The sequence below is a fragment of the Peromyscus californicus genome, unplaced genomic scaffold (genome assembly GCF_007827085.1).
Source record: "Peromyscus californicus insignis strain IS unplaced genomic scaffold, ASM782708v3 Scaffold_5__1_contigs__length_169319896, whole genome shotgun sequence".
In the NCBI taxonomy this organism is placed as follows: domain Eukaryota; kingdom Metazoa; phylum Chordata; class Mammalia; order Rodentia; family Cricetidae; genus Peromyscus; species Peromyscus californicus.
This window is the reverse complement of record NW_026294573.1, coordinates 102,013,987-102,272,533: the sequence shown is the minus strand read 5'-3', so window position 1 is coordinate 102,272,533 and position 258,547 is coordinate 102,013,987. Positions and strand designations below refer to the sequence as shown.

At 47.5% G+C, this 258,547-nt stretch overlaps 5 protein-coding genes across 10 annotated transcripts; 2 read left to right on the top strand and 3 right to left on the bottom strand.

Annotated features, from left to right (window-relative positions):
• Window positions 1-3,542: 3,542 nt before the first annotated feature.
• On the top strand, window positions 3,543-23,454 carry Trmt10b (tRNA methyltransferase 10B). Of its 5 annotated transcripts, none has more exons than XM_052716391.1 (9): window positions 3,543-3,664; window positions 11,736-11,950; window positions 12,565-12,685; window positions 15,266-15,390; window positions 17,246-17,398; window positions 19,363-19,441; window positions 20,061-20,128; window positions 22,319-22,442; window positions 22,991-23,454. In XM_052716391.1, exons 2-9 carry the CDS (start codon window positions 11,765-11,767, stop codon window positions 23,095-23,097), a joined length of 963 nt encoding a protein of 320 aa, XP_052572351.1. In that variant the 5' UTR covers window positions 3,543-3,664; window positions 11,736-11,764; the 3' UTR covers window positions 23,098-23,454. The 5 variants fall into 5 exon arrangements, 4 of the variants coding, with proteins under 4 accessions (XP_052572351.1, XP_052572352.1, XP_052572349.1 ...); XR_008213687.1 differs by lacking the exon at window positions 3,543-3,664 and adding an exon at window positions 3,671-3,844 and having other exon boundaries at window positions 22,319-22,838; window positions 22,991-23,104; XM_052716392.1 differs by lacking the exon at window positions 3,543-3,664 and adding an exon at window positions 3,671-3,844 and having other exon boundaries at window positions 12,565-12,673.
• A 1,488-nt stretch (window positions 23,455-24,942) lies between these two features.
• Exosc3 (exosome component 3) lies at window positions 24,943-31,379 on the bottom strand. The gene is made up of 4 exons (XM_052716394.1): window positions 31,019-31,379; window positions 30,311-30,460; window positions 27,724-27,875; window positions 24,943-25,285 (listed from the first exon to the last, which is right to left on the bottom strand). The coding sequence occupies exons 1-4, from the start codon at window positions 31,349-31,351 to the stop codon at window positions 25,084-25,086; spliced, it is 837 nt and encodes a 278-aa protein (XP_052572354.1). The 5' UTR covers window positions 31,352-31,379; the 3' UTR covers window positions 24,943-25,083.
• A 24,003-nt stretch (window positions 31,380-55,382) lies between these two features.
• Dcaf10 (DDB1 and CUL4 associated factor 10) lies at window positions 55,383-100,722 on the top strand. 2 transcript variants are annotated; one of them, XM_052715873.1, is made up of 7 exons: window positions 55,385-56,274; window positions 61,931-62,044; window positions 74,963-75,160; window positions 90,437-90,639; window positions 92,387-92,497; window positions 93,826-93,971; window positions 94,895-100,722. In XM_052715873.1, the coding sequence occupies exons 1-7, from the start codon at window positions 55,718-55,720 to the stop codon at window positions 95,261-95,263; spliced, it is 1,698 nt and encodes a 565-aa protein (XP_052571833.1). In that variant the 5' UTR covers window positions 55,385-55,717; the 3' UTR covers window positions 95,264-100,722. The 2 variants fall into 2 exon arrangements, with proteins under 2 accessions (XP_052571834.1, XP_052571833.1); XM_052715874.1 differs by lacking the exon at window positions 74,963-75,160 and having other exon boundaries at window positions 55,383-56,274.
• An 8,695-nt stretch (window positions 100,723-109,417) lies between these two features.
• Slc25a51 (solute carrier family 25 member 51) lies at window positions 109,418-122,366 on the bottom strand. The gene is given in 6 exon segments (XM_052716284.1): window positions 109,418-112,658; window positions 112,660-113,349; window positions 114,522-114,596; window positions 117,829-117,938; window positions 119,651-119,674; window positions 122,159-122,366. Coding segments are annotated over 2 exon segments (897 nt in total). The 5' UTR covers window positions 113,311-113,349; window positions 114,522-114,596; window positions 117,829-117,938; window positions 119,651-119,674; window positions 122,159-122,366; the 3' UTR covers window positions 109,418-112,412.
• Window positions 122,367-136,046: 13,680 nt separating this feature from the next.
• Window positions 136,047-254,591, bottom strand: Shb (SH2 domain containing adaptor protein B). Its single transcript, XM_052718766.1, has 6 exons — window positions 253,721-254,591; window positions 208,143-208,263; window positions 174,610-174,825; window positions 162,357-162,528; window positions 159,904-160,023; window positions 136,047-136,872 (listed from the first exon to the last, which is right to left on the bottom strand). Exons 1-6 carry the CDS (start codon window positions 254,426-254,428, stop codon window positions 136,689-136,691), a joined length of 1,521 nt encoding a protein of 506 aa, XP_052574726.1. The 5' UTR covers window positions 254,429-254,591; the 3' UTR covers window positions 136,047-136,688.
• Window positions 254,592-258,547: the final 3,956 nt, after the last annotated feature.

Genomic DNA, 258,547 nt, shown 5'->3' with positions numbered 1-258,547 from the left:
ACAAGACCTGGAACTTTTGCTAAGGAGATCAAAATAGCTTATTTCTGTGGACAGGAGCTTCACATTCACCCGTGAGACTTCACTCAGGGCTGGATCCTGACTGACCTGAACCATATTTGTGTCCAGTTAACTAGAACCTAAAAGCATGCCAGAAGCCTTATGGAGACGGTTTGAATACTTTTAAAATATAACATTTTCACGTTGTTACACATGTTTAGCAGTTTTGTGAGAAATAGTTACAGAAGGGAGGAAGAAGCCCGAGGCCTGCAGCTGAGGCATTCAGTGACGAGTCTCTGCCTTTCTTTTGCTGCTAGTCTTTTTCTCTGTGGTTCCCATGAGGAAGAGTAAGGCCCAGGAATGATAGGAAACTTCTGGTGTTCATTGAGGAGCTACAGCACAGGGAAGGCATTCTATCTGGTACTTTCTTTGATACACTCCATACATGAGGCAGGCGAGGTGAGAATCCTCTTCAAGAGTTCGTGATGGAGGTTGAGTGACTCCTGGAGATGGAGAAGGACAAAGCTCTGGGTCACCGAAGAGCGTGAGACACGTCAGGAGAAAGAAATCATTGGAGAGGAGTCATCAGGGAAGGCTTTCTGTAAGAGGCAGCACTAATTAGGATTGGGGTGTCTGCAAGTATTTGTGGAGTACCATGTGTCAGGCCATGAGGTTTTGTAGGGTTTAGACGTCAAGAAAGACAAAATAATTCTGTTAGCCAGAGTCTCCTATGTGGGGATAGCAGGTAAATCAGTCATGAGCATGGTGAGCATGGGCTCTTTTTTTTTTTATTTTTTCCTCTTTCTATTATTATTATTATCATTATTATTATTTTGGTTTTACCATGTGGCTCTGGCTGTCCTGGAACTCACTATGTAGATATGCAGAGCAGGCTGGCCTTGAATTTATAGAGATCCACCTGCCTCTGCCTCCCTAGTGCTGGGATTAAAGGCACGTGCCACCATGCCCAGCTCTCAAGGGACTTCTAATTAGTAGGAAAGACAAAAATTACTGACATGGAGTTTATAGGGAAAAGGGGCCAGCCAAAGAAACCCACCCTGGCCCTAAAACTAGAGCCAAAAGGAAAAAAAAAAAGCCAGTGACAGTGAAAGAAACATACTTTGACTCTGAAACCAGAGCCAAATCTGCTCCTGAGCAACTGATCGGCGAAACCAATCAATCCCTGAGTACAAAATCCAGTCAATCTGAGCTTGTCCAAACTCAAGGGGATTGAAATCTGACCAATTCCCACCCTGAAAATCTTCTCCCTGGAAAAACTCCGCCCCTAAGAATCCCTATATAAGCCCTTCGCCTGGTCAGTTTGGTGCTGCCCTTTTCCACACTGGTGAAGGCAGCCACCCTCCAGGATTTTTCCCTCCCAATAAATCTCTTGTATGAGGTTTGGGTGGCGACCTTCTTTCACGGGAACAGAGATGGGAGCCTGGGCAGAGCAGAGCAAGGCTGTAACACTTTGGCTGGGCAAACCTTCTCCTATCCAGCTGAGTTGTTACGCTCTGGGGGATCTGAACTGAACTGTTACAACTTTGTTCCGAGGAAACCTTCCCCCTCCAGAGCAGAGTTGTTACATTGGGGAAACATTTCCCTAGAGCAGGGATGTAAGCGGCTAAGCTTACAGTGACTTGTATTCCTTGGCTCCCAACTCCCAGGATCCCTTTCCATCGATCAGCATTGCTTACAGAGGTGACATTTTATAAAAAGATGCCAAGACAGATAAGATGAGCCAGACTCAACTAATGTGACCAGAAAAGGCTGTTCTGAATAGAGACTGTTTAAGCTGAGGCTTAAAGAGTAAGAACCAGGGCATGGAGCGATGGCTCAGTGGTTAAGAGCACTTGCTGCTCTTGCAGAGGAACAGGGTTCTATTCCCAGCACCCACCTCAGGCAGCTCACAACAGCCAGTTCTTGGGGATTGGTCACCCTCTTCTGACCTCTATGGGCGCTTACACGGCACACAGAATAACAGGCACACATAGTCACATAAATAAAAACAAATGTTTTAATCATCGTCTTAAAAACCCACCTGTGAAAAAATGAGAGGGAATAGAGTATACAAATGCCATTGGTGTGTTTAAAGCATGGAGAGACCAGAGCAGTTAGAAGTGATAAAGTACAGATCAGGTGGTGCAAGGCATTGGGGATAGGGTTGGATTTTTATCACATCCAGGTACCTCTGGAAACTGCTGAGGCATCCTTGATGGTGGTGGTGGTGGCAGTGGCGGTGGCGGCGGCGGTGGTGGTGGTGAATACAGAAGTGAAGGCAGGGAGAGAACATCGAGACCAGCTAGGAGGTCTTCTCTATTCCTGAGAGAAGTGGAGTGTCACCAGAGCATGAGGGTGGAGAGGCATTCAGTATGGCTGCCTATGAGGTTGACTTCAGCTCTAAAAGTGCCATTGAAGGCCATTTGACCCACTTTCCAAGCTGCACCAAAGCACACCCGCAAGCAGTGGGAAGCCAGAGCCAGCAGTGAACAGAGAAGACTTGGTAAAGCTGGGTCGTATAGAAAGGAATGTCGTGTTAGCCTTTAACAATCAGAGCACTGGAAAAAAAAAAAAAAAGCACTGGGTATGGTGGAACACAACTATAATCCAGCACTCATAAGACTGAGGCAGGAGGATGGTGAATTTGAGGTCAGTTTGGGTTACATAATAAGACCCTGTTTTTTTGTTTGTTTTTACTCAGATTGAAGTATGGATTGGGAGGAGTTGTGCAAAGAAACACCAGAGGAAAAAACGGTACACCAAGAAGGAATGCAACCAGGCTTTGGGTTCATGAGGGAGAGAGAACTCAGGCTCACTTGTTGTAGGGTTTCTCTAAAAATGCAACTCCTAGGACTGCATGAGTTAATCGGAAAGTAGCAGGTAGTCTATATCAACACAAGGCTGGGGTCGGGGGCTGGAGGGATGGCTCAGCAGTTAAGAGCACTGGCTGCTCTTGCAAAGGGCCTGGACTTGGTTCTCAGCACTCACATGGCTGCTCATAACTCTCTGTAACTCCAGTTCCCAGGGGATCCAACACCCTCTTCTGACTTTCCCAAATACCTCAGGCACTCAAGAGGTGAGCATCCATATGCAAGTAAAACATCCATACACATAAACAAAAATAAATCTTAAAAAGGAAAAGTCATTTCGTGTGTCTAAGCCTGTTTCTGGGTTGCTATGTGAAGGGAGATACATGAAGGATGTAGCCAGCCGCTAGACTCTTGCCTACTAAATCTTGTCTGGGTTTTTAACTCGGACAGCCTGGCGGCAGAGGGAGCACTCTGTGCTCAGGAACGGGCTGTGTTAAGTCATGGTCCCTTTTGGTTGAGGGGAAATCCAGGAAACCATAAGGGCCTCATGATGACAAAAGACAAGGCAGGTGGTTTAAAGCTTGGTTTACCCCCATTTTGCAGTTTCCAGTTAGCCAGAAAGCTCCTGGTCACCTGTTTGAGCTGTGCAAGCAAGATCTGCGAGGAGCTGGAACTGCCACCCTCAGCTAACTTCTGTAACCCAGAGTTACAGAAGCCCCTACTGGCATCCTCTATTGAGTTGCCAAATTGAAAACTATAACTCCCAGAATGCCATTCGAAGCTGATCAGGAACCGGAAGTGGTTCGGAGGCGGGATCAACTGTGTTCGCGCTCTTCTGCGCTAGGTGTAATTGTCAGGTACGCGGGGACAGGCGGAGGAGGGGGCGCGGCGGACGACACTGGTTTTGACGGTTGGCTAGAGACTACCGAGTCCTACTCTGAGGCCGCGGCACCCACAATCTTGGGGCTTCTGGGTCTTGCCTGCCCTGGTTCGGCCACCGAGACCCACGTTCCCTGCGGCCCGCGGTCGGGGTCTAGGTAGGTGTTCTGTGCTGCAGGTGTTAGCTTTGGGGCCCCACTGCCCAGAATGAAAAAATGGGAGACTGTGCAAGCAGAGGATGATTGGACACTTAGCGACGGCGTTTGTGCTCATCCGGTGGGACTTGGGCTATAAGGTCGGAGGTGGGGATGGCGGAGTTAATACAAAAAGTATTTATAGAAAGTCTGAGCAAACGGAACATTTACTTTGTAAGGGCGTGGGAAAATCAGACCAAAAAAAAATAAGTAGGTAGTGTTGGGTAGTGAAAGTATGCGTGAACTGAGGACGTGTGAGATTAAGGAAAGAGCATCCTGGGTAGAGAGAACGGTTTATGCAAAGACATAGGGATATTTCGTATGCTTGGGGATAGGTAGACCGGAGAGAGCTAAAGAAAATCGATGGAGAAGGGGCTAGCAGGAAAGATGGCCCTTGCAGAGGACCCTTGCAGAGTTTGGTACTCAGCATCCATGTCTGGCAATTCATGACTGCCTGTAACTTCAGCTCCAGGGGATCCGATGCCTCTGACTTCCGTGGACATATGTACTAACGGACACATAGCCACATACATACATAATTTTTTTAAATAAAATTAAATTTTAGGGCTTTAACCCCAGCACTTGGAAGGCAGAGGTGAGGTGGATCTGTGAATTGGAGGCCAGCCTAGTCTACATAGCAAGTTCCAGGCCAGCCAGGGCTGCATAGTGAAACCCTATCAATTAATCAATCAAATAAAAATAAAATAAACAAATAAATGGAATCTTTTAGAAAAAGGAAAATTGACAGAAGGGATAGCCCATAATGATCTGTGTAGATACGGGATTACTGTAAGTGAAATGGAAAATGTTGCCGATTCTAGGCAGAAGGGAGGTATAATTGTCAAACATTTAGGTACTCATATATCTGTTGCTGTCTATGAATATATGTTTCATGAATTTATTTACTTATTTTGAGACAGGGTCTTGGGTAGTTCAGACTAGCCTCAAACTTTGTATGTAGCCAAGGATGATCTTGAACTTCTGATCCTCCTGTTTTCTACCTTCCTAGTGCTAGTGTTACCTGAGCGGTCACAACTGGTTTATGCAGTACCAGGGACTGAATCCAGGGCTTTGTGCATGGTAGGCAAGCACTCTACTATGTTACTTGCCTTGAGAAAAGATTTTTTTAGTTAAGAGGTGTAATGCTGGCCTCCGACTTGTGGCTGACCTTGCCTCACCTTCCTAGAGTACTGAGATTACAAGCATGTGCCACCAAGCCTCGCTTAAAAATATTCTATAAAGTAATAAAAATGACTTTTGGCAATTGTCAAAACAGAAGGAATAAGTACTGGGTGTATTTTTAGACAATAAATTATAAAACTGAACAAAATTCTCAAGTAGGCTCTTTTCAAGTCTTTAAGAGTAGACAGGACAGGACTGAACTTCTGGAGGGAAAAGAAACAAGCTGAGCGCCCTCTGGCCCTGGCTTTCTGTCAGAATGCAGTGGTGTCCCTGGAGAAGGAACAGAGACTTATTCAGGGCTGATGAAATGGCTGGAATTTGTAGAGCAGGATGCAAGGGGGGAATTCCAGTAAAGGAGCTCTGATTATCCACATAGCGGTCCCCTTGAGTCTGACTGAGTACCAGCTGGGCTATCCAGGGTAATACTCCTCTGCAGTAAAAAGGAGCAAAGTACTGATGCATACAACAAAATGGGTGCCCTCAGGAACACCGTAGGAAAAGGCTCTAAAGGGGCACTTGGAGCCCACTAGAGTAGACATGCTGGTCGGTGCTCGTAGAAGATGAAATAGTAGTTGTATTTGGCAGGCAGTGGGAATAGGATGGAAATTGGCTTGGAAAGGAAAGAAGGACGTTGATTTCCCCTTAATGAGAACAGTGGGTAGCATAGACTGTTTATCACACACACAAACGCACACACACACGAATTCATTGAACTGGATCCTTAAAATATTTGCATTTTCAGCTGGGCATGGTGGCACACATCTTTTTTTTTTTTTCCTTTTTTTTTTTTTAATTTTTATTTTGCAATACAATTCAGTTCTACATATCAGCCACGGATTCCCTTGTTCTCCCCCCTCCCGCCCCCCTCACCTTCCCCCCAGCCCGCCCCCCATTCCCATCTCCTCCAGGGCAAAGCCTTCCCCGCAGACTGAGATCAACCTGGTAGACTCAGTCCAGGTAGGTCCAGTCCCCTCTTCCTAGGCTGAGCCAAGCGATCCTGCATAGACCCCAGATTTCAAACAGCCGACTCATGCAATGAGCACAGGACCCAGTCCCACTGCCTGGATGCCTCCCAAACAGATCAAACCAATCAACTGTCTCACCTATTCAGAGGGCCTGATCCAGTTGGGGGCTCCTCAGCCATTGGTTCATAGTTCATGTGTTTCCGTTCGTTTGGCTATTTGTCCCTGTGCTTTATCCAACCTTGGTCTCAACAATTCTCGCTCATATAAACCCTCCTCATTCTCGCTAATTGGACTCCCAGAGATCCACCCGGGGCCTAGTCATGGATCTCTGCATCCAGATCCCTCAGTAGTTGGATGAGGTTTCTAGCACGACAATTAGAGTGTTTGGCCATCCCATCACCAGAGTAGGTCAGTTCGGGCTGTATCTCGACCATTGCCAGCAGTCTGTTGTGGGGGTATCTTTGTGGATTTCTGTGGGCCTCTCTAGCACTTTGCTTCTTCCTATTCTCACGTGGTCTTCATTTACCATGGTCTCCTATTCCTTGTTCTCCCTCTCTGTTCTTGATCCAGCTGGGATCTCCCGCTCCCCCAAGCTCTCTTTCCCTCAACCCTCGCCCTTCACTACCCCCACTCATGTCCAGGCTGTTCATGTAGATCTCATTCCATTTCTCTGTCACTGGACGATCCCCGTGTCTTTCTTGGGGTCCTGTTTTCCAGGTAGCCTCCCTGGTGATGTGAGTAGCAGTCCAGTCATCCTTGTTCTACATCTAGTATCCTGCTATGAGTGAGTACATACCATGTTTGTCTTTCTGAGTCTGGGTTACCTCACTCAGGATGATTTTTTCTAGATCCATCCATTTGTCTGCAAACCTCATGATGTCATTGTTTTTCTCTGCTGAGTAGTATTCCATTGTGTATATGTACCACATTTTGTTTATCCATTCTTCAGTTGAAGGGCATCTAGGTTGTTTCCATGTTCTGGCTATTACAAACAATGCTGATATGAACATAGCTGAACAAGTGCTCTTGTGGTGTGGTTGAGCATTCCTTGGGTATATGCCCAAGAGTGGTATAGCTGGATCTTGGGGGAGATGGATTCCCAATTTTCTAAGAAAGCGCCATATTGATTTCCAAAGTGGTTGTACAAGCTTGCATTCCCACCAGCAGTGGAGGAGAGTTCCCCTAGCTCCACATCCTCTCCAGCATAAGGTGTCTTCAGTGTTTTTGATCTTAGCCATTCTGACAGGCGTAAGGTGGTATCTCAGAGTTGTTTTGATTTGCATTTCCCTGATGATTAGGGATGTTAAGCAATTCCTTAAATGTCTTTCGGCCATTTGAGTTTCCTCTGTTGAGAATTCTCTGTTTAGTTCTATAGCCCATTTCTTAATTGGACTGTTGAGCATTTTGATGTCTAATTTCTTGAGTTCCTTATATATTCTGGATATCAGTCCTCTGTCAGATGTGGGGTTGGTGAAGATCTTTTCCCATTCTGTAGGCTGTCGCTTTGCCTTGTTGACCGTATCCTTTGCTCTACAAAAGCTTCTCAGTTTCAAGAGGTCCCATTGATTGATTGTTTCTCTCAGTGTCTGTGCTACTGGTGTTCTATTTAGGAAGTGGTCTCCTATGCCAATGCGTTCAAGGCTACTTCCTACTTTCTCTTCTAGCAGGTTCAGAGTAGCTGGATTTATGTTGAGGTCCTTGATCCACCTGGACTTAAGTTTTGTGCACGGTGATAGATATGGATCTATTTGCAGCCTTCTACATGTTGATATCCAGTTTTGGGTCGCACACATCTTTAATCCCAGCACTTGGGAGGCAGAGGCAGGCAGATCTCTGTGAGTTTGAGGTTAGCCTGGTCTACAAGGCAAGTTCCAGGACAGCCAAGGCTACACAGAGAAACCTGTCTCGAAAAACCAAAACCAAAACAAAACAAAAAATCATTTTCTGCACTTTCTATATATTGTAAATCACCCTTAGGTAAAATTTAAAGATCGGTATCACTAATGAAAGCGCTGAGGATATGGTTTAGTGGTTAGAGCACCTACCTAACAATACACAGGCCAAAGGTTCAATCCCCAGCACCAGACCTCAAAAAAGAAAAATTTCAAAAGACGAAAAATATTAAAAGACTGTGTTACGTGATTTGAATTCCCATGTTTCACTTGGATTTGGTAAATTCAAAGCTCAAAAACATTAGAAATCAAGGAAGGTGTAAGCATATTACTCCAGGTCATTGTATTTATTACCAGAAGTGCTAAAAACTGTTGGAGCCCACCGAGGTTTCCTAGTGGCTGTACCCAGCAGGACTGCATAAGAGGGTAAATGGACCATGGGCCTGAGTACCAGGTGTTTGGAAGGGCCTACACTTGGCTGTATCTAGTAAGGGGGAAGTCTTTTGCCCCTCCCCTTGGCATTGTTATAAAAAGCCCTTTGGAATAAAGCTCTGGGCCGGTGGATAAGGATCCAGGCCCAGCTGGGCAGTGGTGGCGCACGCCTTTAATCCCAGCTCTTGGGAGGCAGAGCCAGGCAGATTTCTGTGAGTTCGAGGCCAGCCTGGGCTACAGAGTGAGTTCCAGGAAAACTACACAGAGAAACCCTGACTTGTAAAACCAAAAAAAAAAAAAGAGGATCCAGGCCCACCCGAGGCTATCCTGAGTTTCTGTTTCTCTCCTCTCTATTTCTATCTAAGTCTCTTATCCCTCACTCCTCAAGAGTCCCTGGGGTAAAATAAATGTGGGGGCTGGTCTCACACATAAAACAGCTGTGTAATTATCAAAGCCTGCTCTAGGAGCTGAGGGGATAAATGGTGAGGGTCGTGACTTTTCACTGCAAACAGGCATTTTCCCATGTGTGGGAATCACATTGCATACACTTACATTGTCAAGATAAAGCTTTCAAAAATAGTCGGAAAGCACGGCTCAACCCAGGACCAGCTGTGGGCAGCGGTCACACTACTCTTGCTTATGACACCTCACTAACCGCCTAGATCTAACTTCTTAAACTTTGGGTCACAACCTCATGTAGTGTTGTGTCACTCATTGTGGGGTTTATGAACAATTTGGCAACAGTAAAAGGTTTCTGAACATACAGTGACCAAAAATTAATTCTAAATCAAAAGTGTAATGAATCCAGGTGACTGCTGCTGGGTTGACTCTGAACATACAACATGCTCCCTTTGCTCTGATCATCCCATCCCACCCTACAGTGCCCACTAATGTGGCTCACGTAGGAGACTTGTGTTCTGAACTGCAGGGTCTTTGCTGTACATACAGTCTCTGTTCTTACAGAACATGTGGTTAAATTATGGGAAACAGACTCATTGTTCTCCTGCTATCATTCTTTAGCATGTGAGTACTAAAATGTATTTTTTAAAATACATTTTTAACTATCTTATATTTTCAATGTGTATGAGTGTTTTGCCTGCATGTATGTCTGTATACTGTGTGTGTGCCTGGTGTCTTCAGAGCCAGAAGAGAGTTTGGATTCCCTGGAACTGGAATGGGTGTGAGCCGTCATGTGGGTGCTGGGAATGGAACCAGGGTCCTCTGGAAGAGCAGTCAGTGCACTTAACTGCTGAGCCATCCCTCTGGTGCTCCAGATAGGGTATCTTTAGGTTGGATTGTGTTAGAATAGCGTTTGGGACCAGTGAGATGGGTTAGCACAGACACCCTGATAAACTGAGGGCTGACCCCCAGTAGCTATCTTCTGCCACGTGTACACGACACACACGTACCAGCACACATGCTGTAATAATGACAATGAATAAAATACAATTTGTAAATAAAAGAGAAACCGCTTTTTGGGTTGCTGACTTAATTTCATTAAAACATTATTAATGCCAGGCAGTGGTGGCACACATCTTTTTTTTTTTTTTTTTTTTTTTTTTTTTGGTTTTTTCGAGACAGGGTTTCTCTGTGTAGCTTTGCGCCTTTCCTGGGACTCACTTGGTAGCCCAGGCTGGCCTCGAACTCACAGAGATCCGCCTGGCTCTGCCTCCCGAGTGCTGGGATTAAAGGCGTGCGCCACCACCGCCCGGCGATGGCACACATCTTTAATCCCAGCACCCGGGAAGCAGAGGCAGGTGGATCTGAGTTCAAGGCCAGCCTGGTCTACACAGTGATTTCTAGGATAGCCAGGGCTACACAGAGAAACCCTGTCTCAAATAAACAAAACAACAACAAAAACAAAATTATTGACTATGTGGCTAGAGAGACGACCCAGCAATTAAGAGTGTGTACTGCTGTTGCAGCCAACTGAAGTTTGGTTCTCAGCACCCAATTGAGCAGTAGCTCACAACCATCTGCAACTCCAATTCCAGGAAACCCAGTCCCCTCTTAGGGCTCTGCATGCACTGTACACACATGCAGAAACCCACACTCAGATATACACGTATTTTTTAAAATAAAAATAAAATATTTACTATAAAACTATTAATTGAATTTTGGGTTGTGATTAGGACAGAATTTCCAACAATTTCTGAAATATATACTTCTGCCACTTTGTACCACATATTTATGTGAGGTGGCATTCTCAGCTTTGACAATTACAGAATCAAAAATCAATCAATTTTAAAAAACACTGAAGCATTCTATCCTACAGTATCAGATATTCAGCCAAGATTGAATTCTTTATATGAAAATAAATAAGCACCTCTCTCTCATTGGGATGAAAATTTGCTCTCATCTTTAGTAAATGGTAAAAGTATTTGTATACCAAAGAACTGTTTTAAAATGAATTTCTTTGTGATTATCAGTTGTTTGACTTTTATATATATATAATATGTTTGTATATACTATATACCTAGACTTGCATAAAAATTCCTTGGGTGAAAGCCAGCAAGACATCACAGGAGGCCAAGGCCCTTGCTGTACAAGCCTGATAACCTGATTTTGGTCCTCAGATTCCGTGTAAAGGGAGGAGAGAACTAACTCCACTCAGTTTTCCTTTGTTCTTCAGATACACTCTGTCCATGGATACCCCACTACCAAATGCACACATGTCGTGGACATACATATAATAATAAAGAATTAAGATAGTTTAAATGTGTTCTCAGATGAAAGAGTTACAAGTAGACAAAGTTTAAGAAGCCCTGAACCAGCAGGGCACGGTGGTGAACATGTCTAGTTCCAGCACTCAGGTGAAGACAAGTGGATCACTATGAGTTCGAGGCCAGCTTGCACAAGCATCACCAACCTCTCTGTTTTGGGAGTTTGAACACCACAGTTACGGTGCTTCTCCATATTTTTTCAACCTCAGCCCTCGAAGGGACGTTACGCATTCTCAGTGGTGACTGGCTTTCTGCTGTAATGCTACTGAGATGTAGGGTGGACGTGAGGCTTAGTAAAAGTCCTGACCTTGTCACCAAACCCCAGGAATCTACCATACTTTTTTACTAGCTCAGGACCTTGTATGTGGTCGATGCTTAAGAAGTATTTGCTAAAGGACTGATTTGAAAACTGACTCATAATGACACAGTGCATTCCAAAGAACACGAGGAAAACTTGGCTCTCTGTGGTAGGTATCGATCGCTTGGAAGTATCCAGTCTTTGTAATCCAAGAAGTGTATTTGGCTTCTTTATTGCTGAACACTCTTTGCTGAATTATCTCTCTGGAACACTCTGCAACATGCTTTTCTTAGTTCAGTCTGGGTCAGTATTGTACACCTGCTCATCGCTAACACAGTAACCCTATTTGACTTTTGGATGTAGGGAGTTGGCTGTGTAAGTGACGAGAGCTCATGGACTGTAAGTTGGAAAGGAGTGCTCAGAGAACAGAGTCACTGGTGTGGCCCGGACAAGAAGGTTTCCCAGAGGACGGAGGTGAAGATGGACTCTCTGAGAGCTTCCAGCTTCTGCAGATGGATGTGGAGTGCGAGCACCAAGAGGAAGAGGTCTGCCCTGCAAACAGTGCGACATGGAGCTCGGTATGTGCTGCGAGCTTGCGTGATGAGTGTCCCAGAGACCTCTGTTCTAAGGGTCGATCAGGACATGAAAGGAGTTGAGAATGAATTTTGTGTGTTCTAAGTGTTAAATTCACTCCTGCTAGTTTGATTAAGGTATCATTTTCATTTGAGTCTTAAGAATGTAAATAAAAATTTAAAGGAAATTTTGATATGCCTCTAAAAGGATCAGGGTCTCCAAACTCCATTCTTTAGATTCTGTCCCAAATGGATTTTCTATAACCTGGAAAAGTTACTATTATGATGGTGCAGTGGGGGTGATGTTCTCTCTAATTATAACCTAGGTAGAGGTATTATTCAGTGAGAACTGTTGCCTTGCATGGCCCTGAGTCAGATACCAAGCAATGCATACAATAATAATAACTCGCACTGTGTACAGTGAATATTCACCAATGAAAATAAAATAGCGAAGAAATCATAGTGATAAAATTAAACACAAGCCAGTAGGATTGTTTTTAAGACAGACATCCTTTTTCCTCTCTAACTATATGTAAATGCAGAAAGGTGACTCTGATGTCCATTTTCCTTTCTGAGTCTTATGGAGTTCTCAAACGATTTTGTTTTCTGGATAATGGAAGAAAAATGTGCAGAGAAAACAGAGACACTGGGAAAGGATAGTCTCCTCGAAGAAGAGCAAAAGGAAGCAGGAAAAAGAAAGAAGAAAAGTCAAACGTGCAGAACACCCAGGTAACGATAACTGTGAGTGCATAATTTATAATTTTTAGCACTGTTATATTATATTATAAGATATAATAATATAAAACAAAAACTATCGCACTGGAGTTGGACAAGACAAACAGAAGGAAAGGAGCCCAAAGAAGGCACAAGAGGAATCCCATAAAAACACTAAACTGGAAGATATGTACTCAGAGGAACTGGTGCAGCTCCGTACAAACCCTGTGCATGCTGCCTCAGCCTCTGTGATTTCATATGAGCTGTGATCATGCTGAGTTACAGGGCCTTGTTTTCTTAGTGTCCTCCATTCCCTCTGGCTCTTAACCTCTTCCTGCCTCCTCTTCCCCCGGGACCCCCTAGTCCTTAGGGGAGAGATTTGATGGAGATATCCTACTTAGAGCTAATTATTTCAACATCTCTTACTCTGCACTATGTCTGGCTGTGGGTCTGTATATTTGTTCCCATCTGCTGCAGGAGGAAGCTTCTCTGATGCTGGCTGAGCAAGACACTGATCTATGAGTATAGCAAAATATCATTAGGAATCATTTTATTGCTATGTATTCGGATTTTTTGTTTTTGTTTTTTGTTTTTTGTTTTTTGTTTTGGTTCTTGTGGTTTTTTTGTTTGTTTTAGACGAATAGCATTTGGTTTTACCCTAGGTCCCTGCGCTATCTAGTCTCTGGTTCTTGGCCACCCAAGCAGTGTTGATATAGGTTCCATCTCATGGAATGGGCCTTAAGTCAGACATTGGTTGGTTACTCCCACAAGCTTTGTGCCACTATTGCCCTAGCATATTTTGCAGTCAGAACACCATTGTATATCAAAGGATTTGTGACTGGCTTGGTGTTTACATTTCTCTTTTGGAAGCGTACAGAGTGCCTTCCTATACTAAAGATACTGGAATGTAGGGGTGAAGGCTCCATGTAGGCACCAGCTGGACTTCTCCATGTTCAATGAGCTGTGTAGGTGTTGTCTTCAGCAATGGGAACTTGCTGTCAGTTTGTGGAGAGCAACATATAGTTTTGGCAATGTCCTGGTGTAGCAAGCTTTCTTGTCACACTATCTTTGGCCCACCAGCCCACAAATAATGAATCACAGACTCATTATTAATTATGAAAGCTTGGCCTTTAGCTTAGGCTTGTCTCAACTAGCTCTTATAACTTAAACTAACCCATTTATATTAATCTACATTCTGTCACTTTGTGTTACCTCTGTTCCATCTTACACCTCCTGTTTCCTCTCCATCTTGTTGGTGACTCCGCCTTTCTTCTTCCCAGAGTTTTCTCTCTGGACATTTTATTATAGCAATCACAGCAACACATCTTCACACAGTGTACAAATAATCCACAACAGCCTAGGTTGTTTGGGGATACCCATGGGGCCTTTGGCCAACCACTCATTTAGATGTAACCTAATCCCAGCACTGGAAGAATCATTTGGTAACAAGAGATGACCAGCTGGGACTCTGTCTCCCCTTATTAGATCACCTTCATATATGTATATATTTTAGGAAGCTTCTACTGTGTTAGGTTCCATACTACCCCTCAAATGGCCCTTCATTTTGGCTCTCTCCATTATTCCCCCTTTCGTGCCCCTCTCTCCTTCCCCTCCCACTTGATCCCCCTGTTCCAGCCCCTCCATAGCTATCTATTCTATTTCCCTTTCCCAGGGAGACCTGTCCCCCATAGTCCCTTATCTATACCCAACCTCTGTGGCTCTATGGATTAGAGCTTGGTTATCATTGACTTAACAGCTAACATCCACACATAAGCAATATATATAACATATTTGTCTTTCTGGTTCTCGAATACTTCACCCAGGATGATTTTTTTCTAGTTCCATCATTTACCTGCAAATTTCATGATATCAATTTTTTAACTACTAAGTAATACTCCATTGGGTAAATGTTTCACAATTTCTTTATCTGTTCTTCTGTTGAGGGATGTCTAGGTTGTTTTCTCTGGCTATTATGAATAGAGCAGCAGTGAACATTGTTGAGCAAGTGTCTCTGTGGGAGGATGGAGCATCCTTGGGTGTATGCTCAAGTGGTAAAGCTGGATCTTGGTGTATATTGATTTTCATACTCCTGAGGAACCACCACACTGATTTCCATAGTGACTGCACAAGTTTATACTCCCACCAGTAGTGGAGAAGTGTCCCTTTACGCCACATCCTCGCCAGCATGAGCTGTTGCTTGTTTTATTTATTTATGTTAGCCATTCTGATGGTGTAAGGTGAAATCTCCAAGTAGTTTTGGTTTGCATTTCTCTGATGGCTAAGGTTGTTGAACATTTCTTTGTTTCTCATTTGAGTTTCCCCTTTTGAGAATTCTGTTTAGATCTATATCCCATTTTTTAATTGGGTTATTTGGTTTCTTGATACATAGTTTTTTGAATTCTTTATATCCTTTGGATATTAGCTCTGTATCAGATGTGTAATTGGTAATAATCTTTTCCCATTCTGGAGCTGCTGCAGTATCTGAATGACACTGTCCTTTGTCACGCAGAGGCTTTTTGGTTTGATGAGGTCCCATTTATTTATTAATTGTTGATCGCAGCCCCTGTTCTAGCCCACTCGTAATCCTCTCTGGTATTTCTGTCGCAGGCACCTGCCCCCAGCACAGCAAACGCTTTTTGAAAGCCTTAACCAAAGAGAGACTTTTGGAAGCCAAACACTCAGGACCAAGACTGTGTGTTGACTTGAGCATGACTCACCACATGTCAAAGAAGGTAGAATACTCAGTGCCTGAGGGAGGCATGGAAGGGAGCAGCCTGTGTGAAGTGGGTGACCATCGCCAGCTTCTGTGGCTCTCTTCTAATCTAGAAGTGTCTGGTTTTCTATTCTAGGCTGCGAGTCCCACAGTGGCTGTTGGAAAGGAGCGTATGTTTATTTTGCAGTTTCTCTTCTCTTTGGAGCCTACCACTCTGGCCTTGATGTTTTCAGTCTGGATGGACCCTTGCCGGTTCAGTTCTCCAGACACTAAATCTCTGTCCTTCTGCTTGGAAGAGAAATACTAGCTTGGCAGCATGTTGTGGGGAGGGTTCCTGGTGGGCAGTCTTCTTGGAGTGTTTACATTTTAGTTATTTCTCAATATTTCCTTTAGCAAGGGAGTGACTTACCTGTGGGGTTCTGGAGATGGCTGAGCATATGCACATGATCACATATACACATCACCGTTATGTGTACTAATGTTACGTGTTTCTCAGAGAAACTAGGAGGACTGCGTCTCTAGGGCTCTCAGTGGAACCTCTAACTGTAGCCTTCTGAAAAGTGAACAGATGAGATTGACAGCAGTCTATTAGTCTCCTGGACTCTCAGCCTAGGGAGGAGGATGTGACAAGCCACACAAAGCCACACAGGGTTATGCTTGGGAAGAGAAAGCAATGGGCTGGCTTTGTAGTGTCAAAGATGAGATGTCCCCTGGGTCCCACAGGACAATGTGGTTGGCTTGTTTGCATGATCTCATGGGCTGCTGGGGCCAAATATCGATAAACAGGAACTGTGCCTCGTTTACTCGATGAAGAAGGCTTTTTAGCTCGGGCACTTGTTTCATCTGGAAAGGCAGAGCGGCAGGGGAGCTTGAATTTGGCTTTTGAGGTCATCTCAGTTGTGCCAGAAGTCAAACCAGCACATGATACTGGCCTTACACCATAGGGAATCTTATTTCAGACATCACCGTTATGTGTACTAACGTTACGTGTTTCTCAGAGAAACTAGGAGGACTGCGTCTCTAGGGCTCTCAGTGGAACCTCTAACTGTAGCCTTCTGAAAAGTGAACAAGGAGGCAGGATGTGGCGGTGCACGCCTTTAACCCCAGCACTGTGGAGGCAGAGGCAGCAGCCATAAACAAGCATTCAGAAAGTGGGCAAGGCAATCTCCCTTTATGTTAACTGGGAGAGCAGATTAAATCAAACCCAAAGCCTGTTACGCCTTTTATTCAGTATCGCACAAATCAAGCTAGATTATGAAACAACTTTCTAGGATTAGGGAGGGAAATTAAAACTTCCAACACTTTGGCATCTCTTAAAGTTAGGGTGATGGTTCCAAATGTACCATGAAAGTGTTGCTACTCTAACTCTTTTTAATAATTTAAATATTGAACATCACATAATAAAAAACTTTACCAAATGTACCATGAAAGTGTTGCTACTCTAACCCTTTTTAATAATTTAAATATTGAACATCACATAATAAAAACCTTTACCAAATGTACCATGAAAGTGTTGCTACTCTAACCTTTTTTAATAATTTAAATATTGAACATCACATAATAAAAAACCTTAGATAAAAGCAGAAGAAATCTTTCCAAATATCTTTAAATACCCAGCCGCAGAGTCAGCAGGAGGAACTCTCAGTTTTTGCACTCACAAGTATTTCCGGGCTAGTGTCGTTATCTTAACCTTGTCTGTATGTGTGATGTTGTAGAGTGTAACACTTCTACGTGTGCTGGTCCTGGGCAGAGGGGCCAGGCTCGTTGATGAGTCCCGTGGAGCAGCGTCAGGAGTTAGTGCTGTGGGACTCCACCTGCGAGGCTGGCAGAGCTGTCATTGTTCTTTCTGCTCAGTTGTCCTCATCGCTTTACAGGAATTGAGTAGGCTGGCGGGACAGCTTCGAAGGTTGTATGGTTCAAACAAAAAAGCCAGCAGGCCCTTTTGGATCTGCCTCACTGGATTCTCAACTGACAGTCCCCTCTATGAAGAGTGTTTGAGGATGAATGATGGATTTTCTGCGTACTTGGTAAGAATCATTTGACATGTTACTGAATTATCTAAAAGTGCTCCTGTCCTAATGGAAAGGTTTTGCTTCTTCGTCTTGAATGTGCTGCTTGCTCTACCTGTGGCTTCCACATCCCCACATTTAACTGCATTTTTATTGCATTTATTTAATCTTCCATTTAGTGTGTGTATGTGTGTATGCCATGGCATGAATGTAGAGGTCAGAGGACAATGAGAGTTGGTTCTCCCTTCCCACCATGTGGGTCCTGGGACAGGACTCAAGGCAGGCTTGGTGGCTGTTGTCTTTAACCACTGAGCTGTCTCATCCGCCTTAACAGAGTCTTAAAAAATATTTGGAAAAAAAATTACATCTGTAGTGAACACATAGATACTTTTTTCTTGCCATTTATTCCCTCTGTAATACAATATAACCAGGTGTGGTGGCTCATGCCTGTAATCCAGCACTTCAGAGGCTAAGGCAGGAGACTGTCAAGTTTGAGGCTGGCCTGAACCACCTACTGAGTCCTAGGCCATTGTGAGACACCGTCTCCAAAAACAAGGGGAAACTAAAGGTATAGCATAAGAACTATTTATGTGTCCTGGGCATTAAGACAGTCTGAGATGATGTAAAGTCTTCAGGAGCATGTAACTCGTGTAAACACTGGCTTTTTATATAAGAAACTTGAGCATGCTTAGATTTTGGTGTCTGTGGGACCATCTTAGAACCAATCCCCATGGGTGCTGAGGACAAGTGCAATGTCTGTATATAAATGATATTTTCACTGTTGCACTCTAAAAAGCCTCAGAATCATGCATTACTTCTTGTATTACATTTTTTCTCATTCTTGCTCTGTATTGGCAAACTGATATTCCCAGTGTCTAGGGCTGTGTTTTATAACCTGTCTAGTTCGTGCTAACCCATATCCTCCAGTCATGGAAAGGTAGGAAACATGGCTGTTAGAGGAAGAGAAATGCTATTTTTGGAAGCAGTGTGGCTTTATGATGTTTTGGGAAGAACTACAGGACTTTCCATCCCTTGCTGAGGTTCTCATAAAAGTAGCAGCAGATATGCAAGTGAGAATCCGAATCTGTCTCAAGGATTGGCACTAAAGATGCCCCTCTGTGCTGCTGTGTAGCCAAGACTGTTATTGTAGCCTTCCCTGGGGAAGTCACGGAGGCCATGGGTGTGAGATGTGCCGTGTGGCACTGCATGGCTAGCTGCCTCCTTTACTGCTTCACCGGCCTCTCTTGTGTAATCAGAGGCTTTTCTGACACGGCCCACTCCACAGTTGCTTCCAAGTAATCACTCCAAGGCTTATAGTAATTATAAATGTTTGGCCAATAGCTTGAGCTTGTTACTAGCTAGCTCTTACATTTAAATTAACACATTTCTAATAATCTATTTATTGCCACGTGGTCCATGGCCTACCCGTTCTCTGGCATCTTCTTCCTTGAGTGGCTAGCTGTCATCTCTCTGACTCCACCCTTCTTCATCTCCCTGTATCTCTGTTTGGCTTTCCTGCCCAGCCTTATTCTGCCTGGCTATAGGCCAAAACAGCTTTATTATCAACCAGTGAGAGAGACACATATTCACAGCATACAGAAGGACACCCCACAGTGCTTGTGTCCTGTGTTCCTGCCGTCTGAGGTGATTTCCCATGTGTCAGTCTCACCTCTTTCCAGAAACCGGGCTCTAGTGTTCCTTCCACCAGAGAGCCATCCCTAGTGTGGTACTGCCTCACCTGAGTGCTGGTGTATGCCCCGTGGTCCTCTGGGAGCCCCTGGCCACTTTGTCTCATTTCTGCGGTTTAAATGTCTGTGCTATTTGTTTGTTTAATAAGCACTTTGCATGAAGCCCTCAGACCTGCAGCTCCCAGGACAGCAGAGCTGGGCCTGACAGACACTAGGTGTCCAGTAAGCGGTGTGAGTTGTGCGCTGTGCTGTTTTAACTCTATCCCACTTGTGCGATAACCTCTGTATTTCCAGCTAGATGTAACAGAAGAAGACTGCTTTAGTTTATTTCCTCTGGAGACCCTTGTGTACCTGACTCCCGACTCAGAACAGGGTAAGTGCCTTTTCCTTGTGGGTTCATGTCTTACTTTGTTCCTCCACTTTGGTTCATTATTTCCTGTGGCACATTTGTTGTTACTCCATCCAAGAGAGTGTTGGGGGAGGAGAAACTGGGGGATGAACTGACCTCTCTTGGGGGCAGATAACCAATGCTTCAGAGTCTAGTTCCGTCTTCATTTGGACTCTGAGTGCTGCCTGGCAGTCCAGCTTCCTGAGCAACGTGGGGCCAGTGTTATATCACTGTTTATATAGATATGGTTTGTATATGTACATAAACTACAATACACACACACACACACTCACACACACCCCCAGAATATCCTGTTTCACATGATTTTCACACTGACTAGTATTAGGTGGTCATGGTGCTGTCATATTATCTCACATTTCTCTGTAGTTTGGTTTTGTTTCCTCTCTAACATGGTGTCGCTTTCAGCACACCACATGCATTTTTCAGATCTCCTGCAGGCTGCCTGCTTTGTCTTCCGAGGATTAGCTTTTCATTGTGTTGTATTAGTTGTATTAATATTGGTGGTATTTCTTTCCTTTTGCTTTCTTTGGATTTAGAAATTATAAAACAAATTTCATCTCAGTGGCCTTCATTTTTCCATTAGCCCTTGAAGACATTGATCAAAACACAGTTTACATCATTGGTGGACTTGTAGATGAAAGCATTCAGAAGGTAAGTGTACATCTTAGCCCATTTCTAGGATAGGCATTTGCCCCGTTGTTATCTTACCCAGAAGGCCTAGCAGCTGCATGGGAACAAGAAGAGCTTGTTCCTAAGGTGCCTCTCCCGCCTGAAGGTCCCTCTTCTCATCAGCCGGCCGGCTGTGTCAGCAGTCTTAGCAGACAGGAGCAGATTCAGAGGTCAGAGAGACACACTCGGTGATTTAGACAGCGCCATTTGCTGCTTCCTGTCTCCTCTCTTACTGACTCTGATCTTGACTCAGCATTTTTCTCTGCACTTTCTTCTCTGTGAGAGATTAGTCAGCTTCTTCTGGACTAACTTTCTTGCTGATGTGAGTCTTATTCCCACAGGACCTCAAATCAGTAGGATTGTCCAGGCTTCTTCTTTAAATTAGTTTTTTATTTTATATATATGAATGTTTTGCTCACATGTATGTCTGTGCCCCATGTGCATGCCTGGTCAGAAGAGGGCATCAGATCCCCTGGAACAAGAGTTATAGATCATTGTTAGCTGCCTGTAGGTACTGGGAATCGAACCCAGGTCCTCCGTAAGAACAACAAGTGCACTAACCGCTGAGCCATTTCTCCAGCCCCTATTAGAATAATTAAGCTGTTACTGAAGTTTTAATTTTTGTTTCTGTTATTCAAATATTATTGTTTTTTGCTTATATTCACTAATTAACATACACTGCATTGTTTTTAAGTTGAATAATGATATAATAGTTTACATTTGCGAAAAGGAACATATTGAGAAATAAGTATCCTTCCCTCAACTCTCAAGGCGCCATGGTTCACTTTTCTTAGGTGCATTTGTTGGTCTATTTTACATGTGTTTATCATGTATGTAGAAGTATTTTGTGTGAGACACACCAATATGAAGTACATTAGTTTTAAAACTATTCTGCCGGACATGGTGACACACACATGCATTTAATCCCAGCACTTGGGAGGCAGAGGCAGGCGAATCTCTGTGAGTTCGAGGCCAGCCTGGTCTACAGCGTGAGTTCTGGGACAGCCAGGGCTACCTGGAGAAACTCTGTCTCAAACAAAACAAAACAAAACCCCTAAGTGTTCCATAGTGTCATAATAATAATCTGAAAACGGGCAGGGGGTCTCCTACAGAAGAAGCCTGCATGTAGGAATTAGAAAGTCACTGTTTGGTGTTCCCAGTGTAGTCGCTGATTCAGGCAGCAGGTTAAGTGAGGCCGTTACCAGCTATCTCAGAGTGTGCCCTGGCAGAGTACCAAGGCCAAATGTACCATTACAATGAAGCCATTGGTTATCATCAGCTCCAAATCTGATGAGACTGAGTATCACCAGGACTGACATCCTATGTCTCCTGGTGTAATACTCTTCCCTGTCAAGTATTCTTGCTCAAAATTTGAAAAATTAAAATTCAATCATGAGGAAACAAGATCTAGGATGGGACATTCTGCAAGACGATGGAACTTTCCAAAAAGCCACTGTGATAGCTACTGAAACAAACAGGAGCTGTTTTAAAGGAATGTAAGAAAACAAAGCATCATTAGATACAGTGACATGTCTGCAGCAATCACTTGAGCCCTTCTTACAAACAAAACCTGTCAAGTGTACTATGGACGCCTTGACTGGATTATAGATTATGGGGAAAGCTTTAGAAGAGACACTGGGGAGACTTTAGTACTGGTTGTGTGTTAATAATCTTACAGGATTTTCAGAAATGAAAACGAAGTGCTGTCAAAGGGGAAGTCCACTGTTCTCCAGGGGAAGGTTAAGTACTAAGAGAGGGAGTGTTAGATGTCTGTAGCTCACTTTGAGACAGATTTGATAACGTTAGCTGGTGAATGTAGATGACAGGAATCTCATTTATAATTAACAAGTGAGGAATGAATTCAGTGATTCTTTTAGATTTCCTAGATTTGAGATATTTTAAAATAAATAGTTGGGAGTGGGAAAGAGCTCTACTGCAAAGGCAGGATTACTGCTTACCATCCGTCCTCCTTGTCACAGTCTCCTGAGACGGGCAGATGACCTCTCGGAGGCAGTAAAGAAGAGTGCTGTTCAGATGTGCAGTTTGAATACATTGTTCTCTCTCATCTTTCTGCCAGCTAAAAGTAGCAGTGTGTAGAAATTCTCAAAATTGGCGGTGCCTATTACAGTGAATATCTTCACATGTAATTTTATAAGAAAATTTGATTTACAGAAGGTGACATTTCAAAAAGCTCGAGACTACTCTGTGAAGACAGCCCGCTTGCCGATCCAGGAATACATGGTCAGGCGTCAGAATGAGAAAAACTACCATTCAGAAGTGCTGGCCATCAATCAAGGTACTGCTCACGCAGCCCAGCCCAACATGCCTCCTTCCTGGCCATTTCCTAGTCCTTTTTCGTGGGCGGCACTGTTAACTGTTTTCTCGGACCTGCCTTGAGTACAGTGCCCCCATGATCCAGTCTCCTGTGACTCATATACCTAGACGCTCCTTCATGTACTTGCTGGCAGGCGTTTCTCATTTCCTTTGTTCCTGGGTGACAGTACCCCTTTGCCTAGAATGCTGGCCCTGCCATCTACTTTGATTGGCTGGCATCTTTGCTCTATAGGCTTCAGTTCAGGAGCATCTCAGGGGCCTTTCCTCCCACTGCAGCCCCCGTCAGGCCCTTGTCTGTGTTGCCATGGTGCTGCATTCCTCTGTTGCGGTGTTACCTATTAACAGGCCTCTCCTCAGAGTAAGTTGAGTCCTTGTACGTAGGCAGGGCTGTGTCCTTTCTTCTCTTCCCATGACCTAACCACCACATAATCGGAGGACACCCTCTTCCGAGTTAGTCCTTCACTAGTCTTTTCTCCTGAATGGCCACCACCTTCTGTTTACCTCCAACAGTGTTTGATGTCCTGTCCACTTACTTTGAGACTCACAGCTGGCCTGAAGCATTGAAGAAAGGAGTTTCTCCGGGAAAAGGCTACATTCTTCGGAATGCAATGGAATGATGGGCAGTCCAAGATTCCAGCTGTAGTGTGTAAAGGACCAAAGGTGTCTTGACCAAAGGACAGGGCCAAGGGTGGCAGTGGCACACTTGCCCTTACATGCTTCCGTGGATCTTTGAAAGCCTTTAATGGCAAGGACCACGTTTTAGGCTTTGTGTCACCTACAATGCCTGGCTCTTTGGAAATACCCTGATAAAATATAATATTGTTAAAAAAAAGTTTATGTATCAAGGAATTGTCAAAGTACATGGCATTTTGGATGCTAATCCATGTTTTGTACATTTATCTATTTATGAAAGTCTACTTTTAGAGCTGTTTGTCAGAGATTTTCACTGAACTTCATAAATTACTTTCCTCTCACCTGTGAATGTGCCGATTCTTCGACAGCTCAGGCAGATGCTGCATATAAGCTTTGCTGTCTTAGCCCAACCTGGCCTGGCCTACTTTAAGCCTTTAGAGCACGTGGTTCTTTCCTGTGGCTCTCACTTTTCTCATTCTGATTATGGTCATGGAGGGCTCCTCTCTTCTAGTCTATATAAACAGTTTTGTGTAGCCTTCTGAACCTCATACAAACCAAGTGCTTTGTACACATATGTACCCAGATCTAATCAAAAAGGAAATTATTGATAAATCCAGCATAAAGCAGCCAGAAAAGAATGCTGCATTCAGACACACAAGTACACTAATCTACCATCTGTTACAGACAGAAGTCTTCTCATGTTCAGATACAGCTGTCTGTTACTCCTCCCATTTTGGGTTAACTTGAAGGTTAAGCTGCTAGCAAATTCAGATGTTTTCTGTATCTCAAAAGAACCAAAAGGTTACCTCTCAGCCTACTTCCTTCTCCTTTCCCATTGAATCCCTTGGGAACTATCCCTTGATAAATTGTATGTTATTATTAAAAAATAGGTAGGCCTCAGAAAACCCCTTAAGGATTTCAGCATACTGGATGGTTCTCATACTGGATGGGACTTGGCCACGTAGGCTTCAGGGGTGCATAACTCATTTTCAGAGACCTGTAAACCCAGAACCACTGAACTTTTATCACTTGCCAGTCTATATTTGTTATCTCTGGAGGCTTTAACATAACATAAAGAGCATAGAATTTTTTCTCCAAGGCAAGTCCAAATCCCTCCTCTTTATCCAAAACCTGAGCACGTAGTTCTGTTTACGTAGTTCTGTTTACGATTATGGGAATTGATGTTAGCTAAATAACATTTGGCCAGACTAAGATCAGAAATCCTCATCATACTGTTAAGAAAAAAAAAAAAAAAAACCTGAAAACATAACAGTACCTTGTATTATGAGGTGAAATACTTGTAATTGTTATAGTTTTTGTAGGAGTTATGGAAGAAATGTATCCTGGTTTTGAAGTAGAGTATGTTAAGTTACAATATCCTGTCACTTCAACTTGAAAGTATCCTGGTTTTGAAGTAGAGTATGTTAAGTTACAATATCCTGTCACTTCAACTTGAAAAACATCAATACACAGTGGTTAAGCTTTAAGCCATGTTACACTTGGCTTCAGTATCTCTATGAGGATTAGTGTCTTCTGCAGTGACCAGGTATGAGCTAATGGTGTAAAACACTTGGAACTTTTCAACAAGGTAAGTATGTATTGAGCCGTTATATACTCTTCCACTGGCTTATGGGATTACAGGTAGGTTTTACCTCTGGCAAACAAGTTTTACTACTATAACAAAAGAATTTTAATGTTAAGTTACAGCTCATTATAGAAGCTGTATTATAGGAGAAGTAAGGGAGGTAACTTCAAACAATACTATATACAAATTTATATTTAAAAAAAATCACAATTTTCTTATACATGTATGAGTAAAGACCAGTAACTCTTATAAAAATATTTTATTGGATTCTAGAAAGACAATATGCATCTTCTGAAGATCTGATAGAAAGAGGTTCACCTGAAAAAAAAGATTTCCCCAAGAAACTCACTCTTGACTAAAATGAGCCATTAAAGAGATGTTCGTGTCAACTTTCTGCCAATCTGGCAAAGATCTGTTTTCTTTGATCTGTCGTCATGTGTTCACAAGCTTCTAAGACATTCGCCAAAATTAAAGTCTGCTGAATGGTTTTTGCCTTGACCCATATTCTTCCATTCATTCCAAACACAATCTCCAACGGATAGAGTTTTCCCAGTTCCTGCACAATTTCACAATCTGGAGCTAATAGCCTTGTAGGAAAAACAAAAGCAAATTTAATAAAGCAGTAGGGTATGTTGTGGCTCTCCTAGGGAGAGTCCTTTTCTGGGTAGTTCTCTGTGGTTATTCAAAGCCCCCTCAGCATCATCCCAAAACAAGCACATGATGCCATCTGCTGCCTCTTTTCCTGTACCACCCTCCCCCAGCCCTTTTTTATCTGAAGATGAGGTTTAGCTAGATCACTTAAACCAGTCTCAGATTTGGAGGTTTGAAAACTATCCTCCCTTCCCAAGTAGCTGGGACTACAATAATGTGCCACTGTGCCCAGCTCAATGCCCCCTTTCTTCCAAGAACCTTCTACTTTTCAGGCATACCAGAGTTTACAATCATGTCACCAATGTTGCATAACACATAAATGTATAAAGTCTCTTCTCCTGAACCCCCCTTAATTCTAAGACTTGGGATCATAGCTTATTATTACTTTTTTTGTTTTTGTTTTTCAAGACAGGGTTTCTTTGTTTGCCTTAGTTGTCCTGGAACTCACTTTGTAGACCAGGCTGGCCTCAAATTCACAGAGACCCGCCTGCCTCTGCCTCCTGAGTGCTGGGATTAAAGGTGTGTGCCAACACTGCCTGGCTTATTATTATTACCTACAGTGCCAACAGAATATTTTAAATTTACTTTCCTGTCCATTTTAGTTCCTCCCTGGTATTAAATTCAGAGTATTATCTATGAAACCAAGGTTGCTGCTCAGTCAGTAACATGCTTCTTATATGTCTCAAACGTAGTTTCCACAAGTGAAGGACAAATAGCAAGGAGAAACCTAGGAAGGTAGCTCTGAACTTTAGTGGCTTTAGAAGTACAACCCTTTAATATGGCACAGCCTGGGTAGGTGATTGTCTAAATACCCTAACACAATCTGCCCCAATGGGAATTGTAAAATCTTCCAGGACAGTGTCAGGAACCATCTCTACATGGCTCTCAAGCTTAATGAGCACATCACCCTGCCTGCATTTGATATTACAAACACTTGGTAATTCTATACAAATGCAAACTGCATCTGTATTCAAGTATCTTAGAATTAAGGAAAGACCAGTTTTCACATATGGTATATGTTAGTTATAAAGAGCAGGAGGTCTTCTGAGAGAGAAGAAAGGACAGGACAGCATAAACTTGAAGTGTGACATATCAGAAAAGGCTCTAGAAGGGCTGCAGAGCTGGCTTGGTGGTTAAGAGCACTGACTTTTTCCAGAGGCAGCAGGTTCAATTTCCAGCACCCACATGGTGGCTCACAACCATCTGTCACTACAGCTCCAGGGGATCTGATGCCCTCTTCTGGCCTCCAGGGGCAACAGGCATGTTCTAGGTACACATATACACATGCAGGCAAAACACCCAAGAGTGAGCGCACCCATGAGGCACTACACACACACACACACACACACACACACACACACACACACACACACACGCATGAGGCACTATACCAACATTCAAACCATATAGCCAAATAGCATCTGGACTTGAATATTTACATTAAGAGGGCAGAACCAAATTCACAAGTTTAAATATATATGCTAAAACACTGATCTTTTTAAAATATTTTGGTTTATGTTGGTTTTGCCATGTATGTCTGTGTACCACATGTTCTCAGTGCCTGCTGAGGCCAGAAGTGGGCACTGGATCCCCTGGAATTAGTGGTCAGCCTCCATGTAGTTGCTGGAAATTGAACCCGGATCATCTGGAAGAGTAGCTAGTGCTTTTAACCACTGAGTCTTCTCTCCAGCCGCCTAAAATACTAACTCTGAAGAAAACCAAGATCTTGTAAATGAAGAATCCAAATCCTAAAGATTTATTTTTTCAACACAGGTATAATAATTATTAGGGGAGCCTCTATCCTTAACTGAGGAACTATGGACAGCAGCAGATGGCTTCTAGGGGAAGAGAATCAGTTTTCTCTAAGGATACAGCTGATGGTAGGTGGACCACACTGCAGTGGATGCTCCCACACTTAGGAATGTATGGGCAGCACAGATTGGATTCAATGGCATATTCATTTTTAAAAAGGGGCACACACAACTATAACAAGAAGAATTTGAGCAGTGGTGACACACACCTTTAATTCCAGCACTCAGGAGGCAGAGGTAGGCCGATCTCTGAGTTCGAGGCCAGCCTGGTCTACATAGTGAGTTCCAAGACAGCCAGAGCTACACAGAGAAACCCTGTCTCAAAAAACCAAAATAGAAAAAAAAAAGTGGGGGGGGGGGGGGGGGCGGCAGGAGGCATACAAACTCAGACCTAGGGGGTAGGGTGGGGAGGGGAGGGAGGTAGGAAAGGGATCTGGGACAAGTTACAGGGAGGAATAGGGAGTGAGAATGATCAACAAAATACACTGTATGAAATTCTCAAAGAATTAAACGTATTTTAAATATTTCATTAAAGTAGGCAGTTAACAAGTATCATAACTTACTTTCTAATTAAGCCCAAAGTCACTTTGAAGAGCAGACCGTCCTGTCCAATCACACCCATTCCATTGGCCCGTCCACAGCTGTCAATACAGACCATTTCTGGTTCCATGTCTTTATTAGCAACCACACACTGGCCATAGATGAGATCTCCAACCTATAAGATTAAAATTAAAGTTCACTTCCCTTCATCCAGATATCCTGTAGGTGCTGCTGCTGGTTCTGTTCCGTGGGCAAGAATGCCAGCAACCCACAGTTCTCAAGCTAAGGACCAATGATACTACTTTGGAGCTGAATTCACACACCATGAAATCCTCCAAGAGCCATTTTAAGGTCTAAGAACACCCTTTAAAACTGCACTGTCCAGCTTATATGTGGTTTATTTCAATTTATATTTAGCCTTATGTCTAATTAAGACACATAAAATTCAGTTCCTCACGGCATCAGCTAATTTTCAGCTGCTCAATAACCACATGTAACTAGTGGTAGCCGTATCAATCAGTGCAGATACAAAAACAAAACCTAACAACAGCAAAAAAACTGGCATCACTTGCTGTGGGATGTTCTGTATGGCAAATATGTTAATAAATAAAACACCGATTGGCCAGTAGCCAGACAGGAAGTATAGGCAGGACTAACAGAGAGGCGAATTAAGGGAATAGGAAGGGAAGGAGGAGACTGCCTGGAGCTGTCTCCAAGACAAGCAAGATGTGAGGGTACCAGTAAGCCATGAGCCACGTAGCAAAGTATAGATTAATAAAAATGGGCTAAATATAAGAGTAAGAGCTAGACAATGGTAGGCCTGAGCTAATGGCCAAGCAGTTTAAATAATATAAGCATCTGTATGTTTATTTTATAAGTGGGCTAAGGGACTGCCGGGGCTTGGTGGGACCCGGAGAAAAAACTCCAGCTACAATCACTGGAGAATGTTCTATCAGTACTACTTACAAAAAATTATACACCTGACCAAAGGAAGGAAAAACTCAAGACATCCATATCCAAAAGAAAATGGGACAGTACCAATTCACAGATGCTACTTCATGGAAGATTTGCTTTAAAAGGCTACAAAATTGAACTTTAAAATGATGAAGTGAGAAACAATGAATTTATTCTCTTCATTCAACATTAAAAATACCCACTGCTAAGAGCTAGAGAGATGGCTCATGGGTTAAGAGTACTTGCTGCTCTTGCAGAGGACCCAGGTCAGGTTCCTAGCACTCTCCTGGCAACTCACAATCACTCATTACTCAAGTTTCAGGGGACCTGACCTTCCTGTCTGACCTCCACAAGCAGCAGTCACTCAGTGGGCACACACATGGAGTCAAGACACTCTCAATGTGCATACATTAAAAATGATTTTTTAAGTACCCACTGTTTGGGGTGACTACAAAACCTAGAGGGAATCATAACACATTTCATGCCTTTCAGGAGCATGGAGTCTTGTACAGGGTAATGAGAATGAATAAACTCATGAACAAGTTCAAGAACAATTCCAGTGCTAAGGTAAAGATTCAGGAAAAGTGATGACGATGAATGACTTTACATAGGCATGCTTAGCCTGGACCTCAAAGGATGGATGTCTCCTAGGCTGAGGAGGAGACGCTGTAATCCAGACCGTGGAACATCATTAATAAAGACCCATGGGAAGGAAACAAAGTGCAGTGGTACTGTGAAGCTTAGACATGCTTACATGACATACATTAGTAGGAGGGAAGACCCTGGGGCACACCACCAATGAATTCTGTATGCTTTGAACAATCTTTTTTTCCCTGTTAAGAACAGGAATATGGGGGCTGGAGAGATGGCTCAGTGGTTAAGAGCACAGGCTGCTCTTCCAGAGGTCCTGAGTTGAATTCCCAGCAACCACATGGTGGCTCACAGCCTTCTATAGTGGGATCTGATGCCCTATTCTAGCATAAAGTCGAAAGAGCACTCATATACATAAAATAAATCTTTAAAAAAATCCACACATATAAAAGAAAAAAAAAAAAAGAAAGGGACTATGTCACCATGAGGATGTCAACAGATGGAAGCAGGGGTGTTAATGAGACTGCTGCCCAGTTCTGTCAAAAGGGAGCAAATGCTTGACCACGTGGAGACAAAGGGATCAGTATGTAAAAAATAAGAGATGAAACAAAATAAGAGAGTTGAATGAAAAGTAGCATAGATGCCATCAAATTTCTGGCTCACATGCATCCCCAAGAGGGTTACGGCTAAACTAACCAGAAAGCCCAACCAGAAATCCTGCGGTAATGAGATCACTCCTCTGTCAGCTCCGAGGACTTAGAGCCAAGATGAACAGAGCTGACAGTGCCAGTGTCCCTTAGACTAGGGCCGTTTTCCTTGTGAGGTGGATATGGACACAACAGGACATAACAAGGGAACAGCAGACAACCCTTCAACCTGGGAGAACACCCAAGCACATAGCACTGGTTCTGGGGCTGCAGCACCTAAGGAACTCTTGTTAACCATCCTGGAGAACTGGAAAGATAGCTTGTGCTTTGGAGACAGTTCTGTAGCTCTCTGGGCTGTTCAATTTCTGGGGAGTGGCTATTTTTCCTTACCGTAGAACCCAAAGGCTCCCATCATTACCTGCACATTTGGCCTGTTTCTTTTAGTTGCTCCTTCAAATGCCAGGTAAGACAAAGAAGCCGGCTCACTCCCTCCAACATCAACTTTGAATATATCTCCAGATTTAGCGATCACTATGCCGATCACATGGTCTCCTTTCACTGGTACATACTACAAAACAGAATGAAAGAACAACCATAAACAACACGAATACTACTATAAAATATCTTCTTAACAAGCTTACTCAGGGTGAGTCTCAACCAATCCTCCCAATTCATACTTCTCAGGTAGCTGGAAATTCAAAACCGGCCCGCACCAGTCTGGACAACTTTGTAGCCTCTAATCCGGAGTTGACCTGGGTCAGGTTTCATACTTCAGCATCTTTTATACATCCGGTGGCACAAGAATCCTTACAGTCAAGGAAGCCCCTCCACTAGACACTTCTTACGTGAAAGTTCTTACTCATTCTATGAGAAATTTAACTCCCTGTGGTTTAGACTCATTGCAACTGGAACTCCAAACGGCAGGCCTACAGCTTCCTACTCTTTAGCCTTTTTCAACCTTTTCGCCCTTCTCAGGATGTGGTTCCTCTAAAGAAGATGCTGAGAGGGACCTAAGAGGCTACCGCAGTTCAAGGCTCGCCTTAACCTCACCTCCCACTAGCAGGGAGTCTTCCCAGAACTGGGATGCTACTTTCGCTGCAGCACCGCCTCTCCGACGTCCGCTCACCCGCTTCTGTTGCGAGTCCACCCAGTAAATGCCACCGCCGCCTCCTCCGGGCTCCTTATGACGCAGGCGGCCACACTTGGTGACCAGCAGGCGGTCCCCGCAGCGTCGCAAACCCGGGCCACACACTACGCGCAGCCGCGGGCGCGCCCCCGCATTCAGACGTAACGGCTGCTCCCCGGCGCCGCCAAGGCCGTCTACGTCCTCGTGCTCCGGCAGCACCAGCTCCTCGCCAGGGAGAACCACCTGATTCAGCACGTTGTGCGCCACCCGCGCCCGGCAGCCGGCCACGGATGCCGCCGCAACCGACGGTACTTCGGCCATAGCGGGAGACATCGCAGCTTCCGCTATCCTACTTCCGCTTCCGCATGCACTAGCCCGCCCACCAGGGTTATCCCTTTCCGGTGGTTGTGGGCTTTCTGAATTAAACTTTAGCCTGCCCACTAGTCGCTTCAGCGGGTAGGTACTCCTCCCCGCCCCAAACAGAAACGCGCGGCTGGTCTTTTGGCTTAGTATCAAGCGATGCTGGGAATTAAACGCAAGCTGGATTTGGAGGCTTTACCTTTTTATTCTACCTACAGAAAGGTGGCTGAACTTTTAACTAGGAAAAAGTTTTTTCAAAATATAGCTTGTTTGGTTGTTGCTACCAATTTAAATTGTGTAAAATATAAAGAATAAAAGAAGAAAGCAACAGTTAGGAGCACTGGCTGTTCTTCCAGAGAACCCGAGTTCAATTCCCAGCACCCACATGGCAGCTCACAACTGTCTGTAACTCCAGTTCCAGGGGATCTGAACCCTCACGCAGACACGCATGCAGGCAAATTGCCAATGCATATAAAATAAAAATAAATTATTTTTACAAAAGAAGACAAGAACAACAGCGGTCGTACCCACTTGTCTCCTTTGCTGTGCTGTCAGCTGTAGTTCGTAGCTCATGGTACCTAAGAGATGTAACACTTTTATGTGGATTAATTCCTGGACCCCACCACCACCACCACCTTGCAACACATCACACCTTTTCACCTACTTGAGTTATCCCTACATGGCTTAGGAAAATCAGAAACTCAGAACAATTCTTGCCCCCTATTTCTTCTGGAGCACACTGATTGAAGGAGAGCCCACGGGGTGGGGGTGGGGGGTGTGGAATGGGGGGCGGGGATGGCTCAAACACCTATTTCACAGAGAGATCCTTTAGTAATCAGGGAAGAAAAGTTGAAGCGGCTACTTTCTGACTCAGGCAGAAAAACAGCAGCAAATGAACTTGCAGGTGTAGTTTTTAAGAAGGAAAAAGGGGAGGTATGTGTTAGAATGGGCTAAGATGCGCTGGGCGGTGGTGGCGCACGCCTTTAATCCCAGCACTTAGGAGGCAGAGGCAGGCTGATCTCTGTGAGTTCGAGGCCAGCCTGAGCTACCAAGTGAGTTCCAGGAAAGGTGCAAATCTACACAGAGAAACCCTGTTTCGGAAAAAAAAAAAAAAAAAAAAAAGAATGGGCTAAGATGCGGTGGTATATTTTGATTAAGCATGTTAATTAGGGGAACTGATATTTTGACAGCTGGACCTTGGTAGTCAGCCTCAGAAGGAGGAAGTGGTCAAATAAGGGAATAGACCTTGGGGGCTAGCTTTAGGGATGTGATCTAATGATTTTTAGCAAGGCAGAGGGAATGGGGGGGAAAGGACAAAGCCTGCCAGAGCCATTGTTGCCATGCTTGAGCTGGTCAGAGTCCCTCCACTAATAGCTAGATGAGAAACTGTTAAATTCCAAACCCACAATGCAGGAACTTGAGAACTTCCAGTTTTCTGGCTTTGGGGTCCATTTGGAGCACTCACATCCTGAGTCTGGTCATTCGGCTTAGTATCAAGCAATGCTGGAACTGAGGGCCTCTGGGAATTAAACGTGAGCTAGGTTTGGAGGCTTTACCTTTCTATTCTGCCTACAGAAAGGTGGCTGAACTTTTAACTAGGAAGAAGGTTTTTCAAAATATAACTTGTTTGCTTTCTCTCAGTTGGTATCTTCAATGAGTTTTTGATTCAGTTCTCCAGCAGCACAGAGGGCCTTGACCTTGACCGATGTCAGTTGTTCATTTCTTTGCTGCCAACTCGAATTTTTTAATTTGGGGGAGGAGCGGTCAACAGACCATCACACTTCCTCCAAATTTGGCCAGATGCTGGCCAGCTGTTTAATCCCTGGGGGTTGTGGGGCCAAGTGAAGGACGACTTGTGCTGCAGTCAGGTTGCTGGTTAGTCCTGTGGAGAGACCGAGAGACTCTCGGTGTAGCGAGCACATACCCCGGTTACAGGGGAGGAATAGTCACTCTTGATTCAGACTTGGTATAACACTCATTTATTCACACAGTAAGATTACAAGCAATATTCATCCTGTCTTCCAAATGGAAGCGGGAGTACCTCTCCAGGTGTACAGGTCCGGACCGGCCACGTCTGTGCCTCTGGATCTTGGGTCAGCCTTCCTCTGGTCAGCCACGTCTGCACTGGGGACAGGATCTCACGTCTCTGGCAGAGGAGAGTCGTCTCACGCGAGGGCCTGACAAGCTCTGTTGGTCAGGTCTAAGGCTTCATCTTTTATATTCTTTTCTGGCTAGGTTTCTAGTCTTATCCCTACTTCCACACATAGCTTATAGCTTATCACTACTCCATTTGTGGTTTACTTATGTCATTCTATTGCTTATCACTCCTGACCAGGGTTGTTCACCCTAGGCCTTACATGTTCCTTACACTCGGGTAGGCAGTTAGGGAGTGGAAGGAGGGGGCATGGCTAGGTGACAGGTGGTGAATCTTCAAAATGGCCAACTACTTCAGCCTCCTAACTTGATACAAGCCAGGCCATGTGTTCACAGATAGTACTAGAGAAACCAGAATTGTTAAACACACAGACTTTTTTTTTCAACAGAAGAAATTGACACCTGTTCACTAGTAAGGCAGAAGTGGATGTTGTTTAATAACTGGTGATTTTGCTATTCTGTGGAGCCAGCTCTCCCCCAACCCCCCTTATTCTGAGCATTGTTTCTCAGTCAACAGAGCCCACTCTTGTGGAAGAGGTTACAGGTGCTTTCCCAACGCTATATACTTTGTAAGGGAGTTTCGAAGTAGTCATACCTTCAGCTCTGTTGTGATAACTGTCAGAAGGAAACCTTTTCCAAAAGTTTTACTGTTGAAATGTGTAACTAAAATAAAATAAACTGCTCAGGGTCAGATTCCAGAAGTTTGAACCCACACGGGCTCAGTCATGCTGAACGGAGTTTCCTCCTTCCCTCACATGGATCTTTCTTTGCTGGCAACAGAGTTTGCAGGGACTCCCACACTTTTGTCTCCCACCAGTGGATCCCTGCTGATGCACTGGTTCAACAAGTTCAAGGCTGCTCAGGACATGTCACACAACAGTTCTGGGTCAATCAACCAGCCAAACTTTCTTCAAACTGAATTGGGGGAGAAGACCCTGCAGAGACTTTGAAACCCCCAGCCTTCCAGAAGAGACTGCATTGTTAGGCTCTGAGTCCCTCCCCCTTCTATTTCGCAGAGGGTCCTTCTCTGTGTTTGTTTGCATGTGTGTGTTTCCTCACCCCTAATAAAGACCTTTCTGCAACTGCTGATTCGGTCGTCCTTGTTTGAGATGTTTCTGCTACCAGATTTCTCCAGCCTTTTCACGCTTTAACTGGTAGAGAAAATGAACCTGATCAAGACCTCTAAACTGTACCATTTGGTAAGTGTCTCTTACAGGGGCAGACGGTCCCTAGGCAGTGGTAAATTGTGCTTTCTTCCTCTACAACCCAACTCTCCAAAAGGCTTGGACTCCATAGGTATTCTGTGACCTAAGTAACCAAGCCCAAAACGGCTCAACGCTATGCCTTTTAGGGTATTCAATTACTTCAGGCCTCTTAAAGGCAGAGAGGGAGACTGAACGTTCCCAGGACTGGCCCTCAGCACCTACCTCGGGTAGATTCGAGTCTCCCGAGGAAATAAGAGTACGAAATCTAACGCAGGAGTCATACTGGATGAACATCTTTTGGAGGAGGGAAGAGGGGAAACGTAGGATCATCATACTCCCGGATGAATTCTACGACGGAGGATAAGCCATTGGAGACCCAAAGCGCAAGGCCGGAAGAGGCGGGCCCTTGTAAGCACCGCCCACCGGACGTGCCCCCAGGGCGTCACGCTGGAAAACCTGCGAAGTGTGCACCGCCATGTTTGTGCTTCGACGCCTCGGGGTCCTGCGGCAGCCGGTGAGTGTGAGTGTTAGCCCTCCCGCGTGCAGCGGGGAGCCCGGCTTGAAGCCACCCGGCTCAAAACTTCTGGGGACTTTAGCAGCACGGGACAGTGTGGAGTCGGGTGGGGCGACAGTCCCGTGTAATGGTGATGTAAATGGCTGTGGCCACTGGGAATAAAGAGGACACTGGAAGACAGTGCAGGCCACGTGGGTGTCTCGTTCTCAGCCTGGCACGTGTGACTCTCCTGAATTCCCCGAATGGACTAGGCTAATTCTGTATTGAGAGTTTGTAGTGGGGGCCATGTAGGTGTTGGAGTACCACAGGCCTTCATCTCTGCTCGGCCAACCTAGTGTTACCTCCCCGAAAGGCTGGACCTCAACCCAAGTCTTCCAGACTTTTCCTACAAGTTTTTCTCTCACTTTTTAATTTTTGGGGTGTGTGTGTGTGTGTTGTTTTTCCTATTTTTTTTTTTGTCTAGGGGTGGAGGGTGCGAACTCGTGGATGTCCGAGGACTACTTGCGCTTGTCATTTCTCTCCTACCACATTAGTTCCATGGGTAGAACTCAGGTTATCAGGTGTGGTGGCCGAAGCCAAAGTTGGAATGAAGGAACCTCTGGTTCTTTTCCGTTGCTTACTTGTAATGTCTGAAGTGAAATGAACTACAGCGTGCCCCCTCTGATCCTCCAGAGTTCTCACCCATATCTATTATGGCACCACAGAAAAGAACTTTAGGACCAGTCAGAGTGACACAAAGTACGTTTATTATATTAAGCAAAAAGACAAGATCCGCTTGAAAAGACTCAAGTGAGAATGTGAGCAAATAGGGGTAGTATCATCAATTCGGGGTCTTTGAAGCCACTTAATATCTTAAGTTCAGGTGTTAGGAAAAGTATGTGCTGGCATATTCTTTTTTCTGCCTTCAAAGAAGATACTTTTTTAGATATATTCTGCAGGATTGTGGCTGGAGAAGTATTAGGGATAAAACATTAATCAAAACTATCTTTTTTTGTTTTTATTTATTTATTTTTTTTTTTTTTTTGGTTTTTTGAGACAGGGTTTCTCTGTGTATCCTTGGCTGTCCTGGCTCTCGCTCTGTTGACCAGGCTGACCTCAAACTCACAGAGATCCTCCTGGCTCTGCCTCCCGAGTGCTGGGATTAATGGCTTGTGCCACCACCACCCAGCTAATCAAAACTATCTTTACCAACACATGGGTCACAAGAAATTGGACTTAAGGAATTGTTCATTAGCAATCTTTCAATTGCTTTTTAAGTTTTTAATGTGTATGTTAATGTCTGTACACGTATGTGGGTGCAGGTGCCTATGGAAGCCAGAATGGGGCATCTGGATCCTTTGGAGCTGGAACTACAGGAGGTTGTGAGCTGACCAGAGTGGGTGCTGGAAATCAAACTCAGTTCCTTGCAAGGACCGCAAGCACTTTTTTTACTACCAAGCCATCCCTCCAGCCCCTCATTAGCTGAAAGGGTATGGCTATCCTGCCTTAATGAGATCAGGCTGTCTCTTCCCCACCACCACATTTTTCTCTCTCTCCTGTCAGACATATAGAATGAAAAAAAAAAAAGGAATTAAAAGGAAAGGAAAGGGCTCCTAGATATGGTGGAGGATAAAGTTTATTATAGATATGTGGGAGAGCATAATCAGAGGCAGGGATATCTGGGAGAGTCCAGAGTGGACATGTACAGACTGAGTTGGGCCGTGTGGGGAGAGGGGGAGGCCAAGAGAGTGGGGAAGGGGGGAAAAGGGGAATCAGGTGCAGCTGCCAGAAGGCCAAAGGTCCAAAGGGGAAGGGTAACCAAAATGTCTGGATTATATAGGAAAGAGCCTCTGGAGGAAGGGCAGCCTGGCCCCTGGGCTGGACAGTTCAGGGTAGAGGGTTGGGTATGCCACCATACCCTGCAACAATTTAGGGACTGAGGGATGCTGGAAGAACCTAGCAGCCAGGTCCAGCTTTAATATGTTAAATAGGCATCTCGGCTGCTTGTCTTGGGTTTGAGACTTAACAGCTATGTAAAGATTTGTTCTGAGCAGATTATTTGAGTAAGTCAGGCAAGCTGAACCCTGGTCTCTGTCCTTAGAGAATTCATTGACTCCATGGGAAGATGGCTAGCATTATGTTGATGAGCACACTGGGTCCAGGAAGCAAACCCAGTTCCTTATGCAATGCTTCTTCTGGGCTTTCTGTATACTAAACTTATTGTCATAATAGCAAAGGAAAATAAATGGTTTAAATGCCCAGATCTATCTTATCAGAGCAGGTGAATTTGGAGCAGAGGCAACATAGTGATAAATAAGTGTAGTAACAGTAATGTAGGAGTAGTAGCAATGAGAGTCTGCCTAGGGCCATGTGACTTTTCTGATGAAAAATACCAAACATGAAGAATTAATACACAACTCAGTGGATGCATGTATGCCATTTGACAAATTCCAAGGAGGGCTGCTCTTGGTACTCTGTTTAACATTATAATGGAAATTCCACCAAGGACAATTCTATAAGAAAAGGTAATAAAAATGATCAATAGAAGCAAAGATGGTACAAAGCATGTACTGTGCAGGTGACATGATCTAACATATAGAAAATCCTAAGGATTCCACAAAATAAAACATAACAAGTTCAACAAGGGAGCAAGATTCAAAAACAATATAAGGAAATCAATTCCATTTTTGTACACTTGAAATAAACAGCCCAACATAGTGATTTTGTTTGTTTTGTTTTTTTCAAGACAGGGTTTCTCTGTGTAATTTTGGTGCCTATCCTGGATCTCACGCTGTAGACCAGGCTGGCCTCGAACTCACAGAGATCTGCCTGGCTCTGCCTCCCAAGTGCTGGGATTAAAGCCGTGCGTCACCACCACCCGGCTCTCTGTGAGTTCTAAGCCAACCCTGTGTACATAGTTCTGGGACAGCCAGGGCTACATACAAAGACCCTTTCTCAAACAACAACAAACAAAGAATATGTGCTTAAAGAATTTCACTGCTAGATATTTATCTCAAGAAAATATCTGGTAAGCAGCCATTTGCCATGAATAGGACTCACTAAGGAAAACTATGGAGCTCTGGCAGAGCTGACAAGACTCACTAAGGAAGATGAGGGAGCACTGGCAGAGTGACCAACTGACAAGACTCACTAAGGAAGACTAGGGACTAGACATAGATTATTGGAACAGGCCAACACAAGAAAGAAACAAAGCCGGGCATTCATGGCTCAGCCTTTAATCCCAGCACTGGGGAGGCAGAGGCAGAGGCAGGGGGATCTCTATGAGTTCAAGGCCAGCCTGGTCTGCAGATAGAGTTCCAGGACAGCCAGGGCTACACAGAGAAACCCTGTTTTAAAAAACAACAACAAAAGAAAGGAAGGGAGGGAGGGAGGAAGGAAGGAAGGAAGAAAGAACATGAGAAAGCTGGGCACAATATCATGTGTATAATCATAGCATTCAGAAATTGAGACAGGAGGACCATGAGTTTGAAATCAGCCTCGGCTACATAGACCATATTCAAGAAAAGAAAAGAAACCCTTATGCTTAGGATCAACTTACTTACTTACTTATTCATTTACTTATTTATTTGAGATAGAGTCTTGCTATGAACTCTGGATTTCCTGAAACTGACTATGTAGACCAGATGGCTTCAAACTCTGAGATCTGCCTGCCTCTGCCTCCTGGGTGATAGGATTAATGGCGTGCACAACTGCACCTGGCCCAAGGTTCAGCTGATTTTTGACAAAGATGCCAAAACAATTCAACAGAGAAAAAAATGATCTTTTCCAGCAAATGTTAGGATACCTAATACATGCAAATGGATGAAGTTGAACACCTGTTACAAATGACATACAAAAACTCAGTAGCTCAAAGACCTTAATATGGGAACTCAATTAAAACTCTTAGTAGAGATAATCTGACAGTAGATTCCTAGATACGAAGTCACCAAAACCACGAACACTCAAAGGAGAAAATGGAGAAAAAGTAGGCTTTATCACAATTAACACAGAAAACATGCATAATAGGAGAAATATTTAAAAATTGAGTATCTGGAAAAAATGTCACAGTGAAACCCATTATTTTACATAAACAATGTACATTAGTAAAAATGCTAAATCATCTGATAAAGGAAAATACATCTTAAAGTTTACATTTCAATAAAAAGACAATTTTCCCAACTTAAAAGTGGGCAAGAGGGCTTGAGAGATGGCTCAGGTAAAGATAGTGCTTACAAGCTGGCAGTGGTGGTGCACGCCTTTAATCCCAGCACTCGGAGGCAGAGCCAGGCAGAGCTCTGTGAGTTCAGGGCCAGCCTGGTATAGAGAGAGATCCAGGACAGGCACCAAAACTACACAGAGCAACCTGTCTCAAAAAACCAAAACCAAAACAACAACAACAACAACAAAACAAACAAGCAATCAAAAATCTCGTGGGCATGGGATCCAAATAAACATTTTTTTTCAAAGGAGATATATGGATGGCCAATAAACACAAATAAATGCTTAACATTGTAAGCCATCTGGTCTTAAGGGCACACCTTCAATGTCCTAATTTGTTTCCCACTAGGCTTTATCTCTTAAAGGTTCTACCATCTTCCAGTCATACCAGAGGCTAGCCACCAGTCAAATCCTTCAGCACTGCCTTTTGAAGACATTCCAGATCCAAACTGTAGCAGCAATATCACCTGTTAGGTTTGGTGAAGTACCTAACAAATGAAAGTTGTTCTTTTTTATGATGTTATAGATTTAGAATTAAATTGCTTCAGTGTTTTGGGGGAAAGCAGGAAACAGACTTCGGGTTTATAGATGTGATTATATTTAAAGGTAAAGGGGCCAGAGAAATGGCACAGTGGTTAAGAGCATGTGCTCTCGCAAAGGGCTAGAGTTTGGTCCTCATATTAGGCAACTCATAACAAACTGTAACCTCAGCTCTAAGGGATCAGACACTTTGGTTTCCACAGGCACCTACAGTCACATGCACATAATTTTTCAAATGATAATAAATCTTTAAAAGTTTTGTTGGTTTGTTTATTGAGACAGGGTCTCTCTATGTAGCCCTGGCTGTCCTGGAGCTTGCTAGGTTGACCATGTTGGCCTTGAACTCACAGAGATCTGTCTGCCTCTGCCTTCCAAATTCTGGGATTAAAGGTTTGTACAACCACATATAGCCTTTAAAGGTTTAAAAAAAAATACTATTGGGTTGCTATTCCTAGGCAATGAACTTATATAGACAATGTAGCACATGGTTCTGAATGTGAACTCTGTAAACAGAAGTTTCTTGTCCCCACTGCCTATTCCCAAATAACCACTCTGAGGCTTATATTAATTGTAAATGCTCAGCCAGTAGCTTAGGCTTATTACTAACTAGCTCTTACATTTTAAGTTAACCTATACTTTTTATTTACACTCTGCCATGTGGCAGTATCTTTATTAGCATGGCATATTCATCTCCTGCTCCCTCTGTGTCTGGCTAGCGACCCTTGACTCTGCCCTTCTCTTTCCCATCATTTTAGTTTGGTTGCCCCACCTATACTTCATGCCTGACTACTGGCCAATCAGCATTTTATTAAACCAATTTGAGTGACAAATCTTTACAGCATACAAGAAGATTATTCCACAGCAGAACCCTTGAGGCTAAATTGCCTAAGTTGAATCCTGGCTTATTGTGCCTGTTTTCTTATTTCTAAAATGGGAAGAATACCCACCAAATTAATCTTGAGTTTTGAGTATATGTATGTATGTATATTTCAAATTATATATATTATATAATCTGGTATCTATATTATCATATGGTGTGGTATATATAATCATATATATCAGATTATGAGACTATTAGGCACATTCTAGGGGTGTTTGTTTGGTTTTTTGAGACAGGGTTTCTCTGTGTATCCCTGGCTATCCTGGAACTCACTTTGTAGACCAGGCTGGCCTCAAACCCTGAGATCTGCCTGCCTCTGCCTCCCAAGTGCTGGATTAAAGGTTATGTGCCACCAGACCTGGCTAAGGGTGTTTTTTACTTTTATATGAAGACTATATTATAGGAGTGCTTTACTCCTGAGTACATTATATTGAGTCTTAGAAGTCTCCATAGTTGAAAGGACAGTTTCTTGGTTTTTAACTCTGATTCTTGTCACTATATGAGTCCTGTTTCAGGTGGTATAAACCCAGTGATGATCTCATATGAAAATGGAAACTGATTAAGTCATTCTAGGCCTTCAAGAGACCTCTACAGCAGGATCCAGGGATTCCGCCAAGAAAAAGACCCAGCTGCTCCTAGTTCCCTTATCTATCTGCACCTCTCCCCTGAAACTGTCTTCCTTCCCTCTACTCTTGGTCTTCTCTTCCTCACTGTTGTTGGTTGTTTTTGCTCTTTGCAGGGGGGGGGGGGCCTGCCACCCAGCCCCCAAATAAATCACTCATGGGGCTTTATTATCACTTATAAATGCCCGGCCTTAGCTTGGTTTATTACTTGCCAGCTTTCCTTAACTTAAATTACCCCATCTATCCTTTGCCTCTGGACTTTTCCTTTTCTTTTTTTCTTTTTATCAGAGCTGAGGACCGAACCCAGGGCCTTGCGCTTGCTAGGCAAGCGCTCTACCACTGAGCTAAATCCCCAACCCCTGGCTTTTCCTTTTCTATTCCTGTATACCTTTCTTTGTTTCTTACTCTGTGTCTTGCTGTGTAGCTGGGTGGCTGGCCCCTGGAGTCCTCCTCTTTCTCTGGCTACTTCTTTTTTTTCCTCCCAGATTTCTCCTCCTTTTTATTCTCTCTGGCTGCCAGCCCTGCCTATCCTTTCTCCTGCCTTACTATTAGCTGTTCAACTCTTTATTAGACCATCAGGTGTTTTAGATAGGCAAAGTAACACAGCTTCACAAAGTTAAGCAAATGCAGCATAAACAAAAGTAACACACCTTGAAAATAATATTCTACAACACCTCACAGCCCCTCCCTTCCTTTTTGTGTGCTCCTGACCCATTCTGACTCTAGTAGACTTGATATACCTCATGACTTTTAACCCTGATACCACTGCCAACTGCCTCTTGTTCCTATAAGTTGCCTTGGTCCAAGTATTTTATCACAGCAACAAAAAAGTAACTAATACAACAGTTATGTGGGGATCACTTACTTGCCCAGTCACGCTGACACGTTAAAGAAGCCATCACAAGGAGTCTAAAGGTGGCTGTCTTAGTCTCTCTTCTACTGCTATTATGAGGCACTATGACCAAGACAACACCAACCAGGTAAACCCCCCAGGTGTATGAATTATAAAGACAGAGCTTTGGGGCCTGGAAGCCTCATAGACCAGTGGCTATTTACCTCATCCTAGCAACTGGGTAGGAGAGATGACTGACATCTGCAAGACCTCACAGCCTGGACCTTCATTTTCAGTAAGATGTGTGTGTTGATAGAAATATGGAATGTGAAATATGCATGTTAGCAATAGGCTGCTACAGAAGCTGGGACCCGAGGAGAGCATTCTTCACAGAAGTAGAATAGAAAACTATAATTGACAATCCCATTATTTCACTATGGGCCCAGGATCCTTTTCAGGATAGGTATGTCATCTGAGGCTTGGGCATATGAGTATAAAAGTCCCACGGTCTGTGGTTTGTAAACCCACTGGAGAACCAGAGGTGAATTCAGTTCAAGGCTAAAGGCTGAACCCAGGATGGGGGCAATGAGAACTGGCAGCTTCAATCCCTCAGGGCAGGCGGAGACAGATGTTCTAGTGTAAGGAGAGAGCTTGAGGGCCTGGAGAGATGGCTCAGAGGTTAAGAGCAGTGGCTGTTCATCCAGAGGTCCTGAGTTCAATTCCCAGCAACCACATGGTGGTTCACAACCATCCGTAATGAGATCTGGTGCCCTCTTCTAGCCTGCAGGCACACATGCAGGCTGAACACTGTATATATAATTAATAAATTTTAAAAAGAAGAAGAAGAGAGCTTGAGCCAGGCATGATGGCACATGCCTTTAATCCCAGCACACAGGAGGCAGAGGCAGGAGGATCTCTGGGAGTTTGAGGCCAACATGATCTAAAAACCACAAAAAAAGAAAGACAAGAAAAAAAGAAAGAATGAAAAAAGCAGAGAGTTTGAATTTGTCCTTCTGCAACCTTCTTTTTCTTTTGGGTCCTTGTCAAATAGGATTCCTCCAACAGGAGTAGAGGTGGGTCGCCTTTCCTCTGCCTCCTGTTCAGATAACCTCACACACCAACAGATGATAACAGCTATGGTCCCCAGAGTCTCGGGCATTTGACCACTTGGTCCCCAGTTGATGGTGCTGTTTGTGGAAGCTTAGCAAGTGTGGCCTTGTGAAGAAGGTATATCACTGAGGATAGGCTTTGAGATAAAAAGCCTCACCTACAGTACAGCTAGTTTGTTCTTCATGTTTGCAGTACAAGATGTCCAGATGTGAGCTCAGCTTTCCTCCAGCTGCCATGCCTGCCTCTGCTCCATCATGGACTCTCCCTCTGGAGCCATAAGCCCAAGTAAGTTCTTGTTCCTATAAGTTGCCTTGGTCCAAGTATTTTATCACAGCAACAAAAAAGTAACTAATACAACAGTTATGTGGGGATCACTTACTTGCCCAGTCATGCTGACACGTTAAAGAAGCCATCACAAGGAGTCTAAAGGTGGCTGTCTTAGTCTCTGTTCTACTGCTATTACGAGGCACTATGACCAAGGCAACTCTTATAAAAGGAAGCATTTTATTGGAGGCTGGCTTACAGTTTCAGAGGTTAGGTCCATTGTTATCATGGCAGGGAGCATGGTGGCACACGGTGCTGGAGCAGTAGCTGAGAGCTAGCTACATCATGATCTGTAGACGGAGAGTGAGACTGGGCTTGTCATGGGCTTTTGAAGCCTAAAGCCCACTCCAGGGACACATTTCCTCCAACGAAGTCACCTCCTAATCCTTTTTTGTTTTTGTTTTTGAGACAGGGTTCCTCTGTGTAGCTCTGGCTGTCCTGGAACTCTCTTTGTAGACCAGGCTAGCCTTGAACTCAGAGATCGCCTGCCTCTGCCTCCTGAGTCCTGGGATTAAAGGCTTGCACCACAACTACAGGGCTCCTCCCTGTCTTGAAAAACCAAAACAAACAAAAAAAAAAAACAACAACAAAAAAAAAACAAGCCCAGATCTATTCTATGGGTCTTGCACTTAAACATATAGGCAAAAATCAATCGATATAGTGTCCTATAATAGACTTAAATCGCATCATCATTTTAAACCTGTAATCTTATTATTTATACTCTAGTAGGCATATCTATACAGAATAAATACCTAAATGCAAAATTGTGTCTTAGATTAGTTAACTCATTCAGTCCTTACAATAGCATCATTGGTACTGTTATTATCCATACTTTACAGATGAGGAGATTGAAGGGCAGAGAAGTAGCCTACCTCAGCCCACACAGTGGGTGAACAGCAGGGACTGACCTAGGCAGCCTGATTCAGATGGCCCTGCATTACATCTTGACAGCTTCTGCTTGCCTGAGCAGACAAGCTTTCTAGAAAAACATCATCACGATTTTCTGCAGTCTTCATATAACTCTCTATGGTAAAAGAAAGGAATGGGCTGCACATTCAGATTTTTGTTTGCTTCGCTCTTTTCGGCTAATAACATTTTCTTGTTTGTTATTATTGCCTTTTGTTGGCTAACTTTAAACTTTTTTTTTTTTTTTGGTTTTTCGAGACAGGGTTTCTCTGTGTAGCTTTGTGCCTTTTCCTGGAACTCACTTGGTAGCCCAGGCTGGCCTCGAACTCACAGAGATCCGCCTGGCTCTGCCTCCCGAGTGCTGGGATTAAAGGCGTGTGCCACCACCGCCCGGCCTAAACTTTTTTTTTAACCTTGGTTTTTATTTCATGTGTCTGGGTGTTTTGTCTGCATGGATGTTTGTGCACTACATATGTGCAGTGTCCATGGAGGCCAGAAGGAGGTGTCAGATCTCCTGGGATTGGAGTTACAGGGGATTGTGAGCTGCCATAAAGGTGCTAGGGATCAAACCTGGATTAAGAGCAGCTGGTGTTCCTAAGCACTGAGCCCTCTCTCCAGTCCTTGCTGACTAACTCTTTTAAGAGACAGGACTATATAGTGGGAAGAATATAGACTCTAGAATTTGACAATTCTGGATTTGAATACAGACTCAGACAGTTTCTCTGTGTGACCACTGTAAGCCTTTCTGACCCTTAATCTTCATTGCTACAATGAAAGATTTTTAGGAGTACTAGAAAGTGTATGTAAAAGCCGGATGCGTGGTTGGTAGCAAGTACTGTTATTAGAGTTATCCTGGTAATCATTTGATACACTTAAATTTATTTACTGCCATTGGATGGTACCTCACCTGGACTTTCCTGTTTTGGTTTTCTTTTATCCCCGACCCAGCACCTTGTAAATGCTGAATAGAAGCTTTATCACCTGTCCAAGCCCTGAAGTGGACTTCAAGTCAGGTGTTCCATGCGGCATCAGCTTCCCTCCCTACATCAAACATTACTGATTAATTAAGCATTGTTGTATGTTGGGCCCAGAATCCTTGTCACATTACTCCAAGCAGTGACTTCTAACCAGTGCGATCGACACAGGAGATGGAACTGGGAGTTCTCTCTCCTTTAGGACCAGATACAGAGTGGCTGCCTGGGAAATTCCGTTAGTAGCTCATCTAAACTTGTCTTTATTTCCTGTTAGTCTCTTCACCTCTTGACAAGTAAGGTTTGGAAGAAGTGGCCTGTGATGACCCTGAGTTCTTACTTTTTTGAGGATGAGAAAGAAGAAAATTCCAAACCCATTGGTCGTTACCCGGTTCCCTATAAGAAGGACCTGCCCTTTGACATTGTAGAGCTCATGGAAGAGATGAAAAGAACGGTGAGCTACACCCTGCTGCAGGGTCAGTGCCAGTGGAGACCTGTATTGGCCTCAGTGTGGCTACCAGTCCTGCTTGCCGCAGGCTGCCTAAGCTCACCACAGTGGGTGGACCCTTCCTAGGTCCAGGTGCCTGAATCCATCTGCTCTTCCTCTTGGCTTCTGTGTCTTTACTCTGTCCCTTAGTCCTCTGCCCACTGTGACTGAGGTGCACTCTGTAGTTCTGTATAGCACTATACTGTAGTACAGATATATAACCTTTATACCTCAGCGAGGATCCATGCTAGCTGCTCAAGTGATAGGTATCTTGCTTTTTCCTCTAAAATCAAGCAGGAAAGTGAAAACAAATAACAATCTGATTCTATTACACAGAGTTAACCACTATTAATATGTTGATGTCTTCTACTTCTCTGTTTTCTTTGTAAAAAAAATCCATGTAAATTTCTTTAGTGAAATTTTATTATCTTGAATATGTTTCTAGGTCAAAACATCATTATTTTTAGTGGTGTCTTTTATAAGGCCAGTTGTATAAAGATACTGTGTTCATCTCAGCAATCTACCATAACTGGACTTGAGCTTGTAATAAGCCGCTTTTATGTGTATCTTTGCATGTGTGTATATGTTATCCATAGTTCTCTTTGTCCATCCATGAATTGCTCTTGGATTGCAGTTTAGTTGTTGTTCCTTTTTCCACTTTAAACAATTTGTTTTCCCATTTGTAGAGTAACATTGTAAAATCCACAGTGTCAAATCAACTGCATTGCTTAAACCAATTCCTTAAAAATTTTGTGAAAGCATATTTTAATAAAACGGAACCTAAATAATGTATCTCTATACATCCTTGTAATATCTTATATATAAATCAATAATAATTACATGATCTGATTTTTGTCTTTAAGGCTTTTGACCATAATATCCAAGATAGATTCAGTGCTCTAATGTTCTAGGAAAGCAAGGATCAAGGAAGAGCAGAATATACATGGCAGGAGTCTGGCAGCTTTGTAGCATCTGTGTGGTGGGCTCTGATAGTAGTTTTTAGTAGCTGGGGATTTATTTGACCTGAGCCAGAGAACCTAAATGATAGGGTATATCATTTGATCAAAGTGTTTCAATCTCCAAATTTCTAAATGTTAATTACCAAAACTATCATGTGCACTTTAGAAGTAACAGTTATACCCTGAAAGGTGAAGGGATGCATAGGAGAGGTGGTAACCTTTCCAAGATTGCATTTAACACAGGAGTACCTAGTTACTGTTGCTTATTCTATCCCAGTTTTCATTTTGTGTGACTCTGTCTTTTTCCTTTCCTGCAGACAGGATTTTTACCAAATGTGTTTAAAGTGTTGTCTTACCGGCCTTCGGAATTCAGAGCTTTCTTTGCTTACTACAATGCCATCTATAATAAAGAAACAGGTAAATGAAAAAGCAATGCTAAAACATTCTTGGAGAAAGCCCAAACGCTTGGCTTCTGGTTCGAGCATTTCTTCCCCAGTCCTAGGTTACTGCGTCAGGGAGCAGCTCAGTTTCTGTGGTCCTCTGGATTCTTGTTTTCTTGTTTGTTTCATTATTATTGGTGGGGTTGGCAGGGAGGGAGGGCAGAGAGAATGAGAATGCATATGTGTGCCTGATTATATAGTCCTGGCTGGCCTGGAACTCTCTATGTAGCCCCGGCTGGTCCTGAACTCACAGCAGTCTTCCTACCTCAACTTGCCCAGGGCTGGGATTCCAAACATACACCACCACATCCAGGGGCAACTCTAGACTTTGAAGTCAGTGTCTGAATGCAGCTTTAGGACCATAGTTATAGAACTGAAATGAATTAGTAGTAATGCTCTTTCTTTCTTACTTAGGGCATAAAAAGTCATCTGTGGTTCTTTATAGCCCTCGAATAAAGTCATGAAATCAAGGACTTATTTCTTAGGATTTAGCTTGAGTTGCTACTACCCAGAGTGAAAATATACACTGGTTTTAATAAGATTTTTTTCTCTCTCATCTAATAGTTTCCATATGAGCCGCTAAGGGTTGATATAGTGTTTTCTTTCTTTTTTCTTTTTTTTTGGGGGGGGCACGGTTAGAGACAGGGTTTCTCTGTGTAGCCCTGACTGTCTGGGAACTCACTCACTCTGTAGACCATACGGCCTAGAACTCACAGAGATTCACCTGCCTCTGCCTCCCAAGTGCTGGGATTAAAGGTATGCACCACCACTGCCCAGCGAAATAGTGTTTTCTTAATTTTAGGAAATGCCCTTGCCTACAGTCTTATGCTGGCTCATGAATGTCACTAGCAAAAGGAAGTAGCAGTGATAATCACTTGTCCCTTTCCCATAAGGTCAGGACATAGGAGTTGCACACATTACTTCCACTTACATCTCATTGGCTGGATTTTGTCCATCACAGTTAGCTACAAAGGAAGGTGTATGACATGTGCTCAGATGCATTAGAAGATCCTAATTATTAAAGGGAAAAGAATGTAAAAGATATGGATTGTTTGGTTTTGTTTTTTTGTTTGTATGTTGAGACAGGATCTCGCCATGAGTCTTGGCTGGCCTGGAGCCCACTATAAAGACCAGGCTGGTCTTACAGAGCTCCCCATGCCTCTGTCTCCCTAGTGCTACAATTAAACACATGCACCATGGTGCCTGGCAAGTAACTAGTGAATAACATATTGGGAGATAGCCAGCAAGTCTGTCACAGTGGTTCTTCATGGCCTGTCACTAGCCTACCTTCGCAGCTGCATCTCCCATAATCCCTTGATGTTCTGTTTGAGTCAACATAGGCTACCTTTTATTCTCACAGTACAGGGGTCTCATGATTGTCTTCCCTTTAACTGTGCTCACTCTGCTGTGCCCCAGGATGTCTTTTCACTTATTTATGCCCTTGTGAACCAGCTCTTTTCTCCAAAGTCCATCTCATGTGCTTGCAATAACAAGGGATTGTTCCTCCTGTGATCTACTACAGTTGCCAGCTTCCCCTTCCCAGTGATGGGTAGGATTTGCCTCCCTTGTGTGGCCAGCACATCTTTCTGCAGCTTTTCAATCCCACTGGGAGAAGACTGATGATTATTCAAACAATGAATTTTGCTAAAAATAATCCAAACAAACTTCTGCAGAATATTGAATTGTCTCAGAGCCTTGCTTTCCTTACTAGTGAAATGTTAAATACCATAGCACTCTGTGAGGGAAAAGGAGGGAGCACGTATAAAGTTCTCAGAACTGTGCCAGGCATGGAAGTGACTTCCCCTTCTGTAGTCCCTACTCATGGGCAGAGGTTTGCTGAGGTTAGGAAGTAGTCTCTGATCTTCAAATTGTTAGCTCTGCAACTTAGAAATCCATTCAGCACATCTTCTAAGGTAACTGCCATATGTCAGTACTCCTCTGGGATTACAGTAGTTTTTAAAAGTCAGAGAAATGTGCTGAGTGGTGGTGGCGCACGCCTTTAATCCCAGCACTTGGGAGGCAGAGCCAGGCGGATCTTTCTGAGTTCAAGGCCAGCCTGGTCTACAAAGCGAGTTCCAGGACAGGCTCCAAAGCTACACAGAAAAACCCTGTCTTGGGAAAAAAAAAAGTCAGAGAAATGCATGGGCTTTCACATACACTTTTTTTTAAAAATGAATTTTTTCATACAATATATTCTTGTTATGGTTTCCCTTCCCTCATCTCCTTCCAGATCCTCCCAACTTTCCTACCCATCCAACTTCACTTTTTCTCTCTCTTTAGAAAACAAACAGGCAAATTAAACATCAAACAAACCAGAACAGGGAAAAAAACAAAAAAACAAAAAGCAGTAGAAACACACACACCATAAAAACACAAAATCAGAACAATAATATATAAACAAAAGACCAGTAAGGTTAAAAAAAAATCCCAAACACTGCCTTGTGAGACAAAAGAATCTCCAGAAATACTGTGGAGTTCATTTAGTGTTGGACATTTGCTGGGCATGGGGCCTGCTCTTAAGTGTGATTTATATACACTGGAGAAAACCAAGTTTTCCTTTATGAGTGGTTAACAATTGGAGATAGTTTCTGGGTTAAGGATGGGGCTCATGTTCACTTCCCCTGTCAGCACTGGGACCTCATCTGGCATAGACCTGTGCAGGCCCTGTGCATTCTGCCATTGTCTTTGTGAGTCTGTCCATGTGTATGTCAGTCCTGCTGTGTCTAGAAAGGCACTGATTCCTTGGTGTATTCCATCCCTACTGGCTCTTAAAATCTTTCTGCCTCCTCTTCCACATAACTCCCTGAGCCCTGAAGGAAGAGGTGTGATGAATATATTTCATTTAGGACTGAGTATTCCAAAGTTTCTCACTCTTCAGTGTCCAGTTGTGGGTCTCTATATTAGTTCCCATCTACTGCAGGAGGAAGCTTCTGTGATTATGGCTGGGTGAGACACTGATCTACAGACATAGCAGAATGTCATTAGGAGTCATTTTACTGTTATATTCCTTTAGCAGAACAATAGTACGTGGTTTTCCTCTTGGTTCATGCCCTATTTAGTCTCAGGTTCTTGGCTGCCTGAGCAGTGCCAGGCATGGTTGCATCTCATGGAGTGGCCTTAAGTCCAATCATAGAGGGTTGGTGACCCCACAAGCTTTGTGCCACTAATGCACCTGAGAATCACGTGGACAGGTCACCATTGTAGACTGAAGGGTTTGTAGCTGGGGTGGTGGTCAACTTTCTCCTCTAGTAGTGTGCAGAGTACCTTCCAGCACTATGAACACTAGACAGGAGGGATGAAAGCTTTAGCCAGGCAATAGTAAACTTCTCCATGTTCAGTGTGATCTACAGGTGTTGTCTTCAGCAATAGGGCCTTACCAGCAGTTTCACAAATACTCTTGAGAGGAGAAACAGACAATGAAAGAACAAGTGGACTTTAGGAAGAGTCAGGGAACTAGAATGAATGTGTAAGTGAGGATAGGATATAGGCAGACGGGCAGAGGTGTTGATAAAACACCCCTTTGCAGACAGTTCTTACTGAGCCGCTGTTTGGGCTTTCTAGATGGGTCTCCTTTCCTTTTCCTCTGCAGGTCGGCTCAGCAAAGCTGACAAGGAACTCATCATCGTAGTGACCAGCCTGGGTGAAAGGTGCCTGTACAGTGTTGTTGTCCACAGTGCCCTATACAGGGTCTACTCGAAGAACCCAGGACTCTCTGACCAGGTTGGTGCCCGCCTCTCCTGTGTCAGTTTTAGGGCTTCTCTGTACCTGGACAAAGGGCATAACTCATGCCATTATAAGGTGTGGGGCATACACCTCAAGTTCCTCCCACTATCTGAGTTCCCTTCTAGATCCCATCACTATTCCCACCTGCTTCTGTATACATTCGATGTGGAGGTCGGGAGTAGGTAGGGAGTAACTGCACCTCCCAGCTTTATGCCAGATGGACTGGTTACTTGACCTGTATTCCCTTTTCTTTAACCATTTTCTGCTCTCAGTTCAGAGGTTGCCCTCAGCATGGAGCATCCAACAGTCTTACTTCAAAGCTGTTCTTTTCTGCTACGCTGCTGTACTGCTTGCAGTTTCCACTGTTAAATGATACACCCACTGATTATTCTAAGAGGAACCAAGTCAGATCAGTAGCTTTTCTTTTTTTGTTTTTAGTGCTGGCCCCAGGCTTTGGCCAATCTGCCTATCTTTCTGGAATGGGCTCTGTCCTCTCTTATCACCAAGATTGATTGTGAAGTTGGCCCTGTTTCCCCAATAAGTGACTTACTCTGCCCCTGGTTCATCTCCAGTCAGGCTTTTGGCCAGCAGAGGTCATCCTAATTATTCAGAAAATGGCCTGAGGATAGAGACAGCCAACGAGGATTTGCCACCAAGCTTCCCCAGTTCTGATTTCTACAGTGAAATCCCTTGTTTTTGGAGCTGGGGAACTAAAACATTTTCTCTGAATTATTCTAAAGTTGAGATTCATCGGTCTCTCCCTGCAGTCTTCTCTCCTGACCTGGGTGGAGATTGTGTTGCTAGCCTGCAGGTAACTTCCCCTTTATCCTGCCCCTCCTTCAGCCGGTCCCTGCTCATTCAGGCTTTGTCAGGCATCACCTCCTGGTGGCCGTGAAACGCGTTGTCGTTGTCGTACTGTGGTTGCTAAGTCGGTCTAATGTCTTTAGTTTTGAGTGGTTTCCAGTATTTCACTCCAGCAGAGAAAATGACTGTAAGTGTAGTCTGTGGGACCTCGTGTACTTGGGACCTGACCCCAGCTCTGCCATGAGGTAGCCATGTGACCTTAGGGAAGTTAATTTGCTTCTTTGAACTGTAGTTTCCTCTTAATGAAATGGGGATAATAAAAATACTGCTGCACAGAGAATGAGATAATAAATATGAAATGTCAAACAAATCCTTAACATATCCATGGCTAAATGTGAAGGTCTTCTTGGTTTTGTTTTTGGTTTAGCTTTGTGAGACAGTCTCTTGTGCTGTAGCTCAGGATGGCTTGGAATTCACTGTGTAGCCTAGGTAGACTCCTACGCTCAGGGAACCTTCTGCCTCAGCATGAGCCACCATACTTGGATAAATATAAACTATTAATTTCACAAATATTGTGTTTTGATTGGGCATCACTGGGGACAGGACAGAGGGGTAACCTGTGGGCTCTACTGTTCTCATCTGGAAGGAAGCTCTTCAAGTAGGAAGTTTCTGTCCTTGACTCTGAGATTTTTTAAGTCATGGATGTTTAGAGGAAAAGGGAGGATTTGTTTGTTTCTTTTTAAGAGACATGGTCTTGTTTTTTTGCCCAGATTTTTACTAAACTGAATTAATAATCCTCCTGTCTGAGCTTTGAGTAGAAGGGATTGCCACTATGTCCAGGTGGGAAAAAAAAAGAGTTGTTTTCTTTTTTAAAGTTAGGGGTATGTATGTAAGCCTGTATGAGTAATGTGTACCGTATGTGTGCAGGTATCCTCAGAGGCTAGAAGAAGGTGTCAGATCCCCTGGAACTGACTGGGATACTGCAGGTGTGAGCCAACATGTGAGTGCTGAACACTGAACCTGGGTCCTGAGCAAGAGCAGTAAATGCTCTTAACTGTTGAGCCATCTTTCCAGCCTGAAAACAAAGAGGGTTTTGAAGCTAGAACAAGCAAAAATACTTTTATTTTTATGTGTGCGTACTTTGCCTGCATGCATGTGTACCATATGTGTGCTTGGTGCCCTTGGAGGTCAGAAGAGGGTGTCAGATCCCCTGAAACTGGAGTTCTAGATGGTTGTGAACTGAATCTAGATGCTCTGCAAGAGCTAGTGCTCCTAACCATGGAGGCATCTTTCCAGTCCTCAAAAACATTTCTTGGTAGACATGGTTTTGAACTAGATTTCCAGGTTTATATTCCATTTGGCTTGACCAAGATATTTGTGTATCTTTCTGGCCTAACTTTGCTCCCTTCATTCTAGAATAACCTTGAGGGCTTTTCCCCATTGGTTTCATTGGACCTTGGATTTTCTTAGCTGTGTTGTACTGGACTAAGATTCTGATTGTGTGTTTCATTGCAGGTCTGTATAAACTGGAAAAAGTCTGACCTCCCTGCTAGAGAAAAAGCAATGGTAGAGTTTGCACTTGCTGTTTCCCAAGCTGATGACATAACAGATGACCATTTCAAAAAGCTGGAAATGCATGGCTTCAATAGAGAAGATGCCTGGGACATAGCTACCATTACAGCTTTCTATGCTATGGCCAACCGCCTTGTTCATTTTATCGACATCATTCCTAACAAGGGATACTATTCATTGGGTAGAAACAGTGATACTAAACAGATAGAGAGTGAACTTACTGCTCCAAAAGTATAAAAGCCTGACAGGAAAGGCCAGTGTTTGTCATTTCAGTTACATTGCATTAGAAGACATCAGTTGGATAGCAATTCACAATAAATACAAAAACATCTAGTTATTGGTTAGAGAAAAAAAATGTTCCCCATCTGCCTGATAAAGTCCCTGACTTTATTATGTCCCAGGGACATGTGATACTTGTGACTTGGGGACACAGTTCAGAAAAACCTTTGTTGATTATTTACTTCCATTAAGATCCAAAAATACTATAAGGCAAAGGGGTTCTGATGATGCTTTAAATATGAGTAGACATCTAATTGAATTTTGGCTACTAAAGTTGAAAATTTTTTAGCTTTCCAAAAGGTATCACCTAGAAATTGGTCAATATAGACTGATTTGAAGTCAACTACTTATTAACATGGTTGTATGTATAGACTCTCAAATGTAGGGTCGACAGGAACATGCACAGATAAATTTTATTTCTATTTTTAGTGCCCTCTCAATTTTTTTATCTGATGTTATAGAATCTTAGTCTTATGTAATGTGCTCTTATTTTAGGTTTTAGTAAAAAAAAACTGGAATAAAACAGTATTCACATACTAAATACAAACGTTTTAAAAAACTAGGCATTACTAAATTACTTATTCTCTGTATTACCATTATTGCCTTAAATTTGTATCAGTGCACACTTGTTTTGTCTTCTCTACAGTACTAGGGGTTAAAGTCAGGGCTTCACGCACACTAGGCAAGCACTCCACCACTGAACCATACCCTCAGTGCGCAGCTCTTAAATGGCTTTGGGACCTCGGTATGTTGAATCCCTGAACTGTGAAATCTGATTATCTGGAGCCAATACAGACTAAATGAGGACTTCGTGATTTTCTGCTGAAAGTTCAACCATTGACTCTCTAATTACCTTCCTCCAGACATCTTCCAGGTCTATCTTGTTTACCATCACAGTCTCCAAATGTGAGCTTCCTACAACGCTGCCCTTAACAAGACCTAGAAAATGTGTCAGTGCTTACATCTGTCTGCTTTTCCTTTACCTCAAGCTTTCCTTTTTGAGGACTAAGATTCCCTGCACTGAAAAGCCCCATTTCCTGTTAACCTCTCTCGCCCCGACAACAGGTTGGTTTGTACTCAGGGGCAGCAGTGAGAAAGGCCCTTCGTGCAGTGCTCAGCAGCTGCATTATGATCTCTTGCTTTGTGGGGTTGAATGGATTCAGCTCTCCAGCTCCCCTCAATGACTCCTAGCTGCATATATGTTCTTTTGCAGGGAAGAGAAGGCTCTGACATTGATGAAGATAATACCTGACTGCGCAGTAGCCGAGATTTCGGCAGATATTTAAGGCATCGATAGGTTCCTCTATTCTAGGCACTGTACAGTCCAGTGCTTTTTTGCGTGCGAATGTTCTTGAATCTTTAGACTTCTAGGCTGAGTAGGCAGTGCGCCATGAGATTTACTGTGTGACCTACATATAATCCAGTATGTATAATACACCCACCCCCCTCACCCCGCCCAATCTCGGTGTAAGGACAACAGTAGGTCATCCGACCGAGTCCTGGCGAATGGTCAGGCACACAGCCAGTGCTCACTGACAGCTGTGGGCCGACTCTCAGCTGCTTGTAGCTGGTGCTGTGCGTCCGACATTGCTCACAGAGGGTTAGTGCCTCCTGACCTCACAGTCCTCTTGGGCTGGGGCGCTCCCGATTCCGCGGTGTCCCTGCTTTTCGGTCCCCGACGGAGGGCAGCCTAGCGGTGACGCGGGTTTCCCAGCCGGCAGGTTTAGGACGCGGCACCCGGAAGTGGCGGCTGGAGCGGGAGCGCTGAGTTGTCGGGCGGCGGGACAGCGGCCCGGAATAGGGGGCGGGGGCGTTGGTCATGTTTCCCTTCGGGCCCCACAGCCCGGGCGGGGACGGGGCGGCTGGAGCTGAGGAGCCGCCGCCTCTCGGAGGGCCGGCGGCAGCTTCCAGACCGCCCTCTCCAGCTCGGCGGCCGGCGCCTCCACAGCAGGGAGCTGACGCGGCCCCTCCCCCGCCGGCAGCCCGCAGCCCTCGCCTCCCGGGCGGCCCCGCACTGTCCCCGGGCGAGCGCGCCGGAGAGCCCGCGGGCCCCGGAGCTCTGGAGTTGTCGGCTGCTGCTGCTGCAGCGCAGGCGGAGCTGTCACCGTCGTCCTCGCCGCGCAGGCGCTCGAGGCCAGACTGCAGGGCCGGCAGCCGGAGCCGGCAGGGCCTCGGCGCGGGCCTGGGCGGCCCCGGCGCCAGACTGTTCGGCTGGCTGAGAGAGCGAAGCCTCGGCCGCGGGCTGTTCGTGGACCCGGCGCGGGACAACTTCCGCACGATGACTAACCTGTATGGCTCCATCCACCCGGCAGACTCCGTGTACCTCAGCACCCGCACCCACGGTGCTGTCTTCAACCTCGAGTATTCGCCCGACGGGTAAGCGCCTGCGCCCCAGCGAGCTCCCTCCGCCCAGGTCGGCCGCCGCTGCTGGCCGCCGTGCCCCGGCACTTTCAGAAGCACTTTGTCTGTCGCCTCTGAGCTCCGACCTGGCCTTTTGAGGTGGGCAGGCCCAGGGCTTCCCTTCGGGGTCCTGGGCTCGGTGGAAGAGAAATACCTCAAGCTATCGCTGCAGGTCTACCAGAGCCCGTCCACAAGTAGGACTTTCTGGTACACAGTAGGTGCTCAGCGAATATACTTTCAATAAATGCCCATCATTTTGGTGCTATCCTCGATGGGCCTTTCTCTGAGCTGAGTTTGTGTTAAAGAGTTCAAGGTAGGAAGCTTGCAGAATCTTTGGCCCTTATGCCAGATCCTGCCATGAGTTGACACTCAAAAAACTCTAGAAAGATACTAAGACACAGCAGAAATATGTTTCTTGGTATTTGGGCCATTTATGGGAGAGACTACATGCTTGGGTTAAGGGTATCTAACTTTTTTTTTTTGGACTGACATTTGTTTGCTCTTGGTTTACTTCAAGCTATAGGAAAATTTCAAAACTATCCGAGGTCTGTTTAATACTTTATCTTGTGAGCGCAGAAGTTCAACGACAATCAGAGGGAAAACACTGCTCATGGTTTCACCTTAAAATGACATAACTAGTAGCATTGTTATCACATCGGGCCTCTGGGTTACTAGTCTTTGCTTAGTTAATGCATTCATTCATTCAGTCCCTCATTAACCAGATGCTTCTGGAACACTTGATAGGTTGCAAATGCATGGAGAACAGTAGTGAGTAAAACTAGCTAATGCCACTCCGTTTACTGAGCCTGGGCTCTATTAATTCAATTGGATGTGAGATTCTAAGTAATGCACAGTGAACACCTACAAATTGAGATAAAGGCTTAAAGCCTGTTGAGCTCGGGTACCTTGAAAAAGTGACACCTGGATCAAGAGCAGAAGAAAATGGCAGGAGAGAAATGATGGGTAAAGAATAGATTTTATTTCATATGAATATGAACTTACGTTGAAGGGCCATATTAGCGTATAATGTTAGAGGAAATGGAAATAATGAAGCAAAAATTTTTCAAGGAAGGAAGACCTAGACTATGCCGAGAAAGAAGCATGGGAACACAGTTACTGAGCAAGTAAACCCCGTTTTAGTTCATTGACGGAAATGGTTCTTCTAGTTATGCCTGGTACTAGGATCTCTGCGGCTTTTCCTTCTAGTCGCTGGCTCGAGCTTAGCAGGGGTGCATACCTGAGTTCAGAAGAAAACTGATGAGGAGGGAAACTTTGGTTAGCTGAAGCTTATTCCTTGAACCTTCTTCCTTTATGTGATATTCTTAAAGCTTCCTCCTCTCCCCAAATACTGTCTGTGCCTCTCTTTTCTGTCCCTCAATCCCTCTTTTACCAAACTCTATACTTTGAGGACTTGAGAAGTAGGTTCGTCATTCCCTGGAGGTAGAATTTTAAATAGGATATGGTGAGTCTAGAATTAATTATGAAAAATTTAAATTGCCAGGACTGTTAGAATGAGGGATATTACTTATAATTTTCATTTGAATATGGACTACATTCTCCCAGAGAAATTTATTTATTTTGTGTCTCATGGTTGCCCTGATACTCACAATGTAGACTCAGCTGGCCTCAAAGTCAAAGAGATCCACCTCCCTCTGCCTTCCAAGTGCTGGGATTAAAGTCATCACATATTCATACAGGTTCATGTGCATTCCATGACTTATATGTGGAGGGAGGTACATGTGTGGAGGTCAGAGGGCAACCTGTAGGAGCCGTTCTTTTCTTCCACCGTGTGGGGTCCCAGGGATGGAACTCAAGTAGTCAGCCTTGGTGATAGGCCTCTACCCACACAGCCATCTCCCCAGCCCCAGAAGCATTTTTAAAAAGTAATTATTCTGGTACTCAGCCCATGAAATAGTCAGCAAGTCAGGGAACTTGATGTACAAGCCTGTTGATCTGAGTTCTGATCCCTGGAACCCATGTGAAGGTAAAAAGAGACCTGACTCCGCTAGGTTGTCCTCTGACCTGCACATGTACCCATATATCACACACACACAATAATAACAACAACAACTTAAGAGGCTTTAATAAGTATATGTATTGCAGTTTCAAGGAAACAAAGAATAGATAATTTCCTTCCAAACTAGTAGAGAAGAAAGTATGAAACAAGGGAAAGATTACAAAAAGAAGGTAAGAAGATGTGGCTCAGGGGTAAGTGTAAACTGAGGGCCTGACTTTAGCACCTTAGCACCCACACAGGCTGGGTGTGGTGTCTCACATCTCTAACCCAACACCTTGTGGGGAGAGGTTGACCCCTGGGGCTCACTGGCCATTCACTGTAGCCCAAAAAGTGAACTCCATGTTCAGTGAGAAACTCTGTCTCAAAAAGGAAAGTAGAGAGGCTGGAGAGATGGCTCCGTAGTTAAGAGCACTGGCTGCTCTTGCAGGGGACCTGGGTCCCAGCACCCACAAGGCAGCTCACAACGATAACTCCAGTTCCAGGGGACCCATTATGTACATGTGTGGTACACATACATACAGGCAAAACACACAAATAAGTAAATTGTTAAAAAATAGGTAGAGAGCAATAGAAGACACCACACACATACACACACACACACACACACACACACACACGAAAGCTCATCCACATATGCACAGACATGAAAAGGTTAGCAAAGGACAGAAGAAAAAAGAGCTGTTGATATTGTTTAGTGGTAAAGCACTTGCCTAGCATGTGGGTTTAATCCCAGTACCCTCCCATACAATGAAGTATATAGATAAAAAGCACAAAGAATAGCTAAAAATAAATCCAAATGTTACTAAGTATAATAAGTATAAATGTTCTAATGAAAAACAAAAAAAACAAGCTGCCAGGAGTCAGGCCAGGAGGGCCAATTGGGCCCATTAGTTGGAAACAGGCTTAGACAATATATCAAGACCCTGTTTCAAAGGGATGGGCAAAGACTGTTAGAATACAAGGGGAAATAATTAAAAGGGTATAGAAATATATATATATATTTCATATATGTATATGAAATATACATAAAAACATTCTAAAACAACTGGTAAATTACATTAAAAGGAGAATAAAATAGACTTGAAGGAAAAAAATACTAAAATGACTAAGTTACATCATAATGGTGAGAACTCTGCTCTCCCTGGAAGCTTGAATGGGTATTTACATAAAGATTAAACAAGTATTAGATTTAAAATATAAACATCAGGCTGGAGAGATGGCTCTGAGGTTAAGAGCACTGGCTGTTCTTCCAGAGGTCCTGAGTTTAATTCTCAGCAACCACATGGTGGCTCACAGCCATCTACAATGAGATCTGATGCTTAATATGGAAATGAGAAAACTTTTAAAAAAATATTTATTTATTTTATGTATATGGTACTCTATCTGCAAGTACACCTACATGCCAGAAGAGGGCATCAGATCCCAGTATAGATGGCTGTGAGCCATTATGTGGTTGCTGGGAATTGAACTCAAGACCTCTGGAAGAGCAACCAAGTGCTCTTAACCGCTGAGCCAACTCTCCAGCTCCTGCCACCTCCAAACAACTTTTATTTATATGTATGTGAGGGTTTTGTTGTTGTTTTGATTTGAGATAGAGGTTTACTATTTGGTTGAAGCTAGCCCTGAACTCACTATGTAGCCCAGGCTGGACTTGAACTTAGGGTAATCCTCCTGCTTCAACTTCCTGAGTGCTGGAGTTACAAGCATGCACCACCATGCTCAGCTTCCAAAATGTATTTAAATGAAAACAGTTGTAAACAAATGTGTATGAGAAAACTCGGGGAAGAGGAGGAAATAAAAGCCAAGTTATGCGCCGGGTGGTGGTGGCACACTCCTTTAATCCCAGCACTCGGGAGGCAGAGCCAGGCGGATCTCTGTGAGTTCGAGGCCAGCCTGATCTACAGAGTGAGTTCCAGGACAGACTCCAAAGCTACAGAGAAACCCTGTCTCGAAAAACCAACAAGAACAAAAACCAAATTATGTATTTCTTCATCAAGGGGCTGGCTTATACCCTACCAGGCTAATTAGATAAAAATCAGACATAGGACTCTTTCCTTTATGGCTTTTTAGTTTTGTCTCATATTTCATGCAAAGCCAACCTTTCATGAACTGAGCGTCCACAGACACTCCGAGCACAGCTTTTGGAAGTCCTCAGTGATGATCTCTGTGGGGCACACTAAAGTGAAGTCCAGTGGGTAGAAAAAGAAGACCATGTACTTTCCTCTGTAGTCCAAAAGCTTGATTCCCTTGAAGGTGCTGTTTACCACCAAGGTGGCTGTGAAGTCAGGTCTGGCTTTCAGATATGTGCATTCTGGGAAGCCATGACTGCGTGGGTAAGAGCTGGACATGCGGGCTACCAGACACGACAGGACACAGAGAACAGATCTCAGATGACAACTCTTATAAAAGAAAGCATTTAGTTTGGGCTTGCTTCAGTTTCAGAGGTTTAGTCCTTAGTCATTTCAGGAGGGAGCAAGGGAGCATGCAGGCAGACATGGTGCTGGAGAAGGACCTGGGAGTTCTATATCTGGATCCACAGGCAGCAGGAAGAGAGAGTCCCTGGACTTGGCTTGGGCTTTTGAAACCTCAAAGCCCACCCCCAGTGACACACTTCCTCCAATGAGGCCACACCTCCTAAGTGTGCCTCTCCCTATGAACCAATGGGGGGGGGGGGCAGATGGCTAGTCTTAATTTAAACCACCACACTGCCCTTTTGTTAACGTCTGAAAAGTAATTTCCCATTATTCCTGACTTCACTCTGCAGTTACCTCTAACCAACCATAGTACACAAAGGGCATATGAAAAATTCCAGAAATAACTCACAAGTTTTACATTTCATGCCAGTCTTCAAAGTTTGATGAAATCTCTTATCATTCCACTTTGTCCCACCTGGGACATGTCATCCCTTATACTGTGTCCATACTGTGTGCAAGAACACATTGCTAGTCACTTGGGCTCTCGGTCACCAGCTCAGCTCAGGTTTCACAATGCTGTGTCTGATCGTTATTTTAGGTAGTAAGACTACAAAGCACGAGAGCAGTGGTGCTGGCAGTTGGAGTATGCCAAAGAGAAGCCATAGTTCATCCTGCAGTTGAAAAGATTGGAAGTTCTCCACTTGACAGTGAAAAAGCAGAACAAAAACAACCGTGCCAGACTGCTGGCATCTGCAGTGGGGTAATGTGCTTTGAGAGTAAGCACACTGGTGTAACTGCACCACAGTGAGTTATAACTGTTATGCTTGATTATGCTTGTTAATCTTCATTTACAGATTCAAGCTTGGCATTAGTATGTATAGGAGGAGGACAGTATGTGGAGGATTCCTTACTGTTTGGACTTTCCGACATCCACTTGGGATTTGAGATCTTTCCCTCATGAATAGGAGGACAGTTACGATGTTCTGTGGTCTATAAGATACTCTTTCTCTCATGTATATTTAGGTTGCTTTCAATTTCTCCTTTTTACAGTGAAGCATATCTTCATGTTTCTCGTGTTTATTAATTAGTTCACTCTACTAAATTCCCAGAGAAAAAGTTATCTATAATATGTATAATTATAAATAAGTGAGCCAGAGAGTGTGAGAAGAGTAAACAAGAGAAATGTGTTGCTTCCTTTCAGGTCAGTGCTGACAGTTGCCTGTGAACAGACTGAAGTTCTGCTTTTTGACCCTATTTCTTCAAAGCACATAAAAACCCTTTCTGAAGCGCATGAAGACTGTGTGAATAATATCAGGTGAGTATGCTAGTAAATAATGAGCTTTTAGTGTGACTCAGAATCTGGTTTGCAAGTTAGTGAAAATATGTCATTCATTACCCAGTTGCAAAACTTACCTTATAATTACAAATTTTACTGTTAATGATTTTTGGATTGGAACTTTTCTGCAATATATTGTTTACCTCCATGCAATTTTTTTCCTTTCCTCTTTGTGTGTCACGGTCATCATTATGAACCTTAGCCATGTACTACTATACTACTGCATTCATTGGCTTAGCATCATCTCTCACGGTCATACCACACCCACATCCAGACTATTGAGAGAGAGAAAACATCTTTGTAACATCCTTCATTGATAACTCCTTCCCTAGTCAAAGATTTGGGAAGATAATTACAGGTGAACAGTTTGGTGGATTAATATGCAGTCCTTAAAATGATGATTGTAGAGACTATATAACACTATAGACAAGTGTTTGGGACTATGTAAGTTAAAGTTATACAATCTACAAGTATATGAGTTGATACAGAGGAGTAAAAGATGGTGTTTCACTCCTAGCAGTAGTTTACCTGGGTAATTTATTATTAATTTTCTATTTTCTAAGCTATATGAAATGACATTGTATTTTATAGTTATGACTTTCAATGTTATTTTAAAAAGAGATGTGAAAATTACTTGCAGTGCGGGTAGTGTGCTGTGTTCTGCGTAACTCTACTGACGTATTCACGCAGACCCACAGAACAAGCAGTACAGAGTCACAGTTAGGTTCCAGAGAGGACAGGCCTGAGGTCGATCTGCACAGGGCTGAAGCTGCTGGGTCCGGGCCTTTCACTGCAGCACTGATAGCTGGTAGTTATGATCTTCAGTTAAAAAGATTAAAAGCACTGAGGAGTTTGGTGTAAAGGAAGACCCAGAGCCACAATCACCACATGAAGCCACTAGTTGAAATGTCTGTCTCATTTATGAAAGGCTGAAAAAAAAAAAAAAGATGTTTTGCTCCCTGGGGCTGTAGGTTTTAGCTGATAAAGACACAGCCTCATGACAGAAATTGAGTGAAGGTACTTGCCAGGTTAGTGACTGAATGTGTACTATTTCCAATACTATCATGAAACTGGAGCCCTGAAATGTTATTATAAAACCTAGGGGCCCAGTAATAGACTAGGGGCCCAGATGGCCAAGTAGAGGCAATCCTAAAACCCTTAAATAGGAAGAGAGAGAAAAAGTTAACTTGGTCCACTCAAGCCTATAACGAAAATTTCAACATTCATGAAGACATCCAATATGAATACAACAAAGTCAAACCACCAGAACAGGGATTTCTCTGGATGAAATTAACTTATGGAGTAAGTAGTCCAACCAAGAGTTTATTTTTAAAAATAAATTATTTATTTTTTTTTTGACTAGGTAATACATGCACGTGGTACAAAATTCAAAGGTACAAAAGGGTAAACAGTGAAAAGTAAGTCTATTTCCACCTCTGTCGCCTAGCCACCCAGTTTCCCTCCCCAGAGGCAACCACTGTTACTAATTTGCTATCTTCTCTGAGATAGTTTATGCATGTGCAAACATATAAATACACACATACACACAGATACCCCACATATACTTTTATATAAATGGTAGCCTTCTACACATACTATTATATACCTGGCCTTTTTAACTGAACATATTTAGAGATCATTTCATATTAGTATCCATGGGATGATCTTATTCTTTTTAACGGCTGCATAGTATTCCATTGATTGGGAGAAACTTTAAAACATTTTTAGGATGCTTAAAGAGATAAAGGGTGTTCTTTATTAAAGAGAATGAAGAGTATAAATTAAAAGAGGTGAAAGAAGCAGGTTTATATAGTAAGGAACACATGGAAATTAAAAATGTTGCTATATGATTGTATTTTAAAGAGGGAGGGTGTAGCTAGGGCTTTAGCTCAGTGATAGGGTACTTGCTTAGCATATCCAAGGTCCTGGGTTGAATCTCGAAACATTGCTGGGGGAAACAAAAGACAAAAAGGCTCGACACTTGAAGGGGCATAGTTCCAATTTGAGGCTGGGATGTAGCTCAGAAGTAAAGTGTGTGCTTAGCATCTGTGAGGCCCTGAGTTCAACCTCTAGCACCAGAATTAAAAATAAAGACTTGGGGCTGGGGATGTAGCTTAATTGGGAGAGTTCTTGGTTAGCATATGTGAAGCCTCTGGATTTCATGCTACAGACAGTCGGATGTGGTGGCTCAGGCCTGTCATCCCAGCACTTGGGAGGGAAGCAGGAAGACTGAGAGGGATTCAAAGTAATCTTTGGCTCTATATTGAGTTGGAGGCCATCCTGGGCTACATGAGACCCTGTCTCAAATACAAAATAAATAATAATAACACATTTTAAAATAGATAAAAATTTAGGTTTAATTGATCAGATGAAGTTTACTCTTTGATCATTGATGAATCAATTGGAAGTTAGAAATAATACCAAAATATTCACCCAGTACATACAAAGAAGGATTAAGAGGTATGAAATGTTATGAGTCTATAGTTAAAATACAGGATTAACTGAGAAACTACAGCATATATATAAAGAACGCAGAACTGGACATAGTGGTGCACACCTATAGTCCCCGCATTTGGGAAACTGGAGGATCCCAAATTTGAGGCCAGCTTGGACCTCAAGTGGAAGCTTATTTCAAAACCAGTTGATTAATTAACTAATTAATTGTAAATAAAAGTTGTAGAGATTTCTGGAAATGAACTTGATAATTGTTCAGACTATTTAGTAATGAGGGAGAGCCAGTTTCTTTTTCTTTAGACTATGAAGCAGGTTCAAGGTAAATCTGTATCTGGACAGGTTGTGGTAAAACTCTAGATTAAATCTTAAGAAGTGGGAGCTGGAGAGATGGATGAGTGGTTAAGAGCACTAGCTGCGCCGGGCGGTGGTGGCGCACGCCTTTAATCCCAGCACTCGGGAGGCAGAGCCAGGCGGATCTCTGTGAGTTCGAGGCCAGCCTGGGCTACCAAGTGAGTCCCAGGAAAGGCGCAAAGCTACACAGAGAAACCCTGTCTCGAAAAACCAAAAAAAAAAAAAAAAAAAAAAAAAAAAGAGCACTAGCTGCTCTTCCAGAGGACCTGTGTTCAATTCCCAGTGCCCACATGGGGGCTTGCAACCCTCTGTGACTCCAGTTCCAGTGGATCCCAAACCCTTTTCCAGCTCTGTGGGCACCAGGCACAAGTGTGGTACACAGACATACATGCAGGCAAAATACCCCTACACATAAAATTAAAAACTACTAAAAGTATTAAAAAGCTGTGAAGTTAGAAGCCAATTACATGTGGAAGTATGATAAGTCAACTGACAAAGGGCTGCTTCTCAGCTGATGTGAAAAGAAAATGGAGTGTGTTTGATAAGGCCAGGCCGTGTACCACATTATGTCAGATAAATATAATCCAGACTAAAGAATTGTAATTACCTAAAGTGTTCACTGAACTATTAATAGTGCAGAAAACAGAATTCTGAGGGTTTTTCTTTACTTTTGCATTTGATACGTATAAAACAAAACTAAAACTGAAGCAGTCAGCTAGGTACAGTGGCGTGGGCCTGTGGTCTCAGCTGTTTATGAGCTGAGGTGGAAAGATCACTTGCAGCCCAGAGTTCAGCACAGAAAACCTCGTCTACAAACAGGTCAGCAGTGCTAGCGATGCAGCCCGGTGTCAGTGCTCTCCAGCACCCAGCATGTGGAGGGCCTGGGTTTGCTTCTAGCATTGCTTTGCAAAACAACAAAGAACAGGATGATTAAGACCCGTAGATAAGCCTTGTCCAGCAGAAACATAATGCTAGCCACATGTGTGATTTTTGTTAGTGAGTATATTACTAAAGAAAGAAGCAATATTAGTTTAAATGTATTTAGCCCAATATTTCCAAAATACTATAATTTCAACATGTAATCAGCACAAAATTCTTGAGATATTTCACTTCCACTTTCTAATGTTATCTTCAAAACCCAGTGTGTATTTTATACTTAGAACATATCTCAGTTCACACTGGTCATATAGCAAGTGTTTGAAAGCTAAATGGGACTTAGAGATACCACATTTGACAATGTGGCTTTATACAGCGGCAACAATAGTTAATGTGGCAAAGTTTTGTAGTGTGGGACAATGGTACGATATAATAAGACCCATAAGGAAGAAGACAGAAATATTAAGCAATTTCAGACATTTTTAGATTAGTGCATAATTAAATGTGTGCATTAAAAAACAAACAAACAAACAAACAAAAATACAACACTTAAGGGGGCTCAGAGGTTAAGAGCCCTGGCTGCTCTTCCAGAGGTCCTAAGTTCAATTCCCAGCAACCACATGGTGGCTCACAACCATCTATAATGAGATTGGATTGGATGCCCTCTTCTGGAGTGCAGACATACATGCAGGCAAAACACTGTATACATAATAAATAAATAAATAAATCTTAAAAAGAAAAAGAAAAAAAAAACACTTAAAGGAATAGGTAAAATCTTGCAAATACAATTTATAGCTTCAGACCACTAGAAAGGGAGGACACATAGCCAGTTCATTTAAAGTAGGAAAACTTCAATTGGTTTTTGGTTTTTATTTTTAATTTAAAACAGGAAGGATAAGAAATAGAAGTTCAAAATATAGACTATTCACAGAAAACATACATAAATTGATGTTAATTAAAAGACATTCTGGGCCGGGCGGTGGTGGCGCACGCCTTTAATCCCAGCACTCGGGAGGCAGAGCCAGGCGGATCTCTGTGAGTTCGAGGCCAGCCTGGGCTACCAAGTGAGTTCCAGGAAAGGCGCAAAGCTACACAGAGAAACCCTGTCTCGAAAAACCAAAATAAATAAATAAATAAATAAATAAAAAATAAAATAAAAGACATTCTGGAGCTGGGTCTGGTGGTGCCTTTAATCTCAGTACTTGGGAGGTAGAGGCAGGAGGATCTCTATGAGTTCTAGACCAGCCTGATCTATATAATGAGTTCCAGGACAACCAGAGCTACAAAGTGAGACTGTCTCAAAAACACAGAACAATAACAACAACAACAAAACCAAACAAACAATCTACAATTTGAATAAGAAAAGGAATAATTTGTATGATTTATATATATGTATATGCATATATATATTTACAGAGCAATATCATATATATATATATTTACAGAGCAATATCATAAGAAAATAAGTGAGAAAGCTAAGACTATCACTATTGGACAGATGAAAGAGCATAGGCATTAAGGGTAAAATGTATAGTATTTGTAGTTAAAGGGAAAACTCAAGATAATCACAAACTTTTATGCACCTTAAACCCAGCCCTGATAGCACAAAGCAAAAGCAAAGTGCCAAGTCCATAGTGCTGATGAGGTTTTTCATAGCTGAATACAAAGCTAGTCAGTGTAAACCAAGCTGTTGAAGAATTAAGACTGCACATTTAAAGTGTCCTGAGTAACATTTCTAATAAAACAAGTGCTGAATAAAGTAATTATATACATGTATGTACATTTTAATACAGAGCTTAATGAATAGGAAAGAAAGGAACTCTTGGACTACAAAGGAAGTAGAAGCAGGAACACTGAGAAGTAAATAGGCTTCAGCTTTTACCCTGTAAGATCTGCCAAGTGCTGGTGACCCTGAGCTTTTGTTTTGATAGAAATGAGGAGCTCAGCGGACAGAAGATTCTAGGGTCAGCTCCAGATAAAGGTTCTTCTAGAATACTGTAAAATCTGGAATCCAGAAGATCTCATTTGCAGCATAAACCACTCTGAATCTAGACTAGCATCAAGGAAAATGGTTAACCACAAGTCAGTGCTCATACAAGCTGACCCTGCTGTACAGTCCAAAACCTCCAGCCAACTTGGATCAAGATTGGAAGGACTTTCCAAGATACTGTAAAACAAAAACCTGTAAGTCAGCCAGGTGTGGTGGCCCAAAGCTTTTAATCCCAGCACCCCAGAGGCAGAGTTAGGTGGATCTCTGAATTGGAAGCCAATCCGGTCTGCATAGTGAGTTCCAGGCTGGCTGGGCTTAAAAAACAAATGCTGGTTGTGGTGGCACATGCTGGTAGGATTTGCTGAAGGAGGTAGAGGCAGAAGGATCAGAAGTTTGAGATCAGCCTGGGCTACACATTGAAACAAACAAACAAAAAAAGTCGTGGTAATGCACACCTTTATTCCCAGCACTGGGGAGGCAGAGTCAGGAGCATCTCTGAGTTCAAGGCCACCCTGGTCTACAAAGCAAGTTCCAGGACAGCCAGGGCTATACAGAGAAACACTGTCTTTGAAAACAAACAAACGACAAAAAGCCCATAGACATGTAAGTCCTCCCTGAAGTAAACACAGTACCATAAAAAAGCCAACTATTCCCAAAGTAGTCTATTAATACAGTAAGTTTTTGACTAAGATACATACCATCAGAGGTTTTCATAAACTAAATTTAAACACTTTGGTTGAGTCGTGTGCCATGAACAGCTGAAGTTGTTTTGGAGAAGACTAAAGTGTGGGAATAACTAACAACCCTTCCTGAAGTGAAATGTAGTCTTGGACCAGAACGAGTGACAGTGGAGTGATAGATCACCTAGAAGCAGACCTGTGAGATAGGAATGTTTTTACATAAGAGCAGAAGCATTGCAAGTTGGTGGAAAAGATGGCATTGATAATATACATGAAAAGTTAAAATCAGATCTCACACCATAGCTGAAAATAACTTCTAGTTAAAAACCTAACTATGAAAGCAAATCTTTAACGTTTCTAGAGAAGTAGATAATATACTTATGTCTCTGTATGAGAAACTATTTTCCTAATTTATTTTATGTGCATTGATATGAGAGTATTGGATCCCCGGAACTGGAGTTATAGACAGGTGTAAGCTGTCACGTGGGTGCTGGGAATTGAACCTGGGTCCTCCAGAAGAACAGTCAGTGTTCTTAACCGCCGAGCTATCTCTCCAGCCCAAGAAAGTATTTTTAAGACACTAAAAGCATAAACCATTAAAGATTGGTGAGTTCAGTTGAGTGAAACAAAACATCATTGTAGTTTTGTTATAGAAACCCTAACAGAGCCAGGTGGTGATGGCGCACACCTTTACTCCCAGCACTTGGGAGTCAGAGATAGGTGGATCTCTGTGAGTTCGAGGCCAGCCTGGTCTACAGAGTGAGTTCCAGGACAGGCTCCAAAGCTACACAGAGAAACTCCATCTTGGAAAAAAAAAAAAAAAGAAAGAAAGAAAGAAAGAAACCCTAACAGTATGGAAAGATAAAGGCCAATAGAAGATACTTCCAGTCATGAGCAGAAGGATCTTGAGTATGTTAAACCTAACAAAATGTGCAGAGAATCACAGTGAGCAATACATTTGGAAAGGTTTTCAAGCTCATCAATTGTCTGAAGAAATACAAGGATTGGCCTTGATGAGAAATAACCCTTAGGTATATTGATAGTCTAAATAGGTAACACAGTTTTCAAAACAGTTTAACAGTGCTTGGTAAAATTAGAGATCTCTATACTTTTAAGGAATTAATACACACCTTAACCATATGAATTAGGTGCATAAGGAGGAAAGGTCCATTATAGCATTGGAATAGAAAGAAGGTAGAAATGACTCAATATGTCTGTTAAGAGGAAAGCAGATAAAGTTTAGTGTACAATGGAATACTATACATCAGTTAAACAAACCAAAAACATCCCAGAAGTATAAGGATGAGACAGAAAAGCAAAATATAGAGTGAGCTGTGTGGTGTGATACCATTTATATAAAATTTTAAAGCTTCACAAACGTAAGCTTGATGAAGGCATGCATTTGTTCTGTTTTATCCTAGCACCTAGAACTGTGCCTTGTACATGGTGGGTGCTCATTAGATGTCTCCAGAATAAATTGGATATAAAAAGTATGGAAAATGATGGATACATACATATTAATTCATGGTATTAAACATGTGCATGGGGAATGACAAATTTTGGATAGTGGTTCCCTCTGGAGAGGGAGGGAGGGGAACGGGCTTGGGGAGGGACTCACAATGTTTGTATTTTCAGACAATTCTGAAAGATAACGAAATGTTAAAATTTGATGAGCTGGGTGGTGGGTATCATAGGTGTTTGTTATATTCGTTTTAATTGTCCCTATTTCTAATATTTTACAATTGAAAATTTTTATATCTCAAAAAGAATAGACTTGTGTCAAGTTGTTTGCCCCTACTCAAGGTGACAGTCGACTAACATGTTTGGATTCTTCATCAGTGTCAGCTCTCATGTGCTGCCGTCAGTGTGAGCCACAGCACATGTGCCTACCAATTTCAGTGTAGGAAAACGGATTGTGAAGTCTGTCTAGAAGCACAAGTAACTTAAAAGGTTAAGGATCTGAAAGGTCTCTGGATGCATGAATTTAAGTGTGCACTACTTAATAATACTAACTTCCATTTCTTGAGTCTTTACTGTGTGTCAAACCAGTAAAACACTTTTAATATGCTATATTGCTCAAGATTTTTTAAAATGTGGGTGCTTGGGGGACAACAGATGCCTTGCTTCCAAACCCGACAATCAGAGTTTAATCCCTGGGACCCACATGGTAGGAGGAGAAGCAACTCCACAAAGTTGTCTCTGACCTTCGCGTGTGCACCAGAGAGTGAGTGTACGCACATTTACACACATGCACAGGTTAATAAAAAATTCTTCCATTTGTCTTGCCGTGTACAGGCCAGGCTGGCCTGGCTGGTCTTGAACTTCTCCTTCTGCCTCAGGTAGTTTGATGTTTATTGTGTCTTCATGTGAGATAGATGCCATGCTTGTTTTAAGGCATAAGGAAATCATGACTCTTATAAAGCGATGTTTCCAAGGCTTCATATACAAGTAGTAGTAGAAATAGAATCGTCCATGGTTCCCTCACTCTAACGGTGGGCATACGTACATTTTCTGGTTTCATTCTGGGTAGCTATTTTGCAATTCTTGGTAATGTCTTCTAGTTTATTTTTTATTTTTGTGGATTGTTAATCTTGTAAAATAATAATAATGATAGCTGAATATTTTCTGTTCATGTTTTAAGAAGAAAAATGTTTATGATTTAAATACATTTTATAGGCTTCTTATTCCTGAAAACTTTATATTTAGATGTAAGAGTCCATATAACAATCCAGATTCCTGTAATTATGAGGTTGTAAGAGAAAGCCCCAAAGTAAAACTAAGAATATTCACTCAGTGATGTGACAGAAAATCAATGTAGCACCTACTTACTAATCCAGAGTCTTTGTTGGTCTTGGGCTATTTTGTATATTTTATACAATATAAGACAAATACAGTGTTTGCCAGTTGAGAGGAAATATATTTTATGCATATGTAATTCCACAAAACGCTGGAAATGATATTGGAGAAGTGGTTAAGATACATATAAAATCATTGGCAATAGCAGATCTGATAGAGAAAATACCAGAAAAACAAAGTGGTAGAAACAATGGCACAAGAACACCTAGAATTTCCTGAATATCTCACTGGCTCTTGAGACAGCTGATAAAATCTGAGGATTTATAGAAAAGTGATCATCATTATAGTACAAAACTCAAATATGAAGGGAAGATATAATCTATTTTAATTTCATTGCAGAGATTATACCCAAAACAAGACAAAAAGACCTCTAGAATTTAAGCCGGGCAGTGGTGGCGCACGCCTTTAATCCCAGCACTCGGGAGGCAGAGCCAGGCAGATCTCTGTGAGTTGGAGGCCAGCCTGGGCTACCAAGTGAGTCCCAGGAAAGGCGCAAAGCTACACAGAGAAACCCTGTCTCGAAAAACCAAAAAAAAAAAAAAAAAACTTCTAGAATTTAATCCAGTTTAAGAATTTGCATGTAGTTAAATTTTTAAAAAAGTTTCTTTTCATAATTTTTTAGTTTAAATTTTTTAAAATACTCAACAATATTTTGACTTGGACAATGAGATGTAGGTACTAAAATAATTCACTTTCAGTTCCCTTTATCCTGTTCCAGTTTCCCGCAAATAGAAAGCTTAGCTTCTTCATACAGAGGCCCACCCAGAGCCTTGATAGGCAACTTAGAGTTGTGTGGGCACAGTTGAGAGGGTTTGATTCAGACAGATTTCAGTGTTTGGGCAAGCTCCTACTTGTCAAAGAATGTAGAGTTAGAAACACTTCATAACTTTTTTCTTTCTCTAAGACAGTGTCTCATGTAACCCTGGCTGGCCTTGAACTCACTGTATAGGCACATATGACTTTGAACTTATAATTCTCCTGCTTCTGCCTCCCAAATACATGCTGGAATTGCAAACCCAGGGCTTCATGTATACTAGGCAAGCACTCTACCAACTGAATTACATCCCAGCCTAACAGTTACAGCTTTCTAGGCTATTCTAAGTTTTAACTGGAGAGGAATGGGCCACATATCCAAGGGCTTATCTAATCCTTTCTGCATATTTTGGGATAAAAATTGCCATAGATGATGTCTTCATCTACACACTACTCTTACTACTGTATGATTTATACTCTTTACCAATATAAAAAATTTATCAGTTAATACTTGGGGGAAAATGAATGAACTAAAGTCAAAGTATTGAATTTTTCATTAAGGTAAACTCAATTCAAAATTAATTAGCTTTTACTCCAAGATTCATTCTACATTTTGGAGATTAAAATATTCTTTATGCAACAATTACTTTTTAGTTATCTTATTAACAAATACTCCATCTTACTTAACTTTTAAAATAAAAACCCAAAAGTTTGGGGCCCTGGTCATATCAATGATCTTAAAATTCCTATGAAATTATCTCACTCTCTTCCTTAAAACTCCTAATGTGGCCCAGAGTGGTGGTACATTCCTTTAATCCCAGCACTTGGGAGGAAGAGTCAGGAGGATCTCCGTGAGTTTAAGGCCAGCCTGTCTGCATAGTGAATTTCAGGCCAACCAGGACTACATAATGAGATCCTGTTAAGAGGAGGCAGGATGGAGGGAGATGAGGAGAAAAGCCATTAGGAGTCACTGGAGTAGGTCAGTAAGTTCCCCATTTGTCTCCTGAACCACATATAGTGATCTTTCACATACCTGTATGTGTCTTACCTCTGGGAGTTCCTATTCCTTTTCAGTCAGTTCTCATTGTACCCTTTCCTAACCCGTCTCTTTATTTTGCTTATTTCACATAATAATTTTATGTAACAAAAAGTTCTGGGTAATGAACTTCTTTAATTCATTCATTTAATAAACATTTACAGATAGAAGTAGAGATGTAGGTTAGTTGGTAAAGTGCTTGCTTTTATGCATCAAGCCCTAGGTTTGATCTTCAGCACCACATAAACTGGGCATGGTGGCCCACTCCTGTAGTGAGACAATCCTAAATTCAGTGTTGTTTGAGGCCAACCTGGGCTATATGACACGCTGTCTCTAAGTAAATTTTAAAAAGGAGCACATGCGCTTGGCACTGCAGCTCTAATCATGTGGTAGGTACTTTCCCATCTTCAAGGAGTTTATAGCTTTGTAAAGTGATTCTTTATACTACAGTGACAGTGTTTAATATTATGATAGAAGTGCACAGGCCAGCCTGGGCTACCCAGAGAAACCCTATCTAGAAGTGTAGAGTGCTGGGGTGGGAAAATAGCTCAGTAGATAAAGTACATGCATAGGAATCTCGGTTCAGCTCGCCAGTATCCACCAAAAGGCTGGGCTCAGTGCACTCATGTGTAACTCCATTCTAGCAGTAGCGAGCTTCAGTCAAGAGGCCCTCCCTCAAAAAATAAAGTGAAGAGCAACAGAGCAAGACAGCCTCTGACTCCGTAAGTGAACCTACACATACGTGTGCACATACAAATACACCATACATGCACCCCCAAAAATTACAGAGTGCTTGGGGAACTTTAGCATATTTGTAAACTGCCGTAGACTAGATAAAGAAGGCTGAATTTAATTTAAAGAAAAAAAAAAGCGGCTGGCTTCCTGGAGGAGATGACAGCTAAATATTAAAAAGAAAACAAAATTAAGGAAGAGGAGGAAGGTGGACCTAGAATTAAAGCCATGATAAGTGTATGGCCATACCATCCCCAATGTGCTAGGCAAGTTCACGTGCAGAGCTTCTGAGCAGAAGCTAAGCCTGCTTAGTGCTTGGATGGGAGATAGCCTGAGAATAGACTAGAGACTTATAAACAAGAAAGAGACAAATCAAACCATGATAAATTGCAGTAAGGTCGTGACATTGTTAGACAGAATTATATATAATTTTATATTGGAAGAAGCTCCAGAATTCATTTGTTCTTCCGGAGATTATGAAGTTATATGTAACAATATTTGCTAAAGATCCCATACTACTATTAAGTTAGACATAAACAAAAGTGAGTGGTCAGTTATAAGTGTTTGTATGTTGTTACTAAGGGTTGGGAAATTAGTAAAAATTATAAAAAGCCTGCATTATAGCCTAAGTCCATCTTACAGTCCTGACTAATAAAATGTTGCCATGGGAGATTATTTGGGGAATGCTTTTGAGTTAATAGATTTAAATGATGGCACTTTGAGTCACAATGTTTGTATGTAAACTTGTTGTTAGTAGGAAGAGACATTACTTGTAGCAAATCTCTATTATTAGAATCGTTTGTCTAATACAGTGTCCCCTTGAGCAGTCAAGTCTTTAAAATCTGTTTTCTATTACATTTTCTTTTTTCATTTCCTGGGCAGATTCTGGAGTTCTTTCCTTTCTTTCTTTCTACCAGCTGTGCTCCAAACACCTATTCACAAGTTCTAGTTTCAGATAAAATCAGCAGTGACACGGGCCAGTTATAGCACGTCTCTAGTAGCAGTCTGGCTGTGTGGACAAAGGTCACTGTCTATTGTGTCACAATCGCTGGGCTTCTGCAGGGAGGCTGCAGTCCTTTGGTTCCCATTGGTAATTAGAGATTGTTTCTAAAGTCATATTTTCTAAAGTAGAGATTAAATGAACCAGTTTTTCTTTTCTGCTTTTGTAGATTTCTTGATAACCGGCTATTTGCTACCTGCTCTGATGATACTACAATAGCACTGTGGGATCTGAGAAAATTGAACACCAAAGTATGCACTTTACATGGTCACACTAGCTGGGTGAAGAACATCGAATATGATACTAATACAAGACTCTTAGTAACATCAGGATTTGATGGAAATGTCATTATTTGGGACACTAACAGGTTTGTAAATAGGAGACTATGTTAGGAATGTGATACTGTAAAACTTTTTTTCTCTTTAAAAGATGGTGAACAAGTTCAGTGTTCTGATCTAGAGTCGGGGAGTGGGGTGTCAAAAAGTTAAGCTTTGCTGGGGAAGAAAAACAAGGGAAAGTGATTCCTAGGCTGGGGACATGGCTCAGCTGATTGAGTGCTTACTTAGCATGCATGAAACCTGGTGTTTGCTCCTCATCACCGCATAAAACCAGACATGGTGATGTAAGCATGTTATCCCAGCACTCCAGAGGTAGACACAGATGAAAAGTTCAAGGTCATACTTGATTACATAGCAACTTGGAGGACAGCCTGAGCTACATGAGATGCTCCTATCTGAAGGGCATGGGGTGGGAGGAGCAGGTGTGGTGGCACATGCCTTTAATCCCAGCACTTGGGAGGCAGAGGCAGGTGGATTTCTGTGAGTTTGAGGCCAGCCTGGTCTACATAGAGAGTTCCAGGACAGCCAGGACAATGTAGAGAGACCCAGTCTAAAAGAAAAAAATAGGAGGAGGAGGAGGAGGAGGAGGAGGAGGAGGAGGAGGAGGAGGAGGAGGAGGAAACTAAAAACACCAAACCATGGTTCCTTCTTTGATTACACTTAGTCATGTATAAAGATTTTAGAACTAAGAGTCTATATGTATAGTTCATTGGCAGAGAGAGATCTTTTCTAGCCTGCACGGGCCCACCACTGCAAAACTAGAGAAGAAAATGGAGGAAGTTACATGAGACCAAGGCATATCTCTAATGAAGAAAATGGTTTATAAAATGAATTTCCTAAATAGAAGGGAAAATATTTTTATTTCCTATGTGAAACAAAAATATTCTTCATTCTTTGGTCCTTTGATTCTAAACATATTTATTTTATAGTTTTTAAATTTTATTTTCTGCATTAAAAAAGCAGTTTTCATTTGGAATGATTCTGATCTAGAAGTGGTGTTTAGAAATAACACATGGTATTGTTTGGGTTGTCTGTGAGTTTGGATTGTCTGTGGAAGAAAAAGGATACCTGCTGGCACCCGCTTGGCAGGGACCACAGTTCCTCAGCGTCCTGTAGTGCACAGCACAGTGTATACAGTGACCTCAGCCATGGAGCGTTGCAAGAACATGTTTGCTTACAGAAAAAGTGGTTGCAGGGGTGAAGCTTTGGTGGTGGTGCTTGAAGTTGTGCTTGTCACTAAGAGTGGTGTGGTGAATTGTTAATATAGTTGACATATTAGTCTTCAGCTGTTATGTTAAAAAGGAGATATTCTTAGTAAAAAAAATTTCTAGGTACGCCCAATCGTTTGAGTGAAGGACAAAGTTACTGTTTTTCATCAAATACAAACACACCTTTTAAAATGCAGATGTAAAAGTGTGTGGAGTTAATTTAGGAAAAAAATTTGAATAGGAATATAAGTAATAATTTCCAAATTAGAAGAAGAGTGAAAACCTAATAAAACAGTCAGTCGAATAGAAGCGTAAAAGTGGGTGGATAAGGCCATTTAAAAAGCAAACAGGCCACAAGTGCTTGGGAATCTGAAGCAGGAAGAATTGAAGGCCAGTCTGGGGTTCATAGTAACATTTTGTCTCAGAAAACAAAAACAAGCTGGATCTGTAATCCCAGCTACTGAGAATGTTGAGGCAAAAACGCTGTAAGCTCGAGGCAAAACTAGGCAATTTAGTAAGACCTTGTCTCAAAGTAATGTAATAAAAGGGCCAATGCTCAAAGGCAGAGTACCTGCGTAGCATGTGTGAAGCCCTAGGTTCAATCCCTACTACTAAAGTAGCCAATTAAAATATAGTGGTAGATTAAACAGTAGTATCAAACTGTGTGTTCTCTAGATGAGCTACATAAAATATAACAAAACCAGAAAACAGAACAGGGAAGAAAACTGATAAGTATTCATCAGAAGAAAACGGTTGTGGCTGCATTAATAGCAGACAAAATAGTATTTAAGGCAAGAAGTATTATAACCAATAAAAAGGTCCTATATTAAAAGACTAGTTTTACTAGAGTATTACCTAAAAATAAAACTTATTAGAAGCAAAACTTGACAGAATTACAAGGAAAAAAAAAATCAATAGAAAATATCAGGTCCATTTCCTCATTTTTCTAATAGATAAGGTAGACCTTTTTAAAAAGGCCAGGGAGATGGCTTAGTAGATAAGGCATTTGCTCTGCACGTCTGGGGACCCAAGTTCCATCCCCACAACCCACATAAATAGAAGGAGGAACGGACCTCTGACCTCCATACACATGCCATGATACACTCCCCTTCACACATACCCACCATGCTTTTTAAAAAGGACTTAAAAATTGAGTAAGGCTTTAGAAAATTTAAATATTAGTAAACATGATATATACATTTTTTAGAATTCTGCTCCCCAAAACAGTAAATATATCTGTTGTTGGCTTTTTTACTCTTTTGGGGGCCCTGCCACCCAGCTCCCAAATAAATCACACGTGGAGGCTTATTCTCTTTATTTTTTATTTTTTTGCTTTTTCAAGACAGGGTTTCTCTATGTAGCTTTGTGCTTTTCCTGGAACTTACTCTGTAGCCCAGGCTGGCCTCAAACTTACAGAGATCTACCTGCCTCTGCCTCCTGAGTGCTGGGATTAAAGGTGTACTCCACCACTGCTCGGCTTTGGAGGCTTATTCTTAAATATTAATGTCCGGCCTTAGCTTGACTTGTTTCTTGCCAGCTTTCCTTAAATTATCCCATCTACCTTTTGCCTCTGGTCTTTTCCCACTCTCTTACTTCTATAAATCTTACTCGTACTCCTTGGCTTGCTGTGTAGCTGGGTGACTGGCCCCTGGAGTTCTCTTCCTTCTCTGGCTACTTCTTCCTTCTTCCTCCCAGGTATCTCCTTCTATTTATTCTCTCTGCCTGCCAGCCCCGCCTATTTCTTTCCTCTGCCTCACTATTGGCTGTTCAGCTCTTTATTAGACCATCAAATGTTTTAGGCACAGTAACACAGCTTCACAGAGTTAAACAAATGCATCATAAACAAAAGTAACACACCTTAAAATAATATTCCCCAACATTTCCCCCTTTTTGTCTAATAAAAATAAAGGTTTTAACTTTAACATAGTAAGACTACATACAAGAAAAACAAGTATCAAGTAGAAATTACATTTACAATGTTCTGTCCATTTGTAGTTGACATATTCAAAGAGAATAATGCATTATCTATCTTATCTTAGCGAATCCAAAGTTTTACACCTAAGTTACTTTCTATCATAACTAAGGAAAACTGCAACTATAACTATCTAGTCTTCAACTCCATCAAAGACCCAGAAGGCTATAATATTACCTAACAACAGAGAAATTTGGCTACCTGGACAGTCACCCAAAGTTCCTATCCTATATTGGGGCATCCATCTTCAGCCTATAGGCCCAGACTATCTGGCAGACTTTTCAGTGGAGCAGGAAATTTGAAGGACTGTCCTGCCTTGTTTTGGCAAAGTTCAACAGTCTTTTTCCTGTGTGTCCTGCACGTCCAGTGTGCACAGCACATTGTTAGCAATCAAAGGCAAAAACAGTTTCTTTGACCAGTGGCTAACCTTGCCACAGTGAAAGCAAGCTCCATAAGGAGTTTCTTCAATGCCCATCATCTCTGAGGTAAATTGGTGCTACCAGGAGCAGATGTGCCTCATTGTCATGAAAAGCCCTAAGTTAACAAAACATTTTAAATGCCATATTCTGTAGGTCTTTGAAAGGTTTGAAGGCCATCTGTCTATCTCAAAGATATCTCTATATGATCTAGAAAGCATACCTAAAATGTCTATAAATTTGTTATAAATGACTAATCACTAACCTATGTTTCCTGATTATCCTATATAGTTTATAATAGTTTTCAAAAACCATAACTTCATCCTACATTTCCAAATGAACTGCATGACACAATATCTCAGAAAAAAATAGAAACATACATACAATATGTTGTAACAAAAATAACTTTAAATTTTTATCAATATACAAAAATCCTTTAAACAAGAGTAGAAACATATATACAATGTAACAAAAATAACTTTAAATTTGTATCAATATTCTATATTCCCCTAAATGATAACAAACATCCATAACCCACCAAATAACTAAAACCACTCACACTCCCCCTTAACTCTTGGGAATGTGGGTATCATTTTCTCTAGACTGCTTCTTGCTGTCTGTGGATGAAGCATCTTTAGGGACCCAAAGAGAAAAATTTGAGATAATGACCAAATCCTTGGGAAGACCAGATATAATCTTTGTTGATAGATATCACCTGTCAAGATTCAGGAGGTCTCACCCCTGATCACACCTGATACATCTCATTCCTGAAGGAATCCACAGCCTCTCATTGCCTATGGGAACAAAACTCCAAAGCATTTTTGATTTCCATTTCGTATCTTGGTTGGTTCAATTTTGCAATCCTGCTCACAAGCCCGTGTCTGCCAGCAGCTATCTTTTGCTCATTACCATTCAAAAAATTAAAAATCAGCACAGTAACATACAGGATCCAGATTCCATGTGTATTTCCCATCTCTACATGGTTTTTTATTATTATTGTTACTTTTACTCTGTCTTTAAAGACTTTATTTTAAAACTATTTATTTCTTTCTACGGCTGTCCATACCCCTTTTCTTTCTTTCTTAAGCCTACACACTTTGTTAAACACACTGTAACCTATTTAGAGGTAGGTTTTGTTTGTTTGTTTGTTTTGTTTTTTTCCAATCTGGACCTCTTTTACTCCATATCTCTAGTCTTTTTTGACTGCACAAGCAAACTTTTAAACTACTAACCTACACCTGGATCCTCTGTGAGCGGTTCTTGGCTAGCTCTGCCCACTTCTGGACTAGTGAAAGCCAGGCCTAAAGCTCATAGCCCAGTCGGAGGTGTGTGACCAGAAACTGTGTTCAACCTTCCTACTGCTTTAGAATGCTGATGCTAGCACTATAGCAGGCATTTTTACTTAGTTTTTTTTGTTCCTACTTAATGTACTGGCTGTTCAAAGGCTCATTGACCTGCAGAAGCTGTCTAGCCGAAATTCTTAAAGGAACCATATCCCCCCCCCCTTTTTTTTTCAGCTTTCTCGGGCCCTGGGGATATTCAAGTGCCATATTAGTATGCCAAAATGTTGTTTGTTTTTTCTTTATCTCTTTTGGGGGGCCACCACTCAGCTCCCAAAGAAATCACATGGAGGCTTATTCTTAATTATAAATGTCTAGCCTTGGTTTGGCTTGTTTCTTGCCAGCTTTCATTAATTTATGCCATCTACCTTTGCCTCTGGGCTTTTCCCACTCTCTTACTTCTGTAACTCTTATTCTGTAGCTTGCTGTGTAGCTGGGTGGCTGGCCCTTGATGTCCTCCTACTTCTCTGGCTACTTCTTCTCCCAGATTTCCCCTTCTATATATCCTCTCTGCCTGCCAGACCCACCTGTTTTTCTCTCCTGCCTCACTATTGGCTGTTCAGTTCTTTATTAGACCATCAGGTGTTTTAGATAGGCACGGTAACACAGTTTCACAGAGTTAAACAAATGCAACACAAACAAAAGTAGCACACCGTAAAATAATATTCCCCAACATGTATCTCTTCAGACAGACCTAGAACCAATAGATTTTAAAAAAAAAAAACTTGTATTAAACTGCACAGTAGTTATCAAAGAAATGCTGTCACCCAAACCATTTTCTCTGAACTCAGTACAGTTTCATTAACACAGTTAGTAGAAGTACCTACATTTAGCTTAGCATTGTAGTTCACACTGTAATTCTAGCATTTGAGAGCTTGAGGCATGAGGATGAGATTGATGCTAGCCTGGGCTACATATGGTGAGATTCCATCTGGGAGGGAGAAAGAGAGAAAAAGTCCCAGGTGTAGTGAAATTAGAGGACTGAAAGTTGATGAACTTATTCAAAGAAATTGAGGAAAAGTGGGGTAAATTCAATAAAAGATGTATGTATGGATGGAAATAATAAAAAATAGAAGTATAAAATCAGTATTGAAAATGAAAATACAGGGCTGGAGAGATGTCTCAGTGGTTAAGAGCACTAGCTGCTCTTCTAGAGGACCCAGGTTCAGTTCCCAGCACCCACATGGCAGCTCTCAACTGTCTTAACTCTAGCTCAGGGGAATCTGACACTCTCACACAGACATACATGCAGGCAAAACACCAATGCACATTTAAAAAAAAAAAGATGAAAATGAAAATGCAGCCAGGCACAATAGTGCACATGCACACCTTTAATCTCAGCATTTGAGAGGCAGAGGCAGGTGGATCTTTATGAGTTCCAGGACAGCTAGAGCTAAAAAGTGAGAGTCTGTCTCGGGGAAAAAAAAAAAAAAAAAAAAAAAAAAAAAAAAAAAAAAAAAAAAACAAGAAAAAAGAAAATACTGAAATCTGTTCTTTGAAAAAGCTAAATCAAATAGAGGAGGGGATAAGATTCATCAAAAGACAAAATTGAACAATACTAGCAATGAAAAAAGGAATATGAGCTAGATGTGGTGACATGCACCTGTTATCCCAACACTGAGCCTGAAGCAAGAGGATCATAGGTTCAGGGCCAGGTTGGAGTACACAATAGGACCCTGTCTCAAAACGGCAAAACTGTGGCCAGTGAAATGGCTCAGTAGATAAAGCCTCTTCCCACCAAACCTGACAACCTGAGTCAATCCCCCTGCCCTCAGGCCCACATAATGGGGAGAGAGAACCCACTTCTGAAAGTCCTCCACATGTGCACACATCCCCACACATACATGCACATTAAATAATAAAATCATTTAAAAGTTAGAAAATCAGCAACACTTTAATAACAATATACTTTAAAGCTTTGATGAACTAGACATCTCATTCCATATGCATTAGAAACTAGGTATAATGGCACATTCATATAGTCCTAGCATTTGGAAGACTGAGGCAGGAGGATTATAGAGTGTTTCAGGCCTGCCTGGGCTACATAGTGAGACCTTGTCTCAAACAAATCAAATAAAATCAAAACAAACAAAAACAGCACTTCAGTAAAACTGTCCAGTGAGGACTGACTTCTTCCTAAGTCAGGGATTTAACCAACATTCCCTGGTTCAGCAGAGGCTGTTGTTAGAGGATTGAACTTGCCAGGGCCTCAGATACATAGCTGCACTAGTGTCTAGGTTTGATCCCCAGTATACACACATAGTGAATTTCTGCCATACTAATTAATAAATATTCATGCTCTTAAGTCATACCCTGTACCTTCTGGTACCCACTCTTCATCCCATGATCTACTAGCTGAAGTCTCCTTATACAGTAATCCCATTCAAAGACCCCATTCCACTCACATTTATTCTAACTACCCAGTGTTTATACAGTACTGGACATTATTTTTGCTTTGACCATTACAAAATGACAAAAATTGGGGCCTGGAGAGATAGCTCAGCGGTTAAGAACTCTTACTCTTTCAAAGGACACAGTTTGACTTCCAGCACCTGCAATAGGCAGCTTACAATGGCATGCAACTCCAGCTTCAGGGGATCCAATGCCAATCTCCTCTGGTCTGCATGGGCACCTGCACTCACATGAATATACCCACACAGGACATAGTACGTATATTCATAATTTTAAAAAGAAATCTTAAAACATATCTACTAAAATTTTAAATTAATTAAAACCTAATTACTAATAAAAAAGCACAGATGGTTTTAAAGGTGAAGTCTACTAAATATTGTAAATAACATTCTAATAAAACTGGTCAAGTTCTAAAAAAGCAGACTTGTAATTCATGTATAAAGCTATTATAGTATGACTTGGTAGCTAAATATAACAAAGATAGTGTTAGAAGGAAAAAAGAAAATCTAGTCTGTAATATGAATGATAATAAAAATATTCTAAATAAAAAGAAATTAAAGCCGGGCGGTGGTGGCACACGCCTTTAATCCCAGCACTCGGGAGGCAGAGGCAGGCAGATCTCTGTGAGTTCGAGGCCAGCCTGGTCTCTAAAGTGAGTTCCAGGAAAGGCGCAAAGCTACACAGAGAAACACTGTCTTGAAAAACCAAAAAAAAAAGAAATTAAATCCTAGAATATATTAATCAAAAATACCAAAACCAAGTTGAATTTAAACAAGACTAACAACTTTTTGTGATACAATTAGTATTGAAAGGAACTACCTCAACATAACACCCATGAAAAACCTGACTTAAGTCATAAATACTTAATGTTGAAAGCCTCAAAGCCGCATAAGATTGAGGACAGAGCTAGCACCACTTTGTCCAAATTGTACTGAAGGAACAGTATTGCTGTGGAGGTGCAATCAGACAGGAAAAATAAAACGTATCCAGACTGCAGAGAAATAAATCAGTCGTCAGTTGCAAAAGATCTGCATACTATATAGAAAATCCGATGGGTCCACAAAACCCCTAGAGCTAATTTCAGCAAGTCCACAAGATATAAGGTTAATATACAAAACTCAGTTGCATTTTTATATCTGAGCAGATGTAGGTTAATATACAAAACCCAATTGTATTTCTACCTGTGAGCAAATACACAGGATTAATATACAAAACCCAGTAATATATCTATTTATGAGCAGATACACAAGATTAATATACAGAACCCAACTGTATTCCAACTTATGAGCAGATACATAAGATTAATACACAAAATCCAATTGTATTTTTATATATGAGTAGAAAAGCAATCCAAAAGTGAAAAAAAAAATTTCCTTCTCACAATGGTATCAGAAATAAGATAATTTAGGAATAAATTTAAAAAAGTATAAGATTTGGGCTCAGCAGGAGAATGCTTGCCTATTCATGATGCCTTGGGTTTGATCCCTAACACAATAAATAAATGTGTGTGTACATGTATGTGATGTGTATATGATTTCTGCAGTAAAAACTAAAGCATTGCTAAAAGAATAAAGGTTATAAATGAATAGAGAGATACTACATGTTTGTGATTGAAAGACTCAATATTATTAACAACAATGGCAAGAATGTGGGGAACAGGAGCTCATTACTGAAAACCTCATTATTAGAATTCTCATTAGTGGAATTACAGCTTACCAGCTTCCTTTTGTTGTTTGTTTGTTTTGAGACAGGGTGTTTCTACATGTTCCTGGCTGTCCTGGAACTTACTATGTAGAACAGGCTGGCCTCCAACTCCTAGAGATCTGCCTGTCTCTGCCTTCAGAGCTCTGGGATTAAAGGTGTGCATTACCATGCCTGGCTCAGTTTGCCAGCTTATTGAGATATTAAATTGTAGTTAGCCGATGACCCAGCAATTCTCTCCCAGCTGTGTCTACTCAAGAAAGTGAACATATGTGTGTATACCCATGCTTGTACATGAATGTTTACAGTAGTATTCTTCATAATTGCCTCCAAAAATGGAGCCAATCTGTTATCTCTCAAGTGATAAATAGATTAACACAAGGTAGTGTATCAGCTGGGCATGGTGGTGCACGCCCTTAATCTAGCACTTGGGAGATAGTGGCCAACCTGATCTATACTGAGTTCAGGACAGCAAGGTCTCTGTAGAGAGACCCTGCCTCAAAAAAAAAACAAACAAAAAAGTAGCATATCTAATTTTTAAAAATTCCATTTAGTAATGAAAAAGAACCAAATAGTGATGTGTGTTACAGTAGGGATAAACCCCAAAATATTATAAGTAAAAAGGAAGTAGAATTTAAAAAAAAAAAATCACTTATTATAAGACTATGTATATAAACCAGACAAATAATGGAGATGAAAATTAGATTAGTGGCCAGGCGGTGGTGGCGCACACCTTTGATCCCAGCACTTGGGAGGCAGAGGCAAGCGGATCTCTGTGAGTTCGAGGCCAGCCTGGGCTACAAAGGGAGTCCCAGGACAGCTAGGACTGTTACACAGAGAAAAAACTGTCTCAAAAAAATAAAAACAGAAAGAAAATTAGATTAGTGGTTGCCTAGGTCTGGGCATTGAACAAGGAATGATTGCTAATGATGGTCAGGAAGACTATTAAGATGCTGAAAATGTTTTAAAGCTATATTGTATTGATTGCGCAATTCTAAATTTACTAACAGTCATTTAACTGTACACTTAAAATGAGCAGATTTTATGGTGTGTTAATTATTCCAGAAGTAGAGGGGCTGGAGAGATGGCTTGGTGGTTGAGAGCACTGGCTACCCTTCCAAAGGACCTGGGTTCAACTCCCAACACCCACATGGCAGCTCACAAACTGTAACTCTAGTTCCAGATGACCTGGCATCTTCACACAGACATACATGCAGGCAAAACACCAGTGCACATAAAAAAATCCTTAAGAAGAAAAACAGAAGTAGAAATTCACAGTACTTTTTTTTTTTTGAGACAAGTTTTCTAGCTCAGGCTGGCCTGAAACTCTGTAGCCAAAGATGACCTTGAACATCTTTCTTATCCTACCTCCACCTGAGTTCTGAGATTACAGGTGTGTGCTCCATAGTCAGCCTCTGTGCTGTTGGATCAAACACAGGCTTTGTGCATGCTAAACAAGCCCTCTGCCATCTCAGTACCTCGGGACAGTTTTTAATGGTGAACCTCCAGAAGTTTCTCTATAAAATCAGGAGAGAGAACATGCCCACCATTACTACTGTTAGTCGGTGTCGTGAGTAGAATGGTGCAGTCAAAGAAAAATCATCATGTGTGTATATGGATTGGAATTTAATATTATTCACGGATTATGTAACTCTCGGGTATTGACAAACTTCCTGTGACAGACCAAGTAATAAATATTGTAGCTTTTGGTAGTATGTTTTCTAAGCAGCCACACAGGGACAACACGTGAATTGATGTGGCTGTGTTCGTGCACACTGTATAAAAACAGCCAGTGGACCACGTTTGTTCCATAGCCATAGCTCTCCTTAGTTATACAGAAAAATCCAAGAAAGTCTTTAGAGAAATAATCAGCATTATTAACCAAAATTATTAGATATAAATTATGGAAAAATATGGAATTCCTAGAAAAGACCGAAAACTCCCATAATGACCCAGCAGTCTCTACTAGGCTTAAGTCGGCTGCTAAGGTTCTGTACTCACTCACTCACTTACTGTACAGCATCCAACAGATGAGTGGATTTTAAAATGTGATACATACACACAGAATATTATTCAGCCCCTTAAAATAAGGAAATCTTTTTCAGCAACATAGATGAACCTAGTGGACACATCTTAAGTGAAGTCAGCCAGACATGGAATGGCAGATTAGAAAAGTAGACTTGGAGAAACAGTGACTGGAACGGTGGTACGTTACCTAAGGAGCTAAAAACTGGTGCGGAGGGGAGAGGTTGGTCAGCAGACAAAATCTCAACTAGGGAGAACAATTCAGGAGGTGTAGATTATATAACATAGTAGCTCTGGTTAATAACAGTGTATAATACTTGAAAATCCCTGAGAGAGGGCCTTAGGGGCACATGCCTTTAATCCTGGCACTTGAAAGGCAAAGGCAGGAATAACTCTGTGAGTTCAAAGCCAGCCTAGTCTACATAGTGAGTTCCAGAACAACCAGGACTATGTAGAGAGACCTTGTCTCAAAACAAAAACAAGCCGGGCGGTGGTGGCGCACGCCTTTAATCCCAGCACTCGGGAGGCAGAGGCAGGTGGATCTCTGTGAGTTCGAGGCCAGCCTGGTCTACAGAGCGAGATCCAGGAAAAGGCACAAAGCTACACAGAGAAACCCTGTCTCAAAAAACCAAAAAAAAAAAAAAAAAAAAACCACAAAACCAAAAAATTCCTGGAAGTATATAAAGTAATACGTAAGTTAATTATTAGCTTAACAGTGTAGACATTTCCAAACATGTTATGAGCTGGGAATGTAGCTTAGTAGTAGAGCACAGGTTTAGTATGTGTAAGCCAGGGGTTTGTTACCTAGCACCACAAAAAAAGAAAAATCATGTTGTATACCATAAGTATACACAATTTTTATATACAATTTTATACACCATGTTTTACTCAATTAAAAATAACTAAAGACCAAGCAGTGGTGGCACACGCCTTTAATCCCAGCACTTGGGAGGCAGAGGCAGGCGGATCTCTGAGTTAAAGGCCAACCTGGCTTATAGAGCCAGTTCCAGGACAGCCAAGGCTACACAGAGAAACCCTATATTGGAGAAAAACAAAACAAACAAACAAAACCAACTAAAGATTACTAGGTCTAAGATAATGTACAAATCAATCATGCTTCCATTTTCTTGTGAGTGTATCCTTTCTTACAAATAGTTAAAAAGGTTTTCTTTTTTGTTTTTGTTTTTGTATTTGTTTTTATTTTGAGACAGATCTCACTTTGTAGCCCAATTTATCTTTGAGCTTGCTGTCTTCCTGCCAGAGTTAGTATATAGACATATATACCAGTACTTTTGAAATAAAGTGTGTGTGTGTTTCATATATAGACTTAAATATGTGTTCACAGATATATATATATATATATAATATATATATATATACATACATACATACATAATTTTTAGTTGGTTTGTTTGATTGGTGGTTGGGATTTTGTTTTTGAGATAGGATCTCTTACAATTCACAGTGGCCTCCAACTTATAAGGTAACTGAGGATGACCTTGAACTCCTGATCCTCCAGCTTTATCCTTCCAAGAGCTGTGATTATAAGCATATGCCACCCCACACTCAGATTGTTATATATATATATCTTGAGATGGGGTTTTCTGAGTTACTAAGACTGGCCTGGAACTTACTATGTAGACCAAGCTAGTCTCTAATTCAAGGTCTTCTTGCCTTAGCCTCCAAAGTGCCAGAACTACAGGTGCATCTCCACATGTAGCTACACAGAAAATGGATGGCCATTATGTTAACTGTTAGAACTAAATTGGATAAGAGACTCAAAAACTACAATAATCACAGAAGCAGTAGAATCTCAGCAAGTTCATTTCCAATTTGTTCTACATAATAAGTTCCAGATTAGTCAAGGCTACTTAGCGAGACCCTGTCTCAAAAACCAGAGCGGGTGGGGCAACTCAATATGACAAAAACAGAAGAGACCGGACAGTAGGATTTTAGAGGCTGGGAGGCAGGTGGATGAATGGCCGCTGACTTAGCAACTGTAGGTTAGGCAGTTTCACTCAAGAATTCCAAGAAAGCTGAATCCTAGGGCTGGAGAGATGGTTCAGAGTTTAAGAGTACCTACTTCCAGAGGATCCGTGTCCTTTTCCAGCACCATGGCCAGTGACTCACAGCTGCCGGTAACTACAGCTTCAAGCCACGTGGAACTATACCTTCAAGGGATCCAGCACCGTCTTCTGGCCTCCCCAGGCACCTGCACATGTGACACACACACACACACACACACACACACACACACACACACACACACGCACGCACGCACGCGCACACACACAAATAAAATTAATTTAAAAAAGGAAAACTAAATCCTAAATTGCAGAGGGAAAAGTTAAAATTTTTAGTTAGTTTACCCAGAATCCTCAAAAACCACAGGAATTGGCAACTCTAGGTGTCCTGTACTCAAAGGGGTAGCTAAAGAGAAATATTTAAGAACTTAAAACTCTACTCTCCACCACTCCTAATGGGCAGTGCATCATTTTACCAGAAGTTTCTATTTCTGTAAAGAGGGTAATATAGAAAATATTGCCATATTGAAGGATGCCAGAAATAGCTGGAGGCTTCAGTGCCTTGCCAAAACCAAGGTGATTAAGTGGTAATGCACACTGGATGTTAAGCTCAGACATTTTTAGTTCTTTCAGTTGTTGCCCCCAAAGATCTAAGCACTAAGAGCTTCCTCAGAAATGGCTTTACCCTACCCTGTACTCAGAGTTCCCGGTGGCTTGAATCCCTTACTCTTTTTTTTTTCTTTTTAAATATTTATTATTTATTATTTTTTTTTTTTTTTATTTTGCAATACAGTTCAGTTCTACATAACAGCCACGGATTCCCTTGTTCTCCCCCCTCCCGGAATCCCTTACTCTTACACTATGAGCGGGCATCCAATGATAATCAGATGATTGAGAAAAACTTCTCATAGAGGAAACATAACTAGGAAGATTTTAGAGGGTAGAGAGACAATATAGGGAGACTAAAACATAGGAACTAGTTACCCGTATTCTCATATATGTGAGACTTGAGTGCTTGAAGCGAAAATAAGATACAGCAGAAAGAGACCTTTTAATGGACTAATACTGTTCAGCCTCCGGGTAGTGAGTCACAGCTCTTCATTTTAAAATCCTCAGTGTGTTTCATGGGCTGGCAAGGTGGCTCCGTGGGTCAAGACCCCTGCCACCGAGCCCGCAGCCCGAGTTTCATCCTTGGGACAGACGCACATGGTGAAGGCGAGGGCAGACCCCTGCAGCGTGTCCTCCACAAGCGTGCCCCACCCCACATAAGCTTCTGATTAAAAAAAGTTTAGATGCTTTTCTGTTGCTGTTATATGGTTCATGATTTTCACAATAACCCGAAACGGAAATTCAAAAAGGAATGAAAATACATCAAAGAGACTAGGCAGACAGATCTTGAAAAAGAACCAAATATAACTAAAGAAGCAAAAAAAGGCTGGGGTTGCGGCTCATTGGTAGAGTACATACCTATCTGCTAGAGGTGCTGGCAATTTTTTCCCCACAAACAGTTTAAAAGAATAGGTTAGATAGATGGTAGATAATTGAAAAGTTACTTAGAACACAACATAAAGAAAGAGAGAAATAAGAAAGATGAAAAAACAGAGTCATCAAATGTGAGTGTTCCAAACATCAGGATCTGCAAAAGAATAGAAGAAATGGGTGAGAGGCAATATTGATAATGACTAAAATTTTCAGAATATTTGAGCAATGTTAAGATTTAGAAACTCATAAATCTCCATGAAGAAAAATAAAAATCTGAATTCTTATATGTCAAAGTAAAATTGCAGGATTCTAAGACGAAAAGATCAGCCAAAGGAAGTGGAGAAAAACTATCCTCTAAGTACCAGGCTGGTAGCAGACGGTCGGTCGGTCAGATAGCAACAGTGCGGTAGTTTCCTCACGCTCATAGAGGGCCATTGGCAGCCTTACGCTGTACACTCAGTGAAACCTTTGTTCGAGGGAGTCAGAGGCGTCCGTGAGAGTTTGCTTCAACAAAGTTGTACTTCAAAACTGTGGAGGATACACTCAGAAAATGATCTCCAAAGAAGGGTGGGAGATTCAGATGGGGTAGTAAGTAAAGCAGCATGAAGTATGTGTGGGAAGTGTTCATCGGTTCTCAGTTCTGCTTGAAGAGCAAAGCAAGGTGACTGAACTAAAATTATTATATCTGTGGTAACAATAGGTTTGTTGGTCTGATTTCTTCTTAGGTGCACAGAAGATGGGTGTCCACATAAGAAATTCTTTCATACACGTTTTCTCATGAGAATGAGATTAACACCAGATTGTTCCAAAATGTTGATCTCAACATCCTCTGGATATCTCTTGATTTTGCACGATCTAGACTTAACTAAGTCTTTAGAAGTAGGCAGCTATCCCATTTTGAGAGCAAGAAGAACTACTTCAAATTCAGGTAAGATTTTCTGAAGAATCTGAGCCACAGAGATTTCTGTTGTACGTGTGCAAGCAGGGAAAAGGAAAGGAAGTTAAAGCTGTTCTTCAGGAAGCTTTCTCGTGGCTTTCCAGGGACATTCGATGATCTGTGTTTACCTCCAACAGCACTAACTTGTAATCTAGAAAGACTCTGAACTCTCAAATTTCTGTCTGATTTCTACTCGCCAGAGAATCACCATCCCTGCCTTGAACTTAGTGATAGCCCGTGGTACCTGTTTTAGGATGTTGAGTTATAGTCACTTCAAGAGTTCTAGGTCGCCGGGCAGTAGTGGCGCACGCCTTTAATCCCAACACCGAGGAGGCAGAGGCAGGTGGATCTCTGTGAGTTCGAGGCCAGCCTGGTCTACAAGGTGGGTTCCAGGACAGGCTCCAAAAGCTACACAGAGAAACCCTGTCTCAAAAGAAAAGAAAAGAGTTCTAGGTCTTATCTATCCTACACTTCCATGTCCACTCACAGGCTGATCCATTTTGGAGCATCCTCTTGCAAAAGCCTTGTTCTTTTTTCATTGCTGATTTCAGTAAACTTAAATGAAGCTGGGGCTCATAAAACCTTAAATGCTATATTATATCAATATTATCTGACAGGCATCATATTGCATCTGCATCTGGGAATGAAAAGACTGGCCTAGAGTCATACTCATTATTAGGACTGTTTATAAATCAGAACCCAAAGTGAAAAGATCTTTGGTTAAAAATCAGCTTCAAATGGTTCGATTGTTTCTCCTGTGTTCACAGGCTACTTCTGAAATTTCCTTTTGGGTTAATGCACTGGCCGCCAAGCCTGGCAACCTGAGTTCCACCTCTGGAACCACACAGTTGAGAGCTCCAACTTGTACAGGTTGCCCTCTGCGCTCCCCACTCATGCTGTGGCACACACAAGAAATAAGTAGCCGTGCGGTTTTTAATTTTTTTTTAATCCTTTGGGAAAATGCAGGTATAATTGTATTAAATTTCTAATTTGAAATTTTTAACTTTTACGAACTTACAAAATTTAACAGTTATTGAAGTCTAATGCTTTTTAGGTTCAAAATTGCCCTCTAAAAAAATTAAACATTGATAATCAACTTAATGAGAAGATGTAGTTGGCCACTTTTTTAAAGGTTTGAGACGGTTTCTCTGTGTGGCTGTGGCTGTCCTGGAACTTAATATGTAGACCAGGCTGGCCTTAAACTCAGAAATCTACCTGCCTCTGCTTCCCGAGTACTAGGACTAGCGGTGTGTGAATGACGCCTCTCAAGTTGTCCATTTTTGACTGAAAAACCAAAAAGCTGTTCGGTCTCTTAAAGGTGATTCTAGTTGTAAATGTCACAGGGAGTCAGGCTGTCAAGGACTCTCCAGAAGTGCGCAGCTGCCAGAGATGCAGGGTGAAGTGTAGCCATGTAAAGTAAAGTAACGCCCAGGGATCTGGTACTCATTGTCCTACAGGTTTTAATTTTTTTCTTCTGTTTTAGAAATGTTAGAGAAGCGAAGATGTTTGCATGCTTGTCTGTTTCACACATCTTTTGTGATGTGTGAAAACCTAGAAAAGGTTTTCAAAAGAATGTAGACCTGAAACAGAACCAAGAGCTGTTCTGTCTCATCTTAGGTATAGTCATGAGATTTTGTTGGTCATTTTGGGTGAATTCTAAAAGTTCAAATAGATAATTAAAAAATTAAGAGATTCTACAAGAGTTATGCTAGGTTTATTGTTCGGTTTTCTTTTCAAGATTTGACCACTTCATCAAGTTCTTCTGGTTCTAGAGTTTCTGGTTCACCTTGTCATCACAGTGATGCTAACTCATCTGAGAAACACGTGTCCCGAGCCTCTCAACGAGAAGGTGTGTTAAAAAGTGGGTTTACCACCTTACAGCAATGGTCTCCAGCAAATAGCTTTCTTTGGCTTAGTTTTAGTCCATAAAGACAAAGACCAGGAAAGATCCGGCCCGTCTTGTCCTTCCAGTCATCATTTGAAAGGCCAACCATCTTGTGCTTTAACCTCTGACAGAAGCATTGGTTTTATTGCCCTGGCCCAACCTTAATTTGGTCTAGTTTGAAGATGAAGTAGTTGGGAACTGTATTTAAGAAATGTAGATTCCAAACAAGGATGCCATGAAAATGAAATCAGTATATATGCAGAGGTAGGACTGGTGGCACAGCCTGTAATCCAGCACTTGAGAGAGGCAGGAGTATCAGCCTTGTTTACAGAGAAGTCTAAACCAGCCTAGGCTATGTGAGACCCTGTCTTAAGAAACAGCAGCAGCAGCAGCAACAATGAAGTTTTTTTCTCTTCATTCAAAATTTCTAGGTTGCTTTCTTATGCCATCTGTGAAAATGGTTTCTTACATTCTACTTATCAACAGCGGCATACTAGGAACTGAGCTGAAGGAAATGACCCGGCTTATAGTAGAGTCACCAGGAAGATAGCTCCCACCCTTGTTTTATATCTCTTTATCGTATGGGTAGAGACTTGCGGTTGTTCAACTTAAAGTTTTTCCAGTTTCACGGTGGTATAAAGTGGCATGCATTCAACAGAAACCAAACTTCACATTTTGAATTTTGATCTTTCCCCAGCTAGCTATATGCATTACTTTTTCTCATGGTTCTGGAAAGTAATGGGGTATCTTGCAGTTCATTACACTGTTATGAGAATCAACAGCCAATACTGTACACCAAGCTGTCACAGAGCTGTGCTGTCCCGTGGGTTGGCTATATTGAATGCATTACAACCTAAATATTTCAACTTTGGATGAGTGTCTTAATCCCAGTATAAAGGAGCATCTGACTGTCCTTAGGGGCCATAAGTCCTGGATTCCAAATATTTCCTTCTTTGGTCTATAGACCAGTAAGTGCCCTGAGTTGAGAATTGTGACCTTAATTTTCTAGATTCCTTCCATGCACATGAAATCAGTTCTTAAATAAAGGGTCTTTTGAGATACAGGTCCAATGAAAAAAGACCCCACTCAGTTTTCATGCCTTAGATCACTGGTTAGTCCTGCTGCAAAAGTCACATATATTGGGGTTAGGAGGTAAACCATGTTTTCACATGTGGTATAGTATGAGGGGCAAATTAAGGGGTGAAGGCAAGAAGGTAATTGCCAGAAATCATGGTTTTGCCTTAGTCCCTGGGTAACAAAAATCCAAAATCTTTAATTTTTTTGTATCTCAGGAGTTTCACCACGAAATAGTCTTGAAGTCTTAACCCCTGAAGTTCCTGGTGAGAGGGATCGTGGAAACTGCATCACATCCTTGCAGCTGCACCCCAAAGGCTGGGCCACCCTTCTTCGGTGCTCAAGCAACACTGATGATCAGGAGGTACGGGCTGCAGTGCTTCTCCTCCGCAGGACTCACTGGACAAATTGCCCTTCCCTGCCCTCAGGGCACACTGCAAAGACCCTGCTTCTCAACTCCTCTCCCTCTCGCTCTGTGGCTTTCTCCCTTTCGGTCTCTTCTTCCTCTCTTGCCTTGGTGTAGTGAGCTGAGAAGTGCCCTAAAGACCATCATCAGCTGACATCATGCCTAGCTCCTTTAATCTTGCCCCCATCACGGGAACAAAAACAAACAAAACCATACAGTCCACATTACACCAAGCTGTTCAGCTAAGCTGACTAAATGTAGGGTTTAGTAAGACCGTTATCATAACTGTCTCTCTAAAAGCCAGGGGAAACTGAGAAAGGAAGGGGCTAAACTGATGCCTGGAGGTAGAGTTAAAAATACCTTAGGATCACCCCAGCACTCAGAAGGCAGAGGCAGGCAGATCTCTGTGAGTTTGAGGCCAGCCTGGTCTACAGAGTGAGTTCTAGGACAGTCAAGTCTACACAGAGAAACCCTGTCTCAAACAACGAAAAGACCTTAGGCTCTCATCACTGTGGTAGGCAGGAGTCTGCAAGGAGCTCACGGGCTCTACAGACCAAACTGAAGGAAGGCAGAAAGACCTTTGAAGCACACCGAGGACAGAAGTACTCTGGGCCCTGGACTGTTGGTGCCCTCAAAAAAAGGGATGTATTACTACAGAAGTCATAGCCAGCCTCGGGAGCAACAGGTCTTAAAGCATGGTAGCACACACTACCTCTAGCTTATGAAGATAAAGCTAGAGTTAGGTGAGAAGGACGATATTCATCTAACTGATTTCTTGCAACACTCCTGTGGTGTGGGCTCTGTTGAGCTTCTCAGCAATAGAGTCTCTCTGCAGTGTGTTTGGGGATCTGTAACCTTGGTTTGTCCTTCTCCTCCTCCAGTGGACTTGTGTCTATGAATTCCAAGAAGGAGCTCCAGTACGACCTGTCTCACCTCGCTGTTCCCTGCGCCTGACTCATTACATCGAAGAAGCCAATGTGGGCAGGGGCTACATCAAAGAACTTTGCTTCAGCCCTGATGGACGGATGGTCTCTTCCCCACATGGCTACGGGATTCGCTTGTTGGGATTTGACAAACAGTGCAGTGAGCTTGTTGACTGTTTACCCAAAGAGGCCAGTCCCCTGCGGGTGATCCGTTCTCTGTACTCTCATAACGATGTGGTCCTGACAACAAAGTTCTCTCCAACACACTGTCAGATTGCCTCAGGGTGCCTTAGTGGACGGGTCTCTTTGTATCAGCCAAAGTTTTAGGCACAACTTACATCAAATAAGGAACTCTTCTGGTGTTTGGCTTATGAATTACTTCAATTTAGGTGAAGTATTTTCTTTTTTAGAAGATCTTATAAGTTTGGGTCAAGATCTTGGTTCTTATGGGTTGGTGAACACACATGTGACCTGAGTACTTGGCCATCCGGCATCATCTGGGCATCTCCGTTTCGACCATGCAGCATCATCTGTCAGCATTCCTTTGCTCCTGCTCTCTGTGCCACTGAGCTTGGGTTTTCTTGGTCATTTTGCATGTGGCTCTTGTTCTCTCCCCCACCCCCATTCCACCACTCCTCCCTGCCTCCCTTCCTCTTTTTTGATTTTGGTATGAATTTTGCGACCATTTGACAAGAGTCATGGTTGGGATGAGGAAAAACCCATGGCACTAGTCTTAAATAAAACCCAGAAGTTGGATGTTGGCACGCCAGTTGTTGAAAGAAGAAAAGTCATCTTCATTTATCAGTACACTTGGCCTTTAAAGTCGCTGTCAAATACTGAGCACAGATAATGGCATTATTCTCATAACTGATACTCTTGCAGCAAAATACCTTTTTAAAATTTCCTGTTAAAATTACACATTATCTCATGTGAGATTTTTGTTGTGAAATTCTAGAAAAATATTACAACTTCTTTGTAATTTATTTTACTTGTATGAATTTAAAATCTCCAGCATGTGTCTTTATTTGATATTTTGTTCCTGTCAGTAGCATTGGAAAGGAAAGGAAAAGGAATAAGCTTGGTCACTTCTGTTGTACAGAAGATCTGTTCATTAGGTTGGTGCAGTGTCTGGCCGTAGAGTGAGAAGATTAACGTGGCTTAGATTGGCTGTGACTCTTTGAATCACACAGATGAGCTGTTCACAGTGGTGGGGTGGGAGGGAACTCAAAGATTGTATTGTTTGTTCCTTCAGCCCGAGAGCATAAACTCAGCTCTCCCCGTTAGTGAAAAGGGAGCTGTAGTCCTCTAAGTGGTTGTCATAAACTCAGCTCTCCCCGTTAGTGAAAAAGGAGCTGCAGTCCTCTTTAAGCTGTTGTCATAACCCGACAGTCAGTGACTTGAGTAGCACTTCTGTCTTGTGTTTGGTTATGGAAAGTATCAGGCAAGGTGTGAACACAAGGCTCGCCCTTCTTGAATGGGCAACATCCTTCCGGTCTCTGCTGCATTGATTGGCACTGTGTTGAGATATGCTTGAAGCTGTCATAATTTAAGCCAGGCAAGTAGCCTTGCTCTCTTTGGTCACATGCCCTTTAGGCCAGTGTTTCTCAAATGTTAGGATGCAGTATAATCCTTGAAGGATTTGTGAAGAATGCAGGACTCTGGGCCTGACCTGACTGACCTTCGAAGACCGATTTAGGCAGGGAAAGGACTCCGTTTGTAATAAACAGAACCTTAAATCATCTGTATCCAGGTGGCCTCCAGGTCATAGTTTGAAAACACAGCCTGAAATTGCAGTAGGTGTTTCTGTATCCATTTGGTGCTTAACACAGTTCCCACAAGCTATTTCAGCTCTTTAAACAGTAATAATAATAAATCAACAAGAGCAATTTTAGAGGAGCAGATAACTCGAAGTGGTATTTATTTTATTGTTGAACAAATGAAAGAAGTTAAATGATTTGCCTAAGGTCATACAAAGTTAGTGGTAAAGCCAGGGCTAAAATTCAAGTCTCAATTCCTTGCTCAGGGCAGTTTCTACTGTATTATGCAGGCCGTTAAAAACATCAGTGATTATGGGCATTTTGTCTTTAGGTTATATTATTGTGAATAAGATGATCAGATTGGGAAAGACAGGCATGTAGGTAGATGCTGAGAGTTTTATCCATAGCAAAAAAAAGTATTTTAATACTTACAGAAATGTTTAAGTAGCCCAAATACATGAATAAATACAGTTTTTTTCTAGTGCCCATTATTCCCGCAACTGTAAGAGCTTGTGTCTCACTGAGAACAGTATTAGCTCCAGGACAGTCTTTAAAAATTAGATCTTCTTATCATAGATGTTGGAAAAGCTGGAAGTTTTATAGTCATTGAAAAAATAACAAAGCACAGTGAAAATCATAGGCTTGCTTCCATAGGTTTGAAAAACAAAATTTTTTTCCCAAAGAAAATAGTTTAGGAGGAAAATATTACAATCAAAACTATCACAATTAAAAACCATTAAGTATAAAGATGAAGTTGACATTCAAAAGAAGATCATAATTGTTAACAGTTTGGAAAGAGTTCTGTGTCAGACATTATACCCACATGTCACCTAAGTCAAGCCAGGGATTCTTCAATCACTGTTTTTGAATACCTACTGTGTGTTAAAGAATGTGTGTGTCTGCTTTACCACTGGCCCTATAGACACCTTTACAAGGTGGGTGGACTGAGCCTCCAATCATGTTGAAGACAGCAGTGGGTCAGGAAAACGAAGTGACCTGCCTGAAGCCGCAGTTGGCAGTGGGAGGCAGCTCTGGATTCAGACCCAGGTTTGCCTGTTTATTCTATTGCTAAGTCTGTACTCACTCCTCTACCATTCTGCCCCTAAATTCATGAAGGATGAGCTACACTGGTCTGTTAGTTTATGTGCTCGGTATCTTCTGCAAATTTTTATTACAAGGCTGGCCTCATTCCCTTTCAGTACTGTATAAAAACATTTCAGACGCTGATGTTTCCATGAGACTGAAGATCCTAACCCCCGGCATACATGTGGGCCAGTCCTAAGCGAAAAACTAAGCAGGGCAAGCACCCGTGATTTTGAAAAAAATATAGATGATAGTCAGCCTTGTGTGAAAGCAAAGCTACATAGATGAGACCTGAGAAGAGCCGGCAGACTTAGCAGGGAACCGTTGCTCTTCGAGGTAGAGTCAGGGTCAAGAAAATAGCAGGCAGTATTAACCAAAAATTAAAGGGCCTCAGAAAACTTATACTACTGGAAAAAGTTACATATTACCATCTTAAGGTCCCATTTTAACAGTCTAAAAATCTGGTATTTTTTACTGTTTTATTAAGTCACTTTTATTATAATTGGTAGAAGTATATTATAATTGATAATGAAGTTATTACTATTGGTAAATCTTGGTAAGTCAGTCATGCTAGCCAAAAGCTTCCTTCAGAACATCAATTAGTGGGAATGCTATGCTGAATGACTTAGGTGCATCAAATATACAGTAGTTGCTTATTTTCAATCAGGAAGTGAAGGGCTAAAATAAGAGACTTGTTTTTAAAAAAAATGTGTGATCATGGGGCTGGAGAGATGGCTCAGCAGTTGAGAGGAAGAGCAGTCTTCCAGAGGACCCAGGTTCAATCACCAGCTCCCAACTGTCTGTAACTCCAGTTCCAGGACTTGTCACCTCCCCCAGACGTACATGCAGGTAAAATACCAGTGAAGTGACCACAGCTGGGGGCGGGGGACGATGACACCTTTAATCCCACCACTGGCGAGGCAGAGGTCAGTCTGGTCTACATACTAAGGTTCCAGGCTAGCCAGAGTTATACAGTGAGACTCTTTTTTTTTTAAGCGTTGTCTTTTTTCTCCAAGCCCAAATCATAAGTATATTTTATTATTTCTCCCTATTGTATCCCTAAGAAGCCACAACAAAAATTTTAAGGAAACAACGCAAAGAAGAGAGAAATGTCATGTCCCTTCCGCTTGTACCTAGGACCAGGTCACCGAATAGAATCTTGAAGGTGGTTGTTCTAGCTGAGTATAGGGGAAGCACCCCAAGAATCTCTTAGAAGACTGGCATGTCTCATGTTGGGGTATGCAGCACTGTGTCTGTTACACTTGGCTTTTATTTTATTTTATTTTATTTTTTTTTCGAGATAAGGTTTCTCTGTGTAGACCTGACTATCTTGAAACTCACTTTGTAGACCAGGCTGGCTCCCAACTCAGAGTTCCCTCTGCTTTTGCCTCCCAAGTGCTGAGATTAAAGGCATGCACCACCATGCCAGGCTTTTGTTTGGCTTTTATAAAAGCAGGAGATACGGCCTAGTAACTTCCTGGTGATAATCCTCCTCATTCAGGGACCAGTGGTCCTTGGGTGCTGTATAGGTTCACTCAGTAACACCTGTTGGGCGTGAAGGAATCCATATATATGAATTCTGTCTGGATAACTAATGCGCAGCTCTTCAGCGCCAACGTTTTAAATTTGTACTTCACTTTGATGCAAGTCTCCTTAGGTATGGTAGTCTACCTCCCTGCCTTCTTCCACAGCATGCGCAGTCTAATTTGTCTTATCATGATGAAGTTACATTCATGATGTGTTATTGCAAATACCCCATGAGCTCTGATACCTGTAGAACTTTTCATAGAACACAAAGGGCTATAAGAAATGTGAGGGATATCTCTTAGCAAGTGATTCTCACAACTACGTAATTATTTGCCTCATTGTTAGCTTTAAAAAAATGTATTGCGAAGTAACGCGTTCCATCAACAGGCCTGTTTCTAACAGGCTTCTATTCTGTGCTGTCTTCAAGTTATGGGCTGTGACATGAGTTAACCGGTCCTGGTCGTTGCCCACAAAAGTAACCGGGCAAACTCTGGGCACACAGTGAGGCAGCTCCTCTGGCTGTGTTCTACTCACCAGCTGAACAATGAAGCCCCCAGCTAAAGGTGAGGCTACTTTCCCAGTGCAACCAAGTGAGAGATGTATAAACTAAAGCTGCTGCTGGATTAAAACCTAGCATTGGCCCGAAGCACAGTATGAACACCAGCTCTGCATCTGCAGGGGTCCTTCCCGCTTCTAGGACCAGAACAGTGCAGACAAGGAAGGACACTCCAGGAGGCCTAAGACCGTAGCGATGCCCTTGAAACCACTGAAATGTGTGCTTGAGGGTCACACTAGAAGACGCTGTCCAGTACGAGCACACTAACATGGACATCCTAGAGACCCCTCCCGTTCAGATGGTAATGGAAATGATCACCCACAGGAAAGTCTCCAGGTGGCCTTTATGCTGCTGTTTTGAGTTGTGAATGACCTGATAGAGGAGGGTTAGTCAAAAGCCCCAAGGAGCACATCGTAATGCACATATCTTTTGAATGTATGTATATAAACGTCACTATAAGTGACACCCCAGGAGTAATAATGTTCAGGATTTAAATCTGGTCACAGTCTTTAAGATAGGCCGAATCTGTAGCTTTCCCAAGGCTCTGGCTCATAGATTTCATGGCTTTCACACTAAAGAATAGATACTTGAATTTTCTTCCAAATTTGACTGCATTTTTCATCTCCAAACTGCTTTTTTTTTCCCCCAAACATTAGGTTTGTATTTTTGGCAAACTTGATTTATTCTAGTTAATAAGCTGTCAACCAGAACACTTTCTCACAGGGTCTAAGGTGCTATTGGTCCTTTGGCTAGACTGTGCGCTCCTTGAGGGCAGGGCTATCTTTATTCTTGTATCCATGGTGCCTGGGAGAGGATCTGGCAGAGTAGTTGTTCAATAAATATCTTTGAATGAATCAAATGAACCTCATATGTGTGGCCTCAAGTTCTCATGAAGCAGAATGTAATTTCAAAATTAATGAGCCCCAGAGGCAGTAACAGGTGGTGGTTGTTGGGTTTTTTGTTTGTTTTGGTTGGTTTTGTTTGTGGGGGGGGGTTGTTTTATTTGTTTTTAAATAGCAGGCTGTCTTCATCTGGGTATTTACTGATTTTGAACATAAATTCGGGCTCTCTCTTTCATTGAACATGGATTTGAACCCTACTATATGCCTAGTCCAGTACTAGGTGCTCAGGGAACAGAGATGAGAAACTAAAGTCTCTCTATAGAAGCCTATGAAACACATGAATCCAGGGCTGGCGTTACAGGGCTGAGGATTATATAGGCTCCATGCTTGTTTCGTGCCCTGTTGTAAACTTGGGAACAGCAGCACTACATTTTCATGTGGCTCTTGGCTCACACACTAAGTAGTTTGTACTTAGATGGACATTGTAAGAACCATAAATTACACATCTTCCACCTACCTTTGAGTAAAGACATTCATTCAAAGATAGCTACAAAGTGCATGATTTCATACCTTAATTTGTAATCTATAATTAAAGCTACTTCCAGAAGGTTTTTGGTATGTCAAGTGTTCATTTCAGGACAGAGAACCTTTCTAAGACTGTACATGGCTTTACCTTTCCCATTGAATTGTTTGCAGCCTTTGAGTGGATAGACAGAATCATGGTGACCACCACACACACCTACACAAAATCTCCAGGTTTACTAAACCCTTATATGTGCACTGAATAGTTTGGTACGTATCTACCTCGTCATGTGATTTTAAGAAATAAATGTTACTTGCAATCATTTGACACACTTTTGTGTGTGATTAACATGTTTGAAAGGTCAATGGAATATCAAATATAGTGGCTTGAAATAGTTTGCTTTCACCACCTGGGTGTGCATTTTTAGATCAGGATTGACCATAAGGTTGAGACAGAAGCAGTAGCAGAATACTTTGCTACTGATAACAACTTTTCTGATCATGTAACCTCCAGAAAAAATTATGAATTCATGCCAAATTTTTTGTTTTGCTTTTTTCATAGTTTTTGTTTGTTTGTTTGTTTGAGAAAGAGGTTCACAATGTAGTTCTTATTGGCCTGGAACTCACTAAGTAGACCAGGCTGGCCTCAAACTCACAGAAGCCCACCTGTCTCTGCTTTCTGAGTACTGAGATTAAAGGCGTGTGCCATCAGTACCGGCCTGGCTTCACATTTTGATTATTTACCAGTTATGCTATTATATTAATCAAAATATATACAAAGCTGGGTAATGGTGGCACACACCTCTAATCCCAGCAATCAGGAGACAGAGGCAGGCAGATCTCTAAGTTTGAGGCCAGCCTGGTCTACAGAGCACATTCCAGAACAGCCAGGGCTGCACAGAGAAACCCTGTCTTGAAAAACAACAACAAAACATATGCAGAAGAAAAAGTGTAACACTTAAAAGTCAAAGTTCTAAATTTCTCTCTGCACTAGAGAGGTAAGAACAGAATGGTTTAGCCAGGTTGGTAGCACAGGCCTGTACTTCCAAGCACTCTGGAAGCTGAAATACAAAGATTGCTTGTGCCTGGGCAGAGCCAGCTTGGGTGACATAGCATGACCCCATCTCAAAACTAAACAGGGGAGCCAGGTGGTGGTGGCGGCGGCGGTGGCGGCGCACGCCTTTGATCCCAGCACTCGGGAGGCAGAGCCAGGTGGATCTCTTTGAGTTCGAGGCCAGCCTGGGCTACCAAGTGAGTTCCAGCAAAGGCGCAAAGCTACACGGAGAAACCCTGTCTCGGGGGAAAAAAAAAAAAAAAAAAAAAAAACTAAACGGGGCTGGAGAGATGGCTCAGAGGTTAAGAGCACTGGCTGTTCTTCCAGAGGTCCAGAGTTCAATTCCCAGCAACCACATGGTGGCTCACAACCATCTGCAATGAGATCTGGCTCCCTCTTCTGGCCTGAAGGGATATACTCAAGCAAAACACTGTGTACATAATAATTACATTAATGAAAAAAAAAAAAACTAAACAAATAAGAATGAATTTCATTCGATTCAGATTGTTTTGACAAACTAATTTAACACACTGTAGCTCTGATTTTCACTGACATATTTTGGGCTACTTAAAAATAGGATGTTTTCGTTGGGCATGGTGGTGGTGCGCGCCTGTAATCCCAGCGCTTGAGAGGTTGAGGCAAGAGGATCACAAATTTAAGGCCAGTCAGCGTAACATAGTGAAATTAAAAACAAAAAAGGCAAATAAAACTAGTTGTTTTAATTGGATAAGAAATTGGCATTCTAATGCACATTAATAATACATATTAGTTCCCTGTTAGTGCTCTACCAAACTCTCATACCTGGGGCTCAAGGCCATGCAGTCTAGCCTAAGCATAGAGCTTCCAGGTCCCAGTGAGAGACCTTGTCTCAAAAAATAAGGTGGATGGCTTGAGAAGAAATACCTGAGATTGACTTCTGGCTCCCACCCATGTGCACATGAGTACACACACACACACACACACACACACACACACACACTCATGAGATTTTTAGTGATCCTTCTGCCTCAGCTGGCCGAGAACTGGATTACAACTGTGTCCCACCACACCTAGTCCTCACCCGTCTCCGAAGTCCCAGCAGCACTTGGCCCTGTGGTCATGGGGGTCTGCAGTGGTCCCTAGCCCACAACACATTTGGGAGGAGGGGGTAGAACTTTTAGACAACAGAGCCTGTTTGGGGGATGTTCATTTGGGGACCCAGGCCCCTTCCCCTCTCCACTTCCGGCCTGTCAGACAGTCCACACTTGGCCGTGTGAACCACAGGTGTACTGCTTCATCACAGCCCCAAACAGCGACGTCAGCAGACCAGGACCTAGAACCTCCAAAACTGAGCCAAAAGAACCCTTCCCACCCGTTATTACATTGATTTATGACGTAGGGGGAAGGGCGTGCTTGTGCCGTGGTGTGGGTATGGAGGTCCGTTCTCTCTTCCTGATGTTCAGCTCTGGACATTGAACCTCAGTCATCAGGCTTGGCATGGAGCACCTTTGCCTGCCGAGCCGTCTCAATGGCTCCCTTTCCACTTTTAGAATTGATTTGTTTTGTTCAGTAATGGGAAGCATACACGGCCCCAACAGCCTTTCCTTGCTCTCGCTCTCAGTCAGAAGTCTGTGCCGGAAGCTGTGTTGACTATCCTCATCACTGTAATTCTCATTCATGATCTCTCCCAACCCATCCCCCACTGGGAAAACTGACCCTTCTGAACAGTGAGGTAGACCAGCTGCCTTTTCCTCCAAGTCCCTCCCATGGCAGAGGGCTCTAGTGTGCGTTAGAATCATCTGGAAGAGCTAAGCCACAGGTGTTAGGCCTCAGCTTGAGCCTCTGTCTTTGCCCCGTCTAAAAGCCGTGCACCTCATCTACCCGGTGTTCTGCTGCTGCTGCAGGCCTGGGAACCACAGTTGCAGAAACACAGAGACAAGTTAGGATTATTTTGTGTGGCTGATGGATGGATTGGTGTATCAAGTCAGTCAGAAAACAACTTTAATTTTTTTCTTTCTTTTTTTTTTTTTTTTTTTTGGTTTTTCGAGACAGGGTTTCTCCGTGTAGTTTTGGAGCTTGTCCTGGCTCTCTCTGCAGACCAGGCTGGCCTCGAACTCACAGAGATCCATCCACCTGCCTCTGCCTCCCAAGTGCTGGGATTAAAAGAGTGCGCCACCGCCGCCCGGCCAACTTTAAATATTTTGTGTGTAAGTTTTTTATTGTAAGTGTGAGAGAGTGCCACGGTATTCGTGTATATAGTTCAGAGGACAACCCTCAGGGAGTTCTCTCTTTACACGGTTTCTGGGGTGCTCAGGCCTGCTGAGCCATCACACTGGCCCCAGAAAACTACTCTGGGATGGACAGCATGGATGGACAGCAGTGTGTTCCATCAGCTCCATCATCAGAATGTTAGCAGCGTGGTACTGCCTCAGCTGGGGCGAAGATCTCCCGTGTTTAACGTCTGAACTACCGAGCAGTTACTCTGGGATCACCTTTCTAGGAACAGACTTTTCTACAGAACAGGGGAGCTGCTGTTAAAGCTCTGGCAGGAACTGCTGCTGGCCTGCTGTTGCCAGTATCGAGGAAAGAAGACAGCCAGGAACACATAATTCAAAACATCGGTTTAGGGCTTAAGTAGAAAGCCTGCTCAGCAGCCTGGAGGCAGAGTTGGATGCCCAGCCTTGGGAAATAAATTTAGCCTTTATATTAAAAAAAAAAAAAAAAAAAGAACTCTAATTTCCTCGGAAGCCATTTACATTATGAGTAGGATACACTGCTGTGTTTACATTAACTAGTAAGCTCTCCTCAATAAAACATTGATTTTCGAGCCGGGTGGTGGTGGCGCACACCTTTAATTCCAGCACTTGGGAGGCAGAGCCAGGCGAATCTCTGTGAGTTCGAGGCCAGCCTGGGCCACAGAGTGAGTTCCAGGAAAGGCGCAAAGCTACACAGAGAAACCCTGTCTCAAACAAACAAACAAAAAAGATCACATTGATTTTGTTAGGGTAAAATCAAGGATCCAAATTTCATTGTGAACAGAACGCTTTTCAAACGTTAAATACTAGGTAACACAGGGTGGGGGGGGGCGGTTAAATACAAAACTTCAGCTCTTTTATAAATACATTGATACATTCATTGTATTTATTCTTAAGGGGTTATTACCTAAGTTGTTCTTAGAGTGGGTTGTTTTTGTTTCTCTGAGACAGGACTCACTATGTAGTCCTGGCTGGTCTAAACTGGCTACCAGTAGGCTGGTCTTCAGCGTGTAGCCAGCTTCCAGCCTCTGCCCCCTAGAGGTCTGGAATTAACAGCCATGAATTACTACCCCCAACCCAAGATCATTTTTTGTTACATAACATGGAGGAGCTGGAAAGATGGCTCAGCAGTTAAGAACACTGGCTGCTTTTCCAGAGGACCAGAGTTCAATTCCCAGCACCACATGGTGGCTCATAACTGTCTATATGACTCCAGTTCCAGATGGGGTCTGACACCCTCTTCTGGCCTCTGTAGGCCCTGCACGCACACACAGCCAAAACAGCCATACACACAAATTTCAAAACAAAACAGATTTAATTGAGGGAGTTCTTAGCATTTCTTAAAAATTGCACTTCCTGACAGGACAACCATGGCTCTTACCCTAGTGCTTTCTGGTCAGAAGTAAGCAGACCCTCATATTGTGACAATTTTAAGAATAAATTGGCCAGGCGGGCAGTGATGGTACATGCCTGTAATCCCAGCACTCAGGAGGCAGAGGCAGTCAGATCTCTGTGAATTCAGGGCTGGCCTGGTCTACAGAGCGAGATCCAGGGCACCAAGGGCTACACAGAGAAACCCTGTCTCAAAATACCAAAGAAAGAAAAAGAAAAAGGATAAATTGAAAGTTTATCACTGAGGAGCTGGTGGGAAGAGTCCCTGCCTTGCATGCATGAGTCCTGAATTCGATCCCCAACCCCAAACGCGAAACGAATGGTCACAATCCAAGGCGGGCACTCTGGGCCTTACTGGGGAGGTTGCATCCTGGCTTATCTTTACTGGAAAAGAAGTCCCCAGGCCAGGTGCCCCTTTCCTTCTACCATTTCCGTTTAGCCCTATTGGTAAGTATTTTTGGACCCTGATTGTAGGTTTCTCCACCAACGCAATAAGCCAGATCAAGCCAAATTAGAAAGCAAAGGAGCAAGTTTAATCTGAGCCAAGCACTCCCGCGACTCTCAAGAAGTGAGGCGGGAGGCAGGAGGGAGGAGAAATCACGTGGGGCAGGTCTAGGGTCCAGAGCTTAAATGCCCTGTGGGGAGTGGTCTTGAGCAGCTCCAGGGGAGGAGCCACCGCTCGGCAGGCTTTCGGAGAAGTGCAGGGTTTGGAATGGGGAGGGGGAGTGAGGCCGAAATGGAGCTTCCAACTGAAAACCTATAACTTCGTGGATGTCTTGCCAGCATGCAAGAACAGTACTGTCTCCTCATCCACTACTGGCACTCACTACTTTGAAATAAACAGCATATTCTAATCTTTCATTATTGAAATACACCATCAAAGCTGAAAGCATTCTACAGTGACCATCCATTAACCACGATTCTCTGCCAACACTGAACTGCTGCTGTCACTGACCAATACACATCGATCCATTTAATTTAGACACATTTTCAATTGCTTAATCTGTACTCATCTTTCTAAAATTCAATACAATTACAGTGCAATTTTAAAATAAAATTTACATACAAAACATAAGTATTAACTATACATTGGCTGAGTTTAGACAAATGCATGTGCCTGTGAACCCCAACTCCATAAACAGAGTACTCCAGCCCCTTCCCAGTCCCTGCCACCCCTCTCCCAGAGCAGACAGTCCCCCCAATATAGATTTGGGTGTGTGGGGTGGCTCTCCGTGTGTTTCTTTTCATTATTCATCATGGCCAGACATAAAACTTTGCTTGTACTTTTGGTTTATATGGCTGTGAATTTGAGTAAATCGGTTAAATATTTAACTTTGTTTTGTTTTTCAAGACAGGGTTTCTCTGTGAAACAGTTCTGGCTGTCCTGGAACTCACTCTGTAGACCAGGCTGGCCTACTCACAGAGATCCACCTGCCTCTGCCTTCCAAGTGCTGGGATTAAAGGAGTGTACAATTATGCCCAGCTTAAACATTTAAACTTTTGAAGAGAGTAACTGAGTAAAATTTAAGTCTAACCTTGTATTAGAGGGACCATACATTATGTAGCCCTCTGATTATTAGAAGAAATTGCTAAGCAATTAAGAGCACCTTTGAAATGAGGGGCATATGATAAGGGCAACATCTGGGATGAGATTATGCTTCTCCTGTGGGATATGAACCTTAGTGGGTTCAAAGAGCTGTGACACAGACCCTGTCCCCCCAAGTTCCTGGTTGGGGCAAGGCTCAAGCGCTACAGACTGCCAGCCAGGAGGAAGGGCCAGCCAGGAGCAAGGGGCCAGCCAGGAGCAAGGGCCAGCCAGGAGCAAGGGCCAGGAGGAAGGTCCAGGAGGAAGGTCCTGGAGGAAGGGCCAGGAGCAAGGGTCAGGAGGAAGGGCCTGGAGGAAGGGCCTGGAGGAAGGGCCAGGAGCAAGGGCCTGGAGGAAGGGCCAGGAGCAAGGGCCAGGAGGAAGGGCCTGGAGGAAGGACCAGGAAAAAGGGCCTGGTGCTGCACGTTCGTGACACCAACGAGCTCTTCATACACCTTCTCCCAAACATGGATGACTGCGATTGATTTCTTACAGTGCTCCCCCACCCCGGGGGAGAGCACACAACTTCATTCTCCCTGGGAGGCAGCAGTCATAAAAAGAGCTTTCCATTTTCCTTCAGAATTTGTTGGGCAGCCAGTGTTCTGTGTTAAGTGCAGACTCTCAATACTCAGAATGCTATGCCCTAAAAAGGCAGATTTGCAATTTTGGGTAGGTACATGGGACTTTCCTAAACAAAATCAGAAATTAAACTGTAGAACTGGGTCTCCCTTGCCTAGCCACCCCTTACAGGACCTCAGCTTTTTCCAGTCAGGAAACCACTTAAAATTGAAGTGTCATTTGCTTCCTAGTTGCTGTGACAAAACACTGACCAAAGGCAAGCTAAGGAAAGGCTCACTTCACCTCAGTCCGCTGTGGAAAACAGGAAAGGAGGCCACTGCCACGCTCACATTCTGTGAAGGCGGGCAGGTGGGTCTCCGGGAGTTCCCAAACATGGCCTATATAATGAGTTCCAGGCCATCTGGGGCTACACACTGAGACTCCCTCTCCAAAGAAGGAAAGAAAGAATTGTCCCTACAGACCTGCCCACAGGCCATTACTGACGGCAGCAATCCCTCAATGGAGACCGGAGATGTGAAAAAGCAGACATCAGGACCATTTACCCCGGACAAACTCAATCACCATGTGGGGAAGTGTGTTAGAGCAGACCCAAGCTTTAGGGACAAAGTGCTCTGCAGTAAAGGTGAGGTCAAGTCCTCCTAAACAAGAGGTGTGCTGCCCGCCCGTGCTGAGCCTTCAGGGGAATTGCTGCGCCAGGGTGCTGATGTTATCAAAGAAAAGACTGGAAGACTAAGCCACCCCATCCCCCCAAAAAGCTCTAGTGGTAAGAGACGACCCAGCCACAAAACACCAAATTGTATTCCAACTTCCCTTAAAGTTAACACAAATATTTAACAGATTTACTCCAACTCATGGTCACAACTCAATAGAACATCCAAAGCTTTGTGTTTGGCCACTTTTAATATACAAAGAATATATGTAGACTCACCTCCTCACCAATTTTGCAAGCAAAGGACAGCAATAAAAACAAAAAAATTGCCAGGCGGTGGTGGCACACGCCTTTAATCCCAGCACTTGGGAGGCAGAGCCAGGCGGATCTCTGTGAGTTCGAGGCCAGCCTGGGCTACAGAGCGAGATCCAGGAAAGGTACCAAAACTACACAGAGAAATCCGCCCCCCCCAAAAAAAAAAACAACAACCAAGAAATCAGCCGGTAAGTGGTGGGATACGCCTTTAATCCTAGCACTCAGGTGGCAGGGACAAGTGGATCTCTGTGAGTTCAGTGAGTTCGAGGCCAGCCTGGTCTACAGAGTGAGTTCTAGGACAACTAAAACTACACACAACAATCCTGTCTTGAAAAACCAAAACCAACAACAAAAAACTAGAAATCTTTAAATCTCAAGAGAACGTATTCAAGCTTTTGATATGCATTTATTTGTACATGAGAAAAAATACATTTAACATAAACCAAGTATGAGTGCCTTACTGCCAACAGTCTGTGGCCTCATCTGAGACCGCACCCCACACTGTGCTGATCTCCTCCAATCAGTGTTCATCCCAGGGTAGCCTCTCACACAGAGCCAACCCTCTGCGCCTTACAAGTTTGCGGCCTTATCTACATTGGAATTGAGCTTCGGGATCTCAGGTACACGAATATAACTATATATAACTGTATATATATATACACAATTCTGCTTTATTGCACAAGGTCACAATATATAGCAGGTGGTTATATGACCAACCACAGGATGGATGCTGATAGGCACAAACATGTCTCTGACCACAAATGAAGGACGATACCAACTTGCCAACATGCAAAGGCTGTGTCAGCCCTGGCGCAGTCCTCAAGGTTCCCGGCACTGAGGTGTGTGAAGCGGGAGCTCATGATGGGTTTCTGATGGCGTCAGATAAGCAGCACAGGATACCAGTGGCCTGTGCGCATGAGCCACCCGCACCCCACACGTAACAGAAAGGTCACTTTAAAGCTTTTCAGAGTTCTTTAGTCGTGTTTGCCTGTAAAAAATATCACCACACCAGTTAGAATCTATTAACTACGTTCTGGCATAAAAGTTCAGACAAAGTGGGTTACAAGTTATGAATTTTGTTTTTTTGTCAAGCTTAAGATGGTAGGAGACAAAGCCACCTCTGGAATATACTGCAGTTTAGTCTTGGAGAGCTCGGAGAGTGACGAAAATGCTTAGGAGTTAAAAATCATTAAGTTTAGTAATTGTTTTTAAATGCCACATAATTGAGAGAGCACAAGCCAAAGCATTATCCTTAGAAATCTCCTGTACTCGTCAGGAGCGCTTTACGTAAACTTCCACACCTGCATGGAGTGTGTGAGAAAACAAGCCCGTATCACGGCAGGCCAGTGAAGCTCGGGCCAGGGCCAAGGTATGATCCCTGACTAACTCATCGTCCTTGTGCTGCCCCTGGACAGGCCCGTGGGGTGCTCATGTTGCACACGTGAACCTGGGGCCAGGAGTCACGGTGCCATCTTTCCTTGGTGAGAGTTCACCCCCTTCAAATCTTCACCGAAGCCACAGTACTTCCGTTTCCATTGATCTGGGTCAAATCCTGTCTTCTGAGTCCTCATATCTGCATGTCTGTACTGCACTGCACAAAATCGTCCATCAGGGTTCTCCGAAGCCGCCGACCTCCACTCCTGCCGTCCCAAAGCTTCCTCTGTTCCCCACCTTTACAGCCGCAAGAATGTTTACTTAAGCAGCTTTAGTGTTGAGGTAAACAGCTGTCTTGGATTACCTGCCCCAGAAACTTCTAGCCAACTCCAGTTGAGGGTCTGATTTCAGTTTGTAGGTGTGAGCACATACTTGTATGCAATTACCCAGAGAGATGAAAAACTGTAAGACACCTTTAAAGACTGGAGATGCTAGGTATGGCAGCTCAGGCCTTTAACGAATCCTAGCACTCAGAAGGCGGAGCCAGATGGACCCCTGTGAGCTCAAGACCAGTCTGGACTGCATGTTGAGACCCTGTCTCAAAGGATCAAAACTGGGGAGGCTGGAGTGTAGCTCAGCGGGTAGTACTTGCCTAGGATGTGCAAGGGCCTGGGTTCCATCCCTAGCACCATGAAAAAAAAAAAAAAGGTAAGCTGACTTCTCATGACAAAATCCTGGGAAACAAATTATCTAGTGTTTACAGACCGCTTTTTTAACATTCATAAACTACTTCTCCAGAATGGATGTTATTTCAGTTGGATTGTGAGTCATGTCACATTTACCCAGAAAATAACTGTGATTCCTTGGCCCTTCTGTGCCTGTTAAAGCCTACCTGAGCTCCAGACGTCAGGTGCCGGGGCTCAGACCAGCCCCTCTTCCGCTGTTCTAACGGCACAGTGGTAAACAGGGCTCCTAGAATGTCAACCCTGAAGAAGTCTCTTTCCAGAGAAATGGAGAGTGAGCACTGGGAAAACCCACCCTCCGCTTCTCACCTAACTCTGCAGCACTGTGAAATCAAGAAAAACCCTGCAACTGTATTAACGGACTCCCCAAATAAACTTTATGGCAGTGTTTATTTTTGAACGTCTAGTACCAGAGAACAGGACAGACAAACAAGACAGTTACTACTCACAAGGGACAATGCCCCCTCTGGTCGGCTACTTTGGCACCAGTAGCAGAAAGCAATTAGAAACAGGAGATCTTGCAGTGCCCACTTACCAGGATGAAGCACACGACAGAAGTTAACTAGGCCACCCTATCTTCTGGCAAGGAATTCAGTAAGAAAGCACAAGGACATCCTGGAAGGGCTTAAAGTCACATTCAGAATTAAACAGAAAATGTTCAAAGCTAAACAGTGAAATGGAAGCTTTCATTAGCTGCTAAATACTATCAAATCTAAATAAAGAGTTTGGATAATGGCTATCTCCACAGCACTTAGTTTCAAAGCTAACTTCAACAATTCCTGGAACTATCCAGCCTAGCCGCTGTCTTCGGTCTGTCTGCCCCGGCCCACCATGCAATGCTTGCGTTGAATGAAGGAGAGCCTAAGGGCACAGAAGCAGTGAACGAGAGGAGAGAGGAGGGAGCCTGAGCAGCCCTGGGAGAGGAGCACATGCCCTGGCTGCTGACGCCATCGTTTCCATACAGAAGCCTAGCAGCCCCTTCGGGAGGAAAAGGCATCTCTCTTGGCTGACAGCGACCTTGAAAAGGTCATCAGATATGCGGTAGTTACCAGGTGACAGCTAAAGCTCTGGAGTAATGATCAAATCACAACCCTGCCATCTGCCCACTGAAACCTTTTACTGTTTCTGTCAACGCTTTGTCCGTAGTTTATTATGGCCTGGACTTAATGACGCCAACCTGTATTTAAGCCAATCAGGAGCAAAACCACGTTGCGTTCTCTTTAGGTCTAGTTGGTTGAGAAAGACATGTCCTATGGTGACCTTATCATACAATCTTTAACAGAAACTCGTAAGTTGCATTGATTATTCCCCAGGAGATGAGAGAGCGATGGTAATTCAGATGGGCACCTCTGAAAAGATTAATCAGTTTCCTGTCCCGCTCTAGCCAGATTGTCTTGAAAACCATGGGCAGAGACTGGAACGGCCCACCAATCTGAGACTGTATTCGAGCTTTCACGACATTAATCGGGAAGCTTAAGAACCCCAACACGGCACCCAGCACACCCCCCACAGATAAAGTCGTTGACCAAGTGCGCGCTGTTCGTAGTGGCAGTGGGCAGATGCTCCTTAATGGGCCCCCGAAGGCCAAAAAAAAGGACATTGCTGAATCCATTTCGGAAGAGGATAGGCACCAAGCCTCGGTAGTACTCTGTAATTCCATGGCATCTCAGGGCCCGGAAGGCCTGGTAAGTGTTTGTGAATTTATCGTGATGCTTGTGGTCCTGAAGCAAAGTCTGAACCCTTTCTAATGGAGTGAGAACGGCTTCTGTCGTCCCGGCAAGCACTGCTGCCACACTTCTGATGGCAAACTCCGGAGCACTGCTCACATGCTTGCGGAGCAGGCGAGACAGGTCCTCATACAGACCAAACATAAGCGCCAGCGTGGTGGTCTTCTGCATCAGTGGGGGGAGGATCCCACGATACAGGTTTCGAAACCCATCCCTCCTCAGCTGGAGAATGGCATCGCGCGTTTTGATGCCATACAGCTGCTGCCGGAAGAGGATCTTCTGAACGGGGTATGTGATGGCCACGTTGTTGAAGGCTGCGCAGCAGCCACAGAAGTAATGCTTTATCTCACCCACGTCTGCGATGTGAGTTGACAAATCTTGGCTTGGGGAGGTCAATATTGGGGACCTCTTATTATGTGCTTCCGAGTCCATCATGGTGCTTATGATCCTTCTTCTCTAGGAAATTTTTTTAACCTATAATCAATGACAAAGGTATTACAAAGAGTGGAACACATAAACTTTGCCCCAATCCCCTTTCCAAAGTCCAGACTCTACATTTTCCCTTTAAAACTGGACTAGAAATACTTTTTTTAAATTAAAAAAAAAAAAAAAAACTTTTACTAATGGCACGTATTAATGATGCTGTTTCTACATAGGCATACAAGTACAACAGATCAGTAGTTTGGTTTTTGTGGGTTTTTGTCGCTGCTTGCTATATATAGCCCACGCTAGCCTTCAACTCACAGTCTTGAGTACTAGAATTAGAGGCTACCTCCACCATGCTTAGCTTCAGATCACTGATTGTTTAGAATTATTTCAGAAGAGTACTGGGGGAGTCCTGGGTCTTCCCTTTTCAACTGTAGTTATGTGAGACTGGCTATTCTGTAATCACTCCCACCCAAACAACCCTTACAGCAGACTGAAGGGAGAACCAGACAGGAGACTCCATCTATCTGTTAGCCAGACAGGAAGGAAGGAAGTCTGTAAAGTTCTAAAACACATTTGTCTCATGGAAAAGAAGGGGGCACAGAATGCAATAGTTATTTTTCATAAAACGTGATATTAAAGGCCATAGGTTTATCATTGCTTTAACAGTAATTACTATCTAAAATTTGTTCTAATCCCCAACACCTTGAATGTCAATCCATATAAGCAAAAGCTTTCTGAGATTCACAATAATTCATAAAAAAACAAGGGGTGTGAAGATCACTGACCCACAGTTTCTAAACCCTGGCTATTCTACCTAACAATACAGCCCCACCAACTGTCAAATACTCAGAGGAGGAAGAACACTGAAAATTAAAAGGTCAGCCTAGCATCTACATAGCCAAGTTTCAGGCCAGCTAGGGCTTCTAATGAGTGTGTGTCTCTCTCTCTCTCTCTGTTTTTGTTTTTTCGAGACAGGGTTTCTCTGTGTAGTTTTGGTGCCTGTCCTGGATCTCGCTCTGTAGACCAGGCTGGCCTCGAACTCAGAGATCCTCCTGGCTCTGCCACCCGAGCGCTGGGATTAAAGGCATGTGTCACCACCGCCCAACAGACCCTGTCTCAAACAAAACAAAACAAAATAGAAAGCAGGAGAAAGTCCTTCCAGGAGCTATAGCAGCAAACCGCCCCAGCCACTCACTTGGTTTCCACGTATTTTGTACCTGTGAACTTTGGTCCTCCGCTAGGCATTGGGTCCTCAAAGACAATAAAGTAAAGCCACGGACTAGTCAGCGAATCTGCCAAGTAAGCAAGTCCATAACAGTGTATTAACATCTATGATAACTCAGGGTCTGTGGGCACAGGCTGCATATTTTGGGATGTGAGGCTTATAGGAGAATGAGGTTCAAGTATGTACTACACTCTATTTTTTCATACACTATAAAGTGATTTTTCTAGTTTTATATGTGAAAAAAGAAAAAAGAGCCCCAACAATCCACATTGTTCAGGACATAGCTAGTAATTAGCAGGGCCAGAACACTTTGATGGTGTCTGTCTACCGCACCTAGCAATGACTTTGGAAAGCCACCCTGGCTGGGGTCACGGTGGGTATGTCTGATAGTGAGATGGAGATCTGAAGATACAGAGACAGTTCTGCTCTCACTGAGAGGAAGCAGTCCTAGGTCTGTCTGTTTCCACAAGATGCAATGTTCCCTACCAAAACAAAAGACAGGGCCTAGGAGATGGCTCGGCAGTCGAGGTGCCTGCCACCAAGGCCAGTGGTCTGCGTTTGATCCTGGAACCTACACAGTAGGAGGAGAGAACTGACTCCCCAAGTTGTCTTCAGACCTCAACATAATGTGTGCTCCCCCACACGAGGTAAAGAAAAGTGTAACTGACAAGTACTCAAAAAGAAGACCAACCGCACAAATGGTCAAACAGCCAGGTCTAGCAAGGCCTGGAGGTTTTCTGCGATCTCCACCCTCAGAAAGCCGAAGCAAGAGGACGCGAAGTTTGGGGCCAGCTTGGCTATAAAAGAAGATTCCACTTCGAGACAATTCCTACATTCCAAGACCACCCCGGAAATCGCCTTTTATTTGGGGACAAAACAGTAACTTGGCTCTACTTGGCTAATTTTAAATTGTCTTTTTTTCTTTAAATTTTTTTCCGATTTCTAAGACAAGGTTTTTGAGTAGCCCTGGCTGTCCTGGAACTCACTCTGTAGATCAGGCTGGCTCTGAACTCATCGAGCCCATCTTCCCCTGCCTCCTGAGTGCTGGGATTAAAAAGATGCTTCGCCGTGCCCTATCTGATGATTTACCTATGTAGGAGTGTATGCAGTCGCATGCAATTGCTGGCAGGTGCCTGGGAGGCTAGCAGAGTGTGTTGGATCATTCCCTGGAACTGGAGTCACAGGTGGTTGTCAACTCCCAACATGGGGACTGGGGACTGCTCTCTGAAAGGGTAGCAAGTACTCTTAACCATGGAGCCACCTCTCAAAGGCCCTTATATTTTTTAATGAACTATTCTCCTATAGTAAGAGATCACACTTAACAAATCAGCAGCAAAATAGTACATAACCCAATTTACAAATGAGCAAAGGACTTGTGGCAGAGGCAGAAAAATCAGCTGGAACAGTGGTTCTCAACCTTCCTAATGCGGTGACCCTTTATTATGGTTCCTCACATTGTGGTGACCCCCAATCATAAAATTATTTCATTGCTACTTCATAACTGTAATTTTGCTAGTTATGAATCGTAAATATCTGATATGCAGGATATCTGATATTTGACCCCTGTGAAAGGGTCGTTTGACCCCCAAAAGGGTTGCAACCCACAGGTTGAGAACCACTACTGTAGACATTGACAAGACAAGCAGCCTGGAGCAGCTGTGCAGACCACACCTCAGAAAAAAGGTGAAAGGAGAGAACTAATCCCCAAAAGTTGTGCTCTGACCTCCACAGGCACAGCAGGGCACGTGCACGCACACATACAGGACCCGGTGCACTATTACTGGACTGTAAAATGCTACGCTGCTATGGTAAACAGTACTGTGGCTCCTGGTAAAGTCCAAACAGAACTGTCAATGATCAGCCTCTCAGCTGCAGGCACGTAACCTATGCTCACAGCAGCACCACTCAAGAGGTGGGAAGTTACAAACCTAAGCCACACTGCAAGGAGTCCAAAGGGAAACGAAACTAGTCAAACTATCCAAGTCTTTGATTTGAATAGAAACAAAAGCCTCTTAAATTCTTCAAGTTTTCCCTCCATTACCACACTATGCTGCTGAAAACTGCCAACAGTCAGAAGAAAACCATTCAAGAGAAAGCAGAGGCAGAGCCCAGGCCAGGGAAGACTGGGAAGCTGCAGACATGTAACAGGACAGCACACAGCCAGTTCTCCTCCTAAGAACACAACCTAGGCAATCATTTAGAGCCCCTGCCGCAGCAGCAGCAGCTGCGCTCTCCAGCTCTTCTCCCGCACCACTGGAACTACCGTGACCTTTGCTCAATGCTCTCAGGACTATGAAAGGGTCACAGAGATACTGGAATCAGAGCCGAGGTAGCACACAGGGGTCTTAGAACCTACTAGTTGTCTGAATCAGAATCCCAGCTCTACCACACATGTCCCTGTGAGCTCTGACGAGTCTTGTCTGTGAGACACAGAAGTTACCTACCTCCGAGACTGGCTCAATTTATTGAGCACCCTTGGGTGGTCTGGAGTACAGAAGGTACTCAACAAGGCTGAACTATGTTACTGTTCTTTTCTGAAGTACTTATTTGATGGATAGATGGTCCAGGTTGTATCCTGATAAATCCATTATGAGATAAAAATGCATTTATCTATTTTTGGTGCCGGGGATTAAACCCAGGGCCTCATGCATGCCAACCACACGGTCTACACTGGGCTTTACCCCCAGCCCCCACCTAACCTACCGAGCACCATATTTTAGCAAGGGAGCATTGGTTGTTTACTGTTGGGACTGTGTGGCTGACAGGAGCTGTGGCTCACTGCTTCTGCCTTCAGCAAAAGAGCACAGCTTACATCACTTTCACTTACATCACGAGCCAGTGAAAAGTATATAAGGTGCAATTCCTACTAAACACGTATCACTTTTGCACCATCAAAAAGTCAAAACAGGGCTGGTAATGTAGCTCAGCCCTGCACAGAAGAAAAAGCCAAAGCATTCTAAATGAAGCCAAAGACTATACCTCTAGCCTCAGGACACGGAGACGGCCCTGCTGGCCACGGTCAAATATCCTTTCAGCTGAATAACATCCGCCAAGATTTTCTGTTCTGGTTTTTGGTGCGTGCTGAGCTAGGGCTCTGTCACTCAGCCACCCTCCTGACTTGACTTGCTAGAATTTTCTCCCTCCCACCGTTCCCCAGAGCCCAGTTTCTGATTTTCACATCAAGTTCCCGTAGCTGTTCTGGCTTTATAAGAGCAAATCTATGGTCTCTCTCATTACTCTGTGGGGCAATTTAAACGCTATCATCATGATTTGGTACTTTAAAGTTTACAAGAATTCACCTGTGACATCAACTGAGCCTGTCATTCATGATGACAGCTTTCTGGTAACTTTCCCAATGCTTCCCATTGTCAGCCTTCTCTCTTCTGGGGTCAATATTGATAACTGCATCCTTAAAAAAGAGGAAAATAAACAAACAAACACCTGGTTTAACAAAGAGCCAACTCTTCATGACTGCCAACACTCTTCCCCACCTCCCCATCCCAAAACAAAATGTCAACAGCTGATGTGATTCCAAACCTCTACAGAACATGACACAGAACTATTTTCCTTTCATTTTATTTTTTAAACTATGTGTATGTATGGGTGAGTGGCGGTGGGGGGGTATGCATATGAGTACAGGTGCCGGGAGAGGTATCAGACCCACCCTGGTAGTTAGACTTACAGGGGCTATGAACCACCCGATGTATATACGCTCTGGAAGAGCGGTATATGCTCTTCACCTCTGAGGCATCTCTCCAGCCCCTTGCCTTTTTTCATGAACAGAGCTTTGTAACTTAGGACGGTGAATTTAAAATAATGTCCTGTAGGCACGTGAAAGGTCTACCAAATACTGGGCCTGTTAATGATTAGCTGCTTGATCTTCAACATCCGTGCGCTTTCCTGCTCCAGTTGATAGGCACGAGGGAAAAACTTTTCTTGGTTTGAGACCAGGTCTTGCTTTATAGCCTGGCCCAGCCTGGCCACAAACTCATAATCCTCCTGCCTCAGTCTCTAAATGCTATAATTATAGGTACTACCAGGCCTGTCTAAAAACTAGTTTTTGTTTTGTTTTTGAGACAGGGTCTCGCTATGTAGCCCTGGCTATACTGAATCCCTGTGTAGACCAGGCTGGCCTCAAACTCTCAGAGATCCATCTGCCTCAGCCTCCCAAGTGCTGAGATTAAAGGTGTATGCTACCACACCTGGCTAAAACTTTTTTTTTTTTTTTTTTTTTTGGTTTTTCGAGACAGGGTTTCTCAGTGTAGCTTTGCGCCTTTCCTGGAACTCACTTGGTAGCCCAGGCTGGCCTCGAACTCACAGAGATCCGCCGGCCTCTGCCTCCCGAGTGCTGGGATTAAAGGCGTGCGCCACCACCGCCCGGCTTTTTTTTTTTTTTTTTTTTTTTTTGGTTTTTTGAGACAGGGTTTTTCTGTGTAGCTTTGGTGCCTGTCCTGGAACTCACTCTGTAGCCCAGGCTGGCCTCAAACTCACAGAGATCCACCTGGCTCTGCCTCCCGAGTGCTAGGATTAAAGGCGTGCGCCACCACAGTCCGGCCTAAAACTCTTAGTAGTACTACACTCAACAATATAGGACTAGCTAATGTTTGTCAATCTTAGACGAAACAAGATTTTAAAAATTAAAACCTGGGCCGGGCGGTGATGGCGCACGCCTTTAATCCCAGCACTCGGGAGGCAGAGGCCGGCGGATCTCTGTGAGTTCGAGGCCAGCCTAGTCTACATATTGAGTTCTCGGAAATCCAGGGCTACAATAGAGACCCCATCTCAAAAAAGCAAATCAAACAAACAAAACTCACAAATCAACAAAAACATTTAATGTACACAATCATATAACATCCTAACAATTTATAAATTCAAAGAATATTTCAGTTTTATACCGTGAACACTTTATTTACAGGGTCTCACCATCTAGCCAAGGCTAGCCCAGAGTTCAGTATGTAGCAGAGGCTGGTCCGGATTTTCCACCGTGCCCAGCTAACAATATACTTTAAGTTCTAAAGCCACCATCAAATAGCTGTTTGGTCCTGGACAAACTCAAATTATTTGTGCACTTCAACAATAAAATTTTTTTCATGTCTGGGGATGTTCAACAAGAATGCTTACCTACTGCATGTTCAATCTTCAACACTGCAAAAGAAGCGAAGGTCATATTTACTTTCGTTTTTATAGAACTTGTCCTAGCCGGGTGGCAGTAGAGGCACAGGCCTTTAATCCCAGCACTCTGGAGGCAGAGGCAGGTGGATCTCTGTGAGTTCGAGGCCAGCCTGGCCTACAGAGCGAGATCCAGGAAAGGCGCAAAGCTATACAGAGAAACCCTGTCTGGAATAAAAGAAAGAACGAAAAAGAAAAAGAAAAACAAAACAAAACAAAAAAACAAAAAAACAGAGCTTGTCATTCTGCTACTTAACAAAATTTTTCAAGTTAAAATTGTTCCATTTGGCCGGGCATGGCACACATCTTTAGTTCCAGCCCTTGGGAGGCAGAGGCAGGCCCACCTCTGAGTTCAAGGCCAGCCAGGTCTACAAAGCAAGTTCCAGGCCAGCCAGGATGAACCCAGTCACAGAGCCCCTCCCCACAAAGCTGCTCCATTCAATCAGTAATGGCCAAAATAATTGGCCTTGTAAGTAAGCAAACAGAAAACAGCCTCGGCAAGCAGTTATGGACCTCTCTACAAACTATAAGAAATTTTAGGAATATTGGTGAACATTTAGATTATTAAATATTAAAAGTTCTATACAGAAAAAAGTTGTAACATATAATATATATATATATATATATATATATATATATATATAAAATTTGGATTTTTTCAAGACAGGGTTTCTCTGTGTAGCTTTTGGTGCCTGTCCTGGAACTTACTCTAGACCAGGCTGGCCTTGAACCCACAGAGATCCACCTGCCTCTGCCTCCCGAGTGCTGGGATTAAAGGCGTGCACCACCACTGCCCGACTATGTTTGTTTTATTTTTTGAGACAGGGTTTCTGGGTATCCCTGGCTGTCCTGCAATGTGCTCTGTAGACCAGGCTGTCCTCAAACTCACAGAGATCCGCCTGCCTCGGCCTCCCGAGGGCTGGGATTAAAGGGGAGCACCACCACACCTGGCAAAAAAATGTTTTGAAAACTTCCCAGACCTCAGACTTAAAGCTCTTCAGTAACTGCACTCACCCATTAGGGTGGTATGACCAGGCTGCAGGCCAAGCCTTTAACAGCTGAGCCATGTCTGCAGCCCATGCCCAGGTTCTTAAGGCAGCAAGAGAAGGAAAACACTGTGCAGTGTCCTGGTAGGAGTTTAGAATATGAGAGCAGGCAAGATGGCTCATCAGGTAAAGGAGCTTGCTGCCAAGCCTGATGACCGGAGGAGTTCAATCCCAGTAACTCACATGATGGAAGAAAGAATGATTCTGGAAAGTTGTCCTCTGATCTCCACAAAAGCACAGTGGCACATTAGAGCCCCTTCCCCAAATGTTTTTTTAAAAATTTAATCCTTTGCAATTTACTACAGTTTATTTACCATAACTGCCCTAGTTTGCTACATAAGGCACTTAACTTATCACAAGGTAAGGGAGCAAAATCAACTTTCATCCAACAAGGGTCAAACTCTTCTGTGATGTAAGAGACAGTGCAAATTCTAAACACTCAACATAACTTGCAGCCCACAGGGATATGCAAAACCCAGACGTGACCTTAGTACAAAGGTCTTGGTCCAAAAACAGGGCAGAGGGCGACTGTAATTCTCAAAGGATGTCAATTTCCACTAGTCAGCAGGTCTGAGTCAGCATTCAAAAACAAGGTTAGCCAGGGTTCAAGTACCAGTTACAGCAAGATTTTGCCACAGCAAATACAAAGCACATCTATGACGAAAACCCAGTATCTTAGCTTCCTTTTATCTGATAAAGTGTGTTGACCTAAAGAAGCGCTAGGGGTGACTCCGGTTTGTTTCTGTGTGCCCTGGACCCGATTCTAGGAATCCTTTCAAAGCAAAGGTCCCTTTTGGCATGCCCACTCCACGTATAACTCAGTATTCTGTTCAGCAGACTACACTGTGTAAAGACAAACAAGAAGGTGGGCACGAGAACCAGCTGGGCAGCCTGTAGGGGCCAAGACAAAGGTTATGCTAAAAGGCCTAAACATGGCCGAGGCGCTGACACCCTCTACCTACACTTGATGCTAACAATCCACAGAGAACGGAACAACTGACGCCCGCCCACCGGCTCAGCTCTGTTCGACTGTTTACAGCCCGATGCAACATGGTGTCTGTCTCAGACCGAGCATTCTCCAGGCTTCCACTTGCGCACTCCGTGAGGACCGGAAGGCGCTGGGCGGAATCGCCAGCACCACGGGGAACCACGGGCCGCCGCGATGCCGCGGGGCGCACACAAAGGCCGATTCCTTCCCGGGCCCGAGGCTCCCCCGCCCCAAGCTGCGGGCGCCTCCCGGGGCCCAAGAGGGCCGCGGCACGACAGGCCCTCGGCGGGGGCCGCCGCGGGGCCCCGGGCGAGCGCGATGCGCGAGCAGGGCCTGGGGCTGGCTCGCCCGGCCGCCCGGCCGCCCGGCCGCGGCCCTGCTTCAGGCCTCCCTCCGGTCGCCGCTCCCACCCCACCCAGGACTCACCGACGGCCGCGGGCACCCGCCCGCAGGACGGCCGGCGAGCCAGCCCGCGCCCGCGCAGGCGCAGACCGGGCCCGACCCAGGCGGGGGTGGGGTTGGAGCGTCGTCGGACCACGTGATCGGGACCCCGCCTGGCTCGGAGAGTGGCGCCCGCCGGGGCTACCGTGTGCCGCCTGGGGCTGGATGGCGACGCGGTCACACCTTTTGCCCGGCTCTGGGGTGCCGCTAGTCCCCTCGCTTTACGCTGAGGCTGTACGGTGGCCTCGCTGTGCCATAAACAGCCAGCGCGCCGTCTAGCGTGGGGCCTGTCCCGTTCGTGGAGAGCCAAGGGTGTAGATCGCGCGTGCGGGAGGGCTCGAAAGCATCTGGTCCCGGTGTTCTCCTGGTGGCGAGCTCTTTGTCACCGCACTCCACAAGATACCTGGGTGTGCATGAAGTCATACACGGCCGCTCTTTCCTTAGCAGCTCAGACAGTTTGTGGGGTCTTGGAAGGAGCGCTCTGCCCGGAGTTCACGGAATTATAGCCCCGGCACTTTTTGAGTGTCTTTGGGCAAGTTAGTCGTCTCGTCCGTGAATGTGTTCCTCGGTGACCTTCCCACAATGGTTCTGATTTGTACAGGGCCGCAGGCGACAGAAGTGGGAATTTGGCCGAAGGGTCAAGAGGTCAGCCTGCTTGGGGGAGGCTCCTTGGCAGACTCGTGGATGTGTGAAGTGCTTGCCACTTAGGGTTGGGGTTATCCCACCATTAGGGATCATCTCTAGGTGGATGTCCCCAGCCTGCCCAGTGTTTACTTGCTTCTGAAGGTGTCGGAGACCGCGCCTCCCCCGAGACCACGCCTTCCTGCGTCAGCAGACAGACATGTCAATCTTTGGGTGTTGCAAAGCATCCTTATCTTATACAAAGTTCACCTAGACAACCACTCAATCGAGTTTTTAAGGGGGAAAAATACAAAACACTTATTTTTTCAATACATTTACTTTAATGTTAGTGCGTGTGTATAGGTGTCCAGGAAGGCTAGATAGGGCTTCAGGGCCCTTGGTGCAGGAGTTACAGATAGCTGTGGGCGGTCCCATGTGGGTACTACATTCAGGTCCTCTCTGCAAGCGCAGTACATGTTCTTAACCGCGACCCCTCCAACACCCAACCGTCAGGCTACACTGAGAGCGTCCTCTGCCACGAAGTTATGGGCACCTAGGTTGAACACACCTTTGAGGAGGTGGGTACCTGCTCTGCAGCAGATGCCTCTAAGAGAGTTCAGAGTCTGATGGAGGATACAAAAACGAAGGCTAAATGCAGAAGTATGAGGGGCTTTTCCCCTTGAAAGGGAACCAGGGATGATGGACTCACAGGGTAGGAGGTGTTCAAGCTGGGCCTCAGGCGATGAGTGGATGGAATGTGGACCAGTAGAGGAAGCCACAGCAGTGGGGGTGAGGTGGGGGTGGGTGGGAGACTTTAAAGGTCAGAGGGGGGGCCGTTAGTGCAAACCTCTCCCGGCGGGTGCACAAGGGACAGGGTTTTTTGATCATGGACTAATGACAAAGCCACACTACGGTTTAGAACAATTAACCAGGCAACAACTGGGGACATTGACCTCGAAATGATGTGGCTTTGGCTTCTGTGAATTTCTATTCAAATGTATTATTCAAAGAGCAAGGACACCAGGCAGGTATCCAGTGTGTTCATAAGCATAAATGATTCATTTCAGTTTATAATGGAAAGGTTATTGTTATGATACAGTGCACAGGAGTCCTCGGAGGGTAGAGCCAAGGTGCTCCACGGCAGGTGAGAGACAGAGGTGCCATACAGGCAGGGCTCAGTGAATGGTTTTATTTTGGTAGGGGGAAGGAAGGGGGAGAGAGGGGGCAGAGAAGGGGAGAGGGAAAGAGAAAAGGGGGAGAGAGAGGGGGCAAGGGTGCACACCTTGTAGGAATGGAGGGGGTGGAGGGGAGTTTTCTTTTTGAAAGGGGACTTTACATCAGGACGCTGGGCAGGTCTCCAAGGGGCGGGTCAGAATACTACCATTTATTCTCCTGTGTGTGCGGGAGGCATAAAGAAAAAGGAAAGATTGAAATTAAACATATACTTGGGGCATAACTGATTCAAAAGAGTGAAAGCCCATCATCACCAGGGTCTGGAGTGGAGCCACGATGCAGGCCTCTAGTGTCTCCTCCGGAGCCTCAAGGGACTCTGCTCACTTGTTCTTGCCTATCTGTTAAAGATCAAAAGTCCGCCGGGGGTGGGGGTGGGGGTGCATGCCTTTAATCCCAGCACTCGGAAAGCAGAGCAGGTGGATCTCTGTGAGTTCGAGGCCAGCCTGGGCTAAAGAGTGAGTTCCAGGACAGGCTCCAAAGTCACACAGAGAAATCCTGTCTCAAAACAAAACAAAAACAAAAACAGAAACAAAAAACAAAAACACCCCAAACAAACAAAAAGATCAAAAGCCCTCTGTTCTTAAATTCCGAATTCATCCTAAGGCTAGCTTCCCATTCCTTGTCCCCATCCTTCACTCTTTTATCTTGTTCAGATCCTCAGACTGTTCTGCATACCTGCAGCCCCACAGGGACCATCAGACACTCACTCCTCAGCTCAGGAATCTCCCAGTCAGCGTTGCCACGCTCTTCACTTGGCACACAGGACAGTGCCGCCATCGTCTGGCTCCTCTGCCTTGCGGCTGACCTTATCGCTAGCTTTCCTTTGGGGATGTCGTCCTGGGCAGTCTCTCGTGTTTTGCAAATCCTTGTGCTCTATAAACCTGTTTGTCCTTGTCACCATCAAAGTTTCACTAGACATGGTAGCCTGGCAAGGGACTATCGCCTCCTCCACCTCTGGCTTTCCCTGATCACCTTAGGCAAAACTGTTGCCTCTTGCCTGGCTCTTCCCAAACACAGACAGGTCAGAATGTGATGGTGACTCATAAAGGTATCTCTTTCCCACAGCCAAATCACAAGGACTGAGCTTTCTGATGTCAAAAGGGAGACACTATGTTTGCCAAAATAAAATACCAGTATAGAGCAGAGGTTTTATTTATTTATTTATTTGTTTGTTTGTTTGAGACAGGGTTTCTCTGTGTAGTGTTGGTTCCTGTCCTGGATCTCACTCTGTAGACCAGGCTGGCCTTGAACTCAGAGAGATCCACCTAGCTCTGCCTCCCAAGAGCTGGGATTAAAGGTGTGCACCACCACCCCCTGCTATTTATGTATTTTTTTAGTGTGCTTTTGGCATGGGGGTCAGATCACCTGGAGCTGGAATTACAGGCAGTTGTGAATTGCCATGTGGGAGCTGGGAATTGAACCCCAGTCTTCTGTAAGAGCAGTCAGTGCTCTTAACCACCAAGCCATCTCTCTAGCCCCTAGATCAGAGGTTTTATTTTATTTATTTATTTATTTATTTATTTTTGGTTTTTCGAGACAGGGTCTCTCTGTAGCTTTGGAGCCTGTCCTGGACTAGCTCTGTAGACCTGGCTGTCCTCGAACTCACAGAGATCCGCCTGCCTCTGCCTCCTGAGTGCTGGGATTATAGGCGTGTACCACCACCGCCTGGCTCTAACTAGCTCTTATAACTTGAATTAACCGATTTCTACTCATTGACTTCCTGCCTTGTGGTTTTATTACCTCATCTCTGTACTGCCCATCCTGCTTGCTCTGTGTCTCTGCCCTTCTTCTTCCCTGCATTGTCTCTGCCCCCCAAATCCTGCCTAGCTATTGGCCGGTCAGCTTTTTATTAAACCAGCCAGAGCGACAAGTATTCACAGTGTACAAAAAGATTATTCCACAACAGTACATGGGAATGCTGCTGGGGGCTCTTTGTTTTAAGCACTCTGTACCTGCCCCCCTCCCCCAAAATGCTTTCTAGGAATCTGCCTCGTGCCCCCAGGGTCCATCAGTCCAATTTAACAGCTAGCTTTATGCAAACTATCCTTGAAGTCTCAACTACTGTGAGTAGCTCTGGCCAGATAAGGTCACCTCTGATCATCCTCTGACGGGGGTCAGTGACCTTCGTGTTCTGCTAGTATTTCCCAAACTTTTACTATCGTCTGGGCCGGTCTCTGCCACTCCCCTTCACACCCCCAGGCTCTGTCCCTATGCCTGATTCCCTCCCTGAACTGGGAAACATGTACATTTTGTCCCCTGTGCCCAGCAGATAATGTCCTGTTCCTTCCTCACCCCTCAGCTCCAGCAGCCTCCTTGTCCCGCTGTCCCTGACCTGACCTCACTACAGCACACTGCAGAGCCCTCTCTGCTGGCAGCCCTTCCGCAGCCAGCTGCCTGTCCCAGCCTCTGCAGACTCTTCGTCCAAACGCCGCCTGCGTCTGTCAGTGATGAGACCTGCTCCTCGTCTAGGTTCATTTTCAACGGTTTTCTCTTTGAAGAGCTGGAGATGGAGCCCAGGGCCTTGCACAAGATAGGCAAGTGTTCTCCGCCTCTGAGCCACACCCAGGTCCCTTGGCTGCTTTCCAAGCCTGCTTCTACCAAGTCACTTACCTCTATCTGTAAACAGAGGTCAAGGTTAACTGAGGCTAACCATTCAGATTGTCCTGTTTATTCATTCACTTATTTCCATGTGGATAGGACCCCACATCAAAGGATTTTTTTCCCAAGGGTGTGCCGAGCACTTGGGAGACAGAGGCTGGCAGATCTCAGAAAGTTTGAGGCCAGCCTGGTCTACAGAGCTAGTTCCAGGATAGCCAAGGTTGTTACACAGAGAAACCCTGTCTCAAAAACAAACACAGCCAGGCGGTGGTGGTGCATGCCTTTAATCCCAGCACTCCGGAAGCAGAGCCTGGCGGATCTCTGTGAGTTCAAGGCCAGCCTGGGCTACAGAGCGAGATCCAGGACAGGCACCAAAACTACACAGGGAAACCCTGTCTCGAAAAACCAAAAACAAACAAACAAACAAACAAAAACAAAAAACAAACAAACAAAAAACCCAGAAACAAAAAACAAGAGCTGGGGGTGTAGCTCAGTTGTAGATCACTGACTTAGTGTGTGCTTGCTTAACCTTGGGTAGCATCCCCTACCCAGAGATTCAAATTTAACTAGTTTGCAGCGATGTTAAGCTTAGAATTACTTGATATTGGCAATTACCACAGACACTTGGTCTTGACATCAGCCGGATCGGGATCTCCAAGCAATGTGGTATTTAACAGGCTCACAGGGTGACTGAGTGTATAATACAAGCTGAAGGGACTGACTGAGAGTCTAGGTCTAGAGGTGTGACCAGACAATTCTGCCCCAAAAGGATGTGGGAGCTGAGGCAGGGTGATGAAAACTCATAGCCAGCCTGGACTACAGATCAAATTCAAGGTTAGCTAAGCAAACAGACACACACCAATGTAGCTTTCCAGTCTGAAGGCCGATGTACTCCCAGAACAGAATTTTCAGGGCAGAGCCCAGTCAGTTGGCTTATGATACCTGTCTCCAGTTAATTCTCAGATAATTTGGGGGAAAGAATAGCAACAAACTGACATCCTGACCCACAATAATGACTGGGGGTCCTGTAGGACTCAGCTCACAGCCCAGGAGAGGAGGCATGAGCATCGTCTGAGGTGGGTGCTACCAAGGACTGAGCAATGACATCAGAAGAAGCTCTACCTACTGCAGTCAGAGAAGGCAACCTGGAAGAGGCAGTCACAAAAGACGGCCAGAACTTCAGCACGGTGGCCTCAGGAAAAGCACGGCTCGGGAAGAAGTGATCGAGGAGGAGACATCAGGCTGCCCCTTCCAGTGGACCTTGTTCTGACCTTCAATGTTGCTTTCCTCTTAGGCATACCTAAATGCCACGCTTAGTCCCAGAAAGTTTGGTGACCTCTGAGTAGGACCAGGAGACACCTCATGTGGTATCTGAGTGACATATACTTGTGAAATACAAACACATTTTTATCTAGTAAGAGGCTGGTCAATACAACACAAACATTTGCACAGTACTCTGAGATTTCCAAGCAGTTACACAATGATCACTCTCTCCGACACACGTTTTGTGTGTTCAGAGAAATCCCTTGACCTGTTTTTACCTTGAAGAGGTGATGCGGGGCTGTCCCACCTCCATGGCCTGGGGGATCAGTCACAGAGGTGCGATTTGCTAACAGTAGCTGATGCCTCACACTTCTCTGGGCGAAGAAAGCTCTGGAGCTAACTGCTCTTTACCCCAGAGAGCTATCCCCAAACTCTGCTGCCCCAGGGGAGCTTGTGGTTCCTGGGGCCAACCTCAGACCGAAATGAAACTCACCAAGCACACGGGCCCAGGGATTTGTAGCATTACACGAACCACGTGTGGACCTTACGACCAGGCAAGCTGGGAATACTGAACTAGACAAGCCTTCAGTGAGTCCAGACAGCTGGGCCCTGAGGCCCGGATCCAGGACCTCCGTGTTGCCAGGCCAACCAACGCTTCGCCTCTCCAGCTGGCCACGCCGGGTCCTTCCTGAACGGGAAAAGGGAAATAAAAGGAGGACATGACTGCTCCTGAGGGGTTGAGGTTTTTATTAAAGAGATAAAGAAGAGCACAGCAAGAGACAGAGGCATCTGGAAGAGTCCAGAGTGAGCATGACCTGCAGACTGAACTGGGCTACGTGGGGGGAGATGAGGGAGTAGGGAGAGAGAGGAAGAGATTGGAGCCTAGAGACCCTAGAGCCAGGAGACCAGGAGAGTAAAAGGACTAGTAGCCAAAATGGCTGAGATAATGTAGGGAAGAGAAGGGGGGGGGGATCAGCCCCTCTGCTGGAGGGCCTAGGGTAGGGGGGCAGCGGGGGCTGGGGGCTCGGGCTTACCAGCCTGGAAGACTGTACCAGGTGCTGGGGTGCTGATAGGCTGGCAGCCAGCGTCTGCTTTGATATGTTAATCAGCACCTCAGTTAGCCCTTTGACCCCAGTTTGAGACCTAACACTTCCTGGTGCTCAGGTCCCACCAGTGACCTTCCCTTCTGGGTCTCCACTGTCAGGGCCAGCTCCTGCTCTTTCAGCTGTCACTTGTCTGTCTGAGACTCCTTTCTCTGCCCTCAGTGCGTGTGCAGTATCAAGTGCACACAGCGGGCTGGCTGTACCGGAGTGACGTCACCTCTCAGTCACTGACCACCCACTCTCCTGGCCTCTGCTTGTGAGGGACTGACATTCTAGGTAACACTCTAGTAAGTAGGAGAAGATAGGCAATACATACTGAACAGGATGCATTTTTAATATTCATTCAATAAAGATGAAGGGAGTTCATAGTTACACAATGGGGTAGTAAATAAAATATGGAGAAATAAACATTAACTTTGGGAATTAAATTGTAAGCACACATGTATTTATTGCTTAGATAACAGCTATAATGTGTAAAGCTAATTTGTTCTGTCCCTCTCCCATTTATTTGGTGTGTATATGTGTATCTAGACACACGTGCTTCATCGTGTCTGTGGAGGACAGAAAGCAGCGTAAGGACTTGGTCCTCTCCTTCCACCATGTGGGTTCCTGGGACTGAACTCAGGTCATCAGGCTTGGTGGCAAGTGCCACTACCCACGGAGCCATCTTGCTGGCTCCTTTTCGTTGGTTTTTGAGACAGGGTCTCATGTAGGCCAGGTTAACCTCAAATTTGTAGTAGCTGACGCTGCCCTTGAACTCTTGCTCCTCCGGCTTCCACCTCTGGAGTGCTGGGACTACAGGCATGGGCTGCTATCGTGCTCAGTTAACGTGGCGTTGGGAGAATTCAGGGCTTGGTGCACGCTAAGCGAGCATTCTACCAACTGAACTACATCCCAAGTCCCTCCCCACTTCCTAAAGAGTTGAGTCTCCTGTAGCCCAGGCTGACTTCAAACCCAGTACTACGCAGGATGACTTTTAACTCTTCATCCTCCTGCCTCCACCTCCTGAGTGTTGTGATTACGGGTGTGTGCCACCCAGTCATCTCAGCAGAGTGGTTTTAAACAACAGAGATGGGGCGTTAGGGTGTGCTGCTCCGAGCCTGAATCTCTCAGAGGACCTAAGCTGCCCTGGCTTCAGTATGTTATCCATAATTCAGGTTGATAAGTATTGGAGCCCTGGTTATTGGGTATCCTTTGCCGATGCCATAAGTCAATCAAGCCAAATTAATAAGTTCAGGTTTAATAAACAGAACCAAGCAATTCTCAGGAAGGCAGGAGGGAGAGCAGATGGCAGGTCTGACGACCAGGTCTTAAATACCCTGTAGGCATGGTCTTGAGCAGCCCCAGGGGAGGGGCTGACCCTTGGCCGCTTTCTGAGGGCAGGGTCTGGAGAGGGCAGCTCCAGGGGAGATCCCCAACACAGGTGAGAGCACCTGTTATTTGTAAAATGGACTCCACACTCCTATGTTTTTGAGAGTGTCTGCGTATTCTAGATCTTCTGGCCGTTGGAGCTGCATGGGTGCCAGGACCTCTGTTACACCTCGTCCTTGTCCTGTTGCTGTTATCTGGAGGCTGCGTGTGTCTTCACTCATGATAACCCTGTGGCATGGCTGCTCGTGTGCCATTCACACCGGGGGAAATGGAGCTTTCTGTAGCCTGACTGGCTCACACAGCTGCAGAGCTTCGAGGCAGGACGTGAGCGGGGTGTTGGGTTCCTCTGGGATAAGGAGATAAGGGCTCCTCTCTTCCCCTGCCTCTGCACTCTGAGGGCACAGCTCTTCCACGCGTCTCTGGGTCTCCCAGCACTGCCTCATGCTGTCACTGGGCAGAGGAGCTACTGCCAGACGGAAGCCAAAGGGCTCTTAGAGGCCCACAAGGAGCTGGCAGCCAAGGTGACAGTTCTGGTTCAGCCAGTACCTTCCTGAACTGAGCACGGAGTCCTGTATCCTACTAACCCCTTAGCTGGGGACAATTGGTGACTCCACAATCTGAGCCCAGGCAGCTCCCACCCTCAGCACCCGCTGGAACTGAATTCTCTTTGATGGAAGAGAACTGCTAACCCTATGTCTCACGCTTTAGACAAGCCTGAGTCATTAAGTCTCCAGATGTAACCATGTGGCTTTCGTTTGGGGGCATTTCCAGACATCCAGTGGAGGACACACTGGTGCCTCTCAGGAGGACAGACACTTGGAGATGGTCTACTCTCGGACCTCATAATGATCTTTTATACATTTCTCTCGGAGCAAAAACAAAACAAAACCAACAAACAAAAAAGCCAGCCAGAATTACCAATGGTGATTTCTGAATGAAGGTATTTCCCCACAGGGCCAGTTATACAAAAACTTGAATATAAGTTAACTAAATTAAAACAGTGTGTCAGACCTTCGGAGAGTTAATAACGGAGAGTGGGAAGGGAAGGGGACGAAGCCTCAAGCGCAGATAGACTCAAGAAATAAAATAATCACGTGTGCACGCGGAAGGCCGAGGAAGTTCTTCAGAACACAACTGAACTGCTGACGGCAATTTTTGTCTTCTTTATACTTTTCTGAAATATAAATTTATTGGTAAGAACACTTGAATTTTCTAATCAGAAGATTGGGAACTTGGGAGAAGTGCTGCATGAGTTGATCTGGGCTCAGCTGCTCTCAGGCTGCTCCCCCCGCCCCCCCAGCCCTGCTCTCTCTTCTCTGTAAGTGAATCTGCAAAGCTTTGTCGGGGTGCAGGGTGTGGTGGTGGGGCACTGAGGTGGGAGCCACAGCCTCCCAGCTCCACTCACCATTGCCTCTACCTGGGATGCCATCACGTAAGAGCCAGCTCAGATGCCACTTCCTGCCTCTCCTCTGCTAGAACACCCATCATCCACCTCGCAACACTGCCTGCCACTCAACTCTGCCACCTCTTCCTTCCTCCCAGGGGATTTAATCTCCCCTCCATTTTGCTTTTCGTCTTGCTATTTGCCTTTTCCGAGGCTCAGCTGTAACGCAAACACAAGCCACATGAGGGCACCAGAGCCAAGCTAGTAACCGCCACCCAGTTACCTTTCTATGGAACCGGTCCTCCAAAGCAGAGGGAGGTCATGGGGCCATGGCAGGCCAGAAGTGTTCCCACTCAAGAGGGAGACAGTGAGGGGGAAAAATGGCTCACACGCTCGGAGGATTCCTCTAATCCCACCCCAGTTTCCTGGAATGGCACTGGCCAGATATCCTCTAAGCTGTTGGCTCAAGGACCCTGCAACATCCACTTCCTGTGTGGCTTTGAGCAAGCCTCTGCCTCTCTGGTCCTCTATTTCCCTCTGTCCACTGCTTCCTCAAGGAAGGTGCTCATCTCCCTCCCCAGCTGGGCCCCATTGGTCTATTTCATGCTCCATGTTTTGTTACACACACACACACACACACACACACACACACACACACACACACACACACACACACACTTCCAATGAAACCCTAGGAGACATGGAGTATTGGTATGACACCACACCGGCCTGTCCAAGTCTCCGGATGACCCCAACCTGGTATCTTTACCTGGGACAGCCACGTCCCACTAAGTTCCCTGGTGAACTCTTGCTTCTTCTCCAAGGCCCCCCGTCCTGACTGCTGTAAGCAGGTTCGGTTCCCCACTCGTCCCTGCCCCCGGAACGCCTGCTAGGTATGACTTGTACTGTCATGAGTAATTTCACATTTGTCCCATTGGCACCTCCTGAGGCCAGACGCAGGGGCCACTCACCTCAATATCCACCAGGAGGTACTGTGTCTGCTGAGCCAATTCATTTGTTTCCATTTAAGAAGCTCATTAGAAGCCGGGCAGTGGTGGCGCACGCCTTTAATCCCAGCACTCGGGAGGCAGAGGCAGGTGGATCTCTGTGAGTTCAAGTCCAGCCTATAGTCTATAAAGCGAGTCCAGGACAGGCTCCAAAACTACACAGAGAAACCCTGTCTCAAAAAAAAGCAGCAGCTCACCTGGGACTCAACTTCCTCATCCTGAGGGGGAGCTGACTCTCCTGGAACCGCCCCCCTTGAGGGATGGCGCAGCTCAGCTTTGGCAGGCAGGCAGCTCTGTGCCAACATTCCTGGGGGCCATGGTTGCATCTGAGAGAAACTCAACATGGACCATGGGGTACAGGGTGTTTGGGAACAGGGCACTTGCACATTCGAGGTGACACATAAAATGGGCCTCATAAGGTAGTTTATCACCCAGTCAGAACTCAGCGGGGCCCATTTCAGCTGGAAGGCAGCCATGGGGTCTCAGAGGCGCCTTTGAGATCTGAACATACTGTCTTGGGAAGTGCCAAGAGCAGATGTGACAGTTCGTACTGAATCACCTGGGGCCCCTGCAGGGGCATCCACGGGTCAATTCCAAAAGTCAGCCTGCTTGTCCCAGTGTTTCTGATGAGCTGTCCCCAGGCTTGAGAGCACTTGTCCTTCCCAGACCCTTGGTCACGTGACACCAAACATCTAAGTGTCTTCACATTGCAAATCTTGGTCCCCTGACCACTGCTGTAGCAGAGCCCGAGGGTGGGTATCTGCTTTTGACATGAGGCCTTCCTGCTCACACTCTGGTCACCAAAGGCCACCAGCCAGAGTCGCCCAGATGGCCTGAAGACTCGGGCCTTTTACAACTTCCCTACAAGGGGTTGCTCAAGAGCCTCTCCAGAATATTCTGGAGGACTAGCAGATGGGCCCTTCCCACCTGGGCTGCCAAAAGGGCCCTTGACTCCTCAGTGCTCCAGGACGAGCTGCTGAAGTGGCGGGGACATTGTGGTCAATAATGAAGCCAGCAAAAAGAAAGAAAGAAAAACAGTCCCGTGGTCTGAGCACTGAGGGCCTGTGGTGACTGGAGGTTGTGCTCTCAGACAAAAAGCTGAGAGACTGTGTAGCAGCAGCTCTTTTCCTCCTTAAAGAACTCCAGCTCATCCCCCCCCCCATTAATTGGCAGCAGATTAAAAAAGAAAAAGCCAAAACAAAAACCAAATCAACGCCGCTGGTACCCCGAGTGTGAGGGTTTCTGAAATGGAAAAGCCCTTTCAATTGTTAGATGTCCAAGAAAACATGAATGCACGCTGACAGAGGAAACCGGCCACAGTTAGAGGAAGAGGGAGGGGTCCATGAAACGGGGAAAAATCCTTTTAGCATCTCCCATCCTGTAGGCTGGCTCCTTTGTATGCCCCAGTTCCTAAGGAGAGTGGGAGACCGGGTCGGGGGAGCTTCAGGAAGACAAGGCAGTATTGGGAGGGAGGCCAGGAGTCCCTTACAGGAGCAAAGGCAGAGGATACAGACCCCTGCACTGTGGCAGGGCACTGTGGCAGGAGGGGAGCACTCATGGGGCCTTTGACTGTTTTGGGACACGCCTCCAGGGAGGGCGCTGTGGCTCAGGCACTTCAGGAAATGCCCTGGAGGCCCGACTCTGAACTTACCCACGTGAAGGAAGCAACCACCGGGACCCAGGCCTGTCTCCCCACACCTCCCAACCCCCAGCGGGTCTCCTGGGGAGTCAGGCCCTGGCAGCTGCACGCTCAGCTCATTTTCTTCTTCGTCTTCCATGAGGGGACACAGGTCACTTGAGGCCCTCCCCTGAAGGACATTTTGGGAAAAGGACAGTTGTGGAGGCCAGACTCCCACTACAGGCCACAGGCAATCTCGAGGGGCGGGGGCTACTGAATGGACAAAGGGACTTGGAAGATGACGCAGGAGGGGGGTCGTACATAGAGGAGGAGGAGATGGCAAGGAAATGGCTTGGCTTCGAGCAGCTGAAATCGGTGGCAGCTGCCCAAAGCAGGCTTTTAGTTCTGTTCTGCCCCAACCTGACAGGCAGCTTTGGCAGGTCTAGACCCGCCTCAGGCCTCGGCATACTGGGCCTGAATCCATCCAAGGTAGCCGTAGGCTTTGACCAGCTGAAGTGTATGGACTCACTGGAGATGTACTGGGGACAATGGTCATCAACCTTCCTGTCCAGTCAGACCACCCAGGTGGCTAGGACACGACTTTGGAAGAGGCTCTGGAACCTTCCTGGTCAGCCAAGGGCAGTCACGCCTTTCATGCGGCCCAGGGACAGAACAGAGGCAGGTGTGGTGGTTCGTCTTCCACAGTAACTTGACTGGATTTAGAATCAGCTAGGGGACACACGCGTGTCTGTGAGCATGCTTCCTGGGCAGGAATTTGACAAAGAGCAAGGTGGTGGATATGGGAAGGTTGGAAGGGGAAATGATGCAATGATAATCTCAGAAAATAAGAGATAATAAAATAAGAGGTCCCAGGAGGAATACAAAGACCACATGAGCACTCTGCCCTCTGACTGAGGTCTCACTCTCGCCACCTTGGACTGGACCCCGAAACTGTGAGATAATAAACTCTTTCCTTATATCGATTGTGTCCATCTTGTCACAGCGAGAAAGGTCTGTCTGTACATGCACAGAGGTGCTTTTGTCCACATGATGACCAAGAGAGTTCCATGTCCCTTGAAATATCAGGAATTCACTCTCTCTCCGAGAACAAGGCGACAGTGAGGCCATTCAGAGCTGATGGCAGCGCCAGCTGGGAGCCTGCTGGGCTGCTGAGCTGTGTGACCTTGGGAGGTTACCTGCCCCTCCAACGCCCAGCCTGTCTTTCTCCCACGTTAAACACTTTTCAGGGCACAGTGTGACTGACTTGATAATGATTGGGGAGAAAGCCCTTTGGAGACTCCTGGGGTGAACCTGAGGGCTTAACTCAGCTTTGCCATCAGCTGCCGTGGGGAGGAGGGGAGCTTGGTCAACTCCGTCCATGGCTAGAGACTCCATGCAGGGTCTGGCTGCACATTCACACAGGCTGACCCGTTCCTCTGGCCACACCGTTCCTCCTGCTGAGGTCCAGTTCCTACAGCGGTCACTCGGGTGCCCAGAAAGTTGCAGAAGACCTGACTGGAGCTCTCCATTCTCCTCCACAGGGCCTGCCATGCCAGCAAGCCAAGTTCAGGAAACACATCTTGCTTAGGAATTAAAACCAGCAGGCCGGCATTTCTCTCTGCAGAGACCCTCTGAGATAATATGTTTAAAAAAAATTAAAAAAGGGCTAGTAATATATATTAAATGACTATTTTATTTACACACCCTATTCATAAATAATTGCATCCTCTTCGACTGCACAATGGTTCCTTAACATCTAACGATTACAGAGTGTACATCTAAAAGTAGATAGAGCTTCCTCTGGTTTATGACATGGTCTCTAGTGTGTTTACACTCCATATGCATACCCAGAGACGCAGACATGTACCAGAGGGGTGGCTCCCAGGGCCTCCTGGGCTCCCAGCACCAACGGGAAGACCTCGTCCATACACAGGTGAATTCTGGACACCTGGAGAACAAAGAGATGCAGGCCAGAGCTGGGCCCCGCCCACTGCTGGGCCCCACCCACCACCGGAGCAGCTCCATCTTTGTTCACCCTGGAAGGCATCTCTTTGGATTGCAAATATTTTTAATTCACAGAAACGCAAGGAGGGGGTGGGGGCAGGGGCTGGGGTGGTGTGGCAGCAGGCTGTCCCTCTTCATCCAGGCCGTCTCCAACCCTGTAAGTGACAACAGCATTCTAAGACATGCAGTGGTGTGCTAGTACCATACACATGACACGCACTGGGCACCGACGGCACCACAGAGAGCTGGCCGGTGCCCTGCCAGCTCCTCCAGGTATCAGGCTTGGTCACAGAGCAGGGTGAGGTTGGTCCTTTCACAGAGTCCGCACAGCCACTGGGTAAAGGAGGGACAAGTGCTCCGCCCCTTTGATGGGTAGCTTCCTGGTGGTGTAGTAGTGGATGACTTCCGGGACACTGTCAAAAGGGGGGCTGTTCTGACCCAGAACATACTTCTCTTTGGTCTTGGCCAGTTTCATGTGCATAAAGCCCTGGTTGCTCCTGTGAACGAAACACAGATGTCAGAGGGTGCGCACGGTGCCTGAGAGGTGAGAGGCACTGTCAGGGAGCCGCTCGCTTATGTAAAGATTGTATCTGGAAGGTTCTGGGGACTGGGGGTGGGGTGGGTAAAAACCCAGCCCATCTGCAGGGACCTGTTTAAACCCTGCAGGTATACAAGGTGTCCCAAACTGAGAGGCAGCCTTGGCCAGTGTGGTATGGAGCCAACAGCAGACAAACTGTTCTCTTAGCTAGAGGATAATTGTCTCAGGGAAGGGGTGACTCAGTCAGAAACTACACTTCCCAGCTTCCCTTGGGCACAGTTAGCCTCATGACAAGCTATACAGAAAATGGAATGTGGGCAGAATGTTTGCTCTCTACCAAGCAGGGTTTAGGTAACTGCTCTTTGCCAGCAGTCTCCCAGGCACCCCAAGTCAGAGTTCCTTCGTTCACGCCAATGGCCTGAAGACATCGCGGACTCCATCTGCACTTGACTTTCTAAGCTGTGGCAACACATGCCCACCCCAGCCCCTCTTAACACTCAGTCTCCCCAAGAGCCTGTGGAAGAGCAGGGCCAGGTCTCAGTGTCCCCCACCCCCACCCCCCCCCACCCCGTTTCAGATCTGTCCGGAACATCTTGAAGAAACTGAAGGAGAAGCAATGGCAGATTTCAATTGCTGGGAACCCACGTGCCCTGGCCCATCCCAGCCTGCACTCTATCAGCATGCCAGGTGGGTACAGCCCATGGAGGATGAAGGCCACTGTCTCAACGGTTGGCATATTGTGTCCCAGAAGACCTCTCCCATTAGAGGTCCCAGGCTCCAGTCACACTCTGGCTCACACAGGCCTCCATCACCCTGTGTGCAGGCTGCCACTTCCTGTTCATTCACCTAAACCTGACCGGTGCCCATTCCTGTGGCACTGTGCAATTTACACCCAGTGTCTGTCATGTGTTAGAAACCTAAGGTTTCTGATTGGGAGTGTGCCACTATCTCAGGGCCTGGCAACTTGTGAACAGCCCTGGGGACCCAGCAGCCAGGGCCACCTAGGGAAGCCAAGAGCCCCATGTGGACTCTGGGGGCTGTGGCCTTCCTGAGCCCCAGTTCCCTTTCTGGTTTCTGTATTCCAATGGGGGCCTTAAACCCGATCTGTCCTCTGGGTAGAATGGGCCCCCCAAAACCTGCTATTTTCTCCAAATGGGGAGAAGAGATACTTAATGACGTGCAGGCACCAAGCGATACATCTGTGCATAATAATGTATTTAGAGATGTCACCCTGGGCTTAAAGGAAATCGTTCAGAGAGCAATTACATTTCGAGAGAGACTAATTCTGGTGAAGAACTGAAATTTAAATCAAGAGTTTTAAGGCTGTGATGTTCTAATTACAGAGCCTGTGGCAAGCTCTGCTCCGAAGCGAAGGGTCACCACACCCGAGAATCATCTCCGTGCTAGAGGAGGTGCTGTGGGGAGCGCTGGCTCAGACACCTGGAAAAGCCAGATGTCACACAGAAAACAAAGCCCACTGTGGCCAAGGGCTTGTGCCCCAGCATGACGTAGAGCCCGCAAATACCAGCCAGCCTGGAAAGGACCCGGAGCTGCAGTGACACCCAGAGGTCCAAGAAGCCTGCTCAGCCTGGCTGGTATGCAAGGATGTGTGATGATGAGTCATCACTCTCCTCTGGGGGTGCTGGGTGGGGGGTGCCGAGTGCACCAAGCAACCTAGTTCTGTGAACTTCCATACTCACACCCAAGGGAGCAGGGCAAAGGACCTGTAAGACGGAGGGTAGCAGTAGCTCTTCCAGGGGTCAGAACAGGGCAAGGAGCTCCTAAGGTTGGGGTCAACATGAGATTTCCACACTGGATTCTTGTGCCGTCCAGCAGGCAGCCAGGGTAGTAACGGCTTTAACAGTTACAAGTGGAGGAAGGCACGCCTCCATTCCCAGGCAGTGGACACGGGAACTGCCCCCTGCACTTCCTGTGCACACAGGGGACTTGAAGTCACCACAGCAATCAGTAGCAAGGCCCACTTCTCTCTGGGGGGCCTCTCCCGGAATCCTCTCCAGACCTTTAGTACTCCACATGAAGCAAGACATGGTAGCAGGAGCGTCAGGAGGGCCTAAGTGATGCCCTCTCCATACAGAGCGTCAAGGCAATGGCAGGTCAGAGGTCAGAGGGGCGGGGTGAAAGACCACACATAAAAAAAACTGTCCCAGGAACTGGGAACGGCCTGTCCCAACCAGTGAAGCTCCTGGCCATGGGACAGGATGGTGACCCGACCCCAAGAGGTTCTTTATGGTGGTATTGTGTTCCCCAAAATATTATGTACACTAATAAACTTATCTGGGGTCAGAGAACAGAAAAGCCACTAGATACTTAGGATAGGCAGTGGTAGCACAAGCCTTTAATCCTAGCATTCCAGAGGCAGAAATCCATCTGTTCAAGGATACAGCCAAGCATGGTGACTCACACCTTTAATCCCAGGGAGTGATGGTAGAAAGCAGAAAGGTATATAAGGCGTGAGGACCAGAAACTAGCAGCATTTGGCTGGTTAAGCTTTTAGGTTTTGAGAAGCAGTTCAGCTGAGATTCATTCTGGATGAGGACTCAGAGGCCTCCAATCTGAGGAAACAGGATCAGCTGAGGAACTGGCGAGGTGAGGTGGCTGTGGCTTGTTCTGCTTCTCTGACCTTCCAGCATTCACCCCAATAACTGGCCTCAGGTTTGTTTTTACTAATAAGACCCTCTAAGATTCCTGCTATAGTTCTTGGCTCTTCAGTCACTTCAAGGTCTTGTGACACCGTGTATGTGCGTGCGTGCACACACACACGCATACACACAAAGTACAGGGTGGTATCATAGCCTGGCTGGTCCTAAGAGACTTAAGGGTACCAACTAGGGGTGGTTTTACCACTTGTAACATGACACAAACAGGCAGCAGGTGTTCTGGTTTGTTTTTACTGTCTCCTTGACATAACCTGGAATCACCAGGGGCATTTCATTGGAAGAATTGTCTGGATCAGTTAGCCTGTAGGCAAGTCAGGTGTGCGCGTGTGCGTGCGTCTGGATTGTTTATTGGTTCTCTGCTCTTGACTGTGGATGTGGTATGATCAGCTGTCTCCAGTTCCTGCCTGGAGATTCCCTCAATGATGAACTGGAACCCAGAATTGTCTTTTGTCTGGGTTTCTTTTCTTCTCTTCTGCAGCAGGTTCTTACTGTGTAGCCCTGGCTGGCTTTGAGCTTGCTATGAAGGTAAGGATGGCCTCGAACTCACAGAGTTCTGCCCGTCTTTGTTTTCCTAGTGGTGGGATCAAAGGTGTGTACCAACAAACCCGGCCTGGGCAGGGTATTATCACAGCAACAGAAATCAAACTGTAATGGAAGGGCAACCATTCAAACCTCTGTGGGGACCAGAGGGTGCATCAGATCAAGGGTATGCACAGGGAGGCTGTGGCTGCTCATAACGAGATGGTTTAGTGAGAAATAGCCTGTAGCCACTGTACACTCACCCTGTGACACCCTGGAGCAAACAGGCCAGAGAGGCACCCGGCAAGGGGCTTCAGAGGCCACCAGAGCTCTGTGCTTACTACGTTCAGGGCCAGGTGAGTGGGCTCTAGGCAAAGCCTACTCCTACCCTCCTCTTTAAGGCATGGTTGTTCTGGGGTGGCACCTTTCCCAGGGAGCTCTGACAGGCTCCTGCCAACTGTTTCTTTGTTGGCTCTGTCTCCTTTGATAGGACATCTTGTGAGAGCGAAGTCACAATTAGGGGTGTTTCTGGTGGGTGACCTGTCTAATGAGTCTTGTAAGGCCCAGGGTGGTGGGGTGCTGGGGCTGTCAGGGCACTTAGATCGCTCATTACCATCACAAAAAGCACCTCCTTGTCACTGTCCCCAGGATTAGCAAGCATGCCTGATGTGTGCTGGCCTAATAACAGGCCCCACCTCGCCTCCTAATCATGAGCTTTAATAAAACATCACTCAGCCCACAGCTGCCCGCCGCTGAGCCAGGGTGCGAGGCCTCACCTCTCGCTTTTAGACCTAATTGCTTGATGCATATTTCATGAAGAATCCTGGGTAATAGTTATGTTAAATCGTTTCTTTTCATGATGAAATGACTTAAAAACACTTGCATATAATATTTATGTGGGAGGAAGGAGGAAATAGCCCCACGGGACTAGCACCACAAGATGGGCCGCAGGAATCCGCACAGAAGGGGTTTCTGCTCCACCCTGCCCTGAAGGCTGCTTCCCTGGGCCAAGCGCTTCACACTGTCCTTCAGCTGTGGCCCATCCACAGCTCCTACTGGCAATTCAGACTCAGGATAGTAGCCCTTAAACACCACCAGACATAGAGCTAAGCTTACACATCTAGCATCACTCGTAGATGGGGAAACCGAGGCTCAGAAAAGATGGGGCCAGGATTTAGATCTGAATCCTTCCTTTCTCTCTTCCTCCAGGGACATACCCCAGGCTGGCCTCAAGCTTGCTATGTAGTCAAAGATGGCCTTGGGCTCCTGATCCCAACTCTCAACTGCTAATTAGATGTCTCCAACCATGCGACCTCACACCTATGTCTCTTGGATTCAGCAGCCTGCGTGCCCTTCTCAGCCTGGCACCCAGGACCTGCAGCTACTACTGTGACCTCATCATCTCTGACCAGTCACCCAATCGGATGGGCCCAGGTGGGTGTTTGCCCTAAGCTTTGTGGAACCCAGTTGGCAAGCCTGTCTGCTGACTGTGACGCTTCCCAGCTGAACTGACTCCCTGCTCTGGGCTCCTAGCACCCGCCCAGCCTGCAGTCAAGGCATTCCAGGCATGCCATCCTTTCTCCACTGGCTCCTAGTCAGGGTCTGCCTAGAGCAAGGAACCGAGGCCCTGACTCCTTGCCAGCTGTAAACTCTAGAGGGCAGGTTGGAGAGTGAGCCCAGAAAGGCTGGGGCAGGGGTGGAGGGTGCTCTCAGAGGAACAATCCTGTAAGGTGGGTACAAAGATCATGCCTTTCAAAGCATGACATTTTCTACAGTAGGTCAGACTCCTTCCTTGGCATTCAGAACTCACACCTGGGATCCCTGAGCTGGCCACTGCCCTTTTCATGGGTTACATGCATATGCACGAACCACAAATCTAAGACCGGTTTCGTCCCTAAATTCTGTCTTCCTGAGGGTGTAGCCATGCATTTGAAATACACTCAGCAACTGAGGGAAGTGGAGGGTGCCTAGCCTGTCCTTCACAACAGAGGAAGGGCTATGCTTCGAGGCCTGAGAGGACAGACCATCTGCCCACAATGGACAAGGACAGTTGTGCTAATTTTTTTTTTTTTTTTTTTTTTGAGACAGGGTTTCTCTGTGTAGCCTGTGCCTTTCCTGGAACTCACTTGGTAGCCCAGGCTGGCCTCGAACTCACAGAGATCCGCCTGGCTCTGCCTCCCAAGTGCTGGGATTAAAGGCGTGCGCCACCACCGCCCGGCCAGTTGTGCTAAGTTGATAGGGAGCAAGGTCCTGCTCTAAATACAAGCCTCTGTGACGCTGGGAGACAAGACTGGCTTGGAAGGTAACCATTGCCAAGTCCCTCTACAGCCGCAGAGCTGCTGCAGAGCAGGCAGTCTCTGGCATAACCCCTACCTTTCAGCTGGCTTTACAACTCAGACCTCTACTCCCCTTTCACCCTTCCAAACAAGGTTTTGCTATGGAGCCCAGGCTGCCTTTGAACTCAGGATCTTCCTGCCTCCCAAAGTGCCTGGATTTTATGAAGGTAAATCCAGATATCCCTACCTACTTGGGCCGTGAGGGGCATGGTGCTGAGAATGCATCCCTAGGGAACCTCTCCTCCCACCTGGGAAGCAGGTGTTCCAGCAGGGCACATGTTCCGCCAGGTGACCCGAGAGTACAGTCACCATCATCCACTGTATGGCTGTTCTGTGGGGGTTTAGACACCCTCATAGCAACCAAAAGACAGGCCTCCCGAGCCTTAACTTCTGGGTGGAGAAAGTCAGTTGACGGGAACTGCCTAAGAAGGAGTAGGCCTTTTATTTCTCCTGGTGACACTTTAGACTGGCCCTTGTGACAAGATAATCAGATAGCATTCAGGAGATACGGCCTCAGGTTTTGGGAGGAGGAAGAGTTCTACTCCATGGGGAGCCAGGGTGATCACTAGGTGATTTCTCTATGGACACCTTCCAAAACTTCTTGGCAACCTTTTTAAAAAGACAGGGTCTTTGCTAGGCGGTGGTGACTCACACTTTTAATCCCAGCACTTGGGAGGTAGAGACAGGCGGATCTCTGTGCGTTTGAGGCCAGCCTGGGCTACAAAGTGAGATCCAGGGCAGCCAGAGCTGTTACACAGAGAAACCCTGTTGGGGGTGGGGGGGTTAGGTGGGAAACAGGGTCATGGGGCTGGAGAGATGGCTCAGTGGTTATGAGAACTGGCTACTCTTTCAGAGGACCCAGGTTCAATTCCCAGAACCCACATGGCAGCTCACAACTGTCTGTAACTCCAGTTCCAGGGAATCTGACACCCTCACACAGACACACAGGTAGGCAAAACACCAATGCACATAAAAATTAAAAAACAGCTGAACAGCTGGCTGGTGGTGATGCACAGGTTTAATGCCAGCACTTGGGAGGCAGAGGAAGGCAGATCTCTGAGTTCAAGGCCAGCTGGATCTACAGAGCGAGTGCCAAAACAGCCAAGGTACCCAGAGAAACTCTGTTTAGAACCTGCACCCCCAAGACAGGGTCTTGTTATGTAGCCTAGGCTAGCCTCAAATTTGAGCAGTGCTGGGAATTAGAGGTGTGGTCACCATAGCAGGCGGTGCTGTCCGGGGCCTGATCACCTGAGATGCCCAAGGAAATCTTGACTGTTCTCTTGATTCCTGACAAAGGTAGGCAGGTGGACTGGCACTAACTATAGATGCTCGCTGCATGTGAAAAACAAATGCCTTGTATGCAGCAGATGATGGATCCTGTTTCCTTATCCATTCTGTTAGTTTGTGTCTTTTTATAGGTGAGTTGAGACCATTGATATTGACGGATATTAATGACCAGTGATTGTTAATTCCTGTTATTTTTTGTGGTTGTGTTGTGTTGTCCTTCTTTGGTGTTTGTTGGTGTGGGATTGTCTATTGCCTGAGTTTTCATGGGTGTGTTTAGCTTCTTTGGGTTGGATTTTTCCTTCTAGTGCTTTCTGTAGACCCTGAACACAACAATTAATAAATGGGACCTCTTGAAACTGAGGGCAAAAGACACGGTCAATAAAACAAAAAGACAGCCTACAGAATGGGAAAAGATCTTCACCAACCCCACATCTGACAGAAGATTGATCTCCACAGTATATAAAGAACTCAAGAAACTAGACATCAAAATACTAAACAATCCAATTAAAAAATAGGCTAAAGAGCTAAACAGAGAATTCACAAAACAAGAATCACATTTAAAGAAATGCTCAACATCCTTAGTCATCAGAGAAACGCAAATCAAAATGACTCTGAGATACCACCTTACACCTGTCAGAATGGCTATGATCAAAAACACTAATGACAGTCAATATTGGAGAGGATGTGGAGCAAAGGGAACACTCTTCCACTGTTGGTGGGAATGCAAACTTGTATAACCACTGTGGAAATCAGTATGGCGGTTTCTCAGAAAATTAGGAATCGAACTACCTCAAGACCCAGCCATACCACTCTTGGGCATATACCCAAGGAATGCTCAATCATACCACAAAGATACATGCTCAACTATGTTCATAGCAGCACTATTTGTAATAGCCAGAACCTGGAAACAACCTAGATGCCCGTCAACTGAAGAATGGATTAAGAAAATGTGGTACATATACACAATGGAGTACCACTCAGCAGAGAAAAACAAAGCATGAAATTTGCAGGCAAATGGATGGAACTAGAAAAAATCATCCTGAGTGAGGTAACCCAAACCCAGAAGGACAAACATGGTATGAACTCACTCATAAGTGGATACTAGATATAAAGCAAAGAACAATCAGACTGCAACCCACAGAACCATGGAGGCTATATATATATATATATCATGGGGGACCCTAGGACGACTGTGGTATAATAAGTTTTGGTTTTACTCAATTACTGAACAAGCCTCAATGAAACATTTCACTAGTAAGATAAGAATACATACTGTATCAAGCTGATAATAGAAAAATAAATAAATAAATTTTAAAAAAGAAAAGAAAAATTTGAACTATTAAAAAAAAAAAGAAAAGAAAAACAAATGCCAACGTGAGAGAGAAGCAATCTTCTAGGTCACAGGGCACGGACCCTGGAGCTCCCCAGGCTGTGTGAGCAGAACAGGTGTCCTTTGCTATGGACTGTGCTGTCCAAATACACAAGTTAGGGCCCCAAGACCCTTCCAACAGAGAGGTCCTAGGAGTCCCAAGAGCTGGCGGGACAGAATAGGCTGACAGGACTATAGGGTGACACCTGCAGCCCACCACCTCCAAAGAGCCTTCACAGTGACAAGCGGTGAATAATGTCTACATGTAATCCCTGCTGAGCCAAACAATGTGATTTATAGCCAAATAATTACACTTTCAGTAAAGGCACTAGCAGGGACCAGCCTTCCTGAAGCACCCAGCCTTCCTCAAGCTCTCAGCCAGAGCCCAGAGTACAAGCCTTCTGTAAATCATGATGCATCAATGCAGAGAGAGGTGAAGGCTTCTCTCAGACACAGAGAGGAGGCAGAGCAAGACGAGATCATTAAGGACAATTTTCTTAGGGAAAAATCCACACGAAGTGTCAGGCTAGCAGCTGTGAACGACAGGACTTGGGCAGGAGTGAGCCTCGCGTGTGCTGAGCTATGCAAACAGCGCGGTAGGTTTGGCAGGTGTCCCTCCTGGGTCAGTGTTCCCATCCGTCCTGATTCATGTGTGAACACACAAAACCTGCAGGAGGGCTGGCAGTGGCAGCCAGCACCAGTCCAAGCACCAACTGAAGTCACAGATCTTGGTTCAGTCTCTGATCCCACTGATGCCATAGGACAGCCCCACCTCTGGGCTTCAGGGACCCTCTGCAAGAGGTGGAGGACATCCTTCCACTCATGTTCTCAAGCCAGTGAGAGACGCGCTGCCCGGCGGGGTAGGGAGGAATGGGGACCCTCTGGCCTTGGAGACAGACCCAGCCTAAAGCAGGAGTCATGAACGTGAAGACAAATGGACAGGTCTCTCTCAGACCACATTCTCCTTAGGAGATGGAGGCTCTCAACTGGGCCCATCACCCCAGCTGCCCTGAGAGGGATTTGGCAATGTCTGGGCAGTCCAGGGCTTAGCGTCTAGTAGGGAGCCAAGGATGATTCTAAGTGGACAGTAACACACAAAACAGAACCCAGCCTAGAATGTCAATAGTGTCAAGTGCAAAGCCACACTCCTCCTTAGTCACCAGTACAGGAATCACACCTCGCTGTCCTCCCAGACACTTTCAGGATAAACAAATGTGACCGCTTGGCTAAGGCAAGGCCATCTGGCTCCTTGGTAAAGGCTCAAGACATAACACAGGACCTGCCAAACGGCTCGGTTCCCAGGGCTTCTAGACTACTTCCAAGACTGAGCCTGGCACCTATCCCTCCTATTCCCGTAACCAAATTCAGAGACCGTATCTCACAGGAGGGAGGACACTCCTGGGCTTGAGAGCTACTACACTTGGGAGAGAAGGATGGATACAACCCAGGGCCCTAGGCCAGACCGCCCTGGGTCTGAGGCTCATGCTACCCCCCTGAGCCACGCCCCTTTATGATCACTCTTTGATCTGAGCAAAAGGGTTCTCACTACCTGTTTAAGGGCTGTCCTGAGGTTTTGAGGTTTGAGCTGGCAGATGAAGAGCAGGCAGGGTCTCTTCTGGTGCAAATGCAGGGCCCAAGGCCGGGCCCCCAATATGGGCCTCACTTCCCCTGCTGGGCAGAAACTACCACACAACTGCCACCCATCTGGTCTGTCTGCTGGCTCGTCTATCTGGGCCCAGAACCAGCATGTCCCCTCCAAGCCTGTCTGGTCTGCTGTTCATGGCCAAACTGGCAACCTCAAACTCACGATGGCCAAGCTGCCCTCTGGCTGCAGGCCCCTACTTAGTAGGGGGGCCTGGGTAATGGACCCAGCTTTGTCACTGAGTATCAGTGGGCAGAGCAGGTGACACTGGCCTGAGATTCACTTCCCCACATCCAGCGATATTTCATGGCACTCTAAAGCACACCGTTTCCACCCAGCTGGTAGCTCAGGCCTGTAACCCCACTGTCTGGTAGGCCTAGACAGGAGACCTGCAAGTTCAAGGACAGCCTGGGTTAAAGAGTGAGTTTAAGGTCACCCTAGATACCTTCAAGAGCCTGTGTGAAAATATAAACAGGAAGGTGTAGTTCAGTTGTAGAGCACCTGCCTCGCATGCATGAGGCCTGAGGTTCAGCCTCCCATACTGCAAAAACAACCGAACCCACATTGCTATGTGAGGGGTCCCCCCATGAGGACAGGAGGAGGAGAAAAGCAGGGTGTGGTGGATACTCCTAGAACCCCAACATTTGGGGAGCAGAGGCAGGAGGATCTGGAGTTTGAGGCTAGCCTGGGCTAGCCAGTAAGTTTAAGGCCAACCCAGGTGACCTGAAATCCTGTTTCAAAAAGCCAAAGAGGATAAGTCTATTAATGAACACAGTCTATCAGTAAACATGACCTCTAGTGTGAGAGCCCACAGAGGCTTTCTAGTGAGAACTTTCTCAGGGTCTGGGCTTGCTTTACCCAACAGGACTGTGTAACAAGATGATCTGGCCATGGGCGTGTTTACCAGGTGTTCGGAAGGGTCTACACTTGGCTGTATGGTGTGCTTTAATCTTGCAAGGGGGGAATTCTTTTCCCTCTTCTCTTGGCATATTATAAAAAGCCCTTTTCAATAAAGGACGAGGCTATTGGGTATTGATCCAGGCCTTTCCTAAGCTATCCTGGGTTTCTGTCTTTCTTCTTGTTGGCTAGGTCTCTCTTTCTATCTGATATTTCATCATCCCTCTCTCTTCCTCCTAAAAACCCTCCAAAAGGTGGGAGCTGGAACCCACTATATTCAGAGCTTCTCCGAAAGAAGACATCACTGAGAGGCCCAGCAAGGGGCAGGACTGAATCCCTCTACTCCTTCTGTGATCTGTCCAAGCCACAGAGCCCTATGAGGTCAAGTGAGGAACAGGAGGGCGGGAGAGGAAGCAGCCACCTTCCTACACGGTCTGTGGCCTCTGAGGTTAGGCTGGGCTCAACAGCCCTCTAACCTCAGGCTGGTTTTCTCCTCTCTGCAAGTTCAAAGGCGCATGGTGGACTGCCAACTGCCCAGACACATAACAGTGATTCCCAGTGGGAAAAATCCCAGCTGTCTTCAGGAAACCAGGCAGTAGTCTCTCTGAGCTCAGGGTTCAGAGTTCAGGGTGCTGACTTGCTTCCTCCTCCGAGGCCTCAGTTTCCCCATTTATATACAATGAAGACAGGGGACTAGATGACCATGGAGGTCCCAAACACTCAAACCCTGAAGGCCAATGTCCGATTAAACACATGCTGAGAAAAGGCTATTTAGACAAAGAACAAATCCTTCTATCCTCAGGGGTCCCCAGAGGATATTATCATTAATGGGGGATGTCTGCTGACCTCCTGAGGGCACCTCTCTCCTCTCAGTCTGAAAGAACAGGACTCTACTGACTCCCCATGGCCATTAGGTACAGAAAGTTCTCTCCTCTCTTCCAAACCAAAGGACACATGTTCAAGACAGCTAACAAGCAAAAGCCACAGCTCAGGCCACACTCAGAAGATTGACAAACAATTCCAAAAGGTCACAATCACTTCTCAGTTGTCTGGGCTTTTGGAGGGCAAACTCACTCATGCTGGATGTTCATTCTGGCAGCTTACCGACATCCTCTTTCCACACAGTAGAGAATTTTCTCAAAATTAAATCTCTGGCTCTTTGCTCCCTAATGAAATTGATTTCTGCCTTGATACACAACAAAGCCTCCATTTTATTATTTGGCCAGGGTTTGGCCACATTAATTATGTTTTTTTTTTCCCAGCATGGCTGCAAGTAATTAGTTACAGTTGCTCACCATCAGAACTGACTGTTAAAGTGTGAACCCCACAGTGTCAACCCTGGATGGTGTTTTGGATTTGGAACCATTCTGGACAGAAATGATTACCTCCACAGCCTGAATACTAGGACTCAGAAGGGGTATGCTGCTCTGCGGAGGTGTAACACGCAGTCTAGGTGCTCAGGTCTCATGGTCCAGGTGTCCAAGTCTCTGTCAGAACTCATGCACTGTCCCAAGCTTGTCATTGTCCCTGGCACCATTCCATCTGCCTCAGAGGACACTGTTCACAGCCCGTTTAAGTCGGTTCCTAACACCAGTGACCAGGTACCCTACGAGGCTTCGGGGTGCAGGGCAGATGCCTCACACTTCACTTCACGGAAGGCTGTGTCTAGCACATTGCTTGCTCTGTGGCAAGGCAAGATGTGGTGGAGAATTGTGTAAAGGATGCAGGACTATGATTACCGGTGGCTAGCATAGCTAGGTGAGTAACCCCTGACTTCCCCAAGACACTCATCTTGAGATGCAAAGTGGGACGCTTTTGGGGAGTGGCCACCACTGGGCAGGACTGCCCAGTGGTCTAAACTTACAAGATACATTCCTGATCACGATCTCTCTGGTGGCTTCATGGTCACCCTGGGGAAGACGATCAGAGCCTCTAGCCACAGAGATACCCAGATAGACACAGGGTCATCTTAGTACATGACTTAGGTGTCAGCAGCCTCCACTATAAGAAGGCACCTTAGAAAACAGGGTCCCCGAGTTGACACAGCCCAGATTAAATCTGGAAACGAAATTTGGGTGACATTTTACAAGAGCCAGTCCATCCACGATGGGTCAGGAGACACGGCTGGGGCCCTCTCCCATCCCCAATTTAAGCATCTTTGTCATGCTTCTACAAGAGACAGCGTCCCCAGGGTCCGCCTTTCAAATGTTATGGTTCGAGTCTGGACTGAGGTCCCCCACGGGCTCATGCGGTGAACACTTGCTCCCTAGCTGGGGTGCTGTTCTTAGGGGGTGGGCCTGAGCTGGGGAGGGAGGTCACTGGCAGTGAACCTTGAAGCTTACACCTGCCTTGGTCTGTCTACCTGGCTCTGTTTCCTAACCTATAATGATGTGAGCAGCCTCCACCACACTCTCCCAGCACACAGTGAACCACTCAGCCATCCCTGCCGTCATGGGCTGAAGCCGATGCAAAATAAGCCGTCCCTGTCTGCAGTGTCCTTTCAGACACTGTGGTCACAGCAACAGGACGGCTGATGCAAGCTTTATATATACTCTAAGGCCCGGTCCAAACGTCACCACCTCCAAGAAGCCTCCTAACGCCCCACCACACCTCTTCTACTGTGTGTGCACCTGAGTGGCAGGGTGAACCCCACACCGGAGGCCATCAGCCACATGGGGATTTTCAAAAGGAAAACTTTCAGGAGGGGTGGGAAGAAGATATTCTATTGAAAGCACTTCTAATAAGCCGGCCTTGCCAAAGCCAGCCGTCCCTGCTATTCCTCTTGGGTGAAGTAATAATCTTAAAAAGAAAGAAACAAAGGAAAAAAGCACATGCATGATTAAAAGTGGCAAATGCTCTTTTGGGGGACGAGGACTGCTGACTGGGGGACCTGTCTGGACACGAGCAGGTGCCAGGATGTGCATGCATGGGGGAGGGGGTCCTCACTCATACCACACCCCTCCACAAAGCCAAACGGTGCTTTTACAGCTTTAGCATTTGAGCTGTGGGAGCCAAGATGAAGGCCGTAAAACCCGACGTCTGATCTTATAAATCTGCCTCAAATACCAAGACCGTCTATGAGGAAATGGGGAGGAGGAAAGACAATGCTCACAGGCTCGGCAGGGTCATAACCTTGCAGAGTCAGAGATGGGACATGGAGATTCAGCCAGCACCTTGTCATAGTCCTGACCCAGGTAAAACAAAGCCCCTTTGGCTCTAACTACCAGGTGATCTAGGGAACAGTTAAATCCTGTATATGATCTGCGATTTTACCGAATGGAACGGTGGCTTTGAGATCCACCAAATGCTTAGCTGAGGTTGATGGGGTTTGCGATGGAAGCTTTGAATTGTTTACCAAGCTCTAAGAAAAACAAAGCCCTCCACCACACACCCCTCTCTGAGGTCAGCACCAAGACTGCAGTAACCCACTGCACCTGTGCGGCCTCTCAAAGGTCATAGGTGAGTACAACGCCATCAAGTCCCATGTCCTTATGCAAGGCCTCAGAGGCACAAAGGTGGGAAGCCACTTGTAGGGGACACCTGATCTTCTGGCTCCAAGGCACTTCTTTCTCATACATCCATGCTCTGCAGCTGCCCTCACGGCCTCTCTTCCTACAGCATCCCATGGGATCTCCCTGTAGGCCCCAAGCAAACATTTCCTGGATGGCTCTGGCAAAAAATTTATTAAATACATTATATTAACAAGCTGGTGTAAGGGTGATTGGAAAGAAATGTTCTGGTTTGCAGAGATCAGCCAGCACCTCCAAAGGGAAGTGTCCAGGCCACGGAGGCTTCCTGGTGACGGATGGGCAGTTGGAATGCCTCCCCTGGTGGCTGACTTACACAAGCAGATGGAGGTAGGCTGATAGGAGATAATTAAAAACCTGCTGGAAATGTAATCGGGATGGTTCACACGCTGCAGAGACCTGGGAGGAACAAAGGACAGCACTGTGTGTCTGGTGGAGGGGAGGACAACCTCCCGGCACAAAGGGCATGGACTGGCAGCGGGAGGCAGCCATCAGCATCGCACACACTACCTCCAGGTCTGCACACCTGGAGGGAAACAGGGAGCCGAGTCTGGGGGGACAGTTCCCGGCTCTTTTCAAAGCCAATTGTTCTGATCCCCTAGCTGCTCAGAAACTGGACACAGTCCTCAACTGTGCTACTCCTCTCCCTTCCTGCTCTGTCGCCACCCACCAACTGTCCCTGTCCTTCACGGAGCTGGTGCAGCTGCCTCCCAAGTGGCCAGCTCTTCACTCCCAACCTAGCATGGGCAGAAGGGCTTCTGAAAAAACCTATGGAGGTACCCCAGCCCATGAGCGGGCATCAGCTTCTGCCTGCTACTAGATCCCCAAGTCTCCATGCAGCGCCTCCACATCTAGTCGGAGCAAATAGCTACAGGGGGTCCGGAAGGAAAGGAGCCTGGGGTCAGGAGACTCTGCCTTGCCTTCCCCAGCTCCACGGCCTGTAGCAGGTTCCTAGCTTCTCTGAACCTAGGTTTCCTCCTCCGGAACGTGGGGTGAACTTTCCCACTGGTGGCTTGAAGACTGGACTCAGAGAAGAAAGCAGAAACTCCGTGGGGTAAGAAGCAGACAGAGGAGCCCCATTTTCAGGGGCTTACATCCCAGGGCCTTTATGTCTGCAGGCTTTGACACATCACGACTGACTAGAGGGTCCGTGACATGGGTCCTGCTAGGAACATCTGGTACAGTCCTGGTGGTAAGGAAGGGGTACTTTCTGCTCAAAGGGACCCCGCAAGGCAGAAAGAATGTCAGCTGTACTAAAATCTGAGTTTCACTCACAGCTGTGGCATCCCATGACTGCTATCTGCAATAACAAAAGCACAGTTCCGGCCCTTCTCGCCGCTGTCACAGAGGGAGAGCTACACTTAAGTGCCCCCCCCCTGCTGGGTGTCCCCACTGTCCCACCTCACAGTGGTATTTTAGTAATCCAAAGCTGTTCACGGCTGGACATGTCTTACCTGCTATGCCGGGGCACTCAAACTGGGCTCCGCCTGAATCCTTTCCCAAAGGAAGAGCCAGGACTGCTACGGGATGCCCATATACCTGGGGTAATGCAGGATTTGAACTCATGTGTTTTGAACTTGCCTGGACTTTTCTATACTGGCTACCTCACTACCCCCAGACTGCTGACACACAGGCTCTAGGTCCTGGCAAGTGTCTGCTGGCTGGCAGGCACATCTCATTCCTTCTGAGCCACAACTGCCCAAGCATCCTTTTATTCTGTCGGCCATCTGCACACTTCAAACTCACCATTCTCCCAACCCCTGCCAAAGAGTGCGGAGGGCCCCTTTCCCTAAAGCTGCAGTTCTTAATTATCGCACTTCCTTTAACCTTCCAGGAGGAGAAAACACAAAGCACACTAATTGAGCAGAACATTCGTCTTTTCCTCCAGCAGCCCTGAAAGCAAAGGGATCCGTCTCGGATTGAGAGCCCCATTCTCAACCCCAGCCCAAGCCCACCTGTCTCAAATGCTGACTGAGGTTCAGGGTGGGGGTGGGGAACGGCTTCCTGTCTCGGAGCCGTGGTTTCATTTGTCCCTAGACCACAAGATTTCTGCGATGCCATCTTCAGGACCCCTGCCCTGAGGTGCTGCATGGGACAGGGGAGCCAGATGGGACTCTGGTGAGGAGAAACCTGTCATTCACTAAGTGTCAGGACATGGAGGGAGAGCTGGAGGGCAGGAAAAGGAAAGGCAACCTCCTGAGACAGCCATCGCCTACAGCCACCAAGGAATACAGGTCAGTCAAGTAGTGTCTCCAAGTTGTCACCCTCCAGAGGAGGGCAGCCCGAGCTGTCCCTTGTTCTGAGACCCGTCCTGTCATGGGAATGGAGGGTTTGCTCCAGCTGCAGCCACACAAACTCTCTCTTTTAGAGACCGATCTATTTTTATGCGTATGGGTGCTCTGCCTGCATGTCCACCCGAGCACCATGTGCGTGTCTGGTCCCACAGAGGTCAGAAGAGGGCATCAGATCCGCTGGAACTGGGGTTACAGAGGACTGTCAGCTGCCACATGGGCACTGGACTCTCAGCCCCCTCTCCAGCCCCAACACAGTCTGTCGCCACTGTAAAGGAGTGTGGCGGCTAGAGGCAGAGTCCCTGGCCTTACAACCTGTGGCTCTCCCGAGTTTACAAGACAGCCGAACAAGCAAAAACAGGGCTCCTGCTCAGGGGATATTGTGTGAGCCATGCCTCCTCACGGTCTCTTCATTCAAATGCCCAGATGAGAGAACACTGAGGCTCAGACATTCTGCGATGCAGGGACTTGGGGAGCTGGTCAAGAGCCCTGAGCCAGGCTGATCCAGAGCTGGAGCATCTGTCCTGCACAGGGGGCACAGGGGAGGGCCACCTCTATGCTGGGGAGGGCGCAACTTCCTCCCCCCCAGGCTCCTGCCTGCTGTAACCCCTTTCGACCCTCTGCATTCACCAAGGACAGAGCTCCTCTCCCTCCCTAGGCGGGGCCATCACCACTACCTCCTGCATCCCTCTCCTCCAGTTTACATACAACTTAGCAGCTCAGAAGACCACAGGACACACAGACAAGCCCAAGGCCCTGTGGCCAGAGCTGGGTAATGTGGGGTCCCCAGACAAGTAGTAACTGTGCTTAAGCTGGACACTGCCTACATCTCACTGTCTTTGAAGGTTTGCCCTTACAGGGGCTCACCATGTTCTCATGAGACCTGCTGGGGATCAGGGAGATGGCTGGCTGGACTGAAGTCACTCAGCTGAAGGGAGTTCAAACAGCTGACGAGGAACCCTGGAGGGCTGGCCAAGCACGGCTCCTCTTCAGAGCAGTGGGGCTTTTGGAGCCTCGAATGGTTCTTTTTTTTGGTTATGTTTTAGGGCCTTGGGGATTGACCACACTAGGCACACTCTACAGCATGGGAGCCCTAGCCCTGGACTTTGATGCTGACTCCACAGAAGGTAGTGAAGTCTACGCTCCCCTCCGTTGGATGCAGGGCTCAGCCTCTCCTCATCCCTCCCTCCCTGCGAACATTTATTATTTCTTGCTCCTGGCTGTCAGCAGCAACAAACGAAGATTAATCACTCGCCTGCCTGGCTGGACCCGGACCTGCCTACTGTTTGAAAACTCTCCTTCACCATACCAATCAATGAAGGGAGAGAGGAAAGAAGAACACCCCTACCTGAAATGCCTCCCCTAAGCTCTTCCAGACCCATGACACCTACTGACCCTCCCCTACAAACCAGGGGGCATTTGCTGCTTGATACTGGGTGTCCAGCAGCCGACACGGCCTGCTGCCCCAGGCAGATGCAAAGGGATGTCCCTAAGCAAACGGAGATCTTTCTTCATAAACTGCCCACCCCACACCACAGGGTGGAGGTGGTCCCTCCTCTGTCCTCAGACTCAAGGAAAGTCTCTGGGGACTCACTGCAGAGCCACAAAGCTGGAATCAAGTGTTCTGACGGAACCTCAGGCCCTCATCTTATCACCATTTGCTAGCAGTGTGGGGACTGAACCCAGACCCTCAGGTCTGCTACAGGGCTGGGGGCATCCACCTGCCTAGCATCAGATGGCTGGGGAAAGACTGAACCAGAACTCCACCCAAAGTGCCTCTGACTGAGCAGCCAGGGTTTCCCCTCTCCACCTGGGCTTCTACCCTAGGATGCTCTCAACCTGCCTCCTTCCAACCCTTTCACAGTAGGTCCCGCCAGTGCCCTGACTGCAGACTCAGGTCACATAGGTGTGGCACAGGGAACACAGGGGGGCCAAAGCTGTGGCCTTTCTCTTTGGTAACATTCATATCTCTAGTTTACTGATGATCCTAGAACAAGGCTCTAGAGCATCACTGTTCCCTGGATACACCCTGCAGGGACACCTTGACTCCGTGAGATAAAGCCCCATCCTTTACCCAGGTGGCAGGCTGTACCACTCCTGGGCATAGATCAACGTGGGATCTGTTGTTCTGAGAGCGCTCTGTGCCTGTTCTGTCTCTACTGCCCACCACTTAAGATCTCTTGTCCTTCAAATCTCTCTCTGGCCCCTTCCTCATGTGTGGCCCAGGGCACTTTTTGACCTGTCAGCTCCCAACATTCTTAGTGTATTTCCTAGGTGTGTTCTCTTCCTTGCCAGGCTGTGAAGCCCTACGGGGCTGGACCAGGAAGTAATGGTGCCGAATGGGACCAAGCACGCAGGGTGAGGAATGCATCGGATGCTCAGGCTGGAGTAGGAGATGTGACAGAAACAGGTCAGTCCCTGTAAGCTGGCAATTGATCTCTGGGGACTTGAAAGCCAACAGTCTCTTTTGTGAGGGCCCTAAGGGGGCCTCTTGCCCCAATGCAGTGGGAAAGAGCTGGGGCTTCAGAAGTGATTTTGGGTACCCATCCCAGGCCCACAAGAATAGGCCCTAAAGCCCCGCCCCCAAAGCAAGACTCACAATGTCCCTAGACTAAAACTTTGCTGTCTTTGAAGTCCTGTTTCCCCTATCTTGTCCAGATTCTTTTACAAAATCTCGCAAAACTAGAAGTCAAGGAGCTTCACAGTTCAAAGTGCCTGCAGAACCCTGTTAACGAGACTGCTCCTCACTCTCCCCAGGCTCAGTGCCTTTCCAGGGAGAGCAGAGGGCATCAGCTTTTGACAGTTTCTTACCAACTGCTGAAGGTCCAGCCCTTTGCTTGCCTGGCTGGAGAGACCGTACCCAGCACACCCAGGACCAGCGGTAGGCACGAGGCTGGCTAATACACGCTGTCACGCTGAAGTGGCCACAGAGACATCTGCAGCGGGAGACTGGAGAGTGATAAAAGCCATCTGGAGATCTCTGAACTAGCTTCAAAGATGGGTGTTGACCATGGTAGGGGGAGTGACAGACACATCTGAGATGTGATGGAGGACGGGGTATAGACATTGACCACAGGCACAGGGAGCTGGAGAGGGGCAGTGTCATCAGATCCAGGGGTGTCACTGGGCTCCACAGAAGCAAGTCATTGTCTTCACTGTCGGAGTAGTCAAATACACGCCCAAGGGCAGTCCACTGTGACCCTACTGGGGCTGTTTCCTCCCTTAGATAAACCCTCAAGTCACTTCCACAGCTGACACCCTAAGGCCTTCTGATCAAACAGAAAGGGGTGTGTGTGTGTGTGTGTGTGTGTGTGTGTGTGTGTGTGTGTGTGTGCATGCCACAGCTCCAACCTCAGCCTTGCTAGAGACCTTAGCAGATCATTCAGACCTCTGACCTCAGACAAAGATCTGCCCTAGCCCCTGCATGAGGTCATCCTAGCACAATATGCAGGCCACAGACATCTATCTGCTGATGGATGAGGGGACAGAACTCTGGGCAGGACCTGCTGGCCAGTGGCCCCGTCACTGAGAATCTGACAAACTCCTCTAGGAGGCTCCTCAACACCACACACCTTTACCTTCTCTCTCTTCTGATGCCCTTGTTGCCTGAGGAACACTCCATCTCTTAAGGGTCATATGCAGCTTTTGCCCTGCAGCTCCTGGCCCTTGGTGGTGGTGACCACTCCCCACAGGCCACCTCTGGGCACCCAAAGCCCTTTGTGCTGCCCACATGCAGCAAGGCAGTCAGAGTGAGCAGGGTTGTGAGTTTGCAGCTGGGCCTGGCTGTCTGCCTTGGCTCTCTCTCTCCAGACCCCAGTGCCAGGTTCAGAGGGTTCCAACAACTCTTTCAAGGGAAGGACTGAACAGGTAGAGGGCCCTGTTCTAGGGGACTAGGCTCTCCCAAGTACCTTCTTCTCCACAGACCTTTCTCACAGAAAGACCCAAGACCCACATGAAAATGGCCAGAGGCTGAGAAGACGCATAGCTGGAATTCCAATGTCAGCTTGCAGCCCGTGTCTGTGGTGTGGGGCTGCCACTCTGCACCTGGCTGGAGCAGCAGGCCCAAGGATGTGAGAAACCATATACTGCACACAGGCTGGCAGAGGTGGTGCTTTTCCAAAGCAGCCGGTACCCACAGCACCAGGGCTGTTCTGCCCGTGGACAAGGGTCCCAGAACACAGCTGTTCTGGAAGCACCTCTCCCCAGTTCGCCTTTCCTCAAGGAAAGACTGCCTAGCTGGGCACAGCCCTCTGACCCTCAGCGTGGTATTCTACCGGATCTAGACAGAGCCAACCCTCCAGCTCCAGCTCCTTGTGCTAGAAGAGTAGTCGATCCACAGCAGTCCTGGTGGTTAGACCAGACAGGACAGGTCCAACAAAAGAGACCTCAGGCTGGGGAAGTGCAGCTGATTTAGCCAGAGAATGCACATCAAGCAAAAAGTAGGGCTGAATCCAGACAAGGACACACGGGGAGCCAGACCCAGTGGTGTCTACAGTGACTGTCAAAGTCTGACTTCTGCTGGTCACATGCTGATGATGTGACATGGAAGGGAAGGGACTTGTCAAGCAGCGAGAGGCAGGACAGGACACCTTCTACAATCTTGGACCACAAAGTCTCATGACGTAATCCCAGCTGGCCTACAACCTGCTAGACCAGGCTGGCCTCGAACTCACAGAGATCCACCTGCTTCTGCGTCACATGTGCTAGGATTACAGGTGTGTGTCACCACAGTCCAACCACAGGTTTCTTAACTGGACTACAAGCCATCTTTAAGGCAGGAAGCAGGGACAGGCTGGGAACTGCTCTAGGTCACATGGGTGATGCTGATTGGACTAGATGCTTGTTGCTTAGGAACAGGTCATCATCCCAGTGCACAGATGAGGACTGGGAGGCTCAGAATCGTGATGGCCGCATTCAAGGAGGGAGGTGGGCTCCCACTGGCTCCCACAGCACCCAGACCGCCTGAATGACAAGCCTAACACCATAAAAGCAGAACCAAGGTACAACTCCATAACCCCGAGTGGGCCCCAATCCAAAAAATAACACAGGGTAAGGATAAAGGAGCCAAGCCTTTGGCCTCTAGAACCAACTGTGACTTGGTTTCTATGCATATCGGGTGACAGGGAGACATTGTTCAAGGGGGTGGAAACATGGATGATGCTAGATTCACTGGGTAACTTCTTTAGCAACTGCCTGCAGACTCCTTAAACACTTAAAACCGTCACAAGTTCTCAGTAGACTGTTTTCCATAGGCAGAGCTATACTGAATCCCACAGGGTCATAGCACTCAACTACACTGTTTGGTTTAGGGGTAGGCATATCTCCATGCACCAAATGTGAAGGCTGATACTTTGTCTGCCCTGGCCCTGGCACACAGGGCTTTTGTTCCTCCTCTGGAGCACCCAAGCAGGTCTTTTGCAGAGGCCTCTCCATAGTGCCCAGACAATGGAGATAAAAAGGAGCAACAGGTCAGCAGCCCCAGTGCCCTTGATAGCAGCAGGCTGTCTGGGACTCTGGGGAGAAGGCCGGCCACATGACAGGCATGGGTCCACCCTGCCAGCATGGGTCCACCCTGCCAGCATGGGCACAAGCTTTCCTGAGAGAAGTGCCACCAAGTCCACTCTCTATCGTGAGCCTCTGGCCATGACCTAGGGCAGAGGAGACAAGGTACCCAGTATGTCTGGACGCAGGACCTGGTTCACACCCCATTTTGTCACCAATTCTGAGCCCTTAGAGAATTTCTCTTCCTCTGAGCCTCAATTTTCCTATCTATAAAATGGATTTAAGATCTTCTCTTGGGTCCTGCCTGGCAGTATCATTGAACAATGGAACATTCATTTGGAAGCAAAAGAAAATTCAATAACCTCTTTTCTAACCCTGTTCATTTCTAGAGCTCATGGGTCAGAAAGACCTGGCCATCTGCAAAGCAGCCACAGGCGATAACCCCAGTGGGGTTCGCCTGGCTCACAGCATTCCCTCCCATTTGTGCAGCATATGAAAAGCAGATCTGCCCAGAAGACAACCTGGACAACCGGAAAGGGTTCTCACAGCAGCTGTCCAGCACCATGGAGGGTCTGAGAGATGCTCATCAGTCACCTGCTCTCTGGGAGCCTCAGTTTCTCAGTCTGCAGAGAGGCAACATATGTCTCATCAAAGAACTAGTATGGAGATAAAGATAGGCGAGTACAGGTCTGAGCTCACCGCACACGGGAGCCATTCCTAGTTAGTGGCCGTCCTTCCGAGGAGAAGCCTCTCCTCCCTGGGAAGCAGCAGCGGCATCCATCACAGCTTCTCTGGGTCCCCAGAATGGAACTAAATTCAACCCAAGGCTGGAATAGATGTGTGGACAAGTGTCTCGGGGAAACTGAGTGTACCCTTTCTTTACTAGACCCATGCAGGCCCACTCCTCGGTGCCGGGGCAGGCGGAGGGTGCACAGTACTCACTTCAGGGAGAGGGAGTAGTCGTGCTTGCTGGTCTGGCTGTTGCGGACAAGGTAGCTACACTCCTTACAGAGTCGCAGCAGGTTCTCGGCATCACTTCTGCTGATGGCTCCATGATACCATCTGGGGAGAGGACGAGAGGGGAGTCAGAACTGGGTGGGGACGGGGTCCCCAGAGTGACCTCCCAGGAGGCTCAGTGCCCTCAGAGGGCAGCTGCTGGCTCCAGCCTCCCGTGAGGAAGTTCAACAGCTGCTCTGCCAGTGTCTGCCACATGTCAGATTCTGAGGAGAAGAGTGAACAAAGCCCTGGGTCCCTTCCCATGGAGGGCTCACATTCCACACAGGCAGTCCAACGCCAGATACTCTGTGGTCGGCAAGTTTTCCTGTGGTGACAGGTGCTGAGGAGATTGAAAGTGAGGCTGGGTCACATGACTGGGCTATTTTAGGCAGGGTGACCAGGGTGGCGAGAGGGACGGATCAGTGCAGACCTCAGGAGGTGAGAAAGGATGCCAGGAAGGACGGCTGCTAGAAAGAGCCTGCTATGGCAGTCTAGTGAGGGCACAAGACTAGTCTGGAAAGGGGGGTGGAAAGAGCCATCGACTGGAGCCGCCAGAGAGAGAGAACAGGGTAGGAGTGATGAGAACAGGAGCAGGCAGTGTGGTCCAGGGGGTCCTGAGGTGAGCCAGGGCATTTCTTTCAATGAAACACTCCTAGAACATGTCGACAGGAAGCCTTATGTGGGCAAAGTAGAGGGCAGCTCACTAACCCCAAAGAGACTGGCTGGATCCTGCAGAATGGTTCTGGCACTAGCTGGGCCAATGAGAATCCTACGTGAGCCAGAGAAGGAGGGGTACATGTGGTGCAGGGGGCGTATGGACCCACATGGCCACAGGATGAGATGAAAACCATGTTTCTGTGACTGGGAGGGCTGGAGACAAAATCTCAATGGGACAGCAAAGGCCTTCACTGACAGGGAGGAGGGACTCCCCAAACTCCTCTGTGTCTATGCTGGGTCCATGAAAGGAACACTGCGGCAGCAGAGAGATGACTATGTAGCAGGATGCCAGGGGGTGGGGGAGACAGACAGACAGACAGACAGACAGACAGAGACAGAACACAGAGCCACAGATTGGGGATGTTTAGGCTGCCATAATGAGAAAGTTTCCAGGGATGCCAGGGCCCAAGGCAGTCATGAGGAGAAACAGGCAAACAAAAACAAAGTTGGCTTCACAAATAAGCAGGCACAGACCTGGAGAGACCAGGCTCAGGAGAGGTGGCCTGAGTGACACACCTCCAGCAAGCTGACAAAGGCCTTTTATCAGAACCACAATTTCCAGCCAGTTGAAACTGAGCGGTCCTCAGGGAAGGCAGGAAAGGATCCCGAGGGGATTGCTGCCCGCTGTCTGCCCTCCCTGAGCACAGGGACTGGAAGAAAGACAGAAGGGCCTCCCAGGGGCCTCGTTAAGGGTAGTCCCTGGTGGCAAAGAGGATAAGCTGTCAGGTCCTGTCCCGGCTACTTTATGTTGAAAGACAGGAGGGGCCAGGAGTAGAGGATCAAAAAGAGGGGCAAAGGGCACTGGACCAGTAGCCAGAGGCCAGCAGGCAGCCTGCCAGGAGGAGGCTGTAGACCACAGGCTGTCTTGGGCGGTCCGGCCTACTGTTGTTGGGCCTGAGCAAGAGATCACATGGGAACACTCTGGAGCCTGTGGAGATGGCCAGCCAGGTCAGACTCAAGGGGTCAGGGAGACTCAACCACTGCCATTCATCCCATCCAGTAGCAACTGGTTTCTTCAGTATTTCCTCACTATACCCTGGATCTCACGGAGCTGACTTGGAGAGGGAGGGTAACGAAGGCATACAGAAGTCAGTCTGCACAGCCCAAGTGTTCCACAGGAATGCAAGGGCCGTGAAGAGGTGTGACTGCTGTGGTGGGAGGTAGCTTTCTTTGGCATGAATGGACCTGGCAGAGCAGGAAGGTGTCATCAAGGTCAAGAGGAAGGTCAGTGAAAGGGCCAGTTCTGGCACGGTGCTCGGAAGAGGAGCAGGACAGCATGGGTGGACCTCAAACTGGAACAAGAAGCGAGAAATCTCTGGAGAAAGGGATTGGGGAACCAAAGCAGGAGTGCAAAGGCCCGAGCTGATGAACAGTGAGCAGATGTAGCAGAAAAGCGACCTAACAGCTAAAGAAGAAATCTAGTTTACACTGAGGGGTGGGTTTAGTTCACACTTAGCAACTAGGATGAAAAATGAAGGAAAGAGAGAGCTCAAGATTTTGCAATCCCTCCTGCCAGCCACTGAGCGTCAGGGTGGCAACACAGTGTGACGAGACCAGGCCTGGCCAGGAGTCAGCTCTGACCTCTCCAGAGCCTCTGTCACAAGGGCCAGTGATCAACTGTGTTCTTACAACAAAGACGTGGAGGAGGGCACAGCATCTAGAGGAAGCATCAGTGAACTTACATTTGTTTCTCCAGTGGGATAGTGGGATCCACTCTCTCTCCCAGGATCCCACAGAACTCGGGGCTCCCGTGTTTGATGGGCTTGAAACCTCCTCCAGGAGCACGGAGCTGGCGCCGTCGGTCCCGAGAAGGTGACGGGGAAGACTGCCGCTTCTCACTGCCGTTGAACTGGGCTGTGAGAATGGAGAGGAGAGATGGAAGTACCGTCACCTGGGGCCCAGGCAGCACACAGTGGGGCGATAGTCTGCTTGGCACTTGACACTTTCCAAGAGCAAGAAAGGCTCAAAACTGCTGGGTTTTGCTTTGCTTAAATGTATCCCCACTAGCTCCTATGCTGGGTGAATCAATGTTGGATAGCAGGACCTTAAGGGAACTATTTGAATTGTGGGCACCTCAGGAATGAATGCTGATTTCTTTTTTTATTTTTTGGAGCTGAGGATCGAACCCAGGGCCCTGAGCTTGCTAGGCAAGCACTCTACCACTGAGCTAAATCCCCAACCCCAAATGCTGAGTTCTTAAACTGGATCAGCTACCACGAGCAAGAGGAATGCCCCAGAACACCCTGTTTTTCCTTCCACAACCGCCAGTCACCCTTCCTCTTCCTGCAGCAGGTCCTGGAGTTGCCAACACCCAGAACCTAATCTCAAATAGCCTACTTTTCTTTATAAATTACCTAGACTCAAGCATTCAGTTACAGCATAACACGGGGTAAGACAGTTTCCCAAGACAGGACATATAGAAGCCGAAAGTCGGGCTACGTATTTCAGGGGCTGGTGTGTCTCCCTGAATTTTTTTAGCAAGGTTCACAGCACTCCTACAGGGCTTCTGTCCTCTAAGTGGTTGGGGCAGAGGTGGGCAAAGCTCCTCATAGGGGGCAAACTCTGCCTTCAGGTGACTCCTCCCCTCCTACCCAGGACCACTCTGGTCACATCTGACCCCTTCTTCTTTGGCAAACCCTATGGAGCTCCATGTGGGGTCGCACTGCTTCCTGAGTGTATTCCTCTTCATTTCGATACTGTGCATGGACAGACAAAAAGGAAGGAAGGCCCAGCAAGGAGAATACTGCATGGAAAGGCAGGTCCCCCATGCAGACCACGTACCAAGGCTAGAGAGGAACCCAAGCTCTTTAAAGAGAAAAAAGACGTGTGTGCCTGTGTGTGTGCGTGCGCGCGTGCGGTATTATAGAAGACAGAAGCAAGCTGGAGTTATAAGCAGCTGTAAGCCACCCAGTATGGGGCTAGAACTCAACTTCAGTCCTCCAGAAGGGCAGCCAAGTGTTCTCAACCACTGAGCATCTCTCCAGCCCTGGAACTCAAGCTCTTAGGCACAGCAATAAGGCCTTCTGACATGTGGCTGCCGCTCAGGTTCAGGTTTCACCAACTCCATCACCCTTCAGAAGCTACTTCTCTCCGGAAACCTCAGAACTCCCTCAGCCATGGTACCCAAATCACCTGTCTCCCTGCCCGGCTCCTGAGAGCCACTGAGGACGGGCTACAGCATAGGTACCACTTGTCCCCCACCTCATACAGTACCTGCAAGGTAACAGAACAGGTGCTCAGTGCATGACTAAATGAAAGATTTAATGAGCTGATGTTTTGCTTTATCGGGAAAAAGTATCAGTTTTCCTACCAGATAAATTGGATAAAATCTAAGAATGTCCTAGTCAACGCTGTAATTCCCCACTGAATTAATTTATACATCCTTTGGCATGCTTAATACTGCAGCCATATATTTTAGTAGGAACAGGTGGTGATGAATGACAAGCTTAATTAGGCAAATCATTTCACCTAAAACACAAATACACAAACTCCAAGTGCAGTGATTTGACAGCCAAGGGGGAGGGGGCCCAGAACAAAAGCCCCAAATACAACTGCCTCCATCCCGTCTAATTAAGTTTCTCTTTAATCTGCAATTGTAAATGGCAATTCTTTTAATTTAGTGATTTTTCTGCGAGAGATAAAGATGCAATTCCTCAAAAGAATATCTGCATTTAGAGGAAAATATGCTGCCCCCGTGAGTTGTTCAATGACAGAACTTAATGAGTCCCACCGATAGGCAATTAAAGCGCGAGCTGGAATCCTGCGGGAGGGAGGGAGGGCCGGCCGCTCAGGGTTGTGTAGAACGAGGCACTGAACATCTGACTTCAGTTCCCAGGATGGAGACGAGCTCTGGTGGTGGGAGGAAGGTGACCCGGGCCAGTGTCTTCAGGGTCAGCCAGTCAGCACCTTAGCTTGGCCCCGGATGTCTACCCGAGAGGTGTGGCCGGGGAACGGGGCTCACTGCTGCCGAGCCCCCACGTATTTCACCAGGCTTTCTGGACTGTCTCAAGGCTGGTGGGGTCCCTTCTCTCTGGATTAGAAACCTGGTACGCATGTGTACTCAAGTCTGGTCCCTTCTACTGGCAGAAGATGTGTGCATGGTACCCCCCTAACACTCCTGCCGTGGTGCAGGCATGGAAGTATAAACAAGTCCTGCAGGGTCCTGGAGCACAGCAACAGGGCCAGGTAATTAAGCCCAGGACTCTGTCCACAGGGCCAGACTTACCCCAAGAACAGCCAGGGTCTAGGTGGGCGGAAGCTGTGGTCTCCCTCATTGGCCAGCTGCTCCACCTCGTGGCATCTCCAGGCTTCCCAGGACTGGCATGAATGCTGCCCACAACTTCCTAGGAGAGCTGGCCTCTCCCCACGGTTCTAGACCTTGGTAGTGTGCCTGTGCTCCAGGGCCGTCTACTCACTCTTGCCAGCTCTCTAGAGTTCTATGGAGCAGCACCTGGGAAGGTTTTCCTTCCGCCCTCTCCAGTCTCTTGTCGGCTCAATTTACTCTACAGCCCAGCCTAGAGGGCCTTAAAAAGCATGAGCGGTTGCGGCTTGGTGGGAGTCCTTGACTGGCGTACACGAGGCCATGGGTTCCACCCCCAACACTGTAACAAAATGAAGGGGGGAGGAGACGATGGTGCTCACATAAAACCTGTATGTTCCCTCGGTGTCATCGCCTTCCTGTCCACTGTTCAGAGCAGATGGCAGCCCCCACAGCAGGGCCCTTCACTGGCACCCCAGCGGCCTGGGTTCAAAGGCACAAACTTCTCACCCTACCTAGTCCTCGAGGTCCTTGGTAAGATGGAGGCTGCCTGACCTCCTCCTCCACCTCGTGCTCTAGGCACGGGCTGGCTGGTCCCTAACATCACCTGCCACCTGCCTTTGGGCCTTTGCTTTGTCTCAGTCCAGCCTTGGAATGTCTTTCTTCATTACGCTGCAAAAATCCTAGCTATTCCATGAAGTGCAGCCTGAAGGTTTTACCTCCGGGAGGAGCTTTACCCTAGGCCCCCGGGTAGGATTCCTTGAGTCGCCTTAACCCTGAAGTGCTCTGTCTACACAGTGATCCCAGCATCTGCCTATTACAGGAAAGAACGGAGCCATCTCCACAGAACCACGCAGCTGGCTCCAGGGAATGGCCCACAGACTAAAGTCTCAGACTAGGAGGAACAGCAGCGGCTCTGCATCCCAACCTGAGAGTCAGGGACACCTGCCTTTCATCCTCCGGCGCCATTACTCATCATGACACTGGGAGTATTTTTAAACTTCTCTGGGCTCAGTTGCCTCATCTGTTAACCAGGGCTGCTAACAAGCTACTAAGGAAGGAAGGGCTGTGGAAATGTTCAGGCAGGTCCTCCATCGGTGGCAGATCCCTCTCCGGGGTCACACTCACAAGGGGTGTGTGTTCATATATTCACAAAGATAAAGTAACTTGTATCAGAACTGACTTCTTCAGAAACCTCAAGGAGTTCCAAGAGGACAGGCCATCTTACTCTGTAGTCTTTACCGAAAACTCCCCAGTTCCCAGAACAGGGTCTGCTGTATAGGGGATGATCGACAGTCACTGAGTGAGTCAGTCTCAGCCTAGCTCTGCAGAGCTGTCAGACCTCCATTCACCCCTTCAGGCTGGACTTTCTCTGCTAGCTCTGTACTAACAGGTTCTGGGGACCTCAGGCTCGGAGGCAGTGCCATTAACCATCAAACCACCTTGCCAGTCTCAACCAAGTTAGCTTAGGACCCTCTTGCAAACAGTTTCCTTCTTCTATTTAGTATTTCTACAGAAGATAGGAACACATTTTCCTCTAACCACAGAGAGTCTGTGAGATTGGCACTACTGTGCCCATGTTTTTACAAACAAGGCCTGTGTGGCCTGCAGAACCTGGCCCAGCTAATGAGGCAGGCTGCCATGCCAGGCTACTGGCTGGGCCTCAGCCCTTGAGCTCTCTGCTGGGCAGCCTTGGGGCTTCCTCCAACCTAGTGTTACCCGGTGGCGGTGTTGGCACTGCCCTGCTAGCCAGCCTATAGCCTCTGGCTCTCTGTTCTCCAGCACAGGGCTGAGTCACTATAGCAGAGACAGCGAAGCCGAAGAGGAAGGAGACAGTGTGCAGGAGTCCAGCTGCCACAGGCCCCTCGGCCTCTCAGGAGGCGCAGGAGGAGCTGGGGCTGTTCTGGGCCTGTGCTTGTAACTGATGTCTACTACTCTGAAGGAGACAGAGGGGAGTCAAGGTGCCCAGCGCCTCTTCCATGCAGTGCTCTGAATACAATCCTGAATGGCACCGAGAGCCAGGTGGCCGTCGGACAGGTGAGGAGGGGAGACTGCACACTGGCTTCGCAGGAGGGGTGGGCTACCTACCCCAGGGCTATGAACATTTGCACAATGCACTGAATCAACACGTGTGCACAACTAAAACTTCGCTTCTGTGATAGCAGGCCTCTGCAGCCAGTGTTCCAAACCTGCACACTACATTATGTCACCGACTCCTATCAACACACAGCCAGATACCTGAGAATTCCCACTTTACAGATAATAAGGTGGAGAGCCAGAGGAAAGGCCCCTTCTACCCTCCCATGCAGAGTGAGCCTGGTCACCCTCGAGCCCTCCCTCTAGGAGGGCTATAGAAGGAGGGTAGCCTCACAAAGGTTTGCATTTCCAGGATCAGGAAGAGTTCACCTTGAGGACACCATACAGGCCCTGGGGCACTCACTACTGCCACCCTCACTGGTTGTGTGAAGACAGATGTCAAGAGTCAGGGCTGGTGACTCTGAAAGGTTCAGAGGTTCCAGAACACCTTCACACAGCTGTGCCGGGCCTGGGAAGGTAGACAGAGGATGGCAAAAGGGACTCACCTCTGTCCTCTGATTTGTGACTGTTCCCCCCAAAGTAAACATGGACCCCAGAGCTGAGAGCTGGCTGAAGACCTATGGATCGGACCCACGAAGCACGAGGCCTCCTCAGCTGAGAACCGCCTTCTTTTCCACCACAATTCATTCCACAGATGAGAAACATGGGGTTAGAAATGGGACCAGCTCCTCCAGTTAACTAGCCCTGACCGTGGACTTGAAACAAGGTCTCCTCCATCTTAGTCTTAGCAAGTTCAGCACAATCTCCTTATGGTACAAAGACAGGTTCCAAGAGTCCACAGTAGTAACGTCAGGGATAACAATATCCACCACCTGCCGAGCACTCAACAGCCCCAACCTTAGTGCCTCGCGTCACCCTCCTCCTACAGATGAGGAAACAGACAACCTGTCACTGAGAGCAAATGGTAGTTTTTTGTTTTTTTTTTTGGTTTTTCGAGACAGGGTTTCTCTGTGTAGCTTTGCGCCTTTCCTGGAACTCACTTGGTAGCCCAGGCTGGCCTCCAACTCACAGAGATCCGCCTGGCTCTGCCTCCCGAGTGCTGGGATTAAAGGCGGGCGCCACCACCGCCCGGCAACAAATGGTAGCTTTAAATGCACACCGTGGCCCCAGCACCCATTCCTTCCTGAGCTCAGGGCTGGGTTCACCTGTCACCTGTTACTAGGAATCGCTCAAGGCTAAGGACCTGTGTGATTCGTAACCTTTTCACCTGCAGACAGACACCACGACTCCTAGAGCCTGGGGAAAATGATTATTCCTCCTTCTGCAAGCACAGGCTGGGCACTCGCGGAAGTCAGTCCACAAGCCCAAGCTCCAGCCCACTGTGCATGTTTACGCCACCGCCCACTGTAGACAATGAGGCAGTGAGAGTGAGCCAAGATAAGCCCGCGGTCATGAGCACAGCTCTCACAAGGCTGCCAGCAGAGGCTTCCTCCCCAGACAGGAAGGACACACTTTCAGTTTCTCAGAAGGAATTCAGTCACAGGCAGGCAGGGAGGAGCTCGGGTTAGCAGCCACACACAAGTGTCCTCCTCTCAAGACTGGCCTCACGTGGCTAAGACACAGGTGTCCGGCACACAAGAAGGACAAGGACTCTAAGTCCCTGCAGGCACACAGCCACCCGCGGAGCCTAGCCTGGGAGAGCGTCGGGGACTTGTGTGGCCAGGCCTGACGCAGCACTCAGTGGGCACTAGGCATGGAGCTGGGGGGGGACCCAGCTGTGCACCGGGCAGGCAGGGCTTTGACCTCACGCAGCTTACAGTCTCCATCCCCAGGGTGATCTCTGACCTGCCAAGCAGAAGGGCAAGGCTACTCCCTGAATTCCACACAGCAAAAAAGGTATCTGCAGCAACATTTCCGTCAGCACAATTAAGAGAGGACTCGAAGCTATGACATGCTGATGCTTTTGTTTTCATTTTTTTTAAGATTACTAAATGAACTCATTAATGTGTCAGGTAGAAAAACCAACCGGAGAAAACTGTCCCTCAGTAACATTTAGCCAACGAAGTGAGCGATCCCACAGCTCTCACTGAACCCCCCCACCACTGCCCTCAGTAGACCTGTTGTTCACGCGCATGTTAAACATTAATTTCGGCTGTTACTCATTACACAGCAAAAAGCTCCCCGTACAAACACGATTGTTAATTTCCTCACAGGCCCAAGGCATTCTGGGAGGCCATGAAGGAGACTGGAGGTTTTCTGGGACTGAGGGATGCCTGTTGTGTGGCAGCCTGTGACCAGGTCTGAGACTCCCTGTGGGACTCTGCAGACTCTGGGCTGTTTACTCTGAGCCCCCGAGGAGGCACACCTTTTCCGGATGAAGCCAATGAATGTGACAGCGGCGAGGACAAGCACCCTTCCTTCAGATGGACCCAGTTCACTGCTATGTGACGCCGTGGAGCCACTTACTCTCTGAGCTTCAGGGTTGTCATTTACGTTGTCCCCGTGACACAACACCTACCTGGCAGGGCTTTATAGGGTTAATTTAAACCAGGATTGTAATTGCTGCTCAATAAAAGCTAGCTTCCTGTCCATTCCTCCTCCTCCATTTACCATACCCAGGTCCTTTAAATCAGCCAACTGAGCTGGCTCAGATGACTCACACCTGTTCAGGAAACAGCCATACCTAAAACGTCACTCTCTCTCGCTCAGTCCTTTCGGCTGCCCTTCAGAATGTTGAGAAGGTGTCAGAACTTCAGAGAGGCCACCTATGGGGCTGGCACAGCACCAGCACCCATGAGATCAGAGTGACAAGTGTGTATCTGGCGTTCCAGAACAGACCATCCCTGGAATGTGACAGGAGGCCCAGCCCAATCCAGGAGGGTCACAAGGGACCGTCATGTTAGGGGAGGCTCCCTAGAAGAGATGCCACTGGTGTGGCCTGAGAAGAGCTGTAATACCCCCTCCCAGGCTCCCTCAGCCCCACACCTAAGCACAGGATGCAATCAGTAAACTGGAGGTTCTCCACGTGGGGACCCCTGAGAACTTGAGTTTTCCCATCTTGCCACACTTGGTCAGGACTCGGGTGGCTCCTGGTGCCGTGACACTCCAGTTCAAAATGCCTGTCCCAGGAAGGCCAAGCACGTCATGTCTAGAAGAGGGAAGGGCAGAGGACCCTCTCGCTCTCACCTGGACGCCGGCCTGAGCCTCAGGAGGGATGAACAAGGAGTGAGGCTGAGGAGTGGCAGGTGACACTCGAGTGGAGGGTCCCCACTGCAGAACTGCTCTCCAGGACACCTGTCCCTGCTTCCCATTGCCAGGCATAACTAGGAATGAGGGTGTAAATGAGGCCTCTTCATGCAGCACTGTTTTTATATTAAGCTTTATTTAATTTAGCAAGCCATCCTGAACTCCAGTAATAAACCTCACAGGCACAACCCTTTAGGGCTCACAATGGCTGGCTTTTCTTTTTAAAGATTATTTACTTATTATGCATACAGTGTTCTGTCTGCATGCATGCGTGCACGCCAGAAGAAGGCATCAGATTGTATTATATATAGATGATGGTAAGCCACCATGTGGTTTCTGGGAATTGAACTCAGGACCGTTAGTTCTCTTTAGATGGGAAAACTGAGGGTCAGGGACGCTGAGATGAGCGTCCTGCTTGAGGTCTAAGCTGATGCATGGCTGAGCTGGCAAGCAAACGTGGGACTATCTGATTCCTGCCCTTGGTCTAACAGATGACACACACTGTCCTAAACTTTCAAAGGCAGATCAACATGCCAAGGAGCTGGTATGGGGCACAGACAAGGGCCCCAAGTAACTGCTGAGTGATATGCCCATCTGAGTCATGTGTCTGTTCTCCATCTCTGCCTTTGGCGGAGCCCAGGACACTGTCTGAAAGTACCCTGAAGGGAGACAATCTTGAGATAGTGAGTCACAAATGAAGTGAGTGTCTCCCGCAGGCCCAGCAGAGCCTTCTCAGGCTCTACACCACGCTCTCAAGTGCTTTGATTTCTCAGACCCGCCTGCAGACCTCCACATCCACAGATGGCCTGACTGACTCTGTCACAAGGTCATTTATGGTTCTCTTCCCCTCTGCCTCAGTTTCTACATGACAGAGGGAGTAGGACTGTACAGTATGCAGGGTCCTCCTTGTGTTAGAAGGTGGAATCCCAGTTGGAGCTGTCCTGGAACCTCATGCTGGCACGTGAGGCTGGAGCTGCAGCAGGTACAGGTCCCCAAACACAATTTGTGTGGCACAGGGGAGGCTCGGCTACAGGCTCCGCAGTTAGACCAGCTTTGCTGCTGACCAGGCAGGCCCTCTGTCCCCATGCAGAGGGTGGCCACAAGGACACAATGCGACAACGCGTGCAGAAGGTGCCGAGTTGATACTGCTGTGAGCCCACACTTTCCAGAAGGGAAGCAAGTTCACCAAGGCTTCAGCAGGGCTGTTGGGATCCTCTACCAGTGAGGCAGTCAAAATCCCCAGAACAGGTACAATCCCTTCAGAAACCGGATAGCAGCAGGTGCCTGCCATCCAAGCTGAGCGCTTCCTCATCCCCAGTCCTTGGTCCTAGCCACAGGCCAAGTTCGGTGCAGAGCCTGTTAGACTTGCAAGCTGTCACACCTTATACCACTTACACCACAACCTTCACCACCTCACACCACTCGAAAAGAACGAGTACCAGGGCTTGCTAAGAACTGGTGAGATTTCTCATCTCACTCCCCAAGTCTTTATCCTTAACAAAATACGTACTGCAGAATTCTGAGTGAAGGGAAGACCGTCATTCCAGGGAGCTAGGGCCACCTCATCCTCTCACAATACCCTCTTCTCAGATGCAGAGAGACCATGGAATCTTCCTGTGGCTGAAGTTCCCAGTGAGACATGGACAAGAGGATCCATCTCTGCCTGTCTGCCTGCCTGCCTCTGTCTGTCTGTCTGTCTGTCTGTCTGTCTCTCTCTCTCTCTCTCTCTCTCTCTCTCTCTCTCTCTCTCACACACACACACACACACACACACACACACACACACACACACACACACAGCATGCTGGGTCTTGGCTGAAAGGGGCCTCTTGTCACCAGCTCAGAGCAGGGCAGCATCCTGCAGGCTATAAGCACCTCTGTTCTACAGACTGAGACCTGCAGTCTCCCTCCCACTCTCATTGGCATGTTGGGGTTCCAGGGGAACGGCATGCGCCCAGAACTGCCTACAGCCCACATTGCTGCTGCAGAGTGACTCTCTGCCACCCACCTTCCTCAATGCAGCTGCTACAGCAGCCTCTGAGGCTGGAAAATACATCTACACAGTCAAGTTCCTCCAAAACGCCCACCACTCCCTGGATCCTGGTCTTACCCTCCAAGGGCCCAGTTCTATGCCTTTCGGGAATTTGAAAATATGGAAAAGCGTCCCCACTCAGGTTTCTCCAGCCAGGCTGAGCACATAGTTACAAAAACAGAGCAGTGAAGAGAGGAAGGGGCAGCTGTGCTCAGCAAACTTCATCTCACACAGCTGCTCCCTAACAAGTTCCAGACCTGAAAACAACTAGGGTTGTTTCTAGAAGGCACCACAGTAAGGACAGGACCTAGGAGCACTGCCAGTCCCTGAACACTCCAGGAACTCCCTGAAGCGTGAGTGCACACACTTGCACATGAATACCTGCACACGCACTCCCCATGTGCATGCACACTCATACAACATGTAACAGCCCCTCAGTAGGAAACTGTGTCCATCATTCCAAGCAGCCACATTTCAAGGCTGGGAAATGGGACCATGACGACACTCAGCAATCCAATCAAGTTGCCACAAAGCATCATCATTACCTGAGAGGCGGCCTACTGGCCTCTACCTGCTGCTGCCTGAATAGAGGAAACAGACTGGAGGCTGATGTTCACTGCATCCTCCAGTCCAGGAGTGATGGATCCACCTCCTCCTTCATCCCAGGAAATAAGTAGGGAGCCCAGAGCTGTCTGGGACAAGCACAGCCAGCATCTGCTCTGGAGAAGGGCATGTAAAGCCAAGAGACTTGATGAGGGAAGGTAGGGCAGGAATTTGAGTGATGGCGACACCAGAGATAATAAATCAGTGACCCAAACCAAGAGCAGAACGGATATTGCGAGTCCTGAAACTTACTGCCAACCAGCTCTATCTAAAACTGTCTCCAAGCATGAGTGGGCAGGTTCCAGACAGACAGCCTTCTGGGAGATGATGTCCTCTGTGTTAAGTGTATCTCACTCGTACTTAACACAGATCACCTAGGATTTGGAAGAACATACTCCAACTGTGTATGCATGGTACACAAGGCCCAAGACAATGAAGCCAGCTGTGTGTGTGTGTGTGTGTGTGTGTGTGTGTGTGTGTGTGTGTGTGTGTGTTCGTTTGTTCATACATGTGCACGCACCAAGGCATGCATGTGGAGATCAGAGGACAACTTGCAAGGATTCTCGTTTTCCATTATGTGGGTCCCAGGGATTGAACCGTGGTCAACAGGCTTGGTGGCAAGCACCTTTACTCAGTGAGCCATCTCACTGGCCCAAGATGCTAGATTTCTGAGCAGCTCATAGGCAATGCCAACACAGCTGGTCAGAGACCACCAAGAGTGAGGTGTCAGACTAGACGAGAGCATCACAAGCAACAACAGCCCTCATGGTCCCTCTGAGGAATCGAACACCTGCCTGTGGTGTTGACTCATGCTTGGACAGACGGTGTCTGGGAGAGCTGCCCTTCCAATCAAGTTAGCATTTGCAAAGAGCTGTGGATGGCACCAACTCCTCCCACTCTTGCTGGAACCTGCCCCCTCTGGTTCCCCTGCGTCTACAGAAGCAGCTCTGTGATGGTGTGAGAAGCCTGACAGGCCTAGAGAGCAGGCAAGGATGTCTGCAGGTGCATGGCTAGGTACCAGGGTGATGCTCACAGAGACACGGCTATTTGAACAGGTGTTGGGAGTTGAGGATCTTTCCAGGTAGGCTGTGATGGGCACTTCAGGAAGAGTACTGGGGTGTGTGGCTGGGCATCTGGTTTACACTTTTTAATGTTTCACAAAAGTGTTGCCCTTGGTTATAAACTCACTCTAAACCTCGCTTACTCTTGACTGTACAATATTCCACCACATGGATGCACAAATTTCCTCTAAACAACGCCTGTGCCAGACATCCCAGGGGCCTGATTTCTCATGAGCATAAACTGTCTTTTTTCAATTTTAGACATCAGCATTGGCATACAGTCTCAGGAGTGGGCCTGAAATCAAAGGGCACGGGCATGTGTTTCTGACTTGGGACATGTGGCCGCACCACTTTGTAGAAGGGCTGCAGTGGGGAAACCAGCCGAGAGGAGCCTGGGCTCTGAGCGGGCTCACGCCACAGTTACAGATGAACAGCCCCCGAAGCTGTGCAGGACCAAATGAGACCCAAGGGACCAGCTCTGCAGGTGGGGAGACTGGACTGGAACCCCGCAGTGCCAGACTGGAGTTTCTCTTTTCCCTCAGGAACCTGGATCATCTTTGAAGGGCCAATGGGTACCAGGAAAAAGAACCGCCCAACTCAACTGGCCAGGCTGGACTCACTTGTGTTTTGTCGACTTCAGCTAGTGCTGAACACTGTTCAGCAAGCAACTGCTTCCCAAGCAGGGACATTGCTCCTACCTGCCAGAGCGGGGATGGTGACCCGGTTCCATTCCCAAGGCTGGTCGTACTCATCGGCGGGCCTGTCATCATCCTGGGGTAGCTTGCTCTCCCGTAGCCGAAGGCTCACAGTGCTCTCCGAGTCTGAGTCCACGTTCTGGCCTTCGGGTTCATAAGGGGTGTCATATAACTGGATGCCTTTGTGTTGGGACCGGACACTCTCCTGCCTCTGGAATTCTGCAGGCAAAAAGGAAAGAAGCAGAGAAATCACAGGTGTGCAGTCCCCAACCAGGAAACAGGTCTGACGTCAGAGCTGCCAGCCAGAGAGGTGGAGCCGGCAGCGACGACCCTTTCTATTCTTGGCTGCCCTGCACTGAGAAAGTGTCTTCTCAGCTCTCTGGGTGAGGGCCCGCTTCCCAAGACCATACCTGACAACCTAACAGGTCTCTCCACTGTCTTCTTATCTGTCTTCAAGAACAGGGCCAGCTGTGTACGCTGGCCTTGTCTCACCACTGGAGCCTTTCAATCCCATTCCCACAGAGCCACATCGGGCCAAAGGATCCTCCTGTTCCCAGAGGACCTGGCCAGGCTACTCTTCAACGCTGTGAAGCTGAGTGATGCCTCCCTGTAATTTTGTACTCCAGAGCCTGCTCATTGAGCCCAACTGAACATGATGTGGATTTGGAAGGTGTGGGAACAGGAGGTGGCGTCTTCTAGGAAGAGTGACATGCATGACCGACTAGTCACCCCTGGCAGCAGACAGACATCTCAGTTGCTTATCCAGAAAAGAGAACAGAGTTACCACGATGCTGCTGGGGTTCTGAACTCAGGCCTTCCTTCCTGGCCAAGCAAGGAAATTTGACTGGCTTCTAGGTCGGGAACACTTGCTGTTTATGCAGGAACTTCACTGTCTAGGTTTCTCGGGGGTAAAGGCTGCTATTTCTAGGAGCTAACACACTTACATCATCACGACACTGACTTGAGGTAAGGGAAGGTGGGCACGGAGGCCTGGATGGGGTAGGGCAGGAGGAAAGAACCTGCATTTGAACCGACGGCTCTGGTAAGTGGAAGCAGAAAAGGACGGCACCCCCTGAGGTAGGACCAGGGTGAGCCAAGGCTCCATCATGTAAAGAACAAGCTCACAGTTGGTTTGCTCTTCTTTTCAAAGGTCTCACAATGTAGCCCATGGAACTTTTATGTAGTCCAGACTAGCCTGGAATTCATGATTCCTCTGCCTCAACCTCCCCAGTGACTGAAGTATAGGCAAGGGCCACCACACTTGGCTCCAACTTTAGTTTTTCACTGTAGATAACATGTATGTAAAACCTCTCCACTTCAGCCATTGTTACCTAGACAGTTCAGTGGCATTCAGTACAAGCACCCTTGTGGGGGCATCACGACCGTCCATCCCTAAACTTCCTCATCTTCTCAAACTCCAACTCTGTACCCAGTAAACAGGGCTCCTCCTCTTCCCTCCCCAGCCTCAGTCTATCCCACCCCTCTCATTCTGACCACTCCGGCTGGCTACTTCCCGCAGGACTATCCCACCCCTCTCCTTCTGACCACTCCGGCTGGCTACTTCCCGCAGGACTATCCCACCCCTCTCCTTCTGACCACTCTGGTTGCCTACTTCCCGCAGGACTATCCCACTTCTCTCATTCCGACCACTCCGGCTGGCTACTTGCCGCAGGAGAGGCGGCATCTGTCCTTTTGTGGCTGGCTTACAGCGCATGGCATTGTGTTTCCAAGGCAGGCCCGTGTGGCAGAACCCCACTTGTCTTCAAGGCTACATAATGTCTCACGATGTGGACACTTGCTGTCCCCTTGTGCTGTGGTCCCAGATTCCAGGAGGGAGTGGCAGTACAGCTGACCACAAAGGGTGAGGGAGGCAGGGATGTGTTTCAAGGTGTGTGTGACACACTTTCCAAACCAGATGTTGGATGCATAGACATGGGCAGAGGCCACAGGTCTGGCAGGACAGTCGCTGGAACACATGAATGAAGGGTGCCTTCCCAAGCAAGATCTGACCTCTGCTCTACAAGCCAAGGGCACCTTATCAGAAAACAGAGCCCATCTTCCTGTTCCCTGATGAAACAGGCCAATGGCTGCACACTGCCCTTCGGGACTGCATTAACTCTTATGCCAGTATTCACCAAACTTTACCAAGTCCCACACCGACTTTATGGCTCCGGCTTCCAGGGCATCATTGTATTTGTTGTTAAATTTATTTTAAAAAGGAAGTTTCTGTAGATATCCCAGAAGTAGCTATCTTGCCCCCAAACAGCTTCTAGACATACAAAGACTGAATGACAAACAGGCCCACTAGACTGGTACCACTGTGGTGTCGTGCAGAGGGAGGCCAAGGCTAGCCTTCTCTCCATGGAAAAGAGGGATCCGCCAGTGTTAGAGAGCTGGTGGGGATGCGGGCACAAACTACTGAAAATAAGAATGTTCATTCTCTAGAAAGGGAGAGAACGAACAGGGAAAAACCAAAAACCCTCTGACTGTGGTTGTATCCATGTGAAGATACTCCCAAGAGACGTCCCCATACTTGGGTAAAACGTGGCTTTTATGGGTTCTGTGGGAACTGTTAAGTTTTAAGCACCATGCTTCCCTTTGTCACACAGAGGGGAAGAAAAAATGGGAAGAGAAGGGCACCAACAGTAAAGGGGGGCACCAACGGTAAGGGGGGGCACCAACGCTAAAGGGGGGCACCAACTGTAAGGGGGGGCACCAACGGTAAAGCACCACGCTGACTTTGTAAATCCCTTCATGAACCCAACTATCTGGGCTACTTACCGCTTCGTGGGGGTCCGTGACATCTCCTCCTGGTTCTGAGGAGGACACGAGAGCCTGGGGACACTGGGATGCAGCTGATCAAGCTGACCTGGGAAAACCACCCTCTTTTTCACCCACTCACATGGCCGTGGGATGGCCACTTACTCCAAGGCAGTGGTTCTCAACCTTGCTAACGCTGTGACCCTTTAATTCAGTTATTCACGTTGTGGCAACCCCCCCCCCCAACATAAAATTATTTTCACTGCTACTTTTATAACTAAGTTTGCTGCTGTTCTGAATCGTAAATACCTGTGTTCTCCAACGGTCTTAGGTGACCACTGTGAAAGGGTTGTTCAACATCCGCCCCGCTCCCCAAGCGCTCATGACCTACAGGTTGAGAACTGCTGCTCTAAGGGCATAAAGAAGCTCACAGATTCGCTTCTGAGGGAAGCATCTTGCTCCTCCCTCCAGAAACCACTGCAGACTTTCAAGTGAATGTGGGGAGGTAGATGAACAAGAACTGATAGCCAGATACCATTCTAGACCCTCAATTCCCGTTAACTGTTCAAATCCCAGATACCAGTGATTAAGTGCCTGGAAATGCCACGTGCGCACAGCTTAGTGTCAAGCAACACTGAGAAGAAACAGGCAAGCTACATAAACACCAGCCTGAAGGAGAACGTGCTGAGAACAGATTAGCTGTTCACTCAGAGGGACTTGCACGACACCTCTCATGCAGGATTGATCGCTCCTTGAGAAAGCTGGGTCTGTAATGGCAGCTAAGGCTGTCGGGATGCCACTGTGGTCATTAAAACCAGCTTCTCTCTGTATTACACGATGGATTTAAATTTTCATTAGGGCTCAACAATAGGGAATAGTTAAGTGAATTATAGCATGTTAACTGGATGGAATATTAAGCAGTCATTAAAATGACAAACAGGAAGATAATGTAACTACATGGGAACACGCACATGAAATTATGTTGAGCTAAAAAGTAAAATACAGAAATGTTTGTATGTTGAGAGCCAGAGTATAACTGAACTTCCTAAACAATTCCTGGCAAGGTGAACACCTGCAAAGGGAATTTTGTTCCCTGCTTAGGAATTGCTCAAAACCAACATGGCACATTTTACCCATAACATCTAAACTGAGGTGACAGTAATGTCCCAAATACAGACACACAGGAATAAAGAGCTGAAAAACCTACCAAGGAAAGTAAATAGCTGCTGTGGAGAGGAAATAGAGCACTGCGTAATTAGTTTTCAAAGTTGTTGTGAATAATGAACAAAGATGCTAGGAAAGAAAAAGATGTAATTAAGACAGGAACACGTGAGACCAGACACGGATGCGTTAAGCAGACAGGCTGGGCTGTCTGTCTCAGAAGCAGCCACCAGCCCACGCCCCTGGGAATGGGAGCACAGGCAGCTCCTCTCCTGAGAGGCTGCCAGGAGCACCAGCGAGTCAAGGGCCACCAGGTCAGGCCACCTGGCAGGACACTGGGTTTCCTGCCTAACAGCCATGGCACATCCCCTTGATAAGCCAGGCCCATTGGTGACAGTCCCCAGGGGATCTAATGGGGAGTCGGTGGCCATATGTTCTAAGCCACAAGTTATCGAGACATCACCATCCGCTCCTTAAAGGAAAATGACCTTCAACACTGGGTGGCAGGCTGTGATTTCATGCCTTGTAGGCAGCAAGCAGAAACATTAAATTGGCAGTGTGGGGATTTCTCCTGACCTCTGGAGTAGAAAGGTTTTCAAGTACATGAGAGAAAAACAAAAATGAAAACGAACACATCCTCCATTCCGCAGAACCAGAGAATGTTCGATTTGGAAAGGACCCTAAGAAATCACCTGTAGCATTTACCAGAGGGCTGGAAAAGCCAGGCTCATAACTGATAGTCAAGGAAAAGAGAGAGACAACCAGGACAGGCTGAGCTTGCTGCAAACCAGAAGCCTCCCGGAACAGATGTGACGGGGGGTTAGAGCTGGGGCCTGACAGACAAGAAACAAGCTACTCTTTGCCCTGTACTTACCAACTCTGCTCCCCACCTTTAAAAATACAACTCTTTTAAGGCAGTTCTAGGTTTGCAAAAAGCTGAACAGACAATGGAGAGCTGTCCCATGTCTCCTGTGCCCCTAATCACACACAGCCATTATCAGCACACCCCACCACAGCAGCTTATCACAGCTGATGATCCTACACTGACGTCACACTATCATCAGGCAAAGGCCATAGAGTGTGAGCGTCACCCCTGGTGGTGGACTGTGGACTCAGACAGACGTACAATGGCATGTGTCTACCATCACCGCAGCATGCAAGGCGTTTCCACGGACACTGGGACTGTGGATTCAGACAGACGTACAATGGTGTGTGTCTACCATCACACAGCATGCACGGCGTTTCCACGGACACTGGGACTGTGGACTCAGACAGACGTACAATGGTGTGTGTCTACCATCACCGCAGCATGCACGGCGTTTCCACAGACACTGACTGCATCATCTGCTTTCTGCCTACTCTCGGCTCTTCCCTCCAATTTCTGCCAATCTTCTATCTTTCCCCATTTCCATAAATTTTTTTGGGGGGGATGGGGGTTTGAGACAGGGTTTCTCTGTGTAGCTTTTGGAGCCTGTCCTGGATCTCACTTTGTAGACCAGGCTGGCCTCAAACTCACAGAGATTCACCTGCTTCTGCCTCTGGAGTGCTGTAATTAAAGGCATGCGCCACCACCGCCTGGCTCCATTTCCATAATTTTACCTTTTCCAGAATGACATATGGCTGGAATCAGGCAGTATGCCGAGTTCTCAGATCAGCTTCCTTCTCTAAAACACATTTTAATTTCCTTTATGTCTTCCCCTCTTTTGATAGCTCAATTATAGCTTGTCTCTTTAAAAAAAAGGATTTGTGTGTGTGCGCGCGTGCATGCGTGTGTACACGAGTGTAGTTGCTTGTGGAGGTCAGAAGAGGTACTGGGTCCCCTAGAGCTGGAGTTACAGGCAGTTGTGAGCTACCAGATGTGGGTGCTAAGAACTGAACTCGGGTCCTCTGCACAAGCAGCAAGCACTCTTAGCTGCTAGGTCATCATCACTCCAGCCTCTTACTTCTTAGCATGTCAGCAATACTCCACTGTCTGGGTATTCTAGAGTTCATCCAGTTTCCTACTAAAGGATAGTTTGCCTGCTTCTGGGCTTTGGTAATTATAAATAAAGTTTTAAATAGTCTTGTGCAACTTTTCTGGGTAAGTACTAGGTAATATGATTTCTAGACTATGTGTCAGTATGCTCACTTTTGGGGAAAACTGCCAAACTGTCTTCCAAAGTAGCTACAGCATTTTTTACTATATCACCCAGACACTTCTGATGCACACATCTTCCTTTTTGCTTGGATGCCACTGAAGGGCTGAAGAAGCCAAGGTCACAGAGATAAACGGGGAAGACAAGAGGGGGGTTAGAGGTGGGACTGGGACAGGCCAAGCTGGGTGCAGACAGGAGCGGACACAGTTAATTTTGATGTGTGACCTCAACAGCTATGACAACTTAGGTGATGAGCAGATCTGCTCAGTTTCTCTACAGATTTCCAGAAAACTCTCGATACATACATTTCTTTCCAATACAGGCAGCCTTTTTAATCTGTGTATCGAAAACAGTCATATCTAAGTTAAAAAAATACAATATACTTTGTGAAAAATAACTTGTCTGTTAGAAGACTAGAATAAAGTAATTCTTTTGTTTGGGGGGACAAAGTAGCCCTGGCAGGCCTGGATCTCAGACACGCACGTGCCTCTGCCTCTGAAGTGCCGTGATTAATACCACGCACCACCATACCAGGCCTAAAGTAATTCTTTTTTTTTTTTAAATTAATTTATTATGTATATAGTATGCCTGCAGGCCAGAAGAGGGCACCAGATCTCATTACAGATGGTTGTGAGCCACCATGTGGTTGCTAGGAATTGAACTCAGGACCTCTGGAAGAACAGCCAGTGCTCTTAACCTCTGAGCCGTCTCTCCAGCCCAGTAATTCTTTTCATTCTCCCTACCCTTCAAAAGATTAAGTAGCTTGACTTGTGAGCTCCCATCTCAGGCATCCTCCCTTCTCCAGCACCCACCCGTCCTCCGCGTCACTCAGTCCTTGTCCCTAGACTCCCAGTATGGGAGAAGGGGGTGCCCTCAACAAGGGAGGGTCAGAGGCCCAATACACAGAGGCATGGCCCAGGTCCCTAGTGAGACTTTACGCTATAACCTAAGAACAAGGACACAGCTTTTAGCTGGGATAATCTGTGAAGACTTTGAAGAATTCAGACCTGGGCTCATGCACAATGGTGTGGGAGAGAAAATGGGCGCAGGATAGAAGAGACAAGCCCAGGGGACTGGAGGGTCTACAGACACGCACGCGTAGATGAAGCTGAAGAAGAAGGTAGAGTGGCTTCTGAGAGTAGACACTTCCTGGAGCCTCTGGACAAGGAGGGCTGGGTGCAGGGCACAGGTGTGCAAGGAGGGCTGGGTGCGGGGGGGGGGGGGGGCACAGGTGTGCAGCAGCCTCCCCGGAAATGGCACTGCTGGAAGCAGCTCTCACCTCTAACCTTTCCACCCAGGCCTTTCTGAGACTCCACAGCAATTCTCAAGTCACAGGAAGGCAGAGCTCGGTGGGGACAGGGTCCTCAGAGGCTTCCACCCCTTGCCGTCTTGTTGTCACTCTTACCCTAAGAAACCTTTCCTCTTCCAGACCTCATCATTTCTGACCCCTCTTCCAGGCAGCGTAGCCATGGGGACAGCATGCCTGAGACGCTGGGGCTGTAGGTGGGTGAGACTGAGTCTCAGGTAAGGTTAGGAAAGGCTGCATTACTAGCATGATGTAGCTGCTATGGACCAGGCTGCCCCACGAAGAGACCTCGGAGAGAGGAAAACTTGGGTCAACCACTTAGGCTGGAAGACAAAAACCACTGCCAGACTGCTTGGACTGACAGAGGACTTGTTTCAGCACTATCTTGACCTGAGGCAAGCTGCCTCAGTTTCCTTATCACTGTGTGAGACAAGTGCACAGTTTAGGAGATGTCATGTGCTAATGAAGCTACACATGTCAACTGACGCCTGGTGCGAAGCAAACACCCTAGGAGTGCCACTGTCTCAGTTGCCCGAGGCTCCCTTGGAACCTCACAAGACCTCTTCTCTGAGACTGCCCTTCCCCCACAGCCTCGGCGATCTGCTTGCTGCAACTGGACCGGTGAGTCCTCCTGGGAAGCTTTAAAGAAAGGCTTCACACCAACCTCAAAACCCATTTCCATTTCCGACTCCACAACTTCCGAGTTCAGCAGCTACTTTAGCAGTTTGACACCCCATGTGAGAGCCAGGTTCTCATTACTGCCGTGAGCCACGTAGAACATACACAGGGAAGTCTCGGTATGTTCAAGCCTCACCGTGCCTAGTGAAGCAGGGAAGAGGCCTGAAGACCTGTACTCCTGGACCAGCGTTCTCCCGCCTCTCCCGGATGCTTTCTCACATCTCTTTCATCAACTTCTCTCGTTCTAATCTCTGGGAAGCATGGCAGGCCTTAGAGGTGTTAAAAGCACATCCAGCACCTCGACCAAGTGAGGAGCTCCATGTGAGTGGCAGGCGGCTGTTCCTAATTAGACACACAGCTGAAACCCAGCCTGGTGCCAGGGTACCACATCAAAGGGATAGACAGAAGCATCCTCCTCATCTGAACTGTGTAACACCTGCCAGAGAAAGACCCTCCCTCCTAACTGAGGCACTTGCCCAGGCATTTAGAGTTCAGGTGTTCCTTGGAGGCTGCAGGTGAGCAGTCTGAGTCTTTTGGGGTGTGTGTCAGATAGGGCAGACCAGCTCAGAGACAGGACCTGGAGACAATCTGACCCTACACACAGGTCCCATATCCTCCTCCTCTATCTAGTTCCATTTCCAGAGTTGCATAGAGCCAGGAAGCTGAAAACTAATTAAGACTTCTTCTGGCATCTCTTTCACAGGTGTGCACAGAAATACCCAACCAGCAGAGCCTGGGCTTTGCAAAGCAGGGGCGTGGACCCAAAACAATAATCTCCATGTACCCGACAAGCCTACACTTGTTCTTTTGTGTCCATCCCTGGGAAGACAAAATGGCTCAGTCTGAAGCCAGGAGGAGGTCCAGTCCGCTCCCCTTCCTTGGTTGTCTGTCCAGTGACAGGGCCTTCTCTCGAGCCCCTCCAGCCTGAAGCACCAGAGTAGACAAAGCCTGTATACCAACATGCCTGCCCACCCCCACCCCACCCCACCCCCGATTTACAAGCCCACACGAGCCTCACCACAGGGCTGTTATGTGTTCTGTGTCTTTTCTGCTGTGTCCTTGGAGCCCAGGCCATCGATCTGCATCATCTAATGACTGACTGCCTTGGGGGGGGGGGGTAGTCTGTAGAGACTCACTGGGGGTGAAGGGAAATGAGGGGATGGGTTTCCTTTTAAAGAGGCCACTTTTTTTTTTTTTAAGATTTGTGTCTGTTTGCACATGTGTGTGCATATCTGCCTACCTGCATGGATGAGTGTAGGTGTACATGATGTGTTTGTGGATAAATACACAGAAAAGGGTGTTGAATGTCTCTGAGTTAGAGTTACAGGTGTCTGTGTGCTGTGGGATGTCTTTCTGTATACTGTGAATATGTGTTGCTATGATTGGCTAATAAAGAAGCCTATGGCGAGTCAGGTTATATAGCCAGGTAGGAAATCTAGGAGAGAGACAGGAAGAGGAAGAGCAGAGTCAGGAGTCACCAGCCAGATGCAGAGAAAGCATGATGAGACTGTCTAACTGAGAAAAGGTACCAAGCCACGTGGCTAAACATAGATAAGAATTATGGGTTAATTTAAATGTAAGAGCTAGTCAATAATAAGCCTGAGCTAATGGCCAAGCAGTTATAATTAATATAAGCATCTGAATGATTATTTTATAAGTGGGCCACAGGACTGTGGGGGTTTGGCAGGACCGGAGAAATCTGACAACATCTGTGGAATGCCAGAGGTGCTGCATGGGTACTGGGATCCAAACTCTAGTCCTCCTGATTGTACACCAAAAATTCAACTAGTGAGCCATCAGCCCAGCCAACATATCTATTCAAAGTCTACTGCGAGTTCACAGGCAAGCGATGAGCCTGCCTGCTTTTCTTCTCCAAGCACTCACTGATGCCCCATTATGCACAACACTGGTCCCTACACCAGAAAGGTATTAAGACACAGCTCGTGGTGAACTCATGGTTCAGCAGAAGAATCAAGAATCACCATCTACTATCAATTTCATTTAATAATGGTGATTCGCTTCGAGTGTATGCTATTATGCCAGGTACTATCCTGGGAGTTGGGAGCTAAGTGTTCTTCATCCCAAGACCCAGAGAGGATTAATACATGTCCAAATCTAAAAATTCAAAACCCAAAACCTTTTGAGTGCTGACATGACCTCATAAGAAGGAAACTCCACACTGGGCCTCATGTTATATATAGGCTGCAGTCAAAATGCAGGCAAGCTGAAGTATCATATGCAACTATCTTTAGGCTATTACCAGTAGCTGTGTACAGCATATGTAACTTTCATGTTTACACTTGGGTCCCAATACATAGAAGTATCCCCAAGTCCAGAACACATCCCAAATGTCAAAACTTTCCAGTCCCAAGTATTTTCAGTACTAAACCTGTACTGACTGCACTGTATAATGCAGAAATGGAGTCTCAGACAGATACAAGATACAAGGTCCAGAGTCAGGTTGGTGGGTTGCCAGCATCCTCAGGCCAACCCTGAGAGGGTGAGCTGAGCATTCCCAGGCTCCCCATGCTGCAGAAAGAGGCCAGTGCCCAGCAGGGACTCATCAGTCTCTGCAAATGGAGCCCGACACAAGTCCATCAGGACTGTCTTGGTGCAGAGGGCCTGTGCCCCTCTGGGGCAATCTTCCAGTCTGCTGAACACAATGAAGTCTGGTTTCCAGAGAGACCTAGGACCACTCTAATGTGATAAAGCCATGGGGGATGGGCTTTAATGCCAGACCAGTCAGAGCTACAGTCCTCACCCTTACTGAGCAGGTCCTCACATGTCCTCAAGGAGGCTCAGAGCCAGCTTGGAGGAGCCACAGGACTCTCCAGAACTGACTAGTCTAGAGCTTAAACTCTGGAGCAGCAGAGCTGAGTGTGGAAGACAATGTGCAATTATACAGTAACACCATTCTGAGTACTGGGTACCAGGTCTGTTGAGCACAGTACATCCCGTTTCTATTTTGTCTTTTTGGTGTTGTTCTTTTTTCAGAGCTGAGGACCAAACCCAGGGTCTATCACTGAGCTAAATCCCCAACCCCCAACTTTCTCTTTGAATTCTGACAACTAGGAGGTAATAACTCACAGCCCTAGCCATTTTGGGTAGGAAGCAAGAGGCAGCCTGGCTCCAGAGCTCACATTCTCAACACGTGGCCATCTGTACCACCCTTCCAGCCAGTCAGTGTTGTCCCCTATTCCACTAGGCACAAAAAGAACATGGACTGAGGTCAGCAAGGGTCACAAGTCCTGGAAGGGCCAGGTCATGCCAAGCTCAGTGACCAGGCAAGCTACTTGCCTGCCTTTGGCTGACAGTCTATCAGTCAAGGCGACTGGGGCTATCTCAACAGGTCCCGCCCAGCCCTGAGGACTATCTGGCAAGGCCACATGCAGGTGCCTACAGGCATCATTAGAGTCAGCCTTTGAGGAAAGCAAGGGCAGTGTCCTAGGCAGCCCGTCTACCAGGGAGCCATTCAGCACGTTCTGGATGCTACACAGGCAGTCAACCCATGTGTCGGTCCCCAGTCCTGCGGCCCTAAGCTGAAAACCATGAACTGACAGCAGGCAAAGAGGCCCCATTCCCAGGGCTGCCAGGAACCTGTTCTGGCTGGTGATCTCCATCACCTAACTGAGGCACCCTGCCAAGCTTCCCAGGCACACGGGTCAAACCTCGACTGTCCACAGGCTCCTTAATCGGTCACTGCCTCACGCTGAGGGAGCGTTGCTGGCATCATGTCCCATGCCCAGTGCAGCTGTCCCGTGGAAGCGACCTGCTGGGAACTGGCAGAAACTGCCTGGCCTTCCTCATGAGAGAGGAATTAGTCCCTCTCGGGACTGACAGACAACTCCAGCCTTCTGGACAGAGGCAGTGGGGCTGCTGGCCCAGGACCAGCCTGGCCCTCTGCTCACTGGCTATGTAACCATGTGCCCAGGCCTGTGGAGCCGAGAGTCCTCTCAGGCAAGACAAGGTTGAGCAGATGATCTCTGGAGTCCATCAGGCTGGTTTCTCGGGCTACCCTGGGGGATCATGTGGCACTTTCTATTCTAGAACCGTGGCTTCAGCCCAGACCACCAGCCCATCCAGTTGAGGCTCCTCACCCAGCTCCAGAATGCCAGCCAACTTCCAAGCCAAGCCTAGCAAAAAGGACAGACTACAGAGCACTCCAAGGCTCAGAATACCCTCTGTACTGCCGGGTTCTTACAGCCCCAACCACACAAGGATTCTGGCAAGCAAAGGTGCCATGCACACTTAATGGGGAAATGGGAAAATCAGAATGAAAAGGACCTGCCAACATCACGGTGAGGCCAGTTCCTGAGTAAGGGGTTTTATTATTTCTTCCTTCCCTTAGCTCCTCCAGCTCTGCTGTCACCTCTTGTATTTCTGTGTCACAGCACAACAGAACCAGCAAGGAGACGGGGAGCAGGAAGGTGGACTGGAGAGCCAGGAACCTGAAAGCTGCCATTGCCCAGGTTATTCCAGTGGGCTCCCTCCAGCCACAGCTCTCACAGACCACTCCATGCACACAGTCATCCTAAGAACTATTGGGGAGAGGGGGAAGCACCTGGCAGAAATGAAATAGAAGAACCAAACAGCAGCCCCTCCATGGGGTCCCGAAAAAGTACCCTGCAGAGAGACTCAACACTGAAAACTATCACCCATTTCTGGAACCCAAGAGCAGAGGCCCTAGGAAACTGCAAGCAGAGACAGCCTTCCCTCCACTTTCAATTCACTGCCTGCATTGACCCAGCCTGATGACCTCACCCCTGGGGTCAAATGCAAGTTCCTGTTTAGTTTTGGACACAAAGAATTGAAACCTGAGGGATTCAAAGATGAATCCAACAGAGGCAGTGGAGTCTTTGCTCCACTCGTGGGGGGGAGGGTGGGCCCGGAAACTGCCACCACCTTCTAGCAATGCAGAAGCTCCCCTTCTTCTGAGGACTGGGTTCAAGTCTAACCAATCTCAACACACCCCCACGATGCCTAACAGACTCTTGTTCTCCAGATGCTCCAAAAATACTCTAGCTGAAGGAACAACATAAACAAACAAGTCTGCTACAAATTCAGAATTTAGCACAGAAAACATATTTTTAATTAACATACTTGTCTACTCTACAAAAGAAATAGTACTAACAGATTGCTAGAGGGACTATAAACTGAGGATGGCCTTTCAGAGGTAAACTTCGTAGATTTAACAAGAATTCAACACCAAATGGCCCGGAGTTTCTTTCTAAGAATATCTAGTCCCACAGGCAGAAATAAATGGACTTGGATGTTCCCTGCGAGCTGAATGACAAGAAGCAATGGGCTCCAGTCACCTCATAGAGTTGTCTACAGGAACCAATGACCCCAGACAAGCTGGGACCAGCCAGCATTTATGCAGCAAAGAATGTGTCTGCACAGATGGACAGGTGCCGCCCAGTGTAAGCAAATGAGGAAAGGGCCAAAGGAATGTGTGAATTGGACTGGTGAGATGGCTCAGCAGGTAAAGAGGACTGCCTCCAAGCCTGACAACTGGAGTCTGAGTCCCAGGACCCACGAGGTAGGAGAAAATGTCCTGTAAGTTGTCCTCTGACCTACATATGTGCGTATGCTATGTGGGCGTGCGCACACATGCACATGCACATGCACGCACACACACACACAGCAACAGAAACTACAACAGCTGCCAACCTTGCCTTTCTATGCCTCAGCCTACATCAGGCTGTAGGATGGCAGCATGTGCCACTACAGCCAGCCCCACAATACAGACCAACTAAACGACACAACGTGATTAATTCATCAACTGTGGTCTGATGGCATGTGTCAACTGTGGAGTGCCTCTGGCCAGAATCAAGTGTCATGAACACCACGGACAGAATTAGGGCCCGGGAGCGTCTGTGTCTGTGCACACATGCACACACAGGCTCACTCTCCCTAGGTTCTCTAGTAGCCACCGTCTGCATTTCTAATCAGGTATATACATGTGAGTGTCTCACACCAGAACTAGAGACAGAAGAAGTGATTGACAGGTGAAGAGACTTTAATAAAATGACAAGCAGTGTGTGCTACAAGCAAAGCGTCAAGATTTGCTCAAGCCACAGCCTCTTCCCTTCTTCTGGAGTTAGACGAAGCTTAGCACTTGCCTCGTGGATTGACTTGCGTGACCTAGAATAAGAACTAAGGGTGGGATGGGGAAGAACACCTATTTCAGTGAGAGTGTGTGAGTGTGTGTGAGTGTGTGTGAGTGTGTGTGTATTCAATTAGAAGAAAAGGAAAAGCAGGAAGAAAAACAAGCTATGCTAAAAATAACGCAGCTCCAGCACCAGTGCCAGACAGAAAACACACTCTCAGCTTGGGCAGGGGGCAGAGTGAGATGGAACCCAGACTAGGAAGTTCCCACCTAAAAATAACTGGGTGGCTGGATGTGGACTCAACCCTGAGAAATGAGGCGTTTCAGCTGTGGACCTGGGGTGGCAGTCGTGCAAGCGGATGGTGTTCTTGTACTCTGCAACCTCTGGTTCCCTTCCAGCTTCCTGAGGATGGAGAGCTGGGGTCAGCTCTCAGAGCATCCCCAAACCATGGCGGCTTGTCTGAGGCGGAGAACCAGTGGGCGGAGGATGGGCTGGAGGTCACGGGTCTGGTCCAGCTCCACCTGCAGACCAGGCAGCACCTTTCCCTCTGGCAGCTTCCTCATCTTCACTGTGAGCAAACTCAGTGGCCTGCGGACATGGCGCTCACTCATCTACTGACGAGTACTTTCACACTCTGTTCTGTGTCTACATTTATATGTGACTGCAGCAATGCTACAATGAGCAAGTAGAAGGCACCCTGGACACGTGGACTGACTTCTTGGCCAGCCACCTTCTAGCTGGTGACCCTGGCAAGGCCTCCAACCCTTCTGAGCTTCCAGGAGCTCCACAGCTAGATGGCATCAGCAGGCCTCAGCGGGTAGGAAATAAGGCACAAGAGGCACATGGGCATCCTTCTCTTCGGCCCTGCATCCTCAGTGGGTATGTACTGTGCATGCTGGGCAAGCACTCTACTCCATCCCACCTCTCAGTCGACCTTCAACCCTGTTCATGATAGAATAAATGCAAATACAATTAAGTGTTCTCTTTGATTTCAGTCATGGAATGTGGAGGCAACTCTGTGAATCTGTGGGCACACTCTGGAGCGGGGTTCAACCCATCTCTGCAATATACTAGCTCATGACTTGAGGGGCCTGCCCCAGTGCAGCCTGTAGGCTCAGTTGTGGAGTGGGGAGAAAATTAATATCGACTTCACGGGGCTGTTATAAAATAAAACCAGACAAAGGATATAAAAGAGGCTTGTAAACCATAAAACCCCGTGCAGATGTTACACATTAGGGAGGGATGTACACACACAGGCAGAGTCCCACAACCTCGTTCCTAACTGACATCTGGTACATATGACTCACAGCCAGTCGGGTTGGTTCAAGTCCACAGGAGAAGGCATGCCATTTTATATTGGACAGCTTTTTCGATAAAGTTGACTTCAACCCACAATTTGGTATTTTCATATCTGCCTCCCCCAAAAAGGCAACTCGGCAGGATCCTAACAAGGTTCTGGGAAGACGCAATCTGGTTCTGTGGGTTCAAAAGTTTGACGGATTTGCACCGAAGCACCCACCAACCCCCCGGGAAAGGAGCACCTTGGCGCTGCATCTCAACCTGCTGCAGTCCGGGGCCAAGGCTCTCTCCTGAGTGCTTCGTTAAGTACATCATCTGCTGGCGTTTGGCATGTTTCCCTGAGCTGGGAACTACAACCACTGATGTGCTATGACAGCTGAGTGCCGCTGCCAGACAGGCGTCCTCACTCAGCACTGGGGAGGCAAGGGCTGGCCAGAGCCCGAGGGGAGGGCGGCAGCTGTCATGGTACAGCTGGTACCTCGTAGACACTCACAGACTCACACTTCAGATCTCACTCACGTCCTCCTGACAAGGAGGCACCGGCCCCAGGCCACATGACCAGGGGCTCTGGCTCATCTTCCTCTTGCTACAGAGACAAAGAGGTGAAACGCCCCACACCTCTGTCACCAGGACTCTTGAAATGCCTGGTGCAGAGTGCCTTTTATGGAGGATACCTACTGCCACCAGACCCCACAGCCCAACCATCTGCCCCCTGCTCTTGACTAAAGTACCTCTGCTTTTCCGAGTCTTCCTCCAGCTCTATCAAGAGAGCTGGTTGGGCACTAGTCAGCCGGCAAAAAGGCAGCAGTCACAGAATGTGCCAAGCCTGAGGGATGACAGAGCAGCAGAGATCTTGCTGGGCAGTCTCCCACATCCCTCCTCAGCTGGGCAGGCTCTCGTCCAGTCTGCTTTTATCACCGACAATGTCAAATACATTAATGAAAGAAGGCATCACACGAGGAGACAGGGAGCCAAAAGTGGGAAAGAATCTAGAAACCCCACAAACCCCTAAGGAGTCCACATCACAGGCTGACTAAGCTGCCCAGTGCTCCGCCACCCCTACCCACACCACAGGAGAGCACTGCCACTAGGGTCCTTGAGTGTACTCCACTCTACCTTCCAGAAGGAACAGCTTAGGATCAATTACTCCAAGACCCAAATCATCATCTCCTGTAGAAGTCTTTCCACACACAGTTGGGTCCCATCCAGCAATTGCATACAACAGGTCAAATCTGTTTCCTGGGCTTTAATTTGCAACTAATTCCTCTTACAGGCTCAGCATGAAGCTCCTGCTGTTTAAAACCGAACCTACCCCCATGCTGCTTGGGGACTGTCTACAGGTCCTGACAACCTGAAATGGCTGTTTTGAGAAGTGTCCAACTGCCCTGCTGTACTCTCAATGCTAGCCAGGGCCGCAGGTGGGAACAGGCAGGGTAGCCACCTGACGTAGCTGCGGGCTACCTGTTCACAGGGCTTGACTGAACATTTGAACTTCCACACGACTGAGCCTCCCTTGATACCCCGGCTGAAGCTTTCTGAGTTTTGCAGGCTCAGCTGAGCTCAGGTAGAAGTCTGCTCACGAGGGAGAATCAGTTCCTACGGACAATGGTCTTGAAGCCTGCCCAATTCACACACAGCTAATTACCAGATCCCAAGCCAAGAAGCATGTAGAATCCCTGACCAGACTGCATGGGCCTGTGGAACTTCAAAGGTGGTACTTACAAAAAGAGGCAGCTGGTTGAAAAGAAATGGAAAGTCAGTGAACACTTGCATGTGAATCTACAACCCTTATCTCCAGGACATCGGCTGGCTCCCCAGCCCTTAACACTGGAGAGATTCAGTGACAGCCTCAGGGCAGCCACTGATGGGCCTGCTCTAAGTCAAGGTCAGCACCTGCCCTACCCACAAACAATGACTTTCCCTTTCAGCTCCTATTTCCCAAGGCCAGCTTAGACTTCACCTCCTGTTAAGTGCCCTCCCTGACCCTTTTGGGGACTCCAACTGTCACTCTGGTTCCAGGATGAGCACTGACAGCACTATTCTGTTCAATTAATCACCCAAGGCTCCAAGGCATTTCCAGTGCTGCTTTTCAAAACTGTCATGTGAACCAGGCGGTTCTCTGTGAGTTCGAGGCCAGCCTGGTCTATAGAGTGATTACCAGGACAGCCAGGGCTACACAGAAAAACCTGCCATGAAAAACAACAACCAAACCAAAACCAAAACCAACCAACCAACCAAAAACTGCCATGTGACTGTCTATGTGAGTTCTCGTCTCCACCCAGCCTCAGTCTTGGGAGTGGAGGCGCTATGTGATGACTGTGGCATGTGGCCCAGTGCCCACCTGCTATCAGCAGGATTCCAAAGAGCTTAATAATGCAATCCAGGGGAAAGATTAGTTGAATGCTGGAGGGGGCGGGGCAGAAAGGTGAAGGTTCAGCAATTCCAGACTACACCAGGGTAAAGCCCAAACTCCTTCCTGGAAGTGGGTTTGGAAAGTCACTGGACATGCTGGCAGTCACACTTCCTCACAAACCTGTGCCACTATGGCCAAGCTGGCTCCTCTGGTGGCTCGCCCACCTCTGGCTATGGCTAGGCTGCTGTCTTCCCTACAAATCTATCCTTTTTCTTCTCCTTCTTCCTAACACAACTCCTATATCCTCTGGACCCAGCTCTGATATCAGTTCAGTTCCTCTGAAGTCGCTGGTTAAGTCCTGAGGGCCATCATGCTGGTCCACTCCTCTGCTACCCAGAAGACCCCTTCCCTTTTTCCTATTCATCTTCTGGGGGTCAACTCAAATTTTGACCACTCAAAAAGCTTTCGTGTTCCCTCTTTCCTGGAATTTTGGTGACCACACAGCATCCCTGCAGGGCTCCATGTCCAGGAAACCAAACCTAGGGCCATGCCTGCCCCCCACAGTGGCCTGTGTCTCATTTATACCAGTCCCTGGTTGCCTGAGTGCAGTATTACTGCTGAATGAACAACACCCACTTTTAAGAGCTGCCAACCCAACCCAAATCCTCTCTGTGGCTTTCAAACTGAGCAGTCCTCCCCTCTGCTCCAGGCCAGGCAGTCAGGCTATCAAACAGCAGGGGTCCAGGTAGACAGCAGCATCCAACAGCTGGACAAAAGCAATGGGGGACAAGTGGACAATAAACCTTGGTGTCTGAGTCCCCCACAGGAATCCCTGCTAGGAGAAAGAAAGGCTTTGGAAAAGGATGGAGAAGAGAGGAGGCAGGCTGCCAGCACCACTGGGGACGACGGAACTGAGTGACTCTTCTGGGGTGGTGGAGCTGCTTGGACTATAAAGCAGTTGTCTGGCTGGCTCATCTGCCCTCATAAAGGGGAACACAATGGAGATCAGAACATTCCTGTTGATCTACTGTAATTCCAAGGCAACAGGAGCAATAATGCGGAGTGGCAGGGCGGCTCTGTGGGAGAGATGGTGGGAACCGGGAACCCTTACTAGTCCGACCATGATCCTGCCGGCCCTGGGTCCCACACCACAACTGGCTCCGTTGCTGTAAACTCCCCTGAACCGCAGACGCCTCAGAGACTCAGGACATCCCTCAGAGCCAGACAAATGGTCTCAGCATGGCCTGTTCTCAAACCCAGAAGAGCACATGCTTGGATAGGCCCCAAACAATTTTGGGATGCTCATTTTTCAGGACCGAAAGAGAGATCACACAGTTCAACTAGTTACTCTGTTTGTAGTAATGTAAGAGACTTCAAAGCGAGGCGCGGAGGGCTGAGAGAAAAGACCCATACTCATCATGCCTCAGTAAGTCCTAGGCCTTGTGCTGTGCTGCTGGAGGAGCTCTGAGCGAGGCAGAGCAGAGTCTGGGCAGGGAAGTGTGGCGGAGGATGGGGGGGCACGGCTGGAGGAAGACCTGGAAGTCTGTGGCTCCGTGGGACAAAGCAAAGGTTTCTGGCAAGTGAATAACGTGATCCATGAGATCAGCCAGACCTGGGAAACTCATCAGAGGACAGCAAAGAGAAGAAACTGGAAGCCCAGGCTAACAATCTGAGTCAGGCTACTCAGTCCTCACTCCTTCCTTCCCAAGGGCTCTCCCGGACCTGGGAGACAGTGCAGGGCAGCCTGACCCCAAGAGCTTCACCTTGTATCTCTCTCTGATGCTGTGCATGTGTGTGCAATTAAGTACAACTAAGAAATATTTTTAAAGAAGCTGGGCATGGTATATGTCTTTAATTTCAACACTGGGAAGGCAGAGGCAGACGGATCTCTGTGAGTTCCAGGCTAGCCAGGGCTAAGTAATGAAACTCAGTTTCAAAAGGGGAAAAACTGTTTGTTTGTTTGTTTGAAAAAGGCAGGCATGGTTAAATGAGGCCCCATTTGGAAGCAGGCTTCCACTGAAAACCATCCCCCAGGGAAGCAAATGTTGACTCCTGTTCACAAGCTGGTTTCTGAGGGGCTGAGGGGAAGCCACTGACACCAAGACCGCACGTTACATGGAGGTCACCCTGGAGAGCTTGGCAGGATCTGCGTACATCTAGTGTGTCCTCCAGCATGTCATACTGCTACCACCAGCGCCAGAGTCTCCTCCTAACAGTGAAGTTCCCTCAGGTCAGGTCAGAGCTTAGACTGGAGAGACAGGGAAAACTGAGACCCCAAGACAAGCAATGCATTGTACACATCAGACCAGGAGAAGGGGGTGGGACTGACGCTCCTGTCCTCCACTCCTAATTCACCCCCAATCATCTGTGGCCCCGCTCTCTCCTCATCAGAACCATAACCCTGTGAGGCTCACACACGGCTGGCATCGCCATGCTATAGTAAGTGGCATCCACTGTTCTTTCAGCCGGACTAGGTCCTCAGGACTTGCGTGGGGATGGCAAGGAGACATCAAAACAGACACATACCCCCACCTGCAATAGACAGAAAAACAGAAAGGAAGAGGAGGAGGAAGTCAGGGAGAAGAACTCAAGTTGCTGGCAGACCGCAGCAGAACCCGAGATGTTTCAGGAGACCCTCTAAACATGGAATCCTGGTCTGAGAACCAGAGCCATGCACTACACAACGCAGATTATTCCTGGGCTCCAAGAAGGGTCTGTGAGGGACAAGGCCTTAGACTATGCATTATCAATACCACCTGAGACCACCTTGCTTTTTCAAACAGACATGGGAAAGACCTGTGTGTGTGTGACTTCAGGGTGGCTTGCTTCTCAGTATGACCTGGAGTGATGGGTGGGGAACCTGGGCGGTCTTCCACAGAGCGCCTCTTTGCAGCATGCAGCAGTCCTAAGCCTACAAAGTCTTTGTGGAATGCTCCTCCTCACAACTCTAGAAAGTATTCGGCACCTGGCCCTCAGCAGCTCGGGGCTCAGGGGTTTTATTTGCCACAAGAAGAGTTCAGGAAACCACTCACCCAGCCCAGTCTGGACTACAGTAGTTTTACTTATGGCCTGGGCTGGGTTCCAGTTTCATTTTCCTGTGTGACTTCCAGAAAGTTCTTCAGCTTCTCTGAGCCTTCAAGCCCTACCTATATGGAGGGACAGTGTCCATGCAGTGGTAAGGAAGTCTAAGAGCTGGGATGTGTTCAGCATGGAGACACCAAGGGGCTTTCTGCCCACCTTCCCGTTTCCTTTCTTCTCTTTCGTTCCTCTCTCCCTCCCTTCCTTCCTTCCTTCCTTAAGTATCAGGAAAAAGCTCTTTCTTTTCTCTCAGCTTCTTAGACCGAGTCAGCTCAGAGGTGCGCTATCATTTCACAGCAGCTGCAGCGGCCGCAGCCGCTGCAGCACGAACGCACTTGCTTGGCTTCTGTGGCTCAGCCCTTTCTCCAACAAGGAAGGCAGGAGCCCTTGGGAGGGCAACTCGGAACGGCCCTTTTTACACCAGCGAACCCTCAAGTGAGCGTGTGTATGTGTCAGTGCACACACAGGAGCTGGAGCCACCCTGTCAGCAGAGGTGACTGCCAAGCCTGTCTCCCTGGCACAGCAGCATCGGGAAATTAAAGACGGTAATTACAGCCCTGTGTCTAGTGTCAAAGCCAGGGCTCTTTCCAGACACGGCTGTGCCTCCTCCCCTCCCCGAGCGCACAGGCATGCAGGTTCTGGGGCTGGGGAGCCTGGCTCCTCTGGGCGGTGGCTTCCGTCCTTTGAATGCTCTCACTCACGAATTCACCCAGGTGGGCTGGGCTGCATGCCCCTGAGCTGGGTCCCTCTGCAGTCCTGGTAGTGGGGGTCTAGTTAACTCCAGTGAAAGCCACATATTCCTGGGCCTGCACACTGGGCCCAGCTTGCTGATTCCAGGCTTCGCTTCGCCTGTCCATACTTACTTCTGAGGAGACAAAGAACAGAAAACCATCTGTCTCCCCCACAGCCTCAAGTTCTGGAGGACAGGAGTTGAAGACAAGAGACCCTCAACACAGGACCTGCCTGAATACAGGCTCTCTCAGTTGTCCGAGGGGAAGTCCACAGGAAGCCATTGAGATGATACAGCACAGAGACCCTTGTTCAGGTTCCTGTTCACGTCTGGACACTGGGGTTCAACTCCTTTCTTAGAAAGGAAAATAGCAAGGGATGCCTTCAGGGTTGTTTTAAGAACAAAATGAGATAATGTCGTAAAAGTGTTTTGTAGTCAGTAAAAGGATTACCCCATCCCTCAAAGGACTGGGTGCTTCCTCCTGGAAGAAATTAGAGAAAGGTCAATTTGAGGGGTTTTCCCAAAACCACAGACTTCCTGAAACAAGCAGTTTCCCCTCAGACCCTTAACCTATGAGAGGAAAAGAATCACTGGATGTAGAATTGGGGTTGGGTGGGCTCTGGCTGGCCCCAAAAGACACAAGGAGGACTTGTCCCACCACCTACCCCACTGCACAGAGGTGATACCTAAGGGTGTCAATCAGTAAGACACCATGGAGAAGCCACCTGCCATTCACAGGTAACAAGTTCCCAGACACCAAGAGACCTCGGCTGTGGAGGGCCTGGGGTTACAATTATCAAAGTGCACAGGCAAGTCTTGCAGCCTGCCCTGGGACCACAGCCCCACCAGTGGGGTATAGTGGGACATTCCTGCCTTTTGTCTTCACCCCGCAAACATGGGATCAGTCAACAAGGGTCCCAGACTAGTCAGCTCTGATGTGCTCACTGTGAAGGAAGATCTCCAGAAGACAAGGTGCAATTGCCAATAACATCCGACAGCTCAGGTTCAAGTTGGCTAAACCGGACTATAGTCCCAGTGCCGGGTCCCCATGACTCCAGGGTGTTGTACCAAGTCCCCCACAGCAAAATAACAAGGGCTCCAGATTTTAAAGGTGAGGCTCTGCCCTGAGACATCATATACTTCCTCCAAGGTCCTGGAATTGAGCCAGAGCATGGGGTGGGGACCATCAGGCAGCCAAGAGCTTCCCCCAGCCTTGGAGGCTCAGGAGCACAGGGAGTCTCAGTCTAGATGAAAAGGAGCTGCAAGTCTGGGGAGCAAACAGGCCGATTTTTATATTAATTTTATATTAATAACATAAGACCCTTCCTCTTAACATCTGGGCATAAATGATGAGAGTAAGAAGCCATACCACTCAGTTTGCACTGGTGTGGCAGCCTGGGGTGTGCTGCGTGGGGATGAGAGTGGGGCCTAAGTAGCTGTCTTGGGCAGACAGACACTGCATAAGATTCAAGTCTCATAGCAAAACATGAGGGCTTTCTGGGGTTGCTTTGCAGGACAGACCCTCCGGCAACTCTTCCAACTCTAGCCAGCGTATCATTTGCCGCCGAGTCCAACATCTTTCTCACCGGTCAGCAGAGGAAAAAGTCTGTTGTGGGCAACTAGCATCTACCAACGAGTAGAACGGACCGCATCCGGTCCTGCAGGCCCCATTTAAACAAGGTGGACGTCTACGTGCACATTAGATACAACTCCAGGTCATTCATCCACGAATGGACTGTCTTCAGGCAGGGCCCAGGTAGGCTCCATCTAGCAGCCCTGTGCTTGCTGCAGTTCTGAGACCAGGGGAGTGCTCTCCTGTGACGGGCAGGCCAGGAGCTGCAGGCAGGCAGCGTGTCCTCTAGCTTACTTTACTCTGACACTGTCCCACTGTCCATCCCAACAGCAGCTCTGGGTTCCCAGGCAACACCGGAAGCCTTTCAGCAGACTCTTGGGAGAAGCACCTAAGTAGCGAACGGGAAATGGGACAGAAACAGAGAAGGAGGCAAGTCTGGTGCACAAGTCTGGGAGCCAGATGCTTCGAGGCTCAGGAAGGGGACCCCGAGTTCAAGGCTAACCAGGATAATGTAGTGAGACGCTTTCTCAAAATTTAAAAACGGGTGGGATACAGCTCAGGGGTAGAGTGCTCTGCCTGACAGCATGTGGCTTTGTGTTCAATCCCTAGTAGTACACACAAGACAGGCACCAGTCAGGCCGTGTATGTGTGTGTGTGTGTGTGTGTGTGTGTGTGTGTGTGTGTGTGTGTGTGTGTGACGTGGGGGCAAGGGTGACAAGGGACTCTGGTGTCCACCAGTCCTGCTGGATGGTGAGCCCGGCACTAAGTAGATCCCTCTGCTCCTGTCATCTTTTTTTTTTTTTAACTGGGGAGAAAAGGTCTGGCCCCACGGGTCCACTTAGGCTGACTTCGCAGCGGCCCAGCCCTGTCACCCCGTAACCCCCAGGACCACATGCTCTCCTCCGCACACTGTGGTTCCACTGACTTGCTTCTGCACAACCCCTGGACTCCATCAGCCCCTGCAGTCTCTACTCCTGGCTCTCAAAAGCATGGCCTTGGGGGGCGGGGGTGGGGCAGTAGAGAAGGCACAGGTTAACTCGGTGAGTACATAGAGCAGAAACTGTAACAGAGCCCGCCATCAGACTTGAAAGACCGTGGGAGTCTACGGAAAGCTGCAGTTTGGCAGGTGGGGGGTTTCAAGGGACAGTGAGCCTAAGCTAGCTGAGCCAGGAATGCCACCCCCCAACGCAGGTCCAGAGTGAAGGGCCAAGACAAGTATCTGCACATCTGCTGAGGCAGCAGATTCTCCCCAGCCCCCAACGTGCTGAGTCTCATATGGGAGGTGCTTGGAAAGGCCAGAAAGCGTGAGACTGTTCACATGAGGATGATGAAGACCCAGGCCCATGGCTAGGGAGAGAGGGTAGGGCTTACCAAAGGCTAGGAAACTAGATAGGGTGCTTCATGGAGGGGATGCACGGCTGGGAAATTGGGGACACGAAGGCATCCGTGGCAGTCCCCATACATATATTAAGACCTGGTAGAATGGAGGGCCCTCCGGAGCCACAAGCCAGCATCAGGGAATCCAAGTAGTCAGTGGCAGAGGTGAGGGAGCGAGGAGACCATGAGGTCTCCTCCCAGGACAATCTACTTTCTCATCATCCCCATAAAGTCCACATAAACCAGCCACTTTTGACCAGGAGTCATTTGTCACAGGAAAGCCTCGTCAGTATCTCAAACCCTGACGCTGCCAGTCGGAGGGACAGTGATCTCAGTTCTGCCCACTTACCTCCAGTGTGGCACAGAATGGGATGTGGGGCTGGGGAAATGGCTTGCTGTCTCAAGTGTGATGGCTGAAGTTCAGATCCCCAGAATGTAAATGCTGAGTGTGCATGGTGGCCAGTCTGTGATTTTAGCCTCAGGAGGGGGAGATAGCATTCCCCAGAGCAAGCTGGCTAGCAAAAATGGCCATATTGAGACTAGCCAGCCATATCGACAAACTGGGTTTACCTAAGATCCCACTTCACTGAATAAAGTGCAGAGTAATCTGAGGACAGTTCCCAGGATCAACCTCAGGCCTTGCATGCATTCACATGTGTGTGCACATGAAAATGGAAAAGGGGGCGGGTGATATTTAAGTGCCATTAAAACCTTCAATGGGGGGTGTTATGAATTATTATGTACGTGTGGGAAACCCCCAGTTGGCCAGGCCAGGGTATCCCACTCATACAGGGAAACATGCTGGCATGCTGGGCAGATGCAATGGCAGACGACCCACTCCATGGGGGCATGGCGGTGAGCGGACATTCACAACCCAGAGGCTGCATCTGTGTGGAAATGGTTTATTATAATAGAGAGACAAAGAGATGATAGGAAAGAAGAGAGAAAGAGAGAAGGGTCAAGGGTGTACACCTCGTGGCAATGGAGGGAGAGAGAGGAAGGGGTGGAGTTTTCCCTAAGAAGAGGCTTCTACATCAGGATGCAGGGTGGCCCCCAAGAGGCGAGCCAGATTATTAACAGGGGGGAGATGCTGTGAGATGACTCATCAGATAAAGCACTTGGCTATCCAAGGCTGTCAACTTGAATTCAATCCTCAGAACCCACGTAAAGGTAGAATGTGAGAAATGACTCCCAAGTTGTCCTCTGACCTCCATACGTGTGGCACAAACACGCCTACTTTCTAGTGTCATACACACATATTTCAAACAAACAAACAACATTAGCAATGCAACCCACTGTGAGGAGGTTCCTTCTCAGCATTCAAATACCTGAGGTAACAAGCAGTCAGGGACGTCAAAAAGAAAAAGAAGCTTCATTTTCCGTGTTCATGTTCAGGCTGCTTCTTCAGAAAGGTCCAGAGGCAGTGTGCCACAGAGAAGCACAGCGAAGGGGGAGCCGGAACCTGAGGCACCTCAGTGCCAGAGTATCAAAAGAGCCACACCTGCCACCCTCAGCACCCACCCCCATGGGCATCACCACACAAGAGAGCCCTCCATGAGAGAGAGGCCTAGAGGGGCAGAGCTCTCCAGACACCCAGCTTTCTCATCCATAAGACAGAAATAATCCCCCAGCTTCCTTCCAGAGCCCTAGGGAGGTTCCAGGCTAAATCTACAAAAGGCACCCATTAAATACAGACCTGTCACCTCTAAGTTTCCAGAAAGGCCACTTGAGCCCTACTTAGGAGGAGAAGGGGGCAATAATTAGTCAAGTGACAGGGTTCAGAGCAGTCACCAAACCCTCCTTCAGGCTTCGGAGGGACAGAAGCAGACAGTGGTGTCCTTGGTGAGCCCTGCAGACCACCTTCTCTCCTCAAACCAGAAACAATCCTCTCTCTCTTGGCCTAGGCTTCTGGGGCACCTTGGGACCTGCCCTGAACTGATCCCAGCTCCGGCTCCAAGGCACCAACATGATCTGGTCTCTGCAGCCCCAAAGGCATCCACATCTGAACTCAATGACTCCTGCCAGAAGCCTCCCTCCCTCCTCCATAGCCAGGATACCCCTGACAGGTAACTGCCGCTCCCATCCTCCTACTCATCGAGGACCCCACTTTAGGCATCTGGCTTCTGCTGGCCCTCCTCACGCATTGCACTGGCTGGCAACATTTCCCAAGTCACCGACCTGCCCAGCCATTGCCAGGCCTCAACTCTCTGACCTAGATAAGTGAGTGTCTTGGCCACAGCCACAGAACCAGTCTGCCAGCCTGTTCCTTGCTGCTCTAACCCACCCTATACCCAGGCAGACACATCATCCTGAACAACTTCCGAATTATGTCTCGCCCCTGCAGGGTGTGCCCGGGATAGCAGGAACCAGGTTGCAATGGACCTGAGTTCCTGAGCCTATGTGAGAACAGGACAAGTCTCCATTCTGCTCTTAGTTAAGACAGACCCTGAGTTCCAGGCCTTGGGAACCATGGCCAGGTGACACTGCCCTCCCTTGGTCCTGAACTGACTCCAAGCTCCTTGAGAACAGGAGCTTTGCTCACCGATAATGTAAGCACACAGCAGTATTTGAACCCCCCCCATCCACTAACTGATGCACTATGCCTTCACTGAGGCCCTGTGGTTAAGGACAATCAAGTCTTTACCAAACGGGAAAAGATGTTCTCAGGGAGTTTTTGTTTCCTGTTCTTTCATTTATTCTCGAACATTCTATCCTTCTCTTTTTTTTTTAAACACCCCTGCCCACAAAGACAGGGTTTCTCTGTGTTGTCCTGAACTCACTTTGTAGACCAGGCTGGCCTTGAACTCAGAGATCTGCCTGCCTCTGCCTCCCAAGTGCTGGGATTAAAGGAATGCGCCACCAACACCCAGTTCCATTCATTTAATTAGCGACTGTTTACCAAATTCAGATGAGAAATGAAGATGGTTTAGACCAGCCCCTTCCTCCAAGGAGCTTTCAGCTCAGGGAGTTTCCGAGGGGGAGAAGAGGTACAGTCTGCCAGATACAGGGACAGAACTGGCCAGGAGGCACCAAGGGGCTCGGCTCACCTCCCACCCAGAGCTGAAGCCACTCCCAGCCCTGTGGTTAGCAAGGTCTGAAACTCAGACTTGGTAGGCTTGGCGCTCTTTGGAAGAAGATAGATCTCTCAGCCCGAAGGGCACTGTAGACCAGCCCTAGGTCCTGTAGGTAAATTAGCACACTCACTCATTCAACCAGTACACACCAAGCACCTACTTGGTGCCCTACACTGCACTGGTACTGAGGTTCCAACAGGGAACACCGATAGCTCCAGCCTTGAGGTGCCTATGTCTATGAACAAATAAGATAAAAAAGAGAACGCTCAATCATGCTAAGTATTGAGTTAAGATCAAGCAGAGAAAAGGACGGATAAAACATCAGCCAGTACACCAGCAGAGCCCAGAGCCCAGAGCTCCCCCAGCACCGGTGTGGCCCAGCTCCCACCTGGCTTTCACCCACCCGTGTTCTTCCGAGACCAGACTCTCTCCCATGTCCTTTTCTGGCCTGTGTTATATTAAAGGTGATCCTGTGCTTGCAGGCAGGAACTTACTGCCCACAGAAAACCAAGGCTGTGCCCAAACTTGTGATTCTTCTGTCTTGACCTCCAGATGCTGGAGTTACAAATCTATACATCTGGCTCTGTTCTGGGCTTGCTGCATCTTTCCTGCAAAACCTGGATGTACTCAAGAGTCAGGCGTTCTAGGGGAAAGGCTGGTGTGGGAGAGAGCAGAGGAAACAACTCTGGGGGTCCATCACCATGGAAACCCAGCCTCCCACCTCTCCACCCACCCTGTAAGCTGGGCAGGTGAGCAGTACTGGGCTGGGTGTGTGAGCTCCACTCTTTGTCAAGAACAGGGAAGTCATCGCTGACTAATCCAGAATCTATTTACACTTGATCATCTCCTTCCTGTCCAGTAGGTAAGCTATTCCAGTAAATGACGGACCAACCAGGGAACTGCACCATCCCTGACGAACCCTCTTGCCTGCCAGATGGAAGGAGGCCAGGACAGGTTTCAAAACATTTCAAAACAAGGCCCAGGAGCCCTGCATGGCAAGTCCGGAGACCAGCTCTGCACTGAGGCCTGCTGTAGTCTGACCTTGGCCAGTGGATGCCTGTCTGGGTCTCAGGCAGAAAGAATGCTAGGCCAATGGCCTGCTCTTCATCTTGTCACTATCGAGGGAGCATTGTGACCACCAGGGCAGGTTAAAGCATGAACACACCTGGGGGCAGCTGGGAAGGAGGGATACAAGCAGGTGCAGGGACATTTTGGAAAGTAGAGTTGTATAGGGTAGAATGGGTGAGGGTGAAGGGGACATGTTGGGAACCGAGTCCACAGCATTGTGCAGCTTGGGGAAGGGGGAGGAGAGGCCTGTCCTCCACACAGGAAGGCGCTGCACTCCCCAGAAACAAGACCAGCTGTCCAAAACAGCAGAGATGACAGGGAACACAGAGACGGGAATCTCAGGCAAGGCCCAGGGCCCTTCTCTGAGAGGTTTCTGCGGAACTCTAGACCAGAAGCAGAGGACAGAATAGCAGGGCCAGAGGGAACAGAGGACAGCACTTACCACCCGCTGGAGACTTGGGGTATTTCATAGGGAAGGCCAGGAGATTTAGAACCATCAGGGGGTCTAGCAGGCCCTAGAGATGACTCCAGAAGCAGTCAGTACCCTAAAGATTTACAGGCAGATCTGTTACCTTATTTGGATCTTTTGACACCTGGTGATAAAAAGCAGAATCCAGCTTTACAGATGAGGGAACAAAGCTCAGAGGGGCCGTATGGCAAACCAAGGATAGAGCCCAGACTAGAGGCCCCACTGCGCACGCGGCCTGCTCTCCTCACCAACAATACTGTTCTCAACACAACACCTGCTGCTGGTTCTGGAAAGCACACTGCCACCAGGAGGCTACACGAGAAGAAGAGGAAGAGGAGGCAACACATCCCTTCTGGCCTCCCCACAGCACAACTACCACACATCGAGTGTGAAAGGGAAGGAGACAAGTAAGAGCACGGAAGTGACGCACAGTGGCGGGGCTGTGAGGAAGGACTACCTCTCTTAGTCTATTATGCCGTAAAGCTGATTTAGTAATAACGACGGCTAAGGAGTTTTTAATGTGTAATTACATACTAAAAAGGAAGTGAAAAGGCTTTCGATTAATACCGAAGTGACTCATGACTTGACACTGAGTGCTTCTGTAAAGGATGCTGAAGGCAAAGGTTAGCTATGCCAAGACGGGGTCCAGGCCACAGTGACCTTCTCTCACTTCCACAGACTCTCTGGGAAGAGCTATGAGCAGGGCTCGGAGTGAGGCGCTGTTAACAAGCATGTGAGGACTCTGGGGCTGGATCCTGATGCCGCTGCTTCCTTCACTGGCCCAAGCCTCAATGTGCTCTGTAACCGGCAGGAGAGTGCTTGTACCTCACAGGCTCCACAAGGGCTAAGTGAGGGAAGCCTTGGAGTGCACAGGGAAGTCCTCTGCAAGGCTAATGACGAACTGTCATCCACATCGTCTCATCCGAAGCCCCTCTCCAGCCAAAAGGTCCCCATCAGGGCTGTGCTCAAGTAGTTCCCCATAACTGATCTACACTGAGCTACAGTCCGAGCCCTTTCGCATTTTTTTTTTTTTTTTTTTTTTTTTTTTTGGTTTTTTTCGAGACAGGGTTTCTCTGTGCAGCTTTGCGCCTTTCCTGGGACTCACTTGGTAGCCCAGGCTGGCCTCGAACTCACAGAGATCCGCCTGGCTCTGCCTCCCGCGTGGCGCACGCCTTTAATCCCAGCACTCGCATTTTTTTAAATAGTTTTTATTACTTTTAATTGGGTATGCATGGGGAGGGGCATAATGCATGTGAATGCATGTATCCAGAGACCAGAAGAGTCTATCAAGTCCCCTGGAACTGGAGTTATAAATAGCTGGGAGCCAGGGGCTTGCAGCCTGGGACAGAGATTTGGGGAAAAGGAAAGACTCGGCTATAGCTGGGCCTGGTGGCACAGGCCTGTAATCCTAGCTACTCCGGAAGCTGAAACCTACCTGAGCTACAGGGCGAGTTCAAAGCCAGCCTGGCAACTTACCAAGACCACCACAAAATAAAATGTAAGAAGAGGACTTAGGATACAGCTGCTCAGTTGGAGTGTTAGTCTAGAATGGTATCAGGTCCTAGGTTTGACTCCCAGCACGGCGGCAAAAAATAAAGTAACAAAATCCTTGGCTCTGAAGCAGTCTGAACACTGGCCCAATAGGAGATTTGGTCTAAGGACATTAAACATGTGTGTGAGCAGGAAGGAAACCGAGGAATATTCTCATCTTTCTTTCTAATTACACACGAAGAAACATAGGCCCAGACAGGTAGCAGGGCAGAGAAGGAACCAAGGTCAGAATCTGAGAGTTGAGTCAAGGAAGACCTGTCCTCACCCGTTCCCTTCACGGGGCCAGTTCTGAAAAATAGGATAATCTCTGTGTGTGAAAGGCAGTCACAATGAATCATGGCATCCTAAGGCTTCAGGGTGAACATGGACCTCAGAGGTCACTGGGAGCCAATCACCCATCTGAAATTTAACAACTCTTCACACCGTCTTCCAACGTTCTTCGCGTTGATACCACTGAGGACAGACTGGTGACTGACTCATAAAGGAGTTCACATTTCATCAGGGGGCTAAAATAAATCTCAGAAGGATTAGCTTGTTTGTTTTTTCTAGTCTCAATTTCCCAGTTCCCCAAAGGGAATGGCCGGAGGTCTCTGGCTCTCCAGTCTTGTGGAATTGGGGAGTGAACCAAGCTAGGGCTTCACTCAGCAAGGCAAATGCTGCCCCACTGACCTGTGTTGGTCTAGAACTTGGTTCTTACAGGTGACACAGTAGAATCTGTGGAGACAGTGAGCTGAGGCAGTCAGAGGAGGCCACAGTGCTCACTTCTCCACAGGGCTGGAACCAGTTGTCTGTTCACAAAAGCTCCCCATCACCAACCACCTCGAGCTAGGGCTGCAGAGGGGCAAACGCCATCAGTGAAGCTCAGCGAAGCTGCCAACGTTGCCTAGAAACTGAAAAGCAAACCACAGCACCCAGCCTTGCAGAGAAGATGCTAGATGGTCCTGACACAGGAAGCTGCCTCACAACCAAGCAGCTGGGTTGCCGGGAGCTTCTGCTCTCCACTGGTAAAAACAGGCCCTCCACCTGGTTCCCACATCAACCACTGCAAATGAGGACTAGAGAATTTGTCAACTTCCACGGTCATTGTCACTGTTATAGACACAGGGAAATCCAGAGGCACAGAAAGTGCTGTCTCAGTTCCCACTAGTGAGCAGCCCAAAGCAGCCTTGCACACTGCAACTGAAGTTTTTACTACACAGGAAAAACTGAATTCCAGAGGTTGTTCCAGAGGTGACATGTATTCATTCCAGATGTGCTTGCCCCGAGCCTGGGGCCCTTCTAGTACTAGGTCCTATACACACAGCATAGAAATTCCAATAGTATCCCTAAAAGGGTCACTTTCAAAAGTTAAAATTGATGGGCTGAAATGTGGCTAGGTTGAAAGAGAGCTCCCCTAGCCCAAGATCTGATTCCCAGCACTGTATAACTCAGCGTGGTGGCTCATCCTTGCCATTCTAGCGCCCAGGACGGTTAGAAGTTCAAGGTCATGCTTGGCTACACAGTTCAAGGCCAGTCTGGGCTAGAGACACAGTCGGTGCTACCCGTTCCAAGGCCACCTCCAGCACCAACCTCTCCTGATTCTCCTCGCCAAGCAAGTTTTGAGTCTGTTCATCAATCTGAATCCCTTCCTGGAGCATTTATACTCTGATAGCTTACCCTGGGCCACGCCCATAGTAATAACCATGGTGATGGTACACACACAGACTCCAGAGACACAAGAAGCCTTGGCAAGATCCTCACAACCAGAAATTGCCACAACCAGAAATTGTCCCTTATAAGTCTGTATTCTAAAATAAAAAATAAAAAAATGTGGGTAAAGTGAGTCACGGTCTCCAAGCGAGGAAAAGGACAGGGCAGCAAACATCAGGTACTGTGCATGGCGGCCAGTTGTTCTGGCCGTCACAGAATCATTTGCTGTGATCACAGGGTAGTTTCAGATGGTCCTATTTTTCATGAACTGGCCTGCTTCCACTTTTGCCCTGGCTGGGAGTTAGCTCCAAGGAAGGTTTTATGCCCACCTCTCTGCACTCGGGTTTCTGAGCAAACTCTCCTATACCCCTTGGTCTCTCTGGTTAACTGTGTTCTAATCTGAAAGTCTTTTTCTGATGTTGATGAAACACAAGCCAGTAAGATGTGGGGAAGGGGTGAGTGAAGTGACTCAGGAGGCGAAGGCACCTGCCACCAAGCCTAATGACCTGAGTTCAATCCCCGCGACTCACGTGGTTAAACCATCAGTTTCTGTCAATCTGTCCTCCGTATGTGCATGTGGCATATGTTTTCACACGCTCAAAATATTTTTTTAAGTATGGGATAAAACAGCTCACTGCCCCTCAGCTATCTCTGTGAAGGAGCACCCTTCCATAGTGAAGGTAGCAAGATGTGCAGCAGAAGCTGCTCGTTTCTTCTTGTTGAGCTGTGTGTGTGTTATGGTTTAAATGTGCTCTGTCTGTACCCCAGAACTGGTGGGGTGTTCACTAACTGCTCCACACAGCAGCGGTGGGATTTAATGGACAGTGTTTGAATAATGGGGATGGAGTCTTCATAAATAGACTGATGCCGCCTCGTGGAAGTGGGTGGGTTCTTACTTTGCAGGGCTGGGTTAGTCACTCTGAGAGCAGGCAAGATCTTACCTGTCTCTTCTACACAGTGTGCTTCTTCTGCTTTCTGCCATACTACGATGTAGTGTGAGGCCCTGGACAGTGTGTCCACCTGATCTTCAATGTACCTACCTCTAGGATCAGGAAAGCACACCTTTTTAAATTACAGACTCTTTGTAAATCACAGCAACAGAAAACCAGCTCAGACTGCACTTACCCGTCATGATCCTCTGCGCTTCATAGGGCTCCATGTAGCCGGCACTTTCCCCCTTTCCTGTTTTGCTCTTGAGGTCATTCTTGGCATCAAAAGGATCTGAGTAGTCATCAGCTATGGTCACCTGCAGGGAGGAAGAGAGCATGAGGCCATCTCTGGCTTTGTCTCACTACGGTTCACAGCCAGGCACTGCCTCAGTCAACAGAAACGGCTCCTGGGCTAGCTTAGCATGGCGGGGGAGGGGAGCCAGAAACATGAGCCTGCCCTGGGGGAATGGAAGGGCAGCTGGGTAGAGGTCAGGTGCACACAAAATACAGAGATGAGGGCCTGGAGTCTTGGGAGTTACTAGGTTTAACTGAACAGCAACAGAGACAGAGAAAGTTGGGAGATCATAGAAAGCTTAGAAATGCTGGCAGTCCCTGGTGCCAGCTGAGGCACAAGACCTCGGCCAAGGATAGCTGCACTCAGCATTCCACTTTTCTCCAAATCTGGAACAGGATCATGCTGTGGGTCATCACACAACAATTTGGTGAGATCAACACACTATAAAAGATGAGTGTGGCGCTAGACAAGCCAAACGAAAACACTAAACTCAGCAATGTACAAATACCAGGGTAAAAATAAATGGCTCAGGAGCCCAGAGGCCAGAAGACCCTTCTGTAACCGATGGGCCACTGAGGTAGAGGGTGGGCAGGAGCGTGCCCAGATCTTCACTCACAGACCAATCCTAGTGCCCTCGCTCGGCAGTAGGCCAGGCCCGCCAGCCCTTTGACTAACAACAGAAGAATGAGTCACTGGGGCAGGTCTCGGGCTGGGCAAGGACTCTGGAGTATCTAGAATTCTCCCGCCCTGGAGCGGAAGTTCCACATTTCCCTGGTGCAGGGTGACAATATCCAATTGAAGGCTTCACAACACAGCACCTCTCTGCTCCTTTCTGACTCCCCAAGAGTCCTAACCAGAGAAGGACAACAGCCCTCTCGACCCACACACTTTATTACACATCAGCCTCACCCCAATCTGAGAACCCTTCCCTCTCCCCTCCAGGTCAGGTATCTAGCAATGGGCAAATAAGTCCTCAATCTCCCAGCTGCTGCCCCAGGGAGGGAGGAGGCAAGCATCCCCCTTGATGAATTGTTATTTAAATTGTGGGTTTAATTAGAAACCACGGGAGCCGCTCTTCTCTCTGAGCTCCAGGAATGTAAGGCATCTGCAAAGGCCTGGAAACCTAGGAAAGGGAAAGACCCGTATCTGCTTGGCAAATGTCTGCTTGTGGCAGCCCTAGCAAGAGGCACAAGTGACTGCCAGCTACCTAAAAGGTGAAGCCCGCAGAGCGACAGCAGGAAATAGTCCCTGGTCACTAAACTGGACCACACCCATCAGAGAAGACCCAGGCCCAGAACACCGAGCAACCCGGCAGGTCCGACTCTAGGTCCCAGGGGCTCCTCCAGATGCCGATGTGGTACTCCCTGCCTTTCAGGAGACTCAGATGACACCAGGCCAGGAAACAGGGGGCCTGGGGGAGGAGGCTTGCCTTTGTCTTTCGTTTGCTATTGGCACTCCACCATTTGCAGAATACATTAAGAGTCACGTATGTGAAGCACTGTCAGCCAGAACAGTTCAGATGTGGGTCTCGTGGGCGAGTTTCGAGCTCAAGGAACCAGACGTCCCAATGGAGACTGCCGCAGGTGACACCGAACTCCGCTGGCCCAGGCCACACTCCTTCACTGTCTCTGCCATTTGAAAATCCTCCTCTGGTCTGCAGTGAGGAGGGGAGGGAGTGTTTCCTCCAGGGGGTAAAATTATTTGGGTTTTTTACCGGGGACCATGTGTTACGGTAAGGTGGTGCCTAGCCTGGCTATAGTCTCCAAGTAACTCTGCAATCGGCATCCCAGCCCCTTCCGGAAGTGCTCTGTAATCTGCAAACACGGAGCCTGGCAGGATATAACCCAAATCTTTGTTGGCCTTGGGATGGGAGCGCTGGGAGGCCTGCGATAAAGCAGGCACTATCTATACTTTCTAATTAAAATGAGACTTGAGCTCAAGCTGCCATAGTTCCCCAGCTGCCTGCCCTGCTTACTTCCTTTTCACTACGAATTTACAAATCCTAAAACCAGGAAAACCCCCTGGTCTCTGATGACATGTGGTTCCAGTTATACCTGCTGACAGCTGGAAATCCTTCCGTTTAAAAAAAAAAAACAAGTTTAGAATTCTGTTAGTTTAAGAAGCAAATCGGAAAGTTCCTAAAACGTATATTTAATCAATTTGCTTTTGAACTTCAAAGTGAGGCTGGTGGAGGGGAGGGAAGGGAGGTTTAAGCAACCTGAGACTTGGTAAACACGGCACTCAACGGTCCAACCTTACGCAAATCACGTCCTAGTTGGAAGTAAAAGTTTAACCAGGTGGTAGGAAGTAGGGCAGAGAGGTGGCAGAGCCCCATGTGAACAGCCACAGGCCCTGGCCACAGACAGAGACTGGGTGGCATGTCAACTTAGCGGAGTTGTCCTGGTCACCTGGGACTCACGGCAGGAGGGGTGCTTGTAGGCTGCCATGCGTTCAAATGAAGTGAGTGGCTTTCCACAGATGTGGGTCTGCTAGGGTTGCTTTGCTGTTAGCGGATACTCCTTAAATCTTAACCAACAGTTCAACCATGAGACCAGCCATGACGTCTCTGCAGGCCACCTGACTGCACAAGCACCTTTCCTTGGGAAGCAAGGTCACTGGTCCCTGCATTAAGGGGCTCCGAGGTAGCATCAGGACAGGGATCTAGGCCATCTCTTCCTTGGCTCTCTCTCTTTTACGAGGAGAGCTTTCAAACAACCCGGGCGACCCCAGCTCAGCCTACAGCCCCTGAAGGATTTTCACAGGCTCCCAAACCTCCCCCCACCCCCCAGCAGCCCAGAGGCAGGGCCAGGTCAATTCACAGAGCAGCCCAGCAGCAGGCCCTCTAGGCCAACCCAGCGAGCCTGACTCCCACCCTGGGATTTAGATTCCACTATCCCCCAAAACTCATCCTCTGTGGCCTTCTGGGCTGCCTATAGGTTGAGAGCTGGCTCTCGAGGTTACTCTGTAGCCCACATGCTGTGGGTGGAACTCAGTCCCTTCCAGCCGGCAAGGCTTGCTGTGTTTTCCCTGGGGATTAGCTGTGTGATAGGAAGCAGTCTTCCTGTCCATCCCCAAGGAAGTGCTAGAGGAAGGTGGGTGTTGCCACTTGGCTACCCTTCCATATGCCTGAGTGAGTGTTTTCATTGCTCTTGTAAGATAGCTGCCCCTCGTGGGAAGTAGTTAGGGACACTGTGAGGTAACTTAGCAGAATTAATGGAAATCTCCAAATGCACATAGTCTGACTCAGCAATTTCACATCTCAGTATTTACTCCTAACGTACATAAGGGAACACGGGCGAAGATGCTCACTGAAGTAAGTAATACTGGGGAATCCCACACAGTCTCTATATTCATCAACAGGGGAACTGCTGAGCACGCCATCTCATCCCACACTGTGGACTATTATCCAGCAAGTTAATATCCATGGTGCTAACAACTTTCTCAATGAGTCGCTTGCTCTGAATGGAAAGGGTCATAACAAGGATGCTAAATGCAACATACCTACTTATGACAAACAAAACAGGAACCCGAACTGATCAGCTGGAGGAAAAGTCAGCACAGAGCTAGTGCCTAGACTGTGGGTAGCGTCAGAGCTGCAAACAAGGAGGGCCGATTTATTACTTACTGTGTGACATGTAAACCCAAACTTGCTGCAAACTCTTCCACCACAGGCTATTTTTGGAACAGCAGACAGACTGCTTCCCAAACCTGTCTGAAGACAGAAATGGCCTGGAATGATTGTTACGACAACAGGCTCCTGGCCTCAATCGTCTGTGTACTTAACAAGCATCCCAGATGATTCTTATCAGGAATAAAAGCAAGAGTCAGTCCCCTCTGCCACAAGTCTGAAGGCAAACCTCCAGTCGCTGTTCTGGAATTTCACTTTTCCCAGAGATTTCTCAGCCCTGCTCCTGAAGGTAAGCAAGTGTGACTCTCCTGCTTACCCCGAGGGTCAGTGGGAGTGCAAGCTGACCTTGCACACTGTGGTCCACCAGCTGAGAATCGACCTTAGATGCAGAAGGCAGGGCATCCTCTGCAATCTTGAGAGCTGGCTCTCACTGAACAACACTGTGCAAGCCTGTGCAGGAGGAGGGTTCCCCAGGGAAGCTCCCTGCCATGTGCCCTCCCCACCCAGGGAACCAGGGACCAAGGAGGTTCCCAGTCCAGGAAACTACAGGGCTCATTCAGGTGCTTTCAGGCCTTGTCTACCAGGCTCTTGGCCTGGTACACACACACACACACACACACACACACACACACACACACACACACACACACACACACACACACACACACACACACACAGCTCCTGGAAGGACTTCTGGCACTGCCAAGAGGAGCCCCTGTAGAGACTCATACAAGGCCTAGATCCAATCCGATAACAAAGAAACAAGGACAGAGAGCAGCTGCCATCTTCTAAGACTGGGGCGCATGCACCACCCAAGCCCACTACTCCACAGGCACCTCCTGACCGCAAGTCCCTGAGTGCCTGCTGCTCCTGGGAACCGGTACAGCAGTTCCAGGTGAGCGTGGCCTTGCAGGATGGGGGGCTCTAAAATGCTTTTCCATCCCTGGAAGTGAGAGGGAGGCACCCCATGAAGGTCCAGACTCTTGCCAGGCCATGCATGACATTTTTCTGTTTATTCCAGGTGAAGACACCTGCATAAACCTTGAGTCAAGGTCCAGTCAGACCATTTCTCATTGACTCGTACTAATACCGACCTTAGCTTCATTAACAGTCTGAAGCCATGGATCGCTAGATGACACCCCCCCCCCCCCCCCCGTGTTCACACACACCCACAGAGTATATTTTAGGTACACGGTGAGCCCCAGATTCACTCCACACCAGACCTCTCCCATTAGAACCACTCTAACAATAGTAAAAACAAACACGCTGTTTGCTGTGCCGAGGTGGAAGGTGGAGGGCCATCAGAGCTGGCTCCATGGTAATTCACCTGGCCAAAAACGGACAGCATAGACAGCCAAGCGTGGTGACACACACCTTTAGTCCCAGCCCTCGGGAGGCAGAGACAGGCGGAGTCTCTGTGAGTTCGAGGCCAGCCTGGTCTACAAATCGAGTTCCAGGACAGCCAGGGCTGTTACACAGACACACAGAGAAACCCCGTCTCGAAAACCAAAAGTGCACAGTGTAACCGGGCCTATCACTCACTGGTGGATAGTGGGGGGTGGGGCACCACAAACATTATGGCCCTGGGCTCTTTATCTTACTTGCTAGCTTGAAGTTCAGGGGCCATGACCCTTTCTGTCACTTGGGGCTCAGGAGGGTTCCCTGAAGGTGAGCACCAAGCACGTGGGACCATTACATCCTCACTGCAACAAGGCAGCTCTGTGCCTGTCCCCTTATGAGGACCCACTGTGACACAGGACCTGTCAGGCCGGGCATCCACTGGATGGAGACTGTTGCTATACCAACAGAGATGGTGTTAAAGAAACAGGGCTGTGGGAGTGGAGAGCAGGAGGCTGCGGGGGAAGCAGCAGTGGACAGATGTTTCGTGTACACCAAGAAGCTGTGCAGCAATGAATGAGCAAGCACACTGTCTGGGAAAGGAAGCTGCTTTCCTGGTGCTGTCCAGTCGGAGGCTCTGGGGCTTCTGCTCTGGGTGCAAGGAAGGTCAGCTAACTGGATGCCACAGGCCACTGCTCTTGGTGGGTCTCCAGGCTTGGACACGCAGCTCTGGACAGCCCAAGACACAAAGCAGCCCAGCTTTAAGGGCTGATCAACTGAGCGGCTGTCCTTGGAGCCCCACCAAGGCAGTGGGGCTGGAAAGCACCTGTGTGGGGCCACCCAGATAGATGCCTAGAGAGGGACGGCACCGCACAAAGGTCATGGGTGAGCAGCGACCGTGCAGCTAAGCAGCACTCTGAAACAGGCTCTGCTAACCAGCTCTGGGGAGCTCTAGGCAACCTGCTTTATTTCTTTGGAGTTCCCCTGGGAGCTGGGGCACAATGGTTTGTGTCTCGCCTTGAGAGAGGTTGTAAGGAGCAAGTAAGATGATTCTGGATGTCAGTGTTTATGACAAACAGGCTGAGCGCTTGTTCCAAAGCAGGACACACCTCCTGTGTGCCAAGGACCCATAAATACTGTGTGGTGCCAAAACCTCATGACAGGACCTCTGCCCAAGAGAAGCCAAACCCTAAAGGTGAAAACAAAATGCTTGGGGACCCCTCCACCCCCCCTCATTTAGAGCCCCAGTAATTACAGAGGAAATGACTGCAATTAAGCATGACAACAGCTGTCATGGTTCTTAGTCTGCCCCCTCCCCCCCAAGAAGAGCCTCTAGGAACAGCCCTTTTCTCTCCTTCCGCACTTAGAGCAGGACGCACTCCCTACAACTGTAGCAGACTCCAGAGGTTCGAGACCACCCATGTCTGTACACAGGGAGATAACCGTGTGCTTCCCACTTCCAGTGCACAAGGCTCAGGTGTCCACAGACCAGCTGTGACACCCTCCGTAGATATACAAGAGCCTCCTTGCCTCTCCCTGGCCTCTTGGGTTTTGACCAGCACAGACCAACCCCTGATACAGGCACGCCAATAAATCATTTCTGACACGGTAAGGAAATTAATTTGGGAAAGATTAATTAGCTGCATTCATGCAATCAGCCTCGGCTTCTGGAGAGGAGGGTGGGAGGGCACGCTTCACCTCAGACTTAGAAATGGACTCCCTTTCTCCTCTCAAGATCTGACTCAGTCTCAAGCCACTCCAAGGCCAAAGCCCCCCTTTCCTCACAGAAGGGTACCTGCCAAGTACTCAGCCCCAAAACTCCAGGAGAAGAGAGTTCAGGACCTGGTGATTCTGTCACGTGGGATGCCATCACTATTTTGTTGTTGTTGTTTGTTTTGAGACAGGGTTTCTCTGTGTGTTGGCCTGGCTGTCCTGAAACTCACTTTGTAGACCAGGCTGGCCTTGAACTCACAGAGATCCTCCTGCCTCTGCCTCCCAAGTGCGGGGATTAAAGGCGTGTGTTACCACTGCCCTGCACAGCTTAAAGTGATCTACCATTTACACTGAGCTGAGCTCTGCCTCCCTACAGCCCATGTGACCTTCTAAATGGCATTCTGCCACGACGCCCCTTTACTGACTGTCTATACCTGTCCTACCAGGTGGTCAGGGGAACAGATGCAGCCCCCCAGCCCGCATTTTCTAGTCCTGCCTCTTTCACAGCCACAGCTGCCTGCCTTAAATACCTGCAGGTTCCAGCTTGTCAGGACAAGACATTCCACACCAGCCTCTGTTGGCGCCTGTCAGGCCCACTCACAGCCTTTCTCTCTCCTGCACCCACTCCACTCTCCACAGGCTGTTAATCTGGGTAGGAGGCTGGAGCACAGCCTGGACCAGCCCTCTCCACCCAGAATTTACTGTCGAATGTTAGGGGACAGGCCTGTCAGTGTCGTCCTAGCAGTGAGCACTTCTATTCTGAACTCAGATGTAGCTCAAGCCTAGCGCTTCCCAACTGCTGTCTGCCAGGGTCTCTGGACAGAGAACGGTGCATCTCTCTCAGGACAGACGGACAGACGCACCGAGCACCAGCGGTGCTTCACACCACGGGGAGGACCCTGAGGGGGGTCCCCAACACCAACGGTGCTTCACACCACGGGGAGGACCCTGAGGGGGGCCCCCAACACCAACGGTGCTTCACACCACGGGGAGGACCCTGAGGGGGGTCCCCAACACCAACGGTGCTTCACACCACGGGGAGGACCCTGAGGGGGGCCCCCAACACCAACGGTGCTTCACACCACGGGGAGGACCCTGAGGGGGGAGGTCAGTCTACTGGGTCTCAACTCTTATAAAATTTGCACAAAGGAAACCTCACAGGGTTTACACATGCCACTCACTGAAGAAAGAAGACCACTGCCCAGTCACTGAAGATGAGAGGCCCAGAGAGAAGATGAACTAACCAACGTCAATGCCAGAAACAGGTAACCAAACCTCTTTCGACCTTTCAGGTCCACACCATTTCTGCAATCCCCATAGTTCATTTTGTCTTTTAAAATCATCAATAAAAATTTTCAAAGAACTCTCACCACCTTTCAGGAAGACCCCCCCCCCCCCCCCCCACACACACACACAGAGCCAAGGGCTCGCTCTCTGTGGGAGGTGCTCACAGCCAGGGCTGGCTCTATGTGTGGCTTTGTCTTACTACAGCAGCTTGTTCCCTCAGCAGCCTCCAACATGCTGGGCCAGCCTACCAGAAAATCCTTCCTACCAGAAAATCCTTCCTCCCAGGCTGGGGGGCTGGGGGTGAAGGGGTGTTGAACGGGGGAGCAGACACAGCCATGGCCTGGCCCACAAAATCAAAAGTGGGGTTGTCACTTTGGGCCCACAGAGCTAAGGTCGGGAAGGAGGGATGCAGGGACTGGATGGCTCCCCTCTGCCTTAACCTCCTTCCATAAAAAGACAATGTGCAGAGCAAAGAGCTTTACCAAGGCTACCTGACACCAGAGCAGCCAGAGACGAGCAAAACTCTCATGAGGTGACAAAACCCGAGTCCCTAAACCTGAAGGACAAGAGACACAAAAGTCATCTGTTAGTCGGGGTGTTTATAAACCGTCTACTCCCAAAATGTAGTTTACGCTACCCCATCTTCAGGGTATTTTCCTGTTCCTGATAAGCAGGGCCCATCTACCACCTCTCCCCTCACGAGGGAAGATCAGGAATGCCAGTGAGGCTTTCTCATGGTGAGAGCAGCTCCCCTACCCCACGGAAGTCATAACTCCCAGTGTGCTCACGGGAAGGTATGCACAGCAAAAACAGCAGTGCATGGGAGCTAAGGGACTGTCCCTAGCAAGGTAGGACCTTCAGAAACCAGGTGTCCATGTCCCACATCCCCAGGAGTTGAGGGAAGTCACCAAGCAGAGCCTGTTCCTCCAGTGGCCCTCTCTGTGCTGAAGCTACCAGGGAAGGGGGAGGCTGCTGGCCCGGTGCGGCTCCTGGGCACCCAGCACATTTCAATAGGCAGCAGCACACTGTACTAAGTGAAGGGTCATTTCTCTCCGAATGGGGCCCATTAGGATGATTCATGCACAGCTCCTCTCCGAGCCCAGAGGCAGACCAGGGCATCGTTAAGACACAAGCAGCAATAAAGAGCTGCCCTCCCCCAACAGACACTTTCTTTTTATTGACGACACACAGCATCAGCCACAACTACCACCACCATTTGAGGTTCCCAATTATGTTCAGCTTAATAGCGAATGCCCAATAAATGCGGATTTACTTTTAAAATTAATGCTATCTTCCTGTCATGCCAATCCTGGACCAACTTTTTCATGTACAATTATAGGTTAACAAACTGTCCTTACGTCCAGAATGCTGTGTCTTACATGCCCTTGGCACCTGGTAGCAGAATTTGGTCACACAGGCCTGGGCTGAAGGCTGTCCAATCCAACTCACTGCATACTAACCACGTAACAAGCTCTGGGAATACTGAAGAAAAGTCTGCTCTCAGGAAGCTTCCAAGGCCTTAGGAAGGATGGCATCAATCAGTCTGCCCAACCCAGGAGAACTCACATAAGGCAGGAGAGGCATCTGTCCCAGGCACAGAGTAAGTGTAAAAAAATCTCTGCCCACTGGCCTTGGTCCACAAGCTTGGTCCGCTTGCTTTTTCCTACTTCACCTAGGAGACCCTGGAGAATGCCCCGCAGTTCACCACAACACAGTCCCTGGTTGGCAGCAGGGTTCCAGCAAGGTGTCCTGGGCAAGAGACGAGCATGGCAGATATTGCAAGTGGTGCTGGACTGTGGCCTGGGCTTCGGTGCTTCCAGGTTTGTGCCAGCTGTGGGCTCTGGACATGTGCCAGCTGCGGGCTCTGGACATGTCTTGCACCTTCTCGCAGCCTGAGTGCTAACTCCCTATGAACACACCTTCCTCCCGTGGATGCAGGAGACTGGGTGAGTGAATTACAGGACAACACAATGCCCAGCACATTGTACTGGCATAGCAAGGGCACCGGAGGATACAGAAGGATGCCACCCTCTTCCCTTCAGCCCACAGGCCACAGCCCTGTGTGTGAACTCCCCCAGATAACAGGCCTTTCATCAGGGGCTGCCATACAAGTGGACTGTTAGGGAAATGAGCCTGGGGAGGGAGGACAGCTGGGAAAACCAGCTACTGGGCCAGCTATCCAAAGTAGGCATGGCCCACCCTTTGGAACTAGAGGCTCGCTGTGGGGGTCAATGGTTCAGACCAGGTAACTGGCAGTGTTCTAAGAAAGCAACAACAATCAATCCCAGCACTCAGGAGGCAGACGCAGGTGATCTCTGTGAGTTCGAGGACAGCCTGGTCTACAGAGAGAAACCCTGTCTCAGACAGAGAAGAAGAAAGCAAGCAACAACAATAAAACCCCTCAAGCAGAGATGAAGAGCAACAGAAGGGAAGCAGGAAAGGTCCCCTGGATAGACTGACAGGAGCCAAGAAGCTCCTTCCAGTCAGCTCATCCCAGTGGAACCAGAAGGGCACCAGGGCTACCTCCCTGAGCTCCAATTTGCTTGTCCCTTGCTCTGGTCACATCCTTGATCTCGCCATTTCTACTTCTGCACTGTGAAAAGGGGAGACCAATATCCACGAGCAACCTCCCTCTGGGGTTCTGAGCAAATTCTACAGACCGCCCAGAAACAGGAGCCAGGTCTCCCCAGAAGCTTCTCAGGAAAATCTCAAGCGTCACTTCGCCCTTCAAATAAGCACCTGGACAAAATCCCTCAGGATTGAGCGGGCCTCTTCAGTCCCTGCAGAGGCCTGCACAGCCTCAACAATGCATGCCAGACACTGCAGGCCATGGAGAGCCCGCCTCCCCCTCCAGAGCTACCCGGCCTTACCTTCCCCTTTCCTTCCTTCTAATCTCAAGCTGCACAGAAGAGGTCTACAGGGAGCAGAGAAAATGCTCTCTGGGGGATCTTGGGTGTCTAAAAAGCTTGGCTCAATGCACTCCATTTCCTGGGTTAAGTACTACAGGATTTTATTTATCAGGGACTTTGACATTTATGTCCCCAGGGCCAGCTTCATGACATATGTGGCCTGTGCAAGTCACACAGGCCCTTAGTTTAATGTCTCACTGTCACCAATTTGAAAATTCTTTTCTTCTAGCGTGAGGGACTGAAACCAGAGCCTCTGAAGTGTTAAGCATGTGCTGTATTTCTCAGCTGTATTCCCAATTTTCAATAATGTTTGAATGATTGGATTTACATTATGGAATTTACATTTTTTTTGTGGGGGGGAAGGTTGGCCCTGCAAATGATATTGCTGATTCTAATTGGTTTCCATACCCAGAGATTTTCATGGAGCACTTGAGGCTCAAATCCTTTTTTGTTTTTGTTTTTCAAGACAGGGTCCCTCTGTGTAATCCTGGCTGTCCTAGAACTTGTTCTGCAGATCAGTCTGGCCTCAAACTCACAGAGATCCACCTGCCTCTGCCTCCCGAGTGTTGGGATTAAAGGCGTGCGCCACCACCGCCCGGCCAAGGCTCAAATTCTTAATGCCCTCTTCTCCCCAGCTTGGCAGCATTTACTAAATTGCATTCTCACAGCCTCAGTTTCCCCATCTGTGGGGCAGATGCCATGAAAAAAAAACACACAAATAAAAATAAACAGAAACAGAAATAAGTAGAAACAAAACACAAAATAAATCTCCCCAAGTCTTCGTTTCCCTGGTTCCACTAACAGCACCAAGCCTTTGGGAAGCATTACAACGATGGTGTCTCGTCTGCATGCCTGCCTAATGTGCTGCCCTGTGCCAATCCTCTCTCCCCCTGCCCCACCCCCCAGGACTTCTAGACTCCCTCTAGGAAACAGCGCAGTGCTCACTGCTCCGACAGGAGCCCCACAGGTCGGGCCCAAACAGCTCTTATTTATTAATGCACATCGTCGTCATATCTCCCTCCAAACAGGTCATAATTCACCAGCCACAGGAAACGTCTCATCCTTAAAGCTATCTTGAACTGAATACCAGATTTATCAATTTAAAAAAAAAAAAAAAAAAGGCACCGCTACTAGGAAAACTGGGAGCTGGGGGAAGGATGGCCCCTTGTTGATAAGGGAGCTACCCTGAGATGTCCCTGATCCACCCACCACCACTTCCTCTCTGCTGAGACCAGGTATGACTCACAGGGTTCGGAGTCCTGGAAACTCCAAACCGATAGTGCCAGGACACAAGAAGAACCTCAGACTAGACCTTGAAGGAGCCTGCACATTCTAGAGGGTGCGAAGTGGCTCGGGCTCAGGTGACCATGGAGGTAGCCAGGCTCTGGGCTCTCAGATATCCCAATGTGTCAGTCAACCCCAGCGCTGGCTCTCCCACGCCACCCACTTCTTCCCAGCAACAGGTAATCTCCAAAGGAAGGTTTGACAGGAAGAGGAAGAGACCTTGCCAATTTGGCTCAGATGTGCCAACCCTGGGCAAGGGCCGCCTGACACTCCCTCAGTCAGTCAGTGCTGGAAGTCTCTCTTCCTCAGACAGACACCCTTGTGACTGACTCCACACACCTGCCACCTGCCAGGGCCACACCTGAGGAAGCAATGCTTCCTCAGATGGCCTGTGCTAACAGGTCGCTGGCTTCTAGCTCTTACCTCCCTCCATCCCTACACCAGGCTCATCCTGCCTAGGAACCCCACAGCTCCGCCCAAAGTAACACTGTGGCACAGTCCTCCTCCTCCTCAGAGGTAATGGAGGCCAGTCAGCACTGTTCTGAAGCCACTCACAGCACCCCGTGGACCCCCTCTCCTGATCCCCAAACCTCTGCACGTAAAAACATCCTGTGAACAGAGGAGGGCATGGAAGCCAGAAGGAAACGGAGAGCTTGCCTGCCTCGGCCCTGCTGAGTGTACACAGAGGGTGAAGTCCTGAGTGGGCGTGTACTGCGTGACACAGGCCCAGCCACATCAAGACCCCAATGCCTCAGACTCTCGGGAATAGCGAAGCCTTCCTTGTTGGCAGTGAGGAAAGACAGTAACCTCAAGGTTCTCCTTCCGGGTGGCTGCAGCCAGGCTGCTCTCTTACAGGGACCTCCTATGGAGAGGCCCCTCCCCAGTGCGGCATGAACAGGTTCCCGGTTCTTGTGGAGCCGGTGCCGCTCCAGAGCCAGAAAGGCCCACCTGATCCCAGTTTTTCTACCAAAGGGTCTGTTCCTCTGTTCCCTGGCTGCCTCAGGCAGGCAGGACAAGTCTCAGGCACAAGAGACATGGTAAGCTGCACTGCAACAGACTTCATTCCCTCCTTACACATCCACCCAGGGCATCCGTGGTGCCACAACCTGCTGGAAAGGCATCCTTATGTAGTGCTAGGTACCCCGTGAACACACTCGTTTTTGATATTCTGCGTTTTTAATGAAAGGGAGAAGGGAGAAACTAACTACATTTTCCTGTCAGAGCTACCAAGCAAAGGGAACAATGTTAGGGTAGTGTCGGCTCACTTTTCTTGAAGCGAAGAGTTGACCCCAGCTGGATTAAAAAGGCTAAGTAGTCATATTTGCGGTGGGGACTGTTAGATGGGAAGGGTGCCAGCCCAATGGGAGTTCAGAGGTGGGCCGGAGAGGGCCAAGCAATGACTCAAAGCGGCACCCTCCTAAAAAGACAAATGAGCCCGAACCCCCGGATGGCTAGCCTGCTTTCCCATTTACTGGGGATGATACGGCTGACCTGACCTGGAATACCCACCGGTCTTCTTGTAGACACTCAGCCATTTTGGAGGGGCTCACACAACTCAGTGATTTATCGACAAATCTCTCTCTGCAACATTTTTGTCAGCCATCCACCAATCAAGGGGCTATGAGATCAAAAGACAGCTCAAAATGCCTAAACACGGCCTGAGCCTCCTAGCCTGTGGACTGGCTTGGGTGGGCTTGCTTGTTGAGTGAAGCAGGAAGGGCCTGTTCCCCCTGGAAGAATCCACTGTGAAGTCCTGACACCCGGTCCTGTACTACCTCCTGCACTTGAGAAGGGAGTGGTGGTTCAGGCTTTAAAGAGAGACCTGGATTCCCATTCATGAACTCCCAACACCAAGACACCAACAGGCAGAACAAGTTCTGCTGCTGATGAATGAGCTCCGGTAATAATAGGGCTCACCCTTCGCCATTAAATATTAACCTTGTTCCCAATGATGTCATAAAACCAAGGCCCAGGAAGCTCTCTCATGGCCACACTCCCCGTCTGCTATGGGAGGGATTCAAGTACCTGCTTCTTCCCTGGTAGCAAGCCAGGGGGACCTAGGGCCCTTTGGTGGACAAGAGTTGCACCATGTGTCTACACAACCTTGCCTACCTGAGACCTTTATCGAAGTGACACTGCACACATGTAGTCTAAAATATGTCCTCCAAAGCTGCCATGATCCCAGGTGTGTTCACTCGGGGACTTCTACCCCCAGGGAGGATCCCCCTCAATTCTCTGCACAGAATAGGGGGTCCCTGGAAGAAGCACTTTCCACTCTGGACCCTGCCCTTTCATGAGGAGCCATCACATGAACATGGCGTCTGGATTCTGTCTCACTGCATCAGTGGAGGAGGAACCAAGGAATGCGTTCTGAAGAGGACTGGATGTGTGGGGGCTGCCGGATGAATAACTAATCCCTACAACAGGACACAAAAAATGTTCTGTGGGGTCAGAAAGGATAGAACAGTCACCAATCAGCAGAAGTTATGGAAAATATTTTGACTTACTTTCAAGATGACCTAACGGCTGTTCCACACAGAACAGGGTGCTTTGGGAGGCAATGAGCGCTCTACCTCAGCCGACTCCAGGCAGCGTGGCTAGGACTGGCACACAGAACCACCTCAACCACTATCTGGTCTTCTGATACTGGAAGCTCTATGCTGTGAGAGCTCCAGAGCATGGCAGAGCATGGCACTGGGGACAGGTTCACGGCTCTAGGTTAAGAGGAGACAAGGCATGGAGCCCGGTGTCTCTAGGGTAGCCGGGGGGAGGGGGGTCCCAGCAGCATCAGAAAGGTTGGGTGCCATGGGAGAGGCATAGACGCACTCAAGTCTCCCGTGTTCTGGAACTTTGTGATATCCACAGTGCAGAGAAAGCGAACAGCTCAGCATCTCCCTCCAGGGCCTCTTCTCTGAAGAACTCACTGAAATGCTAGTTTTGAGCTTCCTGTGGGGTAAAGTGAGAGGTTCCCACACACTCTGCTACACTCCTCAGTTACCAGTCATGTGAAAGGAACCATACGCAACAGGACACAACAAAATACGGACAAAAGCAGCCCCAGATTTGACTACTGCTGGTCTAGCACAACACCATTATCCCCTGAAGTCTTCCACCGGACATTCTGACTTCAGTGCTACCAGGTGGGACCTGGAACCCACATTTTCTAAAAGCTCTCTGGGAGCTTGGGCACAAAGACCCAAGACTGAGAATCCCCAGTAGTAACAGATGTGTGCAAACACCTCACTATTAATCCCATGATTTCACACACCCAGGGGAAGTGATTTGCTCAAGGTCACACAATGAGTCAAGAGCCAGGGAGGGAATCTGGACCTGCAGAAATGGCAGCCCGGACCTTCACCTTACACAGGGCAGATGCAGATAGGCAGAGCTTGGAACAAAAGAGCCTTCCTGGTCATGTCCCTCTGCCCTAGGAAGCTGGAGACCCAGAAAAATGCCAGACACGTTTGCCCCACCCCAGGCCAATACTGGAGACACTCCCCTGTCCCAGACTAAACCTCCATGACCTAGAACTACCATGGGAACAGAATTCTCCCAAACATCCCTTTTTCTTTCCAGAAGCAGCTTTTAACCAAAGTTTGTAAGTGTTTATTAGCATCTGGGAGGAACAAAAGGAGGCTGTAAAAACTGGGTCTCTTCAGTCCTAATGAGCACACAGCCATAGGAAGCTTTTCTCCAATGACACCACCAGAGACCTGCCAAAACGTGCTGCCTGCCCAGAGCTCTGCCCACGCAGGACTCAGCACAAGGAACCCCCAGGGCCTTGGAAATGTTGCAAGAGCTCGGCCGAGGCTGGGCGGTCTCTAGAATGATGACCTCAATGTCTGCAGAGCAAGGAGTTTCAGCAGACAGGAAAATCATGGTGTCCTACTCGAGAGGACTCTGTCATGGCCAAAAAGCCTGATTCCACTGAGCCACCAGGATGGCAGAAGAGGCCCAGAGAGGGTAAAGAGAAGTGTGGGCCATACAGCCCAGAGACAGGGAAACTGAACTGCACACTGTCCCAGCCAGGCCAAACTATTCTGCAAACAATTCCTAATACCTCATGACACCTGCCAATGGGCTCAAACGAGAGGCCCAAGAGCCTGCGAACAGGAAAGAGCCAGCTCCCAGGGCTCCTTAGGTTGTATTACACACCAACTGCTAAGGCCCAGTGCCGTTTGGAAGTGCCTTCCTCCTGGGACTCTGGAACAGTAGTCCCTCTTGCTGCCCCATCCCATTCACACCGGACCCTAGCTTCTTCCCGTGGCTTTCTGTCCACATTGTACTCTCTTAGGATGATGTCTGCTCATATTATTACACGTTCAACACATACCTGGTCCCCACAACAGAGTTAAAATCCTAGCGCCACCACCTTGAGAAGATTTCTCTCAAGGCCTCAGTTTCTTCACCACCAAGCCAGGGTAAGAAGAGTGCCCACTTTCAGTGCTAGGCAACGGTAACGGTTTGGCTACGGCCGCCATCATTCTAGACTCAGTGCCCCAGGACCGTTTCCTGAGGACCCCACAGCACACATACAAGTGAGCCCATAGCTCCATCTGCTGCTCCAGGCTGCCTCCCCAAGCACGGTTCATGCTGAACAACGGCTCCAGACACAGAGCAGAGCGGGACACAGCTGTGGGCCTGCAGCAGTTCCCAGGCTAGTCAGGGGACAGACACGAGTTCACAAACGGCAGGGACACAAGGTACCTCAAACAGGGTTAGGAAGAGATTTTTCAGCCAGGCATGGTGGCACAAGCCTTTAATCCCAGCCCTAGGGAGGCAGAGACAGGTGGAGCTCTGTGAGTTTGAGGCCAGCCTGGTCTACAAAGTGAGTTCCAGGATAGCTAGGGCTATACAGAGAAAACCTGTCTCACGCCCACCCCACTCAAAAAAAGACAAAGAAAAAAAAAACCGAAGTGATTTTTCACATTCTGTCACATACTAACAGGATTTTTTTTTAAAAGTCTGGCTCTTTCCCCACTAACTAAAAGCACCATCATTAACTCCTGACAAGCTGTACGAGTTTTGGGTTTTTTTTGTTTGTTTTTTTGTTTTTTAAAATCAAATAAACTACAATGGAAAACTTCATAGTTTTTTTTTTTTTTTTTTTTTTTTTTTTTTTTTCTGTCTGTCTGTCTTTCTTTGCAGCCTGGGCCAGTCTGGCTCCTGTGTTCTCCAACTCCACAGTCTCAGACATACAGGCCTTGCCCTAGGAGATCTACTAACCAGAGGCTGGTGGCCATAGGACAGGGTATGCACACAGTCACCATGAGGGGACCTCTAGGCTTGAGCGCAAAGAGAACAACCTTGCTATACCTCAAAAACAATGTTCCGGCAAGGCCCACAAACAAACGCTTTTCAGTGTTCAGCACTGAACAGTTAAGTCATTTCTATGTCTAAAGTGCTCTTTCCCAAACACCCACTGACTCACCTTACTATGCTCATTAAGACTCCTTCAAGTGTATATTCCAGGGCAGAGTCCATTCATCTTTATGATCTCTGCATCTAATGCCGGGCCTGACATACAGAACATGAAAAACTGAATTCTGGGAAGAGAGGAAATGGGCTCAGGGAGGCACACCCAGGGTCACAAAGAAAAGAAGCAGGCCTGCCTGGTCCCTAGATAACTTCTTGCCTCAGTCTACTGCCTGCCCTCCCACACAGGGGGCACTGTGGCCACTGCTACCCACTGGGTAATTTATTAGCCAGCCCCAGTCAACCTGTGACTTACGCGGGCATGAGAGGCCCAGGGCCAGGGCTGCCCTTCAGGGAGTTGGCTGGAAAGTGAGGACAGGGAGGAGTGGGAAAGGACAGATAGGACTTGGAGGAGGATGTCACTAAAGACAGAACAAAGGCAGGGCTGGGGTGGGCAGGATGGGAGGCTGAGGAAGTGAGGCGATGGAAGTTTCTGAGCTGGACTGTCGACTGTGAAGAAGACAGCGCTTATCAGGCAGGGCTGGCGCGGCAGCACAGTGCGGGGACGGGTCCATCCCAGACCGCGCAGTTTTCTTGACAACAATGTGGTGACAAGTGCATTCTTAGGTTCTCTCTCACACACTGCTGTCTGGCCCTCAAGCCTCCAACACTGTCCCTGGGACAGACTGAAATCTCCAACAATCCCAGCCCTTTCCTGACTTACCACTGCAGCTCCATCAAAAGAAAACAGATAAAATGGGCTTTTGTGACTGCTCTGGGAACTATAAGGCCAAGAACAGTCACCGTAAAACTTTATACAGGGTGGGCACTGCGTCCTTTACTGATCTGTGCTGCCTCGGAATGAGAAATAGAAAGACAGGGTCATGGCTCCTGGCTGCACACCTTTACCTCCTGGGTTTTACTATCCTCTGACCAACGGAGGTCACAAAGCCACTGCAAGGTACCCCACAATCCTGCTTCCTGATGACGCCATGTTAGATTTCTAGAACCCTTTTAACCATACACACAGGTCTCCATGATGCACTCAGACGTAAGCAATGCCTCCTCCTGGAAGCTCAGCTCCCTCCCAAGTCCACCATGTGTCATTCCTGACCTTGCTGGTCTTGACTTCTCAGGGGAGTGGCTATGCACAACCCCAAGGACAACAAGACCTCCCCAGGGACACTCAACACTAGAGGGTGACAGGAAGATCCCTCTGGGCAGCTCTGGATGGGAGCCTGCCAGCCCGGGCTCTGCGCTCCACATTTCTGAGCTGGACTGTTCACAGCTGCTTAATTCTCCCAGTGTGGCTATTTGCAAAGGACAAGTCTTGTCCTATTTCTCAGAAATGCACAAGCCACGCCCCACAGGCCTGAGGGGTGGGCAGACCTGGGCTGCAGGGAAAAGCCACTTCCTCAGAAGCTGGGGACTAGCTCTGGGGAGGGGGTGGGTGGGAAATCAGGCTGAGAGAAGCACAAAGAACACAAGACTAGATGAAGTAAGGCCACTTGTGGTCCTGCCTGAGCCACCCCTTGGAATGTGTCTAATCTAGACAAGTCTCAGCTGCCTTATGTAAAAGAGGGGATGGTCCACTGAGAGGAAATGAGACAATGTGTGCAAAGTGATCTCACCAAAGAGCAACTGTAACCACTAAAACCAGGCTCCTCACCTGTGCAGAGAGGCGTCGGGATGCAGAGGGGAACTGGGACCAACCCACAGCCTGTACCATGCTAGTGGAGGTCAAGAGCCACTACTAGACCTGATGCTGAATGCCAATGGTGGGCTGTGCTAGAGTGGTCCTAGGCCTTCCTGGAGAGGTGCTGGGAGGTGGCTCAGTGCTCCCTCTAGCAGCACTAAGGCATATGGTGATGAGTGTCTGGATGGAAGAGACCAGTTTGTAATGCCAAGGGCTTATTATAGGGTTTTGGGGGTTTTTTAATCTTTTTTTTTTTAAGATTTATTTATTTATTATGTGTACAGTGTTCTGTCTGCATGTGTGTCTGCACTCCAGCAGAGGACATCAGATCTCATTACAGATGGTTGTGAACCACCATGTGGGTGCTGGGAATTGAACTCAGGACCTCTGGAAGAGCAGCCAGTGCTCTTAACCTCTGAGCCATCTCTCTAGGCCCTTATTATAGATTTTAAGACCCTGCATACCAGACCTTTTAGGGCTTATTTTAGTGTTCATGTATATGCATGCATATTTGTATGGATGCATGTATACGCAGGCACGTGTGTGTGTGTGTGTGTGTGTGTGTGTGTGTGTGTGTGTGTGTGTGTGTGTAGGACAGAGGTCAACCTCAGGTGTTGCTCCTTAAGGAAAAAAACAAACAAACAAACCACAAACCACCTTTTTTTTTTTTTTTTAAACACTCTCCTGTTGGCCTGGAGCTCACTGATTAGGATAGACAGTGAGCTCTAGGGATCCTCTTCTCCACCTCCCCAACACTGAGGTCACAAGTGCATGCTACCATGTCTGGCTTTTCTTTTCTTTTTTGTTTTTTTTTAATAATTTATTTAAGTTTATGTTATGTGCATTGGTGTGAAGGTGTCAGATCCCCTGGAATTGGAGTTACAGACAGTTGTGAGCTGCCATGTGGGTGCTGGGAATTGAACTCTGGTCCTCTGGATGAGCAGCCAGTGCTCTTAACCTCTGAGCCATCTCTCCAGCTTTAGGGCTTTAGACAGATACAGTGGCAGACTGCTGAAAAGAAGGTACAATGTAGGTCGGGCCCACAGTCAACCTGAGGAATGGACCAGCAGGTGGAAAACATAGTTCTGAAGTTCTTAGCAGGGAAGTCACTTCAGGGGGCCTGGTAGCTAGGGGGAAGGCATTGTTTTTGCCTAGTCTCCACCAGGTCTCTGTCCTCTGGCCTGAAGCCCACACAAGCCCTCTTTCCTAGCAGAGAACCTTTCTTTGACTCTAGGTGCTATGCCCAGAACCAGCCCACACGGCCAGTCTGACAGCTAGGGGACAGCCGGACAGGCATTGTAAAACCGTTAGGGAATAGCATACATCTGGAGCCTCCAGCAAGGCCTACAGGTGTGTGAGGGTGGGGAACCCAGGGTTACTAAGGGGCAAAATGTGAGGAACAAGATTCACGAGGCAGGCAGCTGGGGGGCAGTTGGGAGGATAGGCCTGCCTCCTTCAGGAAGGGGCGCAGATGGAGAGGCTAAAATTCACTAAATTCACGAAGCGATGTTCTTTGGTGAAGCAGCATAGAGAAAGATCGCTGTGTTAGAAGGAGGTACTGAAAGCCAAATTAAAGCAACTCCGTTAGTCCAGGGCAAACTCAGTCCAGGAGAAGCTCCGGGGAGCCCAATGGTGGGTGCAGTGTTCTGCTTTATGGGAGGGAATGAGATGCCCTGTCCTCGGTAAAGACTCATGGCCTGGGCAGGACTAAGGTCCTGAAGCACAAGCAGAAGAAGCAGAGGGAGCCACAGTGCGAGCCTTTGAATGACCAAAACACAAAGTCAGCTTTCATGAATTCTTTTAAGTAGGCCTTATGCTCTAGTACAAACCACTCAATCTCTGCCCATTTCTTTTCTTCTTCAGTCTCCTCCTGAGCTTCTGAATATTAATCCCACGGTGACGTCATTAGCTAGAACTGCAGTCTGCTCTAACTGAAGCTTACTAGGAGCAGCAGGGCTGACAAGGGGCTGTGCACGCACCTGGCTCTCAAAAGACACTGGAGCATCAGGGCAAAGAGCTCAGGCCCTGGGCGAGAATCAGACACTGGGTCTGTCCCTGAGCATGGTTTCTGAGCAAGTCCCTTAAACCCTCCATGCCTGGGTCTCATCAGGAAAACAAAATCACCTACAAAGGTTGTCACGAGAATGAAGGAACATTCTTAGCACAGTGCCAGGCAGGCTTAGTATGCATTAGAAAATCCAGTCATGGGGCAGGGGGTGTGGCTAGTGGTAGTGTATGCCTAGCACACAGAAGCCCTAGGTTCAATCTTCAGCACTGCATAAAGCAGGCCTGGAGATGGTGACTGTAATCAAGGGGGAGGATCAGGTGTTCAAGGTCATTCTTAGCTACATATCAAGTTCCAAACCAGGCTGTGCCGCAGGAGCCCTTGTATTAAAAGGGGAGGAGGGCAGACTCCAGGTATCATGCACTGTCTTGAGTTGTCATTTAATTACAAACCTTACCTCCAAAGTGTGCACACGCCCTTTCATTACTGAGGGGCAGTGCTCTGTGAATAACACACTGGGCTGGCAGTCACAGCCTTGCCTGGAGTTCCCCTGACTTTGGGGTGACTTGAACCAACTCACTTCTCTACCCATAAAACAGCATGGGAAGGAGAGGGAAGAGATCCCTCTCTCTGCCTTCTGAGGCAGCTGGGACAATGGGAGCTCAGGGCTCAGGGCAAAGTGTAAAGTGCCCACCCGGGGCCCTGTGCATTCTGCCTGCACAGGGGAGCCAGCTCCAACCTGCCCATCTGTCAGCATCCCTTAGAGCTCACTCAGGAGGGCTCTTGGAAGGCCAAGCCAAGAGAACAGCAGGGCAACAGCAGGAACAACAAGGGCCCAATTCCAGTCCGGTCAAGCACTGGTGCTGCTGGACCCAGCCTAGTAGTTGAATTCCTCTTAGCTCTTGCCAAATGCCCACCCAACCCTGGGTTTTCCTTGAATCCCTGCAGGGACAGGGGCCCAAGCAAAGGACACTCACACACATCATGACCACATGGCTGACCAGCTCTAGAAGCCATTTATATGCTCCCCTCAGCCAGGCCCCAGATTCAACCTGCCTTTGCCAACTTCCATGGCTGTGGCAAGCTAGGCCCTGTGCCTAGCACGCTTTCATTCCTCCCCCAGTCACTTTCCAGGGTCAAACTGAAACCTAGCTCCACTTCTTCCAAGGAGTGCCCACCCCACCCTAATTCCGTGCCGGGACTTTCCTCCCAGAATCTGATGTCCATCTAACACTCCATTTCTTGCCACTACCCCGAAACCATCATATCTCTGCCTGGTCCACGGGGCCTGGTCCTGTACTCTACATCAGCACCAAAGCAGATGAGCCTTCCTCCGCCAGTGACTTCCTCTCAGATTCTGGGGACTGAAAACGGCAAACCAGTATCTTTAGGTGTTGGAAAAGCCTGAGGTTTCTGAGCCTGGGGCATGGGTTTCTGGAGGAAAAGAAATCAAGGGTCGGTGGTACCTGCCCTCCACCTGCAACAGGAACGACCAACTGTGTAGCCAGTCCCGGAAGAACCAGCACTGTCTTCAACCCCCCAGAGTGCATGGACAGCAAGGCAAACTCCGAAGCCCAGGCCTCAGTCAGGCCACATCCCTGGGGCTGGAGCCAGCACGCCGAGTGGTAATCAGGGGAGGCGGGCAAGCCCTGGCTCTGCCTGACAGCCTACTCCAACCTGCCACTACACATAAATTACGGGGAGGAGACCGGTGGCCAACTGGCTTCAGACTGGCCCTGCCTCTCTACAGCACAAGGAAGCACTTTATGTAGTCCAACGCCTCATTATCTGGCATCTCTGTCACACCGGAAAGGGCAAATAATGGGCTAAGAATGACACATGATGCACTGTGAAGTCCCTCCCTGCACAAACCTGTCCTTGAGTCCCCACTTCCTATGTGGCAAAGGCTCAATTAATTCCTTTCTGTGAGATTTGTAGTCCTTCAATCTGACCACAACATAGCTCCCCGCCCCCCCAAAAAATAAAATCTCTATTTAGCCCAATTCATTCACAAAATATTTGCCGAGTGCCTCTGATGTGCTGGGTACTGTGTTAAAATAAACAACTGAAGGGCACCTACATCCCACCCACCTGGAACCCTGAGCAGATGACGGCCAAGGCCCGAGCTCAACATGTATGTTTCCCCATTCGGGGTCTCAGTGGTTGGCAGCTGTCAGCTCCTCTCCCACCTGCTGCTGAAGAAGAAAGCTGCTCTCCCCAGACGCCTACCTCACACACTCACTCAAGTCTCTGCACCACACCAGAAAAGCAGGCAGCCCAAGCCGGCTCCTCAGCCTGTTGAGCCAGAGTTGCCTACGATGGGGCGTGTCTTGGCTCCTCGACAGGACTCTGGGTTTTTAGGTGTTTTCCTGTGTTGGAGTTACGGGAAATCTGGGGACTGAGAGAATTACAGAGCTCACTGGGTCTGAGGGCACCTTCTGACAAGGAGCCCTAGGTCCACTCTGGGGTCAACTTGCATGAGGTGTGGAGCTCTTGTTGCCTCTTTCCAGAAACCCAACAGACACAGGAGCAGTGACATGGTGTGACCCCCATTACCAGAGATGCAGACGTGTACGCACAGGGAAAGGAAAGGAGATGGGAAGCTGCCCGAGTGACATGGCAGCTGAGTGGACATGGCAGGCCAAGGGGCACAAATGTGATGCAGAGGCATGCAGGGAAGCACTGTAACTCTAGGCAAGGCAAGAGGTTTCCAGCTGTCTGGCCCAGAAAGCAATGAGGCAACAGGAAGCCTTTCTAAGAGGCAAAGGGCAGCTAGGTGTCACACTAGGAGGCTGGACTAACAGAAGTCATGGAGAACATTAAGCAATGACATTACCTAGAGTCACTTTCAGAAGACCCAAGGCCTAACCAGAAAAATCAACCACAGGTCAATGAGATGGCTCAACGGTGAAGGCGCTTTCCTGCTGGGCAAGTGTGATGACCTGAGTTCAATCCCTGGATGCCACAGTGGAAGGAGAGAACAAAGTCCTGGAAACTGTCCTCTGACCCACGTGTGCCACGGCATGCATGCACCTGCATGCGTGAGCACACACATGCACACTTGTGCACGCCAATAGTGAATTTTTACAAAAGCAACCAGGGCTATCAGGCATAGGGCTTTTCTTCTGACACCATTTAACGAAGCCGCAACAATAAGCAATCTGTTACTGTACCTGTTTCCTAGCCCTTTACAATAAATCTGACTGTGTGATGAGAGATCTCCCCCAGGACAACAGCATTTCTAAAAGACCAAATGATGTAGCTTTTTAAAAAAACATTTTTGACATGAGAATGTGGGTAACTTAGGTGCAACTCAGGAGAGATCAAAGACCTTCTGCATGTCCGGACCAGAGGTGCCTTGCAAGGAACTAAGGGGTGGAGTGGGTGGGGTTCTCCATGTCCTCAGAAGGTCAAATAGGCTTGGACAAAACCTAGCAAGAACAAGTCAATATGGGCTGTGATTACAGACAGAGAGGTAACTAATACAACCTGGGGTGAGCAACGCTTTGGTTCAGCAGTGTTACTGGAGCCCAGCCACACCCACTCATTTACATACTGTCCACAGCCCCCTCTGCTCAGCCAGGGCAGATCTGAACAGCTACAACAGAAACCGGGCGGCCAAACACGCTACAATTCTTCACCGGCCAAACACGCTACAATTCTTCACCTTTAGCCTTATACAACAAGTTTGCCGCCCTCCGTGTCACACAAATGAGACAGTAACACCAGCCGACATGTTTTCACCCTCAGGGCAACAGACTCACACCTAAAGACCCTGTCATCCCTCTTATCTGAGCAGATCCCCCAAGGCGGCCTCACATTTCTTTGAAGTTCTTGGCCTGGTAAAATTTCATCCTCTGCCGTTTTAGAGGTTAAGTGCCTAAGTCTTTTCCAAATCTGTTCAATTGGAAAGATGGGTGATCGGCTAACGAATACACAGGCTTCCAGGAGCAGGGCGTGTGCCTTCCACACAGGAGGACTGGAAATCACAGTGAGAAGTATGGCTTCCTTATGAAGTTGTGAGCCTTTCCTTCTCTGTCTCATTAACATGCACAACAGTCATCTGGTGTTTGGGCCTTGGCCTGAGAGTAAGAACCCCTCACTCGATTGAGGTTCCCAACTCCCTCTTACAAAACCAACTGCATTCCATAGGAACCTGTGGTCTGGAGATGGCCGAAGCCTTTGGGGAAAGAGTTGTGAACAAGCCTAACACCTGTCCATTGACCTGCTCCAAGTCACCTGGCCCTGGAAGTTCAACATTCACCTCACCCAAAGTGGCTACTGTATTCAAGGTTCCGTACCAGCTGGAAGGGGTCAACCAAAAGCAAGTATGTGTTCTCAAGGAGCCCAATCCTGGAGTCTAGATAACGCAGGCAGGTCAATAAAAAAGAGAAGCCCGGCAGGCCTCAGGCTTGGCCCTTGACCTTCCAAAACACTGCATAGAAGAAAAATGGAGGGACCTTCCTTCCACAGTTCTGTGTGGAGAACTCAAGCGGCAGAGTGCATCATGCCCTGAGGACCCCAGGAAGCAACTAAAAACCGGGGCGCAAGCTGAAATGTCTTCTCCCTCTGAGACCGGGGCTCCTCATCTTCTGGTGTGGACACACCTGTAGCACAGAAAACACAGAGGCATGGAAACTTCATTGGGCACCTGTCATGCGCTTCTGCCTGCCTCCTGCTGAGAAGAGAGGAAAACTGTACCCTGTCTCTGGAGCAGCAACATTCCACAGCATGACCACAGCTGTCACGGCAGGACAGACAGACAGGACTTGAGAAACAGAAGAGATCAAAAAGCAGGCTTTTGATTTGGCAGGTAGCCAAGATAATCTCCACCCCTTCCTGGGTCAGGACTAAAGCCATTCGACCCCTCCACTGTGGCTTCCCTCCTCTCACGGCCCACCGCGCCTGAAGGGGGTTAAGTAAGAGAGGGTGTGAACTCCACCTTCCAGGGCCTGACGGTGCAGTTCCCATACAGTGCTAAGCACAGGCTGAGGCCACAGATACAGACAGATGTCAGTCCATATCCAGCACCAAGGGCTAGCACTGGCGCGGATGAGCAAGCCTGGTGAGCTTATATAACAAAGGGCTTGTCACCACTTCCTGTGATCACCAGCATTCCAACACAATGAGACATGCTCAGCCCTGGCTTTGAAGTTCAGCAACGCATTCAGCCAGCCTCAGCAGCTGGGACTGCCTACACTTCCTGACCTTCTCACTCCCTTCACTTGGGATGGGACGGCACTGGGCTGGCTTGCTTGTTTGTTTGTTTGGATGTTCTATTTTAATTTGGTTTTTTAATTGGCTTTTGTGATTAAATAATCTGCATTTGTTTTTGAAAGTGTAAAATAATCCAACTTTCCTGTGACAACCTGTTGTTGACATTTTGGTCTATTTACTTCCAGCCTTTTGCCTACAAGTATGGGTGGGAATCAGGAAAGGCAGGGGAAGACAAACACGTGACTTTTTTTCTTTTTTGGGGAGTGTGTGGGGGCTCAAGACAGGGTTTCTCTGTGTAACAGCCCTGGCTGTCCTGGAACTCAGAGATCCGCCTGTCTCTGCCTCCCGAATGCTGGGATTAAAGGCGTGCGCCACCACGCCTGGCAACATTCGGCTTTTTCTATCTTGCTTCAGCATTTCATCTCGAGCTTCCCCACAGTCCCACAGCATCACTTAACTCAGTCTGCTGGCTGTTCCTTTTTCACCACAGGCATGCGCCTCCCATTGGCCGACTCCCGGGGTGGGGTGCCGGGGAATTCCCAGGGTTTTATTTTTCCCCAATGCTCTGAGTGACCTGTCACGATATCATTCTAGCTCTCCTCATTCTAATCTTAAGTAAAGTCCTCAGACTTACAGCGCCTCCCTCTCACCCTGTCCCCATGTCCTCATTGTCTGTGGTCATTCTTTCTGACCTAACACCAAGCCAACAACTTTTTATTTGTTTGTGACAAAGTCTTGTGTGCCTAAAAATTTAATACATTTGTGCACTACCACACCCAGTTTATCCCCGCTGCAGAGTGAACCCAGGGCTTTGTACTATATATATAGTATATGTGCACATTGTTCACACGTATGCAGGAACGTGGGTGAAGGAAGGCTAAAGGGGTCATTCCTCCATGGCTCTCCACCTTGCTTTTGAGACAGGATCTCACATTGGCAGGAGCTTGTCAAGTAAGCTAGGCTGGCCGGCCATGGAGCCCCACGGAGCTGCCTACCTCTGCCTCCTCAGTGCTGAGACTACAAGCACATACCATTACGCCACATAGGTTCTGGGATCAAACTCTCCACAGTCCTGCAGGCGAGTTTTCAAATCAAATATGACACATGACAACCTGCAACACACACAGCCTGCTACAGTATAAACCCGTAAGTCAAACTCATGGTTTTGAGTCCACCCACAGATGCCAGTCAATGTGGATGCCAGAGGGTTGAACATCTCTGAACCACGGCTGGTAAACGCCAGAAGTCCTTACAAAACGGTGCTCTTTCATCACGGAGCAGGGTCTATCACTCTGCAGCTACACAGGCAGACTAAGGGTGACAATCTTACTCACTGGTCTCTGACTTCTAGATCGAATGGACGGTCACTTCCGTGTCCTATTCACACAAGCCTTTGAGAGTCAAATATATAGATCTGAGAGGAAGGCAGGTCTCAGCCGGAGCAGCTCTGATTCCTGTCTGAATGTTGTGAAAGTCTGCGGAAGGCACAAGAGTGAGTGAGCCTGGTGTTCTGTTTCAGTGTACTTCTACCACCCGGGTATAAAGTAACTCTAAAAAGGAGAGACAGCATGCCCCCCACATTTGCTTCCACGGTACAGAAGGCTGGAGTGCCAACAGAGCCACAAGCTGCTGAACTTTAGGGAACCCGAGGCTCCAGAGTGCCTGTTACCACTTCATACAGGCGAAGCCAGACCCCCGAGAGCAGAGGTGCTGTCAAAAACAAAGGGTTCAGGTGTCTGAGACGGGGTCAGGAAGGCACCAAAAAATAAAATAAAAATAAAAATAAAGCACCTCTACTAAGGAGATGGGGGAGGGGATGCAAAGAATGGGACTCAAAAACTGAACGGTCTCCATCTACGGACTACAAGCTGACCAAACTACTTCAGCAGCAGCGCGCTGTGGGCTGTCACTACCAGACGTTTCTGCGGCCACCAGAGGCGTCATGGCTAAAACCTTCAGCGATGCCTCCAAACAAAAGGCTCACAGCCACCTTACCCCACGGGGACCCAGAGTTAGACCCTGCCATGAGGCAAGCAAACCAGTCACACACCCGAGTTCAGTGTTCGCACTTGGACAAGCTTCGGCCCAAGTTCTGGCAAGGGAATCCAGGCTGTCACAGTGTTCTCAGCTGTCCTGCGGTGACTGGCAAGTGACGACACTGACTCCCGCCACCCTGTCACTTCACAGTCACCACAGATGGGTTTCGAATGGATCCGGCCCTGTGGAAGCCTGCTAAGCAGCAGGGGAGTACCTCCATCTTTGAGTCTTCTTTCTGCCCCCTTGTTGGACAGACTGGCCAGGAACAGAACTGCAAAGGCAGAGAGAACTGGCTGGGGAATCCTCAGGGTGTCCCCGAGACCAGCAGGCACCCCCAGAGGCTGCTGCTTTCCTCTGGTGACCCAAAGGACTCTGAGCACCTACTGTTCCTCAAAGACCTCGTCCCCTGGAAGGACCTGTCCACAGGTCACAGGTCAGCATGAGCTTGGACTCCCATGCTACCTGTTCCCTTTGCATTCTCCTCTTCAGAGGACATCAAGGACCATGGGGTGACTTCACTGTGGCTCCCTTCTAGCAGTCACCATTGGTCCTGACACATGGGAATGCTTCCAACTCCATGTGGTTGGAAGCACAGCCTCCAAACCAAGCCTCAATGGCTAGCTCCATCCATCCTCAGAACACACATGGCTGTTTCCACCAGCTCCTGAGCCCTGTGTAGATGAGCCAAGCAGGTGTTCTGCCCTTTTTTGCTTTATGTCCTTCAGAGGTGAGCAGTCAACAGTATCAAGGTGTGATGCGTTTCCACTCTCACCTAGACGTTGGGATCCTGACAGGATGTGGACAGCTGTTCTGAAGATGAAGTAACTTACAGATTTCCACAGGGCATTGGGCTATGGACAACCGTGATCCAGAAAAACCTATACCTTGACAAGTGCCTCATCAATTCCCCTCCACTGACCAGTGCGGTTCTAAGAGCTGCCCGAAAGGCCAGACACACATTTCATGGCTGAAGGATGCAAACTTGGGTCAGATCCTTGCTGCCCCTGCCGACAGATCTGACATTCGCTTAACTGAGGTCTCCACCTCAGGGCTCCACTGAGGCCTCCCTCTCTAGCTCATCCCCCTGGGCTGCAGACACACAGGTTTTCCAAAGCACAGATCTGACCCCGTCACTGGTCCAGTGTCTTCCACCACCCACCATGAAAAGACCAGTGGGCTTTGGCCGGCCTCACAGTACTGAGACCACCAGAGCCGACACAGAGCTGTCCTCTCAACACCCTCTGCACCTGAGCAGCACAGAGGAGGTCAGGGGTGGACACAGCCCCAGGTCCAGCTCTGCCCACTACGAGCTGTATCATCTGTATGCCTCAGTTTCCTCCTCAAAAAAATGGGCCTCATAGAGCATGTGTGGGGACTTGCAAGCAGCACACACACAGCCCTAGGACTCAGGGCTGGTCCCAGGAAGTGTTTCCTTCTGCTCTCCATTTGCAGGGAAGGAAAAGGACAGGGTCCTTTCTGAGGACAGCCGAGGGCCGGAAAGCAAAATGGTGCTTGGCTTTACTGTGACTTTAAGAAACCCTAAGTCTAAAGCTGGGCTAAGGACCAGGACAAGCATTGTCAAAGTAATACAAAAGTCATAAGGCTCTTTCCACAGGCCAGGCCCTGTGCTCTGCCACAGAAAGCAATGGCTTTCTTTAACCCTTACAGTGCCTGGCTCATTTCCCTTAAACACCTCATATTGCCACCTGTGAAGTGGGGAACTTCATGGTACCCCCTCACAAAGACCAACCATGAAGCTCAAATGTGGCAAGAGTACACCATACAGTGAGCGGTCAGGCAATGCCATTCTCATTAACCCCATGTAACAGGAGGCCATTCCAGGCCTGGAAAAGCTAATTATGTATTCTAAGTCCAGGCATAGCATGTGAGATCAGGCTTCTGCTCCCAAAGCCAAGGCTGGCTTCACGGAACAAGCAATGGACCACCAATAGGGTCCTACAGTGTTTGGATCAACAGTTTTGAGTTCCCAGTCATGGCCTTGCCAGTTAGCCGGGAGGGCAAGGACACAATGTGCAGCTCCTAACAACTGTGTACTCAGCCAGGCAATCTCTTCCTCACGTGCTGCCTGCTAAGTGCTGACGTCTCTCCTCTGCTCCTCTGGAATCTAGGCCTGTGGCTCCCCTCTATCTCTGAATACTCCCCAGTTCACCCCTAAGGCCCTGCTCTTCATCCAATCACTGGGTTGTTGTTTTTGTTGTTATTGTTGTTTTTCCTGTGAGAACTTCTTAGCACTTATCTTGGCCCACCGACTTGGAACTTGCTTTGACCAGTCCCTTCTACTTTATAGCAAGCTCCTGAGTTTGGGCTTCATCAAAGCCCTCCATTGTAATCTTGAAGTCCCTGTCCTTAGCTCCTGGTGCCCTGGCTGGGAACTGACCCTGCAGGACAGTGCCATAGCTTGCTCTGAGGCGATATCATCATACATCCACAGGTCATTACATGGAAGGGGCAAGGTCAGACTGGTTTTAGCAAGCTGTACTATGTGCCACAGAGGGGGAAAAGGAATCTGGCCAGCAGAGCTTCAGCAGACACAACCACAAGCCGGGGGGAAACTCTTCAGAGAGAGGGGAAAGACAGCTCAGTGTTGAGTGCACTCGCTGATCTTGCACAGGACTGAGGTTCAGTTCTCAGCACATACCATGCTAGTTCACAACCATCTGTAACTCGAGTTCCAGGGGATCCCACACCCTCCTCTGGCTGCCAAAGGTACCAGGTATGCACATGGTGCACATACATACATGCAGGCAAAACACTCATAAGCATAAAATAAAAATAAATTACAAAGAAAAAAAAAACTCAATCAAGTTGTACAAAAGGCTGGCCTGAGTGGTAAGGGACAAATGGACTTATCACTGACATTTTCTGGGATGGATGGAGTGATGGTCAGACTAAGAGAGCCCCAGGCCCTCCCAGGGGCCTATGGATCTAGGAGAGCAGGTCACACAATCAACCACCATGGAATTCTTAAAAACTACTGACATCCAGGCTTAGAAACCTGACATGGTACACACCTATAATCCTAGCACTTGGGAAGAGCTAGAAACAGGAAGCTCTCAAAAGTTTAAGGCTGGGTCACGCGGTGGTGGTGCACACCTTTACTCCCAGCACTCGGGAGGCAGAGGCAGGCGGATCTCTGTGAGTTCGAGGCCAGCCTGGGCTACAGAGTGAGTTCCAGGAAGGGTGCAAAGCTACAGAGAAAAAAAAGTTTAAGGCCAACCCGATCTACACCGTGTGTTCCAGGCCTGCTAAGACATCATTGCAAGACCCGTTTCAAAAGAGAGGAGGAAGAGAAGAAAAGGAAGTGGAGGAGTATACAGAAGGGAGAAAGAAAACAAAGACACAGCATACCACACACACATGCACACATGCATGCATACACCCATGCATATACGCTCACACATGGAAGCAAATATGGGCACATGCTCATACCCATGAGCACGTGTGCACACAGCCACATACATGCAAACATGTGCATACACATTCACACACATGTGAGCATGCATACATACACATAATTAAGAGGAATTGTGGCATAGTTATCTAAAGTGTGAGCTGAGCAAATTAAACTTTACAAATCTGTGTTCCCTCTGGTCCTAACGGCTACCAGGCTGGCCTAAGGTTGAATGGCACAGTGTTACACAGGGTGAGTGTATGGACGAGACAGATATTCCGTGGCCTTTTCAAGCTACAGAAACTGTCAAGCATTCAAACATCTGTCCTTCCCCGGGTTTACCCCACCCCCACCCCAAACACATCTGGTCTTAATCTGGCACTCCAGCATGAATTCATTACTGTCACAGTCCCCATAGCAGACCTGGCAGGATGTACTAGACCTAGCTGAAGCCAGGAGTGAGACAGGCCTCTGACGAGGATGCAAACACCTGGGCTGAATGGGACAAAAAAATGAAGGAAACGGAAGAAATTTGCGAATACTATTTGCATTGGATTTCGTTAAAGTGTTAAAAAGTGTAAGTGACCTGTAGTTCCTACACCTTCCAAGGTCTCTTCCTTCCTTCACATGCAAATGTTCCTACCCACAGGCTACTTTACAACTGCCTGAACCCACATTGTCTGCAAAGGCCTCTCTGCTGCTCTGCAAGTCATTTAACTGCATCTCTATACAGCATCCAACTGTCCCAAGCTCTGACAGCACCTGGGCTTCCATTGAGTGTGACTCTCCTACAAGGCTCAGCCAAGGGCTGGACAATGACTGGCCTCTTAAAGTTAACTACGCAGACAACTGAACAACCCATCTTCCTTTACAAACTCACTGTCCAAAAGTGAAGCAGATTTCTCAGGGTAAGGTCACAGAGGCAGAGTGAACCACTGTGGGTGACTGCCCCAAACATACCTAGCCAGTTTAGTCCTGTAGTGCTAGAAGGGACACCCGCACAACCAGAGATAGGGTAGCTTTCCTGCTTGCTTGCGTGCGCGCCTCAGGTCTGGCATAAAATTAAGAACTAATACTAGGTTACTTCCCTTGGTGTCACGAGTTGCAACTGTAGTACGTGCCAGGGTATCTGCAGATAAAAGGTATTTTATATAAAAGCTTTATCATCATTGTAATCACCTGTGAGCTAAACACTGTCAGGACAAGAAAAGCCAAGACACTTTAGTTTTAAAAGGCGCCTGAAGGAAAAGAGGCAGATTTGGAGCAAGCAAGAGAGGGTGCCCAGAATCACACTAGTTAGTCATAAAAAAAGGAAAAAAGACCACAGGAAACCATGGCATCAGTACCGTCGAGTTGGAGTAAGGGGTAAAACACCATGAGGAGCACTGAGCCCGAGCTGACCACAGAAAATAATTCACTGTAAGAAAGCACAAGCGTCAGACATAGAACCTGAACTGAAAAACTGAAAAAGCATTCTACAAAACAAGCAGGCCACCATCCTTACTGCAGAGTTCTTACACTCCAACAGGAAGATCACCCCGCCGTGGGGCAGTGGGCGTGAATGGGCAGAAGACAGAGGTAAATAAACAACTTCCCAAAGGCGACCAACAGCTAATGTGCACATGCCACCAGCAATCCAAGAAAGCACAAACCAAACTAAACTGCATCCAACTCCCCAGTGTGTGAAGAGTACACAGGCCCGAAGTGAAATCGCCTTTCCAGAACACTCTGAGAGCAACCAAGCATGTTACCATTGTACCCAGCAACTCTCCTATTAACCAGGGACATCATCACAGACTTCTGCTACGTTAGTGAAAACTGGTAAGCAAGAGATGCACAAATCACTGCTGTTGCACATTTGAGACAATGAAGACACCGTTCCATGAAACAGACAAGGCAGAAAGAAGAAACTGATATGGAAGGAAAAGCAGACCGATACATATTCTGAAGATGGTGAATCACAAGAACACTAACAGGAACAGCGGTGGTTTTCTCTGAATTGTGCAGAGTTCGCTTCTGTTTTAGTTTTTTGTTTCTCTATCAACCTTTAATCTTGTTATAAAAGATAAAGTTACCACCAACACTGATATACCACATACTGATTGCCAAGTCCTGCCTCTGGGCAGAGCTAGCTCCCAACACCACATACAGAAGGGCAGGTAGGGGCTGCACCATTCCCAGAATACTACGCACTCCCCAAATCACATGCTGTGGCTTAGAATGAACCAGAGATCCGGACTGTGGGGCTGTTTGGCCGCTGAGACGGTGAGGTTTCGCCATCGGGAACTTTCTGGTCATCTTTATGTTTAGAATATGTTATAAAGTGGGGAGTCCTACTCCACACCTCACTGATGGCCTCTTCCCTGCACCCCAGGGGCCCTATAATCAGAAGTGGTCAGTAGCAGGGCACTCTGCTCAGTGCACAAGAGTAGCCGCGGCCCTGGTGGAGCCCTGACCACACCCTCTCCAGGAGAGAGGCACTGACTGACTGCAGACCAGCGCCTCCTCCTCCAAAGCACTGGCCCTCTTGTCCCCTTTCTCAGCACCCTGTAGTAACACCCTGCAGGGCCTCTCAAGCTCTGACCACAGCTGAATGCACACAGCAGGCTCAGCTTCCAGTCCCACAGCTGGGGGCGGCTCCTTCTGTCTGGATGCCCACCTTACCCACTCCCTGTAGCCATCCTTCACGTGGCCTCCTCTTCTTCCTGCATTCCCACTTTCTTTTGCAATCCCAGACAGAGGCCATCCCTGTCTCCTGTGTCCTCAGGAACCCCTAACAAAGCCAGTGGCCATTCATCTTCCCAGCTACTCAGCCCAAACTAGCAGACACACTGACTTTTGTCTTGCTAGTCAGTCATCTGCCAGGAAACCATGGCTCTCTACTTCCCAGACCTGGACCTCTTCTCATCACCTGCTGCTGGGCACCCCAGTTCAATGCCCTGCCTGTGCCCTCCATTCTGCTCTCTGACCAAGGCCTCTCACTCAGTAGGCCAAGTGCTCCAGCACTGAGCCAAACGCCAACCCTGAAGCAATCCTCTTTAAACCAGACCATGCAACAACTCTGCTCAGAACTTCTACTGGCTTCCTATCGAACTGGAGTTCAAGTGAAAGACCTCTTCTACACATGAGGCTCAAAATCTCTGCCTGCTCCGCACGCTCCAGTCTCGACCTGCCCTGCCCAAGGGTGCTGACCTCTGCACTGCCCCTTCAACAACCCTGCCAACTCCTGCCTCCCCCTCTTGCCTGGCCCTCCTCTTGTGTGCAATTCCCTCTTGGAGAGGTACAGCTCACGCCACCTGGCCCTTCAGTAAAGTCCCTTCTAAGCTCTATCTACTCCAGGGAGAGTGAGGTATTCATGTCCGGTGCACAGCTCTACCCTACCACCTATACAGAACAGCACCCAGCATGTAGCACTTCTAAGCAAGAGATACTGAATAAAAGAGAATACATAAACAAAGTCATTCTCATTCCAACTGGAGACTTTGGGTTCAGGTAGCAAATCCTACTCAGAGGACGACCTCCACTCTCCAACACACACCCCCACACCCACACCCCCACACCCACACCCCTACACCTGTCAAGTCATTTCTTCTGGGCCTCAGGAAGCCACTTTCTGACCATTAGTTACTCTAAGTGCCTCACCAGCAAGGGCTGAGTCACTCCCTTGGGTCCTGACTAACCTTTTCTCCATCCCCAGGACACCCCCCCCCCCCCGCCCCCAGCTCTTTCCCTTCCAGCATGATGGGAAATCCAGAGGTCTCCTTGGAGAAAACAGAAAGGAACTGAATGACCAAGAGGAAAAGTCAGTCCTTCCTGGCTCAGCATTGAGAAAGCTCCCGCTTCTCAGGAAGTAAGCACCTCTGAAAGTGAAACATTAATAGAAATATTACTGGAAAATACCAAACAGGAAGCAAAGGAAAATTCCATTGTGGAAGCAAGGCCCTCAGTCCATGCGCCTCAATGGTCTCAGCAAAGCGTTTCAGAATCAAAACATAAGAAGAAACGGAACTCAATCAGACTGTCACCCTTCCTGCCAACTCAAGCTCTGGCCAAGTCGCCTCCCCACCCTGGCTCAGAGGGCACTGGCCTCAGAAGACAAGGCTGCTGGTCCAGTCAGAACCTGCAGAGAGGCAGGGCAGGTTCCGCTCCAACTCTCCATCGGCTAATGGGGAATGCCGCCGTTTCCCCAACGTGGCTCTGAGAAGCCAGTGAGTTACAGGCAGAAAAGTGACCATCGGGCTGTGGAATAATTACAAGATCGCAGTACCAGTCGCTCTTATGGGTACAGGGAAATTACAGAGTAAAGCAAACCACAAACAAAACAGAAAAAGTCGGGTGGGAGATTATGCCATTTGAGGTGATACAGCACAGTGCTTAGAAACAGCCTCTGGACCCAGCTTCAAATCTCATCTCTGCCTTGTACTAGCAAAATGAATAAAACAGAAATGACAGGAGCATACACATCAAAGGAGGGCAGTGAGGGGAACTACATATAAAGCACACAGAACGGCGGCTGGCTCAGAATACATGCAGTACAACCAGCTAGCAGGACCGTGCAAACTCCCTGAGCCACAGTAAGTACTCTCTCTCTGCCCAAACATCTCCTCCTCAGAGGCACCTGCCTGGCTTCCCTCTGTTGAAGGGCATTTCCCCCTCCTCTCCGCTTCAGCTCCACAGTGCTGTCCAGACCAGGCTCTTTGCAGGCTCGCTCTCAGCTCACCCAGAGACTGCTTACGTATCACTCCTGTCCTGCAGACAGATCTGGGTTCCAACCTTTGGTTTCTGTGTCCCCAACCGGAAGGTCCTTATGTTCAGACACTGGCCAGCTCCTGCACCATCCTCATATCCCCCAGCTCTGGACAATGACCTGCACGTAGCAAGTCCTCGGACAACACAGGACCAACAGAAGTGGAGAAATCAGACCACCGCAACCTGTTTCTATCAGTGCACTCCTAACCAATGGGGTGCCAGCGAGTCAGCAGCCCCAGCTTTCCGGTTCGTTTTTGGGGTGTGTGTGTGTGCGTGTGTGTAGGCACCCATGTGGCGGTCACAGAACCACCTCAAAAGGTTGGTTCTCTCCTTTCACCATGTGGGTTCCAGGGATCAAACTCAGGTTGCAGAGCCATCTCTTGGGCCCCAAGTCCAGGTTTGATTTTTTTTTTTTTCTTCGATGACCAAAGCTGACCTCTGCTTCTACAACACAAGTTAAAACTCACCAGAGGAGGGCTTGGCTGCCAGACCACAGGAAACCACACCTGCTTCAGATGTGCCTTTGAAAGCCAAGTTAGAGACCAGCAATGCTTTGGGAGCAGGAGAGGGCAGGATCAAGCCTCGAGGTTGAGCCCTAATCAGTTTGTTCCCGAGTGCGTGATTAGAGAAGATGGTCACCTGATCTCCTTTTAGGAAACTTAAGTTCTTCCTTGATTCGGTCAGAGAGGTGCCACCCACCAGCTTTCATCTTACAGCAGAGCACACACAGCCTAGCCAATCCTTTGGGGGAGGGAAGGTCTCGTGTTAGAGTGAGAAGACATGACAGTTACAAGACACGCGTTTTGTGCAGCTGTCCTCTGGGACGCGCCTACTCTGTGTGCAGGATTTCTCTATAAAATAACTCAAGTGCAGCATTAACATCTCCTTTGTGGAATTCAGCAGTGGAGAGAGCGGGGAAGAGAGAATCCAGCTGGGGTAAAAGCAAGGAGGGAGGTGAGAAGGGGAACATTCAGTGCAAGGGCAGAGAAACGTGACAACCGTCACAGAACAGCAGGGCCTTCCCACGGCCATTGAAACTGGAAACCATGGGCCAAATCCGTGGGCAGTGGACTCAGAATGCACGGGTGTGCACCGTGTCCTGATACTCGGAAGCCGTGACACTTCTCTGTACCTCATCGTCTTTATCCGTAAGATGGGCTGACAGCACAGCAGGTGAACAGCACTGAGAGCCTGAGGATGACTTGCCCGCGCCCCTGCCCCTTGCCCGCATCCCTGCCCCTTGCCTCCCTTTCTGAATCTTGGCCTTGCGTTGTGACTGGCGTCGGTAAACAACGTCCAGCAGAAGGGACACTGTCCCGGATGCCATCGAGACCCCTCATGGGCTTTTGCACTTGGGACCCCACCCTGTCGTACGAGCAAGTACTGGAGGGGAATCAGTGAGCCCCATCAAGACCGGAAATGATACTCAGTGTTCGATGCCTAGACAGAAAACTGTAACCCAGGGGCCAGCTGCCTGGCTTTGAAAATAAAGTTGTACCAGAACACAAGTATGCCTACTAATATACTCTAAGGCCGTTTTTAGCTACAATGGCCGAGCCAACCAGCTGCAAGGGAGACCAGTCCATCCAGCTCTCAAACCTGAAAACATGATCTGCCTGGCTCTGGCCCTTTTTAAAAAAAGGGGGGGGGGGCTGACTTCTAGTTTAAAACCCAGGAGGCTGCAGTGACCTGTGATGGAGCAATAGATGTCGTAGCATTTGGACCTAGTACCTGGAATGACTGGGAGGACTCTGTGACCTGCAGAATTAACCCTGAAAACAGCTTTGGTAACCAGCACTTCTCTCACGCTACTTTCAAGGGTTGGGACATGATTGGGGAACCTGTCCTCAGCCAAACTACAGCAATAAACTTTGGTCCTAACCTTTTCCAAAAAGGACCCCCACACACACACTCTAAAAAAAAAAAAAAGGACTTTGTAAGGACTGGAGGAGATGGCTGTCAATCAAACAGAAATGGCTGACATTCTGACGCAGGCTTCCACTGATCCTGACTAGTGATTTTATGTGAAAAGACCAAACGGCAGGTCAACGCCCCTGCAGCAAGGCCCACGAGACCAGTTCTGCCAACTGTGAGGCCCCTCTGCACCTGCCTACAGCCCCACCATCCTCCACACAGCAGCCGCCTGCCCAGGCATTCCCACTCATCCCTCAAGAGTCAGCTCACCTGGCACCTTCCGACAGCCCTCCTTCACTGCCAGCATTGAGACCTGTCCAGCCCTCTGCACACACGTCAGCCTTTCCCTAGGTTCGGGTACCGTCTCGGGCTTGAGAACCTAGTGTGCTTGTTCATTTCTTGATACCCAGGGGATGTTGTCTCCAGCACTCTCCTCAGATACCACAAACCAAGGATGCTTAAGTCTCCTATATAAAATGTAGTAGACCAGGCGTGGAGGCACACATCTTTTTTAACCCAGCACTCGGGAGACAAAGGCAGGAGGCTCCTCAGTGAGTTCAAGGGCAGCCTGATTTACACAGAGAGACCCTGTCTCTAAAGAATAAACAAAATAAGAAAAAAGGCTCAGTGATATTTGCCTTTCGTGTATATGAAGCCCTGTCTAGCTGACTTATAAGACCTAATACAAAGTAATACTATAAACATGGTTACACAACTGTTTGTGGTTTAGAAAGTAAGAAAACACAAGTCCACGTATGGTCAATAATTTTGTTTCAATTTGGGGGCCGAGAGAAATCAAGGTACTGGGAACAGGATCCAGGGCCTGGTGGTTGGGCAAAACCTTCCTCGAGATTGAAACATTCCATCCTTCAGGAAGCTCCTTGAGCAGGAAGGTAAACAATTCAAAATAGCTTCCTGAAGTCCCTGAAACTGACCAGATTCACTAGGCCCCTCCCGGCCAGAGTAAACAAGAAAAGCTGTGTCTCCTCAGAAGGAAGGAAGCTGAGCTGCAAAGATTCTCAGAGGAGAAAACTGCCAAGACTTGTGTTTGTCTCCCCGGGGAAAGTTTCGTCACACATTAGTGCATGCTAGACAAACATGTTACCACTAAGCAACACCTCAGCCCTCTCTGTCCTCAACTGCTTTTTGCCTGTTTTACTTTTTATTTTTATGTTTTGCCTGCATGCTATCTGTGCATCATGTATGTGCCTGGTGCCCACAGAGACCAAGAGAGGGCATTGGACCCCCTAGGTCTGGAGTTACAAATGGTTGTGAGCTTATGTATGAGTACCATGTGAGTTGAGTACTGAGAATTAAATCCAGGTCTTCTGGAGAGCAGGGAGTACTCTAAACCACTAAGCCATCTCTCCAGACCAGTCTTTTTACTTTGAGACAAGATCTAAGATCCAGACTGACCTCGAACACTCTGTAGCCACCCAGATAGAGTTTGAATCTATAATCCTTCTGCCTCAACTTCCAGAGTAGCTGGGAATACAGACCTGGCTTTTCTTCTCTCACCACCGAGTGCCAGAGGGTTATAATTAAGTCCACAGGCAGCTGCAAAGCCCAGGACACACAGCCTTCTTCTGTACCCTGATACACCTCCTCAGCCACACTTACTTCTCTCTGAATTCCTCCTGCCTAGCAAAGAGCTCAGAAACTAACTGGTAGGTGTTTTTCAAGTTAAAAATTATTATTATTGCCGGGCGGTGGTGGCTCACGCCTTTAATCCCAGCACTCGGGAGGCAGAGCCAGGTGGATCTCTGTGAGTTCGAGGCCAGCCTGGACTACCAAGTGAGTTCCAGGAAAGGCGCAAAGCTACACAGAGAAACCCTGTCTCGAAAAACCAAAAAAAAAAAAAAAAAAAAATTATTATTTCTTCTGTTGCTGTGGAAAACGTGTTCACTCTGTGGATGCGGACAAAATACCACGTGTTGGTACACATTAGCATGTATTTCAAATCTGGCCAACTGATGTCATGATGCATCTTGACTCTCTCAGGTGTACTGGAAACACCATTTAATTATGACAAAAGAAACACCACCAGCACAAAACCTGACTGGATGAGACCGGTTTGGCTGCATCCAAGGAAACCCACAAAGTAACTGGCTTCTCCCCGCCTCTACCCCCAACAAGGTTTCTCTGTGTAGCCCTTGCTCTGTAGACCAGGCTGGCCTTGAACTCAACAGAGATCCTCTGGCCTCTGCCTCCTGAGTGCTGGAATTAAAGGTATGCACCTACCGGCCTTTTTTTGGGGGGTGGGGGTGGGGCCTTTTTTTTTTTGGTCTTTTTTTTCCCCCAACAGCATAACTGAAGGATATTAGCTCTACCTACTTCAACCTACTACAATTTCTTTTCTCTCCCAGGAGCTCAGACCTTTACTACCTCTCGCCCGAAATACATTACAACTGCCCCCTAATTCGGGGCTATCTCCTCCAGATGTGCCTAAGGCTCTAAGCCAGTGGTTCTCAACCTGTGGGTACAACTCCATGGGGGATCACCTATCAGATACTTACAACGAAATCAGTAGCACAACTACAGTTATGAAGTTGCAACAGAATAATTTTATGGTTGGGCTCACCACAACAGGAGGACAGCATTAGGAAGGTTCAGAACCAATGCTCTAAGAACAACCTCCCTCCCTCCCCTACCATGTGTAAAAACTTACCTGGGAGACCCGAACTGAGGCCCCCATCTGGTACCATACCCCCGCCACGTCTTTTATATTGTCACCTCTCATTTCCCAATTAGACCCACTGTGTATGTGCTCTGGCTTCCAAGAACACGTCCTACAATGAGGTCTTATGGTCGTGAGCATATATGCACACACTCAGTCTGACACACAACCCCCCTTACAGCCTACGGTGGTCCCATCCTGCTTCAATCCCACCTCTGCCTCTAGGTTCACCTTCAATGCCTACTTCACAGATAAAGACCTCCCCTAAGTTCTCAAGGCAAAAGCACCATGGAGTAAAATGATGAAAAAACACATCCACTTCCTCCAGAAGCTCAGACCAAAGATCTCTACACCTTAACCTCTGCCTCCTTCCCACAACTCACTCTCCTCCCCCATCTCTGAGTACAAGATGCTGGTTAGCTAATTTATGTTAGGGGAGAATCTGGAACAGGGAAGTCTCTTTCCCAAGTGCGTCTGTAAGAACAACAGATGTGGTGCTGGTGGACTGGGCTGTGCCCCAGGACTCACTTACCTGGGAGAATAGGGGGATGACAGAATGAACAAAAGAACAAGGGACAAGTGTTGAAGGACAGGAAGGGATCCCAAAACTGAACCATGGTGTGAGCAGCACAGCAAGATGGCTGCACGGACCACCAGCTCCACTGCATGATGCAGGAACTCTCAACTCAGGTCTGGGGTTAAATCTGGACACTGGCACAGGCCAATTCTCTAAGGACTACAACAGGAGGCAATGCTGCCCCCAGGCTAAGGGGGATTTTCCTGCAGCCACCGGTGGGGACTTAAGACAGACAGGTTCAGGGATGTACAGGGATGTTCAGGGCTGGATCACAGTAGATCTGGCCTTCCAAATGTTGTCTGCTAGAAATAATGTGAAAACCAGACTGCCTTCTGACTGCCAGATGGGAGGTACTGGCCACATACTAAGCTGGAGATGTGCACCTGCAGCCTGTATCCAAAGTGGTCCTGGCCAGAAGACTTGAGAGTTAAGTGGCGAACCATGACCATGGCATCAGGGTTCTCAAAGTGGGATCCAGGACCAGTAGGACACTCAGACACTTGTCAAAATGCGCTCCCAAGGCTCCTGCCAGAACTGTCAAGCCACAAGCTTCAGGGAATGAGCTGGAATAGTAAGAGACGGAGGATGGGGAGGAATGCGGTTTAAAACGCTGTCTTCTAGACACTTATGAACTCACAGTAACTGCGGTTACCCACACAAGCTCTGTACAAGATCAAGCCAGTCAATAATCCTACCATGGGTAGGAGAGGGACTCGTGAGGCTCCACCCCTAGGTGAGGAGCTACTGGCAACTGATAGCTGTTGAGGTTCAGGGTGGCCCTGGTAGTTCGCCCACGTCCACACAGACAGCACTGACTGGATTCAGTAGGTGATTTTTTAAAATAGGAGATTAAGGTAGGAGCAGCAATTGTTGGGGAGGGGGAATTGAGAGGGAGTGAGAAGTTACGAGTGGATGTGATCAAGGTACATTTGTACATACCTATGAAATTGTCAAAGAATCAATAAAACCAATGTGTGGGTTTTGTTTTTTCTAAAGAAACTGTAGAGGAGGGGCTGAGGATGGATGCAGCTGCCTAGTTAGAATTGCTTGTTCGGCATTACCAAGTACTGGGTCCAATCTCCAGTACTGCATAAAGCTAGGTGGTCCACACCTGTAGTCCTCACAGGTATGGGCAGTAGAAGGAGGAGGGTCAGAACTCAAGCTTGGGTGGCAGTGGTTCATGCCTTTAATCCTAGCACTCCGGGAGGCAGAGGCTAAATTCGAGGCCAGTCTGGTCTGCAGAATGAGTTACAAGACAACCAGGTGTACACAGAGAAACACTGTCTCGAAAATCCCCCACCCCAAAAGAAACAGAAAAAAAAGACACGCAAGCCCACCTTTGGCTACCTAGGGAGTTTAAGGTCAGCATTCTTTGAGCCTTGTCTCAGAAAACAAATAAAATTGCAGGCCTACTATTCCCATAGCCAGCTTCCAGGGACACTCAGTACCACTGTGCTAGCTAGCACTAGTCTATACTGTCTCACAACCACTCCCTTGCGGCCACCCCCTTTCCTCCTGATAGAAGGAGCATCGAGTAATTTCCTCCCTTGTCCTCCAAGAGAGACAACTCTTGAAAGATCAAAGCTACAACGTAAGGGAGGAAAACCAGGCCAGAGAGACAGTTTCTTAAAAACTGTATCCCCCTACCACCATACAACTCAGTTTACAAGTCCTTGACCAGGCCCTGCAGTCCTTCTAGGGTCCTGGTCCTGTCCAACTCTAACCTCTCATCCCAGCCACAGAAGACTTTGCCAGAAGTCCTCTAAAGCACCAGATCCTTCTCCAGCCACCCACAATCACTAGTGGCTCCAGTTCAACAATGGTCTTGCCTCAGGGGTGCCCTCCAGGAGCCCCCATTTAACACCAGGCCCCATCACAGGATGGCCTCTGTCCCAGCACTCCATACAGACGATTCCCCTTCCAGCACCTGGCAGAAGAGAACTAAGACCTATGGGAAATATCTGGGGACAATGAAGCCAAGTCTTAGACACACTTAACATTCCAGCTACAAAGTATCATTACTAAGCATTTCAAAGTCTTAACGCTAATTAGAAAAAAATGTTTCTTACAGTTTTGAAAGCCACCAGAAAAAAAGACTTTAGTGAGCCGGCTGAACTACCAGCAGCAGGACAAAGAAAGTCTGCCCCCTGGGGGGTGGTCTTGGGCAACGATGCGGACAGGGAGTCCAGAGCAGTGGTCTGCAAACCTCTCTGCAAAGCTTTCTCCTAACTTTCATATACAAAAGCTTCCAGGTCCTCCCAGTGGGCACGCCAAACCAAGCTTGACCATATATGAAGCTGTAAGTCTCTCTCGTCTTAACTGAAACATCAACCACAAGCCTCAACAGCGCTCAGTTCTCATCAAAGACATCTCTCTCGGCCCCTTGTTGGGTGTGCAGTCACTAGGGCTTCCAGCTGTCATCCAAGTGTGGCATCTTGGGTGCTCGGGAAGCCCAGAGTGTACAAGCTTCCAAGATGTGTGCCCACACCGTTTCAGCGAGCACTAGGCTCCTTCAGACTGCATGCACCATCCATCCTGGACAGACAAAGCAGGAGAGGATGACCCCAGCGAGAAAACCAGGCAGGAAAATTAAAGGAGGGAGTCCCCTTACTCACCTCTCCCATAAAATAAAAAGAAGCCTAGCCAAGCACCAGCTGACAGGTAGAAAATGTCTCCCTGTTTGGAGATCCAGTCTCTATCAGTCCGGGCAAAAGTTTGAGCTTGCAAGAAGAATGTGGGGGAGAACCCAGAGCAGGGGCCTGACAGCCAGGCAACCCTGCCCTAAGGATCGAGATCTCTCACTGGGCCTCAGATTTAATCAAAACACTGCCTCCACTACAAGTAGACAGAGCAAGTATTTTATGGGGGAAGGGAGGGCAACTCCGGAGTGTGAAGAGAAGGAGCAGAGGGGCCTGGCTGTAATTAACTCTTGCTACGAAGCAGGGGACGACTAAAAGGCCTGATTGGCAGGGGGTTGCCACAAAGGGATGGAGTGAGGGAAGAGGATGGGGTGGCAGAGGTACGTCTCCTTTTAGCAGACCGCCTCCGGAGGTGGGGAGAGGAGGTAGGGAGTACCAGATCGGTGAGTTCTCCGGGAGGACGGACATTTAGACCGGAAAAGCCTGCGTGGGGGTTCCCAATACCGCTCCAGTACAACAGGCCGCTTCGCTTGGCTTCGGAAACCTGGCACGCAGAGTGCGAGATTTAGGAGCATTTACATACACACATTCAGGGTCAGCCAGTAAGGAAAACGATGACCCGGAGAGTCCCTTTCCCGCTCTGGACCTCAGTTCCCAGCTACATCTGGGAGGGGGCCCACCACACAACCCCGGGGTAAACAAGAGCAAACGCTCTTTTAGGCCCGCCGAAGCTGACTTGACTGGGGGAGCAGGAAGGGCTGGCTGAGTCTGTCTTCTGGGTAAAGCTAGGCGGGGTGCTCTCGCTCAGGCTGTGGGCTCTGTAAGGAGGCGTTTGGGGAGGAGAAGCCAAAGAGAGAGAGTCGGACCAGAGTGCGCGCCGTAGCCTAGACTCCAGGATGCCAAGAGCAAAGTTGACTGGTAGGGCTGGTTGACGTGGCGGTGCCTCAGTTTCCCATGCGCACCAGTAGCTTGGGGGTCTTACCTTGTCTTTCTGGCCGGCTCCGGTCTCCTCGGGGGCGCACTTGTTGAGCAGCTTTTTGCCTCCGCAGGTCGTCGGGCTCCAGGTGCGGCCGCCGGAGCACACGCCTCCCGGGGGATCCCCCGCAGCACCGGCACTCTCCACTTTGATGAGCCGGTGCTTAGGGGAGATGTAGCGCACCTCGGCTGGCGTGGCGGACCGCCGCTCGCTGCTGCTGCGGTAGAGGTGCGGGGAGCCGGAGGATGAGGACGAGGAGGCGGCGGCGCCCGGCCCCGCCGCCGCGCAACAGCAACCCGCAGCGCCCGCCGCCGCCGAGAAGGCGCGCTGGCTCCCGCCGGGCTCCCCGCCGCCGCCGCCGCCGCCGCCGCCGCAGTAGTCCAGGCGGCACATGGCGCGCAGTTTGCGCAGCGACGAGCCCGGCCCGTTGTACGGGTCCTCGAAGTCGCGCTCCTTCTGCGCGCGGTAGGCGCGGATGAGGTCACTCGTGCTGCCGCTGTCGTCGGGCAGAGAGCCCGACGAGGCCGAGAAGCAGGCGGCGGCCGACCCGCAGGACGCCGAGGAAGCCGAGCAGGCCTGCGGCACGGCCTGCGGGGGCTGCTCGCGCCGCTCGCCCCGGCGCCGCTGCTCGCGGTAGTCGGGCCTCGGCGGCTGCGGCGGACTCTTGGTCTTGCTGTTGCCCAAGCTGAAGTACTTGTTCAGCCACTTGGCCATGGCGAGAGGCCGCCTAGGGCCGCGGCGCGCGAGCCCCGTCCGCCGCCGCAGCCATTCGGGGGGCAGCGCTGCCGCCCAGTCCCGCAACGCCCCGGCCCCGGTGGGGGGCGTGCGGGGTCCCCGTCGCCAAGTTCAAGTTCTCGCAGCCGCCGCCTCCTCCTGCGGGCCGCCGCCCGGCTCCGGCCGCTGCCGCACAGCCCTCCGCCCGCGCTGCGCGCCGCCCGAGCTTCGGATCTCGCGCCCCTGACGGGCGCGTCTCATAGGGCCCCCCGCCTCGAAGAGCGGAAGGCCGGGCGCCCCCCGCCGCTCACGCCCGCACCGAGCGCGCCCCCCCGCGGAGCGCGCCCCTGCCCCGTGCCAGCCGCGGCTGCCTGCGGGCTTCTCCAGTACGCCGGGGCAAGCCCGGCCCCTCCGCGGGTCGGAGAGCAAGCGAGCGACGGAGGGAGGAGGCCCGCGCCCGCCCGGCGGAGCCCGCGCGCCCCTGCCCGTCCCGGCGGCGCCTGCCGCTGCCGCTGCCTCTGCCGCCGCCTCCCGAGCCGCCGCGTGTGTGACACTCGGCCGCCAGAGCCCGCCCTGCGCCGCGGCCCGGCCCCGTAGGCCCCGCCCCTTCCACCAAGGCCCCGCCCCCCGCGTGCGCCCGGTCACCTCCCCCCCCCGCCGCAAGAGCCACCTCCCGCGGCCTCCTGGGCGCCAGCCCCCGGGTCGTGCCCGAGGGCTCCGGAGTCCTGCTGCTCGCCCGGCCCTGCCTCCTTCCGACTGAGACTGCCGAGCTCCGAGACCAAAGGTGTCTGCGCAGTTCCCGGGGGCCCGCGCGCCGTGCACCCCAGGAATAGATGCCCACCGTCGGGGTAGTCGGCTGGGTAGACTACTGCACGACCTCTCTAGTTGACCGTGAGGACCGTGCGGAGGAGATGCCCTTAACGAAAGAGTGCAGGTCCCTTTTCTCTTTAAAGGGACAGAGACTCCGGTTCAGGTTTTCCGGCGCCGGGTCTTCGAAAGACTCTGTATGCTAATGAGTGTATTAGCAATCCAGATGACGGATGCAGACGCGATAGGCGGCTGGGACCCGGCGGGGCACCAATCCGGGAGCAAGGCTAAGGGGAGGTCGAAATGTTTGCTTACCTTTTCACCTTGCAGGAAGTGGGGCTTTAACCCTGTTCACTGCCAACCTAGTGGAACCAGCCATGTAAACATTTAACGCTTAAGGTTGCAGGAGCTGGCGAGGCTCTATTTAATCCAGAGACGATTTTACAGGTGGAGAAACTGAGGCCCCGAGGTAGAGCACACGGGTGGACTTGGATACTAGCCCTGGGATCTGGTGGCTTCTTAATGATGTGACTTAAAACAATGTGGTTATTACCTAAATGTTAAGAAACCGAGATCAAAGTGGGGTAGCTTTTCTTGGAGTCTACTCTCAGAGAGGGTAAGCATATTCCTTGTCAAGACCAAAATCTTGCCTGAAAATAAGGCACCTGCCTTCTCCACCTTAATTCTAGTTGAAATTTAGCTAGGCAACCCCCGGAATATAACTTAAGGCTAAGATGTGAGTCCCTGGGAGCTGAGACATTCCTTAAGAATGGTGATTTGCCAAAGTAGCACCCTGTGTCCGTAATCTCCATCTGTTATCTGTACATTGTGAGTTTGTGTATATGAGTTTGGCACACTGTTTGTCCCGTATCCTGTAGGAGTAGTAACCTTTTAAAGTAGGCAGCAAGTCCAGGGATGTTCTGGAGCAAGAGGTCAGGCTCCCATCCTGAGACTTTGGGACATGGTGGGCCATAGTGTCATCCCTTCCAAGCTCTCCCTCTACCCAGATTCATGCCTGAGACCACCGTGGACAACAGGCAGGCCCAGGACTCTGAAGGCTATGCTCTATCCACTCAGTCACACAGTCAAGCTATTTGCCTCTCTTATTCCCTATGGCCACTTGAATTTTCCAAACCCCACTGTTACCCACATCCCAACAGTCTCACATAACACTTACCTCTTACCTGAGACCTATTCACTTAGCATCCCTAGGAAATAGTCCTAAAGTGTGCACACACCACAAGTGTGCATGTGTGGTGTCTGGGGCATAGGAAGAGGCCCCAGAAGCTGATGCTAAGATGTTTATTTTGGGTATCCCTAGTCTTAAATGTCTCAAATTACCCTTTAAATCCTTGCTCTGCTGCATAAGCACTTAATCATCCAGCATGGAGGAAGGCCCCAATTAAGGGGAAAAAAAACCTGAAAGGCCAGGACATCCTCATTTTAAGCCCCACCTCCATTCAGCTCCCTCACTTCAGCTTCTAGGCTCAGGAAGGAAAGAAAGCCAGATCTTGGCAGTAGGCCAGGCCACCTGGGCCAAGAAAGTCCTCCCCAGAATCTGGACGCCTGTTCCCTGTTCCCTGCATGTGGGCTGCACATGGAAACATTATCTTTGCTTTTCTGAAGGTTTAGGAAGAGAAGTTGTATTTCACAACTTATTTTTTACATTCTGCTTTTGGCTGGCCCTGGAGTCAGAGATGCTTTTGCCTGTAATGCTTCTTCTGAGCTATAATTTGTAAGCCAGAATTATTGTAATGCTATAGTATTATGCCAAGAACTTCCAGAGTCCCTGTGTAACTGCCTGGCCCCTAAACATTGTATATAATTAACCCCAGTCAGTATCCCTGCAATCTGATGTTATTCCTGGTTTACAGATGGGGTGGCTGGCCTAAAGTGGTATTTACTTGATACAAACAAAAAGTCTATGGGTGTTTTCCTTGGGAACCTATAGAGACACACCTTCAGAGATGAAGTGAGGAATAACAATTCTCAAAAGAAACAAGAAAATATTAAGAAAGATGGTGGAGACGCATCATGACAGGGTTTCTGGGAGCCAGATGCTTGTCGGAACGTCCACACCAAGGAGGTGGACACACTCTCTTTGCAGTTACAGCTATATGGTTTTACAGAGGAGACACTGGGACCAGTGACAGAGAGAAACTGAGTCAGAGGCACAGCTGCAGTTGATGACCATTCTCTTGACTCCACAAACCCAACCCCATGGAAGTAATGGTGTAAATAAAGGATGCCCATCTCTCTTGGCTTTTTTTTTTTTTCCAGATGCGGGAGATCCAGCACAGGACTTTACTAGGTGAGGGAGAGCTCTACTATCAAGCTGTACTCCTAACCCCTGGCTTGGTATTTGTGCTGTTCATGTCCCTCCTCCCTGCCCTGTTCCAATTTCTTATGGGGAGAGGGGTATTGTGTTTAGATAGCTGTGTTTCTGTTTCTTGTAGACAGAAGTTTCTGTCCCACAAGCCGTGCCCAAGTAACCACACAGAGGCTCAATATTAATTATAAATGCTCAGCCAATAGCTCAACTCTTACATTTAAATTAACCCATATTTCTTATCTATGCTTTGCCACGTGGCTTGGTACCTTTTCTCAGTATGGCATGCCCGTCTTGCTTCTCTGTGCTTCTGCTGGGGACTCCTGACTCCGCCCTTCTTCCTCCCAGCGTTCTCAGTTTGGTTCTCCTGCCTAATCTCATCCATTGGCCAGTCAGCTCCTTTATTAAACCAATCACAGCAACATATATTAACAGAGTATAAAGAAATATTCCATTTCCCCCTTTTTTATCTAAATAAAAAAGGAAGGTTTTGACTTTCACATAGTAAAATTATATGCAACAAAACAGTTACCAAGTAAGAATTACAGTTACAATATCCAGTCCATTTGTATTTGGCAAAATCAGAGAAAATATTTTCTTATAAGAAAAAAAAATCTTTGTGAGTCTAAAGTTTTTTGGGTTTTTCTTTTGTTTTTGTCTTGGTTTTTTTTTTTTTTTTTGGTTTTTGTTTTGTTTTGTTTTTGTTTTGTCTTTCGAGACAAGGTTTCTCTGTGTAGCTTTGTGCCTTTCCTGGAACTCACTTGGTAGCCCAGGCTAGCCTCGAACTCACAGAGATCCACCTGCCTCTGCCTCCCAAGTGCTGGGATTAAAGGCGTGTGCCACCACCGCCCGACTGAGTCTAAAGTTTTATACCTCATTTAGTTTTATACCTAATTTACCTTAAAACGTTAAATCTAATTATTTAGTCTTTAATTCCATCAAAGACCCCAGAAGGGTGTAATATTATCTAAAGATAGGGACAT

What these genes read in the sequence shown, in the direction of transcription:
- Trmt10b (XM_052716391.1), top strand. Translation starts at nt 11,765, where the DNA reads ATGGACTGTAAGTTGGAAAGGAGTGCTCAGAGAACAGAGTCACTGGTG. An exon ending in ATGGATTTTCTGCGTACTTG is followed by an intron (nt 17,399 to 19,362) that starts GTAAGAATCATT and finishes CTGTATTTCCAG; the next exon opens with CTAGATGTAACAGAAGAAGA. An exon ending in AGTGCTGGCCATCAATCAAG is followed by an intron (nt 22,443 to 22,990) that starts GTACTGCTCACG and finishes TACCTCCAACAG; the next exon opens with TGTTTGATGTCCTGTCCACT.
- Exosc3 (XM_052716394.1), bottom strand. Translation starts at nt 31,351, where the DNA reads ATGTCTCCCGCTATGGCCGAAGTACCGTCGGTTGCGGCGGCATCCGTG. An exon ending in TGGACTCGCAACAGAAGCGG is followed by an intron (nt 30,461 to 31,018) that starts GTGAGCGGACGT and finishes TCTGTTTTGTAG; the next exon opens with TATGTACCAGTGAAAGGAGA. An exon ending in ACTTTGGGCTTAATTAGAAA is followed by an intron (nt 25,286 to 27,723) that starts GTAAGTTATGAT and finishes TTTTCCTACAAG; the next exon opens with GCTATTAGCTCCAGATTGTG.
- Dcaf10 (XM_052715873.1), top strand. Translation starts at nt 55,718, where the DNA reads ATGTTTCCCTTCGGGCCCCACAGCCCGGGCGGGGACGGGGCGGCTGGA. An exon ending in GACTGTGTGAATAATATCAG is followed by an intron (nt 62,045 to 74,962) that starts GTGAGTATGCTA and finishes CTGCTTTTGTAG; the next exon opens with ATTTCTTGATAACCGGCTAT. An exon ending in CCGAGCCTCTCAACGAGAAG is followed by an intron (nt 92,498 to 93,825) that starts GTGTGTTAAAAA and finishes TTTGTATCTCAG; the next exon opens with GAGTTTCACCACGAAATAGT.
- Shb (XM_052718766.1), bottom strand. Translation starts at nt 254,428, where the DNA reads ATGGCCAAGTGGCTGAACAAGTACTTCAGCTTGGGCAACAGCAAGACC. An exon ending in CACCATCCCCGCTCTGGCAG is followed by an intron (nt 162,529 to 174,609) that starts GTAGGAGCAATG and finishes CCATTCTCACAG; the next exon opens with CCCAGTTCAACGGCAGTGAG. An exon ending in ATCCCACTGGAGAAACAAAT is followed by an intron (nt 160,024 to 162,356) that starts GTAAGTTCACTG and finishes TCCTCTCCCCAG; the next exon opens with ATGGTATCATGGAGCCATCA.